We start from the raw sequence: 217110 nt of genomic DNA on the forward strand, positions 1-217110 counted from the left end.
GTTTTATGAGTTCTTGAGGACATAATCTGCCTTCAGAGATCAATCTTGCTCCTCAAGAAGTCAAATGTAAGTTTAGAAAAAAAAACCCCACAAAACTCACACCTTTTTAAAGAAGTGTTGTGGTGTAATATCAACCTATCTATGTACTCTTATGTAGAAGTCAAGCCTCCAGGTTAAGGTAGTGGCCTTTCCTTCTAAGATAACATGTTGAAAAAACAGTGTTCACTAATTATAACTTCTATGAGGTCAGATGTCAAAATACAACATGGACTTTATTTAGATTATTTCTTACTCCATGTTCCACATTCAGCTGTTACTAGTGTCTCATTTTTCAAAGGTCACTCATTCACAAGCTCATGAAATACAGGTGTAACACTTTTTAAGTTTAGAAAATGTTATGCTTACGTAATGGCATCTTCCTTTTCTGCTACACACTCAATTCTGTTGACAATTTCTTTTCTGACTGATACCCATGGAGGAATCTTACGGCCTCCTCTTCTAGTGCACAGCCATTGCCAGTTGGAGAAACCATGCCCGTGACTCTTTTCTTGTCTGTAGAAGAGCTAGGAAGAACACAGCCAATTGATCAGAGCTGGATAGCCTCACTTTCCTTACTGCAGTAGATGTGAGTAGAAAGAACCAGATGGTGGAAGTGAGCAGCACTGTTTCACAGATAGGTGGGTAGATTTCTCTGTCACAGTGGAAAACATGCTAACCTGTGAACCTCACCTAGTAAATGTATTTCACAGTCTATGACTGTGGCTTTCTTTATGTTATTAACAGCTTTATGATCTTTTCCCGCTACCTATCTTAGGTAAATCGAAGAATGTATAAGTAAATAATGTACTATATTTGCACTTTCTTTGAGAGGAAGCAGTTAAAGTAGCTACTTCCACATAACAACACTTTTTCTTAGTTTTCTCATTTCTTGTATCTCATGTAAATGACATTAAATGTAACTTCAGTTTAAGCAGGTCTAATGACCTGGAATAGTAGCTGGAGGAACACTAAGCTTTAAAATAGTGGGAATTTGTGAAAAGGGCTTTAGTGCCTGTATAGGTACTGAGAAGGGGTAATAACTCTTTCTGCAGATAACCTGATAAATCTGGAAATAGTTTACAATAGGCTGAAGGATGTTTTTCCTGCACTGAGTTGAACATCGTTCCTCCTTCACAGCCCATGAGTTCTTGCACAGTGTGCTGCTGGGTGCTCCTGCCTTCAGCATCTGCTCAGCCTGCAGAGCAGTTCCAGATCTACTTAGTGCCGACCATCCCTTCATAGCTCTCTTTTTAAAATACGAACAAGTTCTGCTAAGTGTGGTAGAAACATTTTCCTGGATTACAGGGAAGGCATCCGTTCTTTAGAAAAACTTGAACCTGTAATTTTATTATAGTGGGTATATGCCAGTCTTACATTTCCTTTGAACTCTTTTAATTACGATTCTAAATTACTTCTTCAAGATGTTCAAAGTGACCAGTTTGTGAGTTGTGTTCTTGGTGGTTTTTTTCTTGTACGTGTATATTTGAGGGCACAGGGAAAATACTTGTACATTTTTTTGAGCACGAAAGATTGCTTGCTAGTGGTATGCAGAATACTACCATGAAGTGTTTTTTAGTGGAGTTTATTTAAGATGACTTCAGGTAACTGTGAAGGTATTGCATTTGTCTGTGAACTCTTCAGTGTAAACTGGTGCACTGAGAGGTTTATCTGTATTATAAGTTATTGCTGTGTATAAACTGCTTCAGTTATAAATTTAAGCTTGTTTCACCAGTTCTCTAGAACTTGAGTTTTAATGTACTGACATGCACAGTGGAGTATTTCCTCAACTAGAACTTACCTGAGCGTTACTATGAGGATTATTTGAAAAGACTGATTTATGTTTTGCAGGATTTTGACTTATTTGTGAAATCCAATAACATCCAATGGCAGTGTTGTGGCCTTCTTTGAAGAGTCTTGGCTCAGTAACAGTATGCTTAGGCTAACTGAGAAAATCATGGTTTCACATATCACATGATGTATATACTGTGTGTTATCTTCAAACTTGTTGTGGATTATATGTGTGGTACTTGAAAATTTTCTTCTGACATAATTTCTGAGCTGTTGGATGTTACATAATGATTTTTGAAGAGAAAGGGCTCTTTTAATGGAAACAATTCATGAGCTGCTGCAGTCTTGAGTTGACCAGAAAAAAATATTTTTTTCAATAAAAATAACTAAAACTTTTGGAGATGTGATTTTCTTTAAATTAATTTATCTTGTCATCTAAAAGTAGAAGTGCACTACATATAACATACTGTAAAAATCTCATTCGATTCCTCAGTATACCCTTCTATATCCTTGTTTCCCTGGGAATCACATTTCTGTTAGTTGGGGGAAAAAAAAAAAGTTACCACTATCATAAACTCCTGAGTCTTGTGGTCTTATGTGGACATGAACAGTCAAAAGGATCTATCCAGGATCATATTTGGCCACAGGTTCACAACAGCTTGGGGTTGATTAAGTATTGACCAAATCATGTCAATTAAGTATTTTATTGAAAGTTGTAATGTTTGTCTGATTTTTGGGGTAAAAATCAAACCAACAACAGTGTGCATGGGCTAAAATAATGAGAAAGGAAACATTAAAAGACGCAAAAAGCAGTACTGGCAATGCCTGCGCTTGTGCTGGACTTAATGCTGTTAGTGCATGATTTGATCGCTTGTTCATTTAGTCTGACAGACATGGGCACGTGTGCAGCCACCTTGAAAGATGAGTTAAATTCTATACATCATCCTACAGTCTCATTTTTGGTGCATTACATACAGTTGAAGAGCTTATTACTAGTCTATTTCTGACCTCTTCCTCTGTCAGATATAAAGGTGCAGACTGTATTCAGATGTTATTCTAAAGCTGCTATCATGGACCGTGCTGTGGGTTTGCATCTTCACAGCATCACAGAATTGTAGGGGTTGGAAGGGCCCTCCAGAGATCATGGAGTCCAAAAGTAGTCCAGGTTGCACAGGTAGGCGTCCAGGCGGGTCTGGAACGTCTCCAGAGAAGGAGACTCCACCACCTCTCTGTGCAGCTGTGCCACTGCTCCGTCACTGCACTGGGAAGAAGGTCCCACAAACATTTGTGTGGAACTTCTGTGCTTTGGTTTGTGGACATTTCCCCTCATCTTATCACCACACACTGCTGAGATGAGTCCAGCCTCGTCCCTTTGTGTTCTGCTCCTTATCTATATATAGATGTGGATCAGACTCCCTCTGAGTCTTCTGTTTTCAAGGCTGAACAGACCCAGGTCTCTCAGCCTCTCCTCATAAGGGAGATCCTCCAGGCCCTTCACCATCTTTGTGGCCCTCCGCTAGACTCTCTCCAGGAGATCCCTGTCTTTTTTATACTGGGGAGCCCAGAACTGGACACAGTACTCCAGGTGAGGCCTCACCAGGGCAGAGTAGAGGGGGTAACCTCCCTTGTCCTGCTGGCTATGATCTTTTTAATGCACCCCTGCATCCCATTGGCCTTCTTGGCCACCATTTTCAGTCTTGCGCAGAAGAGACAAAGAAAAACAATACACCTACTAAGAAACATGCCAACATTTTTACTTTAAAAGACAATGTTACCAAGAAATACAGGCTTAGGGCACTTTAGGTACATGAAAAATAATGTCCTGGCAATTCCTACATCCAGGAATTATCAGGAAGGTTTTTATTCCTTCTAGGTTCCTGTGTCACACAATGATGATATTCTTCTGTTCAAGCTGGAACGTTCAATTCCTGACTTACTTCACTGTGATATTAATGATGCTGATATCCTCATAGGGCTTGTCAGTTTTGGGATTGACTTTTACATTTGAGATCCTCTGAACAACTTCCATTCCTTTAGTCACCCGCCCAAACACACTGTGTTTGTTGTCTAGCCAAGGCTGTTTGACATACAGGAGGAGAAAGAAAAGGCAGATTAAAACAGAACGCTGCACGTAGGTTAGATACCAAACAAGAGAGTGACCTAGAGTAAGTGAACATGAATATATTTTAAAGACTACTGATCTTACACTTGTCATGTGAGTTTAAAACAGCTGTTACAGCAAGTGTCTGTTAGCAGTGCAGCTAATGCATACTGGAAATGTAATTTAAAAGATGAGTGAAAGTGCTACAGATGTCAAGTTCTACAACATTTCATTGTTTATTTTAAACTCCTTTCATGGAAGTGCACGTTTATTTATTTATTTTTACTACTCAGTTAGTATCTCAGGTCTTAACTAGAACTTTTAATCCTACTTACAGTTGGCACTACTGTTATAAAAAACTGGGATCCATTCGTATTTGGTCCTGCATTAGCCATGCTGAGTGTGTATGGTCTGTCATGTCGTAAAGTTGAATGAAACTCATCTTCAAATTCTCCTCCCCAGATACTCTCACCTCCCATTCCTGTACCTGTGGGGTCACCAGTCTGAATCATGAAACCCTGCACAGAATTTAGATGTTATTAAATTACATGAAGTAAATGAGCAAAAATTATTTACGCTAGGTTACTTATTTTTTTTTCAAGCTTGCATTGTATCTTCCAACAAAAGTAAGTACTAAATATAAACAGAGTACTAAAATGTGGTGGGTGAGGAATGAAGGTAATAATTATTTCTTGCAATGGAAAAAAACCACCACAAATGACTACACAAAAAAGAATACCCTCTGTTCCTGCTATTGAAAGACAGAACCTAACTGTCTGTACCTTCTGCAAAGACTTGGGTTGTATTCATTTGCTTCTCATGCAGTAACAGTAAGAATCCGTAGAGGAGATGCCATTCTGACATGAAGGAAAATAGTAATTCATGCAGGACTGCAAAACTGATACTTTCCTCAACTTTCAGGTGTCTTCCACCTTAGCAGTTGCATGGCAACTATTAAAAAAACTTGAGGTAAAGGCCCTTAGGGTCTTGGTATTTTTCAGACCTTTCAGTGAAACTGTTCCAGAAATGCTTTGCACAAAAGCAAATGAAGATGTAAAGAGAGGGAGACCAAAAAAATACATTACACAAACCAACAAAAGAATAAATTTTACAGGTTACCTTGATAATACGGTGAAATATGTGTCCATTGTAGTAGCCGTTTCTGCTGTGTACACAGAAGTTTTCCACAGTTTTGGGACACCTAAAATCACATAACAGAAAACAGGCTACAACGAATATTTGTTTTGTGGCAAGGCCATGAAGATTTCAGGTGAGACTCATCCTGTTGTGCTGAGCACTGTTATAGCATGCTGCCACAGGGCTTTCATGAAATGAGGTTAAACCAACCTCCCACTTCCTCAAACCCGGAGCTGGAAACAAAACTTCAGAGGAGTATGAAGTTCCATGATTACATGTGAAGCCAGCAGTGAGGTCAGGAACCAAATCTGCTTCCTCAAAGACAAGACCACATGTTTCTTCTCCAGATTTCTATTCGTATACTATAGGTGCACAAAGACAATTAAGGACTAATAGCTCCATATGCAGAAAGTATTTCTTTTACCTCTGTAATCCTCTTAATGTTACCAGTGCTGTGTACTAGAAGTAGGATCTGAAACTGCACTGTTGTAGTGTTATAAAGTGATTTTGCAATCAGGACAAGCATATCAATAACCAAGGCTGATAGAATTCTACGTTAAAAAATGCATATAAAATATTGCACTGAATATAATGATACTATGCATGCATTATGCATGCAAATATACTGACATGAGAATTTGGAAAAAAACTGAAAATAACATAATTAACTTGACCTATCACTTCTACAGGTATGTGCTGTACCCCATGCAACCTGTGTGCTACAAGTAACAGATTCATAGATTCACAGAAACACTAGGTGGGAAAGGACCTACAAGATCATCTAGCCCAACTGTACAAGACGACATCATTCTATATAGAAACTGAAGGCTAGCTGTTCTGCAGGGTAAAACTAAGTTTATGTTGCCTTATTTGTTCTTGTGACAAAATATGAATTCAGTTTGGAGAAACACAGACTACATTTAAGTAGTTTTAAGTTTGTATTCATAGCAAACTTCACACAGAGATAAATCTACTGTTTCATAACAAATTCTGTGCATGTATTAGTATCATGAAGCAGCCATGCTGACACAGGTATGATGTAAGCATCCAGAGAAGAGCAACGAAGCTGTGAGGGGTCTGGAGCACAGACCTTATGAGGAATGGCTGAGGGAGCTGGGATTGTTCAGTCTGGAGAAGAGGAGGCTCAGGGAAGACCTTACTGCTCTCTACAGGTACTTGAAGGGAGGTTGAAGTGAGCTGGGGATTGCCTTCTTCTCCCTGGTGATAGGACTAGAGAGAATGGCTTCAAGTTGCACCAGGGGAGATTTGGACTGAATGTTAGGAAGTACTCCAGAAGAGTGGTCAGGCACTGGAATGTGCTGCCCAGGGAGGTGGTAGAATCACTGACCCTGGAGGTGTTCAAGGAATGTTTGGATGCTGTGTTAAGGGACACGCTTTAGAGAGAACTACTGGGGACAGGTGGACAGTTGCACTGGATGATCTTGTAGGTCTTTTCCAACTTTGGTGATTCTATGATTTTAAGTACTCAGTAATCATGCAATACCATAAGATGTAACACATTTGTCACACACTGGAAGTTGCAAAAAGTACCATTCCTCTGACTTATACAGACCCACGACCATCATTCTTTTTCAAGATGGAAATCCAACAACACTGCCTTACAACAACATGTAGCTTGCACAGAACATGATTATGACCTGCCACATCTGAGGTTTAGACAAAGAACAAAAAGTTAAGAAAGGAATAAGCTTCTCAACCAATGATTAAATAAAAATAATAATAAAAAAAATCAGACCCTGACAAACATGACACTCCCCTGTTGCTCTGACCTACTTTTGCTGTACTCTGTGTTTGTCAAGAGTCACATTCAGGTAGCTTGATGTACTAAGAAACTGTCCAGGAAGAAGAGCAATAGAAAACAAGGAGGAAAAGAACTATTCCTAGCTTGAAAAGTAGGGCCTGGGTACTGGCAAGAAAAAAAGCATGGAAAGAGAAACAGAGTAACAGAAAAAAACACCAAACACATACTCAACAGGAAAGAGCTTAATATGTATATCTCCCATGCTTGTGTGGATAATGGCACTGTCCGAAACTCTTTTGGGACCTTCTGCCTGGGTTGCTGCCATGACCTCTTCTTTAGAAGGCTTCTCATTGAAGACATCTCTGTCTGAATCTGCACTCTTTGTATCTTCTGGTTCACGTTTAGTAAACTGAAGAACAAAAGAAAAGGAGATTAACAGTTTGTATTCTGTATTTTGTTTTCCCTTGTCTTACACAGGGAAATTATAGAGGAAAATATTAAAGAGGAAAAGGACCTGGGGGTGTTGGCTGATGCTCGGCTTAACAGTGTGCCCAGGTGGCCAAGAAGGCCAACGGCATCCTGGCCTGTATTAGAAATAGTGTAGCCAGCAGGAGCAGGGAGGTGATCATCCCCCTGTACTCAGCTCTGGTACGGCCGCACCTCGAGTACTGTGTTCAGTTTTGGGCCCCTCACTACAAGAAGGACATTGAGGCCCTGGAGCGTGTTCAGAGAAGGGCAACAAAACTGGTGAGGGGTCTGGAGCACAAGTCTTATGAGGAGCGGCTGAGGGAGCTGGGATTGTTTAGTCTGGAGAAGAGGAGGCTCAGAGGAGACCTTATTGCACTCTACCACTTCCTGAAGGGGGGTTGTGGTGAGGAGGGGGTGGGCCTCTTCTCCCTGATAAATAATGACAGGACGAGAGGGAATGGCCACAAGTTGCGCCGGGGAAGATTTAGATTAGACCTGAGGAAACATTTTTTCTCTGAAAGAGTGGTCAGGCACTGGAATGGCCTGCCTAGGGAGGTGGTTGAGGCACCATCCCTAGCGCTGTTCAAGAAGCATTTAGATGAGGTGCTAAAGGATTTGATTTAGTAGTTGGGTAGGGATGGTGATAGGAGAATGGTTGGACTAGATGATCTTGTAGGTCCTTTCCAACCTAATGTATCTATGAATCTACACAACAGTCTGCACTCAAGACACAGATGTGATGATTTAACCACTTAAGACACTCAACTAGATTTGAAATGTAGAGAATTCATAGGTGGCATTTCAGTGCTGTGCACTATCAGTGTTTCCCTCCTGTCACAAATTTCTGTACAAACACATGCAAGCCCAATAAACTTCATAATTTGTTGACTTCTAAACTACTTCCTCATTTTGACAAAGAGCCCAGAATAGTAGTTCAGTGTCTCTCCTTTAGAAAAGAATGGGAGCATTAATGTATTCTGTTATATTCAGACAAAATTGACAGGCTTCCTTACAAAACCTTTGGTTTCCCCATTAACTAAATTCTCCTATCCCATTACTGTGTTAATGCAAAAAGAGCAAATTCAACTCATAGCAGGAACTCACATCAGGATTCAAATTTTTAAAGCACATCTTAGAGAAGTGAGAAATACAATAAATATCAGTGTGCACAAGAAGCCACAGAAGCACAACTGTGCATCAAATGACAAGGACTAGTTTCCTGCACACATGCACTCACGCACTACCCAGAATTAGCAGTGTTTCCATGCTGAATATGAATTTTCTTCCTTTCTTGTCAAGTTGTTCATAGTAGTATATTCCATTATATACTATATACTAACCACACAAAGGTTTAGAAAGCATGCTACTTTGCTGCAGCTGAAAACACGATCAAATTCAAGCACTCGTAACAACAGACTGACCTCTAACTCTTGCTGTGATCACATCCCAGATCAGCTACTAACTCCTCCAGAACTGCTAGGCTGATACATCACATCTCTTCTAAAATCTAAATCTTCAAAGACAACTCTTGTCTGTGTTACCTGTAATCCACCTGACACTACTCTGAATTTAGTTATATATTTTATACATTCAGTTGTTTCTTTCTAAGCATAATACCTTATTAAGATTTTTTAAGTGTTCTTATTTAAGTTTCTTAAACTAGACCAACTCTCATTCGGACAGTTAAAAACATCCAAGTTTCTTTAGCTGCTTGAGCAACAGTGAAAATGAAATTAGACTGCAAAGCCACTCCTATTCCATTTTTAGATAGTTCAAACAAAAAATTTTAGAATGTACTCGCAATTAAAAAAACACTCCTAGAAATGTTGTATTTGCAAACGTTCAAGACAAAAGGCATGGGAAAGGCACAAGTATAAAACTAAAAAATAACAGAAAAGTTCAATAGAAGAACAGTTATTTAAATGGACATCACACGCACCATGTAAAACCTGTTTTTTTTAAAAGCTGTGCAGATCACTGTTGGATCTGCCTGGATATTTTGGAGAACAGGGTTTTCAGATGCCTTCATTTCTATAGTGATTGCAGCACGATGTTTCTTTGCAACTCCTTGGAACAAAGCTAGTTGCATCACCCTGATGTTCTCTTGTTTTCCCAAGATACGAATGCATCTGTAGTACAATATGTAAAGAAGTATAAAGAGTGTTAGCTGCTCACAGTCAAAGAATGTTTTCTTTCTGACTGTAAGAGACTCAAAGCAAAATTCCAAAGCCTTCTCAAAACAATTTTTAATAACTGTATTTATAATGCTTCTCTATTCAAACTTGCTACATAATGTACTAGTCAGCCTCCCTACCCTAAAGAAAACAAATTGCACAATCCATGTTCACTTTATCACACTTTTTACCAGAGATTGATTACTCATTTTTAATTTGAATATGCTTGACATATTTTCTCATTTTACTAAGCTCTGAATTACAACAATCTGTTAATAAGCAAGGGAATATTTTTAATCAACATTCTGACTGAAGGCTCCCAAATAACAAAAAGATTAGCAGCATCCAGTCATGTCAAGTTTTAAATGTGAGTGATTAAGCACAGACTTCTAAAGAAATTTATCTCCACACCTTTCACTAACACTTACCTGTTAGTCTCTACATTTATGACCTTAATGCCCAACATTGTTCCATAGAGAACGAAGTGTCCAGTTTCATCAAAGATTATATTAATTAATCTTACTGCATCCACTTTCTCCAGCTCACGCTCAACTGCCATGCGCCGGCCAAACTCCATGTCTGGTAGCTGCTGTCTCATCTGCTGAAGTTCAGTAAACATCTACCAAAAAACAAACAAACAAACAAACAATCACTATTACACTTATGCCCTGATCCAGATAAACACCAATCCACATGCTTACACAGTACAGAATCCAAGCAAGAATCCAACCCAGCTCAAACTTACCTGAAGAATCAAACACAAGTAATGCTACTCTGATGACTTACTCGGCATGTTGTTGTACTGTGCTCAAGAAAAGTAAAAAAAAAAACAAGCATGCAGCTGTCTTCAAATAAAAAGAAATCTTGCAGTATGAAAACAGATGAAAACTAACAACTCAGTATCACTCAATAGCTAACATGCATCAGTAAGAATTAATCCGGGGGCAACGCAACATAAGAGCCAAGGAAGGGAACAGAGAAAACCATTTCTGCAAGAAAAACAGGAATGAAGCTCAGATTTAGAAAAACATTATCATGTAAGGTGCATGTGCTGATTAATAAAGTCAAAGAAATAGAGAAAAAGACTCAGAGAAGAGAACCAAGACCACACTCACACTCAGAGATTCATCAAAGACTCTCATGAGCTTCCCCGTCAAAAATCGGAAAATTCTGACTTTTCTGTCAGACCCAAGGGTGGCCATTTTCTTGCCGTCAGGTGAAAAACTTATACTGGATGGGTATGCCTTGCACTTAGCAAATTCATACAGATCGGTGTCTGTTTTATATTCCCAGTTCACATTCTTGGGAAATTTATATTCGTGAGAAGTACCAGTCCAATACTCGATCATTCCAGATTTGTCAGAGGACACAACTACTTTGTAGACAGGATTCAAACGTATCTGAGTAAGAGAGGAGGTATGGAGTTTATCAAATACATGGAGAGGCTGGTTATTTCCTCGTCCATCATATATGAATATTTTTCCTGTGGTCTTCTCAGATGTTGCAACAGAAGAGATGGCATCTCCAGGGCAATACACCCATTCACATTGGCCAGGGGAGTAGCTGCAACAAAAAGTGGAAGGAAAAAAAACAGAAAAAGACTGGTTTTACTCAGATAAACATCAGGGTAAGTCACAAAGTTGAAATCAAATATCAGAAGCAAATCTTCAGCTTTTTTTTTACTAGTCTTGCTAATATCTGTCTTGCTAAAGTTTATCACTGTTACCACCAAGCTTTTCCCAAAAAACACAAATCAACAGACGGTTTGGCCGATTGCTGTTACTTCCATATTATCTCATAAAAAAGCTGTTACAGAATGCAGAGGCAGAAAAAGGTGAGTATACAAGAAAAAAATGGTGGAAAACCAACTAAGTAGCACTGAGCAACATTAAAGATTATTACTTAACTTATATCACTCAGTAGCACATCTGTAGACAGCTATACTGTACGTGCTAGTTAAAAAAGAAGGGATCTCAAGAGCTTCAGACAAAGCTAATCAATCATGTAACATACTGGCATGTTCCCATCAAAGCAGAGCAACAAATGAATGCAAACTGAAACACTCATACAGCATTTATGAACTCTAAATAACCACTATGAGTTTGAGCAAACATCCATTAATAATTTCTCAGGTCAAAAGAAATTAGCTGCCCAATAAAGTGAAAGAAATGGACGTTAAATTTAAAAAGGTGTTCACAACACTGCTTCTATTACAGCTGTGTACTTTCCTTTTATTCATGAAAGAGACTGCTTCAGGTCTAACACAATTTCCCTGGAAAAATATACAGGAAAGGAGAGTTTGCCTACTGCTGCTGAAAAAAAAAAACCTATTTAAAGATATGTCAGGAAACATACTGTAGACAAACACTAACAGTATTATTCACAATATCCCTCATGCGAAATGGATTTAAATTCTACCTTTCCCCTGAATTCTCACTTAGAAAAGAGGCTTTTTTAATATTAAGTTCATCTTATTATGTTATGTAGTTTTACTGATGTTGCAGTGACATACAGGGCTGCTAAAACACCAGCAAAAACAAAAAACTAACACTACCTGGAATTTCTTCACAGCAGACAGTCAAGAGGCAATCAATACTTATGGCCTCAGTGTATCATCTGGTGGATGTTACTAAAACTATATCCAAAAAGCAGCTAACATAAGCATTTATTTGGGCACTGTGAAATGTGTCTAGATATCAACTTTAACAGCCTTCAAAGCAGTGGCAGTCTTGGCGTTAATTTCAATTAGAAGAACTATATTGATAATGAACATTTTTGAGTTTATATTTCAACTCAGTTTTAAAATTATCTAGTCGATACTAGACTACAGGAAATAATATCTAATATAATATCTATATATTATAATATAGATAATCTATAATAAGATAATATCTATAATATTTATATAATATCTAATAGATATATTAGATATCTAATATCTAATAATATCTAATCTCTAATATCACAAGGCTTGTGGAAACATCAGTTCTATTCTCAGTAGAGCATTCACTGATCCTTCTACTTTCTGAACATGGTCTGAAATAAAAACACAGGGTTTGTTTTCCTCTCTTGTTGATATAATTCCAATAATCTCCAGTCTTATTTCTTCCAAGTTCTTCAGCTTCCTACTGTGAATCAACAACAAGATTAAGAAAAACAATGCTCTTTTTAATATAAGAAGAAAATTGCTTTCCCTAAGACAATAAATGATGGCAAATAATACATACAGGCCAAGTTTCTTTACTGCTAGAACTACTAGTTGGTTATAATTTCTAAAATTCAGTACCAAATAACAAGGAAAAAAAGAATAAGAAAAAAAAAAAAGCCTAGCTAAATAATTTAAGAAACAACATGTCCTTCTGACTAACATTTGACAACAAAAAAGGGTGTAGTCATACTGCACTCATATGAAGGGTACATGCAGTCATAAACTCTTCTATAGTCACCCAAATATTTTGTTTAATGCAACTTACACATTTTCATCTGATCAGAAAAACAAATGAAGTCAAAGAAATTATTTACTTACCTCTTATGCAAAACAGCCCCTAATCATAATCGTAAATAATAGTCAAGAAAAGAGCAACTTACCCAAGTTTCAGCATGTTGATCATATCAAAGTTGACTACATCAAACACCTTCATTGCTTTGTCATCCCCAACTGAACAGAATAATGCCCCTTCTGAACTAACAGCAATACTTTCAATAACACCTATCAAAACAAGTTAACATAGCATTAAGACAAGGAAAGGTATACTTATCATTTCAGTACTCCACAGGAGAAAGAAAAAACACTTGAAAAATTAAAGACATACTGACATCCAAGGCTGTCTCAGATGTTTCTCCACCTGTTTCTGTTCTGAAACACCTAATTCTGTTCTGAATTAGCAAACTATGTGAGGATGAGAGGGCCCTTTTTGTTTGTTTTTTGTTATTCTTTTGTGGTTGCTTTTTTTTAAAAAACACTTTGCATCCAACCTTTCCTTACTATCTGGTCAAATTGGATAGACCACTCACTATCTATGTAAGTGGAAGTCTATTCTAATAACAACTTCAATTTAAAATGTTAACTGAAAAAAAAAAAAAAAAAAAAAAAAGGAGAACAAGACTATGGCACAGTAAAAAAATAAAAGCACTTTTAGGCTTGCAGCCCACAAGAGAGAAACAGCAATGGAATGCTAACTCTTGCAGTCCTACTATAAATGTTTGTTAAGAATCAAAATTAGTTTGCAATTGTAACTTATTTTACAATTTTACAATTGTAACTTGTTTTTCTTATTTTTGTTTGGTAGGCTTCATTCTCACACTTTGTTTCTGTACATAATGAGAAGCTGATGCTTAAGATCAAAAACTCACCACAACATCATATTTTTACAAAATTTACTATTATTTACTTTTCTTATTTTGAATCTGTATATTAAGCTGCTTCTTTTTCATTAAGCAGATTGTGATCTCTCGAGGTCCCTTCCAACCCCTATGATTCTATGATTTCTACTAGCAACGAATACCTGAATGCTTTGCGTAGTACAGAAGATAAGGGAGGAATGTAACATGGCCTTAAGCAATATATTTTTAAACGTCAATATATTTTTAAATATATTTTTAAACGTTGGATTCTATACATACTGTTCTTCTTCTCTATTTTTTTAATGGATACTTTGTACCTGTCCTAGACATCCTCCCTCTTAAGGCACTGCACAGGGTAATTAAGTGATCTGTGCAGGATTCATATTGCGTATTCTGTTCCCACTCTATTCCTCCTGCAGTTTGGGAGTAGACTGAAAAGGACAGGAAGAATAAAGCATGATTAAATTTAATCCCTGACCACAGCAAATGGATCCCAGAACCTCTCTCCTCTCAGACTGTACCCCTTCTTCAAACTAAGGCAAGGAGTGAGGGGGAACTCCTTTACAAACAAACAAACAAACAAACCAAAAAAACCACAACTTCTCACCTAAGTGGCTACGGAAGTGTTTAACAAACTCAATCCCTTCTTCTATTTTTTTCCAGAATTTTACATGTCCATCATGACTTGCTGTAATGATAAAATCTGTCCTACGATTACAAAAGAAGAAATACATAAATACACATACTAAGTATTTTCACAACAGTGCTAGATAACAATTTACATTAAGATGTTATAATTATTGTTGAATTGAGAATAATATTTAAATAAACTACCATAACAGTCTGTCTAAATGAATACTATCAATTTTAAGAAAGCAAACAAGTTCGTTTTATTGTGCTCCGGATTAATCTATGAAAGGTCAACAGGCTAAAATTAAGAAATATATAATACTATCCCTTTTGACCATGTAAGTTTTACTACTTCTTTAGCTCTGGTTTCACTGCAGATATTATTTGCTAGTGAATAAGCAAATAAATAAACCTATCTACATATATATACACACACATTTAGATAGACAGATACACTCGCGTAGAAGAAAGGTCTCTTCTCAATCTATGCAGTTCTGCTGAATTTACTTGGTTGCAAACTTCATTTGAAACCATCATTTTTTATTACTGTATATATTGTACATTGCAATAAGAATTTTAAGAATCCCAATAAATAGGAGGGAAAAACAAAAAACAGACTTACTTGGTACATGCGACATGTGTAATGACATCTCTGTGCATGTAACTGCGTTCATACATCGAAGCACATGGCAGATTTTCAAGATAGACGTGTTCAAATTCCAGGACTGAACAAAATAAAGGAAAATTAGAAATGCTGTTTTCATAAAACTGTCCATAAAAACCTCTATAAGGCTTCTTTTTGCTGTCACTATCTCTGTATAGCTTATTGCTATTCTAGTAAAGAGTACAGTACGGGGTTCTGTAAACGGAATAAAAGGAATTTCCACTGTGGCTTTCACCTTTGGCTCATATTTCTTGATTGATGGTATGCTGAAGCCATTCAAAGTCTCTTTGTATCCATACAGATGCTCCCTTTTAGAGCACCTATTTGGCTTTCTAAATATGTAGAAAGAATTTCAATATAATTATTAAGGCAATGCCAGAAAATCGAAGATGAACCGCATCTCATTTTCTTCCAAAAGGGAATTGTATCCTTGTTAAAATAAAAATAAAAATTAGATTAATGAGTGCTAGCGTGTAACTATTTCATTGCTTAAATGGCCCACCTAAAATAATCTCATTTTCTGTACTCGTTGCCTATTTCTACATCCTCTTAATATCTGTGTAATTGCATTTGTTACTAAGTTGGCAAATCCTCCTGGAGGCTGTGCAAGGACATACGGACAACAGAAAGGTGATTGAGAACAGCCAGCATGACTTCACTAAGGACAAAGTTGCCTGACTAGTGGCTTTCTGCAGTTGGGTTACAGCATTTTTGAATAAAGGAAGACCAACTGGAGGTATCAACCTTATCTCATACAAAGCATGTGACACTGACACACACAGCATCCTTGTACCTAAAAATGGACAAGCATGGATCTAATGGATGGTCTGCTTGGTCAATAAGGAATTTACTGGATCGCCACACTCAGAGCTGTGGTCACTGGCTCAATGTCCAGGTGGAGGCCAATGATGAATGGCACTCCTGAAGAGCTGCTGCTGGGGCCAGTGGTCTCTAACATCTTTGTTGGTGATGCAGTAGGAATGAGCATACCTTCAGCAAGTCTGCCAATGGCACCAAGCTGAGCGGTGCAGCTGACACCCTACAGGGAAGGGATGCCATCCAGCCCCTGACAAACTTGAGAAGTGAATGTTAAGCCCAAGAGAAAGCTGTTGCTCTTGGGTCTGGTCAACAGTGATCACAAACAAGGACTGGATGGATGGGGGTAGCCCTGAGGAGAAGGACCTGGGACTGCTGGCTGACAAAAAGCTGAACACGAGCCAGCATTGTAAGCTTGCAACCCAGAAGGCTAAGAGTACATTGAGCTGCATCAGTAGAGGGCCTGCGACAGGGACAGGGAGGTGACTGTACCCCTCAGCTCTGGCCTCGTGAGGCTCCAGCACCTTCATTACTGTGGCCAGGTCAGTGCAAGAAAGATGTGGAGCTGTTGGAGAGAATCCAGAGGAGGGACATGAAGAGATCAGAGGTCTGGAGCACCATTCCATGTGAAGAAAGGCCGAGCGAGCTTGTTCAGCCTGGAGAAGCCTCATCGTGGCCTTCCAGTACTGCACTTGGGCCTACGGAAAACCAGTCGAAGCTACTCTGCGACGACTCTCCAACGCAGTACAGTGCCGCAGAAGCTAATTCCTCCACTAAACGCTTCAACTACCCCTGCTGGGAGAAGCAGCCCCGGCAGCCTGAGCGCTTCCCACCCCTCCCGCCGCTGTCTCACAGATCCGCCCCGTGAAGCGGCCTTTACCTCTCCTCTTCTTCGCCTGCGCCGCCTCACCCGGGAGCGGCCCGACCCAGCGTTCTCCATCCTCCTCGTCTTCCTCCTCGTTCTCCGCCGCCCCGCTCGCCTTCCTCTTGCGCTCAGGCTCGGACGACGCCATGCTGCTTACGTCACTTTCCCGCGACGCTTCCCCTCCCCCCTCAGCCGGGCTCCCGAGAGCGGCTCCGCGGGGCGCAGCCAATGAGCGCGGAGCGCGCGCAGGAGCGGGCGGGCTGCATTGAGGCAGAGGCGGCGGGCGGCGGCGCCGCGGTAACGGAGGAGCAGGCGGGCGGGACAAGGTGCCCTGGGGATGCCACGGTCCCGGGGTAGGCCCTGGTTTGGCTGGCGGGGAGGGGAGGCGGTGGTGAGGACGGACGGGTCGGACCGCAGAGGCCGCCGTGCGAGGTGTCCCGCTGGACTCGTGCTGCCCTCGGGGGGCTGGTAGCGGGGCCTGGGGTTTCTCCTTTAAATACGTACAATTTGCGACCGCGTAAAATCGGTCGTGAAGGTCAACGATATTAAAAAATACAATAATAAAAACTTTTTTTTTTTTGCTTGGTATTTTAGAGAACTCTATTCCATGACCCATTTTCGCAATGGCAGATCGTGTTATTGAGTGGAGATGTGGGGTGATGGGAAGATAGGACGGTTGTTTCCGAAGGCTTCATTTCCTTATTTATTTATTTATTTATTTCCCTAAAATCCTTCTGGATCTTTCAGCTCGTTACTGAGCCTTTTTGCAGTGATTAAAATATTCTGTTGAGGCTTTTTTATTTTTATTTGTGTCTTTGCCAGTTGTTCTAGGGAAAAAAAAACCAACAGTGCATCTCAGGACTGCTTAGCTTCTTTATTAGCCTTCTGTGAGGCCTTTGCTGGAGGCATTTCGCAATTCTTAGTAAATGATGTGATGTACTTCTCTTTTCTGTTATGGAGACGTTCCAAAACTCTTAAGAAGATAATGATTTTCCTTTGCGAAAACCATGCTGTTAGATTTTATCACATTATGGCCATCTTAGTGTTCTCAGTGTTCTGTTTTTAATTATATATGCAACAAATTTGCCAGGAAGGCTAAGCAGAGGTATTGCTTCTTCTTAGTTTGTTAGAACAGTCCCAGTATTTGAGGAGAAATTCTGATTATTGTATTTATTCTCTTAGCCGCTCTGCTATGGCTTACTAGGCTGTTTGAAGTGCTAGTTGAATATTTCACTCTTCTCAAATTATTTGTTCAATTTATTATTCTGTGATACATCTTTTTGAGTTCTGAAAATGAATTCCCAAGATTTACCTAGGAATTTGTGCATCTTTGAGATGACAAAGACACTTTTATTTCTTCTTAAAAGACTTACTGCCTCTTTTACAGTTAGGAAGTTGCAGTTCATTGTTTTACGTTAACACATTCTTACTTTGAGTAACATTTTGGCCCTCCTGGTTTTCCTCATGTATACTGTTGACACTTATATTTCTCTCAATAGACTTCACTTTAACATCATAAGAGTCGCCAAGGTTGGAAAAGACCTTCAGGATCATGCAGTCCAACTGTCCACCCATCACCAATAGTTCTCTTTAAACCGTGTCCCTTAACAGTATCTCAGTGTTCCTTGAACATCTCCAGTTCAGTGACTCCACCACCTCCCTGGACAGCACATTCCAGCACCTGACCACTCTTTTGGAGAAGTGTTTCCTAACATCCAGTACAAATCTTCCCTGGTGCATCTTGAAGCTGTTCCCTCTCATCCTATCACGAGTCACATGAGAGAGGAGCCAACCCCCCAGCCCACTACAACCTCCTTTCAGGTAGTTATAATGAGCAATATGGTCTCACCTGAGCATCCTCACTGTAAAATGTGTGTGTGTCTATTTAACCTAACTGTTTCTCAACTTTTTTAAATTTGAACTTTTTGACCCTGTGACTGTTTTCTGCTGACCATCCTAGTGCACTCTTTATTTACTTGTCAACATATCTTTTGGCTTCTTTTTGCTTGTGTCCACAGAAATTGAATTCAAAGTCTTCTTGATGAACAAGTAGAAATTGGAAGAAGAGGTAGCCTAGTATATTAGGAAGGAAGGAGAGGTAACTGTTGAAGAACTTTGTGGATATATGCATGAAGGCAGTCGTTTTGTAGACTGGCACTTATTCTGACATGATTTCTTTGTTAGAAAGGAAGTTGCCCAGATGAACCAAAGCATTTTAGAAACCATTGCACTTTCTGATTCTATCAAAAATGTTGTTAGTGTCTTATTTCAAAATATTTCCACAGAAAGATTTGATCCTATCTGTAAATATAGAATAGTTAGCTGAAAACTTTTTGGATTCAAAGGGATTACTTAGTTACAGACTTTACCTAATGGAGTATGATTGAGCAACCTGTTAATTTTTGTTCATCTGCATGGTAACTTCTCAATTTGCCTTGTTAATAGGCTGAAAAATTACCAGAAATCATGAATGACTCAGTTTGCCCTGTAGATGCCAAGGAAGAACTCCTACGTGAATGTGAGAATATTTGGAAGGAGATGGAAAAGGTAGGCAAATGATGAAAATTAGACTTCATTTGTTGTTAACTTTAGTCAGGATTTCCTGCTTATTTCTTTTCACTGCATGCTTACCATACCTCCTCCAAAGAAATGGCAAGAACAATGAAATGAAGACCTTAAGAAAGGTCAATGGCAGGCATGTTGGCAGAGATGAAGAGTGTTCTGCAGCCTCAGTCTTTGTGTACAATGTGCTGATTAAGTTGCATCTTAAATAAAATGAGAGAATACATTAAAAAAAGAGAAAAATGAAGTGATAGTTGTTTGTATTCTGGTAATATCAGTACACTGTAAGGGAGATCCTCTTTTTTTTGCATTATGTGAGATGGGAATCAGTTGCTATTCACAAGCACTTAGGGTCATAAATAAAGGAAAGACAGAATTTGAGAAGAAAGAAGGATTGTGCTCTTAGCATACATTCATGAAAGCTGACAGTTGCAACCTCAATCATAAAGTGCATCTTTTTGTCAGATGGTCCAATACGCTAATAGTAATGCTTTAGAACAAGTTACATTTCTTTTTAGTTAGGCCAATCCTAGTCAAAATAAACTTTTTAACAGTTCTGAGGGAATTTATGCATTTTATAAAATTATGTTGAGACTAATGAAAACTCATGGTCTACATAGTATTTTGGGTTAATTTTTTACCTTCTATTTTGTGTGGTATTTATGCACCACTTATTTAGGTTGTTCTGTATTGTAGGCTCAATGCATTAAAAGGATCAGAAATTTACATTAAAATATTTGACATCTTAAAGCAGAATGAGGTACATATAAACTGTGGTTTATAAAGTGTACTGTTTAGAAATAAAAAGCTAATATTAGCTTTGTGTGTAAACCTGACTTTTTTTTTGTTACGTAGAGTTTTGCACAATGTGCATCTTGCTACTGAGCAAGCAGCAGAAAATCCTGTTACTAGGTTTCTGAAATACCGTAGTAAGATAAAAATGAACTATTGCTTAGCATGGTTCTGGAGGATGTGGATTTTCTTTGAAAATTTCAGACGAGAGGAAGATAGGGTGTTTATTATTTTTAATTTAATTGAAACATCATTGAAATCTTGTATCTCATTGCCAGGGCATACCATTCTGAATATGGGCATATTTTAGCTAAAAAATGTAAAGAGCGTTATTCATTGCGTTATTCATTGGCTTCTCTGTTGATGTTATCTGTGATGTCTTGTTACATTTATTGTGCCAGCGTTAGTCAGTGGCAACTGATACACTGCACACATAATTATGTTCTTCAAGTGTATAGTATATTGAGGTGCTAAATGATTTGAAACAAAAACTGTATTATAATGTGATTTCTATACTTGGAAAGCTAGAATAGTAGCCCTGGTTGTGTAAACTTCACAGCAGATTCCATCTTCAGTCTTGCTGTCCATGAGTGTCTTGTTTACATAGCTTCTCATGTTCTTATCTGTTCAGTATTTTTCTCTGCACTAATGTTTCCCATGTAGCTTGGTATTTTTCTCAAATTACACATTATTTGTTAGCTGCTGCTTTTTTATTTTTCGATTAATTAAATTTTTACTTCTTTTTTCTGAAGTATGATTTCAAAATATTTCTTTATTTGCTGTTCTGGGTAAGATTCTGAGGGACACTGTAAGACCCAAGTCAAAACATTTCCCTTATAGTAAACAGTTATTGCTGCAATTTTAAAATGTAATATTTCTTTCCTCCAAAAGGTAGGAATGAGTAAATATTGTCTGTCTTTCGTTTGCTTTCTACCCAGTGTCAGAGCACGCTAACACTTCTAACAGCAGAAACCATGCCAGATTCAGATGCCAAGGTAAGGCATTACTGTTTTTTTTATTTCTCCACAAAATACTCCCTGTAAATAGAATATTTCTTTCCAAAAAAAAAGAAAACAAATTACCTTTGCTTACTCTCTGAAGTTGTTGACTTTACTCTTACAAACTTTGAGACTTAGTTTGAAGTATGTTAATGCCCAGCAAATGCTGAAAGGTTACATTGATGAAGCTTTTTGCATAAATGCAAAAAGAGAAGAGTTTAAGTAAAAATGCCATGAAACTGGTAAAGATCTAACACAGGCAGCAGAAGGGTGGTATTCAGTACACTTGGATTCAGTGTCTTTATATCTGTTTTTAAAAAACAATAATTTATTTTTAGTTTTTACTTTTTAGTTTTACTCTGGAAGTTTGTGTTTGGAAAGTAGAGTTGTTCCTCATTTGTGGATATCAATAGGAAACTGATGTGCTTGAGTTAGGAATGACCTGAGCAATGCTAAGTGTATGAATATGAGCTCCTGGAATTCCGGGGAGTGTTGGCTCACTAGTTGCTTGCAGATTCTAAATAGGAACTTTTAAAATTGAATTTATATGGGGACCCTCCATTTGGAAAATATATTGGTTGAGTGGATGAAATACATAGATTTTACAAATTTTATAAATCTGCATCCTACCTGACTTCAGTAAGTACATTCAGGTGCCTAATTCAGTATATTGGAATGATAAACAGAATTCCAGAGATTCTTGTCAAACACTCAAATATTAAATATCTAGTTAGTTACTGGCTTTAATTTCTTGTCACTAATAAACTATGTTCTAAACTAGAATAAGCAAAATATAAAGAACTCTATTTATATGCTCAGAACACAGTTTTTCTCTTCTTACAGTACTGGGTAAAGTCCTAGCATTAGAAATCACTTGTCTAGGCTTAATTGGGTGTAGGTTCAGAGGTGTTTTTTTGTTTGTTTTTTTTCCTATCTTTATTGAGGTCCATCATAGCCTTCTAATTAACTTTGGAGAAGGTATTTTCTTAAAATGAGACAATGATTAAATTGAGTTGCAAGGGTTTATTCCATTTTATGATGGAAAGTGAGGAGAGGAGGTCATGTTAGACCCTCAGTCAGCAATTTTTACGTGATCCTAATTTAAGCTCTAACATAGGCACTTCTGTTATCATTGAAACTGGCAAAGAAGCTGTATTGTTTTGTTTCTTTTCTTGCTGTTGAAACAATCAGTAAAATTCACTCCTTAATCACCTCAAGATCATAATCTTGCAGTGCACTATGTGGGGTTTTATTGTTTAAGGATGATTCCAGTCTACAACATAATAATTTCCTTACTGAGAAGTGTATTTTGCTAGGAATAAATAAATGCAGCATGAGAAAGAGATCTATTTATGCATACGTTTGCAGTATGTATTTGTCTGTTTGAGAGACATCGATCTACAGTTTCTGAATGGAAGCGTGTTAATTTATTTGTACATCCCTTTTATCAAGTTTAAAAGGTAACAGAGAAGGCTGATCATACTGTCAAAATGTTCCAGTATTAGACAAGAGTGATGATACCACCTAAACTACAAAATAAAGAAACATTTGTATGATGGTTTTTTTTGTTGCTGTTGTTTAAGGTTTTTAATTTTGTTTCCAGTTCTGTTAAATATTTTAAAAGATTTCTTAAGTTACTTTCAAAGTTACTTTGAGTTGTGAAAAGCCAAGCTTAAGGTGTCAGTTATTTGTTTTATTATTGAGATCTTAGATGATTATTGTTTTTATTTTTTTTATGAAAAGCTGAATACAGTCAGTAGTTTCTTTTATTGAAGACAGCAGTGCTTACTGCATTTATACATGTTTACTTCCTTAAACTATAATTGGACAGTGTGTTACATATATGTGTACTTTTCTTCAAATAATATGTGTAATCTCCAAGTATGTGTGTGTGTGTGTATTCTTTCTCCAGATCATAGTAAAATTAACAGAGTAAGAATCTTGTTTAAGAATTTTTTTGTTTTTGTTGGGTTTTTTTTGTAGTTGTTTTTAATCAACTTTCCTGAACTGATGTATTGCCTTATTGCTCCAGTATTTTCAGTGATGTCAGTGAGCTAGAATAGTAATGTAAAGCTTCTTGTTGTTGAGTCTATAGATGTAGTTTTGGTAGAAAATATATTTGACTACTGCTTTTTTGAAAGAAAATCTTTTGTTTAGTCATCACGTCTATCCATCTGTCCATTTAATGGTAAATGTGCATCTGCCACATATCAGAGGACAGTCAAGGATGTGAAATAATGATGCTTCTAGAGGCTTATCTTTAGTTCTAATTATCTGATACTACAGAGGCAATTAAGGAGAAAATTCCAAATCTGAGTGTTTCTGATTTCTGCCTCTTGAAATAAGAGTGAAAATATTTTTTTGACTTCAGCGATTGCTCTTGTAATCCTCCGAAGTATACAGTGGTCTTTTGCATTAGTCACTCTTTTGTTTCTGCTGTGTAAATCTACTAAGTGAATTTTTATTCCACTCTTATTACATTCCAGTATTCTTCAACACGCTTTAAAAGATGCATAATTTCTTTTAATACAGGTTTCCTTGTTACTGACACGAATGCAGGCTTTAAGAGCAGAGTATTATCAGTGGCAAAAAAGAAATCCTGAATGTGAGTAGCTGCTTACCTGTAAGACTTAGTCATGTATAGTTCTGCAACATTTTGTATCTGAGCTTCTTAGGCTGTGTACGTGTTGAGTGTCTTACTGTATTATCATACTATAACTAGTTAAAAGTCAAATAAAATGCTTCCCAACATAACATTTGTCTTTAATTTCTAGCAGTTACACTATTTTTTTAGTGCTTTAGTTTCACTCAAAGTGATTTTTACTAAAATGTACGATTCTGGAAGAGAATGCATAATTCCTATCACCATCAATTGGTTAAATAGAAAATAATTGTTAGCAAGTTTCTTAAAATATTTTATCCTGAGTCAGAAACATTCCCTATTCTGTTACTATCTTTCATGTTTCTCCTTTCTGTGATTGTGTTTTCTCCATTTCTTGTACTTACTTTTTTTTTGATAGATTTATGTTGGCAAATAGTTTTGTTTTTTTTTCCTGCAGTTTTAGAAGAGGCTGATATATTTTCTACATCTTTGTCTTGGATTAAGTAGGCGTCAGGGATTTCAGGCTAAGAAAAATACTAAAAACTTCAGTTTATTGTAACAATACAGGAATTCAGATTGCTTACTGAAAGCACAAACCACTGAGGCAAGTGGTAGGTCTTCCACATTGTCTTTAGACACTGAAAAAAAAACATTAAAAATCAAAGTGTAAATAAAGTCTTCAGGTTTGCCATTTTAGTAAATCATAAGAGTTTATACTGCCCTACCACTAGTAGTCTGATAGCATCCATTTTTCTCATGTTCAGTGTCTGTTTGTACCTTTCAACTTAGTAAGATTTGTTAATCATTAAATGCATACATTTACTCAACTTTTTTGAGTATTTTAATGCCAGATAGTCTTGTTCTTCTTAACATTCCTGTCATGTGGGATACACAACGCAAGCAGCAAATTGTGATTTCCAATACTTTTAGTTGACCAAATTGGAATGTATTTTTAGATGAATATTATAACCACTTCCCTAGCTTCTCTCAAAGCTTATGTACTTGCAGCAGAGCATGTGGTCAAGTAAGAGGAGCTGGAAAAATTAAAAATATTTCTTTTAAATGCTTGGTGTTGTTCACTGGAATAAATTCATAGTTCGTGTGCTTTATAAGCCTGCCTCTTAAGAGAGGTCAGCCTCAAATACTTCTTAGAATTATGCAGACCAAAAGCATGATATTGAATAAAATTTAAAAAAAAACACCTAAATGAACCTAAATAGGAATAACAGAAATACCTTAGGTTCTCTGCCTGATAGTATTTAATTTTATTAAATTAATTATATTCACATTATTCAAGAGATCTTGCTCTAATATTAGTACAGACCACTACTTAAATAGATCTAAAGCATGAGCTTGATTGGTGAGTTCTTTACTCATATTTTGTTTGAAGATTTAGAGATGGTAATTTCCTGAGTAAAAGAGATTTCATCCTGGCATGTAACTTGATGCATTTTGAGCTCGTTAATTTTGCTGGTTTATTTATATCACTGAAGAATTACTTTTAAAGTGGTAAGACTTCTCATAAATGGTTCAGATTTAAAACAACTATAAAATTACTTTCTCAAAGTATGTTTTGCAAAATTGATGAAATCAATTGTATTGCATTTAAGAGATATTTAATTTATTTTTTTTTTAAGGAAAAGCTTTTATTGAATTTTATTTAAGATTAGAAATTCAGTGTAAAAGCTTGGGCAAAACACATTCTCATCATTTTAACATCTAAAAGTGCTAAAGTAGCTTGAATTTTCATGTTGATAGAAAGATTCATATGCTTCAGTTTTTTTCAGAGTCATACACTGATGCACATACTTGAAATTAACACAACATTGTGAGCTGATTGAAGTCCATTGAAGGCTATTAAATACAACAGTTCATTTCTTATTCAGAAAATCACTGGGTTTTGCAGAAGCATTCTAGGGAAACGCCCCATGCATGAATAACATTTTCCTTAAGTCCTGCTTTTGCTCAAGGTTTTTGTTAGGTTGTTGACCTTATTGGTCATTTCATCTGACATTCTTGTAAAGTGAGGATGGTGCTTTTAAGTTTTTCAGATGTGATAGAACAAAGGGAAGGGATGCCATCCAAATAGACAAGGACAAGCTTGCAAATTTAACCGTATTAACCATATGAGATTCAACAAGTGCAAGGTGCCATGCCTAGGTTGGGACATCTCCAGATGGAGACTGGGAGAAGAACTCACTGAGAGCCCTGCAGGCAAGGGCTTGAGGGTTCTGGTGGATTAAAAGCTTGACACAAGCTAGCAGTGTATGCTACCAATTCAGAAGGCCAACTGAATCCTAGACTGCACCAAAAGGGGGGCAGCCAGCAGGGAGAGGGAGGGGACTGTCCCCCTCTGCTCTGCCCTTGTGAGACCCCACCTACAGTACTGTGTCTTGGCCTGGGGTCCCCAGCACAAGAAAGATGGGAAGATATAGTGGTTATGGTGGGGACCACCAAGGTAATCAGCGGGCTTTATCCTCTCCTACAATGAAAAGTTGAGGGTTCTGGGCTTCTTCAGCTTAGAGATGAGAATGTAACTTTCCAGTACTCAAGGGGAGTTTGTACCAGGAGGGAGAGTGACTTTTTGCATGGCCTGATAGTGATAGGACAAGGGAAGACATTTTTTAAATAAATTAGATTACATGTAAGGAGGATTTTTTTTTTATTCAGAGGTCAGTGAGGCACTGGCACAGGCTACCTGGAGAAGCTATGGATGCACCATCCCAGGGGCATCCAAGACCAGGTTGGATGTCACCCTAGCTGGCCTGACCTAGTGGAAAGCCACCCACAGTAGGGGGGTTGGAGCTGAATGAGCTTTAAGTTTCATTCCAAACCAAGCTGTTATGTGATTCTATGTAGATTTCACAGTCCTGATCAAGCAGTTGGAAAGCACTTAAGTATCAAACTGTAACGCATTTGAAGATATTAATTAAGTGTCCACATGCATCTGCCAAACCAATCTCCTTTTTGGGACGGCAGCATCCTGGTCTGTCTTGGAAAGAACATTACCAGCAGATCAAAGAATGTGATTATTCTTCTATAGTGAAGCATCTCGAGACTGCATCTGGAGTGTTGTGCCCCTTTTCTGGGCTCACCAGCATGGGAGAGACATGGGCATGGTGAAACAAGTCTAGTGACATAGTGTGGAAGCAAGTAAGGGCTTGGGGCATCTGACATGCAAGGACAGCTGGATTGTTTAGACTGATGAAATCTTACCGATGTGTGTATAAATACCTGCAATAATAAAGGAAAGAAGAAAAAAAAACCGGACTTGGTACTATTCAGTGAGTGGGCAAAGGCTAATGATGACTAACTGAAATAGAAGAAAGCCCATTTAAACAGATTAAGAAACCTTTTTACTGTTTACTTGAGCAAGTTGCCTAGGAAGGTTTTGGGTTCTCCATACTTAGTGATAGTAAAAATCCTAGTGGACATTCTCTTTCAGTTTATCCTGCTTTGAGTTAGTGTTGTATGGCACAGTCTCCTGAGGTCCCTTCCAAATACAACTGATGTATGAGAAATTCTGAGAAATTTTGAATCTCTGCGTAACCTAGATTAGATATTTGCAAAATATGAGCACATGGTCTGTAGAAAATTTGGCTAAATATTCTATTTGAATAAGTTCTAATTAAGTTCTAATAAAATAGTTTTTGTGTACAACAGAAAAACCAGTGTACAAACTCAGTTTACATTTAAAAGTAAAGTTAGACTAATAACAAACCTTCTGACAGTTGTTCAGTGATTTAATGAGCCTGTTTTAGAGTGAATTTGAAGACGAGGAATTTGATTTCCTGCATTGTTGGAAACTCTTCCGCCGACAGCTCAGGCTTGCTTATCTTGAAATACATACTTTGCACTTCAAAATCATGTACCTCTTCTTGTTCATGAATTTTAAATATATATATATATATATATATATATATATATATATATACACACACAATGCTTTTTTCTCACTAAAGTGACTGAAACACATAAAAATCAATTCATTATATTTTTCAGTAATTTCTACTAATCCAGAGGTACTCCTGTTATTAGGAGAAGAAGAGGTAAGTCTCTTTTTCTGTTAATAAATAACTTCTTGCTTAAATTTTTAAAAATTATATGCAGCTCCTATGTTTTCCTGCAGCTGCTGCTGTGGTGGACTGCTGCTAAGCTAGTCAGGATATTTCTATAGGCATTGTGATTGTTCTAATGCTTATCTTCCCCTAAATTATCTGGAAATCATAGGTTTATTTTTACTTTTTTTTTTAATAGTTGCAGAGAATAAAGAAAGAACTGGAAATAGTGCTGTCAGCAGTTTTGTCAAAGAATGAAAAGCTGAAAGAAGATCTGAAAAGGTAATACAATAATTGTGACTTAAGAATTGTTTAGGGAAAACTGCATTGCATTTATCAATTGCACTACTTCCTATTTTTCATGTTTCAAAGAGAGCAGCAGTGGCATGATGAACAGGAGCAAATACTATACACCTTTAAAGAAGTGGAAGAAGAAATGAAAAAAGAGGCTGTAACAGATTCTGAAAAAAGGTATTGCTGTAATGCCAAATTTTTCATATTAAACAATTTATATTTCATCAAAAGTATGTGACCAAACAAATACTTAAACTTACTGCTTCCTTTGTAAAATATAACAAATAATAAGATGATCTTTTAACAATAGAATATAAGTGCCTTTTTTTAATTGAGGAAAAAACATTTCTTTGAATTTGATATTCTGTTGATATGCTTTTACTATTATATTGGCTACTAGAGTATTTCAAGAACTGAAAAAACAAATGTCGGAATTAAAGGAATATAAGAAAAAACTCATGAATGCTTTGGGTGAGTTCCTAGAAGAACATTTTCCCCTTCCAGAGAAAAATGGAAACGCTAAAAAGAAGGTAAAGTGTTGAGTTGGTGTGCTTATTCTATTGTTCTTGTATTTTTTGTGGTGGTTTGTTTTTTGTTTGCTTGTCTCCTAACTTACATTTGGAATGCTTCATTTTTATTTCGTTAGATATAATATTTTGTTCAAGTCACTGGTACAGAATCTTCAGTTATTCTGAAATATAAATATATTCTTACCACTGATCTTTTATATTTCATCAATGTATTTCATCTTGGTGTGTATTATTTAAGGCTGTTCCAGCTGAATTTTTTTTTATACATATAGTCTTTACCCAATAAGATGCACTAAAAGCTGTGCCAAATCTGAAAATGATTTGGGGTTCACTCCAAATTGCTTCTTTTTTTCCTTTTTTTTTTACTGGACTAGGCAAGTCAATTCATATTTTCCTTGGCAAAGCAAATTTTAATTGCCTAACAATGATTTTGGAACAGTAGTAAGGACAAGTGTTTATAATTACAGTATAGTTTATAATGTTAACCATCAGTTCCTTTTCAGGAAAACTGGGCCAAAAATTATCTTAAAGTTTAGGGAAAATAGGCAGTCAGGGAGTATTTTGCATAATAAATTCAAAGTCTGCAGTAAAAATAAACCTATTTAAAAGACTGATTAGAAAAAAGCTATAAAGAAGGTAGGGGTTGATTTGGATTTCATGCACACTTAGAACACAGAAATAGAATTCTTGAATCTAGTTACTTGTTATTGCAGACAACCACATCATACAATTTCTAGAATATTCTGATCTTCATTTTTAATTCTTTTTGGTTACTACTCTTCCTATTGGTGTTTGTTCTAGCGTTTCAATATCCTGGTTAGTAACTCTACTAATTTACAGTCTTAAATTTACTTATGTCTAATAGACATCCATATATTCTTACACCAGTATTGTCCTTAGAATAGCTTCTTCTTTCTTGTATTTTCCTTTCCTAATACATTAATAGATAGTGGTCTTATCCCTTCTTTTTCTTTGTTTTATGATTTGAAAGAGTAAATTTTTCTGTTTGTTTCTTATGAGAGAGATTTTTATTTCTCTGGCTTATCCTAATACTGTCTATATTTGGTTCCTTTACGACTTTGTGTTTTTTTTTTTATTTTTTTGTAATCTGGTAGAAACCAATGTTATAAACAAAACATTATTGCTTTTATTCTTCACAAAAACAAAATAATACACTTTTGTCTTTTTTCTTCCTGATATTTCTAACTGATGAGACATGAGTTTCTAGTAAAGTATCTTGGATTTACATAGTACATATTTAGCACATAGAAATACCAGATGCGGCCTTTGAGACACAGTGATCATCTCTGAAGTCATCCACATCTTCTTGTACTGTATTTCAGTTCTTCTCCAAACCAGTGCTTTCCAGAGTCTTGCTGTTAGTAAATGCTGTTCACCCTACTTTTGTGGTTTAACCTGGCAGCTCCACACCACGCAGCTATTCGCTCACTTCCCCCTCCCAGTGGAATGGGGGAAAGAATGCAGGGGGAAAAAAAAACATATAACACATAGGATGAAATATAAGCTATTTACTAAGATAGAAAAAGAGAAATAATAGAAATTATAATTTTATTGTGTATATATACACACATATAGCACAAATATACAGTATGCAATTGCACACCACCTGCCAGCCAGTCCCGGGGCAGTGTGTGTCCCAACCCGGCCAACTTGCCCCAGTTTTGCAGTTGACTGGAGATACCACATGTTATGGAAAATCCCTTTGGCCTTTTCAGGTCAGCTGTCCTGGTTCTGTCCTCTCCCATCACTTTTGCTCCCCCCAGCCCGCTTACTGACATGACAGTACAAGAAGCTGAAAAACTGAAGTGTCTGGCTCTGTACAGTACTGCTCAGCAACAACTAAAACATTTGTGTGTTATCAGCATTATTTTTCTCTCAAAGCCAAGACATAGCATCATACCGGACACTATGAGGAAAATGAACTCTGTCCCAGCTGAAACCAGGACAACCTACATCTTTTTTGTCACCATTAAGAAATTAAACTTCAGTGATTATGATTCTATGAATCTATGACTTAAGAATCCATGACTTAATTAACAGTCTTCCTTCAGTCAGATCTATTTCCTCATTTCAACCTGATCTCTCATCTCCCATGTGCTGGTTCGTACTTGTCTTGCAGGTTTTAGGTTGTTCATTCAAATACCGGTTACTTTCCTAGTTGCATTGTAAGCTGTTGTTCACTTTTCTCCCCATGGGTGTCATATCTTTAAAAATGTGTTTCATATAATGAGGTACACAGGTTCATTTGCTACTCTATATGTGATTCATATAAAAATCTGGTCTGGAAGTGATCTCTGGAGTTCTTCCTGTCCAGCCCTATCAGCAAGGCCAATTTCAAGATTGGATCAAGTTCCTCATAGTCATCTCCTGCTAAGCTTCAAATGGAAGAAATGGCATATTCATGTATGTGTTTCAGAATTCTGAGGAACAACTTACGTTAAGAATCTCTCACCCAGCGCAAAATTCAGTTCTTGGCCTTCCTCACACTGTTAGAAATTATTAGTTTTTGCACTCTGTTTTCCATGCAGTTTTCCTTATTTTAAAGGAAATCCCATCACCCAAGGTCTTTGGGATTAATCTACACTTTCCCACAGAAGATTGCTTTATACCTTTATTTGCTTTTACTTAAGACTTATTTTGATAAATTTCCAATCAAGGTTTTATTTTTAGTTTTGTTTACATTCATTGAACTCTTAAACACAGGTTATGTTCTGATGAGTCTTGTTTTTCTTTCCAGTCCTTGTGAATTTGTATCTTCTTCTGTATCTTTCAATGTAATTGCTTCTTAGTGGTTCAGCTACTGGTCCCCTATAGTCAGCATCTAAAATTATCTGTAAAGGCTGGAGAAAGACATCTTCCTTAATGTGTCAGAAATAAAAACTGTCTGCATTAGCAGCAGAATTTGATGCTGCCTGGATTCAAAAGAAGGCATTATTCACATCTCTTATCAGCTTGATTACACAGTTGTTAAGTACCTTTTTCCTCTGTACTTGGCACTGCTGAGGCTACACTTCAAGTACTGTGTTCAGTTTTGGGCTCCTCACTATAAGAAAGTGAGGAGTGTTCCCACAGAAAGGAAATGAAGCTGTGAAGGGTCTGGAACACAGGTCTTATGAGGTGACTAGGATTGTTTAGTTTGGAGGGGACTCAGAAGACCTTAATCACTCTTCACAATGACCTGAAAGAGGTTGTAGCTATCTGGGGGTCAGCCTCCTTTCTCAGGTCACTAGTGACAGAATAAGAGGTAATGGCCTTGAGTTGTGCCAGGGTAAAAATTCTATAAGAGTGGAAATGCAGTGGAACAGGCTGCTCAGGGAAGTGGTTGTAAGAGACTATTATTTCATACCATTGCCTCAAAGTTTGCTGCTTAACATGTCCGAACATGTCCAAGCTAGTCCTGGGCAGGGGTTGTGAAATCCCTTGTCTATGGGACAAGCTGATGGGCATGTCTTGGGGCAACTTAAGATGCAGCTCAGTGGCCGTTGAACACTCTTTTGTGGAACTCATCTCCAGGGAGGGATAACCATCTCAGGCGATACCCGCCTGACGCCCAAGCAGGAGGGGTTCCTCACGTAGACTGGAGAAATCTGGGAGATAAATAGAGGGGTCCTGCAGCCACGAGGTTGGAGGGTTCTCTCTGGAGTGGCTTCCTCTTGGAGAAGCTTTCTCTTAGGAGAGACCTCCTGAGCTGATCACTGCTTGATGCTTCTCGGAGAGGCCTTCTCTTTGGAGAGACCTCACGAGCTGATCACTGTTCGCTGCTGGGGTTGACCCCTCACTGCTTCTCCGGCACTGACCCGGTGCCACTTCTCCAGGACAGCTGCTTGCTGCTCAAGGCTGCCTGTCGCTGCTGCTGTTCTCCCCGCTTCTGCCACCCCTGCTCTTCTGCCTCGGACCATTGGAGCCGCTTGCAACCAGACCGCCTCTGGGATCCTGGCTGCTGACTTTCCCTGTGTTGTACAAACCCTTGCTATCTTTCCTATCGCTCGCCTTCTCTTCCCCATCACCCTTATTGGTAACAGTGTCCACCTTCCCCATCTCCCTGGTCAGTATTGGTAATAAACTGGTCAGACCAACATTTGAACCATTGCTTCTTAATCTCATGCTGGGTATATACATAATCTAAGAACCTCGTCTCACTCCTTAATACTGGAGCGTGACCTTGGTGGAGTCATAATCCCTGGAGGTTTTCAGAAAGAAGGTAGATGTACTGAGTGACATAGTCTGGAGTGGTCACAGGCATTGGTTGCTATTTGGACTATATGATATTATTTGTATTTCCAACCTTAATGATTCTGTTATTTTAACTCTTAATTCTGTTAGTTGTTTTGTTTGACTTCATAGAAGCTTCTAGTAGTTCTGTGTGACTGTGAATGAGCTCATGCAATTAAAAGCAGAGTGAACTGCTGTAAACCTGACTTGGAGTTCTACCTGCCTTCCATCAGACACCAGCAATTGAGGCTGGGATTAAAGATCAATCATAGTTAGCTTCTGTTGCCACGCTCTGACAGGCACCTTTAGTATAGCTAGTGATTGAGGTAAGAATTGTCTTGCATTTTAAATCTTAGAAAAAGTATTAGATTCATTTTTTTTCTTTAGTTAAGAATAGTCATGTGCAGAAATACATTTTATGCAAATCTCTCATAAATGAAGAAGGGATCTTTCAGTTTAAATGAATAGATGTTGATCATCTGGCTTAAAAGTGACTTTATGTGCATTAATTGATTATAGATATTTATTAAAATTAGTAACACTTAATATCTAAGTAATATAATACTATAAACAATACTTATTACATATATTATAAAAATAGGAAAATACATTTGCTAGCTCTAGGAGAATGCAAACATCTTTATACTAACATCCTTAAGATTTTATTATTTATGTATCAGTTCTGTTAATTTCTGGAGTAAAAAGATAACTTTGCCTTTGACACACAAATATCGAACTCAGTTAACTGACTGCTGAAGTAGTATTTTTGACTACAGCCCAGGCCATGACGCATCTTTATGATTCTTCCTTGGGAGTTTTTGCAGCTTCTCACAATAGGTTCCACTTCCTTAGCCTAGTATCAATATAAAGGCAGATAGATATACATTATTGAGCCCTGGCTCAGCCATGACTTGTGCATGATTTCTTTGGAGCAAGCAGTATGTCCTCTTTGTAATGAAGGAGCCAGAATTTTCCTTTCATGAATTATTGCCTTTTTTTTTCCTCTTCTGTTCCAGAACTGTAGTTCGTATAATGTTCTGCACAGTGCTTAGTAGGCAGCTAGCACTTCTGGATTATTTTCTACTTCTGTGTTCAGTGTGAATATGGAAAGTTGAAAAAACTGAAAAAAGAACCAGGTTAAATAAGCAACTGCACAGTTGTACTGACATTGTTTTTATTTTAATTTTCTGATGTATGGCTGGACAGAGAATTTTATGATTCTCTCTTAAACTTGAACAATTTTTTTTTGAAGGGGTAAAATAAATTCTAATTTGGAAGTCATGAAGAAATATTAAGGCACTGTAAACTATAATCTGAAGCTGTGTCAGATTTGCAGCTTACTGTAAACATTTCTCTGATGTTAAAGCTGTTTTTATAACAGCTCATTAACAGAATGTTTTGCATTATACTACGTCTAAAATATGATGTACTTGGTTTAATTTCAATGTAGGTAGCTATATTACAGTCATCTAAGATTAAATGTAATGATTTTTAAAGTAATTAGAATACTGAAGTTCACAATACTGCACTGACAAATGTATTATCAAATCCTACCTTGTATTATGATTGAACAAAAGCCTGTGTCTTCATCTGTTTTGTACTATACTATCAAATAATAATGTGATTTTCCTTGTCCTGAATCTTTTGTTTTGAGGGTTTTGATGGTGGTTTTTTTTTTTTTCTGTTAATTTGACTGGAGGGTTTATATTTGCAGAAATACTCTGAAGAGCCATCTGAACAACTGATAACAATGCATGAAATTTTAGAGGTAAGAAGATATTACGTAGAGCTTTAAGTGATTTTCTAATACTTAGATCTGTTTGCAATCTATTAATAAGATAACAACATGACATACTGTTTAGACAGTTTAAAAGTGAAATGTTTTGGAATTTTAAATATCTATTTTAATTTCTATCAAATTAAACCTCCACATTTTTATGAGACTAGATAACGAAGTCTTCAGTTTCATCAGCAAAAATGATTTACCCCTTATTTCTGTATATTTTATAGAAGTTTTAAGAGTCTTAAGAGGTTCATTTGAGGGAAAACGTGCTTTGGCTAAGAGAAGATGTCAAACCATTCCATTTTGTGCTGTTTTGTACTGTTTAAATACAAGTATTTCTAAAAAGTAATGCACCATCAGTTATAGGAGAACTAAGTAGTATATCTGTTAACTGGATTATCTTCTCTCCTACGAGGAAATCAGTGGGTCTTGATTCATATATTTCTAATGGATTTTATGCTAGTATTAGTGCTTATTTTTCATTATGGTACAACTTAAGATTTTGAATTGCCAAGCATAATTCTGAAGGAGTATTAAATCTTTTCACTAGCATTGTTCCATCTAGTCTTAAAAGTAATATCCTTTCTGTCCTCCGTCCTTATTCTTCAGATAGTTGTAAGAATCTATGTGTAAAACCTCACAGAAAAAAAAAATTCTCTTGAAAGAAAATTTGATGAATAACATTCTGTTGTTAAGATGCTATGATCCGGTCACTATGACATTGTTGTACTTTAGTTTAAAGGCCAGACTTTTACTTACATCATCAAAATCATTTTACATGCCTGAAGTATCTCAGCATGCCTATTAATGTCAAATTAGACAGAGTTTGAAAACAAACTCGAGAATTTGATATAGATGTATTCCCTACGGAAAACAAATTGCTCTTCTTATTTATTTCTGATAATATTAGTCTCCTTAAAATGTGAACTCATCCAAATAGTGTCTGATTTCCATGTGAAAGAACTTATTAGTTCCAGAAATTCAGATATTTTTAGCCATGTTGGCCTAAACTGTGAATGTCCCTTATCTTTATTTTATGGTGATGGTGGTTGTGATTTTTTTTTTTTTAATTCTATTGAGCAACTTGGTTCTAGTTTCAAAACCATTTGCTTAGATACAGATAATAGTTTCTTAAAAAGACAAATGCTGTCATATTTATATTGTAATTACAGAGTTACTGTTGTAGAACTGTCATAGATACCCAGGATTACAACATAAGCATGTGTTCATAATGACACCTCCTTAATGTGCTTGCTTCTTGAATAATGAAAGTGTACATCTTTAATAAATCCATTTTTACAGACTAGGTGTGTACATTTCCATTATTCACATATATTAACACCTGCTTTGTTAAATTAGTAAAAAAGTACCTTAGCAAGCTGTAGACTTATTCATCATGCAAACTTCAAAATTTTTATTATACTAATTTTTATTCCACTAGTAAGCTACATTTTTCATATATTATAAATAAAATATTTCTCCCTTTGAACAGTTTAAGAATTATTACTATCAGATTTAGAATTAAACATGTTTAAAATTTGAAATATATTTGAAATATACATGTATGTAAATGGCCATAAATACAATTTCGGAATATAAGATTTCAAAGAAGACTAAGCAACAACTCACCTACAGCAGTGTGATTGGAGTAAAGACTCAGCTTTGGAGCCAAAATATATAATGAGTACAAAATATATAAACTAGAGCAGTTCTTTAGAGTGTTCTTTAAAAAAAAAAAAAAATTTTTAATAGTACTAGGTGGGGAAACTGATTTTATGCATTTTTCAACAGCAAGAAAGAGGCAAGCAGTGTATTTTGTACTTACTGGAACTAGGAAAGGTAGGACTCTGCAAACTCAATAGAATAATGAAGTAGCTAGGCTTAATAAAGAAAGCACAACAGAATAGGCAAAATTAAATTATCTGTAAGTATGCATTCCATGTGACCAATATTATGAGGACATAAACTCAGTCTTCAAGAGCACAAAAAGAAAGTCGAAACTGATTTTAATTTTCAGTCTCTCTTAACTAATAGTGTATTTAGGTAAGGAAGAAACCAAAGAGTAAGTATTGAGAGGTGGTGAATTGTTGTACGGTACTTGTCATATGCAAACAAGAAGTGGTTTTAAGAATTTGCATGAAAGCTGGTTAACATTCAAGTACCACTTCCTCCACGCTCCGGACTGATTGGTCTATTGGCTTGCTTAAGTATATCAACAGCAAGTGGAGCCTAGGCCCTGCTGCTGAATGAGGTGGGTTCTCCGGTAATGGAGGGCATTGAGAAGGCAGAGTTACTGAATACCTTCTTTGCTTCATTCTTTACTGCTAAGATTGCCATTCATGAATTCTTGACCTTGAAGATGAGAGATAATCTGGGGCAGAAAACTTTTTGCCTTGGCCAAGGAGGATCTGGTCAGAGATTGACTAGGGAAACATGACACACAGAAATCCATGGGCCTCTGTGGGATACACCTGCAGGGAGGGAGCTGGCAGAAGCAATTGCAGAACTGCTCTATCATTTCTGAAAGGAAATGGAAAATGGGAGAGGTGCCTTGAAGACCAGCGGGATGCCATCATCACTCCAGTCTTCAAAAAGGGCAAGAAAGAATACCTGGGAAAATACAGGCCTGTCAGCCTCACATCTGTCCCTGAGAAAGCAATGGAGCAACTTAATCTGGATGCCATCACCAAGCAGGTCAAAGCAGAGGTTATCAGGGGTAGTCAACACGGATTCATCAAGGGGAAATCATTCTTGACCAATCTGGTAGTTTTCTATGATGTCATGACTGGGTGGATAAAGGGAGAGCAGTGGATGATGCCTACTTTGACTTCAGCAAGGCTTTTCACATTCTGTAATAATATCCTCATAGGTAAGCATAGGAAGTGTGGGATGTACAAGAAAACAGTGAGGTGGATTGAGAACTGACTGATGAGTAGAGCTCAGATAGCTGTGATCAGTGGTGCGATCTAGATGGAGGCCTGTAGCTAACTGTTCCCCAGTGGTTAGTACTGCATCTGGTCTTGTTTAATATCTTCAGCAGCTCTATGAATGAAGCAGTAGAGTACATCCTCAACAAGTCTGCTGATGATAGAAAGGCTGCTCTAAAAGTAGTGCCACCTCTTTTTGATTTGGTTTGCTCACAATGTCAGAGGCAGGTGTTGGTGGTATGGCCATAGGGGCTGGACCTCCCCACCAGTACTGTATTACATGTTATTGCCGTGTGACAGACAGCAGCAGAAGGGCACTGACAAAATGACGTCTGACATGGACATGTGTATGGAGCAAAGATGCGGCACTGAGTTTCTCTGTCTGAAAAAAAATGTTATCTACTGACATTCATCAGTATTTCCTGAATACTTATGAAGACCAAACAGCACATGTGAGCACAGTGAGGTGGTGGGAGGCACATTTAATCAGTGGTGACAGTTTACATTTCCACTGGTATAGGTTTTTATGATCGTTGGTAGTAAGTCAGTTATGGCTATGAGACAGATTATTTCCGAAAGTCTCTCTCAATTATGTAAGGATTTCCTGCTGCATTCACATCCATATTTCTTAGGCATCTATAGTTACATTGTCTAGAATTCCTTTGAGGATTTTTTTTTTATATGCAGTGACAAACTTATTATTGATAGAAGGGGAATTCTAGTTCTAATTTCCACAACATGTTCTAAGTTTTCTACTTTTGGTCTTGAACTACAGGTGCTCTTGAACAAATTAATATGCACACCACATGAACCCTATGTAACAGTTGATGACTCATTTTGGCCACCTTATCTGGAGCTGCTACTGCGAAGTGGGATTGTCCTGAGACATCCAGAAGATCCAAACAGGATACGCCTGGAAGCCTTCCACGAGTAGTGTAGTCTTCATGTACACTTTTAAAACAAAACAAATCAGTAGTACTTCCACTTATGGGGAAGATATACTTATGGGGAAGATATACTTATGGGGAAGATATACTTATGGGGAAGATATACTTATGGGGAAGATATACTTATGGGGAAGATATACTTATGTATCTGCTGAAAATTGCTGTAAAAAGGCTCAATGGTGTTCTACACGACAACTTTGAGGGTGAGGGGGGAGTGAGAACAGTCCGGTGTTAAGTTTTAGCATTTTTTCTAGGCTTTTTTAGCTCTACTGTTTTGTTTGTTTTATGTTTAATTTTTTAAGGAAGAAAAATATTTTTGAAGTGCATTTAATTTTGCCTACTTAATCGGTTATTATGTATAATTATAGATCCTGGTAGGTGTTGTCCAGAAACATTGACTTTTATTTGTTTTAAACTGCTTGTTCAGATGCCCTCCATTCGAAGTCTAGTGCTAATGTCTGACTTGCATACACGTTGACTTTTTTTTCCTTAATTATTCAGGGTTTTTTAGAATGGTCCTTTTGTTTGTTTGTTCCTAAATATTTTGTATTTTACTATCCTTTTCGTTTATAATATAAAATCTTTTGAGGTGGGAAGTACTTTTTAAAAAGTCATTAATCGAGATCTTCGTCAATCTCCTGTGATAGTATAAATTGAAGAATAAAAAAAATATTAACCACTAAGTAGCTGGTGTGTTGGTAGTTTTCTATTGTTTGGGTTTTTTTCCTTAAAAACAACAGCAAAACAAAGAAAACGAGGACAGTTTAGTCTATGAAGGCAAGCAAGCTCTGGAAGAGATTAAATATCTATTATTTTTCATAACACAAATACTATATCCAATTAAATAATCAGAATCGCTTAAAAAAGCATGTCTTCCTAGAAAGATTTAACTTAAAATTTTGGAACTCTGCTGTTCCAGAAAGCTTTTCTGCTTAGGGTTCAGACATGCATTCCTTAGGCCCAATTCAGTCATTAATTACAGTAAATAAGAAACTACAGGAGAGCTACAAGCCTTTTAGAAGGGATGCACAGGGTAGGAGGGCTGAGGGAGTTGCCCTCTGTGTTAAGTGGACAGAGAGGGAGGAGCTGCCTTAGAGAAACAGCTATGACTAGGTGAAGAGCTTGTGGGTTAAGACAGGGACCAGACCAATGAAGGACATCAGGGATTGGGATCTGCTAAAGGTTGCCTGGTCAAAAAGAACCTGTTGACCATTCTTTCTTGCTTTGACTACAAGATGAATGGTGCTTTCAGGCGCACAACCTTACGGGAGGTTTAAGGTGCCTGACTGCCTGCTATGAAAGCAGTACTGAACAAGCAATCTAGGAGACCCCTGCAGTGTGTTGAGGATAACTTCCAGATCAAGGTATTGGACAGCCCTACCAGAAGTGATGCATTACTAGACCTGATGCTCATCAATACATACCTTATGTGCTAGTAGAAGCAAAAGGTGAGGATAGAGTTGAAACTCCTAGGTGTGACAAGTAAATGTGGTCTGGATCAATGTGAAGTTCAAATCCTTTCTTCGAAGAAGAGAGTACAGGTTTTGACTCCTCCTTCCCCAGGACTTGTGTCTACACTCAGGTATAGACACAGCTAATGCTCCCACCTTCAGCTATTGATGATTAGAATTGTTCAGTCATGACTGTTTCACACCACCTGTTACTTTCCTTCAGCCAACATTTAGGAAAGAGTTACCCTTAATTCAAAGTAAGATGTGTAATTCCAGTAGGAATCCAGCTTGTAAAGAAAAGCTGAACCATTTCTCTGGAGACATTCAAGACCCGCCTGGACGCCTACCTGTGCGACCTGGAGTAGGGAACCTGCTTTGGCAGGGGGGTTGGACTCGATGATCTCTTGAAGTCCCTTCCAACCCCTATGATTCTATGAGTCTATGTCTGTATTGTCAGCTCTTCAGTGTTGATATCAATTACTGTGTAATGGAAGAATTTTTAGTATTCTTGATTCATGGCCACAGAAGTCACAATTCAGACAGCTATTTAGAGGAGTCTGATATTCCAGCTGAGGACAGTGCCCATATCTGTCCTTAACTGAACACCTTGTCTACAGTTTTAAGACCATCCTGGATCTGACTGTTGAAAAGCTGTTTTCCACAGGACATGGTCAGAAACAATGGACAGTAGCCATTTTCAGCAATGATAAAGAGTTAATGCTTCTATGTACCTCATTCTTCAATAATTCGTTTCAAGGAAATAAGTGGTTGCATTGAAGAAGTGCTTTATTTTGGAGCTGCAGAAGTGTAAGCAGAAATTCTAATATCCTTTACTCTGACGAAGAGGGAACTTCTTGAAGTCTGACATAAGAGGAAATGGAACACTATATATGCTACCATGGCTACTGAATGACAACACATTTTTCAATCACTTCAGTCATGTTTGTTTTTTTTCTACAGTGTCCAGTAGTGATCAAGATAGATGGCACAGTAGCAACAAGCAGTTATGTACAGATGTCTTTGACTTTTGTTTCTGACTAAGGTACTGTTGTATTGGGCTGTGTCTATTTGATTAGGTCTGTATCTCTGGAGTACTGATGCTGCTTAGAAACCCGCCCACCTCTGATTCTGCTAATTATCGAATGAGCAGTAGGGTTCTTCATCTATCCTATATCATATTCTCCCAGTACTGAACTGCGAGAATATGTCCCATATATGGGGAGGTTAACCATATTAGAGGTGTCCGCACCTCTAATACGGCTGAGTAACAGATGTCATTCACTACTCTGTCACTTGAGAATGCAATCCATGGGTAAGGAAATGATCACCTGCTGAATCAGAGGCCAAATTAGGAGGACAGCGCTTTAGGTTTTGACTGTTTCAGTAGCAATGTGAAGGCCCACCACTTAACACTCAGCTTTGATGGGATCTAAACTATCAAAAACATGAAAGGAATTAAACGATTAATCCTCACCAGTAATAACCCCTATTGGACTGGGCTTCTCACTTTTCAGAATATGTAGTCCAAGCAAACTCCACATTGCAAAGAAATAGATCCAATAATGTCGAATCCTTCTTGCAGGTAGTAATCTAAGATTACAAGGAAGCACAGGCTACAACAGCTGTATGCTCTCACAGACTCAACTGTGTGAAAGACCGATACAAATTTTCTATCATTATTCCCTTCTCAATTAATTAATTTCTTCTGGGTAGTTTTTTCAACTTCTGCATGTGGCATTAAAGTTAATTGTTGTATTTGTCTACACTTGACTGAAGATAGATAAAAGTATCATGATTTGAAAGACTGCCTTAAAAGTTTCAGGAAATGAAGTTTTACCTTAAATATAGCTGAGCTTTTTGCTTGTGTGTTTTGAGAGAGAACAGGTGATATTAATGAAGACTGTTTTGGTTGTCCTGGTTTTGGCTGGGATAAAGTTACCCTTGGTACAGTATATCACCTTGGAATAACAAGTGTATCTTTGAAGTGTCAAACATTTTTAGTATTTTGGTACAACAGCATTACATTTTCTGTACCATATCACATCTGAAGCTTTTTCTTAACAACCTAAAGGAAAGCCAAATTCACAGTTGAGTATTCACGACAGTCAATCCATGTACATTCTGAGAAAAAGCAATTTTTTCCAATGTTTTGGATTATCTTACCAGGTCTGGTGTAAGTATTTCCTGTTGTTAGATTTTTTATTTACTTATTTAATTATTTTGCTTCAAACTTACAGCAGAACAGCTTTCTGACTGCAAGAATTTTACTTATTCCCAAAGGCAAAATTTTAGCGATTAAACCAATGAGATTCTTTTTTGTGTGCATATTCTCAGGCAATGCTAACACTATGCTTTAATTCAGATTGTTTCCAGGTTAAACAATGAGCATTCCAAGGTACTTCAGCAGTGCTGAACTACTCGTAATTATAATCAGTCATGGTTACAAAAAGTTCTTTGTTCTGCAAAAGTTTTAAATTCCGTACTGTCAAATGAAACATAATCATGCCTTCTCTATTTGGCAACAAACACTGCTTGCAGGTGCTTCCAAATGAGCTTTTGGATCATAGTTAGCCAAGACAAATGTTTTCAGTGGTATTCCTCTTGTAATTGTAATTTAGGTTGCATTCAGATGAGTTGCTGGGGACTGTTTCAGGCAGAATGACTTAAAATACAAATTAAACTAGATTGATGCTGCAGTTAACTTGATAAAGAACCAGTCCTTCAGTATTTATAATAAATCATTTTCCCTGCAATCAGTTGTTGAAGTTCTCTTCAGATAACAAAGTGCTTTTATTTTGCTTAATAGAACACTGGGGTATTCTGGTTGGTGATGACGCAAGACATCATTCTTTGTGTCATGATCTTCTAGAGACATCTAGGCCAAATATACTAAATTCTCCACAATAAGTGTTTAAAAGTGGCATCTCTTACAACAGTTAATCTTTGATATTTCTCAATTTTATGTGTATTTGTAGAGGCTGCAAAGCTCCTTGGTTAAACTATTAGCTTATATTAATCAGTACTGTCAAAGAGTTGAGGGTTACTTACAGAGTTACCTCTACATGTAACCTGCAGCAGTTGCAGCCAGTCTTTTTATTTGAATGTACAACATGCTGTTATTTTAGTATCATTTATTTTCAGAGTTGTGTCTGTTTCACTGTGAGAGGATTTTGTTTTGTGAAAGCAGTTGCATCAAATGTTGTACTTTGATTAGGTCCAGGAACGTGTTGGTTAGTCCTGCAACACTGGAAAACTGAGTCATTACTTTGTTGTATTTAAGAGAAGAATAGAAAGGCAGAGAAAACAGGACTGAAGTTGCTTAATAGAAAGGGAACAGATCTGTGTTTCATCAAGGAAAGGTGAAACAAGTCAACACAGCTGAATTTCAAATAGGATGGTCTGCTCAGAACAGTTCTGCTATCTGTTCTGGAAATTCAGAATTCACTGAAGCTTTAACTTTGCTATTGCTGAAAATTTTTAGGGCAGAGCTGTATGTTATGGCATGGTTTTTGCAATTCTATAATTCTATTTTATTTTTCCTTTTAAAATTAGACATGCTTGGTAAGTTCCTTTTGTATACAATCGCATTATGAAAATGGAGCTATGATTATACTTAACAGGGACACAGAGTTAAAACTAACTTAAATCAATTATACTTTTATTACTCCCTGATGCTTCTTTTCTTATAAAAGCTGCTATGCTTTGAAATGTGTGCACCAGAGGTATAACTCAGATGCTCTCAGAAGTGCTGACTTGTCTTGCTGATTGCCATTACTGAAAAAATCAGGAAACAGGTACAAATAGTAGCACTGCTCAATTAGTGCTTATGAAAATGATATTATCATGTAGTTCCAAGCCGCTCATGCTTTGCAGAACAACTGCTGACTGCAAACAAAGCAGAGTTGTACTGCTGTTTGCACCTAAAAACTAAAGCTGCGCAGTGGGTACATTCTTCAATTGACCAAGCACAAGCTTGACAAAAATAGTGTAACCTGATCAAAGTCCCTTGTATGTGACAGGATTCTGGCAACCTTGCATAGATGGAGTCTGTTATTTGTGCAGATAAAATATTGAAGAGCTGGCAAAATTATAAAAATAATACCATAACTGCATTTGTGAGGGTTTCAGCAGAATTCTGCTTAGAGCAACACATGAGTTTGTATGCAGTTTTCCTCCTACAGCTAGGGCTGATGCGGGCAGTAACAACACATGAATTTAAAAAACATTTGCAAGCCTCCTGACTGCTAACTCGGAGATGATTAACTCGGAAAGCCAGCTCTCACATATGGGTTACCGTTCAGGAACACTGAAGCTGACCTTGAGAACAGAAACTGCATCTTGACTGAATTAGTCAAGCACCAACTGTTCTACGTTAAGAAAAGTGTAGCTGCAGCAGCATTCAAACTTCATGATGTAACACAGATACTAATTTTATGAAACATTACATAACTATATTGACTGTGAATCACAAGGCAAGCAGTACTTTCCAGAGAATCAACAAAACTGGGAGAGGACAACCAGAGCCACATTAAGATGAAAGATATTTTTTAATTGGACCTCTGCAAAGCCTTTGACATGGTCCCTCACCACATCCTTCTCTCTAAATTGGAGAGGTATGGATTTGAAGGATGGACTGTTCAACAAATTAAGAACTGGTGGCTGGTCACAGCCAATGGAGTTGTGATAAGTTAACAGTTATACATCTTGGTGGAGGCCAGTCATGAGGGGTGTTCCCCTGGGGTCACTCTTGGGACTCTTTAACATCTTCATCAATGACACACACAGTGGAATCAAGTGCACCCTCAGCAAGTCTGCAGACAACACCAATCTCAGCAGTGCAGTCCATGCACTGGAGGGAAGGGAAGTCATCCAGAGGGGCAGCCTGGAGAAATGGGCCCATGTGAACCTAATGAAGTTCAACAAGGCCAAGTGCAAGGTGTTGCACATGGGCCATGGCAACCCCAACTGTTAATACAGACTGCGGGAAGAACTGGAGAGCAGCCCTGGGGAGAAGGACTTGGGGGTCCTGATGGATGAGAAGCTGGACATGAATCAGCAATGACCACCTGCAGCCTGGAGGGCCAACTATATCCAGGGCTGCATTAAAAAGGGATTGCCAGCAGGGAGAGGGAGGTGATTGTCCCCCTCTACTCAGCTCTTTTGAGGCCCCATCTGGAGTGCTGCATCCAGGTCTGGGGCCCCCAGCACACAAAGGACGCAGAGCTCTTGGAAAAGATACAGAGGAGGGACACTAGGATGATCAGAAGATTGGAGCATCTCTCCTACGAGGAAAGGCTGAGGGAACTTTGCTTATTTAACTTGGAGAGGAGAAGGCTCCTCACTGTGGCCTTCCAGTACTTGAAGGGAGCATATGAACAGAAGAGAGAATGACATATATATGACATGGATTGATAGTGACTGAGAATGAGGAATGGTTTTAAACTAAGTCAGGGGAGATGTAGGTTAGATGTTAAGAGGAAGTTTTTCATTCAGAGGGTGGTGACACACTGGAACAGGTTACTCAGAGAAATTGTGGATGCCCCATCCCTGGTGGCATTCAAAGCCAGGCTGGATGTGGCTCTGGGCAGCCTGATCTAGTGGTTGGCAACCCTGCCCGTGGCAGGGGCATTGAAACTAGATTATCTTTGAAGTCCTTTTCAACCCAGGCCATTCTATGACTCTATGATATGAGTAGGACTTGGCATGAGAAATTCCCTATACTGTGCCAGAAATATCCTAAAAAATCAGCTTGCCCTATATAAACACATCAGAGCTTAGATATAAACCTATATCTTAGATAAAGAGTTATTTTACTCAACCACATTAATTATTGATGCAATTCTGTTCCACTGTAGATAGGACTGTCCACAGGACTGCAGTAGGGATGAAACCATCCCACTGGATGCTGCAGATGTGATGCTTACAAACATTGTGCAAAAGCAGCATTATCACAAACAAGATCAGCCTTGCAACATTTTAATAAGATAGTTTTCAAGGTTCTAATTTTGAAAATATCTAGTCTGTAAGATAGTCAGATCATGACTAATTCTGCAGGGGAGACAAACCCACCGCTGACTGTAAAAAGCCAAAACGATCAAACCAAATACCTTTGTTTGCTTCACTTTTAAACAATTTATTTGTAGTCACAGCTTGGAAGTCAAGTAAGCCAATGATACTGAAATAATATTAGTATGCATATTTATGGGAACAGTCAGATTATGTGAAGAAAACATAATCGAACACAGGAGTTTAGCAAATAATTAGCAAACTACAAAACTGTCTGTAAGCTATAAAACAATCTGAACCAGATCAAATGGAGTAATTTTATTAAATTTATTGGAATTATATGCTTTGCCATGAAAAAATGTTTTATTTGAAACATTTATACCTGTTTTATGGATGGTGAAGGAAATCCTCTGCATAAATTTGCTGACAATAGTATAATAAAAAATGTCACTGCTCATTAATGAACATTTCAGCTAACCTTTAACTGTATGTAATCACTGCAATACTTTGTTAGTACTCTACACTGCAGCCTGAGATTAATATAGGTGTTTTTGTCTGCAATCACTGTTCCTTTCCAAAACACTTAATAATTAAAAGAGAAATGATTATGTGATCTATTTCAGAAAGGTATTTTCCCATTTAGCGTGATACATAATTATGAAAAAAAGTGTCCTGCTGTTTTTATATACCACTCAAGATATTTTATATATCCCATAGTAGCCTAAATGATAAACATTATTATATTTTATTTGGAGTCAGTACTGGGTCTGGTCTCGTTCCAGTTTGCTGATGGTACAAATCTGGGAGGATTGCTGATACACCAGAAGGCTGTGCTGCTACTCAAGATGTGGATGAACTGCAGAACTGGATGGAGAGGAATTTTATAAGGCTCAACAGGGGCAAGTGTAGAGACCTACATCTGGAGAGGAATAACTGCATGCCATCAGGACAGGTTGGAAGATGACCTCTTGTAGAAGAGCTCTGCAGAGAAGGACCAGGGTGTCCAGATGGGCAACAGGTTGGCCATGAGCCAGCAGTGCGCCCATATGACAAGAATGCCAGTGGTATTCTGGGGAGCATTAAAGAGTGCGGCCAGTAGGTAGAGTTGAAGTAATGCTCCCCCTCTACTCTGCCCAGGTGAGGGCGTGTTCAGAATACCGTGTACAGTTCTGGGCTCCCCAGTTCAAAAAACTGGGATCTTCTAGGAGTCCAGCAGAGATCCGAAAAGGTGACAGAGCATCTCCCTCCCAGGAGGAGATGCTGGTTGGAGAGGTTTTGTAGTCTCCTCTGGAAATATTCAAGACCCATTTGGATACCTTCCTATGCAATCTACAGTAGGGAACTGCTTTAGCAGGGGTTGGACCAATGCTCTCCAGCTGTGACTTCCAACCTGTACAGTTCTCTGACTGTGATTCTCTGACATCAAAATCTCAACCAATATATTGTAAGAGAGTCAAGACTAAAAGCTACCATTTTATTTTGGAAAAATGTGACACTTTGTGTGTTTTTCCTGCTTCTACCACTCTCACACGACTAGTTCATACCATTAACAAGATCCTACAGTTTACTTTCTTAAGAGACTTTGTGTCTGTCTTCTTTCTACCCTCCTCCATACATTTCTTCCTCTATATTTTCTTCTGGATTATCTCTTTTATGTTCTCTTTTATTTTCCCATTTCTCCTTCCAAAGCCTGTACTTTACTCAGTACCTCCTAGGTCAAGCCGTACACTCTAGAGTGTTCTCTAGCTCTGCTGTAACTGAAAACAGACCTATCCTTGGCTCCAAGCCTCCATCCAGACACTTTCATTGCGGCACAACTTTAAAGATTTTCTCTTCGAAGTTCATACATTCAAATTTTTTTTTCATTTGTTTTCTGAGGCAATACTGATCCACGCATTGCCTTTTTCTATACACAAGTGTCCAGAGGAAGATAAGGGGGAAAGAATGGCCACTTTCTCACTGAGGTTACTGGATGCAGTCCTACCTGTTTTACCAGCAGGGTACTGCTTGCAATGTTCCCTGATTCAAATGAATGAAAAAATAATTCCGTTCAGGACGTCTTCTTTTCGAGTTTTCCAAAATCTTCCCTAGAAACATGGGATTATTAGTAGTATTTCCCAACAACACAAGTACGAATAATCCACTGTCAAACACTTGTGCCACACGTAGAGCTGGGAAGGTAGACAAAGCCATCATAGGCACAAAAACAAACAGCGTGTGGTTTGAAGAGGATGATGGGCAGCATTTTAGACGTAAATTATACACTGACGATGGGTACTTACCTGTATTATTATCCTCGGCCCACACGACCAGACCTCGCAGCACAGCCAACGCACGGAGCAAGCACGCCCCCCACCCCCCGCACCATCATGGCGGCGGACCTGCCCGCCCAGCAGCGCGCGCCCCGCCCTCAGCTCAGCGCCGTTGGTCGCGCGTCGTTGTTGTCCCGCTGCGCGGCACTGCGTGCGTTTGTGGGCGGCTGTTGTCAGGACGGATCGCTGCGCGGGAAGAGTGAAATTTCACCACGGATCTCCGAGGAGCGCCCCGAGACCGCACTATTTCACCACGGATCTCCGAGGAGCGCCCCGAGACCGCACTGAGAACTGCGGGCACCGCCGTGGCACCGCCGTGCTGCGTCAGCTGCGCGGGAACGGGGCACGCGTCCCACTGGTTGCATGGCTTTGTTGCTCTGCTTTTGTGTGTTTTAATAAAAAGTAAAATAATAAGTGCTGCTTTATGTACTAATTTATGTACATTAACTATGCATTTTCCTGAGTGCTGCTTTGAAAGTAACACCTACTTATGCTGGCCCACGCTTCCAGGGTGGTGGTATTGCCGTAGGGACTGAACCTCCCCACCAGAGCCCTGTTATGTGTCGTTGCTGTGTGACAGACGGCAGCAGAGCGGCACTCTAAGAAAATGGTGCCTGACACGGACGTGTGTGTGGACTAAATGTGTGTCATTGAATTCTTCCTTTCAGAAAAAAAATGGCGCTCACTGGCAGTCACCAGCACTTGGGAATGTCGATAGAGACCATACAGTGGACGTGAGCACTGTGAGAGGTGGGTGGTGCGTTTCAACAGTGGTCACCTCCACTAGTATGGACTTGTTCACTGATGGCAAAAACGCATAGCTTGTGGTGACTGTGTTGGTAGTGTTTTGTAGCTGAGAATTTGTTTTATCAAACAGTATTAACTATGCTCTTTGTATTTATTTTAGTTTCCATGGAAACAAATAGGAGGCATTACTTTTGGAGCAACCTATGTGAACCTAGACAATTCCTCTTCACTCAGTTTGGCCCAGGCAAGCCAGAAAGTTGGACATCCATACTATGGAGCTTCCATTACACTTTTTGTACCAGGAAAACTATGGATCAAAGATCAAGCGTGAGCTAGGTACTACACTTCTATTTGCTGTTTATTTATTTCTGTTACCTATCCTTATTTTAAAAATAAATTAACAGTAATGGTTACTGGTTAAGAATTTGAAGGGAGCATCTTTTCCTTATGAAGTTTTTTATATTCTGCTTGCTGATTGCTGACATTCCTCAGTCCTGGCAGATCAATTTACAGGAACACTGTCCAAATTGTACTCCCTCTCTTGAGCTTTATGAAGAATAAGAAAACTGTGGAAAATAGAAACTTTTCAGAAAGTTGAATTTAAAACAAGTTTCTGTATATGTAGTGATGAAATAGTTGGAAATCTTTTGGTGTAAGGTGTGCCATTTCATTGACTTTTTTCCCCTGAAATAGTTATACTGTATTGTAGGCGGAACCAATAAGTGGTTTGTTTTATTAGTGTTTGTGGGGTTTTTGCTTTTTTTTTTTTTTCTTTTTTTTCAGTTTTAAGGAAGTTAACATCCAGGCTATAGACTATTACTTGTCATTACTTTTTATGGAAAGGTTTCTCAGTCCTACCAAGACCAAAAACAAAACAAAACAAAACCAACAATCCCAACAAAAAGAAACCCATCCCAAAATAACCTACTAATGAAGACTTGAGTAAAATATTGGTGCAAAACATGTTACTGAATGCCAGAACAACACATCTATTTACCATTCTAGCATAGATCTCAGTTTTCCATTAGTCCAGTTACTTTAAATAATAATGACTTATTTGAAGTAGGGTCATGAAACTGTATCTGTCACACCTCAGCCAAGTGGTTTGGCTGCGCAGTTAAATAGAAGATTGTAGGTTTGTCTCAATCTAAAATAGAAAGAGGTTTTTTTTTTAAACAAACAAACAGTTTTGCTGATGTTACTCCTAAAGTCTTAAATTAATGAGGTGAAAATTGTGCACCTTTGTAACAGAATAATCAGTTGTGGATATAAGTTTTTGTTGTCATTGAGGTTGTTTGGTTGTTTGGTTTGCATGTTTTGTTGTTGTTTTATATTTAGTTTTGTTTGATTTATTTTCTACAAACAATTTCTGCACCTTTGAAGCTTCTCTATAGCCACAAAGCCAAATGGTATGTTGGAGACAAATGGAACAGCAGCAGAGATTGTGCTGCCTGAGAAGCAGTTGCCTCAGATAAAGTCTATTTTGTACAACACCATTACTTTCTTTTATGAAAAATCTAACATTAGCTCTATTGCTTCATAATGATTAGACAGTACAGAATAAGAATGCCACACACAAACACATGAATCCCTAAATTCTTGGTATAAAAATACAGTGGAAAAATCATAGAATCATAGAATCTTTTGAGTTGGAAGGGACCTTTAAAGGTCATCGAGTCCAACTCCCTCCTAATAAACAGATACACCTCCAGCTAGACAGGTTGCTTAGAGCTGTATTCTGCCTGATCTTGAATGTCTCCAGGAATGGGGCATCCACCACATCTCTGGGCAATCTTTTCCAGTGCCCTGCCACCCTTATTGTAATAATTTCTTCCTTATGTACAATCTAATACTCCACTCTTTTTAGTGTGAAACCATTTTCCCTTGATCTGTCATCATAGATCCTGCTATGGGTTATTTTCCTTTCCTTCTTACAGTCCCCCTTCAGACACTGAAAGGCCACTACCTGGAGCTTTCTCATGGCTGAGCAGCCCCAGCTCTGTCAGCCTGTCCTCGTAGGAGAGGTTCCATCCCTTGGATCAGTACTGTGGCCCTTCTCTGGATGAGAGTCAGGTCAAACTCTCTGTACTGACTGTCCACACATGTGGACACAGTACTCCAGGTGAGGTCTCACCAGAGCAGAGCAGAGGGGGAGGATCACCTCCCTCACCCTGCTGGCCATGCTTTTTTTGATGCAGGCCAGTATCTGGTTGGCTTTCTGGGATGCAAGTGCACATTGCTGGCTCATGTACAGATTCCCATCCACCGGTATCCCCAAGTTCTTCTTGGCAAGGCTGTGTTCCATCCTTTCATCCCCCAGTGTGTACTGATAGCAGGAGTTGCTGTGAACTCATGAGGTTCTCCTGGGCCCAAATCTCAAGCCTATCCAGGTCTTTATGGATGGCTGCATTCCTCAGGCATGTTGACTATACCATACAGCTTGGCATCGCCTGCAAACTTGCTGAGCTCTTTAATTTCTTTTTAATTTAAGGAATATGCATAAGGATTCTGAACATCTGACATATCATTTTCTGTCAAGTTAGTGTACACTCATATCAATGTTAGTATAAATACTTAGAGTGGCTATAAAAGGTTTTAATGGTTCATTTTATCTTGCCTCCACATAAAAAGGGTTTGTAGGAATCATGGAAACTGGAGATAGTTACAGTCCAATGTGTCAAAATTAGATTAATAAAGAAACCAATCCTAACTGTATTGTAACAAAGCAAAACTACCCTGATTTCTTTGTTGTTTTTTTTTGTTTTGTTTTGATTGTTTTGTTTTTTAGAGAATCATGCTTCTGTTTCTGTCACAGTTGAATTTTATTGCTGATCTCTTCAGCCAGAGTTATTCGTATTTGTTGATCTCCTATCTAGTATCCATCAGGTTTACAGCATCGTGGCTAGTTTATCACACATTCTCATCTGAGGTAAAGATATGAGTTCTGCAACTAAGATTTCTCTAGAATGAAAGGACACTGGAGAACTCACAGACGTGTGGGTTAAATTAATGTTCGCCAAGTCAGAGTGAGGATTTGTTCAGTTCAGTGGCACTTATTTTAAACTATCACAAGAGGGAGATAAAATGATTCTTCCATATGATGTTGGATAAACCCATAGAGGTCTCAGTTGAGAACCTTAATTAAAACTGTTTTTCTTTTAGTAAAAGAGTATTCCAACTGTTTTCTTCTTCCATTCCTTTTTAGAAAATCTGCTTTCAGGTCAGATTTGCTGGTTAGACACGCATGTTACTACAGATGACAGCAATTTGTGAGATAATTGAAGCAGTGTGAAAGGTTGTGGAGTGGTGCAGGTAATAGAGCCAGAATGATTGAAGATGGCATGTCAGGTTGGCTGCATCTGCCACTTTTTCCATCTCCCTGAAACTTCCTTTTAGCACTATAAGTGAAAGAAAGCTTAGTATATAGGGGTGGGAGGAGTTTAAATTTAGTAGCTGTTCTGTGCCAAGTATATAGTCATTTTTCTTCAGGGAATTAGTTGAGTCCAGCACATTGGCAATGGGTAAGGGGAAACCTATTCTGCTTCCAGCTGGCTGAGCTAGGAAGCCATAGCTCAGAGGTTTAAAGCATTATGGTGCCTGACACAGGATGACTGCCTGATGACCAAGTACTAGGTTAGGAAATACAAATTACTACTCTGACCAAGCCATCATATGTGAAGGGAGATTCTGATCTTGTTGCCAGTATTATGAAGAAACAATTAAGTTTATTTTGGTAAAATAGCAGGAAAAAGATGAGTAAAGAGTTAATCCAAAATAAACTCCTTTAAAAGGGGAATTGTTTTTTTCCCCCATACGATGAAAGCCAGCGTTTGTTAACCATGCACATTAACTTATACATTTTAGTAGTCTACATTAAATTTGATTGTGTTTTAAAAAAATCAGTTGCGTAATCTAGACTACTTTATTCAACATCAAACGCAGAACTACTTGCTGTGAGGGCCTGTACACCCATCTGAAAAGCTGAATCTAAACCAGACAACCAACAAAAGGGAGCCCTTTTCCCAGTCTCAGCTCATTCTCACAATCCAAAGCCCCGGATCTTCACCTGCCACTATGCTTTATGCTTAGCCTCTGAAGTGAAATGCAGTCATGAGTATTAAGAACTTTAATTGTAAAACTTCAGTGCTTTTTTTGTACTATTATCAAACCACCTGAATGCTTCATAAATTGCCTATTCAGAAACAAAAATGTGAAAAGCTGGGATCTCAGTTTAAATACAGAACTCTAGCCATAAGACAAGAACAAGTTGTATTTCAATAACAAAACATTACTTTCTGGAAATTGCAAAGAATTAATTTCAACAGTAGAATTGCTCACCTTCCTGATATTAGTGTATGCCCATTCTATGTTTACACATACATATTGATTTGATGTATATGATAGAAATCTACATTTAAACATGTATAAATAGACTTGAATAAAAGTTTGTTTTTTCTTTATTTTTAATATGAATTTAAACTCATATGACCATAGTCACATGTTTCTCATTTGTGAAACAAACAAACAAACAAACAAACAAGCCAGTAAACTAAGAGGAGATAACCACTGAATTCTATACACTTTATATTCTTAATGCATCTCAGAGGTTACAAGGAGAATTTACATTTTCTTCAAACAGGCTCAGGGAGGTAGACTAACCCTGATATAGTGTTGGTCCCACTGCTGATGGTGGATTGTTAAAGTGAATGAGCGAAGGACACTTCCATTGCTGATCATGTTGTCATTGTATTACCTGAAAATACTTCATGATTCAATAGTTATAAATGTTATACATAAGTTCTTCATAGAAGAGAGAATAAAAAAGCAGTGATGGTCATATTTTTTTCTAGAGCTTTTCCTGAATATGAGATTCATTCCTGTGTTCCAAGTAAAACACATACCTGCAACACTTCGAGGTTCAGAGTTTGCCTAAACATTTAAGGGCCTACATGTCAGCAAGGGGGCAGAAGACACTTTGGCAGCAGCAAGTACACTTGTGCACATTTATCTGGACAACATAATGCTTAAAACTGTAGCCATAATGAGGTTTTTAAAGAAAAACAATCATATCATATAATTATACCCTCTGGGCAGTTTTGTCACTCATATTTCTGTCCTCAAGATGAAATTATTTTCTGCAAATGAGATTTATTTTCAAAAATTACTGAATGAAGAGTAACAGTGAAAAACAAACAAACAAAAAAAAAGCCTGCCGAGACAACAACAAAAACCTAACTTCTGTATTTTGTTAGAGAGCAATTATTAAACAATCGAGAATAAAATGCTCTAGAATTTTAGCAACTTATTTTACACTGCCATCTTTGGTAAGAAACTTTGGTAGTTGGTAACAGATTGGTGTGCAGTTTTACTGTGGAGCTGAGCGTGAGGAATGCCGGGATGCCCTAACTATTCTGTAAGTTTTGCATGAGACATTTCAGGTTTCTGCGTTTTTTGTTGGTTTTTTTTTTTTGTTTTTTTTGTTTTGTTTTTTTGTTTTGTTTTGTTTTTTTGTTTTTTCCATGGAATCTCAGAAAAAAACTTCGAGGATATAGCGCACAAAGTGAATTCACTGGTATTCTTTTCCCGTTAATTTGTTTCATCCCCCTAAAGAAAGATCTCAATAGAAGCGTATCCATTCATGTGCAAAGCCGAAAACCTGGGGCAAAACAAGAGCAAAGGTTAGCCCCGATCCCTCCCCCAGCCCTGTTCACAACGAATCCCATTTCTGTTTCTCACCTCTGCAAGTCAGACGTTATATTTGTGTACAGACATTCGAAAATGAGAAATAAATATGCTTTGTGTACACGTTCAGTGGAAACATCGGGCTGTAACGTGGTTAATGCTATCACAGAATATGCTGAGTTGTTCAGGACCCATAAAGGTCACTGAGTCTAACTCGATATTTTCATGAGCAGGTATAAGCCTAGGCTAGAGTGAATGACAATAAGGTCATTCAGGGGTGGAAGTATTTGAAAATAACCTCATTTACATTCAATTACTTAAAGGTACTGGGGCATGATATAAAATTTGTACCAGATGAACTGAAGATGAAACATTATACAAATTTAATTAAATGGTTTATGAAAATCCTTGCATTAAAAAATAACTAATTCTTAGTTATACTGAAGTATCTTGTAGCCCCATTGATGTTTCAGCAAATGCCAACTAGATCTGGTTGTATGTAGATACCTATTTTCAGGTGGGATATCTGCACCTGTGCTCACTGCCCTTGTAAATACACCATTAAACATTTTATAGTGGTATGGACTTTTATTACAGTTAGCTGAATTTTATACAGATTGGCTACACTGGAAGAGCTGTGTTACGTTTAAAATTAAATTTATGCATGCTTCTGCAATAATTTATGTTAAGAATGAACTTGATTTATTGCCAGATAACCTAATCTGTGGATGAAACTATGTAGATTTATGGACAGTTGTAACTGTGGATGCAATGAGCTAAAAATAAATGTCAAGGGTTTTCTTCAAGCTTGTGGATTTCTTCAGCTATTGCTCCATTTGCTTTGAATACTTTTTTTTTTTTTTCCTGACAAAACTCTTGATATATTCTTAATTGCAAAGATTAGAAAGGAACTCATTACCATGATTTAGTTTCAGGCATTCTCAGAAAACACAGTGGTTTTGTTTTGCCTTACTTTTTTTTTTTTTTTTTATTAAAAAAAAAAGGAAAAGAAAAAAGAAGTTTGGAGAAGATTTTCAGGAGTGCAGAAGGTCACTGCCAGAATCAGCTCAAACATTTGTGAACAGCCATAAACCAACATCTTATTTCTGAATAGTCTTACGCCTATTTCAAGTTAGAATGCAGAACTATAGATATAATGTACAAACCTGTTGAACTATAATACTTGGATCAAATTATCTCCTTGCAAGTTTTTGAGAACACTCAAATCTCATCTTTCACTATAACTTCTGAAACTAACCTGAAACTTTTGTAAAAAAAAAAAAAAAAAGTTATCTTTTGAGTTCTTAGCAATAAAAATGGTGCGTTTGTTTTTTGTAATTTTAATGCATCAAAACCCAAAATATGGATGCTTCTCAACTGCCCCAGTGTGAAGTCTAACAGTGCAGTGGATGCCTTTGATCACCAGTGGATTCCAGTGGAAACTACTGGGAAATACATGTAACTTCAGCAACTTACAGTTTGTACTGAAGAAGCTGAAGGCTGCTATTAACATTAAAACAGGTCCTGGGCCATACTGAAAGATTCATCTGGCTAGGGATATATTTGGAGGTCAGGGCTATTACTGCTGCACAAAATCACCTTCACAAAACCCAAATAAGATGTAAAAATGAAATGCTGGACTTTTTAAGGGGGCCTTAATAACCTCCTTCATGCTGTCAGTGGAGCTGCCAGCATTGTGATAATCCTGTATGAAAAAAATTTGAAGTTCCTTGTGAGATAGGAAGACATAAATGTACATACTTATCATAGTCATATAATGCTTTACTGCATTCATAGTATCTTTGCATTTCTGGGGAGATACCCAAGAGTTAGCAGGGGAAAGTAACTATTAAAGATAGTTCAATTTATAAACTGTTGCAAGACACTATGGTAGAAGGAATGCCAGAAAGCAATCTAAATTAGACAAAGCCATAATCTCTGTCCAAAGCAGTATGCACTGTATGCTCTAGAGTCTTTAATAAATCTTTTCCAGTTATACAATCCAGGAATATGGAAAGTCCAATTCTTTCCATTCAAAATAAATCCATGCACCTTTCACAATCCAATTTTACAAGCTCTGACATTAGTGTATGCATTCATGCTTTCACACAAAGTGTACCAATAAATGAGAATCACCACATATTTCAGCAGGTGTAAATGAGCACACTGTGATTCTATACAAGTACTGTAAGTCTCCTTCACTTCTGAAACTAAACAAGCCACCCAAGCTCTTAGACCAAGGTGCCCAGTTCTGTAAGAGGCTGTAATTCTTAGAGCAATGTGCCAGACTGCAAAATGCTGCAGAGCTCTGCATACTAATTGCCAGGTCTTACAGGTCAATTACATAATTTTCTACCTAAAAAAAATAACTGAATGCTTGCATTTGTGCTACAAAAATTAATGCGTAGTTTATTTGTGTTTCTGTATATGCTAATCTTTGAGGAATACAATTTACCTGATTTTTTCCATAGAGATTTTCCACACATTATACAACTTAGCCTTACTTCTTTCTCTAGAAGTGTTACAGATTTTTCAGATCATTCAGGTCTTATGAACAACTTTATCTGGAAACAAGAAAATAAGAGAACAATTATATACATACATAGAAAAAATACTGTACATGCAGGTGGAAAATTCTCCCTTTAAGTGAACTGTCCTGCCTACTGAACTAACATTTTGGGTATCTCTTGACTTGGAAAAGTGGAAAGAGACTAAGTGGAATACTTTACCTTGGAAAGAATAAAACCTCTCATCTGAGTTCTGTCTTTTATGTTTACTGCAATTTATGTTCTTTTGTGGAGCTCTATTATGTTTGCTGTACTTTCTACTTCAGTCTTAATGAGGATAGGATCAGCTCCATCTATTTGCCTGAAAAAGTTGAGGTCAATAGCCATTTAAATCATTTTGCATAGAGTAAGATTCGCAATCTCAGGCTTACTAGAGGAAGTTAATCACACCTCTCCCACTGCCCAACCCTTTCAAGGTTGAGTGAGCCCTGAGCATACTCTGATCTCTGCCTCAGTGTGTGTTTCTTCTGTCAGGGAGAAAGCTGCCCAGGACCTCTTGGAGGACTGCAAGCTTAGACAGACTGAGATCTCCAATTTCATTTCCAGATCATATACTAAAATATTCAGGCTCGTCAGGTCCAGAGGTTCTTACATAAATAAAGAGGCTCAGGTGATGATAAGCCATTAATCAGCATAACATACAGCTGCTCCCAGGGAGCATCCTAGAAATGGATGATCTACCATCTTGCCTTTGGTAAGGCTCTTCATATTTAAATGAAGACATTCTTGGCAAAATGTGTGTTGCCGGGCAGAAGGAGCCTCAAGGCCTTACTTGAAACCAAATTCATCGCTATGTCTTTTGTTTTAGAGAGCCATCAAGGACAGATCGGCTCAAAAGAGCTGCATTTTCCAATTGAAAAGGCACTTTGATATGCACTCTTTTTTCCGTGGCAAACTAAACAACAGCGTGTGAGGCACAATAGCTTTTATCTCTCTTGCACGGGAGTGACTGGTATTGGCCTGAACAGCTCTCTTCCTGCTAACAACCTGAATTCAGACTTTTTACAAGAAAATGTCAGTGACAGAGCCCGGACTTCAGCAGCACTATTATCTTCAAGCACTCCCACAAAATTTTAAGTTAGAGGACTGAAAATGAAGTCCTTATGCACATTAGCAGCTTTGTTCCCCTATAAGCACATATAAAACACAGGATATGTAGCACAGACATATGTAAGGATATAAAGATTTTTTTTTCTCAACTATGCGGTCAACCAAAGTATTTTAAGAGTGTATCATCTGCCTTGCAGATCAAGAGATACTCAATCGATTTTTAATTATTCAAACAAATATATTAATTTATAGACATTTCTAAATTAGGAAGCTGTGTACAAGCTCTCACTTTTGTGAGCATATTTACATGGTGGTGGATGTTATGTATAATGTAATGGAAAACTATACAGTTGATAATGTTCCCCTACTTGCTTCTCCAGAGACAGCAACATACTGTCCAACTCTGGAGGAGCCTTTTAATCCAGTCTGAGGACAGAGGTAGCCATAGTGAGGAGACAAGCAAACAAATGGGATGTCTGACATTTGTTCTAAAAGCCCGTCGCCAATTTTTCCCAGCCCTGACAAAGGAGTGGTAAGGAGTATTTTCTAATTCCTTACATGGAATTTACCATATCAGGAATGGTTCAGGACATAAATTCTTCCAATTCAGTACAAGCTACATGACAGTAATAAAAAGTAAGATTTCTAATGCTAGAATAGCATTCATCTGACAATCATCTTGAGGAATGCATTGTTATGACTAGTCTTTCCATAAGCAGAATAGCAGTTTTCAGTTTCACAGCATTCATACTTACAAGTGACAAAAGTTTCATGTTGAATGGCTTTTTCGCTGGAATGAACATTTCATGTGAAAAATTATGTCCTAAGTCAAGGTGCATACTAAGCTATCATCATTGCTATAATCATTGCAAAGGGCCCACAGATCATCTGTACAGCAATCCCAGCAGGTAATAAGAAATTCCAGCGAGCAGTCCTCTTCATCAGTCATCAAGTCACCAAGTGTGATGGTAGCTGGATTCACTTTAGATTCAGACACAGGGTAGCTTACGCTTCTATAAGCTACTGAAGTATAATGCCCAATCAAGAATGGTGCAAGCTAGACAACAGCAGTTCCGTCACCAGTCTCTATACAGAAGCAAAAGGAACAATTAAGCTATTAAAAACATAGTCTGATATATTCAAAAAGAAGTGAAGGAAGTTGTAAAAACTGAAAAGGCAGTCACAAAGAATTATACTGTTATACTGACTAAGCTCATCATGGACTCACTTGCCTGATTACCAGCTGCTGGTCCAAAATACTGAGCAGCGTTGAGATTCCTTGACTTCCGAACTGGAGATTTTCTGCATCAAACGTGATTAATTTTGTGTAATTTAGTGTATCAGAATATTTCAAAATTCGCACTGCAGCATACCATAGGTGTTTATAGCCAATAAGAAACTGTGTCTTACCAATATGTTGGGGGAATTTTGCCCAGTTTCTTACTTTGCAAAAAAGAACATTATTGACTATCTTCTGCTTACCTAAGCATTTCAAATAAAGTACTCAAGGAGAATAAAAATGACTTGGTGAGTCATGCTAGTTGTACAGGTGTCACTTTTCCCTTTCTGTTTAATATTTAGAAATGATGTTTTCTCTCCCCAGATATTGCTGGAAATTTTCTAAATACAATAGGTTATTACAGGTGAGTGACCAGATGAATATACATATCTGAGAAAATGCATACTTTCAAGCATGCCTATTCAAATTTATAGGGAATGAGAAACTCCTCTTGTAGAAGTATACTTGTACAAATACTGACAACTTTCTCTTTTGTGTTTATTAGTTAACAGCAAGAGTCCTGGAATCGGCCTCAAATACCTCCGAGTATGTCTAGCAATGTTAAATTGAAGTTTTAATGTAAATATTTATTTAAACAAAAAAGTGTGCTTGCCAGTCTTATCAGTTGTTGACTGACATGTTAAAAGATTTGAAGGCCTAAAGTAAAGTCAAGAGTGCTTAATGCTTTAGCTAACTACTTTCCTGGTCAGAACAGACTAACAGGTTAAGACATGGAGTAGTACAGTCTGTGCTTAATAAATCTGTAATCCTGTCCAGAGCTTCTGAGACACAGAATGGAAGATCCTATCTCTGCTATTTGGTCATTTCTACTTACAACAAAGAAAAAAATTATACTAAGAATCTGCATATGACTTTTTGTGCAAGTTTCTTCTTAAAAAAATGGTGCAAATCATCAGAAACATATGGGTATTATTCAGGCTGATGAGACAAAAATAAGTCATCAAATAGGCTCACTATTTTTATCTGAGCCAGGTTCACTCAGAGAAAAGTGATTTTATGCAAAAAGGGGAAGTCAGACTATATTGGGAATTCTGTCAGAAATTCTAATTATAGATGGTCAGGAATTTTTTAAATGGAGCCAAAGTTTTTCCTGGTAATATACCAGTTTTGACAAAATTGCTATTGGAAACATTTCCTGAGCTCCAGCAGTGGGTGTAGGCAAGAAAATGGAGTTGTCTTGGACAGAAAATAAATAACTTGTTGGTCTGAGCAGGCAGCTGAGCTTTGCAGAGTCCCAGTCTTTGTCTTGCTTGATTTAGAGCAGGGAGCTGAACCCATGCAAGTGCCCTGGCCAGACAGCGCTAAGCTGTCTTTCTTTTTAGCTTGATGAGTATTTAATCGGTTATATGCCATGGAGCAGCTCCAACCACAGACAGCCGATCTTCCACACCAGAATAACCCCAGCCTAGCTGACAGACTGCATTCTGTCTGGCTCGGCAGGACCTGAGCAGGTCTCCACATCCCACCAGGATACCACGACCATGAGGCAATTGGCTCACGTGTGTCTCCATGCTCAAAAGGTTATTTTTGGTCGCGGTATAGAAAAGCTGTCCCTTCAAGAGGACAGACTGCATGTTTGGCAGAACCCTTGCTGAGCAGAGATCGTCATACAGTCTGTCCACAGAGACATGGCCAATGTGGTTAAGGTACGCCCGCCCGCACCTGCTGAAGAGTTCTCTGTAAGAACGCGGTCATCTTATAAACGAATTAGCTGCAGAAGGAGGAACTCGCTAACTCCGAGACAAACCACCCCTCCGCGCCCAAGCTGACAGACGCGCTCCGGCCGAGCGGCCGCCGCAGCGGCACGCCGAGCCCGCGGCTCCGCGAGCAGGCGGCAGCCCCCGCACGGTGGCGCCCTCTGCACGAGCAGCTCCCGCGGCCCGAGACGGCCGGGGTGTTCTGCGGGCCGCCGACCGAACCGGCAGCACATAAAGCCGCCTCAAGACCGCAATAGGGCGTCCCAAGTGGGATGAAAGTAGCGGGACGCTTCAGCAGGGCTGGAACAAACGCGGGTACCTTCGCAGGGGGGCTCTGATTACTGCGCTGCTCACGGAATTGTCACCTGTTTACGTGCAGAATTAGAAAGGAACCGTAGCAGCGCGTTTAAACGCGCCGTGACTCTGACGCTGTGAGCGCCAGCCTCAGCACCGGCATTCAGGCCCTGAGGGCCGTGGCTGCCCTCCGGCCCCCGGACGCGCCCCGCAGCGTGGGATTTTCCCCGCGCGTTGGCGGTACAGCGGCACCACCGCACCACCGCCGACGCAGGGCTCCGCGCATCGGGGCGGCCAGCTCGCAGCACGTGAACCCGCTCTGAGCCGGGCTCCGCGCTGCAAATATAGCCGCAGCGCTACGTGGGCGACCCTGGGCCGCAGAGCGGGCGTGGTGCCGGGCTGCTCCCGTGCTGCCCCGAAGGTCCTCGCGTCCCGAGCTGCCTGTCCGGCACCGCGCCCGCACGGCGCGCGAGAGCTGCCCCGATGAAACCCACGGTACGGCCCGGGCCGCGGGAGGCCTCTGCCGGCTCCCCCCGCGCCTCACCGCGCAGAGGAGCGGAGGAGGCCGCCCGGCCCGCCGCCAGCCTCGCCACGCCGCAGCACAGCAGACAGCAAGGGCCGATAAAGGCCCGCTCCGTTCCCGTTAATGCAACCGGCACAGCGGCGGCGCACAGCACTCCCCCCTCCCTCCCCAGCGCTTCGCGTTACCCCTACTGTACCCCTGCCCCCCCCGCCGACACGTGACAAGGCACGCATGCGCGTCGCCGCAGCCGGGCCGGGGCACATCTGCAGGCTGACGTCAGCGTGCTCCGCGCCGTCCCCCGGGCGAGGCTGCCAAGGCTCCTGCTGCCGCCGCGCTCGGCTTGGCCGGGAGCCGGCAGCGAGAGGAGGTCTGGGGCTACTTCAACCAAACTTTCCTGAGTCCTTCCTTCTCTGCCTGCCTTCCCTCTCCCCCCTCCGCTCTTCTCTCTCTCCCCCCCCCCCTCTCTCCCCCTCTCCCTCCCCGCTCCCCCCCCACTCAGATGATATTCACATGGTATTTCGCACAGAGGCGGCTGCTCGAGAGGAGGGCACCCACCCCCACCTCAATATAAGCCTGTTTTTCCTTCCTTCCTCCCCCCCTTCTCGTTGGAAAGACAAAATGTGCAGGGTGATAGGTGGGGTGAACTGATGGCATCCTCCCTGCTGCCCCGCCGGTCCGTTTCTTAAGAGCCCCTTTCGGGGAAGCGACAGAACGTGATTCTGTGGGCGCAGATACCCCGATGGTGGCTTGCTCAGAGGGGAAAAGCAGAGAGGGAAGCGGGATCCGTCCTGTGCAATCTCTATTGTTTGAAACTTACTTTGTATCAGAAAGTGAAGATGAGCACGGTAAGGAAGATTTCACGCTATTCGATGAACTTTTGCTTTTCTCGTGTCCCGAGCGGCGCTGCGTGCAGGGCTCGGGCGCGGGGGGAGCCGTCTCGCACCAGGCGAGGTGGATTGGAGCGATTTCAGAGAGAAACCTCTGAGAATGGGGGAAGGGGGTGCGAGGGCTTTTCGACCGAGAACAGCCGCGATTTACACAGCACGCTCTGGAGCAGCGCAGCTTTGCTTGAGATTGTTCTGGCTTTAGTACGAGATCACTAGTTAGGAAGAAGAGAGAAGGGGGGTTGGTGGTGGGGGGGGGAAAGGTACAGCCCCCGCCCGCAGGCGCGGCAGCCCCCGAGCCGCGCTCCCCGCGGCTGGCGGCAGCCGTCCCGCAGCCCGCCGAGCGCTGGCCGGGCTCGTCAGGAAGATGGAAGCGTGTGGTTTTGATTTACTCCGGGCCGCCGGGGACTCTCCAGACTCTTAACCCCGCGGAGCCGCGTTGCCGTCGGTGTGTGTCTGTCTGCGGGACGCGGTGCGGCGGGGGGAGGTGAGTGGGCTCCGGCCGTGGCTCGGCGGGTTCCGTGCTCGCGGCTTTTTCTCTCGTTGTGCGAGAGGGGAGAGAGCGAGCGAGAGGCAGTCAGACTCTTGTTTTTATTTGGGCTGCCGGTGCAACGCATCGGGCCGGGCGCCAAGTGTCTGGGTCACACGCGTTTTATCCAAATAGATCCAGCGCTGCTGTCTGGAAACGGGCTGCCGAAAGTTAACTTTAGGACCGGCTCCGCCGCAGCAGCCAGGCTCTTCCCTCCGCTCTCTCTGGGGAGGACGGCTCTCTCTCTCTCTCTCTCTCTCTCTCTCTCTTTTTAATATTTTTTTCTTTCCCCTCCTGAACCCTCTCTGGGGATTGTTTGTGAGTTCAGCCCTCCCGGGAGCTGCTGTTTCCCGCAAGTTTTTTTTTTTCTCTTCTTTTTTTTTTTCCCCGAGGGGTCGGTGTGTGCGGCCGTTGTCCCAGTCCGCATAAAACGCGTGCATACGTGTGCCAACCTCGAGACTGATGCCGCTTTTTCTCTTTTTCCTCGTTTTTTTTTTCCCTTCTCCACGGTGACAGCGAGGCACCCCAAGCCCCTCCTCGGGAGGCTTCGGGCCCCCTCTGTGCTCTGAGCAACGGGCAGGAGGAGCCGTCCTTCCTTTTGTACGTCCCTTCCCCATCCCCTTCCCCCCAAGGTCTGCGTGCCGCTATTCGCGCCCCGGAGCTCCCGGGGACGCGGCTAATCCCGGCCTTTGAAGCTGCGGAACGCTTCTCGCGGCCGGCCCCGGTACCTGTAATTGTATTGGTGTGAGTGACTGCTGCTCGCCCTCCCCATCGCCCTAGCAACCGCTCGCAGCCCGGCGGGACGATCGCCTTCGACCGCGCCTCGACTCGGGCTCCCGGCCGCGGAGGAGCGGCTGGCACGGCACGGCTCTGGCGCGGGGGGGTGGGGGTGGGGTGGTGGCGGTCATCCCCGCTCCGCCCGCCGCGCCCCTCGGCCTGCGGGCCGCACCACGAAGTGAAGTCGCTCCCTCCCCCACGCCCCTCCCCCCCCCTCACCCCACGCCCCCGCCGCTTTGCTTCTGTAATCCGGCGCCGTTGTTTCGGAGCTCCAGTGCTGTCGGGAGAGCTCGTGGCGGCGGCTGCGGGCGGGGCTGGGGCTGTGTGGTGGGAGAGCGCTCCGCGCTGGAGGTCCGGGAGCGGCCGTGCGGCGGTGCTCTGCCTGCTCCTCGGCTCTTTGCCTCCCGGCTGCCTGCTCCTCGCCCTTTATCGGACCGGCGCACGTTTCAGGTGTCCGAGGCAGCTCACGCCCTTCGCCTGGATGGAGTCATCGCTGTGACCGGTCTGACGCGGCCGCTTTGGCTGGACAGCATCCGGGAATACATGTTCAGCCACAAAGTCCTCTAATGTGTGTTCATGGCCTTTCTTTTCCCTTTTGGAAGTGTGCTGAGTTTCAGTGTGGGAGCCTCAAGGCTCGGTGACAAGAATGCCTCTCTGTGTCACAAGTGCCTCCACAGACATCCCGCTGAGCAGCACTGCTTGTGTCGCCAGCATTTTGAAACACCTTACAGTTCTTCCTGGCTGAACTCTTACTGTTAAGCAGGAACAGTAATTGGAAGTAAATTTTACGAAACCATACGTGCACTTAGCATGGATGGATCTGGAGTGAGGCCATGAGGCAGAGGAAATGCTGTAAGCTTAACGCTGACAAAATGAGACAGCCTGCCTGCGGTATAAGGTAAACGTGAATGTACATTGCCTTGGTAGCAGGGAATGTATTGCAGGTAGAAAGGAAAAGAACACAGATACTGGACACTTTGTAGTGTAAATGCTCTATCTGGGGTTACTTGGAGTGCTTTATCATTTGTAGCTCTTGCGAATACTTAATCCAGACCATTGATACAGCTGCACCTGTTGTACTTGTACCAATGCATGAACTTTCTGCAATGCTTTTGGAAAGGAGACTGGAAGTTTCAGCAGAACTTTCAGTAAGTTTGATGTGAAATGCAGTTTTCTTGTGTGAGGAACAAGGCTTACAGTGAGACTCAGACCCCTGAAGAGATCCTAGACAGAGGTGACACCTGGATGTTGTCAAGGTTTAACATGGACCAGTGGTGTCTACATAATGGGCACCAGTTTGCTTCCAGTATTCAGAGCTGCTGAGCCCTGTGGGCATTAAAGCTTCAGGAGATCTTAGTGCTAGGGTAACTTATTGTCAGCCTGACAGACTGAACGAGAGTTCCCCATTACTATTTGTTGGCTAAGTAAAAGCTCTGAGGCAATTTTATCTCTATATATGGCAGCAATGAACCATTACTGGACTATTGTCCAGTTCTGATGTCTGTGCATGAAAGGAGCTGCTGACTAATTGGAAAAGATTCAGAAAAAAAGCTGCAGAATTAATTAGACATCTGGAAACTGTATTGGCAGAGTGAGGTAGACTGAATACGTTGAGCTGCTTATCAGGGAATGTCAAGAGGTGATTGTATCAGATTATAACTATCCATGCAAGAAGAAAGCTCATTAGAAGTCATGTAAAGCAAGATTCAGTGAGATTTTGAAGGTGGATGTTCTTATAAAGAATATGCCTTACTTCCAATATTGTACTACTGTAGCTGAAAAGTATGTGATTATTTCTATTCAGAGCTTGAAAAAGGGTAGAAGCTGTAATTAAATATTAGCTAGAAAATGAAGGTTTTACATGGAAAGCCAGAGTAGAGATTTTCATTAATATCATATAAGGCCTTGCCTTATGTGAATGGCATCACTAAATCATTGTTTCCCCAGGAAGAAAAGAAATACTAGTCCAGACTATGCTTGTAAAATATCTTTTATTCCCCCTACAAACCTGATTAAATCCTGAGTGCTGTCTTGAAAAAAGTTTAAAAGTGGGCATAGCAATTTTCAGGTTAATCTCATTTACTGATGATAACCTGGTGCATCTCCGCTGGGCTAAGAAGTTTCCTGATATTCATAGAATCATAGGGGTTGGAAGGGACCTCAAGAGATCATTGAGTCCAACCCCCCTGCCAAAGCAGGTTCCCTACACCAGGTCACACAGGTAGGCGCCCAGGCGGGTCTTGAATATCTCCAGAGAAGGAGACTCCACGCCCCCCTGTGCAGCCTGTGCCAGTGCTCCGTCACCCTCACCGTAAAGAAGTTCTTGTGTGAGAACTTCATTCACTACAGTGTTAGCAAATAGGATTTACATGATGTTGATTCTTTTCTAGTTGACATACAGCTCTAAATTTAACAAATAATCTACTGATGTCAGGGGTATTACCTGCTTGAATGAGCTGTAAAATGCTCCTGGAATTTTGGAAAGGCAAATATATTTGGTGCATGTGTGACTGTGTACACTTGGAAATCTGTTTCCAAACACCTTATTAGATGTTCTCTTTCAATACTGCCTGCTTCTGTGGAGTTGATTCTGTGTGCACGTGTGTGGGGTGCTTAAGTTGGTTGGTTAGCGCCGGCTGACACAACACGATAACTGGACTGTTAGGTAACTGCATAGACCTTCCATTTAATCCATAGCAACAGCTAGAGCTGCTTTTCAGTACTGTTGCAGAAGTGTTTTAAATGACAGTGGGGGTGGGTGGGAAGTTCAATATTCCCTCAGTCTCATTACCTGCAAAGTCATAATAAGAATGTATTCTACTACATCCAGTTGTAGTTTTTATATACAAAGCATTTTTGATAATAGGCGCTGGAAATCTTAGGATGTAAATGGTGAGGTTGTTTCTATGATGTTAGAAATGTGCAGTTTTCCCGTTTTAGTGAATGAAAATTCTGCCTGCATAAGCAGAACCAGAGCCCAAGCAATAACAAAATACATGCTGCAGAAAGATCAGATAACTGTACTCTGGATTATTTCCCAGGTTCTTTCCTTTGTCTCCCAGTGTATTGAGTCTAGTTATTTTGTGCTTAAATCAATAGATCTGGTGCATTGACTGTAGGTGGAACAAGTCTGAAAACAGTATTGTAGCAATAAGAAACCTTAATTTGATAATTTTTTTTATCTCTTCAACATGAAGCAGAATTGTGCATCTTAAGCTGTATTGAACTACTTGTTCAAGTTTAATGGTAATTCATGGTGTTTTTGTTGTTGTTAAAAATTGTGACTTTGGATCTTAAAAGTAGTAATGCTTGGTATATTTTGCATAATATGTTGCAATAGCTTAATGTTTTGCAGGATAGGTCTATTTTAGTTGAAAAATGTTAACTTGACTAATTCTGTTTTATTTTTCAGGAAAAGAAATGGAGCAAGTTCAGTAGCTATCCACTCTAACATCTTAATGATATCTTAAGGAATCTTACAGTGCTTATGTTGAATTGAGAAAATGACTGCAGATATAGAAGAAAGTTGTTGGAAAAGAATATCTGTCAAAAAGTGGAACGTCCAGTAGTATAAAATAAGGATACTTGTTATGGTGCAATTCTGGAGTGGAGTTAACCCAATAGCACACAGGTAGCCCTCCAAGGAGAGAGAGGAAAAAAAAAAAAGCTTTCTGTTTTTCTAAATTATGGAAATTTTTTGGAAGACGTGGACATGGATTCTGAGCCTAGTCATGGTTTCATCGGAATTTCACAGTGACAGCAGGCTTTCATATCGTTCTCAAGGTAGGAGCCTGACCTCTACAGATAACAAGAATAATCAGTTTTTGCTTTTGGGTAGTATTTTCTAAACCATGGTTATATCAGTAATGATATCATATAGACTCTGGTCCTAGTTTGGTCATGATTCATTGCCTTGAAAATTTGATTACGCTGATTTAATTGTTCTATTTTTTTTTTCTAGTTTTAACTGTACAAAAACCTTGCAAGTTTAAATAAGTAATATGCTGTATTTTAAATACTTTATAATAGTTTAAAGGCTTACCATATGGTTATATTAATATGTTTTTAAATTAGGAAATAAGGATCTAATTTTTAACCTATTAGTGTTTATAGATTTTTAATGGCAAGAAGAGTCATTTAGATGTGTCTCAATATAATACTTTACTGTTATACTTGCAGGTGAATGTAACAGCTTTTGTCTTTGAATGATACATTAGAAAGAAATTGTGCTAATAGGTAAAGTTTAGTTCTATGTTTTTCTATTTTGTGTATGTAGAGGAAAAGTGATGTTGTTAAAAACTTTTTTTTTTCCTGTGGTATCTGATTGTTAGGAAACAGAACATGTTTTCTTTACATTAAAAGAAAGAAAAGAGCATTTTCTGTTCTTTGGTAAAGCCCTGTACCTTGTGTTTACCTGAAAATGTCTTTTACTCATGAGGATGACGTGATTTAGCCAATTATGGTTTATCTTTACTACTTGTTGTTTCCTGTTATATTTTCTTCTCTCCTATGCATGCTCCATGGACTGTCTTACCTTGTGATTACAAAGAGGAGTTCCTGTCTTACCTTGAACACTACCAACTAACAATACCAATAAGGGTTGATCAAAATGGAGCCTTCCTCAGCTTTACTGTGAAAAATGTTAAACCTTCAAGAAGGAGGAGGAGCACAGACCCTTACGACCAAGAACTGGCAGCATCTAAATTATTTTTTAAACTTTCTGCCTATGGCAAGCACTTTCATTTAAACCTGACTCTCAACACGGATTTGGTGTCCAGACATTTTACAGTGGAGTACTGGGGGAAAGATGGTCCTCAGTGGAAGCACGATTTTTTAAACCACTGTCATTACACAGGATACTTGCAAGACCAACACGCTACGACTAAAGTGGCTGTAAGCAACTGCAATGGTCTGGTAGGTGCACATTGTGTATTTTAGAATAATAGTGTTTGTCTCTTTTAAGGTACAGAGGGACTTAATTGGTGCATCTTTCAGGGTTTTTATTTTTATTTTGAGTCCCTGTGAGAAACAGACAAAAGGCGCAAGAGCCCCCAAAAATCTGATCTGGGTCCTGGGGAAAAGTAGTCATCAGTTTTTCAAGCTTAATTGTAAGTACTAGGACCCAGTTTTTTAGTCCTTTAGCAGACAGCTCTTTGAATGTTGCCAGCATCTGTGCTGGGGCTGCAATATTAGGTCTGTTTTGAGATCACTGCAGGTTATCGAAATATTGCAGACATGGGGAGGAAGGGGGTAGCAGTTGTTCCTTTAGGATACTGAATCTCTTCAGTGAAGTGTTGACTGAACAGTGGTCATTGATGTTTTTGAGAATTTGGGTTTATCTATTTCAACAAAGAGGAGAGTTTCTTGCTATGGAAGTCATTGTTGGTAAAAATTCAGAAAAGTAGATTTATTTGCAAGTATCAGCCTTTCTAAAAGTATTTTGTGATGAACAGTTGTATTTAAAGTAGTGTTAGAAATTCTCAGATTTTACTATTCTTCTCTCGATCACAGGACAGTAGTATTTGCATGGGGAAGAAAACTTTTTTTTACAACAGAAATTAGAAAACAAAAGAAAAAGTTGAGAACTTATTGCTATCAAGTGGCAAAATACTTATATAGAAGAGCATAAATAGGAAATACTAAATAAAGGAAATATTAAATCAAAAGCCCAGTAACTTCTTTATTAACGATATATACTGCATTTATTCATTCTGTTTTTATACAGCAGAAAAATGGTCAATCTTGTTAAGAGAGCATTAAGTAGAGCATTTTGTATTTTAGTTCTTTTCAGCTAAAAACAGTTAGAAGAGAAAATCCCTGCTTTTAGGATTCAGTTCTTAAAACAAACAAGCAAAAGGCTGTGTGCCTTGATAGCCAGCATTTCTACCCATTGAGACACATACTGGTTGGCCCCCTTGGAGCCATCTATTGGTTGCTGTGTTTTCCTTGTCCTCAGCCATGCTATTTGACTGGTGTGAAGCTGTATGTTGTTTCATGATTCTATGTGTCATTCATTAACTGTGTTTGAAAGTTAACTTCATTGTGGAGTGCTGTTTAGTTATTATCTTGAGTGCCTTCAGCTATCATCAACTTGTGTTTCTTACTGGATCTGCTAGAAAGTTTAGGTCACATGCAGTTGAGGTTTTTGTCATGCTCCAGAAGCAGCAGTGGTGGCATAAGGCTTTCTTTCAAAGGATCAGGGATCCCTCAAGCAGGTGCAGCAGTTAGCTGGACTCAGTATGATCTTCTGTAAGAAATTCCTCTGTCATTGTGTTGACAGGGTGTTTAAAAGCACTGCTTATAGGACTTACCACTAAATTCAGGTAAATCTGTCAATTATTTTTAAATGATTCCTATTGGTAAATATCTTGTTATAAAGCTGCTAGTTGGTACATGTTTAATAAAGCAATTAGCACTTTAAATATTCAGGATACTATTGTTTGTGGTAGAGTTGATGATAGTAGAGAAAATGTTGTCTTCAAGGCATTCCTTGCATTTTTTTTAGTCTTATTTTTTACGTGTAAGAGGCTAATGGTCATATTCGATGTAGTTTTTTGTTAACATCTGATGAAAATGCAGTATTTTTAAGTTATTTGTAACTCTAAGACAAGTAATAGTCTTAAATGATGGTTACTGCTCATAAGCAGAATTTCAGTCTTCTGTTTATTTCACTTCCCTGTTATGTTTCAGCATAGCCAGAGGAGTCAAATTTCAGACTGAGCAGGTGAGACTGTGGTTTAATTAACATAAGTAGTATGACTTTGTAGATCACCAGTGCAAGTGCAGCTTTCTCTGTGTTAGTATCATAGAACTCACCAGCCAGTAGTTAACTTCCCCATCACTGTTTCCCATGTCAGCTTTTATTCTCCAGAATTAGAGGCTACTACTGAAATTTCACTGCAGCAATTTGCATCTGCTGAGCCCTGATTATGCTAAAAATTGTTTGAACTTTTGAGGAGTGCTCTGTAATCCAGTGAGCAGATGTGAGAAAATTGAAGGTCTTGTCCATCAGGCTTGTTGGCTCCTGAACTCATATTTACTGTAGCAGATGTTACATATAAATGAATTGCAGCATTCATCAACTCACAAGACAGAAGAGTGGTGTTTTGAGGTGTTTAGGTCTTAGATGTGAGTTAGTGAGGCTGAGACAGTAGTAGCTGAGGTATTGCCTAAGCAGAGTATTTCATCCTAAAGGAAGCAAAGTAAGAAGGTGCGTTAGACTGTCTGAATAGAGAGGAATTTCACCTTACGGGAAAGAGATTTGCCTGATTATAAGGGAAGCAAGTCTTGAAGAAAAGTTTTGGATCAAGTAACAATGAAGTTGAGCAGAAATGAAACTTGTACTTTTCCTCCCTACCTCTGTCTGCAGTCAGGTGTCAAAGCCTGTAACTGGGTGCTCAGACAAGTTTTCCACAGCAGTGGGTTTTCTCCTTTTGAGCTGACAAGCCCAATAGAGGGAAGTACTTCAAGAGAGTGGTGATTGTAAAGAAGGTGAATTAGAGATAAAATATCATTTTGTAGCTACAATATTTCCAAGGAAATATATAATGTAAGGAGCCAAATTCAGTGGCACATAAAGTTCCATGCATGGAGTAATGTTTGTAGTAGGTAGCACAGATGTCTTTACGCAGTAGATAAAAGGCCAAGAACTATCTTAAAAGCATGGTCTTACTTAGTCAGAAGACTTCATGTTTATTTAATTTATTTCAAGATCAGTGCATTTATAAATACTTTTATATTTTTAATAAGCTTGTTTGGAAGCTGATTCTACCATAAGCATGTTTGTAGATCATAAATTGCATGTAATGATATTTTTGAATTGTATGTAAATGTATAATTTACAAAATAATTTAGAAGGTCAGAAGTTTAAAAAAATATTGTATTCTAGGCTGCTGTCTTTGAGTTCTCTCTTTGGTACAGGTCTGTATTTGCCTAGTTTTAAAGTGTCTTGCTAGGTCCGATGATGTATTGTCCCTGGACAGATCACTGTTCTTTCATTCTTAAGAACATGCTAAGCTAGTGAAGTGTGTTTCCATTGATGTAAAGTTACAATGAAGTGTAGAGCCAGCTTTAGACTTACTGAACAGCACTAATAGATTTTTAGATGTTTCCTTTACTTCTACTGTATGTTAGAAATACATAAAACGTAACGTCTGGAAAGGTTAAAAGCAGGCCGAAATTTGGAAAACAGTAGGATTTGAAATATGAAAGAGGCATTTATCTTCTGTAATTAGATTTTTATCTGATGTTAACTGTTACTTCTGTAGCTGATGGACATCTCCTATCTGAAGTGAGGTGAGGCCCCAGTTAGGCAGTCCGACACAGATTCCTTTTTGCAACTTCAGGGGAGCTCCACGTGGATTTGCAGATTTGTCTAAGCATGTCAAACTGCTGGATCTGGACATTATGTATGTTAGTAGGAGCTGGCAGTCTATGGTGGGGTTGGGTAACAGGGGACCTCGAACAGTCTATTTTGGGTAATAGACTCGAGAATGCTTCTTTCAGTAACTTACTTGGGGCATTCAGATTATTTCTTAAATTCATGGTATTTTGTCACAACCTTTTTCTGATCATTCTACTGTCTTAAGGATATTTCTTATTCTTTGGATGAGAAGTTTAATTTGCAAGCTGCTTTAAGTTTTAAGTGCAATGGCAAAGCTAAAAACAAACAAAAAAACCCACAAACAAAAACATGCAAAAAAAAAAAAAAAAAAACAACCCTGCCAACACATTTAATTCCTTTTAATGCTTCATAAGTTATTTCAATCTCTTTTCAATTGAAATACTGTGTTGCTCAAACAAGGAGCCAAAAGGGAGTTTTAGAGTGTTGTTTTGGGTAGAATAGTCTGTCTCCTTCTACTTATTAATAGTGCATTATGGAATACATATAGAGTGGAAACATCTCTAGCCATATGAATTTTCTAAACTCGAAATAAACACTGGCATTCACTGGAATGGGTATTTCTTACGTACAGGTTTATGAAAGTTTCTTAAAATTCGTGCATGCTAAACTGATGCAAATAGTGTTGTTGAGTTAATGCTGGAACAGCAGTTGTCTAGCAAGGAGAATTAATACAAGTTACATATGCAGGGCTTAGGTGAATTACATATGCACCTATCTGCAAGGCAATTGATTTTCCAGTGTTGTTCATGTCATTTAGCTAGCTGCAGCAACAGACTGCATGTATATTCTGTCTACCTGGTGGCAGGTGTAATTTAAAATTTATTTACAATTCCTTGGGTAAACTTATGCTTGCAGTTTTGTTTTTTTTTTTAAACAGAATACTGTTTGGGCAGACGAGATGAGATACTGATTTGACTTAAGAAATGTGGGTGATCCTCACCTAGCTTTTTCACTGCTTGTATGTAAAGGAACTGCAGTTGTAGTTTTGCACACCTTCGTAATAGATTTTGCTTCTCTTGCACATAATTTGCTTAGAAAATTAGTACTGCTATTAATGTCGTTTAAGTCATCTGAAGTCATAATCCCTCTTATGTTGTCTCACCACTTTGAAACTTGTTTACCTAGCTGGACTTGAGTACAGCTTAAGACCCCTGTGTTGTTAAGGCAGGGCCATGGCTTGGATGGTACCTCTGTCTCCTCAGACCTGGCACAAAGCACGCAGCCTGATGGTGTTGGCTAGAATGACTGCAGGACTTTATTTTCTGACGGGAATATAATACGAGAGCATATAGTGTCTCAGGATTCACTTGAACCCAGATGTCTGACACCCAGGCTGGATGCAGTCCAGATCATCAAGGTTCTGTCTGCACGTCTGGCAAACCTAGTTACATTTTGGTTTATATTTTCAAGGTTGTCTAAACAGCTATGAAGTGACCTGTTTTTTTAGTAATATCATAGATTTCAAATATCAAGGCATTATGAGAAAATTTGGTGTCCAGATGTATACAGGCCCTGATATTACTTCTTGAGTAAGTACTGGAGTTCATAATGAATAATACCACTGAAGGGGTTCATTTACTGCTATAGCCACTATGTGCACTAAAGAACATGTAATTGAAAACTGAGTTGTGTTCGTACATATATTTTTAACATACGTAATGATACGTAATATTGGTAAAATACAGTTCTTTCTGAATTGTTATACAGGCATTTTTATTTTGTAAGGTAGGTGTTGTTACTGAAATCTAGTTATCACAGGAGAGAAGAAGAACAGTAGAGAGCTGATGTACAAAACAGCAGCAGAAAAGGTTTGACCAAAAGTATAGTGATCTTAGAAACAGGTTTGGGGTATACAGATCATCTGTAGAGCAAGTGGTCTTATGGGTTACCCTGGAGGTCATGATGGAGAAAAAAAATAACCCCTTTAAAACAACAACAAAAAACTTCTGTAAGTGATAGGGTGATTTTTACAACCTTTTGAAAGTATTTTGAAATAACCTTATTGTGCATTACACTGTTAGCAGTGTTCAGATAACATTAGCATGAGTACGTATTAGCCTGGATTGCCTGTGAGGTGTGTGTTGAATAGTCTTAACTCCTCAGTGATGAATAAAGGTGTAGATAGGGATGTTTTCTTGTATTATTTTTGAGCATTGAAGAGAATAAGGTTCTTATTAGGAGTAGTCAGTGTGGATTCACCAAGGGGAAATCATGCTTAATGAGCCTGGTAATCTTCCTTGATGTCATCACTGGCTGAGTAGATATTGGCAAAGGCAGTGGATGTTGTGTACCCTGACTTCAGTGAAGTGTTTGGCATTGTCTCCCACAACACCAGTCTTAGTAAAACTTAGAAAGTGTGGGATAGATGAATGGATGGTGAAGTGGATTGTGAACTGGTAACTAGCAGAGCTCAGAGGGTTGTGATCAGCAGCACAGAGTCTGTCTGGAGGCCTGTAACTAATGGTGTTCCTCAGGGATTCAGTGCTGGGTCTAGTCTTGTTCAACATCTTCATCAGTGTCCTGGATGAAGGGATAACAATAGTTTGGCATAGTTTGCTGGTTTTTGATACAAATTGGGAGGAGTGGCTGACACACCTGAAGGCTGTGCTGTCATTCAGCAGGATCTGCACTGACTGGAGGGAGAGTTGGGCAGGGAGGAGTCTGATGGGGCTTAGCAAGAGCAAGTGTAGAGTCCTGCACATGGGGAGGAGTAATCTCCTGCATCAGTTGAGGGTAGGGACTGACCTGCTAGAGCTCTGCAGAGAAGGACCTAGGGGTCCTGGTGAAGAGCAGGTTGGCCACAAGCCAGCCATGTGCCCTTGAGGCCAAGAGGGATGTTGGTATTGTGGGGTGCATTAAAAAGACTGCAGCCAGCAAATCAGCAGAGATAATTCTTCCTCTCTCCTCTGCCCTGGTGAGGCCATATCTAGAGTACTGTGTCCAGTTCTGGACTTCCCAGTTTAAAAATGTCAGTGGTCTCCTAGAAGGAATCCAGTGGAGGGTCACAAAGATGATACAGGGCCTGGAGCATCTCCTCCTACACGAGGAAAGGCTGACTAACCTGTGTTTGTTCAGTCTGTGGAAAACAAAGAGGAGTGGTGGGTGTTCTAATTAATGTTTACGAATATCTTAGGGGAAGTGGGAGACAAATGGATGAGGCCAGGCTCTTCTCAGTGGTGTGTAGCAATATTACAAGGAGTAATGGCCTAAAACTTGAGCATAGGAAGTTCCAAACTTGCATGCAGAAGAACTTCTTTGTGATAAGGGTGACAGAATACTGGAGCAGGTTTCCCAGAGAGGTTGTAGAGTCTCTCCTTCTGTGGAGATATTCAAGACCTGTCTGGACACCAACCTGTGTGACTTATTGTGGGATATATGCTTTAGCAGAGGGGTGGGACTCATTGACCTCTTGAGGTCCCTTTCAACAACTGCAATTCTGTGATTCTTGGAACAATCTTCACAGTGGCTTTAATGGAACCTCCATTAATTTGTGATCGATAAAATCAGAATATAAAGGCAGAATTTAGTGTTCCCACTGAAACTACCAATCAGTAGTTATTTCTTTTAGAGTATGAGGGTTATACATTCAGAATTTCCTAGACAGAATTACTGAAATTTATTATCAAGCGAATATAAGTGTTGGAGTCTCTGTTTGGCTTATTCTTCAATACTTCTATACCCTAAATAATCCCCAGACTGGATATTCTGCTGAAGTTTAGTTTTAATCACTGAAGATTCAGGAAGTTGCACCATTGGCTTGAAATCTCCTTTTTCTTCCATAAACCACTTTCCAGTTTGGAAGGAACTGAGTTCACAAATACGAAAGTTATGAGAATAGATTATCTACCATTCTGCCCTGCAGTCTGAAGGGAAAGAAGTTCATTTGCTACAGAGGGTAAGGTTGAGTACATAGTCTGCAACAGTTTGGATCTACCAGAGATTTGTGATGAGACCTGTTAAGGAGTAAGTGCTTTGTAGGTAGTGTATTCTAAGGTAATTTATATGGCATGTTTATGTAAAATACCTGACTTTTTCTTTAAATAATATTTTCTAAAATTAATTCTTCATGCAGTTTTTATTTTATTAAGTTTTTGCTAGCATGGCATCATAGAGGAACATTGAGCTTATCCCTTGGGCAAGATGATTTTGGCTTGGTGTCACTTTAATGGCTTTCAATCATGTGGTTTTGGAACAAGTCTTTGAATAGTTTATCTGTTCTGTATTGTCTTTTGATTTGCTACCACACTCACAAAAAAAAAAAAAAAGGTAGGGAAAAGTTCCAAAAGTGAGGCAGTGATATTTTATTCATTCTGTATTGTGTTGCTTATAGCCTGCCTTCCACTAAAAACTGGAAGATAGCTGAATCATGCATTTTATGTTGTTTTATGTTGACTTATTTCTTACCAGAAATAAGTAACATCTGACTACCATTTAATTTTAAGCTTTGTAACATAAATTTATGTTGTCTTTTGCAAATTTTTGTCTTCTTTTCTTCTTAAGCATGGAATTATTGCTACAGAAGATGAAGAGTATTTTATAGAGCCTTTACAGAATGTAACAGCTAATTCAAGTAGCTTCAATTATGAGAGTGGTCATCCCCATGTCATATACAAAAAGTCTACCATGCGCCAGCAACTTCTGTATGATCACAGTCGCTGTGGAGTCTCAGGTAAATGAATTATGAGTATTGGTTGTGTATTCATAGCTTTTAAAATGTATCAAGTTGTATTTTCAAGTCTTTCTTGGTTCACTGGTATGATGCTATAGAGAATGTAGCAATACGAAGCCTCTGTGCTGCTGATACAATGTGCTCTGTCATAAAGTAGCTTCTCATCAGGATTTCCATGCAGAATATAGTTTCATTTTCAGAAGCAGCATTGGAATTAAGTCTTGTTTTATTCCTTTGTGTACAGTGGTAATGATGAATCCTGGCTTCCTCAAATCACACTTCTCAGTGGGAAGACATTACTTCGTTGACTGTGTATTATAGCTCAATGCATAGCATATGTTTCATCTCATTTGAGAGAACTCTATGTGTAGCGAATGTTGCAGTTATGATTATTAGTTTACCTGAAACTGGAATCTATATCTATCATTTACAGGGGTTTATAGTTTAGAGGTTTTAAACTCGTAGCATTTGGGTCAGTGGGTTAATATTATTCCATAATAGTTGAGTATGTGTTGCACAGAAGGATTGCATAATTTTAATTGAAGGGTATTTTTCTTGCAAAGCACAGTTTTAACATCTACAAAAACACTCTTTCTTGAGAGCAGCTTGGATAAATGATCAGTTGCTTTAGGTTTAGAGCACTGGAATAGTATTTCTTTTTTTTTTTTTACATAACAGAAAAAATGTTTTAACCTTGTTGTTTAATATAGTTTTTGTTTTCAAAAATACTGTCCTAGACAGTAGTATTCCATGCAATTCAGTGCACAAGTCAGGCTGATAAATTCCTTAAATATGAAAAGAGTGCAACTGCTCTTTTGATGCAACTTCTTTCAGTTTCTTTTGGAAGTTGTAACCTAGCTAGTTAAATAAACTGACAGTACGTGTTGTCTGAAAAGGCTTATGTTTGTGGAAATTTCCTGATTAGTCCAGTTGACTAATTAGCATGTGTGAAACTTTGTATGCAGGTTCTGTTTTAGTTCAGGAAGCATTATTTCATGTACTTGTTTTATTATGAACACAGTTCTGACGAGTACTACATGCTGATTGTAAAATAAGAAATTATGTGGATAGTCCAGCGTGTGCATTTTACAGTAGACATCTGTGAAGCATCTATATTTTTATTTTATTTTGTAGGGAATGCTGTCACACAAGTCTGTTGAAGTAAGTGGAAGAATTTCAAAATGTACTACAGTGCATTTCTTTTGCCATTAAAATATAGGCAGAAAGAGAGAGGATTTTGGCACTAGTCAGATCTTCTGTTGATGCTTAGGAGGTCATTTCTCCCTGAGCTGAAGGTGAAGCAGTGGCAGGTAGTTTCGTTATGCTTTGTCTAACTGTTCTGACAGTACCTATCTTATGGATTATAGGTTGATCAGAGCTTTGCATGAGGTACTGTTTTTAAACGTTCAGTAATCCTTAACATCTGTACCTTTTTTTTTCATATTTGGATTACTGCCATATTTTTTGCTTTTTTGCTTTTCCTGAGTTTGCACATTTGTCATCCTGAAGCCCTTAAGCACTGAAATACAAAATATTTTCTTTTTGCTATTCAGACGCTACTCTCATGCTCATTCACTTCACGTACTTTTCTTCTTGCTGCTCTGTATACAGTTTTAATGTCATGACAATTTCTGACAAGCTTTGTTCCCCAGTACTGCAAGTTCTTACTTTTTCAGATTGTATTTTTTTTTTTCTTTTAATGTTGTTGGTCTGGCTACCAAACCTTTTAAACTTATTTTTCAAGCACTGTTTAAGCCCTTTTTCGATGCATTCCAAGCACCCCCCGAATATCTAAGAAAGAAAACAGAATATAGATTTTTGGTTTCTCAGCTTTTAGATATTAGAATTAAAGACAGATAATAACTTCTGAAAGTTGAGAACTCTCCACTTCTATGTTTAAGAAAACAAAACTAAAAACATCATCAACAATAATTAAGTGCAGTTTTAGCAAAACTATAACTACATCTTAGGAAGAATAACTTTCACTTTGTCTGAGAAATGGGTTCTAGCTTTACCTTCAGAATACTACGGCCAGTACAGTATGCTGGGAGGAATATGCTTGTGCAGAAGTGCCACTATTCACATTCTGTTCTTTCAAGTTACTGTAATCTAGACTTACGTTTACCATGTATCTGTTCTGCACTGGGGAAGTGGTGAAGATATTGTGTTGAAAAAGACAAGGAGAGTATCGTTTCTGACCTTTCCAAGAGAAGAAATCAGTAATAGACAGAAAGTGACGCAGAGAGTCTGTTGAAAAGATGGTCCGAATTTGTTGAGAGGATTGAGTGATGGACTGCTTCATAGTATGTAATAGAATTATAGCGACCAGTACAAAAGAAGAGTTGAGATGATTAGGGTAAAAATACTTCTCTATTTTATAGGTAGTTTATTTTCAGAGTTGTAGCTGGTTTGCATGACCTAAATTTGATTTTTTCAACATGAGAACGTCTGGAAAAAAAAAAAAAAGAATAATATGTATACATTGTCGACAAGTTAACTGTTTTAATGCAGTTGAAATAATTGCTAAGAAATTGATTAAATTCCACTTGCTTCAGAGGGATTTGAGGTTGCTGGGTTATCTCGCAGAATGCTTAGCAGAATCACCCTGTAGAAGAATTATTATTTTTTTGAATTCTTCCATCCAGACCAATATTGTGATCTAGTTGGTCTTCCAAAGAAAAGGTATCTTAAAGCTGTGGAGTGGGCAGGTATGATGCTAAATGGTATTTGTTTTATAGCTTTGAATTATCATGTAAATACAAATATTTAGATGACATGCTGAAGTTATTCATTATTACTTTTGCAATTAAAAATATATTATGAAATGTTCTTTGATATTCTTGTTTGTATGCATGGCTTATTAAAATATTTATTTTGCCTGATGCCTAATAGTGTGCAGTATCTTAAAGCTGCAGAATACTTTTTATGGTCCCCTTTTTTGTATGTGCACAATTCTGAGGAATAGCTTTTCTGCAGATATGCTGTGCGTTTCTTTTTTTGTCTGAAATTCTGTTTTCTTGGAAGTACAAATTAAATTTCTTCACCTGTTTTGCCTACAAGAATTTAAAAAAACAAACCACAAAACAACCAACAAAAAGTGTTGCATATATACAAACTGGAAATGATTGAGAAACAATAAAAATTGTCATGTGAAACCTGCAAAGTGTCAGATGATTTAGGGATGGTACTACTACATGTTGCCTCATGTCATGATTTTATTCGCGCCAAATGCTGCAGTCAGCGTATTCTAAAATGAAAAAATGCTTATATATGCATTAAATGAGGTTGCTTAATATTAAGAAAAAACAGTGTAATTTTTAACTTATGTAAGATGCTACTGTAAGAATGTTCAAGTAGTTTGCTATTGCATTTTTAAATAACTTCTGGTTTGTTTTTGTGTGTTGTGTTCTTTCATCTCTCCTTCTCTCTCCGATCTAGCACCTTTGAAGGACTGACTTTAAACGTGGGTACCATTATTGTGCACTTTGTCTACACCCATCTCTTTCTGTGTGCATCTGGATTTCTTTTCAGTTGCAGTTTACAATCTAATTTCCTGCTTTTGTACTCATGACTTTGGGGTTAATTACTTTGCTTTTCTGATCCCTTCTCTTCCCCCACCCTTGTTGTTCTGTTTTACTTCCAAATAGGTACACTCAGTGTTGATGTAAGTTTTTTAATCTAGGAATAAAGATGTGATTTTGCACAAAAAATATTTTTGTCAAAATATTCTCCATGAAAATTTGCAGAAACTTTAGTCAGCATTGTTCAACGTTTTTAAACTAAAACAGCATGATAACTGATAGATCCTGGAGTGTGAGTGCTCGGGATTATTTCCAACTTTCCCATTACTTTGAAGTAAACTGAAGCCTGAGATTTTCATCTGATAAGAAAAGGAGAAATGTTTGTTTTCTTGAAGTCTTTTGAGACCTTTGTTTTGAAAGATGGTGTCAGGATGAGTCTAGAAGAATTGTTACTTTTTTATGTGAAGGTTTTCTGAGTTTGTTGGTTTTCAAATATTTAGAATGAATTTGCATCTTTGAGTGAAAAATTATGAATGAACATGCAAGCAGTATTGCATCTGTAAAGTACTCAGCGTTTTTGTGAGCATTAGAAATCCCCAGATAGCACCACTTACTCTTGGAAAGTAAGGAGTACATTTTTAAAAAATTTACTACAGAAGTTGACAGATAGTGGTTTAAGAATATTTACAGTTCTGCGTAAGTGAGATGAAGTTCTTTAAACAATTAGATCAATTTTGTATTTGCTAGAATAGAGGTAAGAGCCAGTAGAAATTTGGTGCTGATTTTGAAATCCTCTTCAGACTTTAATACGTGATATTCTATTTTAAGATGGGTATAGGATAATTGAGTTGTAGAATGAGGATAATTTTACAACTGGACTTTTTGTCAGCTGCCCAGATCATTTCCCTTTTTTTTAACTTCCCTGAAGTAATGAGTCTTCTAAAGCCAAAACTGTGCACTTAAAAATATTATGCAACAGTGGGACTACTGAATTATTCCTAGTTTTGTCCAGAACATACATGCTTTGTGGCGTGGTTTTTGCGCTGTGCAGTAGCTGGTTTAGGTAGACTGCATAAAGCATTGGTTTTTTTGCAGAACATACTGGACCTATCTCAGCTAATCCTTAGCCGAACCAGTTATAGGAGAGGTAAGGTTGCATCCCTAGCGTAGCTCACTGGAGCAGTCTGATCCAGCCAGTTAAAAATGTACCTACCCATTAATGTTCTTAAGTCCATCCATAACTGGCAGGAATACTTGGAATATTTTGAAATCCTAATGGTGATTTCAGCTTACTTTTATGCTTTATCAAACTTAAACTTGAGATTTGCATGGATCTTTGGGAAAAAGGGATACTTAATATTAAAAGTACCCATTTTGCAGGGAAGGGATGTTCAATTTTGCCATGATGACATGAGTTCAAGTTTTAAGAAAGTATGTACTGTTTGTTTCTCTGATAATTTCGTCTGTTTGTAACAACCTGTATATTGCAAAAAAAGCAATATTGCATTTTCCAGCTGTTTAATTTCTTAGTATGTCTTGATACCTTTAACCTTAGTTTTAATTAATTTTTATTTTGTAGATTTCCAATACATTTTTTATTTCCTAGTATTGCAGCTGTCTCATTCTTATCCTTTATGTTTTGAAATGCGCTCATAGTTAACTATAAGTAATCTTTAGTACTAAAATAGATGTGCAGGATTAGATATATTGAGAGCAAATGATGACTTGTAATCGTAGGGGAAGTTAAGGAGCATTCAGAGTAACAGAACTTGAAGCAAACTTGTGTATCCTTTGGATGAGGTATTTTAAAATTAGAGATGATAAACCTGAATTTTCCCTGCCTTGAGAAAGACTTGCTTTTAGAGGCTTAAAGATGATCTCACCTTAAAACAGCTGTATTTGAATGATTTTTACTAGTGATCCCTCTGAAGTGTTTAATTATTTTGGTTCCTAGAAGACCTCACAAGAAGCAGTAAACCTTGGTGGATGAGTGATGGATCTGCTTTTCCAACTTCACTTCCTGTCAATGACACATTAAGTAGTCATAGTCGACAGAAGAGATCAGTAAGCCTTGAGCGGTTTGTGGAGACGCTGGTAGTTGCAGACAAAATGATGGTGGGATATCATGGTCGCAAAGACATTGAGCACTACATTTTGAGTGTAATGAATATTGTAAGTTTCATCCCTCTCAGTATTAATATTAACATGCACATTCTGAAATCTCAAAGTGTTTGAATAGAAAGAATTTGCTTACCGGCACAGTAATATCTTAAAATATGCATCATCTTGCAAGAATTAATTGAAATATGGTAAATTAGTAGCACTGTGGGAAAAAATGCAGAATGTTTCTGTTATCTGTGCTGTGATTGTTTACTTTTTTTTGTCTTCAATCTGAATATAATCATAAGAATTTAAAACTGTACAGTTTTATTATGTTTAAATCAACAGTCTAAATGCTCTTTATGTTGGACAGTTTAGTAAACAAGTTATAAACAATTTGATTGAAAATTATGACAAATGTATTTGTTTTCATTGAACAGTCATTTGTTGATCCAAAAAATAACTTTGGTAATGTTAATTATAAACACTGTGGAAATGCATTGAGCAGGAAGATAGCTGAATGGTTAACCATTTAGGAAATGTGTGCTGTTTCTTGTCTGACTTTGTGCCTTTTCTTATTTTCTGGAGGTCAGGTTGCCAAACTTTATCGTGATTCCAGTCTAGGAAACGTAGTGAATATAATAGTGACACGTTTAATTGTCCTCACTGAAGATCAGGTAAGAGTTGTTGCACTTCAGCTTTTTATCCCTGAAATACAAATCATGCTATTGCGTAGTATAGAATTATCCAATTATTGCTTGAAATGGCTGCATCTGAGTACAAAACCTGCCTTGTAATCTTTCACTACTTTAATCAAGGTGAAAACATTTCAAAGGAATATTTCCCACATATTATTTCAAAAATATCTGTTCTTTGCTTCAGGTGAATATTAATATACTTTTGAGTATGTCGGTTTTATTTTTAGATCTATATTTCATTACTCAGATTTTTTTTTATATTTACATAATCATTATTTAAGTTGGAGCAGAAGGAATGTCTGTTCAGTAATACACAACTGAACTTGGGGTCAGATTTTACAGAGATAAAATTTGGCAAGAAGAGTTTATTCCTAGAAACCACTGCTTCTAATTATAGTCCCAATTTAGTCTTCAAAAGGCTTAACAACTGACCTTAGTAATTTGTTTGGAACATTTCTGGTATGCATGTTGTATTGCAGCCAAACTTGGAGATAAACCACCATGCAGACAAGTCCCTCGATAGCTTCTGTAAGTGGCAGAAATCCATTCTCTCCCACCAAAGTGATGGAAACACCATTCCAGAAAATGGGATTGCCCACCATGATAATGCGGTTCTTATTACTAGGTATGGTCATTATAAGTATTATGTTTATTTTTTATTTTAATTCTGTAGTTTTCTTGCTCTTACTTTCTTGTAGAGGCTATAAAGTAATATAATTAGTAGGTAATATGATGAGGAAAAGTAACAGATGGTTTGACCTAAGAATATCAAAGTACAGATTAAGATGTTGAGAAAGTAAGATACTAAGATTACTTGCTTCTGTTATTTTCATTACATAATTGCCAATGCAAATATTCCAGTAGAACAGATGGATCTTATTGAGCATTTCATATTTTTATAATTGAAAAGAATTCTTAAAATTATGGAGAGCAAAGCAGTGTGGAAAATGTTTTGTTAACCATATGCAATGTTTTGTAAGAATTTCAGGGCAGAACCTCAGCTACTGTAAATAGTATTTTTCTGCTGAAACAACATGTTCTTGCAGATTCAGGCAGTGTGATTCTGCTTTGTAGTTGCTTTGATTTATTGTGGTAATTAAGATGAGAACGGATGGCTTTAATAGGCAGTTTCGAAGCCGACATGCACATTTGTTTGCTTCCACATCCCCACTACTGTGATGAATTCAACAAAGCATGTGTTGTTATCTTGCAATCTAGGTGAAAATATTACTGCTTGTTCTCTGCAGTTATGAGTAGGCAATTTACTGGGTGATCTATTTCCCTTTTGTTTAAGGACAGTATTTATTCTTCTCTCTTTAAATAGCAGCAGGTGCAGCAGCACTAATTTGGATTAGAATCCTTTTATTGTCATTTCTGCTTTCCTAGTCAAATTCTGTACTGAATGTCACCTATTTTTTTTTTGACTGCGTGTCACCTGTTTTTGGCATCATTGTCCTCCCTACAGATATGTTAAAAATATTAAGTGATTAAAATTACTGATTTATCCTGGAGTTTTTGGTGAAAGACGTAATACTTTCTGAGTTATGGGAAGGGAAGTGGAGCTGTTTTAATTTTGCTAAAGAAGCCTTATTTTTTCTTTTTTTTCCTTTATGAACAGTAAGATAACTTAATCTCTTGAATGGATTTTTGCATTCATATTTCAAATTTGATTGTTACATGTGGACATTAATGCTACGTAGTAGTAGTTGAGGTGGTGAAAGTGATTGAGACCTTTTTTTTTCCTGTATTGTCTTCAAGGAAGGAAAAAATTCAAAATAAAACACAGTTGTGCTGTTTTTTTTCTTCAAAAACATTTAGTTTTACTAATTTTTGCCTTCACTAGAGCTGCACATGTGTGAAATTAAATAAACCTTTACAGCTGTGCTACACATGGAACTTTTACTCGCATAATTTAGGCAGTTAAATGAAGAAATGTAATTGTTAGGTGGTACTGTAGTGTCACTGGAAGCTTCCCAGTATGTATGAATGAGTAGTGTTGGTAACTCTGTTCTTAATGTTATGAATGAATGGCTAAATATGGCTGAATAATTTGACATTTTGTTTGCGTTATTCTGGCATTTCAAAGCAGAGCTGTTTATTTTCATTCACTATTGTACTTTAGCATGTTTTATTACTATGTATTCTGTATGGCCTTCTCTGTCCTGTGTTCGAGATAAAGGCCTAAGTAAATGCTAACTTGCAGACCTGTAACTGTGAAAGAAGCAAATTTACAGGGAAAGTAGAAAATTGTCATTGAGAAAGTTTTTACAGAAATCGGTAGCAAGCATTAAGGGCTGTTGGGCTTAGTAATCATCTGTGCATTGTGTTGGGTTTCTGAAGGAGGAGTAATCAGTTTGTTACTAACAAATCGCACATGTGGGAATTAAATTTTTTGCAGAAGTGGAGTTGGAATGAGTAAAGACATTTATATTACCTTAGCCTGTGAATGAATTTGATGAAATGATGAAATGATTTTGAATAATTCTAAATTACTTACTGAAATTTTCATTCTGTTTTGGATGTCTCACTTGATTAACTGGTGAATATATTTACATGCAGAAGAGAAAGGTTATGTCTCCAGTGCTTTGAACACCTAATGCGTTGGAAAGCTGTTTAATAACCTCTTCACCAAAAGAAATTCAAACCAAATTTAAGGTTACTTTTTAGCTGCTGTAATAGTATTTTGAGAGTAGTTTCCTGTGTGTTCTGCTGTGTATGGGTTAATTAAATTTTCATTGGATTTGGCAATAGAACCATTTTTAGTCATTGTGTGTATTAACTTATTAATATGAAAATATCATCTTGTGCTGAGTACTGTCTACAACTATAGTTGTCTTTTCTTAAATATGAGGATTATGTTGAGAAAATGAGTCATTATCCTTATTTGCATAGATGAAGATATCTCAGTTTTTTTCTCAACAATAGACTGCTTTACTCCATGATACTTTAAAAGGTGTCATGCTCTACTGTGTACAGAAAAATAATTTTATGGTACTGATTTAGTGATGCCTGCCTGACTAATGTAACACTTTTGTTTCCTGAACTGGCTGTATGCTAAAACTATGTATCCTTACCAGCTAATCTGCTAAATCTTGCAGGAAACAACAGTACCATACCAGCTATGCCACTTGCCTTTGGCCAAGAGCCTCCTTGGTGTACTGGCTTATCTGCTGTGATCTGAAGGCATACTGTAGTCTGCAGAGTGCTTATTTCACTAACCTCATAGGGAATTGCAGAAAACTTAAAAAGCCGACAGTAAAAAATTAAGGTAGCTAAGAGTGATACAAATCTCATTCAGGAGAGCAAAATCATGATGGTATAGAGAAAAATGTTATAATTTGCACAAGTATGGTACAAAAATAATGTCTGTTGTCAGTTTGTTCTCATGAATATTAGGAATAGTTTTGCACCTCTGACTCTGCTGCCAGCCTTTATGCCATAGGGTGGTTAGTGGAGAAATTTACTGATACTATTGCTAGCAGAAGTGTCTTACTTCAGTTTCTCTGGGAAGCTTCTGAACATCCCTGAAACTCTGAGAATTAAGGCACCTTATTGTAACATGATCCCAGAGGAGGTAGTAGGCCTTATTCTTAAAGAGTGGTGAGACCCTGGATGACTTTATGTAGAACAAATAGCACTTGTCCAGAACACTGATAATACTTTTGTATGTATTACTGTTTTTTGTCTTCCTTTATCCACATACTTCAGAACTTTTGGTCATATTTTTTTGAGTCTTAAGTGTTCAATTGTAATTCAAGGTAAGACAGATTGAATTAAGGTTCTTAAACAGTGACAGCTATGTTTTGTTAAAGAGCTTGCCTGTTGCAATTTGGCTTTTTTTTTTTTTTTTTTTTTTTTTTTTTAAGACTAGATTTGTTGTGAGATGTCATTATTTCCCAGAAGGGTAGGAGTGGAATGGTGGAAGGGAATCTTGGTCCATCTTGTCCAGTTCCTGCTCAGGCAATGGACAGTGGGCTGTCCAGACTGCTGTCCAGTCACCTGGACCTCTGGAGAGGAGAGCCTACAGCCTCCCTAGGCAGCCCTGTGGCATTGCTCCCACACCCATGCAGCACAGAAGTGCTTCCTGGTGGTCATACCTTCCTCTGTCCAGGCTGTGCCCATTGCCTTTTCTCCTGGCACTGGAAACTGCTAAAAAGAGCCTAGTTCCATCCTCCTTACACCTTCCCTTCAAGTATTAGTAGGTATTGATGAAGCTTCTCCAGGTGAAATAGTCCCAGCACTCAGCCTCTCCTAGGAAAGGTATTCTAGTTCCTTGATCAGTTTGGTAGCCCCTTCTCGGACTCCTTAGTATATCCATATCTCTCATGTTCTAGTGGGCCCAGAACTGAATCTGGCACTCCAGCTGCTCCTCTCCTGACCTGCTGGCAGTACTATGCCTAATGTAGCTAAGCATACCATTAGCTGCCTTAGGATCAGGGGCACTTTACTGGATCATGTTCAGCTTGGTGTGAATCTACACCTTTTCTGCAGAGCTGCTTTCCATACTCTGTGCTAATTGTTGAATTCCACGAGGTCTTTGCCAGCATATATATTTATTTTATCCTGCAGCTGTCTAAATTGGTTTCTTATGAGTCGTAAAATTGAACATACGTAGGTTACTTCAAAAGTAATAGGTTCTGTTTAATTCCATTAACAATAAGCATAATAGCAGTTTGAGCAAATTCTCAGTTACAGAACAGTCTTTTTCAACACAGTCGCCACTGTGAGCTATGCGTTTTCAGCAGCAATGAACAAAAGCCTGCATACCATGCTTGTAAAAATCTACACCTGTGGATGTGACCCACTGTCACCATTGGTGAAACACAGCACGCACTGCTCACTGTGCTCACATCCACTGTTTGATCTCTATCAATGTTTACAGTTGACAATGAATTTCAGTGAGTGCCTTTTTTTTTTTTTTTTTTGGCGTGGAAGAATTCATTGACAAACCCTTGCTTACTATGCACTTCCGTGTCAGATGCCATGTTTTCAGGCTGTGCCTTTGCTTGCCACCTGTCTCATGGCAACAAAACATAATGAAATACTGGGGGGAACCTTCAGCCTCTGCTGTGATACCACCACCATCTCCCTCTGATGTCTTGGGCCGATGTAATAAAATAGCTGTTACTTTTGGAGCACAGTTTCATAATGTAATGCTGCTCTGACACCTCTTTATTTAAGAGAAGAAGAAGAAGCTGGTATGATTATTTTATCTCAGGTCATTTGGTAGACATAATTTGCAGAATCACAGAATTGTAGGGTGTTGGAAGAGACTTCTGGAGATCATCTATTCCAACCTCCCTAGACCAGATTGCACAGGTAGGCGTCTTGTATTTGATTCCTGAACTCCAACATCACAGATGTGGAAGTCTCACTTGTTAGCATGTCAGGTTCTCAGATTTGTTTTTTCAGCACTGTAGTTTTGAGTCTCTTTATATTCTCCCATATGCATCCCCCTGTCCTGCCTCCAGTACTAAGGTATTTGTTTGCCTTTTTTGTAGTTCTTGTTTATTTGCTATTTGTGTGTGTGTATGTGTGTGCAGAACATTCATTGATAGCCTAGTGACTTTTTTTCCTTCAGAAATGCTCTAAGAAATATCACCTACACGGTGACCTCCAGAATTTTGTGTTTTTAAGGTAAACTGTTTATGTTAGTGTATTGCTATTTTTTAAGGAGAAAATGGGTAGTATTCTTTAATTTCAGTCATTTGCTTCCTTCTGGGTACTAAGCATCATGAATTAGGGAAATTACTGAAATAGCAGTTCATTTTTGGTTCCTGGCAATCCATCAGCAGTGCCTTGGTTAACATGCAAACATATGAACAAAATTATTCCTTGTTTTGTGTACCTGTACAGAATAATAAGGGCCAGAAGCGTCCTCTTGCATTCTGATTTAGTAGCAGAGGTGAAGGCTTCTTTCCTTTTACAACCTAATAGTTCTCAAATATTCTGTGTATATGAAGTGGTTAGTTTGTTTGGCCATATACTAAACAGCTGTTTTTTTCAAATAGCACATGTTACTGACTGACAAAATAAGATTTGCAGAAACAGTCTTTTCCTGCTGGGAGAGAAGACCCAGAGCTATTAATATGCCTTCTCTTATGTCAGAAGATGAGTAACGGTTGTATGAAATACCCCATGGAGAGAAAAATTCCAGGGGAAGATGAGATTGTGTGCATGTCCATCTCCAAAGGGGCAGATCTTGTTGTTGGAGATATGAATGTTTTAAACATAAAATCTATTGAAGTGAAATGTCTCCCACTAGTAGCACTTCATATGAAGACATTTTGTATTTTTTAAGGAAAGAGAAAAACAAATTCACTATGCATGACAAAACCATCAACACCTTTTTGATGGAGCAACAGTACCTTTTATAGGAGTGTAACTGATTCCAAACCATACAAAAATAATTCCCAGAAGGTTTTTTCTTCAAACTTTGGTATTGAGACTATAAATCCTATCTTTTTTTTCCTCAGGTATACTGTTAGAGATACAAATACAGCTTTTGAAATTAGTGACAAATAAGATCTTCAAAAGTAGAATTATTGAAATTTGATTGAAGCTAGTTTTGTAAACGGTTTAATGCTTTAACAGCAGCTAATTCAGCAGTGTCACTGACCTAGCTAGCATACTTTTTTGTTGGAGGAATCATTGTGTGTGAATAAAGAATTAAGACTATAGCGTGTTTTTATTGACTAAGCTGAAGACACCTGGATTTGTAAGTGCAGGTGAAAGTGGATAGTGTCAGTGGATAGTCAGTAGAAGTGGACAGTGCTACAGATGGTATCATTTTTAGTCTTCCTTGGACTTCATATGAGCTTGTGCAAGCTACAAGAGAGTTCATTCTTTCTTCCTCTCAGAAATTAATTCAGATTTTTATATTTTTTGCCTGCTACCACTGTAGTTATAATTCAGTAAGTGTATTACTTAGCAATATGTGTAGTGGCTTTTAGCTTTAACTCCTTTATCTATGCAGTTGGTACTAACACTGAACGTCTCTTGCAACACTGCATTAGCATCATTACCCAGTTTGTAGATTTTTCAAATACTTAAAGGGGAGACATTTTTCAGTGTTTGTTTGTTTATAGTATTTGTTCAAGATTAACTTTATGGTGCTTTAGGTAATCATTGCTCATCCGTATGGCCTCATTGGCAAGGTATAATTTCTTGTGCTTAACTGTGAGGTACGGATCTCCAGTAGTAGCCAATGCTGTCAGATTTTCTGAAGGGGCAGAAGGTATATGTATATAGCAGTAGTCTTGAACTGTAAATCTTGTGGTCCATAATTTAAAGAACTGCAGTGTTTCTGGCATTGGTTTAGATATTTGAGAGGAGCGAAAGGCTTCTTGTTTCATTTTGCATACCTGTGTAGAGCTGACCACAATCATGCCTTTCATTTTTTATAATATTAAGGGGTTTTAGGCAGCCAGGGATGATTTAGAAGCTGTGTTGCCCAATTAGCAATACTGACAGAAAATCTATTTTATAGGAACAGTTCTTCTTTTACATGTCAGTAACTTACAGATTAATAATACATTTTTATTCTGTAATAACAAGTAACATTTTCCCATTAGATTCTGAACTAGTTAAGGCATTTGGTAGCAGGGTCGGGCCAGCCAGGACTCTGCACATTCCTTTCCTCCTGCAGGTCCAAGATTGTTATGCTTCTTTTCTGAGGCATTTTTCCACTTTGTCTGGGCTTCTTAACTTGTTTGCAAAGACTTCATTTCTATGCAAGGCGCTCTAACACAGGCTGTCAGGAGAATTTCCTGTCCTTATCCAATAAAAATGAGCATCCAGGGCATTCTGGTTCCCATGAAATCCTGTCTCTGATTCTCATCCTACAGTTTCTTCCCCCATTAACAAGAAAGGCTTTGATTTCAAGAAGTAATTTTGATTTCAGTTGTATTTGTTTTCTTGCTTCCTTGACACCAGTCCATTAAGCAATTTTCATCCTCATTTGTTGTCCAGACTTCCTAGCTGTTTTACTGGAATTCCTTAAAGTGAATTTAAGCCCTTGGCAGGAGTCTGTTTTCCTTTGTGTTATTTTTGTGCAAAAATTGTAAGATTATCCATTGACTTAAGAGACCACAAGTGTGTGTGTTCTTGAGGGACAGTTGAAAACTGTCATGTATCTGTTGCCCTTAATTTCTTTCTGTGCAGGTATTTGTAATGTGAGGACCCCGCTTTACAATGAGTAAGAATAAATTTCACATGCCTCTTTATTCTTAGGGAATTGAAGGGGAGTAAATAAAAAATCCTACTTCCTTCAAAATGATAGATTTGGTGGGTTGGGAACAAACTCTGTACTTGTGTTTAGGTCCAGTAGCTAGAGGAAAATGTATGCTTTGCATAATAGGAGTATTCGTATGGTATTTCTATAGGTGATATGTTCCTTGTACTCCTTTTTATGTACCTGCTATTTCCGCTGATAGAATCACTTTTTTGACCTAAATATAGAACTAGTACTACTGTTCTTACATTCTTACTTTTGTGTTACAAACTTTTTGTTGGTCTCGAGTATCCTAAGGAATACTCTAGAATGGTTACCTGAAGATTGACAAAAGAGGACTTGACTAAGAGATCCAGCATAACAACTGTGAAATACTAAGGTGACGCGTGTTCTTCTGCTGTTAGATACACATGTGATTAGAGCCATGTGTAGCCATGATAGCAAGCCCTGCATATTTAGGAGGGGGAAACATACACAAAGATGTCAGTGGAGAATTTTCTGTCATCAATTTCTGTAATCAGTTTCTGTAAGGTCATCTTGTGAGTTGAGTAGCCACAGGACATGGTGGAATAATGATGGAAAATTAAATTAGATAACACTGCCAATATAGAAAAACACAAGATGAATTAATGAAACCCGTTGGCATATTATCTAATTCCCATTTATGTGATAGTTCTGCACCTGCTTGTTGGATGGTGACTTTTTTGTTGATTGTTATGCTCCCTGTTTACAGAGTAAGGCTTAAAGTGCAATTCAGATTTCCACTCTTGTCTATAAAATTTCTTTCAATTCTGAGTGGAGGCGGTTAGTGCAAATTGTATCTTTTATACTTAATAGGTTTTTTAGCTGAGTCAGACTGTAAGATTTGAGAGAACTCACTTGAAATGCTAAAGTAACTAGAATGCAAATCTGAAAAATGCTTATTGCATTGTGTATGTCAAACAGGTCATTAGCAGGTCATTAGCAGCTAATTAACAAATGTACTGTGTGAGTGGATTGTTTCTAAGTACTAAAGGTTATTTCTAATTTGTGGTACCACTAGTTGGCTTATAGATTATGGTTAGTTGAAGATATATATTCTGATTTAGTTTATAAAGCTTGTGTCTCTGAGAGTGGAAGCTTGGAAAAGACATAATGTATGCCCAGAGTTTGGTTAATCCTTTCCAGATGGGCAAAATGTCTTTTATTTAATTCCAAATACAGAAGACTGACCAGTATCATGGAGTAAAGATCAGATTTTCATGCTTTGACTGAGATGGAAAGCTGCTTTTTTTGTTTGTTTGTTTTGTTTTGTAGTAAATGCATTAAAATTCGTGATATCGAGTGAACAGGTAGTAGTCACCTATCTCAAGTTAAAACAGAAATCTTGAGTATAATCTCACACTCAAGGTGTGCTCAGTGAGTGAAGCTGGTCATAAACCTAATGATTTCCTGAACTGGAAAACTTGAATATATACCAGTTGTATACATCAGCATGAAATGTGAGCAGTGTAATTCCTTCCTGCTTCAGTGAAAAGCTTCCTGTAAATGAGGCAGTGAAGCCTTTAATAATTAAAAATGCATTGTAATAAAATCATAAAATACCAAACTGCATTTTCAATTGTTAGTAAAGTTATATTAATGTTTGCTATAGTTTAGAAATAAATGTTTTCCTTTTACGCACCCATCTTACAACAGAAGAAGAAAATCAATGAAAAATGCTTTTGTATGCTGTTTTTATTTTTTTTCCTATTCAGGCATTTACCTTCTTAGTTGCACAAAGGGTCATAAAACTACTCAAATGATAGTTTTTCCAGGAAATGTTTGGTGGTAATAGTTTGGGATATCTGTTAGAACACTCAGTTACTGCTTGGACAGATATCTGAGGAAGGGCTTTCTAGCAGTTTGAAATGCCATATTTTTACCTTCTTTTATTTAGAGAACATAGAGGCTTTTAAAAACCTCTCATTTAAATTTTTTTCTTACTAGTCTGATTAGAATCCTAGCGTTCCCGTTCCCTTCCCCCTCCTTAAGTACAATATCAGAGCTGGTATTTCCACAATTTACAGTGACTGGCAGAATAATAGATATGCAAGTGACTAGCTGTGCTTCTCATTCTTAACAGTCCAGAAAAACATATTAGGCCAGTTTTTACTGTGGATTTTTACCAGTGTTGGAGTTTGTCTGCAATCTGTTGCAAAAAAAAAAAAAAAAAGTGCACATGAATGTATTCTACATTTTCATGTTTTCTTCAGATTTTAAACATTACTCTTGACTATTAGCTCAAGTTTATTACGACATTTTATTAGATTGCTTCTGTATAGGAACACATTAAAAACATATGTTTTTAATTAAGGCACAGGTTGTAAATTAATTCTTTTTGTGACAACACCATATCCATTTAATTACAGTATTCAGCGTTCTTCAGTTTCTACTAGTTTACACAAATCTGTCCTAACAAAGGGCATGATTATTTATGCTTTGAGGACAGTGGCAGAATGCCCATTATTTCAGTAGGATCTGGATAGAATTTCAATCTGAGTTCATAGCCTTTTCATTTTAATTATGCAAATACTCTTACCGTTAAGTGAGTATTGCTTGTTCCCTGCAGCTTAACTTTTTCAAATATTCAACAGGTTTAAAATCTGTACCTGGGGGTTAGGTATGTGAGTGTGTTAACCAGTTTGAAATGAGGGGATGGTATTCTCTCTGACCTTGCATTTATTTCTTGTTAAATCCACTGCTTTTTTAAAGCACCTATTATGCATGTAAGTACAATTACTTCCTAATTGATTTTTAGTATATTCAGTGCGTTCAAAGTACTTTCCATAATGACTTAGTTGGTGCTAGAAGTTGATTTTGAAATCAACCCGTTAAACATTAGATGAAATTCTGTTTCAAACTATAATAATATTTTAATGATAAGAAAATTGATGAAGAAAATAACTCACATTGGTTTGTGTGCACTATTCTGAATGAAGAAATTGCCTATATTTTTCTTTCAGTTATTTTCTGAACTAGTACTTGCTTTTTTTTTTTTTTAACAAGTTTCGTAGTCTTTATTGCATTAACTAAATATTGAGAATATGGCTGCTGCTAAAAACAAACATCAAGATAATCAAGCCAAATTAAATTCTGGACAAACCTTTTATTTCGTGGTATTGTGTGAATGAGTAATCTGGCCAACTGTAAAGAACTATGTATGAAATAGTAAACACACTTATTGGCAAGTAGGAATTCTATATATTAACTATTCCATGTGCTGCATTCCAGTTCTTCCTACCACTGTTTTCTGTACTCTTCTGTTGCTGTCATATTTGCTGATAATAAGACAGTGAAAACATAATGCTTCCTCCCTGGAAGTATTCAAGACCCACTTGATCAAAGCACTCTGAAGATGGGGCTTTGAGCAGCTTGTTGTAGTGGGAGTTGTCCCTGTCTAAAGCAGGGTATGGAAGTAGGTGATCTTAAAGGTCTCTTATGACCCAAACTGTTTCATGATTCTGCAACAAATGAAAATATTCCAGTTGGGATTCTTAGCAAATGTAACCATCTCTGCTTTCTCATGCTTTTTCTTCTTTCTTTAGCTTTTCATTTTCATGTATCTTTATTTGATATATGCCTCTTTCATTCTATTTCCTTTGACTCTTACTATGTTGTCCATAATGGGTCTTGTATACCTCAAAGGGGGAAGTGGATTCTAGCCCAGTAGCTGACAGGGCTTTAAACTTAGTATGGAGAGGATAATACCAGGCTTGCTAAATATGAGCCTGAAGGAATGGTGATAGAACTGGGGGTGGGACAAGGGGCTCAGCTGAAGTGCATCTACAGCAATGCACACAGCATTGACAACAAACAGGAAGAGCTAGAAGCCATCATGCAGTAGGCGAACTATGACTTAGTCGCCATTATGAAATACTTCCATGACTGGAGTGCTTCAATGGATGCCTACAATCACTTCAGAAAGGCCAGGAAAGGAAGGAGGGGTGATGATGTGGCTCTCTGTGATAGTGTTTTGATGTTGTTGAGCTCAGAGGTGAAAATGATAAGTTTGAATCTCAATGGGTGAGGATAAGGAGAGGACCAACAGGGCTGATGTCTTGGTGGAGGTCTGTTATAGACCACCTAACTAGGATGAAGAGATGGATGAGGTGATCTGTGAGCAGATGACAGAAGTAGCATGATTGCCAGCCCTTGTTCTCATGTGGGACTTAAAATACCCTGATATATGCTGAAAATACAATACTGTACAGAAGTCATCTAGGATGTTTCTAGGGTGTGTGGAATATAACTTCCAGATGCAGCTGTTGAGAGAACCTACCAAAGGAGATGCCACGCTGGATCTGCTGTTTACAGAGAAAAGGCTGGTGGGAGATGTGGAAGCTGGGAGCTGTCTTGAACAGAATGACCGTGAGAGAGTTCTCAATTCTTGGTGAAGTCAGGGGGAAGGCCAGTGAATCTGCTACGTTGGACTTCCAGTGAGAAGACATCACCTGTTCAGGACCCTGGAAGGGAGGATCCCTTGGGATTCAGTCCTAAAAGGTAAAGGGGTCCAAAAAGGCCATACACTTTCAAGTCTTCCTTCTTCAGGAGCACGTTTTGTCACTGTGCAGTAAGATGAACTGCCAGGGAAGAAGTCTGGTGTGAATGAACAGGGAACTTCTTCTGAGTCTCCAGGAGGAAAAAAGTCTTCCTTGTGTAGAAAAAGGGATTGGCAACTTGGGAAGAGTACAAAGAAGTTGTTACGGTATACAGAGAGAAAATGAGAAATGCATAAGCCCATATTGAACTCAAGTCTGGCCACTGGGATTAAAAGAGAACAAAAAACATTTCTAAAGATAAATTAACAATAAGAGGAGAATCTCCATCCACTACTAGATGCAATGGGAAACGTGACCACTGAGAATAAAGAAAAGGCAGAGGTTCTCTTGTATCTGTCTAAGAAATGCTTTATATCTGCCCTCTAACCTGGAAATCTGGGATGGGGAGCAGAATAAACCCCGCACAATTCAGGTGTAAACATCTAGATATCTGTTACTCCACCTGGGCTGCCACAAGTCCATGGGGCTGGATGGGATCTACCACAGGGTGCTGAGAGAGCTCGTGGAGGTGATTGCCAAGCCACTTGCCATCATGCATCAGCATTCCTGGTCAAATGGAAAGGTCTCAGAACATTGGAGTCTTGCCCGTGTGACTCGCATCTACAAAAAGGATTGTAAGGAGGACCTGGGGATTTGTAGGCCTGTTGGACTGACCTTGGTGCCAGTAAAAGCTATTGAGCAGACCATCTTGAGTGAGATCACATGGCATGTGTGGTACAACCAGGGGATCAAGCACAGCCAGCATGAGCTCCTGCTTGACAAACCTGATCTCCTTCCATAATTGTCTGGTGGCTGTGGGAAAGGCTGCTGACATAGTCTGCTAGAATTCAGCAAAGCCTTTGACACCATCTCCCACAGTATGCTCCTGGAGGAGCTGTCAGCCCATGGCTTGGACGGGTACGCTCTTCACTGGATGAAGAACTGCCTGGAGGTCCGGGCCCAGAGAATAGTGGTGAATGGAGTTGAAACCAGCTGGCAACTGGTGAAAATTGATGTTTCCCAGGGATGGGTACTGGGGGTGTCCTGTTTGGAATCCTTGTTGATGACCTGGATGAGGGCATTGAGCGCGCCCTCGTTAGGTTTGCAAATGACACCAAGTTGAGAGGAAGTGTTGATCTCTGTGGGGGTAGGAAGGCCCTACTGAGGGATCTGGTGAGTCATGAAAGCTGGGCTGAGACCAATGGGACGAAGTTCAACAAGACCAAGTGCCAGGTCCTGCACTTCAGTTACAGGAACCCCAGGCAGTGCCGGAGTCTTGGGGCAGAGTGGCTGGAAGACTGTGTAGAGGAAACACCTGGGAGTGTTGGTTGATGCTCAGCTGTAGGTGAACCAGCAGTGTGCCCAGGAGGCCTAGAAGGCCAGTGGCATCCTGGTTTGTGTCAGAAATGGTGTTGGCAGCAGGAGAGGGGAGGTGATCATCTCTCTGTGCTCAGCACTGTTGAGGCTGCACCTTGAGTACTGTGTTCAGTTTTGGAACTCTCTGTACAGGAAAGGTATCAAGGATCTTGAGGTGTGTCCAAAGAAGAGTAACAAAGCTGTTGGTGAGTCTGGAACACAAATCTTACGAGGAATGGCTGAGGGAACTGGGACTATTTAATCTGGGGAAATGGAGGCTCAGCTGAGATTTTACAGCTGTGGACAATTCCCTTCAAGTTGTGACAGTGTGGGGGTTGACCTCTTCTCCTGCATAACTAGTAGTAGAACTAGAGGGAATGGCCTCAAGTTGAACCAGGGGATTTTCAAGTTGGATATTAGAAAAAATTTCTTCTCCAAAAGTGGTCAGGTGCTAGAAAGTGCTGCCCAGGGAGGCAATGGAGTCACTGACCCTGGAGCTGTTGAAGAAACATTTAGATGTTTTCTTGAGAGACATGATTTAGTGGGGAAAGGTAGGTAGGTGGTTGGTTGGGTAGATGATCTTGGAGATCTTTTCCAGCCTTGATGTTTCTGTGATTGTAAGTCAATTTGCACAACTATGACAGAGGTCACATCAGATGGAGTGGTAAAAGTTAAAGCTGTTTAGAGGAAGAAATTATATATTCAAAAGGAACAAGAATTTCAGGAAAACTAATGTTGGACAATAGTTTTCTAGCAACCATATTTTAGTCTTCAGGTACAGTTTTACTTCAGGTACAGTTTTATGCTAAATACTTTCAAGTGCTGAGAACAGAGTATTATTTGTCCATCCTATCCTTAATTGTCTTAGTTTGAATAGCCTTGATTGTTTAGATCTTGTTGCTTGATATCTGTTGGAAACTTGGATACCTTTCTTTCTATAGTAGAGATTGTTATTTTTTTAGAAAAATGTCATATTGCTATTTTTAAGTGATGTAAATGTGGAACAAAAACAGTTAGCCTTGTATTACGATTTTCATAAGGCAGGCAGCTGGGTGCAGCCTAGAGATGGTAAAAGAAACACAATGTAAATAAACTGAATTCAGAGGGAGAATGTTCTGAAGTTTATTACCATTACTGTTGGTCTTAGGGTCTAGTGGAAGGCTTTGACTCAGAGAGAATGTAGTATTTTTTAAATTATTTTTAATAGCCTTTGAAGAATATTTAACTAGTGTAAGCTGTGATGATTATGTTGCTATTCATAGCATCTCAAAAATGTATCAAAATATTAAATGGATGCTATTGGGGAGGCATAAATGGTTGAATGTGCATTCTCAAGAGCATCATTGATGTGTGTGGCAGTGATGCTGCATGCTAATGAAGTTAATAAAATGTTTTTTTTTTCCAAATTATATACAGTTTAATTAATGGTTGAATACTTTTTTAAAGAGGTAGTAACATTTTTAAGCAACTTTGTATATAGTTCAGTGAGTCAAAACGTTTAGTTTGTCATAGTGATAAATATACTAATGTTAAATGCTTTGGGACAGTACTGCATTGATTGCTGTTACTAATATTTCCTGTGCTTTGCCACTCATGCATCTTTTAACTGTATATAGTATATATATTTGTATTTATGTGTGTGTATATGTAGGCATGTATATAGTTAACTGGCTTTAAATTTAAAGTACGGTTTAATTTGATGCAACAAATAGGGAAGATCAGTTTCAGCTATTTATCCACAAATAGAAAAATACTCTGAGTAACTATATTTAACTATGTTTTTATAATCAGGTGTTGCATTAACATAAAGTTCTATAAAAGTGCAAAAAATAGTTCAATAATATAAAAGATGTGTATTCTTTGTCATACTTAATTATCACATACATAATTAGGAAAGTAAGTAAGAAATTAGTAAGAAAGTAAGAAATGTAGCAAAGAGCAAGGAAAATATTAGTGAGTGAGGGAAGCGCTTGGGTGATGTTAAGTAAGGTTGTTCTTTTTACTTGAGTTTCTATCCTTACAGTTTCACTTGAAAATTACACTGGCAGTTGATGAATTTTCAGCACATGTTATAGTAGTGAATCTTCATGGTATCATTTTTTTGTCCAAATTGTTTATCAATTTCTCTCTTTTAATAGTGGAAACAAGCTGAATACCATTAAAAGTACTTTTAGATTGACTCTAAGTACCTGCTTTGTTGCTTTAGAATAATTCCTCAAATGCTCTGTACGTATTTTTGTATGCAAAGCAAGTAATCTTGGCCTAAGACTTGTCCTTAACCAGATGAAAAATGCAAATATTTTCTGTCACCTTTTTGTGTGTCTTTTCTTGCCTACTTTTCATCATGCGGTATGCATGGTAGAAACATTCTTTAATTTGGACCAGAAGCCCTTTCCAGTTTTATGGTTTATAGAAACTTTCAGTCACAGCAATTTCTTCAGGCAGGCACTGAATATACAAAGTGTTTTCAGGTGAAAGTATGTAGTGGTAAACTTGCATTCCTTCATATGGAGGGGAGATATTTTTTTTCAGTATGTAATGGATTAAGATTTAAGTGCTTATTTTGCCGCAGTATGAAATGCTTCTTGGTGAGGCTGTTCAGATTGCCAGAAACTCACTATCTGTTACATTTAGCAGTTTTGTTTCCATAAGTTAGATGTATTTCCTTGTGTGGAATTCAGAAATTACAGTCGCTCTGAGCATTTTAAACATTGGGAATGTATTCTAAAATAGATTTAAATGTCAGATAACAAACACAGTGTACCGAGGGGCTTCATGAGTTATAACGGATTTCAATCCTCATTAGCCTGGTCCAAAAGATCTTTTTGCTGCAGGAGTAATGCGTAATTTTATCTTCATTTGTCTATGACCTCTCTCTGTTTTACTTTTGATTAGGTGGTTCTGTTTAGTTGTCAGGATAAGTAGTATGTGTGTAGCCTTGCATTGTGGTCTATAAATTAAACTCTCATGCTTATGCTGTATCCCTTAAATATTAACTTGGCATTACATACTTATGAAAACAACAAGCATAAAAAGGAATTGCAAGAGTATATCATGTGGAAGGGCAGCAGAGGACAAAATACTTTATTATTCTTGCTCACTGATGGTATTACTGCATTTCGTATATGGGAAGGAGGAGAAGGAAGGCAACAACTTAGTCTTTGTGTTGGAACCAACATTCAAAACTTTTCTTTTTCTTATTGTTTCATACTTTAAAGCAGATTAACAATAAAATAAATCCTATGGACTACTCAGTTCCAGAACATCATTATCACTTTTTAAAACTTTGATTCTTAAGCTTTTTAAGTATCAAGTTTTATTTTTAAAATAGATTTGTTCAGTCTTTCTTTGTTTTTCCTGCCATGCTAATGCTGCAGTTTCAGTACCAAGTAATATGACCTTTAGCAATAGGAAGGAAAATAAGAATGTTACTGATACTTTTTCCAAGCCTGCAAATTTTTTTGTTTTCTTGGTGATCTAAACTTGAGCTATGCCGTCTGTTAAAGGTCACTGTCACTGATCTACTTAAATGTTGCAAATGATGTGTTCAGTGAGTTTTTTTGTTATCCTTGAGATGCAGGTGCCTCTCTCCTCTGCTTTATGTTAGAGATTCTTTTTCCACTCTGATCTCTGGGTGTCTGGTGCACTTGTATGCAGGTATTTTCTGTAACATGGTCTGAAGCAGTGTTTTGTGCTATACTGATACAGATGTGTCCTATTTTTGAAAATACCTTGTCTGTAAGAATAGAATAACCCATTGTTAAACAGTTCCTTTAAATCACAGATTCATAGCAATTAAAATAAGGGTGTACCTTTTCTAAAGAACCTAAAATTAAGAACAAATAATTGGTATCTTATAGGTAGTTCTTATTCCAGAGACATCTGTCACTTCACACTTATCAAACTAACAAACCAGCAGTGTTCATAAAGGCCTCTGGACAGTTTATTTAGTTCCTGTGCTATTTTGTTTTCTTGTGAATTCTTTGGCAGTGAGAACTTATGTTCCAGTTAGAGGTTTTTCTCATTGAAAGCTCTACCATTCTACCCATCATCTTTCAATTGGTAGTCTTATCATCCTCACTTTTGGAAGTGGTTATGTCCCTAGGTTGAATGTAATTAGAAAGCATGTTGTTTATAAAGAGCATTCAGAGGGAAAGCATTTTCATACTAAGGAAGGCAATATACACTTCTCATTGTGAATCTTTTTCATGCAAGTGTGTAATTTTTTAATATTATATATTTAAATTAATGATTTGAGGCTTGTAAATAGCAAGCATATGGTGCAGTTCAGTGGTGCATTTTTTCAGAGATGACCCTTCAGTATTATAGACTTGGAATAAGTGTATCCCGCAGACTGTCTTCTAGTATTACTGTGTCAGCATATATTTTCTTCTACCTTACAAGAATGTACTTGTTTCATGGTATTAAAAGTTTCTATTGTGTAAAACGTTGCAATTTCAATAGATGAAGTATTTAAAATGTAGGATACTAGTTTAAAAACTATTAGTATAAATTAAGGAACAAAAATAAAAAGTCTTATTTTTTTGCCTGATACAAAATGGCGCTCTAGTGTAATATTTTGTGCAGAGGGCTTATAAAAGCACAGCAGAGCTAAGGCCATGACTGTCATGCACTGAAGGCTGGTGCAACTCCTGAACTAAGGAGAAAATTGAATTGACAACTTGACTGTAGTAGTAACGTATATAAAATACTGTTTACAGGATCAGATACTTCATTTGCAGGTGTTCATTTCTTGAATGTTGGGCATGTAAGCTTGAGGTAAATAGGTGAATTGAATATTTCCTACTAAATGATTCAGCTGGGATATTTTTCACTTAAACATTTTAGACGAAAATATTCTAATATAGTATTTTAAAGTACCACGTTCTCTTACAGTTCTGTTTCAGTAATGTAGTTTTATACTGAATTTTATACCCTTAACGTAGAAAGTTCTAAGTTATATTGACCAAGTCACTCTTGTCTAAATCTTCTCCAGCTGTGAAGGCAACGAACTTCAGATTAAAAGATTGTGAATTAATAGCAGCTATTTTGTTCTATTGATTTGCATTTCTCTAGTCACAAAATCAGATTGTTTGGTGTCACAGAGTATATATTTAAGCAGTTTAACAAACTGTATGTAGTGTGGGAACATTGCAATACTGCTGTGGACCTTTAAAACAATCTGCCTTTTTCTAGTTGAATTATTCATAGATTCATAGCTACATTAGGTTGGAAAGGACCTACAAGATCATCTAGTCAAACCATCCTCCTATCACCATCCCTACCCACTGAACTACTAAATCAAATCCCTTAGCACCTCATCTAAACGCTTCTTGAACAGCACTAGGGATGGTGCCTCTAATCTAAATCTTCCCCGGCGCAACTTGTGGCCATTCCCTCTCGCCCTGTCATTATTTATCAGGGAGAAGAGGCCCACCCCCTCCTCACCACAACCCCCCTTCAGGAAGTGGTAGAGGTCTCCTCTGAGCCTCCTTTTTACCAGACTAAACAATCCCAGCTCCCTCAGCCGCTCCTCATAAGACATGTGCTCCAGACCCCTCACCAGTTTTGTTGCCCTTCTCTGAACACGCTCCAGGGCCTCAATGTCCTTCTTGTAGTGAGGGGCCCAAAACTGAACACAGTACTCGAGGTGCGGCTGCACCAGAGCTGAGTACAGGGGGATGATCACCTCCCTGCTCCTGCTGGCTACACTATTTCTAATACAGGCCAGGATGCCGTTGGCCTTCTTGGCCACCTGGGCACACTGCTGGCTCATGTTAAGCCAAGCATCAACCAACACCTCGAGGTCCTTTTCCTCTCTACATTCTTCAAGCCATTCTGCCCCAAGCCTATAGTGTTGTGTGCGGTTATTGTGGCCAAAGTGCAGGACCTGACACTTGGCCTTATTGAACCTCATCCCATTGAGCTCAGCCCATCTATTCAGCCTATCCAGATCCCTCTGAAGGGCCTCCCTACCCTCAGGCAGTTTGACACATCCTCCCAACTTGGTGTCATCTGCAAACTTACTGAGGGTACAATCAATCCCCTCGTCTAGGTCATCAGTAAAGATATTAAACAAGATGGACCCCAATACCGACCCTTGGGAGACACCACTCGTAACGGGACACCAGCTGGACTTAACTCCATTAACCACTACCCTCTGGGCACGACCCTCCAGCCAGTTCTTCACCCAGAGAAGAGTGAACCTGTCCACACCACGGGCTGCCAGTTTCCCCAGGAGAATACTGTTGGAGACCGTGTCAAAGGCCTTGCTGAAGTCCAGGCAGACTACATCAACAGCCTTTCCCTCATCTACCTGTCTGGTCTCCTAGTCATAGAAGGAGATGAGGTTGGACAAGCACGACCTGCCCTTTGTGAACCCATGCTGGCTGGGTCTGATCCCCTGGTTGCCATGCATGTGCCGTGTGACCTCCCTCAAGACCATCTGCTCCATAACTTTCCCTGATACCGAGGTCAGGCTGACAGGCCTGTAGTTCTCCAGGTCTTCCTTATGGCCTTTCTTGTAGATGGGAGTCACATCGGCAAGCCTCCAATCTTGTGGGACCTCTCCAGATAACCAGGAATGCTGATAGATGGCAGAAAGTGGCTCAGCAATCACCTCTGCCAGCTCCCTCAGCACCCTTGGGTGGATCCCATCTGGTCCCATGGACCAGATATATATTTTATAATTAAATAGCGCTTCATCTGTTGTGATCAGCTCTCAGTCAGATAGATATTGTTAATTACTCTTTCTTGTGCATGTTTGTATAGCATGTAAGTACCTTTAGCACCGCAGTTCCAGTCTTTCTGCCTTGGGTAACTCCGTATTGTATGGCTATAACCTTCCCATTAATAAAATATCAGGCTATGTCCTCTTTTTTTTCTATTGCCCTGGATTGTGATAGACTATTTTCTTAGTGCCCTAGGCCAAGCCTCCATTTACTTAGCATACTATCCATTTTGCTATAACCTCTTTCACTTAAACAGTATTAAGAGATTCCCTTGAATATGACTAACTTCTACTTAAAATTAAAAAAAAAAAAAAAAAAATCTCCTCTACTGCTTGCTGAAAGATCTGAAAAAACAAGAGTTTGGAAATAATTGCCGAGAGACAATTGCCTTCTAAGAAAGATTGATTCTAAGATTAATGTAAATCCTACCATTCTTGCTGTGGTTGCTTTGTTGAAAAACCTTTTCCATTCCTGATATCTTTAGGACAGTCATCCAAGTTGTCTGCAAGCCACAAATGATTGTTTGGGATGGATGCTGCGTTGATGTAGAGATGTGTTGCTGGTGCCTTGAATCCATGGAACCATCTCCAGCAATTTTGTGTTGTACTGAGCTTCTCTATATACAGTAAAAACAATACAGCGAAAAATAATTACTACCATCTACTGTGTATCAAAGTGTATTGTCTTGATTTACTATGCTTTGCCATCTTCTTTTCTGCTTCTTCAGAATATCTAGACATCCTGGGTTTTGAAGATGAGAGAAAACAGGGTGGGTGGATGTGTGAGCTTTTCTGTGTGGAGGGAGAAAGACATCATCAGTGCAGATTGGGGAAAGACAATGTTTATCTGTCAATACAAAGACAGAAAAGTCTTTGACTCTACAGATCATCTTATTTTTATGTACATGTGCATTTGGGCAGCGTACCTAGAAGAACTCAATCTATTGCTGGCAAGTAACTTTAAGCAATCTACCAAAATCTCTTTCTTGAGATTGTCACTTCTTTGTCACATGCGTATTTTGTCAGGAATTATTTCAGTTTTATATGGGCAAACTTAGCCTGAGTGAATTTCTGTTTTTTATGTTTCTGATTTTTTTGTTTGTTTGTTTATTATACAGACTCTTGAGTACTGTGAGGCATCATTTTATAGTTGCTCAAAAACAAAAATCTTGGTAGTCTGCTACTCCAAGCACCTATCTATTTTTCTCAAATAGTTACCAAGTAATTTCCTGTTACATGTGGTGAAGTCAGAACTGGACTGCCAGCTCACGATTGCTTCATATTTTCAAACACAGCTTTTTGGAGGAGACTTCAGAAGTAAGATCAGATGTTTCTGAAGATTTGCTTTCCACAAATTAAATCTTTATAAAGAAAATAGACTTTCTAAAATAGCCTTCTTAAAAGCCTTCTTGAATGTTCTTCAGTGTGTTGCTACCTGTATGTATTTGAATGTGTTCTGCTACCAAGATAGAAAAATTTAAGTGAGGCAGAGCTATTTGACTGAAACATGTGATGAAAGAGCTGAAGGACTGGAAAGGGATTGCTATGCCAGTACTGCAGTAGTCATTTGCACAGCTTTTAGGCTCAGCAGGGGTTCCAGTATGGCAGATTCCTATTCTTTTTTCTTTGTTATCTTAGTAGAAAATTAGGTTACAGTTTCCTAGCCAAGCTTTCAAGAATGAAGGTTCTCTACATTAAACTTTAAAATTAATAAATAAATAAAAATTCTTGAGTGTTTCTGCATCCACTGAGCTCAGTGTAAGTTGCTTGGGAATAAGCACATTTTTTAGAACAGAAATGTGGAATGCTTTTTATTTTACAAGTGGCTTATCCTCTGAAGAACTATTGGCAAGAAACTAAGATTGTGATTCTGTCAAATATGCAATAGTTGAAGTTATGAAGTCCAAAAATGAGATTTGGTAAGCAACTGGAGTACGCCAGAGATAGCATGTGGTTATATATAAGCTTTGTATGCAACTAATTGCTCAAATCCTCCCGTTGCTGTGAAAGGCAGACTATCTGCAAGAAAGGACAGTCCATATGAAAGAATTATTTTGTTAAAGCATAGAAAGATTTCAAACATAAATGATGGTAAAGTTGCTACTACTCTTTTCTCCCCCATCCCCATTCCCCCTTTTCTTGCCCTCTTCTATTGCTTGTTCACTTTCAGGTATGGCAGGGTAGGTTTGATGTAACAGATTGGAGCATTTGGTGACAAAAAGTCACCAAATTTTCTGTCTGTCTTCTTATAAGTAATAGCATCTTTTTAAACATCAGAGATATTCTTTTAGAACATATATGATAGGATATATCCTGTTTCTGTTTTAATTAATTTGTACTGAAATATCTTTCGTGTGTTGAGTGTGTTTTTTAAAGAGAATGGAATTTCTGAGAAAAGCAGAACAGAATTAAAGATGAATCTATGCCTTTCAAAAAGAGTGACAGCCTAAGGTCAGTTTCCAGTACCTTTCATTAACTACATTAAAGGTGCACATCATAAACTGTGCAGAGGTATAAAGCAGCATGTATTTGTTCACAAACACCCAGAACTAATAATAAAAGAGAATCTCAAGATGCATACTGTTATTCTGTATTTCTGAGAATAAGAAGCAAGATACACTTACGGGTTATGTAGATGTACTTTTCTTTGATCACTATATGTGTTCCTGAAAGTGTGTTTTTTTGTTTTGTTTTGTTTCTCCTAAAAGGTACATATTTTCTGTTGATTATCAATGAGTTTAACCCAAAGGCCAAGTAAATCAATATATTCAGTAACTGATTCATGTTTTTCTTTTCTAAATGTATTGTGTTCTCCAACACTGTTAAACGCGTATTCCAGAATCTTGTTTAAAGGGGGGAGAGAGAAGGTGTGAAGAGTAAACACTTGCTTTTCCAGATGTAATTTGGTGCATAATTTTGAGCATATTCATGTTTTGCTGTCTAACTGTGAAAGATTTTAGAGAGACAGCATTTTTGGAGAGTTACATCCTCCTTTAGAAACTAAAGCTTTTAAATTACATAGGAACAGAAGCATCTGAAACTTCTCAGAAATATTTTAGGTGTAAGTATTATTAGTCTAGAGGTAGACACTGCCATGTTATGGAAACTGAGTTAACATTTTAAAATAAAAAGGCTTTACATTTTCAGTTGGATAGAAAGCTCTTTGAACTTGCTTTTTCTGTTTCATAGGAAATATGTGATATGTTAGTTGTATTATAATTAATTTGTTGACTCAGTAGGTGGCACTCTTCCCTCTGAGTCACCAAAATGCCTAGGTCATCTGTATTTGAGGTTCACTTATTTTGGAATATACTGTAAAATAGATCCTGTCTACTTCTGCTCATTACAATATCAGCTGTGATAATCTAACAAAGTTTGTGTTCAAGAATTATGCTCTTCCTTCACAGCCTTGGTTTTTAGTGCTGTAAGATAACTTTTTTTTTTACTCTTTAACTGTTATGTTTTAGTCTTAAAATATATAGTTTTTAAGGTGGTAGTATTCAAACAGCCCTTCTATTTTATGTTTCTTATGTTTCTAGATAACATTTGCTGTAGAATTATTAATATAAATAATTGTGCCATACTAGAAATTTCTAGCTGTGCTGCGTTGGAGTTTGACCTGCAAACTGTGCTGCTACCACTCTCTGGATCATTTCTACCTGACATTTGACAGCTGTAAACTATGCTGGAGACTGCAAAAGGTTACAGGTTCTGTTCATCAAATCTTTATTCACAGAATTGAGTCTTATGGCTTCAGTAGAGTTAGCTTCATGTTAAGTGAAAATTCCTTTTGTGAAACTTTAGCATCAGTTAATTTTCGGTGAATCTTATGTGAGACTGAGGTATATAGTTGTGCTGACACTCTGTGCTCATAATATCAAAGCAGGATGTCATGGTATGGCTTACTGCCTGCCTAAGGATCTGATTCTACCACTACAAAGAAATAAAGTAAACAGTAGACCACTTAAGTGTAAGCATATGCACAACCTTTAAATACACAATCCTGGAGCTTATGTTACGGAGAAGTATTTGAAAGTGAAATTTTACTGCCAGAATGACTTGAAGTTACAATGTTCCAATTCTGAGGGTCAGTACTTCTGTTTATGCCATGTCTATGTCCTTGGAAACCATGATAACAAGAGAAATTGGGCTTTGCTTTGTCTTTAATTATTCTTACTACTTACACCAGAGGTACAGAACTTATGTGAGCCACTCATTTGTATACCATGTGCTTCTTGTTTTAGCTTTTTATACAGTGGTTTACCCTAATCTAGCTTTTCCTGGTTTTATGCAGCCTGTAATTGAAAAACAAAATTGCACAATCTTCATACCTTTTCTTATTTCCATCTAATTATGGATTGAAATAAGTACTGAAATCTGTCTTTCATGCAATGCAGCCCATTTTGTTTAATATATATTTATTTTGTGATAGTAATACTCATCTGAAGTGTCACTTTATTTCTTTTTTAGAAGAAAGAAAGAATAAAGAAGCAGGGCATCTTAAGCTTTCCGTAATATTCAGATTACGTTAAAGCAGAAAATAAAGCAAACGTTGAACAAGCATCCTATGATGTTCTTTCAATTATTATATAATCTTTTAAGAGGAGAAGAAAAATATGAGTTCTCCTTTTTCAACTAATCAGTTTAAACAAAGGGAAGTTCTCTTTAGCTTTCCAGACAGAATGCAACTTCAGATTCTTAGTGCATCCCAGTAATGTTCTGTGGCCCTTTGGTTCAGTGATACCTCAACCATCAATATATAGCTGTTTTGCTTAAAAAGTTAGTTTTCAGTGCCATCAGGTTTAATGATCTCTGGTCTGTGATACGGTGATAATCACTAAGCAGTGTATCTTCTCAGAACCAAGGTTGATATTTGTTTTCTGTGGTGATTTTGAAAGCAGAGTCATTGTTTTGTATCCTTTTTGCTTGTGCCCCTTAAATGCAGTACCACTACATCTTTTGCTATTCTCTAAATTTGATCGTATACAAGTTACTTATTTCTAGATTCTATTTTGACTATTTTAGACTTCTAGTTTTTTTCTGCTAGGAAAATAAAAGTTCTCAAATTTCTTAAAGGACTCTCCTTGTGATTTGAAATAAATAATAGTTAATTACCTGCTGTTTTGCCTTACTGGTCCAACAGATAATTCTGAAAGTAGCCCCACAACTTAAGCCCACAAGCGTTTTGAACAGGTTCGAAGAAGAGGACTTGAGAATAAAGTTAAAAGCCTGGAATTGTGCATGATTCAGATTGACAGCTAATTATTTGATTTACATCAAGAAGTTATTTGAAAAGTTTAGATGAAAACTTCTGATCTGTTGTCATCTGAAAGATACCAAAGTGCTGGCAGAGTGCTGTTTTGCTGAGATGTCCGTACATCGCTCCAAAACTACTACGTTCTGTTTATTACCATGCCAACTACAACAGGTACAAACAGCCCACTAGCACTGTTTGGTGGAGCAAGTTCTTAGCTACAAAACACTTTTTTCAACACAATCACTGCCATTAACTATGTATTTCCACCGGTGATGAACAAGAGTCTGCTTGTAAAAATCTGCATGGCCATCCCAACATGTGCCTCTTGCCACTGCTGAAGCACAGCACCCACCACCTCAGTGTGTTCACATCCACTGCTTGGTGTCCATAAATGTCCAAGACACTTGAATTAATGTCAGTGGGTACCATTTTTTCTGCATGGAGAAATTCAGTGACGAACCTTTTCTTCATACGCACTTCGGTGTCAGCTGCTGTTTTGTCAAACTGCCTCTCTGCTGACATCTGTGGCATAGCAACAAAATGTAATGAAATATTGGTGGGAGGATTCGGCTTCTATGGCCATACCACTAACATCTGCTTCTGATCATAGATAATAGTAGAATCATAGAATCACCAAGGTTGGAAAGGACCTCCAAGATCATTCAGTACAACCATCCACCTATTGCCCATGTAAACCATGTCCCTTAGTACAATATCTAAGTGATTTTTTAAGACCTCCAGGGTCCGTGACTCAAACACCTCCCTGCACATTCCGTTATAGCATAATATATCACATTATATGGGATATATCCCCATTTATTCCATTATATCTTAATATTCAGCCCTGACCTCCCATTGAGGTTCAGTTTGGCGCAACTTGAGCCTGTTCTCTCTAGTCCTATCACTGATGTCACGGGCCAACATAATAAAATAAGAGACATTACTTTTGGAAAAAACTCTTACAGTTTTGATAGTCTATCATTCATGTAAGCTAGTCAAGAATGGTGGAATTTAAGAGTTCTTTTAGTTGTGGCTTTAGATTATGCATTAGACTAAATAGCGCCAATCCATAGCCTTAGTCCACAGAGAAGGAAGAGCATTCAAACCATTATTTATTGTTGAGATTGTTTGCAAAAAGATGTTTTTCTTAGGTGGTTTATGAGTATATGTTTTGGTTGGCCTAAAGGATTTTTTTTTTGCACAGTCAGTGACATACATAAAGTAACAGTGGTGCCAGGCAAATCTAAGAGAATGTATGATAGTTCAGACACACGAGCAATTTAAAAGTACTGTGAAGGTAATGTAAGTTAGTTTATTCATGTCTATAACAGATTCAGCCGACTCAGATAACCTTTCATTTTCCACAAGCCCACAGTATTGTATCTGTGATCTTGAGTGGAAGAGATGTTTTAATGCCAGAACTAGAAACAGTTGCTGAGTAGTAAGTTGCTGAAGGAATCACCCTTCATACCTATCTAGTAAGCTGCTGAAGTTGGATCTTTGTTGCATATACTTATATTATTATTTGGTATTTTATAGAGCTGATCACATTCAGCTTCCAAGTGAATGTTTTGCTTCTTATGATCTCTTAAGAAGATGCCTCTTATAATAGCTCCTAGGCTATGTTTTTGTGACTTTCATATTTTCTTCAGACAGACCAATGGCAAATCTCTCCGTAATTACTTTTAGCAGCTTGAGAAGGAGAGCACTAAGTGATTGGATAAATAGGGAAAAAGAAAGTACAGGTGGCTTATTAGCTTATCCATCAGGTTAGCTGTAATGGAAATTATTTGCTTATATTTTAATTCTAAGATATGTAGTTTTGTTTAAAAATTGCAAGTTCGTAAGTTATGCTGACCAAACATTTATTACTCAGATTCTTTACACAGAAATGTCTACTTAGCTCTTATAACTACCTGACAATGTAGAGCGAGAAATATTACACAGTTCTGAACAACGTATTTGGAAATAACTAAAGAACAAGAATCAAATAGTCATAGAATTGCTCACATTGGAAAAGACCATCAAGATCATCAAGTCCAATCTCAGCCTAACCATGCTACCCCAAATTGTAACAACCCCACTAAATCCTACCTGCTCCTGCTGTGGGCTGTGCTTGGAGCAGTGGATGGAAACTCCCTTGGGCCAGCAAAGCTGGAATTAAAGGCATGTCTGTCACTGTGTCAGCTGTTATTATTCATTTGGTTGCTGTTTCAGGCTCAAAATCAGATCTGCTTTGCTTTCTGACAAGAAATTGTTCTCTAAATATTAGCAAAACCTAGGAATTTATTTCAGACGTGTGAAATTCAGTCTCCTAAACCATGAAGTGTTTATAGGGATTTGACTAAGATTGTTTTTGACTCTTCCACTTTAGTCGTATTTTGCCTACACAAGTTAATTACATAGTGGTTAAAATAATGAGTTGCAAGCAATAGCAATAGTAAGAGATGTGATTGGTCTAGAAGATTATGATGTATTGTATTTCTATTTTTGATTATGTCTTGAGTCAATTAAGTGGATTATTTGGCTGTCCAAAAATGTGCCATACTTGTTCCTGAACATTTTGAAAAAGAGGACTCTACGTGTGGTACTAATATCACTTAATGTGTGGCTATTCTTGGCAGCCTCTGCACTGTTGAAAGTGGGATCCCTTCTTGGATTGCTGAAAAGAAATTAGATCCATACCTTTATTTAAGTCAATGATTTTTACTTCAAATTTTGCTGTAGTCTTTCACTAAGAAAAAGTGGGAATATTACTATTTGCAACAAGTTGTGAATTATTAGTATTTACTAAATTGACAATGTTAAGAAAACCATTGACCAGAGGAGGCTAGTTGATGTTGTCTTTCTGGATTTTGGCTAAGCTTTCAATACTGTTTTTCTTTGCTCTTGACTTCCTCAGAGTGGAATGGCTTTAGAGAGATCTTGATGAACAAGAAGGTGAAGCAGTCAATAATGGCGTGAAGTTTAGCAGATGCAAGTGCTAGACTGTGCTCTGGGAATGGAGCAACGCTGGGTGTATCTGTACAATCTGGGGATTAAGAAGCTTGATGGCAGCCACACAGAGAGGGATTTGGGGCTCCGGTTGATGGCAAGTTAAACATGAGGCAGCAGTGTGCCCATGCAGTACCAGCTGTACCATGATGGCACCAGACTCAGTGCTGCCAGTGGGAGAGGGAGGGCGTGTCCCGCTCTGCTCTGCCTTGTGTGGCCTCACCTCCAGTACTGGGTTTGGTTTTAACACCACAATATAAGGAGGACAGAAAGGTACTAGAGAGCGTCTGTGGAAGGCCACTAAGTTTGAGAAGGATCTAGAAGCCTTGGGTGTGCTGAGCACAGAGCAGAGCAGCTGAGGGGAGGCCTGATAGTGGCTGTAGCTCTCCCAGGGAGCGGAGGGCAGCGCTGAGCTCTGCTCTGTGTGACAGCGACAGGGCCCGAGGGAACGGCATGGAGCTGTGCCAGGGGAGGGCAGCTGGGGGTTGGGGACAGGGTCTGCACCAGAGGTTGAGTCCTGGAATAGGCTACACAGGACAATAGTGATAGCACTGAGCTGAGTTCACAAACTGTTTGAACAATGTTTTCAGATGTATGGACTGAATTTGGATAGTCGTTTGTGGTGCCAGGAGTTGGATTCCCATGATCCCTGTAGGTCCTTTTGAAATGGGAATATTCCAATTCTGTTCTATTCTTTGATTCTAAGCTACTCATATGTCTTTCTATGGAAAAGTTAACCCTTTCACTGCCGTAGTACTTGATTGCTTGCCTTCTGCCTATGCCACGTATATTTCTTAATATGATGAAATTTTGACTAGAAAAGTATGGTAATTTGTTCATTGGAATGTTCACATGGTACAAACATAAAATGAAAAACTGCAGTATTTCTAAATGCTAGGCTTTACATGTTTACACTACCTCATTTATATCTTTACAAAAGAACTAAATCATCGCTGGTGATTGTAGCTGCTGTTTCCCACTTGCCAGAGGTCTGGACTGTTGGCTTCCTATACATGGTTTAGTGTAATATTTTTTGCTAACCATGCCTCCTATGTAATTAATTTTGCTAATCTTTCCCAGATTTTTTTTGCATTAGAACAATCTAAGAGGCACTGCCTTGCAAGCTGCTTGTGCTGCTCTTAATAAATGTCCTTTGAGCAAAGCTTTTATCCATCAGTTGCCAGAGTTTTCCTGAATGCTCAACTACAAATATTATTAGCTATGAACTTGAATTAAATAGCAAGAAATATCTGTTCTCTAAACCAGCCTTAGGTAATCACATCCATGTGAATTTTGGAATGGTACCAAGAATGTAATAAAGGTGTGGAATTCAGTTTTGAGGAATAGAATATAGTAAGTTAAATGTTATCTACAGTCTTGTGATACAGCAAATCCTGAGTCTCTCACTAGTCTCGGAATGATTATAAAGTTACAGCTGTCACTTGTGGATGTTTGTTGCTCGTGTAGGTAGCTCTAATTATTCTGGTGCACTTGTATAAAATCACAGTGGATTAGGAACTATTGCAGAGAAAGAAAATCAAATGTGTAATGGAAGATAACTCTCTGATTATTTTTATTGCTTCATGGTCTCTGGCTTGCAAGTCATGTGTCTGACTGTCATAATTACTGTTCAGAATTCAACAATGTTGACTTCAACATAATGTTTATTCATTGATAAGGTTGAGGAATCTCAGTGTTGAAAGGAACTAAAGATGTAGTGTGAAATAGAGTTAATGTACTCAGAGGATGGATGGATTTATCAGAGGGTGGGCTAAGCCTCCTGGAAGGCCTAGAGCTCCTTTTGTGAGGACTGACCTGTGTGTATCTAAACTGCTGATCTCAGTTTAATGAAGACATGCATCTCTTTATCTTGGGTGTAGATGCTACATACATAAGCACAAAAGTTGGTGCAGGGTGTAAAGATGTGAAGAAGTGAGATGGATCTTTAGGATCCTAGTCTAAGTTGAACCTACTGATGCTGCTATGGCTGCTGTGTTGGCATTGTTTAAAGGGAGTTTTATAACAGGGTAGGCTTTTTTGTAGAAGCTAGCTGACAATTGTTCAAGCCCTTAGTAAGCACGAGCTGAGCCAATCAATCTGCTCATTTCAAAGTTGTAAAGTTCTGGTGGAAGTTATGTTAATTGAGGGAGGCAGAAGAAAATACAAGACAGCAGCAAGCCGATACATATTGGATACAGAATAGAGAAAGAAGAAGCTTCTTACAAAGAACAAATCAAAGCAGAGCAAAGAGGGAAGTGAGTGACACCTCACTGGAATTGCAAGCGCCTGGATGTTTCTTTAATACTGGAGTTCGCTTATAAAGCTTGATTTAAAATAATTATGAAGTTACCGTTGTCAACAAAAATAATGAATGTAGAATATTGATTTTCCTTGTGAAGGTGTGGTTAACTGATGGCTTTCTGACTTTGTAGACATGTTTGGTCTACAGAAGAATTACAGTTAGAAGAAGAACACAGAGACAGCAAGGAATTGTATCTGTATTTTTACACTACCTAATTTTAAAAAAGGTAAAAGGACCATGACTGTGTGTCATGTCTGAACCAGTTACTGGTACTATTTGAGGGTTTTTTTTTTTTTGTGTGTGTGTGTGTGTGTACTATCAGATTATTGTCATTGACTTACTAAGCTGCTCTGTGTCTATCTTGCATACCTAATGAGATCACAGTCTAACTTTTTGTAGCATTTGTTGATCACTACTTTCCCTTCTATAATTATACTTGCTGCAGAAATTTTTAGTCTGAATGACTTTATGCCATGAAAAGTGCAAAAAATGTATGTAAATATAGGTAGTCTCAAAGCTGACTGAAGATGACAAAAAAATCTAATTGTATTATTTATTTAATTTACAAGATCTTAAATCTTGTCATCTGATTTTTGCGATAATGACTTTTTATCAGTGAAATAGTTCTCTAATGTGGCACAAAGGTCTCAATTGAGATGAACCGTCTCAGATTCATCTCGTTATTAGAACAATTTTTTTTAACAAGCACATTAGTGAAACACTGTTTTTATGTCAGTGTGATCTTAGGCAATAACTCTTCTACATGCTCATGATACAGTAAGATGTAATTGATGATAAATACATCTCTGTTGATACATCTTTCACAAACTTGTGTTTTACATATTTCTCTTCCTGTAAATCAGAGAATTAGAAATTCAAGTGATAATGATTTTTCTAGCTCAGAAATTCTGTGACTCGGAATGTCATTTATCCAACAAACTTGAGTATCAATAGAAAGTGCAATGGAGCCAGACTTTGGTTGTGGCATTTTTCAACACATGGAAAGCTAATAATAGAAAAAGATCTTTCTGTTGAGTAATGCGTAACATATATATTATGCTTTTCCTTCCTTGGTTTAAATAGTTCTTTTTGGTTTGAGGTTTTTAAGGAAGAAGTCAAATAAGATGTGTACTTTATTTTAAGGCAGAATGCTGTTGTGGTATACCACTTTCTGTAGGTCTAGGCATATACTGTAGTAAAAGTTTTAAAAAGAGATCAGCAAGTATTGTGTTACGTGTGAGTGAGTACTACTGTTTGTAACCTGTGCAAGTTCAGAGCATGACCAAATCTTCTTAAAAGTAGAGAACTACTGAAGAATTACAAGAAAAAAGTTTATTACAAAAGTTGATTAGATGCCAGTATTGGTTTTATAGCTGTTTTTTCACACACTAGCACTAATGAAATCATCTGCACTTGCAAAATAACTTTTTAAAACATAGCTATTAATGGAAAAGAGTATGTTGAAACTCAAGTAACTCATTGCTTGTATTTTTCACTTTTCATTTTTTTGTAATTTAGAAATGGGAGGTTGAATTGTTGATCTTGTTACTGGAAGTCTGAAATTCCAATTTGATCAGCAGCTGTTCAGTTTATAGCTCTGGGAGTTGAAATTAGATTAACTTACTTAAAATACTTTTTGGTTTTTTTTTTTTTGACTAGTGTTTTATCACTTACCTGTGCATCCAGTTAGAGACATACTGTATTTGTATAAATTGCATAGAATGAATAGTAAGAAGATCAAATTCCAATGAACCCATTAGGTTTATCATTGAGCAAGGGTGTATTCAAGGAACCTACCTTGAATACTTGAGTAATTACTTATAAAAATCTGTTATGATAAAAAGTGCTGAAATTAGGATTCAGTTTCAAACAGATGAAAAATAAGACTTTATTGTCTGAAACTTGGAGATGTTCAATAAAAATTAACTGGTAATTGTAGTAGTTGTCTCTGTTTGAACTCTGAACTGAAGCAGTTAATAGAATAATAGAATGGCCTGTTGTAAAGGGCCTCAAAGATCATCTAGTTTTAACCCCCCTACCATACACGGGGCTGCTAACCACTGGACCAGGCACTTCAATTCTTCACCATCCTGTTGAACATTCCTTCTGCCTGATTTTTCCATCAGAGTTGTCAGTGACACTGACATCCACCATTTATTTCCTACTGCACTAACCCTGTAAGTATGCCCAAAAATTTCAGTTCACTTTGCCATCAATCTCCACAACAACTTCTGGATTCACTCAGGGTATTAATGGACACATAATAATGATCATGCCTCTTAGTTTAGTTTTTCCCTCTGACCTGCATATCCTTATGTGTATTTTGTATTGTGCTCATTGTATATATTCTGTCAGTGAATCAAATAGGAAAGATACTCCCCTCTTAAAATGTATATTACAAGATCTTCATTGAGGTTTGTATTAGGACCAGTATTGTTTCATATCTTAATCCCTGTTCAGTGGGATTGAGTACACCCTCAGCAGGTTTATTATTTATTTATTTATTATTATTTTGTTACCATCCTGAGTGATACTGAGTGGTGCAACTGATGTGGTAGTGGGAAGGGATTTGTTCCATCCAGAGGGACCTTGGTGGACTTGAGAAGGGGGTGCCTGTGTGTACATTATGAATCATGGAGTAGAATCATAGAATAAGTTTGGAGAAGTCATGTAAGATCATCCAGTCAAACCATGAACCCAACCCCACCATGCTCACTGTATGAAGTATGAAATTCAGCAAGACCATGTACAAGGTTCTGCACCTGTGTTGGGGCAATCACTGAGCAGTGAGAATACCCGTGAGGAGAAGGACTAGGAGATGCTGGCTGATGAAAAATTAGACATGAGTTAGTAGTGTGCATTTGCTGCTTAGAAAGCCAACTGTATCTTGGGCTGCATTAAAAGTATGCCCAGCAAGGTGAGGGAGGTGATTCTGCTCCTCTATTCTGTTTTTGTAAGGCCCTGTCTGCATTTGTCTCTGGGGCCCCCAGCACAAGAACAACATGGAGCTGTTGAAGAAGGTCCTGAGGAGCGTCACAATGGTGGAGTGCCATTACTGTGAAGACAGTCTATGGGAATTGTTCAGCCTGGAGAAGGAAAGGCTCTAAGGAGACATTATTACAGCCTTTTAGTTCATGCAGCGGACCAGATGGAGACTTTTTGCATATTGACAGGAAGGGTAATGGTTTTAAAATGAAAGGAGGAAAAGAGGAGAGGTTTAGATTAGACATTAGGAAGAAATTTTTCACTTTGAAGGTGGGGTGAGACACTGACATGGGTTGTCCAGGGAAGCTGTGAAGCACCTCCATTGTTGGAGGTGTTCAAGGTCAAGTTGGATGGGGTTTTCAACAGCTTTTTCTATTGGAAGCTGACCCTTCCAGCAGAGGGCTGGAACTAGATGATCTTTAAGATCTTTTTCATCCCAAACCATTCAGTGATTTTATGATCTTTCCTCAAAACAGGAAATTTAGCATAGTACTGTATGGGTTTTGATATGTATAGTCCCCATTTATGTTAGCATTTTATCCCAAATCTGTTATTCTTCAGTGAGAGGAATTGGTTTAGGTATTTGTAGACTTGCTCTCCCTTCCACATCTTGCATGGAACAGAAAGGAAGAAGGAGCAGGAGTATTCCTTCTAGAGAGAAGCTTTTTAGAGTCATGTAATGAGTGTGAAAACTCTCACAGTGTATGTAAGAACTACACATCACTGGTTGTGAGTTACTGGTGAAAGAAAGCCCTCTCTTTGTACTGTTTTCTTTAGTTAAGATTTGAAAGCAAGCAGTATGGACAAGAACCACCTAGGTTGATGGTTATTTTCCTTTCAAATTCTGTGAAAACAAACAAGCCAACAAAAGTATCTATTGGATCTTCATTGTTAGATGGATTCCTTGAAAATCCAAATGAAGTCATGGAAGTGGTGCCAAAACCAAAAAAGAGAAACTAGCCTAATGTCTTTGAATTATAAAGAGTAGTAGATGATGGAATTGGATATTTCAGTACCTGAAAATGATACCATCTGTAGAAAGAATTGCAAGTAGAAGCTATCCAAGTGAAAGGGAAAAATGAAAAAAAAAAAAAAAAAAAAATACCCTTGAAGACAATGATACAGGTGGACATTGAAAACTTTTTCTTTCTTGTGAGACTGGAGAATGCTAATGTGCCTTAATTGTAAGCCTTAATTGTTGCATATTAATTTTGATTAATTGATTATTTGAGTATCTATTCAAACCATAATTAGAATACTGTTACTCTGTGGGACTGTTCTTGCAAAAATATCATATTGACTGGAAAATGAAGTATCTTTGTTAATTTTATTTAATTATCCTAATTTAAGTTTTATTATCATCCAACTTTCTTATGAATGCTAAACTCTTCATAATGCAGATTATTCACTCGCCACCACAATCAATCAGAAGGATTTCGTCTTTATTTTTCAATAGTGTAAGAGAAACAAAGGGTTAAATTCATGTCTTTTTCTTCTATCAATCAGCAATATATTTTGAAATGTAATTGAATGTGAGGAAGTACCTTCAGCTTCATACCTCTCTGAAAGTAAGCGGAGGCCATAAGGGTAAATTTACAGCTCCAATGAAGTCAGTAACAGCTTTTTAATTGAGTTTAGTGGGACTGGGCTTCTTCTTAAATATCATTTTTATCTGAGAATGTATGTTGTTGATTTTTTCAGTATTAATATTGAAAAATTAAAAAGCATGAGAACAGTAATTCTGGTGAAGTGCACAAACCTACTGGTGTTGATTTCTAGACTCCCTATTAAGAGAATTCAGGAAAGTTTGAATTTTCTCTTTAAATAATTCTGATCTTTGCTTGCTTTGAGAAATCATTTTGCATGAGCTTCAAAAGCATTAGGTTCAGACTCTGTTCTAAATGAGTAAGTTCTAAGTTTGTTTCTCTATATGTAATAAAGGCAGAAAATGTTCACTAAAATCATTCTTTGTTATGTTTCAGCTTTGTAACATACAAGAACTTATTATATTCTTACACATTTTGTAAAACAATGCTAATTTAATTACAACCCTTTCCAGAAAGAGCAAATGGGACATCAGTGAGGCCTTTATGTTGCATTTAAGCTGACAGTTTGAGCCCCTTTGGTGAGATCAGTACATGTGGAAATTTGAGTTAAAAATTAAAGCTTAATCCAGCAAACTGATCCATGTTTAGTACCTTTAAAAATCTCAGGGACTCCATATGGTCACAGCAGTCTACATGCACAGAGAATTTACTGGATTTGTTCCAAATTTTAAGCTTTGTTATTTTGTCCATGGATTTGGCTTGCAGACAGATATTAACTCTGTTAACTCTGAAAGGTATTTATCTCATGATCTGGCTCCTACATTATAACATTTTTGAAAACAGTACTTACATGTTACTTTTAGCAGAAACGGCCAGTGGTATGGAAGTTGTAAATATTTAGGTTAAAAATTATAGTGTAAAGATCTTCTTGTCTTTGTTTTCTCTTGCGATCCAAAATAACGGGAATTATACTGAAACACACTGCAAGGAAATCAGTATAAATCATAGAAAATCAAAGACATAATAAGAGTGTTCTCATATCACTAGCCATATTATAGATCTACGTACTCAAAATATGAAGTTGTCATTAATGAATTATGACTGTTGCAAGACCCACTGTTATTGTGATTAGCTAAGTCACAGAAGATGTTTTGATTCAATTTTCAGCTTCAGATATTTGCATGATAACTGCAGAAAAACTTTAGTTTCCATATTTAATGGATCAAATCTAAAATAAAGGAAATTTTCCTTTAAAGATATTTAGCTTTTGGCAGAAGTGTGTTTTTCATTTTAGTTCATTGTATTGTGCTCTTAGGACACATATAATCACTGTAAGAAAAAGATGAGAATTACAGTGCCAGGTGGTAAGATTTTTTTTAATGTTTGGTGTTATTATCAAAAGATACTGTTTTTAATTAGAATCGGAAATCTAAATATTAGGACTTGCAATTAATACTGTTTGTTTTGAAGTGCAAGACTGTAAGAGACTTCCAGTACGTACAGAAAGTAGAAGTCAAGTGTTTTGAAGCAGTAGCAGTCCAGAGGCGTGCTTCTGTAACTTCTTAACACCGTGGTAGACTGCTTTATGGAGCTGGTGATTACAAAGATCCACTTTAACCATTTTTTTCTTGCTGGCAGGTGTCCTACTGGCCTGCGGCCAGCGGCTGCGAGTGTACTGCAGCTTGTGGTTTACACCAGAGTGTAGAAAATGCCGACGCCAGCTGGCCGCACATAATTAAGCTGATTGCCGTCTGACAACTTGATCTATGATATAGATATGTGATAAATATACAAAATATCCTACAAATCTAATTCTGATGTATTTTATCTACCTTTTTCTCTTAAACAGATATGATATCTGCACTTACAAGAACAAACCATGTGGAACTCTCGGTAAGATTATACATAGAAATTTCAGTCTGTATTTGAAGTTTGTTTCCTTGCTTTGTACTCAGATGTTGATTATGGACTGATTAGATTTTTTGAGTTCATGTTTTCAAAATTTTGTGGTTTTATAAATGTGAACAATAGGAGGTAACCTAGAAGAGAAGATACTTCGATAGACAGCTGGAATTTAAAAGAGCTGCTGACGGACATCTCATCTCTGGCAGCTTTAATGCTGTTAAAACCTAGAAGATCACTCAAATTTAGCAAGTGGTAATTAGAGGAGAAGACTTGCTGTTTATTTTTATTTAACGTCTCTTCATGAGCTATTACAAAATAAAAGTAGAAGAGCTCAGGAACATTTTTTAAAAATCAAGCTAGGAAAGAAGGTGTTGAGATTTACAATATTGCTCTGTTGTTCTTGAGGAGCATAGCTTCAGACTTTTCCTTCCATGAATTTGGAAAAAAACAACACTATAATATAAATTACAAAGTAATAGTGAAACTCCTTAAAACAGTGCTTTGACAATGGATAATATGTATAACAATCCTAGGTGCAGGGTTGTTCTTTTCATTCCTACGTTTGTCACCAAAATTTACTGTAATATAGTTATTACCTGTAGTAGTGCTTTAATGCATTAAAGACACATTATTCAAAGATTATTGTGATATTTATGCATTTTTCAAATTTACTCAGAAGTACTTAAAGATACAATTTTAATTTTGTTAGTTCAGATTGTTAATATTTTTCTCATAACTATGTTTGCTTTTTCTTTCCCTATAATACACTTGTGGCAAAGGAAAATAGTTTTCACGAGGAGAAGGGTATCAGAATTTTTTCACCTATTGGAAATAAAAAATGTATTAGCAACATGTTTGAGTAGAAGGAAAAATATGAATTTCTAAATGTAATTGGTTTTCTTTGATACCAGCATGGAGGAGACGAAACTGAAGAGAATGTATACACTGATGTTGCAACATTGTCTTAGCAAGTGATAAGAGAATTTAAAACGGAAAACATCCACTCACAAACTATTTGATATTTATATGTAATATTTTTAATACAGGTCTTTAGTGTACTAGTCATTTCTGTATTAGATATAAAGGCAAATTCTGCTCTAAAAATCAAATCTTGTGTGGTATCAGAGTACTGTTATGAGACCCTTGGTATGAAAACTGTGACAGTGTACTTCCTTTATAGTCATTGTACTGGAGAAGAGATAATGCTACATTGGCAATGCCCTCTTTTGCAAGGCATTTAATATGCTTAAGTCCCACTGACCTCCAGGAACTAAAGTATAAATTTAACCAGTCTGTGAACAGAAGTCTCAGGTCTCAAAATGTCAGAACAAATCTGTATCATTGGATTTCCAGGAAGTAACAGAAGCTCTACGGGAGGACAGACATTTCTTTTCTGTCATAGTTTCCTAAAACTGGGAATCTTGTGAAGAATTGCACAGAGATAGAACTCAGATTTCTCTGCAGCAGCTCTATTTCAGCAGAGAAGGCCAATTACATTCTCCTTAGATCTGAGCCATAGACTGCATTCTTAAGTTGATCTCTGTCACTTTCTGCAAGCATGTTTCATAATTACATGTTATTGGTATAGTTCTGTAAGTCACTAAGCAAGCACTCAGTGAAAAATCCAAGATGGCTTTACCACCCGAATGTCATAATCTTTGCAGAGGAACATGGTCATTGTTACAAAAGTATTGCCATGTTGTATTCTGAATTTGCTGCTCTGTTAGAATAATGTAAGCTAGGCATGTGCACTGTAATTATTTTATTTTCTACAGGTTGCACAAAGCAGTTTACACACTTCTGTCAGAGGCTAGAATGTTTTCTTCTGATTCTTCATCCTGCCCTCAGCGCTTATGTCTGCTTCAGTGATTTGATTTAGAGCAGTAGTATTGTTTTGATGGAAGTTCAACAAGCAAAACTGCCCTTTGCCCACATTGGTTTGGTTATAAGAGTAGTTCTGTTCTGTGCTGACTTGATTTATTGTGGAGAAAAGCAAGTCAGAACATGCAGTGCCCAAATACTCCTGTATACGCTTAAGAGAGACTTGAGGATCTAAATCCTAATTATAACCGCTGACATTTTTTTCCTGTTGGAAGCTTTGAACCACATGTAATATGGTAATATGCTCAACTTAAGGAGGTAAAAGTAGTCCGAAGTAGTGCATAGAGTTATATGCATAGAGGAAAATTGCATAGAAGAATGCACAGAGCAATAGCACTGAATGTCATCGCTTTATACTGCTGACCAGCTCCTGTGACCAGGTTACTCGCTCATGTGGACACAGCTAGGAAGCACTTGTCATTGCTAGCTTGCTGGTAGTCCAAACGGAATAATTTGAAGTGCCTGCTTGTTCATAAAAAGTATGGTTTTTTTGTTTTTGTTTTTCTTTTTTTGCGTAGCAAAGTCACACCTTTCCCCATTATTATTCTGTCACAGTGTAGTTAACTGTGAAGGTAATTTCATCTTAAGAATGGATTACTGTTTCTGTTTTTCAGATAATAAACCCTAAAGGAGGATACATCAAATAATGTGATGCTTAGAGCTTTCTCTAGTGGGTAGCAAATTTTGTCTGCAGTATGTTGTGTGACATTCTGTTGCTGAAGAATGTAAGAAGTAATGAAGAGCAATATTCTGGAAACACCAGTGTCTTTTTTTTTTTTTTAAAGAAAGTTTTTAGAAGCACTTATCATACAGAAAGGCTTTAGTTCAGAAGATAAAAGAAGATAACTGGAAAAGACTTCCTTGTTTAAAGGAACTTATTAACATGTCTTCTCTTCCTTGACGCATGCAGTTTTGTTTTCATAATTTTTTTAAGGACCATATGGTGCTTCTTGTAGCTAAAAAAGTTGCTTGTATGTTTTTGTGAACCCACTAAACTTAAACAGATTTCTTTAGAAAAATAATGTGGATACATTTTGCTTTCTTCAGCCTCAAGAATGTTAAAATAGAAATGCTTTCTTGAATTCCCTCTTCTGGCTCAAGTTACTAGGTGGTCCCAAGTTACCAGAAGTAAAATTTATAAATCTAACCCCTAGTCTAGACATTTTCCAGCACTGACTGCAGTTCAAAAAATATTAATGTCTAGCCGGCAAAGTGAAATTCCCCCCAGTGATTTTGCAAATGACTAGAAAGTTAACCTTTTGCCAACTGCTCCTTCTGTGCGTAGAGATTATTAAAAAGAATCCAGGCATTTATAACTAGGGCTTTTAAGACTGAAACACCTTGGCATGACCCTTTGTGTCTCCTTTTGTTTATTCAGGCTTGGCCTCTGTGGCTGGAATGTGTGAGCCTGAAAGGAGCTGCAGCATTAATGAAGACATTGGCCTAGGTTCAGCTTTTACCATTGCACATGAGATTGGTCACAAGTGAGTGAGTTTACAAAAAGAATATGTTTTAATGTATCACATTTTTACTATTAGTTTAATAATAGATATCATTTTTTCTGCATGGCTGTACCATCCCTATTTTGGTGCTCCATGTTTCTGTATAAAGAATTCATGAACAGCACTACATTTGATTAAGTATATTTTATCAGGGGCTTTAACTTTAGAACTGAAGACTTATTGTTTATCTTTTGATTTCAGATTCCAGTTTAATCTGTGCTTTTGAGATTTGGCTCCCAACCCTCCTACCGTTTCATATTTTTAATATTACATTTTGAAAAAAATTCTGTGTCTCATCTCTTACTTGTCTACCTTTTTGGCAAAAAAAAAAAAAAAAAAAAAGTGGTTAAAATATTTTTTCTTTGCTTTTCATTATTTTGTCCTAAATATAATTCAAACTGTTTTTACTAAACCACTGCTATTCTTGTCAGTATTCATACACTATCAGTCTTCTTTCATTCAAGCATGCGATATATAAAAAAAGTTGTAACATCACTTACTCATTTTAAGCATTAATATATCACTCTGAAGAGCATGATGTTATAGGAATGATTAAGCATTTATTAAGTATTTATTAAAATATATTTCTAACATTGAGAATATGAAGTTCTTTTTAATAGTAATATGCAACCCTGCTTTGAATTTAAGTCATATGTTTGAGAAGAAAAAAATAGCCACATCTCAGTCTACATGTCATGTAACTGTGTACTTTATGAAGGTTATTCCATGAATAAAAATTAAAATATACGCAGCCTTGTTATCATTCAAAGCTATCACAATTACAGTGTTTGATTTATAGAGCGTAGATTTTAATCTAAGTAGTTAAGTTTAAAATCTTTGGTGATAGGTGGAAAACTGCCATGAAAATTTCAACCCCGGATGCAAGGAGAGCAGACTCAGGGAACTAGTTTAACGGTCCCATGGGAAACTGCTGTTGAATGCATTGGAGTCCATCAGTGCTTATCACTTTTTAAGTACTACTTGTGAAGAGCACGTGAACAGGCTACTCCAAAATGTTGGACATCATACAGGAAGGGCAGAAGAATGCTTGGCTAAACAGGGATTTTCATCTAGAGCTTAGGTGGAAAAAGAAAGTGTATGGCCACTGGCAATAAGATTGAGTGACACAGGAGGAATACAGAGATTCTGTCTGCCACTGTAGAAAAAATTGTGTAGTCAAAGCTCAGAGTTGAAGCTGGCCAGTACTGTGGAGGGCACCAAAATAGGGTGTTTTAACAGCACACTGAGGACCAGAGATAACATTGGTCCATTACTTGATGAGGTTGGTCACTTCACAAATAGGATTTCAGACAAAACTGGAATGTGTAATGCCTTTTTTCATCTCTATCTTCAGCACCATTGATGGGCCCTGGGACCCTCAGCACCCCAATGTTTAGGACAGTGTCTTGTAATGATTTTTAAACTCCGGCCCTGCCACTGGATTCATTGCCTTCTTCTAAAGGCTTTCTCAAGGACCCTAGCATACTTTTTATGTTATGGAGCTCAGAACCATACACCACATTCATCGTGAGTTATATACAGGCTAGGATGTGACCTGCTGGAAAGGAGCTCTGCTGAGAAGAACCTGGGTGTCCTGGTGGATGACAGGCTGGCCATGAGCCAGCAGTGTGCCCTGGTGGCCAAAAACACCAATGGATCCTGGGGTGCATTAAAAGGAGCATGGCCAGCAGGTCAAGGGATGTGATCCTTCCCCTCTACTCTGCCCTGGTCAGGTCTCATCTGGAGTACTGTATCCAGTTCTGGGCTCTGTGATAAAAAAAAAGTCAGGGATCTCCTGGAGAGAGGCCGGTGGAGGGCCACAAAGATGATAAAGGGCCTGGAGCATCTCTCCTGTGAGGAAGGGCTGAGAGACCTGTGTCTGTTCAGCCTTGAAAAAAGAAGACTCAGAAGTGATCTTAATAATGTTTATAAATATCTTAAGTGTGGGAGTCAAAGGGACATGGCCAACTTCTTTTCAGCGGTCTGTAAGGACAGGACAAGGGGTCTGCACCAACATGCGAAGGAATTTCTTCACAGTGAGAGTGATGGAGCACTGGAACAGGCTGAGCAGGGGGGTTGTGGAGTCTCCTTTGGATATTCAAGACCCGCCTGGATGCCTGACTGTGCAGCCTGCTGTAAGGAAACTGCAGTTGTGTTTATATTGCAGAAGAAAATTTGAATTACAGGACAATGCCAGGAGCTTTAAAATCTTAGCAGTCAACTAACTAGGATATGGGGTTCAAAGTGTTCCATGTGTAGTTGCTTATGAGATGGAGTAATGTTTCAGCAGAGTGGAATGGAAGAGGGAGACATTTTATTCTGTTTGGAAATGTATTGATAAACTATTCTGGCTTTGATAACTAGCTGTAATGAAGCTTCCATTTTACTTTTCAATTAACACTCTGACAAGTTGTGTTAAAATATAATTTCTACCATTTTGTGACAGTTATTTCATTTCAATTGGGACCAATAAAGTGAGTAAATCCTTAATAAAAAAAAGCAGGCTTCGAAAATATTGAATAGGAATATATTTTCCTACATCAAGAATGATTAAAAATATTTTACAGTATTATGACTACGGCAGTTTGTAGGTAAAGAAATATAGTACAATACTTTCAAGTATTTAGCTTTACAGTTATCATTTCTGTAGACAAATATGTCTCAAATTAAACAAGTTGGAAGAGAATGTGTTAAAAGGATAGGATCCTCATAGCTTAAAAAATATGGGTTTAGAGACTTCTAAAAATAGAAAAATAGAAAGCAACAAAACAGTGGTGGGCGTCAAGTTTTGTCATTCTTTTCTGCTGATCAAGTGGCTTTGAGGAGGAACTGATCTCTCCTGAAGTCCTCTCACACAGTTGAGCAAGTGGATGAAGGAAATGAATGGTAGGGAGGGTACTCTAGGACTTGACATAGCACCACTAAGTGGATAAAATATTAGGTTGAAAAAGTTGGTGTTTCCATATCCTCTGTATTCAAATGATGCCAATATTACATCTGTTGCCAGTGGCAGAGGTAACAGTACTTCTGCCTTATGCTACATAGCAGTAATCTAGCTTGAGATTGCTGTAGATGCTTTTGTTTAAGGCAGAAAGAAATAAATCAGCCCTTACTTCAAGCTTGATCTTACTAGAGAGAAGATGATTACTTTCATCTTGGACTAGAAGACTTCAAAGGCCACTGGCATACAAGTTCATGCAGTATCTTCACAGAGATAGTGATTCTTCAAAGTGATTCTCCATATATATCATGTCAGTAGCTAAGTGGTGGGCAAAGTTAAATATATAATTACTTCTGAGCTTCAGATTATGTCCATGTCATGGATTTATGATTATTGTTACTGGTATTCCGCATCATAACATCATGTAGTGCACTGGCAGTTAAAGAGCTACTGCTCCAGTTCCGTGAACTGTTGATGTTTCCGGGTACTTGGTTCTCAGAAAAGAAGAACTACATATCTCAGAAGACTTTCACTGTTCAGTTTCCGTTTTCTGTTTAGAGGGAAAGATAAAACTGCTCATGAGTCATGAGACTGCTTCTTCTTTTACTGATTGTCTCTGCAGTGTGTAAGCCATCTTGCCTTCAACATTAGAGTAAGGCCTTTGATTTTGGACATTCTCTCTCTCATTTATTAGATTTATTAACTTCAATTCCAATTATGTTGTATTATATTGTATATAATTGTGTATTATATCATGTATGATATCTTCCATTCTTATGCTGTATTTAGTAAATTAGATTTCTGCCTTAGCTTGTTGCTGCTCTTTTCTTTCTAGGCTCATCTGCCTACCTTTTTTCTCATTTTTTCTTCTCCTTACCAGTCTACCAGGGCATGGGAGGGTGGGTCCCTCCACTCCAGTTAGTCATAGAACTGAGCCAAACTAACCCATAAAATGTTACCTGTCCAGTTGTAAGTTACAGTATTCTACCCTTTCTAAAATACTAGGGCAACTTCATTGCTTTTAGGAGTTTTACATTAAAAATGCAACTCAGCCTTCTGATGTAGGTCATTCAGTGAGATCTAGGTAAGATGGAGAGTTGGGCAGAGAGAAACCTTATGAAGTTGAACAGGGGCAAGCATAGAGTCCTACACCTGGGAAGGAATAACCACATGTACCAGTACAGATTAGGGGCTGACCTGGAGAGAGCTCTGTAGTGAAGGACCTGGGTGTCTGGGTGGACAGCAGGTTGGCCATGAGCCAGCAGTGTGCCTTTGTTGCAAAGAAGGCCAATGATATCCTGAGATGCATTCAAAAAAGCATGGCCAACAAGTTGAGGGAGGTGATCCTCCCCTTCTTCTCTGCTTTTGTGATACCACATCTGGAGTAGTGTGTCCCATTTCAAGGCAGACAGGGAACTACTGGAGATAGTCCAGCAGAGGGCTGTAAAGATGTTTTGAATTCTGGAGCACCATCTTTATGAGAAAAGTTTGAAAGACCTGGGACTCTTCAGCCTAGAGAAGGCTGAAGGGGGATCTTTTCAATGGTTATAAATAACACAAGGGTGGATGTCAGGTGCATGGGCCCAGACTCTTTTCAGTGAGCCCAGTGACAGGGCAAGGGGCAGTGAATGCAAACTGAATACAGGAAATTCCATCAGAACATGATGAGAACTTCTTTACTTTGAGGGTGACAGAGTACTGGAAGGTGTCCAGAGAGGTCATAGAATCTCCTTCTCTGAAGATATTCAAGACTATTCAAGAATGCTTTCCTGTGCAACTTACTCTAGGGAACTTGCTCTAGCAGTGGGATTGGACTGGATGATGTTCAGAGGTCCCTTCCAACTCCTAAAGTCTGTAATTCTATGATCCTCTTACCATTCAAGTAGGAAAACCAGTCAGCAGTCCTCAAACAATTGGTTCATAGGTACAAGAGGTCTCAATTATTTTTCAGTAATCTTGTGAATCTGGTCAGCTCAGTCAGGAGGCTGACAAATGTTGCAGTTTTTAATCAGGGATAGAAAGAAGACATTGTTTGCACAAGATTAGTGCCTGGTGAAATCAGGGATGTTATTTTGTGACTTACTGAAAAGCACCTAAAAGGTGGTATAGTCTTTGATTGCAGCCAACATGGGTTCATTAGAACCTGTGGGTTCAAGTTTAATAAACATCATCTCATTTTATTAGAAGGCTACCTATGTAGTTATCCAAGGAAGCCAGTTGACATTATCTTCTGGATTTTGGCAAAGCTTTGAATACTTTTTTTCTCGCAGTATTCCTCTGAATAGAAGATCCAGTCTACAGCTAAACAAAAATGCAGTGCGATGAGTGAACTGCTGACAGGCAGATCAGACACTTCAATGAATGACCTGGATGCAGGATCTGAATTTATGCTAAATTTGTGGATGACACTAACTAGTGAGAAGCTGTTGTCTCCCTTGAGAGTGAAGAGGCTTTGCAGAGAGATTTTGACAAATCAGAGGGCTGGGCTATCAGTAATGGCATGAAGTTGAGCAAGAGCAAGTGCTGGATTCTGCACTGGGTATGGGCCAACCCTGAATGTATCTCTACAGACAGAGGGATGAGATGCTGGAGGACAGTCCTTCAGAGAGAGATATGGGGTTCTGGTTGATGACAGGTTTAACATGAGCCAGCAGTGTGCCCAGGCAGACAAAATGGCCAGGAGTTGGACTCCCATGATCCCTGTAGGTTGTTCAACCCGGCTTATTCAGTAATTTTATGACTTTGATTAGGATTTAAGAAAAACTGTATTCCCATCATATATATCCTAAGATCACAGGCTTTTTATTAACCGTCTTTGCTACAATCGGTAGCTCTTGGCTTCTTTTACAAAAGATCTTTTGAAATTTTGAAATCTCACCTCTTCATCTCTTTGAGGCTTTCACCTTGCACTCTAGCTTGTGTGACTTGTCAAATGCTGCTCCGAATAAACAAATCTTGTTAATTAGATTTGACACCATCTCCCACAGTATGCTCCTGGAGGAGCTGTCAGCCCATGGCTTGGATGGGTACGCTCTTCACTGGATGAAGAACTGCCTGGAGGTCCGGGCCCAGAGAGTAGTGGTGAATGGAGTTGAAACCAGCTGGCAACTGGTGAAAATTGGTGTTTCCCAGGGATGGGTACTGGGGGTGTCCTGTTTGGAATCCTCGTTGATGACCTGGATGAGGGCATTGAGCGCGCCCTCGTTAGGTTTGCAAATGACACCAAGTTGAGAGGAAGTGTTGATCTCTGTGGGGGTAGGAAGGCTCTGAGGGATCTGGTGAGTCATGAAAGCTGGGCTGAGACCAATGGGACGAAGTTCAACAAGACCAAGTGCCAGGTCCTGCACTTCAGTCACAGGAACCCCAGGCAGTGCCGGAGTCTTGGGGCAGAGTGGCTGGAAGACTGTGTAGAGGAAACACCTGGGAGTGTTGGTCGATGCTCAGCTGTAGGTGAACCAGCAGTGTGCCCAGGAGGCCTAGAAGGCCAGTGGCATCCTGGTTTGTGTCAGAAATGGTGTTGGCAGCAGGAGAGGGGAGGTGATCATCTCTCTGTGCTCAGCACTGTTGAGGCTGCACCTTGAGTACTGTGTTCAGTTTTGGAACTCTCTGTACAGGAAAGGTATCAAGGATCTTGAGGTGTGTCCAAAGAAGAGTAACAAAGCTGTTAATGAGTGTGGAGCACACATCTTACAGAGAGTGGCTAAGGCAACTGGAATTGTTTAATCTCAGGGGAGATCTTACAGCTCTCTACAAATCTCTACAGCAAAGAGATAGTAAATTGACTGAACCATCCACTCAAACACAGATAATTCTGTCTTTCCTCTTTTTAGTTGAATACTGTTTTCTGTCTGCCTTTTCATATTGCAAATATGAAAAAAATATGATTTCCATTAAACAGTCTTTATTGGGACCTTTATTTTAGTTATGCGTTGTGCACATAATTAAAATGTTGTAAACATGAGTCTACAATCAATAGTGTAATATGTTTACATTTAAATATGAAAACAGTTTATATCTAAATAAATGATTCTAGGATTCTCAGGATGTTGAAAACATTATTTGAAGTATAGAATAAGATCACGTCCTGCATTAGAGCATTTAATCAAGGAAAAAGAACTTATTAAAATTTAACAGACCTCTATGAAAGCATAGGAAGAATAAATTGAGGGTGAAAAGGAAGGTTATAGTAACCTTCAGGGCATCATGAATTTCCAAAGGAAATCTGAGCTCAGAAGTTTGCTTCCTGATTAGAGGCAATGCTTTCCACTTTGACCTAAAGTGTAGAAACCTATTACATTCATACTTCACCTTTGCCTAGCACACAAACATTATTTAACGTTACTCTTGTGGCATGAAGGCTGGATACCTAAGGTAGTGTATACCAGGAAGAAATATTTCTACTTTACTTTTTCTAGTATTTCTGTGGAAGCTTGCTATTTGTCCTGGTTTCTGAATAGGCTACATTCCTTTTTTTTTCAGTGAAATTGTTGTGTTTTTTTAAAGTTGCGGGTTTTTTTAAATTCTAAATTATGCTAATATATCAAGATCATATTTGTTTGATCATTAGCCAAAAGTCTAAGAGAATAATTAGATTTAGGAAATAGATGGGAAGACATTTGCGTTAGAAACATGATAAAATTATGCTGTATTTCATGGCAGGTATACTTGTTATAAAGCTACTTTTGTTCAATCAGAATGTTTCCTAACTTGTAGAGAAATAACTTATTTAACTGAAGTTGAAACTGGAAATTCTACATTACTTCAGAATAAAGGATTAGGGATCCCCAAAACTTTATAATGATCTCCAAATACAGGAAATAACCACTTAAGGCTAAAGTCTACATTAAGGCATGCAAATAAAAAGAGAAATAACTAACCTTGATCCCTTCCTTGGGTGGAAAAATGCAGTATCAGGTAGTTTCAACAAATCAATAGTTGTGATCCCAAAAGGAAAACCAATACCTTCTTATTCTGTTTTCTTGTATAATTTAAGGGCTAGCTGCTATTTGCATACAATTATGAAGCTGTAACCAATAATTCAATAACACTGGCTAGAAATTATGTAGGTCTTTCACGTTGAAGTAGGAGAACTTTCCGTTGGTATGAAGGATATGATGGAAAATAAAAATAATAAAAAATACTTCCAGCCTTCTATTGCTATAAAAGCAGACTTTCTTTGTATCAATTTACATTATTTTGCTGTTAATAGGTACAAACATAATTTAAAAAATTATCGTATATGTCTACACAGGAGTTGCTATGTGGATTACATGTAGATCATAGCTCTGATATTGTAGGAAATAAAGTATTTTATTCTCTAATGTTAGATTTTGTCTGAATTCATGTTCATTCATTGCACAAAATTATGCTGAAACATTCTAGAATTTCCTTCTTTTTCATCCCTTCACATGTTCTGATGTGAAAAGATCATTTAAGAGTGTAATGCTTACAGAGTAAAAGCTTACTGTTAATTTTCTTAATTTTTAGTGTAGGCTCTCTGTAGTCTGAATTCAAAGCTGGATGAATACTGTACTTTTAATTAGATAAAATGTAAGATTTCTGAAGACTTAAATGACATCTGTGCAACAATTACAGGCACCACAAACTAAAAATAAAATGGATGTAAAGTTTATGATAAAGCTGTTGTATCCTACCTAAGCAGATAAATTGGCATTTCTTACAAGTAAATTGCAATTACAATATCTTATTTCTTATACAAGAAGGTTTGTTCAAACATGCCTTTGATCTTCTCACTGTAGCAGTAGTGATTTATTTACTGCTAGAAATCTTGAATGTATACTTCACTGTTGTGCATTTCAGACTCTTCACTGCCCCTTGCTTTTTTCTCCATAGAAGCTGTGAGAGTAGGTGTATCTTACTGATTCAGTCCAGGAAGGTCCAGCAATGCAACTGTAACGAGATACTTAAAGTTGCCTCATGTCACTCCTATATACATGTTTGTTTTGACTTTCCTAGGTCAAGTAAGTTAATATAATGAAATCTCTAAAGTTAAAATTTTCTTTGTTTTCTCCCTTGAAAAGAGAGATTTATTTTTACTAAAGGGCTATATGTAGTTACAGAGCTGTAACTCAGCTTCTGATAGCAAACAGGAAAATGAAGAGCTTGATTACTTTTTCTTTCATTCCTATAACTTTGTTGTGTTACCTGACTCCTTACATGTCTCAGTCTCGGGTACTTTCTTCCTTACATTGTTGAACATGTGACAATGCAAAGTGTGAGGCACTGATTTAAAAGAATTAGTCCAGATTCTCCCATGTGTACTGTAACTCATGAATCTGTAATTAAAAATTAATAAAATAATAAACTAATACAAATACTGTATTGTGTTTTGAGAAAATAAACATTAGATATCTCTGCAGTTCTCAGTGTTCCAAGCTAGGAATTGACATGACATGCAGATTGTTGGTGTTAGTATTGGAAAGCTGAAGTAGTAGGTGGCTAACAAGACAAGGAAAAAAATAATTCACCTGAGTAGCACATTTCAGTTAATTTTAGCACTGCAAAAGTACATGTTACATGAAATAAACCTCTGTAAGCAGTAGTCAGGAGCGTTCAGATTGATTTGGATCTTCTTCCACTGAGTCTTATGTGTTTGGATAATAAATCAAGACAGAAGCATCCTGTCGGTCTCACAAAAATAACTTCAGTCATTTCAGACTCATTAGCAATAAGTGTTTTGGCAGCTCTAACCATACCATCATAATTTAGAACAACCCAACAAATCAGCAGCCTCTTCTTAAATAGAGATGAAATTGTAAGGACCTGTTGTATTGCTCCTTTACAGTGTAAAGGAAGGGTACACAAGTGGTTTACATACTCATCCTTTCCTCTGCTCTTTCTCCAGGGTTTCTGTTTATCTGTTACTGTTTTATTCAATGCAGCTGAGGCCAGTTTTCTCCCCTGTGATTTTTGAGATCAGATCATAAGTTAGATATGTATTACAAATAATCCTCTGAGATAATTTTTTCAGATATGAGGAAAAACACAGCCAAGAAAAAAATGAACTATTCCATTGCAGATGTTAGTAAATGAAACAGAAACAGAGCTGCTTTTTTAGAATTTTTAAGAAATATATAAGAAAAAAAAAAAGCAGGAGAGTTTCAAGTATGATTTTAAAACTTGTAGTTCTGCTGCTTTGGATAGTTCTTATATGTAATGTGGGCTTCTGGGAAAAGAGTGGACATAATGCTATTAAAAAAGAGCAATTCAGAGCTCCTGACGTAAACATCTTTCCTTGAGAGAGACAACAGATAATTTCATAGAAAACACCTGTGTCATTGAGTCCAATCCCCATTGTTAAGATTTCTCTCTGTCTCCGTGCTTATCTGGCTGTTTCTTTAAAACTAGAGTTGTATTGGCAGTTTTAAACAAGCTCTTAAAACCAGTTAAAAAAAATACATACTGTGTCTGTTTAGTCATTTTGAAAAAGACAGTGCCTCCATGAGGAACATTTTGTTCTCATTTGTCTTCCCACCCCAACTGAATTACAAACATGCTTTTATAAAAGATGTGGCCTTAGATGACCAGATATAAGTAAAATATTCTGATAAAAATAAAACAAATACTTTGGACAAAAATGTGTTTTCATCTGCAATAAGAGTGTAAATTAGTAGGCTGTAAGGGCATGCTGCCCACTGCCATCTTTGGAAAAAGGTAACAATTTTTGCAAAACTCCTTTCTTACCATCAGAATAATGATCTGCACCTAGTTCTTAGTTTCCTGCTAAACTCAGAAGCAGCAGCAAGCAGAATAGCCATTGTGGAAGAGAATAGATGATTAGGGTTAGGATCAAAAAAACAACAAACAGAACTCATAAAAAGGAAGATATTAACTATGAAGGTTGCTCTTCTTGGTTGGCCTTGAAGATAAAAATTGTCTCCTTCATTTCCCAGACTGCTGGAGTACTGTGATTTCTTCGACAAAAGGAACATGCTAACTAGAAATAAGATGGTTGTCAGTAATACATATTTCTGATACAGAAAAGCATAGTATCATGATCCAGTGTAGCTCTTTCCCAAATAATAAAATGGTTTCTATAAGCAGCACAATCATAGAGACTGTTAAAAGCTAAGGTTTTCCATTTTACAAAGTTGTACAGAAGTAGTTTGAAAGGAAACATTTACATTTGCAGATATCCCTAATTCTAGGAAATGGTGGCAATTAACTAGGCCAGTAAAGTACATTTTTTGTTATAAACTGATTTAGTTCTATCTTCTTCACTCCCATCAAATTTATCAATATAGAGGCAAATTAATAATAATTAACTCTCATCTGATAGTTTCATTATAGCATGTTTCTCAGACAGGTTCTTTTTGTATGGCTCTATTTCTTTTGTATAACAGGGATAGTCTTCATTTGAGAATGACATCAAATATCAGTCAGATGTTTCCTGTGATGTAATTTTCTGCATTTATGAGGTGTTACACATTAAACTAAATAAGAGCAGGCATTGCTACAGACCACGTTAAGTGGGGAAACATAGCCCTGGAAGTGATGTACTTTCTGGTAGTCAGAAGGAAAAGTTTCTGGAAATTAAAAACGGAGTCTTCAACACATTTGTATCCATGAATCTTAAGTAAGAAATCAGGAAATCTAATTGTTTTTAAAATTTGTATCACAGAAAGCTCCAAACTGTCCTCTTTGTATGACACATAAAGAAGTGACAAGTTTTCACTGCTCTGCAAATGCAGAAGCTCAGTTTTGAGACTGTCTTTGACTAAGTGTTCTTTTTGATGCTCAGGGAAACTCTTAGGTATCTCAATACCCGCTTCTTTGACTTCCTAAGTTTCAAAAGCTGAAATTAATATTGCTGAAGATTAATATTTAAATAAATATAATATTTCATCCCAAGTGAATGAGAAGAAATGAATCAAAGGCAGACTTAAAAAATGGAATTTTAAAAATATGTATAGTATTAAGAAAGGGCTTGGTTTTATATATTCTTTTCAGGTGATTCACTGATGTCAGGCCTGTCAGGTATATGTTGTCAGTTACTTAGAATAGCAGTAAAGATTTCAATTTAAGATAGTTTTATATATATAACTAAAGTCTTTTGAGATAAATTCTCTGTGAATTATAATCTCTAGTCTTAATTTATACTGTTTGTCTATAGCTTGAAGGTCTTGTTTCAGTAGAATGGGATTTCTAGGTTATGAGCATTCTTTTACTGTATTTCTTTTTCCAGAGTCATGTCAACTTTGTTGAAAGTCAGAAAATTTGGAAATCTCTGTTGGCCAAATTCCACCCAGAGTTTTCTTACTGTATTTTCTACCAATTTTATATCTGTCACTCTGAACTTCCGTGATGAGGGACAGCTCTAATAGAAAAAACTGCAAGTCACCTTGTGAATGGATAGAGGGAGCATGAATACTGTATAACTCTGGAAACTGCAAAACCCATATTCTGCTTGAAATATTACTGGCTACTGCATGCCTTCATATATTGTTACAGCAACTTCGTGTACCCTACGTTTACTAACAGAAGAATTAAATCCATAATGTATATTCATTACTTAGTGCTCTTAATCTTACAAATATTAAATTTTCCTTCAAGCTTTAGGAAAAAAATGTTTTCAAAACTGTCAAAATGAATGCTAAGTAATTGTACAGCATTCTGAGGCCTGAGTAAACAGAGCAGAACGTAACTGATCCTAATTCCCCACTTGGAATTCTTCTATACTAAGTGTGTTTTCCTAGGTCCAATATGATTTCTGTAAAAATCACATTTAATTTTATGATTGATGTAGAATGAATGATGCTGTAGAAAAATAATGAACTGTTTTTCTCCTCTTTTGGGCAGTTTTGGCATGAACCATGATGGAATAGGAAATTCCTGTGGGACCAAAGGTCATGAAGCAGCAAAACTAATGGCAGCTCATATTACAGCAAACACCAATCCCTTCTCTTGGTCAGCCTGCAGTCGGGATTATATCACCAGTTTTTTAGAGTAAGTAATCTCTCAAGAAAAATTGTGAGTTATTCAAAAAATTCACACCTTTCAGAAGAAATACTTAGTAGAGATACAGTGGCTGGCTCTAATGATCTGTGTTTTTGAATGTAAAGGCAACAATATATCATCACTGAAGAATTACATTGTAGAGCCCTTCTCCTGTGTATTGGAAAAAACTTCTAATCTTTTTCCCACTTCTCAGTGTTAGGATTATTTTAATCTGTTCAAACATTTTAAAGTGATGATCGTATTTCCTTAATTAATCTCAAGGTGAGAAATAGGGAGGAGTAGAATTTGTCAGTGAGTAATAGGAAGTAATTTTTCATTTAAATAAATGTGTAAAGTGAGGAAATGCAGGGAAGGGAACAAGGTTGAGACCCTTTTCCTTGTTCTCCCATTCATATGTTTTTTGGTGTTCTCCTGTGTTTTTTCTTCTGTGTTCATTGGCAACTTTCATGAAAATAATCAGAGTCGAGGCTTTCATATATTTTCACATTAATATCTTTAAACCATGCTAATATATACTTATGTGGTGATCCAGAAATACATTCCTCCCAAAAATTTTACTTCTGCATGAAAAAATAGAAATAATCAAAATACTTCAGTATCAAAAATGTGTTCATTGTATACATGTTGTATAATGAAGCCATTGTATGTAGTTAACCTCTGAAAGACAGGCACAGAACTGTGAGTTCACCGAGAACAGGTTAATAATTGTTTTTAAAATGTGCATGAGTCAGTGGGTTCATGGGAGCACATGGTAGTTGATAGGTAGGTTCAGTGTCATCTGTGCAATTATTCTGTAAGAAATAAAAGTTGTTCAGAAATTCAATCACTATTTTAAGAGATGAACTTAAACCAAATAGTCTAGTCATTGGATATGTAAGAACAAAATGGACTTCTCTTTTTTTCAGAAATTACTTCAGAATAATTATTCTGTTTTCTAAGGACTTCATCCAGACCAATAACTCTTTCCTTCAGTTGGTTCAAATGTAGCTACTCTCACAAAGTACAAGATCACTGGATTGTACAGAAGCTGTGTTTGGGCTTCCTGTACGTACAGTGAGCATAATCAAATGCATTGGTATTATGGGTAGTTGAGAGGAAAATACTTCTGTATCAGGTTTAAGGTGTTCCATATAACCTCACTGAACTATTCACCAAATTTTATGTGCTGAAGTATTTAAAATGAGTGTCTAAATCATACTGAATAAATTATCCTACATATGTGTATAATGCTGATCTTTCACAATGTAAATTATTTTCTGATGAGATATGTATTTATTAATTGAACACTAGCAGTATGAAAAAAATTACATCATACTGTTTTATCATTGCCATTCACATCTGTTAATTCAACTGCTCCCTGTAGTACTCCTTCTAGTGTAGTACACAGCCAAACTTCAGCTGTTAGAATGTTTGCATCCCTTCTATGAGATTATTTCACAGTTCAATACTTCTGACTATCAGCTTACATTTCAGGTATTTTCACAGAATCACTGAATTGTAGGGGTTGGAAGGGACCTCTAGAGATCAGCTTCCCTGCCAAGCGCACTCCCTAGACCAGATTGCACAAGTAGGCGTCCAGGCAGGTCTTGAATGTTCATCTCCAGAGGTGCAGACTCCACAGCCCCCCTGGGCAGCCTGTTCAAGTGCTCTGTCACCCTTACTGTGGAGAAGTTCCTAGAAACGTTTGTGTAGAACTTCATATGCTCCAGCTTCCTGTGCTTTGTGTGCTTCCTTGCAGTAGTGGGCAGTTAGGTGGGCTTTGTCTCTTACTATCACATTTCTGCTGTTTGTAGTCTTACCTTCTATTTGTCACTCTCTTTTAAACTCCATTTTGAATTCATAATTATTTTGAAAATAAGTTATCTATTGATGAAGACTGTTCCACAGGTAGCAAAGCATTTTTTGCTTATGCACTTGGAGAGGGAAACACATGATAATTCTGTGACTTATATTGTGCTTCAAATGTGACAGCTCTGAACAATTTTTCAGTTTTAAATTTCAGTCTGAATAAATGTTCATGTTTCTTTACTTGATATCTCCATTTATACAGTAGTTATTTGATTTTCAGTTATATGTTAAAATTTTCTAGCTTGTGTCTCCCCTACTCTTTTTATATGATTTATTTTATTTACTCTTACCATCTCTAATATTCTTTTCCCATTTCATTGAAGCCCAGTGAAGTTTCTTTCAGTTTCTAATACTTTCAAGCCTGTGAGATGCCACTGAAATTATATTATTTATAAAGGCAAAATAATGCATCAGTGAATCTGTCCTTGTTGTTTTAAGCTGCTCTGTTTTTTTCGTAATACTTCACTGTCATTATTTTCAACTCTAATCGAATTAGTTCCATTTGTTTATTTCATAAAAGTTGTTACTGAACACACTAGATGCTATTTAGAGCAAAAACAAACATAGCATCTTCAATAATAAATTATCACCTAAAATATTTTATTAATATTATAGATGTTATTTTATCAAATCCATGTTTAATAAACATTCTTTTACATATTATAATTATGAATAGATTTTCCAGTTGTGTTGGATATTGTACTGAAAGAGCCAAAGCTAGCATCTTCTTTATCTACTAATTTTGCAGTCTGTCTTTTAAAAAGTCAGATTTCTCAAACATGATCTGTTTGTTTTAAATCTGTGCTTCTTCATGTTTGTAGTTTTAATGTCCTGGAAATGATTTAATGCTTTTTTTCTTAATACTTGTTACCTGATTTTACGACGTAAAACAGTCTTTAAAAAATATGAATATTTTTTTCTTAAGTTTCTAGTCTCCCCCCTAAATTTTCCTATTATTTTGATGACAGCAGGGAACTTTTAAGTCATAAACATATGTATAGGACAACTGTCAGAAACTTAGATCGCTTCTTTTTTATCACCTTACACCTTTCCTTGATGCAGAAACGGCCTTAATAGCAGATGCTTTTTATTTTCAGGTAAGGATCAGTGAGCAAGAAGCAGAGAAAAATAGTGAGATTCATGTGGTAGCAGTTCCCTGACTACCCTTATAATAGCTGAACAGTCTGCATCCATACAGGATAAATTATTCAATTTTTATTTTTTCTAATATCTCTTCACAATTTAGCAACAGATGAGGAAACAGCTGATTCAGAGGTTTAGAGGCAAAACCTCAAAATGCACTGTCATCTCTGTCTGCAGATGTTTATTCCACATAGAATTTAAACTCTGGCTCCTTTTTTTCAAATTTTCATCAAAAATGGCAAAGGGAAACAAAGTGTGTTTTTTTTTTGTTTGTTTTTTTTTTCCTATGCTGAGTGCGTATTGGATTCACTTAGTTGTATTTAACAAGAAAAATGGAGCATGGTGGAATTAAAGTAAACAGAGAAAATAGAAATGTGAGTTCATGAGTTTATATTGTAAAAAAAATCTCTCACTTTGTGAGATGGACAGACAGAGGGTGAATGTGACTTCATGGGAATGAAGTCAAAGCAAAGCTGTGTATTGCTAATAGATCTACCAAAACTCCGAAGAATGATGACCTGATAGCACAGGTCTTGAAATGGCCAATGAAAATCATTTATTGGGAAAAATATTCCTTCTAGCACATAATAGCTATTGGCTGTAAACATTGGGTTAAAGTGAGAAACTGGATTTAATTTATCACCTGAATTGTTTGTGCGTGCTTTACTATGACTCTACATTTCATTAAACCTCTTGTAGAATTAAAAAGACTCACTAAAATTTGAAGAGAGAGGGAGCAGTGTTAGAAGACAAAGGTTCTGTGAGAGATGTAGAAAATGTTAAAATCTGTTCCTTGAGAAATGAGCTAACCCTAAAAATATTGTCTGTAGTTCAAAATCAATTGGTAAAACATCATTGAGTTTATATATATATAATCCAAGCTTCATTTTATCCAGTCTTTATCTGTATAGTGTGTAGCCATGCAGATCTTGAGATTTAAAAAGAGAACTTTCTTCTTCAGTGCATTATTCAGTTACTTTTATGGTTAGTAATAGCACACTGTGCTCGATTTCTGGAGTCATTAGTCTCTAGTTTAATCTTGTCAGTGTCGAATAGAAGGTCTAACAAGATGCCATATGGCCAGCTCAGTCTTTAAAATTCAGAACTATCTTTTGAAGAGGAATGTAGAAGAACCTGAAGTCTTTTAGGTATTTGAGTATGTAAGGTCTATCACAGTATATTGTTGGAGAATCTCTAGAATTGTCATACGCAGGACTTAGTTCTCAAAGACTAGTCCTTTCTAACTCTGTAAAGGAGCCAAAAATACCTCAGTGCAAGGAAGCTCATAGAGCTGATGTAAAAAATCTTCTAGTGTTTGTGTTCAGGCATCATCTGGCCAAGAATCTCTAGACATACAAGTGGATATGCAAAATAAGAACAAGATACTTTCCTTATATGCCTTATGTACTTAGAATGGCAGATGCTTCATACAAAGTTACTCCAGGAGACTAATTTAGTAAGATAAGGTCACATTAACAATATCAGAGTTCCATCTTTTTCTGTACTAATAAATGTTGAAAGTTTACATTCATTATCTGTTGGCCTATAGTTTGAATTATAATTGCCTCTTTTTTCCTTTGCTTTAAAGATTACTTTTTTGCTGACAAATAAGGATAAAAGAGAATATATTCTTTTAGATCTCAAGTCTTCAAAAGTCAGTATTTTGCCTAAAAGACTGTGCAATTACAAAGAAGAAAATCAGTTTTCATAGTAATTGACTTGCAGTATGTTTCTGAGTATGTCTACCTCTTGTTTTTATTTTATTTATTCAAGTAAATTGCAAAGGGCAGAATTAATTGCAGCTTCCTATAGAATGTTTGATGAAATGAAAATAGAAAAAAAATTAGATAATTTTTTTGTAGCGCAGTATCTCTCAAATTCTCCAGGACAGATACCAGTAGATTTTAACAGATGGCTCAGTAGATTTTTCCTAATATGGGTGCTGGATAATTAATTGGAAGAATTAATCAGAAGAAGAAAAGAACAATTTGGAAAACACTGTGGAGGGAGATATGTATTAAAAAATAACAAATTATTTACTTTAAAAAAAAGAAAATGAGTATTACAAGAACATTGTGCAAAATTGAAATATATTTGCTATAAAATAGCTAGTCAGACATAGAGCTAGCCTTGTGTAAAAGACTGAAAAGAAGAAGAATGTATCATGAGAGAGTCTGGCAAATCCACATCAATATCTGAATTTCTCTAAAGTTCAAGAATGTTTGCATTTAGTAATCCTATTTTATCTCATTTTTAATTTTAAACATACCACTCTGAATCATATCACCATTACTTATGCCCTTATTGTACAAATATTTATGTGTTATTATCTGTAGATTATTGAGCAGTTTGCTGAGTTTATTTGTTAATGTCAGGTTAAGCAGTTTTTGTAGCCTGTCTGGAAATATATCCTAGTACTCTTTAAAATTCATTTTTTACTCAGGAGAAATACATAGTATATATGAAGTAAGTCTTTTGAAAGGAGCCAAACATTATTTATATTCATATAATAATTCATATTTTTACAGGTTTGTATATATAAAAATATATTTTCCATGTTTTTATGGGAAAATTTGCAACATGAGTAAAGAAAATATTATGCATACTATCTATATGTAAATCTATATGATTTTTAGCTGATAGTTAAATACAAATACATAGAATGAAGCTAATATGTGCTTGCATTATATTCTATATTATGATTTATGAGCTAATTCTCTAACATCTCGAACTCGTTTTCCGTGCCAGTGTTCTGGATATTTTCCTCGGACATTGAAGGAGTTTTAATGTACTGTATACGTCCCTGAGATATGTGAGAAAAAATAGTCTAATATGAGCATAAACGCTGAAGGGTCTGCATTGTTGGTTTTTCTATTTTCTTTTTCAGCAGCCTTGCATAAAATGTGATGTCTGTGCAGAGACTGTCTCCATTACATTCTAAAGATTCTAGCATTGAATTCCTTCTTGCTGTCATTTTGATCATTAAGTTTGACATTGATTAAGATTGAGATTGCGAGCTTCTAGAAAAAGCTCTAGTATCCTTGGTATCCTTTCAGACAGAAATAAGATTAATTTCCTATCTGGAAATATTGTAATACAAATTAAATTTTAAATTGCATTATAGATAGTTTTACTTATGTTTCTTGACACATTATACTGGAATACCTATGTTCATGACAGTGAAATGGCATGAAGCTTTGCGATTTTATAATGGAAAATAATCTTAATGTGCCCCATATAAACTCATGAAATTAACTTAGGAAAATGAGAATGTTCTTGAGTACCAGTGTAGTATCTTAGAGAGTATGTAGAACATATGTTGAGTTTGAGGTTATGTTATTTCTATAGCAAACAAGGAAGACCCTGTCACTCTTCAAAAATATGTATGTTCTGTCTGCTATATCATCTGTTTTTTTGTTGTTTTTTTAACTTTATATGCAATTTCTATGTAAGATAAAATCACAAGCAGTGAAACTGATGGTGAGTAGAAATTGTCAAATTTGCAACAATGAGGATATTTAAATTATTATTTTTTTTATTCTACAGATGCAGCATTTTAATTTAGCTTCCCACACTAATTTTGTGACACTGTTTTTTTCAAGTACTTTGAGAGAAATAATAGAACTGAAGCAGAAGGAAAAAGAAATTAATATTCAGTCTGAGAGCAGTTACTCATAAGTGTATTGCCACTTACTAGACCTTTTCTTGCTTTTTTACTAATAGAGCTGTATTTTGTTACGATGAAAATGCTGCCTTAAAAGAATGTCATAGTTCTGTCCTGGTTTGGCCTGGTACTGAGACTAATGGGATGGGGGGGACCCATGGACCTATGCCTTGGAAAAGGGAAAAGATGGGAAGGGAAAAGATATGAAGATGGGCCTACCAGCAAAAAAGCAGCAGCGAGCTTAAGGGAGAAAACTAATTTACTAAATATGATATCACAATGGAAGATAACATCATACAAAATAATGGAATTGAATTAAATAAATGAGAGTTTCCAAAAACTGAAGGTTTACTCAAGTGTTGAAGACAAGGTGACTAGAGAGCACACGCTGCAGTGATGAACAGAACAAAAAGGGTAGCAGTTGTGGCTCCCAGTCAGTTTTGTCTTTCCCTGTGAATGGAAAATGGAACTGGTCTATTGAAGTCTTTTGGAGCTGTAGTTTTCTCTTCTGAGAAGGATACCTGGAACTATCGACATTCCACAGAACTAAAGCATTAACTCTTTAACTCCCAGAGCACTACAAAATGTTTTGGTGTGGAATATCAATAACAGAAATCATAAAACCACAGCAGAGAACAGCGGGCATAATCGTATTTTCTACAGGGATCTGACTTATTTTGCAGGAAGTTAGTATTAAATATTAGTTAGTATTAAATATTTATTTCCACAATTATGGGTTTTATGCAGCAGGTATAGAGACCAGTTTATCTGAATCTGTGGAGATACTCTTGTTACATGTAATGTCAAATGTTAAGCTTCCCATGGCTTGCTTAAACAAGTTAATATCTGCAGTTTGGTTTGGGCAATGCAGAAAGCTTAGATTGTATTTTATTTATTTCCATATTGGAATATTAGCATGTACTCCTCGTTCATGCATAATACAACACTGAAATGCTTTATATTCAGAAGAATCTAAGATAGTTTCTTAACTTCAGCTGCTAGAAAATATATGTGCTTGTAGTAAATAAAAACTGCAGTAAATGTTACGTTTTAATGTTAGAATCACGTATTTAATATTTTCAGCATTGACTGGGTGAAGGGAAGAATTTTATGCCTTGGTTTGTGTTAATAGGAGGTGCAGGTGAACCATACTGAATTTATTGTGATGAGAACCTATGTATCTTTTTTTTATTATTATTTAGTTGATTATTGAATTGGTTGCTGTTTATTCAGATGCCAGTGCTTGGTTGTTTTCAGTTTTTCTGCAAAGTCTGCTGTTGTATTCTGAGAAAATGAATAAAATAGGGTTAAAATGAGGTGACTTTGGTATAGTTAAGGGGGGCTTTTTGTTTTTATCTGTAGATGAAAGATGTAGAAAATTGGAGATCTTCACAAAACAGTGTAGAACACTCACTATTGAAATTATGTTCCTTTGGCAAGGTGTATGGAAAAGATTTGAAAAAAACCATAAGTGCTGGCAAAATTTGTAGGAATGTTGGAAAAAAAATGGAAGTGTTGGCATGAGGATTCTTTAAAAATCCTCACTTATTCACATGTGAGTGAGAGTAAAAAAGCATCTGTCCTCTTTTATGCTCACTGACTAAATAAAACTGAATAATTATATTTAGCAAAGTATAAAGTATTCTAAACAAAAGAACTCTGTCTGCCTTTGGCTTTCTTTGTTATTTATTCCACTACATTAAAATATTCTGGTTGAATATGGGCATACATTGAAAAAAAACCTGTGACTATAAAAGAATACGAAAGTTTTGAAAGAAGATGATCTTAGTTAAATGCAATGGAAAAGGTCTTTGGATCCATACAAATTTTTTTACTCACCCAAGTACAGGTAAATTCTAAGATTTTTACCATGGTAACTATTTTGTTCTCTCATGTAGAGGAGTAGTAATGCATGAAATTTAAATGTGTTTTATATGAATCAGCTAAGCTGCTTGTATCCGTTATGTTTTAAATTACTTGCCTGTTTGAATGATCAGAGGATCATTAAGAGTTACAAACTTATTTGCTTAATTTGTTCATTTTTCATTCTGTGACTAAATGTAGCTATTCTTCTATGAAGACAAACAGGAACCTTTAAACAGAACCAAAAATCAGTCTTGAGTGGCTCAGTAATTATCATACTTCTTAAAAGGATAATATATGACCTGAATAAGCAGTTTTGTTAATAACTATGATGAAAAAATATTTTGATCTCTTAATTCCCCGTAATACTTTTTTTTTCACTGTGGGTGTACCATTGTACTGTTTGTTCTTTTTTTTTAACTGAAATCATACTTGTTTCACACCCAGAGCTGTTAAAAGTAAGAACTAGATACATTATATCATTACTGTGATTTACAGTCAGTAGAATTCCTAATTCCTTTGGTCCTTTATGTTGAACAGTTCGGGCCGTGGTACTTGCCTTGATAATGAGCCTCCCAAGCGTGACTTTCTTTATCCAGCTGTGGCCCCAGGTCAGGTGTATGATGCTGATGAACAGTGTCGCTTCCAGTATGGAGCAACATCCCGCCAATGTAAATATGGGGTAAGAAGTCTTAATCCTTATGCTGAGTGTTTTGCTTAGTCATTTGTATATATTCTCTTATAGCATAAATTTTTAGTTAGATGCACTAGTGGGTTACAAATTCACGACAGCATTCTATCTGGTACTATCATATATAAGCAAAGGGTACATTTTAATCTTTATGCTGCATCTTTTGCTTGAGTCATTTGTGTGTGTATTTTACACCCAGATGTGTGGGTAACAGTGAGCTAGAGAAGCTTTCTTGAATGTTAGGATAGAAGGGAGCCTGGAACACTTGATGCTGCTCCTTGTAAAGCATACTACATAACTTTGACTGATTTCAGTTAAATGGGATCACGTTCATGCTCTGTTAATCTTGAAATATGAAATCTGTTTCGTTGACTTTAACTTTTCAGTTGAAAGCTATGTTTCGAAGTTACATTTGTATTTGCATTAATTTGTCAGGTCTGTTTTGTTTTTTGCTGACAATGAGTTTGTTGTTTCTCACATTGTTCAGAGAATAATTGTTTATGGGAACAGAGAAACATGAAGCTGGATTGAATAGCATATTGAATAGCTAAGTACTAGCAATGCTTTGGCTGCAAGTACCAGTGTGCAGTATTGAAGGTAAAGAAATTTACAGTAGTAGTAAAATCTGCATACTTAATATTTCATGATATTATGCAGTACATTTAAAAGTATTGTTTAAAGAAAATCTTGCAGCCCAAAATAGGTAGTAAGATATGCACTCTGTTATGCTTGCCATTAAATAGTCCACTGACAGTAAACTAAAAAAATCTTCAAACACACCTAATGCTTTAAAAATACAGAGCTTTACTAATATTTTAATTATTGATTATTCAATGAAACACTTGCAGTAATGAAATTTACTCTGTTCACTTCTCTAAAGGCTAGCTCCAAAGAAAGTCCATTAAAGGGATATTAAATAACCCTTGGGTGATAAATACAGTATTTTTCTTGGGATGCCTCTTTGGCAGATAGCATTGTGCAGAAGATTTTAAAAGCTGTATGTAGTTGGCTGACTGGCTTGCAGGGTCTTCTGTTCCTGATCCTCATCAAACCTCTCTTGGCCTTTATTGTTTCTCTGTAAGTTCTCACTGTCCACCGCTGTTCTCTAAGGGTATTGTTTCCTGTCACTACTTCCAAAATTTTTAATCCTTTTTCTTAGAAATTCTCACACACATTCTTTATTTTCAGTAAGGAAATCTGTAGGCATTTATTTTGCTCTTTATAGCATAGCCTTCAGAGAGACATTGCATTCAAAAATGCAGACAAAGTGCTGTAGATGTAAGTAATTATAGGCTCTATGAAGTCTGCATTCATTTTGTTATAACGTTTTTGGGGGAATTCTCCTATACTTTGAAAAAAAAGACTGAAACTAAATTTAAACAGTTAAAAGAAGTATTCATGTAACATCACTAGTCCTCTGAACTGGTGTAGTGTACTGTATGCTGTTTGAGAACATTACAAGAGTCTCAGAAAAAAGCAAAATCCTATGTTTAACAATAGAATTTAAACTGTTTATATTTCTGTATCACAATATGAAGCCTGGTAATATCCAGAAACATTATCTACCATAGCTGTAATGTTTTGAAAATGCCATTGTGATGATTGTGGTCAAACAGGTTTCAAGTAATAACATTGATGGGATAGAACACAGACGGAAAATATTCACATTAGAAAGACTTTTTCTTAAGAATGAGTATTTAGAGCTGAGTAGTAGAACTGGATAACAATACCAGGGAAAGCTAATTTAAATTTTTTCTTCCACTCTTTCACTATCAAAAGTGAACAGTCAGTACTTCGACTCTGTTTGAAATAATATTCACTTAATGCTATGAACAGTTCATGGATCTCAGTCTAACAAACATGCAACAGTAAGTGAGAAACATAATAAAAATCCTTAAAATAAAAATCCTTAACTAACAGTGTATCTGATTCCTGTAATGATTTTTTTCTAGTGGTGCACCCTTTCTTACTGAAGTGCCTACTAAAAAACGAAGAGGTGTAGCAAGTTTTCTAGAAGAGTTTTTTTTTTTTATTGCAGAGAAAATTCCTTGCTGTTTGCTCTTGCTTATGTTTTTTACTGATTTGTGATAGCAAGACATGACAAGAGAAGCTGTTAAACTCTCAGGTCAAAGGCAAAAGAATTAAAATTCTCCTTTGGGCTCTGATAGAAATGTCAAGATGGCATTTGGTAACTTAGAAAATATTAATGGTCTTTGAAATTCTGTCCGAATGTCCTATCAACCTATAGAAAACCTCTAGGTAGCTCTTTTGGCCAACTAGCTTTGATGACTGTCTGTATTCATTACTTTTTCTCCTGTATTCCCACATCCAGTCCATTGTATGTTTATTTTAACTGTTTGTTGTTTTTGTTCATAATTTATGTTCTTATTCAGCCAAATAATGTAGCTTTTTCTTCATTTAAGTACATGAAGTTTTCTCCCACACTTAGGAACTTCAAAAGGTGTTTGATTGGTTAAGTCATAAGAACTCAGTTACTGAAGACTTCTTTTCTATGTGTGTTTACTGACAAGGAGTTCTGGAAAGCAGCTCTTCAGTAGTTGTCATATTATTGTTATTACTAGACATAATAAACCCCTTTGTTTCAGTCACTTTTGGGCAAAACTCTTCCAGCAAAAGCATTGCAGCTGTTGATCAGATTTTCTTACATTGTTCAGCACATTGTCAGGCGAGAATTCAAAGAGCTGCTTTAGTATATTTATGATTGTTTCCAAATAGACAGTAATTTTCTAATGTCAAGTTTTCACTGTTGTTTGCTGTGTGCTTTCAGACAATCTGTGATATTGGAACAATTTTATAGAATTTAATTGATGAAATAGGTCATTTGAATAAAGAACTGAGAGGCGATGTGACAAGATGCTTAGAGATATTTAGGCTGCTACAAATATAATGCCTCTTTTATTATTTTGCCTCACAACATCAGAGGTGTCCTGTTGATGGTATGGAGTTGAGATTGACTTCCTCACAGTATTCTGTTACATTTTGATGTCATGTGACAGCAGCAGTTGGGCAGTCTGACAGAGTGATGTCTGATGTGGAAGTGTGTCTGAGCGAAGGTGTGTCATTGAATTCCTCCACGTGGAAAATATGGCATACATTGACATTCATTGTTGCCTGCTGACAAACAAATTCTGGATGGTGAGGCACAGCTGTCATACCATGAAACAAAGAGCATCTTGATCAGCTCATCCATGCAAACCAGCAGATTACAACCAGCAAACTACAGACAGAGCTAAATATCAGCTTAAATGTGTTGGAAATGATTGTGGCAGTGCTGAAGTATCACAGAGTTTGTGCCAGGAACAGAAACAATGCTGTATGCAAATTTGTTAGGATCTATTGAACCGATACAAGGCTGAAGGTTTCATTTTCCTTGATAACATCATTACTGGTGATGAGACATGTTGTCACTACCCCAAGCTGGTGTCAAAATGGCAGTTTGTGTGGTGGTGATGTGAATTCCCCAGTTGAAGAAAAGGTTCAGTATGCAGCACTCGGGTTAAAGTGATGCGCACTGTGTTTTGGGATAGAAAAGAGTTGATTATTCTTCATTTCCTAGAACCTGAATGAGCCATCAACTCTGACTGTTACATCATGATGCAGACTGAGTTAAAGTATTGAACTTCAGCGTAAGGTCAGATAATATGACAGCCTTTGTCTTGCAATGCAGTAACTGTAGGCCCTATACCATGGAGCCATGTGACAATCTTGGCTGGACTGTCCCACTACACACACCTTATAGTCTGGTCTGGATTTGGCACCTTCTGACTTTGATCTTTTCTGGCCATTTAAAGATAGACTGCATGGTCAACATTTTCCTGGCAACAATGCCATCAAGCCTCTGTGAAACAGTAGGTCACCTCCACTGGTGCAGATTTTTACAAGTACAGCATATAGACTCTTTTTCATTGTTTGTGAAAATGCATAGCTAATGGTGTCAACTGTGCTGAAAAAATGAGTTTTGTAGCTGAGAATTTTCTCTATCAAAGAGCATTGTTGTGTCTTTGTATCTGTTGTGGTTTTGATGGAAATAATTAGGAGGCATTACTTTTGGAGTAACCTACATACTTGATTCTTAAGATAAACTTTCAGATACAGGGGTGTCTCAAATTTTTGATTTTCAGTGAGCTACATTATATTGGTGGAAACATCACCATATACTACTGGCATGTACCTTTTTCCTAAAGGTGATGCATGCTTTCAGGTCACTTATTAGTTGCGGTGTTGTGAGAGATTTTGAGGGTATTAAGAAGAATGCAAGTTTGTTCAGAATGATGCAGTGTGAATTTTCCTCTCCTGACTGTCAGTGTGGCTCAGTTGTCCTGTACTCTATATGCCATGTGCTCTTGTAGTTCAGAAACATATTCGATCATTTTATCCAAATGAATGTAAAGAGAACTTCTTTTGTTGACTCCTTACCTTCTTCACGTTTGTGCATCTGCATAGTTGGTTCTTGGCTGCCTCTGGGCCAAATCAGGAAGGAATTCCAGTCTTGACTTTAAATGTCTCTGTTTTATGAGTTTAAATAATATGCCTGACTGTAACTTGCAGATTTTGTGGTTCATAGTAATGTTTTGCTTTGGAGCTGGTCCCCACATTTTTAGGACAGGAGCTAAAACCTCATATATTTTAATAGCAGTTAATATTTTATGCATGTGATTGATTTTGCTGTGGTGTATTTTATGATCTGAGAAGCTCTTGGGTGCTAGCATGAATTTCAGAGATAATGCCTAACAATTCTCTGGTAAATTTTTTCCAGTGCTTTTCCACCTTCACTGGTGTCATTAAATAAGTGGAACAGGGGAATAATGAGACAGATGCTACTTTCAGTACATGGCTTTGCTCAAATCATCAGAACTTTCTATTTCATACTAGAGTTTAATGCATCAGGTATTATTTTCTTGCTTATGACAGATAGATCTCTTCTTTGTGATAATCTTATATAATCTTAGAATCATAGAATCACAAGGTTGGAAAGGACCTACTAGATCATCTTGTCCAACTGTCCACCCATTACCACTGCTACCACAAGCTACTAAACCATATCTTGCAGCTCCTCATCCAGACGCCTCTTGAACACTGCCAGGGACGGCAACTCCACCACCTCCCTAGGCAGGCCATTCCAATGCCTGACTACTTGCTGAGAGAAAAAGTTTTTCCTTATGTCCAATCTAAAACTCCTCTGATACAACTTGCAGCCATTTCCTCAGGTCCTGTTTGTTGCTACAGAGAAGAGGCCAATCCCCTTCTCATCACAACCTCCCTTCAGGAAGTTGTAGAGTGCAGTGAGGTCTCCCTGAGCCTCTTCTTCTCCAGACTAAACAATCCCAGCTCCCTCAGCCGCTCCTCATAAGACTTGTGCTCCAGACCCCTCACCAGTTTCATTGCCCTTCTCTGGCCATGCTCCACGGCTTCAATGTCTTTCTTGTAGTGAGGGGCCCAAAACTGAACACAATACTCAAGGTGAGGCCTTGACTTTTTTGAGACTTTCTCAAAATAAGGCATTGTTTTCTCTCTTCTGTTGATTCCCTTGCTTTCATTGTCTCTAGGAAGCTTTTAATGAATTCTGGGGAATATCCATGAAGCTAATGACATTTAGTAGACAGTTGCTTGGGAAGCATCTTCTGTAGAAGTACAGAACACAGAGTTATTATACTTTCCCTGCTTCCTAATATCCAGTATGCCTTTTCAGAGACAGAATAATTTAACTGAGTTTGAATGAGCAGAACAAAACAGCATTTTTCTGGTCAGCTACCTTTCAAATTCAGGAAGATAAACAAATTGCCATGCACAGTTCTGCAGTATTTCTAGGACAAACCAACATGAATTATATTTCACCCTTGTGATTATGTGATGCAAATTTTAATGTTAATGAATTTTGTTAAATAGCGATATGATGTTATCCACATAAATAAATTAAAAGTATCTATTTAGTGTGTCCTAGGGCTTTTATAGTAGGTGAATGCATTCTGGAAGCAATTTTTTTTATTTTTCCAGAAAGGAAAGACAGAGTTTTTCATGCTAGACTACCATTTCCCTTTTCTTTCTTCATACTATGACAAATATTGTGCATTTAGTTGAATCCATGAGTAATACTGTCTCACTAATAAATGACTTCTTTTTCCCTCCTGGCATTATACTTCACACCATCGCTAAGTTGCTTTTTACTTGGTACTTGATAGCAATGCAGAAGTAGTTCAATCATGCTGACTTACATTGCATTGCTCACAAATTGCAGTTTTAATATGTGCAGGCTTAGAGGAATTGACAATCTCATATTGATATTCTTTCTTATCAAGCTTTCCATTATTCTCTATTTATAAGGTTTTGCTAGCAAACTGCAGAACCTATAATAAATATCAGAAGTCTTCTGCATTTAGAAAGATGAAATTTTTGAACTTTTCTTTTGTAATGACTACCAGGATTGTACTGTAAATAGGAATGTTTAGAACACTTTCAGCTTTATTCTTAAAATGAGTCTTTTCCTTAAGATTAAGATCTGTAGAATTCCAAAAGCTTTCCTGTTCCTGAATCCTAAGGTGGTTTTATGTTACTGTTTAATCTTAAAAAAAAAAAACAACAACCCACAGTACTGCCACCATTATACTATCCTTTTCTTCTTTCCTGTGACTGTCTTACCTTCACATTCTCACTCTTTCTCCCTCTCCTTCTTTGTCTCTTTCATTTTTTTTCTCTCAGAAAGGCCACAGCAGAAAGATATGTGGATCTTATTAAAGCTATTTAAAAAGGGCAAAGGATAGCCAATGATCAAAGCAGGAGTAGTGGCTTAGAGGTTATGAGAAGCGATAGTGAGACTCTGGGTACTGTAATGTGGTTTGGGTAATGATGGGAATGTGTGCAAGGTTTCAAAGGGAAGATGCTACTTGGAGGTGATTGACCTTTATGGGCTTCTATGGTTTTCATAAGGTTCACATAAGCACCCAATGTTTAGGAAAGTATGCTGGTAACATAATACAAATGTACAATTTAAGCTACAGATTTTGTTTCACATTCTTTCAGCATGTTGTTACTCATAACATGCTGCACCACTTAACAAGCATTTGGTAACTAAATGGTACTAGAATGGTAACTTTTGGGTGCTTATCTGAACTAAATTTGTCTTTGAACTTTCTAGAGTTCATCCATAATATAATCAGCCTTATAGTTTTGAGTGTGTTGTTATCAGAATTTCAGCAGTGAAATTCTGATAGAATTAGAGGCTGGAAGTACTCTGGGCTGATACTTCACATATTTGAATTGTAAGTTATAATTTAAGCAAATCATTTTCATGCTGTGTTTTAGCAAATGCTCTTCAAGAGGTGCAGCATATTATAAATGAAATACAGTGAGTAAACATAAAATTCTTATTAACATTTTTTAACTTGTTAACTTGAAAAAAAAATGAGTCCCTAGATTTCTGCAGTTAAATATGCATTTTTACTATGAAACCCCAAAATAATCATAGTTTAGTATGCATTGTAAATGTGTATTCTATCTTAGCTTTTTTATCTTAGGGGCCAATCTCCTAACTTCTGTTGGAGGCTTAGTGTTGAACATAAAGAACAGAACAGCGCAGCAAGTTGACCTTTGCTCACATTACTGAGTTTTGGTTGTGCTGTATTGTTACCATTTATGATGATTACGATATAGGATGCTTCCATGTTACATAATTTGCAATGCTTATATGTAACTCTGCATGACACGAGAAAGAGGCTCCATCATTGATAACACTTAGGCAAAAGGAAGATAATTTGATGTGCTGTTTTTTTTCTCTAGATTGGTTCAGCTTTGTTTAATTTACTGCAAATACAAGCATCCGAATTCCAAACTGAAGTCATGGAGCCCTAAGATACACCGTTACAGGTTGTCATCTATCTTGTCTTGATCTTGTGAGAGGCCTCAGCTTCAGTTTATGTTTCTTGGATGTTTAGAACACTTCCCCTTGTTTCCTTTACAAATTAATAGCTACTAAATACACAAATGGAGTCTGACTCATTGAAGAACATTTAAGAAATTTCAGATTATGCTTCTTTTTGTTAGTTTCAGTAAATTATTCACACAGTTTAATGTTAAAAAAAAATACATCTTTAACCTCATCCTATTTCCACTAACAAAGAAAAGGCTACCTTAAAAGGCCATCACCTTATATTGATATATATTGGGTGAGTGTGTACTTGTGCTTGTGTGAGGAAAAGCAGTATTCGTTCTACTAATGATTATTGGCCTGACCTTTCCAGGGTAGTTTCTCATTGTTTTTTCAGACTGATTGATTAAAAACAGCTGCTTAGAGATATTATGTATATGATAGTAGTAATAAGGAAATAGTTAAAATCTGTAATTATCAGTCTGATGCAATATGAGGTGGAGTGTTGATAGGAAGAACAGAAAATGTTGCCTAAGGTTTTCTTTCTTTTCAAAATTAGCTGAAAGTATATGTGATGTAGCCATAACAATAATGAACATGGTATAATCCTACTCCCATTTAATGGAATAAGAGCACAGATTAATTTTGCCATTTCTTTTCAGATCTCTTGTTTCTAAGTCACTATTCATGTTATTTTTCATTTCACGTACAAGGTGCTAGGAAATGTACTTCAAATTCTACTCTTTCTCTTAAATGCAATACACATGGCGAAATTAAATAGTCTTTTAAATAAATGTGTGGTTTCTTTTAAGAGAAATCACACAAATATATTCTGTACTTTCTTGCTTTAGTATACTTTAAATCTACAAATTGATAATATTATGTTATAATATATATTAAGTTTACAAGTCCTCTGTATTTAACATAGTTTTCCTTAAGGAAATATTCTCAGGATCTTAAGATATTGAATGTCTGACTCTGAACAGAAATCCATTCTGATTTAAGCAGTGGGGTTTTTGTTTAAATATTAGTAGTGCAAATACAGACTGTAGTCAATTCGAATTTCTTTCAGTTTCTTTGGAGATTTGTGAGAAAACTTGCTGAAATTAAGGGTAGAGTAAGGACTAACAGACCATGTCATCAATAATATCTAGTTGTGATACAGTGTTTCTCATGCTGTCTCCCAAAACAATTTTGGAAAAAGGAAAATATTTCTTCTTGTTCTTTGAAGTAGGGAGGGGAGCAAACTTGTTCAAAATAATTTTGTAAATTTTTAAATTATTAAAATAATTCTGAATGCTGTAGCTATTAGTTGACACAGTTCAACTGATTATTTACTCAGAATTAAAATGCCAGAGAATATTTGTTAAATATTCTCCTTTTTGGAAATGTTAGCTTGGTGATGATATACATGTTTTAATTATTACTTCCTTTTCTGTGCTAATGTGTAGATGGTGTGTTTTTGTAGGTATAACGAAACTAAAATTCTGCAAGTAAAATACGAAGCACAAACCATAATTCTGGATTCAAATCACCTTGAAATGTAGAAGTTTTCAAAATATGGATAGTTACCCAGATACAGGTTTTTTTCTTCCGTCTGCGTTGGACTGGTTGAAATCTCAGTGTCCTAATGCACTTGAATTTTTGATATTCTGAACATTGATCCAAACTTCTTAAAGTCAACACAGCTGTTAATTTAAAACATTGAACTTAATTTGTTTCAAAATGAATACAGGAAAATGAATCACAGCTGCAGCCATTGCAGTCTGGCACTTTCACTTACAGTCTGACAATGAAAGTCATACACAGAACAAATGAGCAATTAAATTACAAAAAAAAAAAAGTAAATTAGACATTATCAGGAGAGCACCTTATAATATGTTTGAAAGGAACTTCTTTTAAATTCTTACTTCGAAATATATACTGGATTGTAGTTTAGATTCTTGGTTGATTTACACTGGGTTTTGATTTTGTGTTGGATTTTAAAACAATTTAATGGTTATAAAATTAATAATCAAATAATTATTCAAAAAGATTTCGTGATTTTTTCCGTGATTTTCCTGTTTGATCTTTTAGACCATGTATTTGTATGTCTCAGTCTGAAGAAGTTAGAACTGTAAAAGTATTTCAATCAGAGATTTAAGTAAATACTTATCATGTTTTAATTTCTTCAGTGAAAAATAAGTTCAACTTTGGAAAGCAAGGTAGTTCTTCATTGGCATCAGGTATGATGTTAGCTGGGACAGTTTTTCTAACAAGAGGCTCTAGAATCTCTGTTCTCATATGTTTTCATAGAACCACTCACCAAATGGAGGTTGATGCATAATTTAATGTAACTAATTATCTTTGGCCAAATTGTCAAACGTTCAGTGGAAATTCTCCATCATTACTGATTTCTCATAACTTAAGTCCATTCTATGATGATGTATTTTTAATGGATTTTTTAGAAGATTACTTGCTTTTACCATCATGAAACTAAATGCACAGTATATTTCTGTCCTACAAGAGTGACATCACCTGACTTTAAATGTAGAAAATAATTTTGCATTATTCAGGAGATGCTTGTATGTTTGAACTGTTGTTGTGGTTACCAGGTAATAATGTTTAGAACTGTTTCTGTGTGCAGTACAATGGAAGAAACATGAATTTTAGGGTAAATCTTAACAGTTGTTTGGACTGAGGTTCACAGAGAAGCCTAGGTGCCGGTTACTCATTCATTTCCTCAGATAAACAGTAAATCTGAGGGTGAAGTAGATGGTAGGCTAGTAAGCTTAATTTACTCTTACAGACTTTTCCTTTTTGCTCTTTGTAACAAGATTCAGCCTGATAATTTATACAGGAAATATTTTGGGGATCATTTTAAGCAGATGTTTAATAAAATATACTAGCAGTGACTATCACAAGGTCATTTTGAAGTTCTGAATATTTTTCAAATTTTCAAAATACTTGGAAATAGGAGGTATCAGTTGTTAATTCTTACTGAAATCTGAAAGGAGTACAACTAAAAATGATCATGCAGAAATTGTCAGTTACTACAAAAGTGAGTAATTTCTAGTTCTGTTCTATGTACATAGCTCAAATGAAGCAATTGAAATGACCATGGAGATTTCCAAAATCATTGAACAACATTGGATTGTGCCCCACATTATGAATTTCAACACCACATATTTAACGAATTTGTAATGTCAATAGAAGTTTACTTAATTTAAATGATTAAATGCACATAACCAAATGAGAAATTACTGTAGGAGAAAAGATTATTGGTAAAACTGTTCAAAGCTGACAATGGAGGAAATTAGGTAGGCTAAATTATTTATGAAATATCAGCCACAAATCTAAAATACTTAAAGGATTAATTTTAATATTGTAAATATGTGCTATTTTACCATGTGCTCCAGAAAAGGATTGCAAGTAATACAAGCTCAGAGACCTTTCGTTTTAAGCTGAAGGAAGCCAATCTTACTGGCTCATGTTTAATCGTTAACAGTATCTTTCCTTCTAGCATCGTATTTTAAGCCAGATGATGTTAGTAATGGAGATATTACAGCACGTTTTTTACGGTAGACTTTTACAACAGCACTAAAATGTAAATATAAAATAAATATGCTGCTCAGACGAAACAGCTGTGACAAAACACATGCATAGTGGTTGAGGAAACTCACAATTCTGTAGTCTACAGCTTGATGCTTCCATAATTTTTATGGCACAGTACCTGAATTTAGAATATGGTGTCTATTAAATTGCTACAGAATATTTTACAACCTCCTAGATGTATTTCTCCAGGCAAATTGTTTTAGTACATTCAAAACAAATTATCGTGTACATGTTTGTATGAAGACTTGAGGCAATTTTAGGCTGTTGCTCTGATCAACTTGCTTCTGCCGTCTTTCCTAGGAAGTGTGTAGAGAGCTCTGGTGTCTCAGCAAAAGTAATCGCTGTGTTACCAACAGTATTCCAGCAGCTGAAGGTACCCTTTGCCAAACAGGAAACATTGAAAAAGGGGTAAGTACAAGTAACCTACTGTTCGAAGAGGTAATTTATTATTTGAAGGTTACAAGAATGAAGAAGTAGAAAGTTAAAATCCCTATTTTTGACTAAGAGTTTAAAAAAGGAGAGATCCAAATACATTAGCATCCTAATGTGACTGCACTGCAGAATTTAACAATTCTATATATAAAATATATAAAAACAAAACTGAAGAATTGTATTTCCTGAATTAAACAAACAAATAACTATGCAATCTCAATTTATTTTCTGAGTTATTTCTGTAAATACTCTGATATTTTCACTACATGAAATTTTACAGAACTTTACCAAAATGAGTCATTACAATACTAGGCCTTTCATGGGTTCTGAAAATATGTAACAGGTCTAGAGCCTTAATTCTGTTGTTCTTGTTGGAGATAGAAGAATCTTTATTCCTTTAGACTCTATTGAATCATACAAGCATGTAGAAGAAAGGTTGTCTTACTAAAAATGGTTTCTAAAAGACCGTATTTCCCAGTGACCAATCTACTCAGACTTTTAATTATTTAATATTGCATAACTGCGTGGCTTCTTGTACCTATCAGAAAATTACCAAAAGACCAAAAGTCAGTGTTGCAGCAGTTTAGTACTACTGTTTTTGTTTGAACATGTGAATTTTGATTTTCAAACACTGAATATATTTTATTAGTTTCAGACAAAATTCTGAAAATAAATTTTAAATTAAGAATAGTAATGGAATTTTCTCAGTTGCAAGGGAAAATCTGTACAGATCTTAAAAGAATGAAAAATAACATGATCTTTAATTTACAGGTTTTGTACTGGAAAAAAAAGTTACTTCCATATGCCAGTTCCCAAGATAATATATTACATTTTATGCAAGTTTTTATAAAATGGTGACAGCTTATTATATCAAACAGTTTCTAGTGTCTCTTTGAGTGTTGCTGCATCTATCGTTAAGATTCACTGCTCCAGATTGGATCTTTTTCCTAACAACAACTGTTATCGTCTGTTCTCTGTTCTGATTCTTGCCATGCTAGCTAGGCTAGTTTCAACAGAGATTACACTGCATTTTGACTTGAAATCAGATGTTTAAATAGAATGAAAGCTTTTGGGCAGCTGTCACAGTTTATTAATCCTTGCTGACGGTTCCCTTCAGGGCCCATGACCTAGCACCATTGTGGTGACTTTTCCATGCCTAGTTTGGAAATATTGGTAAACCATGTTAAATATATTCATTGAAGGGGTCATTTTAAATAATATAGTTAGCCAATGAAAATAGAGAGACCTTCACATTTTACAAAAAATGTTACCTTTTATTAGAGTAATAGAAAATGCAAGGAGCCTTATTCTTAAATCAACAGTCTAGGTTTATTTTGGAATCAGCACTCCTTGTCAGCTACAAGGAGCAATTTACCTCAATTTATATTTTTCAAACCATTTAAACTGCAGTGGAGAAGTCAAGATGCTTTCAGACAGTTACTGTGTCCATTTGCCGAAGGCTTCAATCAATTTGCTCTCTATTAAACATCTCCGGTCATTAGTATCTTCTCTTTTTAGATTTTAGAGATGTGTGGGAGTCAGTAATATTTTACAGAGCTAAACTGTTCATGCCCTTAAACAGCAGAGAATTGCAGCTATGAATTTCAAAGGTTCTTGTAAATTAATAGTTCCTGTTAGCAAATAAACAGAAAACACAGTTCTTTCCAAATATGTAGTTTTCTTCACCACACGGTAAGGAGAAAATAATAGGTTACAATATGACTTTATTATTATTTTAATAGTAACATTTATATTGCAGTCACGCCTAAAGGCCACATCCAAATTAGGCCCTATTTTGCTGGGCACTGTCCAAATACATAATAAATGACATTCCCTCTTCTAAAGACCTAGCAGGATCCCAGAGTACTTAATCGTATTTAGAGGATTGATTTCTGCTTTTAGTTACACTGATGTAAATTCTGTGTAACTATTAACTCTAGGCAAAATATGATCATTTGATGATGGAGTGTGCATTAATATCTTATTGGCAGAGTTAGGAGGGATTTCTAGAATAAAAATTGCCTAACACTTTATTATAATCCTTCTTGTAGTTGCTTATATAAACGTGCCAAACTTTAACTCTTTAGGTTGTAACACAGTAGATGTCTGCATAAGCCTGAAGATTTTTTAGAGGTTTTTTTCTGTAAGTTATTCAGCTGGTTCTGCATAAAAGGAAACGGAATACTGTGGAAGGTTTTTTTTTGTTGCTGACAGACCATCTGTTCTTTAACACCTTCAAGCCTTGGTGAAGAATTTTATACAGTGGTTGGGTTCAAAAAGAAGGTATACTCTTCACAAATCATGCAGTAATCTTTTCAAGTGTAGATGGAGCTTCTCTCTGGTTTCATGTCGTTGTATAAACCCATACTAAACATGTAAACAGGGGGCAAATGGGCAAAATGAAAAAGCACTGTGTGTTTAAAGGGCAGCTTGAATACCTGGATTAGGTACTGATCTAAATTCAAGTTGTTATTGGACATCAATTATCTGTGCAAAGTAACTGTAGAAATTACTGATTGAAAATCTATTGTTATAGCTGAGATGAAAAACATAAATAGAATTCACCTTTTTTTTCTCTGCAGAATGATACACATTTTCCTCACTCGCAATATTTGCTCTGAGTTTTTGAGAAACATGCTGTTAAAAAATAACAAAAATTCTCACAGAAGTGGTCGTATTTTCTTTTACCATATTTTCTTTTATTTTTAATGATCTCTATAAAATAAAGAATCCTGAACTGCTCATATTATTCAGTTACAATTTTATAAACATTTAGTGTATTTTGAAATGCATTGCCACTGTCTTTCAGAGTTTCTCAGGAACTAATTCAAAGTTCCTTCTACAGTTGGAGAGGACAATTAACATTTCAGCTCTAAATCTATAATAAAAGATTGTACTTCTATAATAGCTGTCACTTCCTCCACTTTTTTATTTATTTTTTTTCCAAAAACTGTTTACTTTGTAGTCCTTGCCTCATTGTAGTAGATGGAGTAAACATATTTCTGCAGTTACATTAAAAATAATGCAGATTTATGGACATTTTGAATTAATTGTACAGAGATTCAGCATCTGCTGAAAGACAAATTTTCACTAGCAAATATGTAAGAGACACCGAAGAGCACAGTAGGTCTTCAGATTTATCTTCAGTAGAGAACAAGAACTGGCACTGAAGGAGTTTTCACAAGGGATTGTGGAAGTGTAGAAGAAAGAACTACTAGGAAGTCAGAGAAGAGTACGAAGAACAGGGGCTTTATACAAGTTTGGAGAAATAAAGCACATAAAATGCAGCTGCCTATCCTGTACAGCCATTATAGCACAGAATTGTATTGTTTGCATTTTCTCTTTGTACATGTGTGGTATGGATTTGGATTTAACCTTAACTGTCAAGATAACCAAATTAACCAAACTGTTAAGATTTATAAATCTTGTTTCAGAAATGTTTATATTATTTCTAAAATGTGTTTCTAATCTAAATTGTTAACTTACATTTTTACTGTTGGAAACATTTTAATTTCTAGCATTTGACATTAGTGTTAGATAACTGTTTATGTACTCCTGTGGCTTCTGTAACAGAATGCTGGAAAGTGATTATTGTCTTTTAGTTAATGAAATAATTATCAGTTAGTTTGTCACTGTCATGAGAAGTAAACCAGAAAACTTTAATTCACATGAATTAACTTTATTCTCCATTGTACAGTTATTGGAAAACATTGTCACTGAGGAAAGTTTATATTCACTACATGAACTGCATTATGTGTTTTCCTGACATTCAGTGACAGTCTTGATTTTAAAAGCATCTCCATATTATGAGTATTTTTCTCTGCTAATTGCCTGCTTACTGGCAGAAATTATAAACTTTTAAGTTTAGAACTGCAAGGAGAGTAAACCCTCTTTTACTCAGAACAGCTTTGTGAAACTTTGTGTCCTATTGTTTTGTGTTTTTTTCACTAAATCATCATAATATGATGATATGACCCTGGGTGATAGCTAAGCTCCCAACCAGTTTCTTCTCATTCCCCCACATCAGGACTAGGGAGAGAACCAGGAGGGTAAAAGTGAGAAAAACTCATCTGCTGAGATTAAGGCAGTTTACAAAATAAAGGTGGTAAAAAAAACCAACAACAGGAAATGTAAACAAACACGAGACAGCCAGTCTCTAAGCACTAAGTGCCATCAAAGGACCACAGCGGTGTTATTGCTGAGCATGATTCCACTTTTGTTGCAGAATATGATGTTCTACATTGTATGGCATATACTTTTGCTGTTTCAGGTTAGCTGTCCTGGCTCTGTCCCTGTCTAGTCTCTTGCCCGCTAATTAGTGTACCTCCTGGGGGGGCAAAGTGAGAAACAGAGAAAGCCTTGAGGCTGTGCAGGCATAAAACATATAAAAAGAAACTAATGAAACTATAAAATATAGAATAAATAGCATAATATATATTGTGTAATTTAGACAATATGATAATTAAAATGTATTGAGAGAAAAAACAGTTGATGTGGAAAGAATAACAGTGTTAGTTTTCACATTTATTAATCTTAAATGGTAGCATGTGTTTGTATGAAAAACTACTTTGTATCCAGTTGTATTTGCTGTTGATAAGCTACAAAATTTATTATTAACATAACTGTTTTACTCTTCATTCTTTAGATGTGCATTCATAGGCCTTCTGACATGCTTGACAATTAAAGTACTTTATATTCGAAGATAAATTTCTAATGAAAACCTAAAGATTTTTGTTAATTTTCATTTACTAACACTGTATATAATCCTTATTAGTATCAAACATTTATTACTATTATTAATTATTATTATATTGTATTTTCAATCAGTATCATAAAAATCCAAAGTAATTCAGGTCAATGCTAGTGGCTACATTTACTTGTTTTACTCATGCCACACTGCTGGGACTGAGCCTTTAGATGAACTTGAGGATGAGAAGAGAAAACTTGGTTTTGCTGAACCAATTAAACTCCACATTGAGTCTTACTATACCATTTATGGTCTGAACACAAGTATATCTCTTTCACTGTGTTTTCAGTGTATGTCTCAGTACTTTCTATCAAATTCATATTTCTGATTTTGGACACAGAAGTTCTGAAGTACTGTGTTCAGTTTTGGGCCCCCCCACTGCAGGAAAGACATTGAGGCCCTGGAGCATGGCCAGAGAAGGGCAACAAAACTGGTGAAGGATCAGAAGCACATGTCTTATGAGGAGCAGCTGAAGGAGCTGGGATTGTTTAGTCTGGAGACGGGGAAGCTCAGGGGAGACCTAATTGCTCAATATAACTACCTGAAAGGAGGTTGTAGTGAGGTTGGGGTTGGCCTCTTTCTCTCATGTAACTAGTGATTGGACACGAGGGAATGGCTTCACGTTGCACCAGGGGAGATTCAGACCGAATATTAGGAAGTACTTCTCCAAAAGAGTGGTCAGGTGCTGGAATGGGCTGTCCAAGAAGGTGGTGGAGTCACAGAACCTGTAGTTATTCAAGGAACATTTAGACATTGTGTGTTTAGTGAGAACTCTCGATGATAGGTAGACAGGTGGACTGGATGATCTTGTAGTTCTTTTCCAACCTTGGTGATTCTATGATTCTTTGATTCTAAGTTAGCTCAGTTTTGTTCTGGAAAGTTTCACTATTGTATCTGTTATGGAACTTCAAGGCACTACAAATGCCTACCTTTTGGAACTGAAATGTGCAGATTCGGGACATTTTATTCTAGAGGCAATAATCTGTTTGTTCTGTTGCTGGATGCAATAACAGTGGTTACGATTCATCTAATTGAACTGTTTTAGGCTTTCTGTGCTAAACTAGCGTGTGAATCAAACTGTAGCTCATGGGTGATTTCTGAATGGTGTAATAAATTTGCTGACTTAGAAAATGATGAACTTACTTTCACAATTATCATTTTATTTGAATTCTCTGTCATTTTTAATAACCAGTGTAAGTAACAGTATTACATGATAAAAGCATGTTGTTTGTTCTGCCCCTGAACAAAGGAGCAGTTACAGTGATTTTTTTGTACCATGTCTCATGCCTTGGCACTACTTTTGTTATGTCTGTAACATTACTATAGAGGAAGTACTGCAACAGATTCTTCTATTGTAATTTTGTCTAGATTTTTTTTTTAATGTAGAAGAATACTTTCTCTAAATTACTGTTGGGGAAAATATTTCATTTTGCATAATGAAGCTTCTATATGAATTGTTAATTGGAGCTAAATTAAACTAATTGGAGCTAAACTAAACTAAACTAATTCCAGAAATTTGTCTTAGTGTTTAAATTTAATACAGCTTCTACTTGATGGTTCCCTTAATCTGAAACATTAGAGAGGATATATAATAGAATAAGAAAGTATTCTTTTTTAAGCTTGCTTAAACTCCTGGTGTGTGTATGGGACTTAGGATTCAGAGCTTAGTGAAGACAATTAACAAATCACACATGCCCTTACCAATGTCTAAACATCGCTAGATTAAGTAAACTATTAGTCCTGTTATCTGTTCAGAGAGTGCTGATGCCTATAATTGGTCATTGCCTAACCTTTATATTTTTCTGTCCTGATATCTGTCAGCCTGAAAGTTAATTTTGTGTTTGGTTTTTTTTTTGTGTGTGTGTGAAATCTTTCAGTGGTGTTATCAAGGAGAGTGTGTACCTTTTGGCACTTGGCCCCAGAGTATAGATGGAGACTGGGGTCCGTGGTCAATATGGGGAGAGTGCAGCAGGACCTGCGGTGGAGGAGTCTCCTCATCAATAAGACACTGTGACAGTCCAGCGTAAGTAGCTAAAGTAAGCCGGAGCCAACAAAAAGACACAGTTGGAACTTATTCAGAACTGTGGTTTCACATGTTATCTGTAAAAATGTTTTGCTAGTTTGCCAGCATTTGTCTTCAAAATAGCAAACAGAAACAGTTAAACTGGAGAAGCTCGCTTGACATACTTATAACTTTTTTTAATTTATCTATTATGTATGTAGTATATAGAATGGTGGAATTATATCTAGTAGTGACTAGAGCAATTTTTCAACTTTGTTTTATACACAGTATATTTAAATTAAGATTTAAATTTCTTCTTCATCCATGTTATCTCTGGTGTTAGTCTAGAATATAACTATTGACAGTTATTATTAAAAAAGCAACACTTTTTCCAACACTTTTTTTTGCATTCAGTGGTTTACATATAAACTATAATTAGTAATATTACATAGCATACAATACATTTATGTTCTGTCACATTCAACGTAGTTTTGATTTCCCCCTGAATCTTAAAACAATTGAGCTACTTCTCTCCTTGCCACTGTTCCCTATTGGTCCATTTATTCTCTCTTAAGAGGGGCCATCATCTCCACTACAGCTTGGTCTGTTCTGTATATCACCTTGTAGAAGCATCTGTCTGCTTCCCAATGTCCTGAGCACTGTTGCAGAGGTCTGTCATGTACGTGCCTTTCTCTGACACTAGTAATTCTCAGATGAAGAATGCTTACTTCCCTTGCTGTTCTTTGCTGAATAAGTCACCACTCTTTTTCTGTTTCTCCTTGTCCTGTTTGGGTTATTTCATTGCAGCTATAACTCTCTGTAGTAGATTTATTACTTAATACTTCATTCTTGTCATGACCTGTGATCTCTACTTCCAACCCCATACTTAACTTCTAGGACTACTATCTCCATCCATGATTGTTAGCCTTTAAGATCACTTTTTCTAGGAAATATCACATTTCATTCATGAAAATTTCTTCTGTGACTTCTTTCATTCCTGTTGTACCTTCTTGTCTTAGTACACTTAACGTTCTGTATTTCTTGTACCCAAATTTTGCAACCCAGGCTATACTTCAGCTTTCTATAATGGTCTGTAAGAAATACACCATGATGTGACATTAATGCTACTTAAAGTTATTTTTTTACTTTCTATTATTATCTGTTATTGTTAGTCAAATCTGGAATTTACTACTACTTGTTGAAAAGATTCAGAATGCTATTTGCTCATAGGTAACATGTCAGACATCACTGAGAGAACAATATAATAAGCACATTATTTTTTCCATAACACTGTAAAAATGTTAGTGAAATGTTTGCTTGAACCATGATTAATATTGTAAGATTTTTAGCTACTCCTATCTCCATGTATGTCTGTTTTGTTGAAAGATAAGTAGACAGTAAATGCTTAGTAGAGAAGCAAGCATATGCAATTTTTTTTTTAATTTATTCTAATGTCTGCATTAGGAAAAAATTCCCTTTGGTTCATTAGGATTCCTGGTTAAATACCTATAACAAGAAAATAGTATTGATTAACTTTTTAACTGAAAGTTCTTCTATTCCTTTATTATAAAATGAACACCAAGTGTTTTTCATTTCTCCTCTCAAGGTATGAGCCAAAGATCTGATGGCTGATTAATCTTCCACTAAAGTCAATGTTAATTATTATTTGACCTCTGTGGAAGATAGATAAGGTCCTTGAACAATCTAGGAATTTAAGAGCCAGCGTCTTAATCACACTAATAGAAACCTGCTTACTCTGGAGTTTCTTCAGATTTCATACTGCTTAATTGAAATCAGAATCAGATTCTTGAAAATGCAGTCTTTGCTACTGACTCCAAAATTTTGCAGGCAGTTCCTTCATTCTGTTATTTTTAAGAGAGTAATATGAGAATGTGAGTAGGTTGTTTAAGGAAAAGAATAATTAAATGCAAAACCTTTTTAATATGTTCAAAATACAGCTACACTGTGTTGCTTGAAATCCCTACAAAGTACATGAATACTGTGAATGAAGATTTTAAACACCAAGTACTGTCTTGCATCTGCTGTCATTCAAGTCAGTGCTACGATTCTTAATAATAAAAATATTTTAAAGTCTTGCCTTAAAAACGGAATGTAATTTATCTTTGCATGTTATAACTTATGAGGGCTGCTCCAAAACTAATGCCTTCCTTTTTTTTTATATTGGCCCATGATGTCAGACGCAGATGTTGGTGGTATGGCAGTAGAGATTGAACCTTCCTGCCAGTATTCCATCACATGTTGTTGCCATGTGACAGATGGCAGCAGACGGGCAGTCTGACAAAGTGGCATCTGATATGGAAGTCTGTATGGAAGAGCAAAAGCATGTCGCTGTATTCCTCCATTCTATCCATGTGGAAAAAGTGTCTCCTACTGACATTCATTGACACTTCTGAATATTTATGGAGACCAGACAGTGGATGTGAGAACAGTGGGGTGGTGGGTGGTGTGTTTCAGCAGTGGTGACAGCGATGTGAAAGATGAGCCCTGTTCCGGACAGTCACGCACAGCTATCACACCATGAAGTTAAGAGTAACTTGATCAGCTCATCTGTGAAAACTGGCCAGTTACAAAAAGGGAACTATACGTGGAGTTCAGTATTGGATTCAGTGCATTGTGAACAATGGTGGTAATGTTGGAATGTTCATAGATTTGTGCCAGGTGGTTCCCACAGATGCTCACACAAGAACAGGAAGAACACTGTATGCAAATCTTTCAGGACCTAATGAACCAATAAGAGGCTTAGCATGGCGGTTTCCTTGATCACATCATCACTGAAGGTGACAATTTCCTTCATCGCATCATTGTTCCAGTCAGCCACGCAGATTTTTTTTTAGTGCATCCTGCTGACTCTTCTTTGTTCATTATTGGCAAAAATGCTTACCTAATGGTGATGACTATGTTGAAAAAGAGTGCTTAGGAATTTGCTCTATCAGACAGTGTTACTGTTCTTTTTTTTAATCTGTTGTTGCTTCCATTGAAAAGAATAGGAGGCATTACTTTCAGAGCAACCAATGTATATCTTATGTGCTATGCTAATAAATATCTCATGAACATGTGTTTATACTGAAATGTAAACTAACATATAAAACATCTTTTTCCAGGCCTTCAGGTGGAGGCAAATATTGTCTTGGAGAAAGGAAGAGATACCGCTCCTGCAATACTGATGTAAGTAAATTTTGTCCCTTGTAAAGCTCTGTTTATAATTTTATCAGCAACAGATGCATTTATGCATTTTTTTCCACTTCACAAAGGCTGTGAATTCAACACTTCATTGGCAAGTAGTCCCGTTGGGCTCCTCTTTAGAGTGGACACCCCATGAGCTTTGTAAATGTTGAGATCCCCATCTCAGTTGAGTGCCCAACTGCTGCCTTCCACTATTAACACCCAGTTCAAGTTCAAGCTGAGCATTCAGGTTTAAGGTGAACGAGGAGTGTAGGGAGTCCCATTATACATTGAACTGAAGTTCTGTCTAGCCTAGTGTCTCTCAACAGTAGTTAATAACAAGTGTTTAAGGAAAAACTACAGAATTATAGGAGCCAAGCATGACATTTCCTTCCTGAGAAGTTTCCAGAAGCTGGGTGTTGAAAGATTTCTTGAAGCTCACATTTTATCTGTATATTGTTTAAACTTAACAAATTGAACTATCCTCAACTATCCCCCTACTTCTAGACCTGCTTTTTATATCTATACAACTTTCAATGCTTACAGTCCTCTTTGACATTCTGTGAAAACGTATTTCTTCCAACATAACCACATTGCTTTACCATCACGAACATGTTGGTTCTTGTGTTACCAGAGTGATCATTCATTTTTGGTTCAACCCACCAAGTAATGAACTAACACTGAGGAAGGAAGTGAGGCAGTGTGCAAATATTTAAAATCAAATTAGGAATAAAAATTACGAATTCAAATAAGTAAAAAATTGAACAAAATGGAATGAGAAAAGTACATAACAGTAAAGCAATTCACTAAAAAATTTCTAATGTAGTAGCAACACAAACAAAAAGCTGACTTCCATCATTTTTCAGCTTCAAATTCAACTTAGTTTTCTTCTCAAAACAAGAAATTTGTGTATCTAATGTTGTTATCTCACCTGTTTATATTTGGATACAGTTCAGGAAAAAATACAATACTTAATTAAAAATACAATAATTAATATTGTTTCCTTTAAAATACCTTGTTGTTGTGAACATTGTTAATTTTCATGCATTATCTCTGCATACATGAGTTTTTCACATGAACTTTATTCTCATTGTTGAACTGTATTACGAATTTTCAGATTCAAAACCAGTTCCATACTCCGCATCACAGCTGCTTTGTTCACACATCCAAGAACTATGCTAGGCCTTTTTACCATAGTGTTGTAAGACAGTCTGAAACACAGCTTCTTGTCCAGTATGAGTTGTTTCATGTCCTACTACCCTCAAAACTACACTAATATAAAAGCGTGACTGTCTTACATTTTCAGTAGATTTCAAAAGATCAGCTGTGTTTGGTGTCTTGGTGCAATTTTCATTTGAATTAATCTTATCTTGCCTGATGGTGCTCTGTAATTAATTTACCATCATTTTATTTTTCATATAGCTGGCTCTTGTGAAATTGGAAAATATCCTGTTTTTTATAGATCCAGTTCAAAAACAAAAGTGTTCAATGAGGCTGAACATGTTTCTGTTTTGATAGGAAATTCAACAGTGAATCGAATTCACTGGCTAAGTAATGATTCCTTATTGAAATTCTTTGTCTGTTGCAAATCAGTAACTAACAAGTGTAACATACTTTACTGAACTGGTAAATATTTGGTTTGGTTTTTAATTGGGATGCAGTGCTCTACTGCTACATGGCTTATTAAAACCAGGAGTATTGTTTTGTTCTTTTATTGCACCAGGAAATGTAGAAAGTTGTAGCTGCTAACACGTTACAATATTCTTGTACAAAACACTGGTCTGTATTATATATCTTTCTTTTAATCCTGTATCAGTCAAGTCAGTATCAATTTCTCTGCTTATTTTGGTTTGATACCAGACAAGCTGTATTTTATTTGCCCAGTTTCAAATACTATTCATTTTTACTTTAGCACCATTTCAATTTGTTTGCATAGTCTTAAGATTATTAAAAAAACTATACTGCATTCTTTAACTCTTTCAGAACTTTTCAGGCTAGTTCTCCATATGCTTTTTAGAATCTGCATTAGAATCTGTACTTCTCAGAAACATTTTCCTAAAATATAGCACATTTTTCTATCCTTTAAGAGTCTTTGTTCCAGGTGTGATTTAGAAGAACGTTTCCTCTGTGACAGCCTTTCCTCTGTTTGTAGACTACTGTAATTTCTCCTCTTATCTTTTTATACTAGATAGTCTCTCTGCTAATTAGGTATGACATTCCAGTAGTGTGTGTTTCCTTGTAGTGTGGTAGTCAAACTCTGCACAGGTTTTTTGACAGTTCCTTTCAAAACTAAGTACCGCTTAGAACTATGTGTACTATCTTAGTGATGAGATTCCATTTATAACTTTCAGTATTGTGTTCATTTTTCTTAAAACAGTGACAGCATTTATCCAGCCCGTATTGATTCACAGCACCCAGATCTCTTTCTGAGGAGTTAACATTTAGGAGATCACTCCTCAGGTTGAGTTTGTACGCTTGTTTAGTCGAAATCCAAATGTTATAATTTGCATCCATTTCTTTATTTCAAAACACTGCTCCAAGTTATCTAAATCTTTTAAAGTTATAATCCTGTAGTCCAGAGTGTTTATTTCCTACCTATGGTCAAATTTCAATAATTTAAACAAGAAGTTGGAAAAGAAACCATAAGTGTCACTGTCTAAGCTTTAAAAACAAACCTTGAATGCGGGGGAGGGGAGAAGGGGGGGAGGAGGGGGAGGGAAGGGCATGCTTTTTCATTGCATAAACATATTGTAACTTACAGAAATTTAAATTTAGTATCTTAATGGTTTTGACAACTGTAGTCCATTTCTTTTATAGTAAACTTTAGGGTTCTAAATAACTAAGAATTGCTGAGACTAGTAGATTTTGTTTCAAGATTTATTACAGTCCTTAGTGCTTGACATTTTTAATGGAATGGTATGTTTGATTAATGTAAGCATTAAAAGCATGCAAATCTGTCATTATTTTTATGAAAAATGCTTTGTTAGTACATCTTTTCTCTTGAAGTTTTTTGCAGTGTCAACACTCATTGCCCATATGTAATTTTAAATGTAACACTCCCTAAAGCTCCTACCGTTCATTAACAAAAAAAACTCACTTTGACTTCATTTTTCTTCTAAAGATGAGTTAGTTCTGTTGCCCTTTCTTTTGACCATTTTCATTCTTTGGAAACAGCACACACACTCCTACTAGGCATATTTTTCATCAAAGACTTCCAAAGCCATATATGACTTCTTAACTCAAAAGGCATCTGCTAATGGAAACATTGAGTTCAGCAGAAGAGAACATTAGTTAATGAATTTAGAAACAAAAGGTGATAGAAAGAACACTGTCATCAGTATTGTATTTTCTACCACCAACCACTTACTTGCAAGAAGCAGTACACCAGTTAAACTAATTGTAGGTGATTTGAAATATATAAAGGATTTGAAACTTAAGCTGATAAACATGTAAGACTTTAAAAGACTCCTTATCTTTTAAATGCAATACAATGTTTTGCTTACAGGTTATGTAAATGCTTTATTTTCATAAAAGTAAAGTTATATGTGTACCTTTCAAGGATTCTTCTTCTTTAGTCTTTTCTCACAGAAGAATGTAGGCAAACAGTTTTTGTTTGCTTTTTTTTTATACATGCGTTCATTCATAGATACAGTTCATTGCTTTAATAATATTTTCAAGCCTTTTTTTTTTTTTTCCTAAGATGCTTGCATGTGAGGTGCTATATCTTAGGACAAACTTTCAAGTGTCACCTCCTGGCTTTTTTTCTCATCTTCTGATGTAATCCTTTGCTAATAGGAAACCTAGTCAATTTCAGAAGTCTGTCTGACGTGAAGCTCCAAGATAAACAGATTTCTTAAGATAAGATGTTTGCTGTTGGGTCAGCATTGGTTCAATGATTTGTTGTCAGTTGTTAAACTATTCTATCTAACTATCAATTCTATTTTTCTTTATTCAGAGTACAGAATTCTGTTCTTTTTAGTTTGGTGGCTACAATCTTTAGCAGTAAAGAACTTTTACTTTTTTGCCTAAAAACTTTACTGAATGTGCTTCAAAGCTAGATTCAGTTCATTCTTGAGAATGTTAAAATTGATTGTTAGGATGAAGAGCGAGATCCTGAAGATATGAGCTATCATTTTTCAATATTTGGCATTAAATACTTAGCCACTGAAATGGAAATTTATTTTACTGCACCAAATCATGGATAGGTCATCAAATCATGGATTGATGAATGCATGTTTTTGGACCCAAAGACACTAGGTTACAGACAAGCTTTGATATCATCAGTATATTACATTTGAAATTACTTCAAATTAGTTGCAGTATAGGAAATCACAATTTAATCTGCAGGATTACCAAAAACAGGACAGAATGTCAAGAAACTAAAAACATTATCATGGTACTGTCTATGATACTTCCTCTGATAATGAGAATCTTCAGCTGTATTCTTAACCATTAAAACTCAACAGCTCTGAGTAGTACCAGTGTGTGTTAACTAAATTTTCTCCAGTTACTTCAGATTATTAAGTAGCTAGCACTGGAAATTGGAAAGCCATTGTTTTTCCATTATCTGCTATTGCAGGTCATAGCTGAAAGACCTCTGGTTTTAAAAGTGGGCACATTTTAGTAGTCAAGTGTAGCCAAAGCTAGTTTCCCTACAAACAAAAAGCATCTGGTATAATAATGATTAAAATGTTTGATATTGAAGCCTTTGACATCATACATCTTTTTGATACTGAATGACTCTCTTCAGGGATGATCTTATTTTTTAAGTAAAATCTGGAGTCCATCAGGTTTTCCAAAGAAGGTTAGAATGTCTGCTTTCAAGGCATTTTAAGTTTTCTTTTTTATCAAACATAATTGATAAGATGTCTCTGGTAGCATTTTCTCCCATTCTGTTACTGGTTCATTATCTGCTCCACCTAGAAGGAATAACATTCCGATTGATCACTTTCATTCTTCTATATCTTGAGTTACCACAGTGATTTAAAGCTTTTCCAGACTTTCTAATACTGTGGTTGAAATTCTTCCTATGTTGTGGAATCAGTTCTGAAAGGACACAGTGTGTCATGGATACAAAAAATACTTATTTGGATAGATTAATATGACTTAATGAAGTATGATGAAAAGACATAACTATGACAACTGTAGTCCTTCCACAGCGTGTCTTGAGTAAAGTTGTGGCTGTGATCCCCTTCATCATCATCAGAGATTCTGCTTAAAAAGTAAAATTTTATTGGAAAGAGTCAGCTGTTGTGCTGTAGTAATTGTTAGGTCTTATCACTGTGGAAAGTAAAGAGATGCTCCTTATGTGTCTGTTTCTTTCAGGAAGTCTTCAACCCTATTTGTCAATGGAAAAGCCACTAGAAATCTGATTTCCTAGACAGTCTCACTGTACATAACATTCTCAGAATAGAGCATTTATTTAGTGGCCATGGTTTTGTCTCAGGATGAGTAGCTTTGCTCCCCTGGTTCTTTTAACTGTTCCCAGGTATTGCCAACCTTGTCTGTTGTTCAGGGGAGGAGTGAGATTCCAGGCTAAGCATTTAAGTGTGCGTAGCTGTTTTTCTGTCAGACTGCCAAAGCTATCTTTAAGAAAGAGAAAGCAGTGATATTAGCAGTTTAAATTGTGGTAGAAACTGAATAATCAAAATAAAAGCCTTTGCTTTTACAGTCATGGAATGACTGAGATTGAAAGGGGCCTCTGGAGGGTGCTTGTCTGGCCCAAACCTTTTTCTGGCACAGACCTTGAGAAGATTGCTCAGGACTACTACCATCATGACTCAGGTGACTTTTGAATATCTCCACGAATGGGAGATATTCAAAAGTCACCTGACTTTTGGCATATCTTTGCCTTACCAGTGCAGAAAAGTGAGAAAGGTCGTCACCCCGGCAGTACTTGTCCTAATGCAGCCTAGGGTACTGTTAGCCTTTATTGTGGTAAGAGTACATTGTTTCATTTTATTCTCCTTGACTGTGACTTCCAGATCCTTTTTGTAGAGCTCGTTTTTGTCGGCAAGGCCACAAGGATGTAACTGGTTCACGGGGATATTGCTCACTGGATGTATGACTGGGTTTCTCTTTGACTGAACTTGCTGAGGTTGCTGTGAACACATTTTCAAGCCTCTTCAAATGTATCTGTGTACTAGCATGACACTTGTTATCAGCCACTCATCTCGTCTATTATCCACAGAGTTGCTGAGTATATGCTGTTATCCATCATTAGATTATTATTGAAATTTGTAATGTTGCCTCAAAATACATCCAGTATCACTATTAAAGGAGAAATAAGACAACATCTTAAAATATTTCAATACCGTTATTCATGAAAAGGCTTTCATGGTGTCCAATTCATCCAGTGGAATTTAATCAACTTGGAAAGTTAACTTTGCGGGCAGAATAATAGCCATGCAAATTAGTATCTAAGCATGTGGGACTGAAGAGTAGTGGGTATTGACAAGTATAGATTAAATTTGACTCCAGACTCTGCAGTTGATCAGGAGGGTTCCTTCTTCTGTTTGAAGAATAAGAGATGAAGAAGCAAATATGATTGTCATCAATATATTATTTTTATTTTTATTTTTACTTCAAGTATTTTTACAAATATTTTTGTTCTCATTATTATGATATGAAGCACTTGAATTAAAGAACTAACAATAAATTTTTAATGAGTAAGTGCATTTAAGCAAAAAATATATTTTTAATTACATGGAGATAGAAGAGATTTATAGACAGTTTAAAATTGTAATACTCTAGTATCCAATGTTTTCATTTATGTTCAAAATTGGAGAAAACTTTTGTGGTTTGTTAATTGTAGTGCAATGAGCTGGCTACGTTAGGAGCTTGATTAATATAAAAATTATTATTTTTAATATTTGTATTGTGCAGTAGATTTTTTAGCATGCATGTTTGTATAGACCATTTCATTTGAATGCATTTGAAATTCCTAAATAGTGCTAGCTGACTTAGATATATGTAGGAAAACTAGTAAAATTCCCATAAAATGAACTTTTCAGTTGCTCATAAAATGTTTATTCACAACTCTGATTTCGGTCAAACAATTTTTCAGTCTAAAAATGATTTCAATCTATATTTCAAATACTTTGTCTGATGGTGCTTGAAATTGTAGCCTGCTACTTAAACTTTGATACCAATATTTAACATGCTCCGTGAATTCTTGATGTGTTCACAGTCATCATTTTTATCTTTAACTTGATCATGAAAAATTAGCCAAGAAATCACAATTCAGTTTCTCCTGAAATAAGAAGTTTTGTAATTGGAAATCTGTAGTAGGGAAAACTTAAATATAAGCAGTTTTTATGTCTTAATTATTGCTTACAGTCAGGACCAAATGTGGTATCTAGTCTCATTCTTGGCTTTAATGCAGTGTTTTTTTCAAAGCTGCAAGTAAGCAAAGGTGATAACAGTCTGCAGATCTGTAGAAAGTGTTATAATTTCTTAATATCTTAAGAACAAATGTCAGTACACATGCTTCATATAGCATAGTTGAGGCAAAAGCTCTTACCAGAATGACTGTAAATTTTACAGTTGTTTTTTGTGTGTGTGTTTATAAGGAGGTAGCTGATAGATTATGAAGCATAGTTTGACATGATTTTTTTTGTCTGGTTTTATGGAAACTGTTACAACACATACCTTTGTTTAAATTAATTCAATTACTTCATGCCAGCTGAAGTTTTCAAAATAGACACTTGAATTAGAAAGAAATAAAGGAAGTGTCAAAATCAGAGCCACAAGACAAAGCAAAGAACCACCTCCTAGTCTTCTGGATGACTTTATTTGTAATACAGACTTTTTGTTTTATTTGTTTTGTTTTGGTAATTCAGAAGGAATAAACTTGTATTTTCGTTTGTATTCTTTTAGCCATGTCCTGCAGGGGCCCGTGACTTTCGAGAAAAACAATGTGCAGACTTTGACAATATGCCTTTTCGTGGAAAATATTATAACTGGAAACCCTACACTGGAGGTAATGCTTTGCAAAAACATTATAATATGTGAAGTATCCAAAAATGTTTAAATTTTATACAGGAAGTAGTGTATCTAAATAGAATTTTTTGATGAAGATATGGTAACCTAAGTTAAGTTTCCAAACCTTTTGTCAGCTGCTAAAAATCTTATTGAAGAGCCCTGACTCATCTAGCAAAGGTGTGTTTTTTTTTCTTTTTAATGTGAGAAAAGCTTGAGAACATTATTCTCTATGTTAAAAAAAAAGCTGTTTTTCACTTGCAGATGTGATAGAGCTAGAGATTACATAGCTTATCTGTAAGTTAATTTGATGCTACTGTGACAAGTTTAGTCTAAACTTCTCAATAAAATTTTCCTTAATTATGTTGAGAGTACAGGGAAATGGAGAAAGGGGAAAAAGCATCACAGAGTCTCTGAAGGTTACTTTAAAAATAGGACTTTTGTATTATTGTACTGTAAAATAAAAAGTGTGTTTTTGAGGTAGGACAGAGAATTATAATTTCTTTTTCTCTTTAGAACAGTTTAATCAAGTGTAGATGCATTTTAGTCATTGTTCTAAGTTAGTAAGTCATCCTTTGATTATTTTTTTTCTATTCTAAACTCTGAACAAGTAAATTTTTCCCTTTTGTTTTTATATTGAATGGTTTTATTTGTATTTTTGTTATAGTTGAAAAGCCTAGAAGTGACCACAGTGATCTTTTGATCTGAGTTGTAGTATATTTCTTGTAGACAAAAGTTGTATTTGATATAGTCTGATGTTGTTCTTGAAATTCACCCTGATTTATTTCTAGAACAACATTCTTTTCTTGTTCCTGTTTGTCAAATGCTGCTGAAATGTTATCTTTTTAAATTGTTCAGTAATCGTTAATGTTAGGTTAACATAACAGGATACTTTTGTAGACATGCAACCTTGCTATATCTTACTGAAAGAAATAATCCTTTTTGCAAAAAGGAAGAGTCAAATAAATAAATCAATAATGCAAAATAAAATAAATTGTCTATGCTGCATGTGAAAAATATTGTAATATATATAATATCAATTTTGGATCTACTTATGCAAATATACTATTTCTTCAGGAACTCTGTTATTTCTTTTCTTCACTTTTGTTGTTCAGGTGGGGTTAAACCATGTGCATTAAACTGCTTGGCAGAAGGTTATAATTTTTACACTGAACGTGCTCCTGCAGTAATAGATGGGACTCAGTGCAATGCTGACTCACTGGATATCTGTATCAATGGAGAATGCAAGGTATCAGAAATAGAGTAGATAAAAAGAACTAAGTATGTTAAACTTGAGTGAGGTGTTTTAGTAAACAGTGAAGATAAAGGTGCAAAAAACCATCATCTTGTTAAATATTTTTTCTTAGCATGTAGGCTGTGATAATATTTTGGGGTCTGATGCTAAGGAAGATAGATGTCGTGTCTGTGGAGGAGATGGGAGTACATGTGAGGCTATTGAAGGTTTCTTCAATGATTCGTTGCCCAGAGGAGGTATGCATATTTATATCTATGTTGTTATTGCATTATGATAGCTGTTGAATGAAAAACAATGCTTCACTAATTTCCACCATGACATTGCTGCCGGTCACTCACTCTGACTCCTTTTGCCTAATTGTTTCATTTTAATGTATTCATTTGGATTTATGTCAAATTCAACAATGTCCTTCATTACTGAATACTTAGCTTTTATGATCTTAAAAGCACTTAATAAGAAATGATTTATTTATTTATTTATTTTTGTTATAGTGCTTTGGTAAAAAATTATTTAAATGATTTTAATGTGCATAGTGGAATGTGATATTTATAATCATGTATATGACTATACTTGAAATTTTAGAATGGAAAGGATCCAAAGGAGTTGCTTAAGTTAATGTTATTAAGAACTTAGTGAATGTGTATGGACAATTAGCTGAAAATATAGCTTAAAAAAAGCAATACTAGTGTTAGCAGTGTCAGTTTTATTAATCCTGCATCTCTAGGCAGTTTTGGATTCTGAAATGTAGTAAAAGGATTGTTGCATTGGAGTAAATTCAAGTCAGTGAAGGGCTACTAAGATGACTATATGCTGAAACAACCACTTTTTGATAAGAGGTTGAAGGAATTTGACTTGTTTTGCCTGAAGAAGTTCATGGGGACCTGGTATCAGCCTTCCAAAACCTATGAGGAAATCAATGTGGAGACAGAAAGAGGCTGTTCATAGTAGTAGAGACATGATGAAAGAAACAGAGAGAGTGGCTGTTAAACAAACAAACAAGCAAACAAAGACATTACCTGAATGGAAGGAAAAACATTTTCCCCAATTGTCCAGCAGTGGTTCAGCCATCCAAAAGAGTTATATGATTTCTATTTTTTGGTTTTTTGTGTTTTTCTTGACGCTGTACATAAGGCACTGACTAATGTTGTCTTATCTCCTAGTGAATCGTACTTGCAGCAAGTTGGACTAAATGACTGTCTGAGGTCCTTTCCAACCTGAATTATCCTATGATGCTGTGAACATTTTATGCATTAGTTACTTGTGATACCCTGATGAAAGTACTTTGTTAGCGTTTTAAAAAAAAGAATTTCGTAAATTCGTATTGCATTTTTGCTACCACTTGAATTCATGTATGAAATCATTAGATCTCTGAAATCATTTATATCACATGGAATGAAATGTTCAAGTACATTTGAATCCCATGCCTCCTAGTAGTTTTTAGTTGTAAACAATTTATTAATGGTTAATTTCATTACTAATATAGTATAGTGTGAAAAATTATACCTTTTTTTCTCATAGGCTACATGGAAGTGATTCAAATTCCAAGAGGTTCAGTGCACATTGAAGTAAGAGAAGTGGCAGTATCCAAGAACTACATTGGTAAGAGCATGCTTTTACTAGAGACTGTAAATAATTTAGTGTTGAAGTGACTTGAAGGCGTGGTTTTCTGGTTTGACCAAACCATACACATAGTAAAAGGAGGAAAGTGAATTACAGTTTTTAGGCTGTGACAGACAGTTGGAACAGTTGGTTAGTATGCATTCTCCCAAGTGGAGCTAATGGAGTGCATAATTCCTGCTCGACTAAAGTGCAAAATCAGGCTGCTCAGACTTAGGGCATCTACTAGAGTAAATGAAGATCACTCAAGAGATCTACTGCTCCACTCTGAGGTAGTGTTTTGCTCCTGAGGAAGTTTCTGATCTTAGGGGATTGCACTGTTTTAAAACATAACCTTATTCTTGGAATGTTTGTTCAACAACAGCAATAATTACTTAAATACTAATGAAATAGATACTGAAAACAGGTTCACCAGAAAAGTGTTGATACCCCATCCCTGTACATGTTAAGGGCCAGGTTGGTTGGGGCCCTGGGCAGCCCATGGCAGGAGGTTGGAACAGTATGATCTTTTCAGGTTCTTTCCAACCCAAGCCACTCTGATTATGACACTGTCTCCTTATTTTAAGGCAATGTAACATATTAATTCTGCAGTGTTTTTATACTGCTGTGTTATAGGGACTTATTGCTGTGCAGGTTTTATGGATAGGAAAATTGCATGCAGGATGATGTTTGTCTTTATTGTGATCACTCAGAAAACCTATGACAAAGCACAGTACTAAATTCAAGTTTAATCCAGATTATCATTCATTTTCTTTAAGATTGTGTTAAATTTCATTTCCATTTTTTAAATTTTAACATGTACAAATCTGGTTTCCTCAAACTCAAAAGAACATGCATTTCTCAGAGTTTATATACATTGATTTGCATAGTATTCAGTTGACAATAGTGGAGTAACATGCATTTCTTAGTCAAAAGTAATGTAGAGAGCTGGTCAGTTATACAGGAAACCGATTAACACAACCAGAAAGTGTTATCCTTTATAGGCCTAGTGGCAACTGTCTTTGCTACTCTGCCAGTCTGTACTAATGTAAATTTGTGTGTATGATACTGATGTGTTGGAAATTACTATAATGCATAAATGCATGTAAGTGTGAGTTTTAAGGGTAATTACTCTTCAAGGCGCGTTAGTTCCTAATTTATTCTATTATAATAATGGTACCTTTTACTGTTGGTTGCCTTTTTTTTTTTTTCATCTGCTCCCTCAGTCATGTAATTTTCAGTCTCCCTCTGTTCTGTGGGAGTAGTAACAGTCACTACTCCAGTAATAAAAGCACTTACCATTCTTTCAGCATCACACTCTCCTAAGTCAAAATACGTTAGTGGGATTGCTTGTGTGTCCTATACTGACATTTGACACTGGGCTGATGGGAGAGAGGCATACAGTGCATTGTATCACAGTTAATTTCAAAAAAGAGTGTTTTGTAATACTGACTTTTACACCAATATTAATGTCCTATTAAATATACAGATTACATTAAGATTCCATGGATAACTGAAAATAGAGGTGGTAAAAGAGAATAAAGAAGATACTTTTAATTACTACAGTTATGTTTGTCGCTCCTCTGACTTATTAACAGCAAAGAATGATCTGGAACTACACTTATGTCAGAAACCTCAGCACCAAAATTATTGAAAAATGTCAATTTTTTAGCTCAAATGGACAATGTAGGCAACATTTGTGGTTTTTAATCTGACCACAGGTCTAAAAAGATACAGCATAAGTTAGTCTCCAATGTGCTTCTCACGATTTAAAGGATGTTCCCAATTTTCTATCCCCTCCTCGCTATTTAGCGTCATGCTTCAGATGCCCTTACTGATTCCAGGGCATTCACCTCCTTCACTATTTTGCTGTGTTTACAACTTCGAAGAGAGCCGTTACAAGCTAATGTAAGATAATACCATGTTGCAAGGACTGTTTAAATTCTGTTTGAATGTTCTGTATGTACTGTGAATGTGACCAAGATCACTGTTTTAGAATCACCAGTTTCTGGGGAAAGGAATGCTAGTAATTTGTCTGTTCCCTAAAGAGATCGATAGGAACATGATGGGCAGTTGAAAATGAGCTTATTGTGTTAAAATACATACTTCAAGGTATTGTTTTATAGGTGCTTCTTTAGTAGCAGTGTGTATATCACAACTCCTTCCTCATCTTTATAGAGTTTCCTCTTGTTTCAGAACAGCTGTTTTGTGGTCACACCATGAGCCCAATTAGAGAACTGATTCAGCTGAAAATGTTTACACATATTATTATGTTTTCTCCTTGATTCAAATCTGCTTATATATCCTACTTAGGCAGTTAGTTAAGAAACTTGTTATCTACAGTATTTTATGGTGAAAGGCTTAAATCAATAGTAATAAAATATATTGGCAGATGAAATAACTAGTATTTGATTTTGTAGTAGAAATGCCTTATATTTATGCTCTTAGAAGGAAAAAAATATGTACAAAGACAACGAAGTATGATCTGATAGGTAACATAATTCAGTCTTCCTTCTTTTTTTTTTCTTCTCAGGACATTATGTGAGTTACCAGTTTCATGCTACAACATACCAAATCTTAATCAAAAGGTTAGATTGATCTGTTTTTGCTGGGGGACCCAGGTCTGGACACTGTACTCCAGATGAGTCCTTGTAAGAGTAGAGCAGAGCAGGGCAATTGCCTTCCTTGCACTGCTGGCTACCCGTCTTTTCATGCAGCCCAGGATGGCTTTGGCCTTTTGGGCTGCAGCTGCTCACTGCTGGCTCAGTCCGTCTTATCATCTACCAGAACTCCCAAGTCCTTCCCAGTAGGGCTGCTCACAATAAGTTTTTTTCCCAGTCTACACCTGTCAGGGATTGTTGCAACTCAGGTGCAATAACTTGCAGTTATGTAGAGCACCGTGAGATGTTTTGTTTTGTTCATACAGTATCTACAGAGTTTACCTGCACTTTGAAGATTATGGTAGAACGTCTAGCCAATTTGCTCGAGGGTTATCTTAATCCAGGCTGAAGAAAAAGGTTTATGTAGAAAATACAGCGATGCAGAGCTGAAACTCACATATTTCTACTAGATTAGTAGTTTAATTTGCAATGGCTTCTCCATTATAAATGCTACTTCCAATTTTTAGGTGGCTTGTATTTTTTTTTAAGCTCTAAAATCTGAAGAGAATGACTACTATATTAATGGTGCCTGGACTATTGACTGGCCAAGAAAGTTTGATGTTGCTGGAACGGCTTTCCATTACAAGAGACCAACAGATGAACCAGAATCTCTGGAAGCACTAGGCCCAACTTCGGAAAATCTCATAGTCATGGTAAAGTTATATTTAACATACACCTGAAATTTGAAATATGATTTTATGTTATGAGCAAAGATAAAACCATGAATAAAACCAAAGTAGGTCCCAGACCATGCTGGGATGCTGAATTTGTATTTTAATTAAGTTTCCTTACCTTTCAAAACTGATATGCAGATTACTGTGATGAAAATTGATAGTTATAGGAGCCCTGGGAAATATCACAGAAAATGCCCCATCTGTGTTAAATGTGCTTCTGAGCTGTGACACAAGAAATTGTAAATTGGATGTGTATTGCATTTCTGTGTACTTTGATAGATGGAACTGTTTGATGGGTAACATGTATACAGTAGCATTTTTCTTTCCTGACAGATCTGTAGCTGTCAGTGGTTTTAAGCATGGTCTGAGTAATTTGACCTGTACTGAAATATGTTGCTTTGACATAAGTTGTTCTGAATATGTTATTAGCAAACAAAACAAAACAAAAAAGGAAAGAAAATAGACAATCAAAAACTAATGTATATCAGGTGGGAAGTAGGCAGCAGTCTTATTGCTGTTACTGTTTTTACTGTTATAAATCAATAGAAATGTAAGCAAAGGCAGGGCTAGATTCATAACATAGGCTCAACATAGTTGCTTGATTTCATTGATAATTGCTGCATATTTGTATGGTGATGTAATTAACTTCAAGTAATGATTCAGCTACCAGATTCATTTCCACAAAAACATTCATTTATGAAGACTTCCCTTTTAGAGTTATTATGTAAAAAAAAAAGAACTGACAGGAGTTATGAAGTTATGATGTCAAAGGGAAAAGAAGATAAAGTTAAGCTTATACATTAATACTTTTTGTATAAGTTTAATAATTCAGATTGTTTTGGAAGTATCTTAAAGAAGTACTGTGGCTTCCTCTATTTCTTTTTTCCCTTTCACAAAACATAACAATTACCTAGATTAATGTTGCTATAGTTAACCTCTGCTTGCCTGTTTTAATGGTATAACCAGTTGTTTTCAACTTCAGATTCTGCTACAGGAACAAAATTTGGGTATAAGGTATAAATTCAATGTTCCCATCTCTCGCACTGGCAGTGGAGACAATGAAGTTGGCTTTGCATGGAACCACCTGCCTTGGACAGAATGTTCTTCCACTTGTGCTGGAGGTAAGACAGCAGGCAGCTAAGATACAGAGTAAATTGAATAAAAGATATACTTTCTTACAAAATTATGTAGATAACTAATTAAAAATGTTTCTTTCAGATATAACTCAAACCTTATTTTAGAGAACGAACATTTATCTCATCGGATTTTGTTGTTTTCAAGTACATTTAACATGTTCAGATGTTTTTTGTTAAACTCAGTATATGTTGGCACAGTGTGTCTCTGTTGACAGTTCTTCTGAAGTTCTGTTGAAGTTGGGAAGTTTGCTTTTCACAGGAGCTTCCTTGGTAAAGGACATCAGAAGTTTTTAGTAAGGAGATTAAAAACAGAAGGCAAATAAAGCAACCGTAAATAAAGGGATATGTCTGTGTATGTCTGTACATATTCTTCACACTTCCTGTTCAGTCCTCTCATCCTCCAGCCACTAAAGTTTAGGACACATACTGGCAACTTCTATGTAGGAGATTATAAGAACTGGATTATACTTCCCAGCCCATAGCAGTATCTATGAATTGTTGCCTTTTGGCAGCAATGGGGGATTTGTAGGTTGTCCCATGTGATTCATCATGGGTGCCTTTTGCCCACAATTTACTATATTCCTAATCCTCCCTCTAGTGGCCACCAATGCAATTCTTTACCTCTGGCTGGGAGAGCAGAACAGTTGGCTTTCTTCAAAGCCAACACCATTGCTGCTGCATGGACTGGTGAGTAGAAGTGCTGTGTGAACAGTATCTTTCTTCTCTCTGGAGACTGAATACATCATCGCCAACATATGTTCATTTCAGAAGACATAGGAGAAAACATTAAATTGACCTCAGAATTTCAGCTTTCTACTGCACAGTGCACTGACCATAGCAAGACTAGGAAATAGTTGTGTTTTTTGAAGATACTCTGGAGCAAATATTTGTCCATTTCTTTCTGGGTACTGGAGATATTCATGTTTAGAAACATCTTGACTCATCTTTCTGGTGGATCTTGCTGTGACTGTTACTGGTTGCGTGCAGGTTAAATGCAGAGACAATGTTTTACATGTGAATCTTCCGTCAAGCAGGTCATAGTGATTTCAGAGACTGAAAGTGTACAGTAGAAAGAACAATTGGCTTGGAAGGAGTAAGCATTTGTAAAACTAGTTTGACATAACTGGTTTTCTTTTTATCTTTATCATTACCTATGAAATGCATGTGAATCTCTGATAACTATATGCATTTATTGGTCACTTGAAACTTTTTTTGAAAGATGTTCTTCAGTAGCTAAATCAGATTCCTTGTGTTTTCTGCTTTCATTCTGCTTAGTATGGAGAATATACTATAATCACTTATTTTCAATGAAGTCTCCACTAGAGGAATCTGTATTCTATTGTAGCTGTATCACAATTTCTTGCTGAAAACCTATACCTGCTTTCTTCATTTGAGTATCTTCTGTTTCTCTCAGTTTATGAAACACCTTCTGCCATATACCAAAAGAAGACAACGTTTTAAAAAGGCGATGAGTGGGGGAAAAAGAGGATAGAAGCTTGTAGAAACAGCAGAATGGGAGAAGTTGACTAGTATAAATATGAAATGTGGGAAATCTTACAAATGAAACCACTGAATGGCTTTGTTTATTTCAGCAGGATTCATTATGAAGTCTATTACTGCAATTTAATTGAATTCTGTCTTTAGAAGATTTCTTTACATGAAAGGATAACAAAATAGTTAACAGTTGAAGAATGTATTACTAAAAGGAAAGAAGAAGGACTGTGCTTGTGTGTGCGGAATACTAGTATGGAAGTCAGTTTTTGTTTTATAAAGAAAATCATATGCTGCCTTTGGGACAGACTGTGAATTGGTTAAAGGCATCAATATTTTTCTGCCTCTGCTTCTGCCTCTGGTTAGAGTGGGTGTATCTGAATTGTAGTGCATAGGTGTTAGAAGTTTGATCATACCATATTCCATCTTGATCCAGGAAAACTTCTTATGAAGTAGAGCCAGATACAGTGTGATGTAAAGAATCTGAATTCTTGATAAGAATTAATTTAAATTCCATCAATCTCAGAATGTGTATGTATTCTAATATTTTCTTTCTTCTAGGTGTATGTTACAAGAAAAAACAATCTTAAGAGACTGTCAAATTTGGAAGTATTTATAAGACAAGAAATGACAAAATTAAGGATGACAGAGAAACTTTAGATTGTTTTATGTGTCTATTCTATGAAGGAGGGAGTGGTTCCTCTCTGACCATTTTCTGATCCAGTCGCATATTAGCTCATATTATCATTGAATTGTTGTGGTTGGAAAAGACCACAAAGGTCATCTAGTCTAACCATCAAACCATCACCTACATAACATTAAACCATCATGTCCCTTAGTGCCACATTTGGATGTCCTGGTGGATGACAGGTTGGCCATGAGCCAGCAGTGTCCCCTGGTGACCAAAGCCAATAGGATTCTGGAGTGCATTAAAAGGATTGCGGCCAGCAGGTCAAGGAAGGTGATACTCCCCTTCTACTCTGCTGTGGTCAGGCCTCATCTGGAATACCATATCCAGTTCTGGGCTTCCTGGTAGAAAAAAGGCAGGGATCTCCTGAAAAAAAGTACGGTGAGGGCCACAAAGATAATAAAGGGACTGGAGCACCTCTCTTGTGAGGAAAAGCAGAGAGACATGGGTGTGTTCAGCCTTGAGAAAAGAAGACTCAGAGGTGATGTTATTAATGTTTATTTATAAAGTGTGGGAGTCAAAGGGACATGGCTAACTTCTTTTCAGCAGTCTGTGGGGATAGGACAAGGGGAAACAGACATAAACTTAGCATAGGAAGTTCTGCACCAATATGCAAAGGAACTTCTTCACAGTGAGGGTGGTGGAGCACTGGCACAGGCTGCCCAGGGGGGTTGTGGAGTCTTCTTCTCTGGAGATTTTCAGTACCCTGCTGGATGCCTAACTATGCAGCCTGCTGTAGGGAGCCTGCTTTGTTGGGGAGTTGGACTAGTTGATCTCTAAAGGTCCTTTCCAACTCCTACAGTTCTGTGATGCTGTGACTCTGTGATCTATCCTTTCCTTGAAAGCCTCCAGGGACAGTGACTGCATCACCTCCCTGGGTAGCCCATCCACTCCCTGACCATTCTTTCTGAGTAATATCCAACCTGAACCTCCCCTATCACAACTTAAGGCCATTATCTCTTGTCATGGGTTCCAGACTCTTCACCAGCTTCATTGCCCTTCTTTGTACATGCCAGGGCCTCAATATCTTTCTTGTAGTGTGAGGCCCAAAACTGAACACTGTACTTGAATTGTGGTCTCAACAGAGCTCAGTACAGAGGGACAATCACATCACTAGTTCTGCTAACTACATTACTTCTGATACAAGCCAGGATGGTCTTCTTGGCCATCTGGATGTACTGCTGGCTCATGTTCAGCCAGCTGCTGACTAACAACCCAGATCCTTTCTCTTCACACGATTTTACAGGCATTCTGCCCCAAGCCTGTAGCAGTGCATGGTGTTGTTGTGATTGAAGTGTATGGTCTGGCACTTGGTCTTGTTAAAGCAATTGGCTTCAGCCAACTGAACTACCCAGATCTCTCTGTAGGGCATTCCTAATCTTAGGCAGATCATCTCTTCCTCCGAACTTGGTCTCATCTGCACATGTACAGATGAGATGCACTCAATCCCCTTGTCCAGTTAATCAGTAAAGATAATAAACATGGCCAATCCAAATACTGATCTCTGAGGAACACTAGTGGCTGGTCAGCAAGTAGATTTAACTGCATTCACCATCACTCTCTGGGCCTAATACCTAGCCAGATTTTTACCCAGCAAAGAGTACACCTGTCTGAGCCCTTGACTACCAGCTTATCCAGGAGAATACTGTGGAAACAGAAGCAAAGCCTTTACTAAAGTCTTGGCAGACTACATCCAAAACTTTTCCCTCATCCACCAAGCAGATCACCTGGTCTTAGCAAAAGTTGAGGTTGAACAAGCAGGACCTGTCTTTCATGAACCCATTATAGGATAGGCCTGAAAGCGTTAAGAACCTCAAGCGTTTCCTTGTCCTCAGTGATAACACTCTCTGCCTTGTCCAGTAAAGGCTGGAGATTTCTCCTTCTGAGGTTAATATTTTTATAAAAACATTTTTTACTATATTTAACAGTGGTGGGCAGATTAAGTTCAAGCTGGTCTTTTGCCTTTCAGATTTTCTATTTGCATATCCTGGTAACATCCTTATACTTTTCTTGAGTTACCTGACTCTTCTTCCAAAGAAGAGTCTTTGTCTTGTCTTCCTGGAGTCTTGGGAAATGCTTCCTCTTCAGGCAGGCTGATCTTCTTCCCTTCTGGCTCATCTTAAGCGCAGGGGGACAGCCTGGTCTTGCTCCTCTAAGATTCTTTTCGTGTTCACTCCACACTTAAGTCTAGTTCTCTCTAAATCAGACTGACTGTATCTGGATTCCATAGCATTTGCGAGGTCTATTTAAATCTACTATAAATAGATTATATGCTATTATATCTACTTAAGATATAGTTATTACTTGGTATATATTTTTGGGTTGAAACTATCTGGCACAAAGACAAGAAGAGCAGGATTTTGGTGTACTGAAGTCTAGATAGTTTTGAAGTTTGGTATATCGCTAGTTTTGTATATGACCAGTCTTTATTGTGTCTCTTTTTATAGTATTTTGAAACTGATCTGCTGCATTCAGGGGCTACTTGTAGGACTTGTTTGGAGAAGGATTGCTGGAGCAGTCAGGAGCCATGATGCAGGCAGAGAAGAAATTGGTGCTTTTTTATTTACTGGCTTAAATACAGTTTTATATTTGCGTATGAACCTACAGTCATGGTAGCATGCTATCTGTTCCAGTGGACTATCTTAAAGTTCATTTTTGCTGTGATTCTCAACAGTAAAAGCACTTCTTTTTTTAATATAGGATAGCTCTGTTCTTGGACCTGTAACCGTTTTGCAGAATAGGAAGAGCATGCTGTAGAAGGAGCATGCTATAAAAGGAATTATAGGACGAAGAAAGAGGTTTTTGTGCTTACAATGGATAAATGTGCTGGAGCTCTGTATTCCGTGGCTGCCTCACATGTGTGCTTCTCATGTGATGCTGAGCAGCTCGCAGCATACGTTACATGCTCATTAATTATCAGTTCATCATTATTTGGATACCTCTCTGGAATGTCTGAGCTCTGAAGCATGCTATGAAAATTGTTGCATAAAGTGTGTGTAAAGCACAGTATTATGAAAACTCCCATGAAATCAGTGGTCTCCAAAATCTGAGTTTTACTTCAATATTTCTTGGGATTTTCTAAAAACAGGTTCTTCAGATTTATCAGGTACCTAAAAAAGCCCTTATCTTTTGCTAGATACATGTACTCAGATGTAGGATGAGAATATATATTTTTGTTTATTTTTGTTATCTGTCTCTTAGTATGTTTTTAGGCTTGGGGATCCCAGATTGCAGCTTTTTTTTTTTTTTGTACAGTGGAAGTATTATTTTCAGTATTGAAAATCCTTTCTGATCCAGTTCTTCCTCTCCAGGAACATTACATAGAACTGAACTTCATTAATTCTCTGTATTAATTCCTTTATAGTTGTTGTTGTTGTTGTTATTATTATTATTATTATTATTATCCTTGAAAATGCATTGATAACTGTTCTGCTCTGAGTTGGGAGCTTTTTAAGGAAGTTTTTTTGTTAGCTTGTACAAGTCTTCAGTTAGCTGATACAAATTTAATCTTCCCTTTAAGCTTTAGCATAGTTTCGTCTTATAAAGAAAAAACCCACATTGTTTAGAATATTTTAAGTTGCTCAAAATTCATGCCTACTTAGATTGTAGACCTCGTGAATGAGAGAACAAACATTGCTGGATCACACTGCTATCTGCTGTATCTTTTAGAATTGCTTGTATATTTTTTTCTGCTTCACTCATCTATTTGATATAGTACTCTGTAAGCTGGAGTTGTACTTAGACAGGACTTCAACAAAACTATGCCAAAGAATATCAGGATATAGAGTGCACATAGATCTAGTCAGAAAAGAGTGGAAATAGGGGAGACCACATGGAATTTAGAAGGGCTGACTTGCTGAATAAAATGGTCAGTGGAATTCAGAAACGTCTGATGACAGTAACAAATGACTGTCTTTAAATGACCTAGTTACTGAACTATAAACAAGAAAAGCTATTAACTAAACAAGAAAATCCAAGAAAGGGAAAACTAAAACACACAGAAATAGCAAATAAAATGAGGGCTGGAAGGGGAAGAAAAAAGAGCTGTAATAGCAAAAGGGCAAAATTTATAACTTACAAATCACAGGATTGTGGTTTACTCTTGAAGGTGTCTTCCCTTACATGATACCTTGTAGCTTTCCAAGTACAAGTCTATGACTTCGACCTGATCTGTAAATACTGTTAACAAAGAACTGTATGGCTGATGGTATTGTTTAAAAGTATTCAACAAATGACGAAAAAAAAACCTCTGTATTTTCTCTTTTGTTTATGTTAAGAATGAATCACATTAAATGCATGCATCTATTTTATTTTACTTTACTTTACTTTACTTTACTTTGCTTTGCTTTGCTTTGCTTCACTTTGTTTTGCTTTACTTTACTTTACCTTACTATTTTATTCCATACTTATTAAAAATCTAACCATAAATGGCAGGATTTATTATCTGGAATTTACCAAGTACCCAAAGTATTGGTTTTGATTTTGTTTATTCTATTAGAGTTCATCTCCAGAGGAGTAAGATGTCTTACATACTTATTTAAAAAAACAAACAAGCAAATAAAGCTTCTTTCAATGAATTATTGTAAGTAAACTGGTTGCTGTCCAGATCCTTTGCTGATGTTGACTTTTATAGTACAGTGCCTACTGCATTTTTCTTTCATGCTCTCAGATGAATTATGAAACTACCTTTGGACAAATAGAACATACTTATCCTCATCAGGGAAAATGTGAGTTTGGCTCTGTGATGAGCATCTTGTGATCCGATGAGTGAGCTTAGAAAGTATGTCTGGGTTAACCAGCATGCAGTAGTTTTTGTGATGCAAGATTCAATACGTATCAGTGCTGGCACCTTAATTAACATTTAGAATTGCAAATCATCGTTTCGGTGGATTGCTTTTTAGTGTAGATACAGCATTTATGTGCTTGCAGTTTTAATTTAAGTGTAAAGCATGTTCCACGTAATTTGAAATTTGGCTGCTGAAAGTCATACAGACTATTTATGAATTGAAATCTGCCGAGCATCTCAGTTCTCTGGAGAGTGTGGCCAATAAACCACTGAAGTTTTGTTTTCTATTAGAATTGCAATGACCAGTCATGAGAATACTTTATTACTCTAATTAAAAACCTGTATTTGAAAGTAGAGGTTTCTGTCTAACTCCTTGTAATTATTCCTGCAGGAGTTTAAATGAACTTGTTTAGCTATGCTTTTTAGATTATTTGAAGAGAGAACATATAGTCATAGAGCAAATAATTTAAAAACATTTTTTCAAGGCCTACAGGGCTTAACTACATTGTAGCTGTTGTCTTGCTAAAATTGCATTTCCATCTTTCCCGCTTCTTTTTGTTTTGAATTTAGAATCTGAAATGTGTTTCTGATCTATTATTTGAAATAATACTAATTAGACAGGTGTAATGTAATGTTTGCTTAATCCATACCTATGTTTCTTGTATCACAAATCACATACTATGTGGTAAGATGATGCAGAACATTTTAAAACTGAATTAATGCCTGGCCTTGGTTAATATTTGAGTGAGTGAGTGAGTGAGCAGTGATAAATGCTTATGGGTAATGAGCTACCAGACTAGCTTTCAATAACTTGTCTGGTTGCATTTATTTTTTTTTTAAACTAAGCATGATGAAACTTTGTCTTCATAGTGTTTCAGAATATCTTCTTGTTCCACAGACATCAGAAATAAGTTTACTGAGGCTGCCAGTTTTTAGCCAGACCTGGAAGGAAATCTGCCTGCAGGAAATCTAGTGAAGAAAAAGCATTTATGTTATCTGTGCTATCTAATAAATATACTTGATAGAATTGTATGCTTCATTAAAATGCCTAATTCTAAAATATGTAATTCAGATTTTTAAGCAATTATATTTGAAGAAAAGGCTGTTATTTTCTTCAGCATACTATTGAATTAACCACCAAGAGAGTTAAAGCAGCTTGTTAAATAAAGGATAAGCTCCATCAAAGCTGAGCATAAATTCTTTGCCAACTAGCAGTACCAGCTTATTAGCAATACCTGTCTTAGACCTTTTAAATCCTATTCCTCCTCATGGTAATGTTTTGAGTAGAAAATTTCAAAATTAATCCTTCTACTCAGGTTTTCCAATCTAACTTTAATTATTCTCATCTATCTATATCTTCTATCTATATCTTAAAACTTCAATATTCACATAGTAGAATTTAAAGTGAGTCAACTTCTCACAGCTTCTCAAATATTTAAATATGACAGTGACCTAACAAAGAAATTATAGGGGAATGCCTCCTTTAATAAATATTTTTTTTTCTCTATTTCCTACTACATTTGATATGTTTTCACAAAAAAAAGTAGTAAAGGAGTAAAGAAAATAATCTCCACACTGTTTTTATGTGTGTATATGTATGGAGAAAACTGACAACACTGAAGTTCTAGCAGATTTGAAATTTTGAAACAAAATATAACTAAAGATCTAGAAATCCTTGGGAAGATGGGTTAAGTGTGATGTGATAGGTCATGCTTGACTAGCTTGATTTATTGTAATATATAACATTTTTTAGACTAAGTAAGGGTAATAGATTAATTCATCTAGAATTTGGAAGCTTTGGATTGTCACAACTAATAAAAAATTAGAAAAGGTTAGTAGACAGGAAGTGCTCTTAAAATGTAAACTGCTAGGTCAAAAGGCATTAAGCTTTCTACACATATTAAAGAGCCTGTCATGATTAATCACACTTCAGTTTCTCTTGTTCTGATGGTAGCATAAAAATATTAAAAGCTCTGAGGAAATTTGTGTGATAGGAGTACTAGGAGACATATGGGGAAGACAGAGATTAATATCACATATAGTATTCATGATCATTGAATAAGGCAGTAGTAAAATTTCTATGGAATACTGGGCATAGTTTGTATTATGAGTATAATAAACTGAAGGGTGAATGTCTGAACAGAAGGAGTGAGAGTTTCACCAAAGGAATAGTATATCCAACAGTTCAGGGACTACAAGAGTTTACTCTATTAACAGAATAGTTACTTAAACAAAAATACTGTTTTTACTTTAAAAATAGTATGAATTGGCAATTAATGAATCTGGTAGTCAAAAGTATGAATTTCAGAGAAGAAACTGTACCTGAGTTTAAAGTAGAGATCGGTTTATGAATGAATGGTTCCCAGGGTATGGCTTCTACTTTTATATTCCTTTGTTCCAAGTTTATTTAATGTGTAATATCTCACTGAATTTAAGCCTTCCTTCTAATTAAAATGTTTGCAACTGAGAATGCTATGATGAAACATCTCAGAGTGGTTCTTTGAAGTCTTTGATATTTTATCATTGAATATCTGAGTATCAGCAGATGTGGGGAGGGCCTAGAGGACCCCCCATAGTAATGATTCTCCAACTCCAACTGGACTTTTTAGTACAACACATACATTGAAAAGTAGTGGAAAAATGGAGGTAGAAGTCTCTCAGAAAATGTATTTTCATTTTAGCTTACTGGTGTAGCTTTGTATAGGTAAGATGCAATTTGAAAACAGTGGCAGCTTTATGCACTGTTTTATTGTGCCTGCAGCTATATTATGGTGTGGCATCTGGATATGTGTAGAAAGAAGAAAAAACAGAAGCAACTAATTTGTTTTACCTGGTTTAAATGGAATCTCTCTAATATATTTTTGTAAAGAAAACTGTGTAAATGATCATGATGTTCATGGATAATTTGAGATGTCAGACATCCACAGCATGATTTAGAAGTGCCTTCTTTGGGAAGGTTATGTTTAAATGTAAACAAAAAGGAGGTAACTTTTCCAGGCAGTAGGGATTTAAGGATCACGGTAGAGTCAAGAGTCCAGCATTAGGTCTCTTTTGGTCTCCGTATGGTCAGTGATTTTGAGGTGAGGTGAGTTGGCACGTGATTTCGCGGGCTGATACTTATAGGAAGTGCCATACTGAGTGATTAAATCTAACTCATCTTCTGATTGCTTGGAATATACACATTTTTCTTTAGGACCATTTTTACGTGTTTTAAGATCCAGACTGCAGACTCTTGAGAGTATTTGAATATACAAGGCTTTGTAGTTACATAAGGTAGTTGCATGTAAATTTTTCAGGATGCAGTGACAGTTTTATATTAAATAGCAATTCCCTATTTCAGAGTGAAGATATTTCAGCTGGGAATACATCTCCAGAAAAGTACTCCAGCTGTGTGCCACAGAACAGTTAGAGTGTTTAGTTGGCCTGACTGAATTAACCACTGTCAACAAAATATTGCATGCTCAAACTAAATACTACTGGATCTGCAGCTTCATGAGGGAACGGACAACATTCTCAGGAATGTTGTGAAAATTTATGTTTCCATTTTGTGCATTATGTCAAAGATATATATGTCTCACATCCCATGTCTCCTAACATCATAGAGAAAATGTCTGTGTGCTTAAACTGGAAGATTTCTGTTCATAGCCAAGCAAGATGCCTAAGGGGCTGAACTTCAAGCATCTTAAGGCTATGCTTGACTCACTGTTGGAAGTAAATACAAAGTTCCATGTAGGTCTAATTTTTGGAACCAAAGACTTGGTTTTTGTTTATAATGGATAACAAAATAAACAATTGAAAGGTAAGTTGCTTAGCTAGTTTGAAATCAGAAAAGGAACTGAAAAAAAACTAAATCCCATGCTTTTAGTTGGCTGTTTACTGTCTGAAAAATATGTTTATATAATTATTTTTTTTTACTGCATATCTGCCTATGAAACATTTGTCTTTAAATGAAGAGAGGGCTGTAAAGCAAGCTGGTAGATATTTTAAGCCAGGATTTTTTTAATGTTTGTTTGCATGCGTTTCAGGTTTTGGAAAAAGTTAAGTAATTGCTTTTGTTTTAAGATTTAGGGCTTTTTTCAATTTGTGTATCATACTACAATCCTGTTATCTTGGTACTTTGACTACTTATGTTATGAAATGCATATGAACTGCAGATCCATAGTTGTCCACAATTTATTCTAGAAACAATAGAGAGGCCCTGTGTACCACTGTTTACAATACTTGAAGCTGTCATATGTCAGTGGTTCTTAAACATCTTACCTTATATTCTGTTTTCTGAAAATTGGAAAATCTGCTTGAAGTGTTACCTTACAATGAATGCTGCCTTGGCGGTGATAGATCACTCTGATTTGGAAATAGTAATGAAATCTGAAGTGCCTGTTGATAGTTAACATGGTGAGAGAGGAGCTGGGAGTGCCAGACAAAATGAGTATTCACAAAGACAAACTGTTTTTCAGAATGAATAATAATTCAGTATTTTAATGAAGAAAATGTTTGTATGATGACATGTATAAGAATGTAACACTGTATCCCAATATTGCTGTTTTATTTTAAAACAGAGTCCATACACAACAATTCCACATTGAATAGTGTCTACATTCTATTTGGTGATATTTTCTTTGGAAATGAGAGTGTCTTTTACTAAGAGGAAAGAGTAGATGGAAAATTGATTTTTTTTGCAGTACAAAAATATAAACAATCTGTTAGTAAATCTATAAATATATATTTTTTTTGTTTTAGAAAACAACAGCAATTTAAAATCTTCTCTCAATGAGGTGGCCTAAAATTAAAAGAAAATGAAAAATTCTTTTTGGTCAGGGGGCATTGAGTCAGTTGGAATTCACATCCCTGAAGCATTCAGCCTGCTCAAGTGGGATAGTGGGAATAATAATTAATAGGTGAAACATACTTCTACTCAACAAGAACAGTAAGAATGATTAATTAATGGTGTTTAATTTCATCCTAAGGTGTGCAGAAACAAGAGGTGGTGTGTAAAAGGCTGGATGACAACTCTGTTGTACAAAACAATTATTGTGACCCTGACAGTAAGCCTCCAGAAAACCAAAGAGCCTGCAACACTGAGCCTTGCCCACCTGAGTAAGTTAATGATCACTAAGATGTATCTGTTTTGCATTTACAGAAAAGCTTTTATAATATATAATAAATCCTGATGATCAAATGTAGTATAAAATTCTGATCTAGTGTAAGGATTCAGTCTTACTAGACAGGATATTTTATTTTGGATTTTGGCTATGGTCTCTTGTTCCTCTGAAATCTTTTTTTTTTTTTTTTGACCTAGTAGAGGCTTTATTTGATTGAGAAACAGTGGTGTTTGAACAGCTGTTCAACAAGCAGCACTGACAACACTGAGCAAAATGTAAAAAAAACTAGTAGACTAGTTTATTAAGACGTCAGGTGTGGAGAATAGTGCTGAGAACAGAACTGGAGTTTGTTCTTATAGCACTAATGACAGAAGAATTTTGATGTGAGAGGAGGATAACTTTCCCACAGTTAGGAGGATGCACTAAATGTTGCCAGATTGCTAGGTGTATTATGTTATAATTTGGTTTGACTTCTTCAAAAGGGGAGTAGTAAACATGGAAACAGCTTAGTATACCAAACAATTTACCTGTAATAGTTTTGCCAAGCAACTTTATTATTGTGAGTCTTAGTGTTGTACAGTAATGTGTGCTTTTAGGATTAGGTACATACTTCATTAAGTTTATTTTATATCTGGTGTGGAAATGACTACCTAACACATATTGAAATTATAATTGAAAACAAAGCTGCTAATTTGTTCAAAAAGGAAATTTGACAAGAACCTATCTATTACATAGCTTAATCTTACTACAAAAACTGTCTAGGAATGATTGTGATGATTTGCACTGGAAAATAGTTTCAGCATGTGTGCAACATTTCCTTCTCACTTTTTGAAATTATAAAACATGGAAAAAATGGGAGTCTGTTGATTTACAAGCTCTGGTTTGTTTGATATTCTAGTGATATTCTGTACCTACATTCAAATTGGACATAAAAGTAATTAATGCTGACTAATATAGATAGCACACAGCAAAGAAATACTTTGGTCTCTTTTAAAAAATGGTTTGACTATAGTATGTAAGGCACAAGGAAGAAGGAGACAAGACTATAATGCATTAAAATCCAGCAGGTGTTCATGAATCCATTTTCTTCCTAGAGTATTAACTGATGCTTGGGTTGCAAGATGGCAGTCTTCTAGACTTATTCCCCTATGTCATGTTCAGAAATAAAGTTGTTAGATTCTTCTCACCTTGAGTATGACTGTGGATGTGCTACCTTACAAAAAAGTCTACAACATGTCTAAGTTACTGTCACCACAGTCTGTGAGTAAATCTGATGCTTATCTCCATGCTGATCCTGCAAGGATTTGTAGATGGGCTCTGCTTAGATAACACTGTTTAGTAAGTAAATGCACTAACTGAACTCTCATACCATGTATGTGGGAGCAGAACTTGACAAGTAGTAATGGCTTAGTCAGTTCCTTTTTACCAAATGCATCCCTATCCCATCCCTTATCAGTTAACAAATTGTCACTTCTAAAAGTAATTCTGGAAGTTTTTCTAACATAGTTGTTTTTTTTTTTTCCCACTGACTTTAAAGAAAAAAAAATGAACCAAAAGCAGGACGATTTTTTATTATCCATCCAGTACTGCAGGCAAATGCATGAACATAGTAAAAACCAAATCATCAACATTCAGAAGGCTATTGTATGTATTAATGCATTTTGTGTTAATTATGCATTAATAAGCATTATGCTTACATATTACAGAGCACTTAATCCCCCATTTCCCTGCAGTGTGGTGGTCTGCACAGGGTGAATACAGTGTACCAACTGCTGAGAAAAGCTTCTTGCTTCCTTAACCTTCCAAGTTGTCTAGGTGAAGGCTGTTCAAATACCGTCTTTGAGATAGCATGGAAAGAAGCCTGACCATTTTGGCTGAAAGATTTATCAGTCCAGTAAGGCTTATTCTTTAAACAGAGTAGTTAAATACTTTTCTTAAATTAACACAATTCCCATTTCCTTCTGGTGATTACTAAAAACAATTAAATGAAAAGGCTTATGTAACTCCTCCTGAGTGAATGCCAGTGACATTATATTTGAGGCTCCTAACAGCAGCAAAGACTGTATTTGATTGCATTGCAGTAAGAAATGCATAAAGTTTCAGATTTTAAGAAAAAAAATACGTGACTATCTCTGGATCTAACAGATTGTTTCATAGGCTTTTTTCCTAAGAAAAAAAGGATAATATTATGTTGTGATAGAATATAAACATAGAAGTACCTAAAAATGCATGCGAGCAAATCATAGTGCCACCTAAGAATTAACAGTGTAGCTTCTCCAGAGCTCTAAAAAGCTTCTTGCTTCCCCTGCCATGGTAAAAGCATTAGTTTGTTGGCAGAGTCACAAATGGATTCTCTTTCATTGTGATAGTAGCGGAATATGACACATCTGTGCATCTCTGACTCGCCTCAAAATTAGAAAAAAAGGAAAAAAAAGTTGCATTGATCCAGGTTCATAATAGAGTAATTTGTGTAAAACAAAATAGGATTGCAAGCACATATTTTTGACTGGGGCCTCAGACAATGATACTTTACGATGCTGCTCCAAGGACATTTCTGTGAGCATCAGTAGTAACAGACTTGCCTGACATTTTTTGCATGATGGCAGCACATGGTAACATTCATAATCATATGAAAAATAATCCCCTGAAGGACCAATTCTGAGATCAATTGTTGCAATTATATGAAAAAGGCAAGTATCTTGGCTTATAACATATTCTTTAACCTGCAGCAGTGGTTCACAAACATTTCCAATTGCAGACCATCTTCAAATGGATAATTTCATGCAAGTCCAGTGGAAATCTAATTAAATACCTGAAGTTTTATCAGACTCAATACTCCTTTCTAACTACTGTAATCTAGGCTGAAAATAGCAGCTGCAGAAAATAAATAGTGTTTACTGGAAGATATGATTTCAGTGAGGCATGAATTAAAATGACACGTAAGTTTCCACTTAATGTCACTCTGAGCAGGTGTACTGTTAACAGTGATAGTAGATGAAACTATTTGTATTCTGGGTTTGTGCAATAATCTACTCAATTTCTGACATGCAGTAATAGACTTTCCTAACTTTTTCTGTTCAGATGGTTTATAGGAGATTGGTCAGAATGCAGTAAGACCTGTGATGGAGGAGTGCGTTCACGAACAGTTCTCTGTATCAGAAAGATTGGACCTTCTGAGGAAGAGACACTGGACAATACCAACTGTTTAACACACCGGCCTATTGAGAAAGAGCCCTGTAACAATCAGTCCTGTCCCCCACAGTGGGTCGCTTTGGACTGGTCAGAAGTAAGGAAATTTTGCTGTGTTAGCTCAATAAGACAAGAGCTCTGACCAATGAATATTGGTACATTTCCTACTGCTGCTCAACATGTGAAGTATTAATGAGAAATTCAAAACTTGATTCCTTTGGATTACTGAACCAGTTTTTGTCATTCATATTTTTCTTCTTTTTTTCTGTGTTGCCAGTTCTGTTATTTTGTCAGATAATAATGACTAGTTGTTATTAATCATAATAGAAAAATAGTATAATACAAGAAAGAAACAAAACAGAATAAAATAGAAAAACATTTGTTATCAGGTGATTGTGTTAAAGAAAAATATTGCATTTCCATTGGTTCTTGAACAGGTGAATAGCTGAAGAGAGGAGATGATGAATTTACAATATCAAAAGCCGAAGTAAAATGCTAGCTTTCTGTGAAGTAACCATGGTGATGTAAGGAATCACCTTTCTTAGCAACTTCCTGTAAGAAGCAGATATGAAAATTGTTAATCACTCAATTGTAGAAAGAGCATCTTTTGTTAAATATGGTGATACTTACTACAGCATAAACCAAGACACACCATTGCTTCAAATATAAAATATGAAGTGTGCTAACCAGTGCAGCTTTAAGAAGGCAGACTGATCTGTGATACAATTGAATGGACTGTAACACATGCAAATCACTGTGCAGAAGTGCCTTTATACTTTTTCAGATCCACATTCTTCTGGACTCTTTAGGCCACACCTCTTTTTATCTTGAAGTAGCCTTTAGAGTACTTACAAGTTATGTCTGTGTGCTTACAAGCACTTACAGGTTATGTCCTATCTATGTCCCCACTGTCATATGCAGCCATATATATAATTACTTTCATAAATTGATTAAATTGTGTATTATTTGTGTCTTTTATTTGGAGTTTTCACACTTCTTCCTTGAAACTCTTTTATTCCTGAATTTTACTCTTTGAGTTGCAAGAAATGCTCTAATTCCATTTCATGCTAGTTTATACCTATTTGCTTTTGTTATCGGCAGTAAACTCTTCTTCCTGCTCATCATCACATTCTAATTTCCTATTTCAGTTTGAAGTCTGTGTATCTATACATTTGTATATATTACCCCAAAGGAAATTTCACATGTGCCTTATTCTTTTGTTTCCTGCTTCTACTGAAAAAAAAAACCAACAAAACAAAACAACTATTTGAATCTGCTGTGTATCGGTATACTCTAAAAACCTTTTTGTGTTCCACAGCCATAACATACTATTTACTTAAAGCCATCTTATATTCTGTTGTCATATCCACATCTTTATCTTCCTTTTTTTCACTTCAGCTACTGATCTCCCAGTTAGAATAGTGCTTCTTGTTTCTTTTGGAAATGTGCTCTCTTACACTTCATACTGCCAAATTGCACTTCAGTTATCTTTATCTTCAAAGTTTACAGTTCCTTCTTTAGGCATATTTTTGTAGCACCAGGTCTGTTAGTTACTAGTGCTCACTGCTAATTTCAGTAATATGCGTAACACTATATAGCTAAAACTACTTTTGTATGATCATCATTAAGTAGAATGAGGAGAAATGTGAATCAGGTCAGTCCCATGACTGATCCAGGAAGATCTTTACAGGTAGCATCTCTCAAGCTCTATTCAGGATAACCAGTTATACTCCCACTTTTCAGAGGCCCAGGTAGGTTAGAACTATTGCCCCTTCTTTGTCTGAAAAAATGAAAGATTATTAAGAATAAGCTGGAATGATCTTCCGTTGATATAGTCATGATTGATTGTATACCATTCTCCATATATGTGCTTGCCTTTAAACTGTCAGTCATTCAAAATAAATTATAAATCACAGAATGTAAAGAAAGTTAATGTGCTTGTGGTTGCACAGATTTCTTCTATGTGCATGTCCTTTTATCTCCAGAAATTGTTACAACTTTTGGAAATCCAAAGCACGAAGTGGAAGGCTACTAGGCTACCTCTTTGTACTAATGCCCATACTAGTAATGCAGAGGAGCTCTTACCATATATTTTATTTAATGCAAGTAATGCAGTTAACTGAGCCACAGAATGGTTACGGTTGGCAGAGGCCTTTAGAGGTCTCTGATCCAGCCCTCCTGCTCAAGGAGGATCACCTAGACCTTGCCCAGGACCATGTCCAGATAGCTTTTGAATATCTGCAAGGATAGAGACTCCATCTATTATTAGTTAATAGTGGCTTAAATATTACAGCAATATTTGAAAGTAGTAATACGTTCCTGTTATAATACAGTGTTGTGAGCTGTTGTGAAAAGTAGTGCATCTCCTTGCTATCTGAATTTCATTCCTATATAATATAATCTACATCTTTTCTTCTTAGCTGAAGAAACTACTTGTGTAGACATTTTTTCCTATTAGGTACTTTATTTTTCTTTGAACAACCGAAAAATGTCATCTGTACTGTTGAACTATCTGGTTTTATTCCATAAGAAATTATGAACAAAGTGCCATTTTAGTGAATTTTTATGTAAAGAAAGTTATTTTAAAGCACATTGTGAACTTCCAATTGTTTTGCTGTTTGTTTTGTTCTCACTAATTTTACATTCAGATGTTTTTGTTTATACCCTGAATCTTCTGTTACTTGTACCAGGTTTTATAGATTAATTAGATAGTGTAAAGTAGTTTTAGTTATTCACAGAATAGTCATAATTCTATTTCTAGTTTTATGCAGTTTTAAGATAGTTTTTCCTTAAATTAATTCTATTAAAAAAAATCATCTTTGTATCCTGAAGCCTATGGAAAAGCAGTTCCTCTCAACACCTTTAGGGTAGGACCTTGAGAAACTTAGAAATGACACAGTGAATTTTAATGTGTGTCTTATTCTACATGAAGAGTTTATATTTTTACTCCATTTTTTGCTGGCATTTCACACAAGAAGTAGAGCATCAAAAGAAAGGAAGAAAAGACTTTAAATGGCCTTTGTCCCAGTCTAGTAAGACACAGTGTACATCAGGAATAAGACTTGGAAAGAGCTGAACAGGAAGGAGTGAGAAGGACAGAGTGGATGACTGGTAAAGGATGTTGAGGTGGAGACTCTTAGATCATGTCTGTGGCATAAATAGTTTTTAAGCTGTTTGTGACCATTACCATAGTACTTCATTTCTGATTGGAATTTCTAACCATCATCTCAATGCAATCATGACATAGTATCCATTTGTTTAATTATGGAGACCTGATTATTTTAAATACTCTAAAGTATAAGCATTCCCCTGTAGCTGCCTGTATTATGATAATGTCCTTGGAACTTTGAACTCTCATCCACCTCCATCCTTTTACACAGTAGAAATGTATTACAATTCTATAAAAAAAAAAAAAAAGAACAAACAGTTAGCCAAAACATCTTGCTCTGATAAGCAGTTGGTTGTGATGATATTCTATCACAAATATGGACCGACTTCTTTCTCATATAAAATTTGCCTGATATAGCTTTTCAATGTGTCTTGACAGATGATGCCATAATAAGAATTTTTTCTGTTCATTGATCCCAGAAATACAATGTATTTAAACCCTTGTATAATTATATTAATATATATGCACATGTGTTTGATACATGCATATTTCTTTGATTTTTTGTCAGAACAATGGAAATGCTATGTCTGATTTTTTTGTTTAGAAAATAAGAGTGAAGTTGAAAATTGAAGTTGTAAACAGATCTTCCACTGAGTCCAGTGGCAAATCTTGTTGTATCTCTCTGGAGTACAAGTTTTAATGTTAGGCTTTAATACAAAAAATAAGGAATACTTGATAAAAATTAATAAATTTTAGAACTCTTCTGTAGACAGTGACATTTGCTGAACATCACTGTATATGTATAATTTTAAAATGCTAATTAAGAACAAATTATGTATTTTTTAGAACTGTGAAACAAATTTTTTGTAAATATTCAGTAATGTCCTTAGGAGAATACAGAAGTATATATGTAGTAATTAAAGCTAACAGTGCCTTGCTCAGCAGTATGTAATCTCTGAAGCCAGTTAATCTTTTTGGACTTCAGCAATGCTTTCAGCACAGTTTTTCACAGTATTCTACTGGACAAAACGTGTAGCACAGTTAGACTAAAACATGGGTGAGCAGTTGACTGATGGTTCAGTCTTAAATGGTTCTAGTAAATGAAGTTATGTATCAGGCTGACAGCCAGACACTAGAGCAGTTCTGCAGGACTCAGGACCAGGGATGGTACTCTTTAATGTTTCCAAAAATGATCTAGAACAAGATTCAAATGCATACTAAATAAACTTGTAGATTATGCTAAATTAGGAGAATCTGTTGACTCCCTTGAGGGTGGATAGAACTTTTATCAAGAAAGATCTTGATAAATTAGAGGCCTGGCCAATCTCTAATTACATTGAGTTCATTAAAAGCAAGTTCTGGATTCTACACTGGGAAAAGAGCAACCCTGGTTATATGTTCAGACTAGGGAATGAAAGGCTGGAGGGCAGCCTGACAGGGAGTGATCTGGTGCTCTAGCTGTTGGCAAGCTGGCATGTGCCTGGCCGCCAAAAGCACCAGCCCTTAGGTGTACCAGGCCCAGCACTGCCAGCGGGCAAGGGGAGAAGCTGTCCCCTCTTCTCTGCATTGTGCAGCAAGTGTCCATGGAGCGCTGTGAAGGTGGTGAAGATTGTACAGGGGAAGATGGAGGAGGAGCATCTGAAGCCCCTGGGTGTGCTGAGCACGGAGCAGAGCAGCTGAGGGGAGGCCTGATGGCGGCTGCAGCTCTCCCAGGGAGCGGAGGGCAGCGCTGAGCTCTGCTCTGTATGACAGCGACAGGGCCCGAGGGAACGGCATGGAGCTGTGCCAGGGGAGGGCAGCTGGGGGTTGGGGACAGGGTCTGCACCACAGGGCAGTTACACCCTGGAACAGACAGGCAAATCTCCAAGCTGCTGGGGTTCAATAAATGTTTGGACAACACTGTCAGGCACACAGTTTGAATTTTGGGTGATCCTGTGTGGACACAGGAGTTGAGCTTGATGATCCTTGTGAGTCCTTTCCAACTGAGGATATTCTGTGATTCTCGAGTAACATCAGTTTTCCCATTTAAGAAGTTACAGTTTTCAGTAGTTGAGCTTTGATGGAGGTCATCTGCACTCTGAAAATTACTTCTGTTTTTTTTTTCTTTTCCCAGTTAATAACACTGCAGAAATAATGATTTATTTGGAAGAGTTGTATCAGAGACAAGAACATTTTCTTTGCATCCATATTACAGTTAGTCAGGACTTCCACAATTCAGAGATTCTGCAACCTTGCCATTTTGGGGAACAATATTTTCTGGTTTTGTATGTATGGATATTTTGTCTTTCATTTGCTTTGGAGACATATTGCTGTGTTTAATTTTACTGATTTTTTTATTTATTGGTCATTCAGTATTATTGTAGGGAACCTGTTTTCTTATTCACTTTCATTTCTGGGTATAGGGTGCAGTCTGTCTTGCTTACTAGAATTTTTTAGGTGCTTCAAACTAGACTGGGAAATGGATGCACCTAAATTTGAGTGCTGATCTTCAAAGTCTTGTTTGCTACCATTTTCTTGAGATTATGAAACTTTGGATTTTGACATTTACTTTATGAAACTTTGGATTTTGACATTTATTTTACCGATTATCAGAAGTTCTGCTTTTTGCCTGTCTTGATACACGAGAGAAGCTGTATGCCAAACTCTTCCAAAAGCCACACATGCTGGACACCTTTCTACGTAGCCCCTCCAGAGGCCTCAATTTAGAAGGCATTCTTTAAGCATGTCCAATGAACTGAGTTCTACGTGAGTTACAGCAGTAGCTATCAGCCTGCTTTAAGAGTTGGCTGTGCTAGATGATTGTTTGCGTTTTTATAGTATTTTGGGTTTTAGAATGTGATGCTCAGAGTGCAGAACACAGATCTGTGCAACTCTAATATTAAAGTTTCACATCTATCTGTCTCCTGCTGTTTTTACAAAGTCAATTAATAACTGATCTGTATAGTGCCCTTGCGCTGCCAAGCAGGTTGTTTCAACCTTCTCTCTCCTGTTGACATTTCATAAAATTCATTGTAACCAAGAAATGAGATTGAGTGATTTTTAAGCACTTCACTCTAGTTAAGGTTAAAGTCCACCTCAGCTAGGAAAGGGCACTTTCTTCTAGTTCTGTTTTTATATTTTATGTGAAATATTTGTGGAAAAAAATACATGCGCTATTCCATGGAATTTGGACCAGAACTGTGGAATCATGATTATGATGCAAAAGATCTGACATATTCATTGTCATTCTCTTTTACTATCTACTTAGTATTTAATTCTTTCTGCATTTCAGCCAGAGGTACAGTTCTCCTTCTCTGCCTTCTGTTAATTTTATAGTAGAGATGTATTTAGGGTGCACAAAATTTGTGTAAAAAAAATAAAAGCAAAACAGGGAGCTTTACTCAAGTTTGTCTCATACTGATAGATGTGGCAAACCTTTTTACTTAGCAGCAAAGCTTGTCTTAAAGCTAACCTAGAAGTCTTCATATATGTATCAAATAGTAACGTGGTTGCATAAATAAAAAAGGAATCTACTTTTACCAAGTTAAAACAGACAAAAGCCTTAGCTTAATACTGCAGTCATCAGCCAGCTTGTTTGTGTTGTAAGCATTTTAAAATCAACAGTCTTGGGAAAATTGTAATTATGGTTCACTTGTAATAACATAAATATATTCTACTATTTTTCCATAGTGATATTTCTGACACATGTACTGACATTTTACAGGAATTTTCATTATATGTTTATATCAATATTTTTTTCAGTGCACGCCAAAATGTGGCCCCGGATTCAAACACCGAATTGTTCTGTGCAAGAGCAGCGATCTTTTAAAAACTTTTCCAGCTGCTCAGTGCCAAGAGGAGAGCAAACCTCCAGTCCGAATCCGCTGTAGTTTAGGTCGATGTCCTCCTCCTCGCTGGGTTACTGGAGACTGGGGACAGGTAAGATAGTCCATACAGATATTTATTGCCATTAATCTGCTACATGCTATCCATTCGTCTAGCACCTGCTGAGGGTAAAGATGTTGCTGGAAATAAATAAGAAGTAGTTCTCGTGTCTGAAGTAAGAGGTTTTCCTGTTTGTCTCAGATTTAAATATGGTGCCAGGTATTTGCTGAACTTGATTCTGGACAACAGTTTAATTTCTACTGAGTAAGTTTCTGTATGTGTTTTTTATAAATAAACTAGTCCTTACTACAGCTTTATGAGAAGGAAATTTATGATACAGCAGTGTTTCAAACTTTTGTATTTTGTAAACACATAGAATTTAGTTTTGATAAATTTGATGGAAATACAAAGCCATCTGTAATATTTGTATATTGTACTGTACAGAAAGATACATAGCAAGGAAAAAAACTTAGCTCTATGATCTTATGTACAATATGCTTAATTATTGAGGATCTAAGATGCTACAGCTCCAGCTGAATTGTGCTGCCAGTTATGTGGTGTTTCTAAACAGTTTATACTGAGTTTCCTTCTTTCATCATGTTTTTGCATCCTAATTATGATTAATAGCCTGCTATGAAATAACAAGTTGCTATTTTTTGCTAAGTTTTTTCTTAGTAAAGAAAATAAATGAATAAAAGCCAGTAATGAAAATAATTTAGCCTAGCTAACCAGGGGACAGTCATTTGTCTTGTAACAGTCTAATTAATTTGTAGTCCATATTTTCTTTCCTGCTGGATGTCCAGACACTTATTTTTCATAAATTTATGTAAGTCTTAAAGCCAGACTGTTTGATTACAGAAATTTTAAACAGCATTGAAGTATGAAGTATTTCTATTTGAAAGATACTTGTCTTTGTCCTTAAAGTTCTTTAGCAGATTTGAGTTCTTGTTGTATTTCATTTTATTTCTCTTTGTTCTAAAGTAAATGATTTCTCTCTTGAAAATATACACTTAAGCTCGAATGTGGTATGTGAAATAAAGTGAAGTATGTTTTCATACCTCAACTCTGATCTCTTTTGTGAGCTAAGATCGGATTATGCTTTTTTTTCTTCAAAAGTGAAATACATGTTTAGAGTGTCAAGTAGAAAAATGCTAAATATTTTATGAAAATTATTTTCTGTATTGACCAAATCTCTCTAGATGCCTTCTTAAAGGCATCTATGTGTACTTTTCCTAATTACTTTCCTTTATCTCGTTTTATATTTAAAATCTGGATCGAAGTTTATTTCACTTTTGTGTATATTTTATCTTCAGTGTTCTGCACAGTGTGGTCTTGGGCAACAGATGCGAACTGTACAGTGCCTCTCATATACCGGACAAGCATCCAGTGAGTGTTCAGAAACACATAGACCTCCATCAATGCAACAGTGTGAAAGTAAATGTGACAGTACTCCCATTTCCAACACAGAAGGTAAGTTTACTATCTCAATATAATTTAATCTGCGAAGAATGAAATAAGTTGGTCAATGCTACTGTATTCTTTTATTAATAAAACTCTACTTAAATAATTGCCCAGCCTGTGCTTTTTTTTGCAGTTATTTACTAATCAGTCATTGTAGTTCCAAGGTGAAGTTAATGAGAAGCTAAATACAGGTTCTTCATTTAAAAACAAGCAAGCTATATATACTTGCAGACAAAATACTGCAATTTTATGTAATTTATTTTCCAGTTTCTTTATTGGTTCAATGGAAATGTTCATGACAACAGGGAGAATGTAATATACTTCTTAATCCACCAAGTTTGTACCTACCCCATCAGTGATTACCATATGAAGAGAAAAGTAGTTAACTGCACATTCACTGACAAACTGGGACTGTAGATTCAGTGCTGCATGGTGCTACAATTCTGTTTGTATACTTTTCAGCTTATTCTAATTAACACCAAATTTCCTGTGTTTGTAAAACTGTCTGTCAAATGGAGATATTTTGATGAAACAAAGCATACAAAAATCTTACTAGAAATGCATTGACAATTGTCTATGAGAATGTTAACTTATAGTTCTAAAGTTTTAATTTTAAATAGGGGCTTATAATCCCATGTTATTGTTTGAAATACGTCTTCATAATAGACTTGTCCTTTACTACTTTAATTTCCATTTTTATGATGTGCTCTTAAGTAATCTTTAGGCTATTAATTATCAGTCTAGGAGACTTTCTGTCCTTTAAAACTTAAAGCCTATTAGTTTATTTTAACCATAGATAGTATCTCTTTTCCAGTGGAGGGAAAGTACTTTTATGTGGGCATGATTAAGTCGAAGTCTCCTCTTAATTTCAAGATGACGAGTTCATATCATTATTTATTGTCATTACATCAGTAATTTCTTAAAATTATAAAAATACACTGATCTCCTGTAGATGGATACCATCAGGCAGTTACTGTCTATGAAATATGGACTCTGGGTGTTCATAGACTTCAAAGGGGAGCTTTGCAGGGTAACCATAAAAAGCAAGATTGTTGGCAATAGTGTTTTTCAAGGACCCATTCCTTTACTGGAAAAATTAGGGGATTTGTGGTATTCCAGATGGACTTCTGTGCTTTGGCCTGCAGTCCTAAGTTGGTGAACTGTGTACTGACAGCCATATGGCCTCATTAGCACAGTACTGTATTTGAGCTAATAAAATCTAGGAGGAATTAAGAGGAAGAAGATACAGCACAGTCTTGTCCAATAGATATGTTCTCGACAGTTCACTGCCACTTGGCACCTTATTTTTCTTTCACACTGATGGTATTTAGTGGAAGCCTCTAATTATTTGTAAGTGGTTAAGAGGCTCAAGTGCCACAGGTAAATGCAATCTCAAAGTTCACTTAAGAATTTAAAATATCTGTATCCTTTCAAAAAAAAAACCAAAAAAACACAGCTGCAATCTATGAACTACTACAGTGCTTGATCCCAAATATGACCAAAAAAAAGTGTTTTCATTTTTTTTAACGGTTTTGCAAGCATTTTAGTATATATCCCAATTTATTAACAATTTTGAGCTGCTATTAAATACAAAATATAAGAAGCACAAACTGAATTTGCAAAATAGTATGCATGTATTGCACATTTTCTGCTTATACATTTGGTCTTAAAAATCCTTAGACTGAAGAGAAGCTGACATCTCTTGTGTTGGTGAGGTTTTACCCTTTAGGCAGCAAAACGCATCTTTTTTTGGCATACTGTAGATAATAGAAAGCATTTAAGATTTCAAGAACAGACTAATCCTAAAGAGCACAATGGATCTCAGATCTTTTTAAAACAAAATCTGGTCTTTTAGAAAGATGAGGAGTTCTAATATATCTAGTGTATCTTCCATTTTCATGTACCAGTTTTAGCAGTGTTTGTGTTGTTTTGTTTTGTTTTCCCTTTAATATGATGAGTTGATCATGATCTAAGCAAGTGAGTTCTGGTATTTCCTTGCCAGTGATATTTGTGAAAAGGGCATTCTATGCCTTTATGTATGCTTCTGTTTCTCTTCAGGTACAGTGGATTGTATACTTTGTGCCTGTAATTTGAGCTTCATGAAGGAAAGATTTTATCCTTTGGGAGTGCATGTATGTAGCAGAGCATATCTGTTTGCTTACAAGGCCTATGTCCTCATGCAGCCTACTGGTACTACCTTGTGCTTTGGGTCCCACTGTAAGAAAGAAATACCTTCAGCCTTGATCAGTGGTTTGCAGCTGAGAGGGTTACTCTGTGCTTTCATGGTTGTGCTGATCCAAGATAAGAATGTATGTATTTTTCAGGAAGCTTGAGTTGCTCCACTGTATACTGATAGTTTTGGTCCAATTTGGAAGCACTTTCCCCAGAAAAGTGTAGGTCATTTACATAAAATAATAGAAAAAAATATAAGGGATATACTATTAGTAAAATAAAACTAAGATATATTTTGTGAAATTAAATATCTCCTTTAGATCTTTTTTCCCCACCAAACTCTTTGTTGGAGATTTAGAATATTGTTGACAAGATTTTGAAGCAAACGCTGTAGCATTCCACTTGCTCTACAGTCAGCATGTAATACGATCTGAAATTTATTCAGAATATTTTATTTTCTAAGTCTGCTTAATCTAGACTGCTGAATGCCAACTGAAACTTTACCTGATGGACAATATAATCTAGTTTTATGTTATTTCAGTTCCCTTGTATTTTGCGTAGTTTGCCTTAACAATCTCTCTAAGTTTAGAAGGTGCAATGGCATTCTGTGGTTTTTATTAATTTAATGCAATAAGTGGTATTATAATGTTGTCTGATCTGACCACAAAATTCAGGAAACAATGCAGTAATATATGCAGTTCATTGCAATTTACTAGCAGTAGTTACTAGTAACAAAAAAAGATTCACCCTCTTCGATTCAACCACAGTGAAAAATAGGCTACTTTGTCACCTACCTTATCTATTTCAGAACTATTTTTGGAACACAAGGTGTGGACACCTTCCAGGATATTGTCTTTCTTCTGTCCAAATGGCAGTGGCTGAACAGTGTCCAGATTAGTCAAGAGGAAGAAAAATGTAAAGAAATATGAAGTAGGATAATTCCAAATAGCAAAAATGGAATTAGCAGCTTTACCTGTGTTTAACTACATGCAATGTGAATGAGTTTGTTTTTAAGATCTTGTGAACTTTTACATTAAGATCGAGCAAACCTTTTTATTCCTCACTTTGTTTACAATTCATTGTCTGTCTCTCCCATATTCTGTCTTCATCAACATGGGGACTGAAATATTTCTGGAATATATTTGTCCTCTTTTGGGAAGAGGCTTCAAAATAAAATAGTGACTGGGTGCAGTTGCTGATAGAGAGATACTTCTGTGCTTCACTCAGCTACCTGCAGTGTTTTTTCTTCTGACACTGAGAAATTTAAAAAATTAGAAAAGTTGCACTTAAAATATTGAATAGAAGTGAAGCAGAAGTGAAGCAGGTACAGTGAAAGTGCTGTATCTGAAATGAAAATTTAAATCATTTCATGCCTCTACTTGTCTAGCTAAAAGCACACATTATGCCATGATAAGAAATACTGTTCAGTACAGTCCATTAAGTTCAGACTCACTAAGGCTTTCCTAGGTTCAAATACTAGAAATTCTCATATTCACACTGTCTTTTTGGGATGTAAGATACATATATATAAGGAAAAAAAAATAGGAATAACTGAAGGATTGTACTTCCTGATTGGGTTTATTTCACTACTACTTTTTGCTTTTCCTACCTGCATATTTTGTCTGTATGTTGTCTTTTTCACACTTTGCCTGCAGACCACCTGAGAATCGAGGACTTTTAGTTTATTGTACCTTGTAACAACAGAATCCTGGCCCTCAGTCTTCTCTTCTAGATAACAAATCAGTACAAAATAATATAATAGTTAAAATACTGCTAGTTCCTCTCCTTATTATTCGTGTATTCATAGCTGTTGTAATTTGAGAAATGTTGGAAAGGGAGAACTGTGTCAAGTGCAACATTTTAGCATTTTTCTAGACAAAATATTTTCTGATAAATTCATCTAACTTAATTATTCCCACATCATTTTTGCAAATGTGGGTTTTGCTTTTTCTGATTATGCATCTCTTCCATCTTCCTATCTGTGAAGCAAAACTCTTTGCCGAAGTCATCCTGGAAGACAAAGTGTGCAAATGCTTTTAACCAGAGATGTAAATCTTGTAGCAGAATTCTACCACAACATTTAGTCCAGTGTAATGCAAATCTGCAGTAGATTGCAGTAGCAACATCTCAGCTGTATAACCTGAGTGTACCACAAACCTCTCAGATTAAGCCATATCTCCAGCTATATCAGAGTAAGAACTGGACATAGCTCAAACCATTCTGTCCCCTATTACCACATTCTTTCTACAGAAAGGAAATTGGGCTGAAGAAGAAGCATGGTATATTCCAGCGTTGCTCATGTAATGTACACTGACAAGTTGCATTACATACAACTTGCATAAGATGGAAATGCAGGAATCCTTCCTTCACGTGGCAGACAGAATTGTACTTCTCTTCCAGAGAAAGATACCTGCCAGTGTAGCTGCTGAGTCAGTAAGCCCAAGTATGGAAAAAAGCTCTTACATGTCTATTGTAGGCATTAAAATGACTTTTTCTCATGCGTAAAAGAAAGTGTGGACTTAATGGAACCAAGCCTAGAATGTAATCCAAAATTCAATCAAGTCACTGAACTTATGCTGTTTGTGCCATTATTCATAACACTCTTTGTTTTCCCCATTCCTGTTCACTGCTATGCATATACTATTTCAAGGCTTCTTACAAATGCACAGGCATGATACCAAATATTGCAAGTCATGTTAGAGTTTGGATAACCTCTGACTGATGAATAAATTAACTCCTGAGAAAGAAGAAGTAAAAATATTTCAAGAAAAATGGCTCATATTTCCTACCTGTCTAAAATTGTCATTTATACCAATAAATGGTAATTCTTTCAAGACAGAGTGGGCACACTTCTAAATGCCTGGGTGATAAGCCCTGCAGACTTTTTTATGGCTTTATAAAATACGTGTTTTGTGCACTATGATGGATAAGGAAAAGTGTAGCACGGTGGATGGAAAAAGCAGGAATGTGTTAAATCTCAAATTTTCTATATTTCTAATTATTATTATTATTTTTTATCTTTAATACCCTTAATTATTAGAGTGCAAAGATGTGAACAAAGTGGCATATTGCCCACTGGTGCTGAAGTTCAAGTTCTGCAGTCGTGCATACTTCAGACAGATGTGCTGCAAGACCTGCCAAGGACACTGACCCACAGAAAGCATGAGAATGTGCCTTGTTATTATCATTGTGGAAGAGTGTCTATTGAAGAGAGCCACACAGCGGAATAAGATTGACGTCCTTGGAAATGCATTACCCTGTGGAAAACGTAACCACTGGTCAGCCCCAGCTGACAGGATTTCAATATTATTTTAACTTCTGTGAAGTGGGATTTATTCATCCAAAGTGCTGGACACAGTATAAGGAGGGCATGCCAAATTGGAAAGATCCACATAACACATATAGAATAGCTTACTGTGGAACATTTGTGTTCTTTTGACTCGATCCAATAGTCTGTTTACCTCCTTGGACCATTAAAATAATTTTTATTATGGACTTAGCGATGACACTGAATCCATTTGTATTTAAAACTGTTTAAAATGTAGCTGTTATGACTTGGTCTACTATGGAAGTAAAGAAGAATAAAAAAAAAGTTAAGTCGTAGCTTAAAAATGGAAATTATTTTATCTCATGACATAGCACCACAATTTAAATTATAGAAAGAGTTCGGAAATGTTATTTAAGGAGCAAAAAATAAATAAAAGAATATGTATTTTTCCTTCATTCCACCTAATTCCCTTTGGAGTAATCCATATTTCCTGAACACTGCTGTGAGCCACATATAAAGCTATACTCAATAGAACAACCATGAGGGACTTTATTTTAAAAGGTGCAACAGTTATTGCAGTGGTGCATGAAGAACAAGTGTGCTATGAAATGAAATGAAATCTGTGTTGCAGTTTTATAGCCATCTTACCATTGTACAAGCAAAACTGAGGTGTCCACTAAAAGGGAACATATTTCAATTCCATGGGGGAGGCAGACTCCAATGGTAGTGAAGGCTGTATTGCCAGCTCTTTCACTACTACTGTACAGCTTGCTTAGAATGTAAGACTTTGACTCCAGCGCACTTTTGTTTACATCACTATCCACAAAGAAGGAACAATTTAGTGGGCATCCAGATCTGTTATATATGTTGCTTTTGATTCTCCAAGACCAAGAAGTATCAGTGCAAAAGATAAGCCTACTGTGTAATAACAATCCTTTGCTGGGAGTTAAATAGATTCCAGATGTTCCCTTCTTTGATACTGTAATGGAAGGATATTTGTTTATGAGGAAGAATATGTGAGACATATATGTGAGACTCTGCAGTTCAGGAGACCATATCATAGTAGACAAGGTTACAACCAAAGACTTGTGGGGATATATAGATTCTGTTTAAATGAGAAGTCAGGAATGTGCTTGAGCCGGGGTACATGCCAGGCAATTAGGGGTAAGGCACACTGGAAAAGGGGTGGCTAGAAATAAGTCTGGCCACCTTGACCTGAATGGCCAAGTACACATTTCAAGCTGGATCGTATTTAAAGCTTGAGGCAGCTTTCAGTATGAGACTGGAAGAAAATCCTGTCTCTGGATTAGTAACTAGATTCCATAAGATTCTAACTATTCCAAATATTCTGCTGCCATACTTCACTTACTTCATATTAGCATAATTTTAATACTCACCAATTACCTTGCATTTTTAAATGTGAAGCCAAACTACTTAGGCAATTCATATTCAAGATTCTACCATTAAAAAAGCATAATGTCATACTCCTTTTCCCCTTCACTTCTCAGTTACAGACTCAACAAGGAGATAAGAAAAGTGGGTACTTGTTTATTTTAATATATTGTACTTGAACACTTGCAATTTGCAGCAGGTACTTGATGAATGTGCTTTTGTGTCCATCTATGCCTCCTTTGTTGTAGTGCAATTAAAATTATGTGAACAGTAACATGTTACAAATTCTAACTCAAATAGCACTTTTTAAAAAAGTACACTTTTCAGTGAAAAATGATTTCAAAATATGATGAGATTGAAGTATATCAGCATATTTTATCAATAACAAGTCAAATGTGTTGCACAGTATTTACTAATGTGAATTATCATGGAGAAGTAGATACTATTAAGAGGACTCGTACTATGAAATCCCCCTAATTTACTGACAATCTCTCAGTGGGGTTTTGCGTAATCCACATGTTCATTACCATCAAATTTTTGTCATCTGCTACCTCTTGCCAGTGTTTTCATTTCGTTATGCCTGTGACCAGTGGAACTCATTTTCAGTTGGCTTGCCTTTATTCATGTATGCTTATCTGCTGCTCTCATCACTATGTAAACAACTCCTGTTAAAACTGACACCAGTAAACAGCCTTTGGGAGTTGCGCATGTGGATCAGAGGCAGTTTGTAGTCCTTCATAGTTAAGTGAATAAATTTTCTGTGTTCTTTTGACAAAACACCTTGGTGCTAGCATGCCCTGGTTAAGTCAAAAATACAATTAAAGGGAAAGGCGTTGCTATGGCATTCTCTAAGCAAGAGGCCTCTCTGTATCAGGGTCCGGTTTTCTCCAGGGCATGATTGTGTTTATCAGATAATGTGTCTTTTCAGTTAACAAGAAAAGGGTTTTCTATATGTTTTGGTTTTTTACCTCACCTAGGACATGGAAATGGGAAGGCGTGTTTCCTAAGACACATTTTGCTCTCTTACTGGTGCTAGAACACTAGGGAGTCCCGTGTTTACTCAATGTAACAGCTCTGAGGCTGGAATTTAAAGAACTCCCTGGAGCAACATTGAATTTTATTGTTAAAGGGAACAAAACAGAATGTATGTGGATTTACAGACTAAGCAACACTTCAGACTAAATCAAAGAAAAATAATTTGTTTCCACAGCACAGTTCATTGCTGCTGCTACGCTGTAGCCAACTATGTAATCTAAGCTAAATAGTGTTATATTCCTTAATAGTGACAATATGACTATTTGTGCAGGCTATAAATATGACAGGCCTGGAATCAAATAGTAGAATATTTAATACAGAAATCAGTCTGCTGCCAGTACTTTCACTGAGCAATGCTATCAGCTGAAGATCAAAACAAAGGAAAATCTACAGATTAACCCCTTAAGGTGTGTACACCCCAAAATAGGCCATTTTGTTAGGAACTTTGTAATGGAGTGAATGTTACATAGATATCCTTAATAATACAGACTGAAATTACCTTTGTATTATTGTGATTAGTTGCTTATTATTTTATACTCAGTATTAATGTGGTACACTGTTACTTTATTATTATTATTTTTTGCTTTTTGTAAATTATATCCTAATTTATTGTCATGTTTCTTAACACTTGTTGTACATGCAATCTTCTGCTTTTAATGAAAACAAAAATATTGTAACACTTGATGCAGTGAAATTCCACACCAGGCACAAATTTGTTTTTAACATAGACAATTTAGTAAAATAAAACTGCAGCTTTTAAGAATGATACCCATGGTACAGTTGTCTGACTTGCAGTTGCTGGAATTCTATATGCTTAATGTTTGCTTCATCAGGAGCATCAAAATATATGTGTGAGATGTTATCTTTCAAGTAACATCTATACATTATGTCAGAATTCTGTCGTTCAGCAGTTTGTCATACATAAGCAAAAGAGTAAGGAGAAGGAAAAGTCAAGAATATGATCATGTACTTTATTAAATAATATTTTAGCCTAAGCAATAAATGTAGATCAAGAATGAGATTAATGGCAGCAAAATATCCTGTACTTCTTGGAATGATTTCATTACCAGTCAGTCAACAATAACAATAAAATGTCCTTCTTGCATTGAGCTTTTAAGGTTTTATCTGAAGTTTATCGGAAACTATAAATACAGGGCACAAAGTCATTTCAGAAGACTTGGTGCTTAGGTCATTGTTGTTGAGAGATGCTTCTTTTTCTTATGTGATGCAGTTAAAATATCCTGTATTGAAATCTGTGATGGAGTCCTGTAGAATATTTTTGTTTCTCTAGAATAAGTTAAAATCTAC

At 36.9% G+C, this 217110-nt stretch overlaps 3 protein-coding genes across 5 annotated transcripts; 2 read left to right on the top strand and 1 right to left on the bottom strand.

The window, feature by feature from the left end:
- Positions 1 to 3560: 3560 nt before the first annotated feature.
- PPWD1 (peptidylprolyl isomerase domain and WD repeat containing 1) lies at positions 3561 to 16967 on the bottom strand. The gene is made up of 11 exons (XM_065739798.1): positions 16804 to 16967; positions 15066 to 15168; positions 14421 to 14521; positions 13058 to 13178; positions 10585 to 11032; positions 9898 to 10088; positions 9235 to 9424; positions 7055 to 7236; positions 5048 to 5129; positions 4264 to 4446; positions 3561 to 3904 (listed from the first exon to the last, which is right to left on the bottom strand). The coding sequence occupies exons 1-11, from the start codon at positions 16934 to 16936 to the stop codon at positions 3761 to 3763; spliced, it is 1878 nt and encodes a 625-aa protein (XP_065595870.1). The 5' UTR covers positions 16937 to 16967; the 3' UTR covers positions 3561 to 3760.
- Positions 16968 to 16988: 21 nt separating this feature from the next.
- Positions 16989 to 38568, top strand: CENPK (centromere protein K). 2 transcript variants are annotated; one of them, XM_065739832.1, is made up of 10 exons: positions 16989 to 17085; positions 19234 to 19335; positions 21081 to 21137; positions 23673 to 23745; positions 27745 to 27791; positions 28000 to 28082; positions 28173 to 28271; positions 28495 to 28624; positions 34572 to 34625; positions 38343 to 38568. In XM_065739832.1, exons 1-10 carry the CDS (start codon positions 17017 to 17019, stop codon positions 38499 to 38501), a joined length of 873 nt encoding a protein of 290 aa, XP_065595904.1. In that variant the 5' UTR covers positions 16989 to 17016; the 3' UTR covers positions 38502 to 38568. The 2 variants fall into 2 exon arrangements, with proteins under 2 accessions (XP_065595904.1, XP_065595905.1); XM_065739833.1 differs by lacking the exon at positions 16989 to 17085 and adding an exon at positions 17879 to 17893.
- A 24193-nt stretch (positions 38569 to 62761) lies between these two features.
- Positions 62762 to 216847, top strand: ADAMTS6 (ADAM metallopeptidase with thrombospondin type 1 motif 6). 2 transcript variants are annotated; one of them, XM_065739775.1, is made up of 25 exons: positions 62762 to 62988; positions 67746 to 68116; positions 68883 to 69247; positions 77238 to 77406; positions 82882 to 83099; positions 83621 to 83704; positions 84205 to 84350; positions 121538 to 121581; positions 124853 to 124958; positions 137737 to 137883; positions 146954 to 147095; positions 158881 to 158988; positions 165637 to 165782; positions 168884 to 168947; positions 176823 to 176925; positions 178040 to 178173; positions 178292 to 178415; positions 179698 to 179778; positions 182925 to 183088; positions 184092 to 184230; positions 196178 to 196307; positions 199394 to 199598; positions 206352 to 206528; positions 207788 to 207944; positions 213148 to 216847. In XM_065739775.1, the coding sequence occupies exons 2-25, from the start codon at positions 68020 to 68022 to the stop codon at positions 213255 to 213257; spliced, it is 3360 nt and encodes a 1119-aa protein (XP_065595847.1). In that variant the 5' UTR covers positions 62762 to 62988; positions 67746 to 68019; the 3' UTR covers positions 213258 to 216847. The 2 variants fall into 2 exon arrangements, with proteins under 2 accessions (XP_065595847.1, XP_065595848.1); XM_065739776.1 differs by lacking the exon at positions 62762 to 62988 and having other exon boundaries at positions 67710 to 68116; positions 82885 to 83099.
- Positions 216848 to 217110: the final 263 nt, after the last annotated feature.

Source organism: Cyrtonyx montezumae, unplaced genomic scaffold, assembly GCF_038088225.1.
Source record: "Cyrtonyx montezumae isolate F1298 unplaced genomic scaffold, pur_monq_1.0 scaffold_25, whole genome shotgun sequence".
Classification (NCBI taxonomy): domain Eukaryota; kingdom Metazoa; phylum Chordata; class Aves; order Galliformes; family Odontophoridae; genus Cyrtonyx; species Cyrtonyx montezumae.

Coding starts and splice junctions, on each gene's coding strand:
- PPWD1 (XM_065739798.1), bottom strand. CDS start 16,936: ATGGCGTCGTCCGAGCCTGAGCGCAAGAGGAAGGCGAGCGGGGCGGCG. Junction 11,033..13,057: donor ATCAACATGCTGAAACTTGG/GTAAGTTGCTCT, acceptor TTTTTGTTGCAG/CTACTCCCCTGGCCAATGTG. Junction 3,905..4,263: donor TTATAACAGTAGTGCCAACT/GTAAGTAGGATT, acceptor TATGTCAAACAG/CCTTGGCTAGACAACAAACA.
- CENPK (XM_065739832.1), top strand. CDS start 17,017: ATGAGCGCGGAGCGCGCGCAGGAGCGGGCGGGCTGCATTGAGGCAGAG. Junction 28,272..28,494: donor GTAACAGATTCTGAAAAAAG/GTATTGCTGTAA, acceptor ATTGGCTACTAG/AGTATTTCAAGAACTGAAAA. Junction 28,625..34,571: donor ATGGAAACGCTAAAAAGAAG/GTAAAGTGTTGA, acceptor TTATATTTGCAG/AAATACTCTGAAGAGCCATC.
- ADAMTS6 (XM_065739775.1), top strand. CDS start 68,020: ATGGAAATTTTTTGGAAGACGTGGACATGGATTCTGAGCCTAGTCATG. Junction 68,117..68,882: donor GCTTTCATATCGTTCTCAAG/GTAGGAGCCTGA, acceptor GTGATTACAAAG/AGGAGTTCCTGTCTTACCTT. Junction 69,248..77,237: donor TAAGCAACTGCAATGGTCTG/GTAGGTGCACAT, acceptor TTTCTTCTTAAG/CATGGAATTATTGCTACAGA.